The 286,806-nt window shown below is 48.3% G+C and overlaps 2 protein-coding genes and 1 long non-coding RNA gene across 5 annotated transcripts; all 3 read left to right on the forward strand.

Moving 5' to 3' along the window:
* Positions 1-57,246: 57,246 nt before the first annotated feature.
* Positions 57,247-150,312, forward strand: IGSF3 (immunoglobulin superfamily member 3; the record flags this gene model as incomplete). Of its 3 annotated transcripts, none has more annotated exons than XM_080802095.1 (11): positions 57,247-57,289; positions 109,713-110,090; positions 112,260-112,670; positions 117,669-118,058; positions 119,465-119,524; positions 121,945-122,346; positions 125,846-126,250; positions 137,150-137,560; positions 141,086-141,493; positions 144,894-145,361; positions 147,128-150,312. In XM_080802095.1, 11 exons carry the CDS (start codon positions 57,247-57,249, stop codon positions 147,376-147,378), a joined length of 3,627 nt encoding a protein of 1,208 aa, XP_080658221.1. In that variant the 3' UTR covers positions 147,379-150,312. The 3 variants fall into 3 exon arrangements, with proteins under 3 accessions (XP_080658221.1, XP_080658222.1, XP_080658223.1); XM_080802096.1 differs by having other exon boundaries at positions 119,468-119,524; XM_080802097.1 differs by lacking the exon at positions 119,465-119,524.
* Positions 150,313-154,129: 3,817 nt separating this feature from the next.
* CD58 (CD58 molecule) lies at positions 154,130-195,778 on the forward strand. Its single transcript, XM_080799932.1, has 6 exons — positions 154,130-154,276; positions 169,862-170,155; positions 177,772-178,038; positions 185,361-185,438; positions 187,735-187,771; positions 192,559-195,778. The coding sequence occupies exons 1-6, from the start codon at positions 154,207-154,209 to the stop codon at positions 192,566-192,568; spliced, it is 756 nt and encodes a 251-aa protein (XP_080656058.1). The 5' UTR covers positions 154,130-154,206; the 3' UTR covers positions 192,569-195,778.
* A 36,345-nt stretch (positions 195,779-232,123) lies between these two features.
* On the forward strand, positions 232,124-236,603 carry LOC308342178. The gene is made up of 2 exons (XR_013966764.1): positions 232,124-232,262; positions 236,451-236,603. It is a non-coding gene; the product is annotated as an uncharacterized lncRNA (long non-coding RNA).
* The last annotated feature ends 50,203 nt before the right edge of the window (positions 236,604-286,806 follow it).

Below are 286,806 nucleotides of genomic sequence, written 5' to 3' on the forward strand. Positions count from 1 at the left end.
AAAGAGTGTGATGCCATGGGCTGACTTACAGGGGGAATTTTTTTTTTTTTTTTTTTAATCTCACAAGGCAGATTTGATTTCCCGAGAGCCATATGCTTGCTTTTTTTTCCCTCCCAAAGTCCACAATCTCATGTGGGAAAAATTCAGTTTTATTGGCTTTCAGAGAAGAGGGAATTGGAAATGTTAGATAAATAGAGACCACATGGCCCAGAATTTCACAGCCTTCCCCCAAGCCTGTGGGTGGGTGGGTGTGTGTTAGGAAGTTGCAGATCTGTGGACAGAAGGGCAAAACTGAAACATGCAAGGAAACAGGAAGTGTGAGATCTGGTCCCTGCTCTGTTGTTGACCACCTCGAAACCCCACTTTGCCTGGGGGCAAGGAAGAGATTTGCCCCCTTTATTGGGCAAAGACCAATGTGAGCATGTTATGAGCCTCGGGACTCAAAAGGGACTGTCAGGGACCAGGAATCGTTATTATAGGAGATGTAACTTACAATCTGACCAACGCTAAGGTATTCATTTGTCAGCTTTTAGAGCAAATACTGTTTAAAGCCTGTATCAGGATACTTTGTCTGCAAGGTGCGCAAAGGCAACTGAAAATACCTTACTCAGAGTATTTGAAGGGGGTCAAATAAGTGATTAAATAAATAAGTCATGGGAATGTAATGTACAGCATGGTGACCAGAGTTAATAACACTGAATTGCATATTTGAGAGATGCAAAGACTAGATCTTCAAAATCCTCACCATGAGAAAAAAAACAAAGCCTTGCATAACCGTGCAGAGCAATGGAAGTGGCCAGGCTTATGGTGGTGAACATTTTGCACAACGTATAAATATTGAATCATTATGTTGTCCACCTGAAACTAATATAATGTTATATGTCAATTATACCTCAATAAAAAATGTTTTTTAAAAAGCTAGACATAAAGTTACCATATGATCTAGCAATTCTGCTCTTGGGCATGTACCTTAGAGAATTGAAAACATATGTCCACACAAAAACAGCAAACGTCATGCTTAGTGGTAAAATACTGAGCACGTTCCCTAGAAAAAAAGAAAAGACCTTACTCAAAATAGGGAGGTGATTAGCTCTTTCATTCATTCAGTCCGTCAGTCTGTAAGCTGACAGCACTTTTTTGAGTATCTGCTAGGTGCTAGTTGCTGTTCTAAGAATTCCATCAAAATGGCCCCCATTTCTCATAGGATGTATATTCTAATGGGGGAGATACAGGTAAGAATAGCCACATGAATGTATACATTTTCAGGTGGTGCTAAGTGCTATAAAGAAAAATAAAGCAAGACCAGGGGATGCAGAGTAATGGGGAAGTGACATTTTAGGGACGAAGGTCAGGGACGGCCTAACTGAATAGGCAACAGCTGAGCAGAGAGTCCTGAAGGAAAGGAGTACATCATGCAATGGTCTGAGAAAGAGCGTTTCTGACAGCAAGTGCAAAGGCCCGGAGGTAGGAGTTAAAGAGTTAGTGAGGATGGAGTGGGCTAAGCTGGGGTGAGGGTGGTAAGAGATGAGATCAGAGGGGAACAGGCAGGTCAGGAAGGGCCTGAGAGACAAGCTAAGGATCTTGGGATTGAATGGAGAGTTTTAGGGGTTTCTGAGCATAGCACTGGTGTTATCTGACTTCGAATTTTAATAGGGTCTCTGGCTATATAAAGGATAGGAGTGGAGGCCCTACGAGGGCTGTGGTGACGGCCTGAGCCAGAGGGCCAGGAAAACATCAGCAGACACACAAGAAAGGGTTGCATTAAGGGTTCATCCCAAAGGCTGTGCCGGTGGGATTCGCTGCTGGGTCGTGTGGGTATATGATAAGGTCTAGGAGCTGTTCAGGCACAGCTGAGTCTGTGAGCTCAGATAACAGAATTGGGACTCTGTCTTTCTATAGCTCTTGGCTCTGCTTTCTTCTATACTGTCTTCATTTTCAGGTGGCCTCTTCCATATAGTGGTAAAGACAGCCACCGGCACCTCATGGCCCACTTGTGGAACCTTTCTCAGAAAAGCAAGGAAGCTTTTCATTCCAGAAGTCTTCAATAAGTGTCCCTCTCTTGGCTCGTTGGTCTGAACAGTGTCAGGTACTCACCACTGAACCAATGAGAATAGTCAGGGGACAGAGCTACATGGACTGGGCTGGGCCTGAGCCACATGCTCTATTCCCAGAGTGCTGGGCAGCACTGGCTTCCCTTCAGCATCTGGGGAGACACAGATAATAGAAAGAAAACCAAGAGTGATCACTGAGAGAAGGGGACTGGATGTGGCTGACTGCTAGGGTCCACTGCCTTCCGGGAGAATTTAACAGGGTATCCAGTGCGAAAGGAAAGGGGTGCACTTGGGTGCACAACCCCAGTCAGTGAACTATCACAGATGGAGGCTGAGGGCAAAGAGAGGTGGGAGATATTTCTAGAATAGTTTAGACAATGATGCCACTAGAAATGGGGACCATAGGATCCAAAGCACATTTCCATTGCAAAGGGGTGAAGTGACAAGTTAGAGAGGGAGATGGGAGAGAGAGAGACCCATAAATGGCTAACCCCAAGTTAAGGCAGAATGAAATCAATGTTAAATAAGAAGAATAAGCAAAATACACAGGAGAAGCTCTAATTGTGATGCCTGCGGGTCAGAGATGGAGAGACAGACGATAGACAGGTAGACATTTAGATCGGACTCTCGGCAGCCCAGGAGTGGAGTTTCACTGTCATTGGTAATGAGCACTTAATTATCCTCGGCCATGACCCCGCGAGGTACGGAGCACCATTTCAGTTGTTAGCTTCACCATCAGTTTGTGTACCAGAGCTGCTAATAGGGAGCCCATCTGACTGTGCCTGTTCCCTCTTCCTTCTTGCCCCAGGCACAACCTTCTGTTCCAGCAGGGAGAGAGCCAGGGGAAGAATTATCTGTCACGGAGGGGCAAAGAGCACATGGTTTGGCTGCGGAGGGAGGACTGAAGAAAGCTGGATGGTTTTCAGGGAAGAAGCGTGTGGCCAAGGGGGGAGTCCTCCCCCCATAATTAAAGACCAGCCCAGCACTTCTAGAGAAGAAACAAAATGCAATCAGTAAAACTTCCCCAAAGACTGCTGGGAAGCTCCAGAGAAAGAAATACTCTCCTGTCTGTGGAGAAAAAAAGAAGAGAGAATTAAACAAGAATATGCCGCACCAGTTAAAGCTTCCCGGGAAAAGATAAGAGTAGCGAAAAAAAAATCAGAATTGGATCACACCAGCCAAAGCAATTAAGGAGAATAAGATGTGCTTTTACAAATATCAGGGGAAAGGAGATTATAGAGAGGAAATAAGACTTAATAAATGCAGAGGACCATGAAATTAATGATGACCACAAACGGTTGAGATACCCAATTCATTCTTTGTTAGCCTTTAACTAGGAAAACAAAGAAAAGAAATGGAGCAATTACAAAGTGAGGACACCCGGAGGAAAGAGTGGGGTAGATGCTGGCAGGGAGGAGGGGTCTCCCGCCGTGCTTCTGAAACTTCACGGGCACCTTCCTGTGACCTGCTACTCGGGCGTGGGGCTCATGGTGCTGTCCAGCCCTGTGCTCACGCTGAGTGGCCCAGCGTGAGGCCGCGTTTCCTGAGTTTCACGAATTGACAGAGCTGAGCCGAGAAAGGAGAGGCAGGAGAGGGAGATGGGAAGGACAGAGGCACCCTTGGCCGTGGTGAGTCTGGAACCATGGGCGTGGCCCCCAACTAAACCACATGGAGCTGGCCGGGTCTTTAGCATGGACCTCCCTGCCATCCTTCCCCGTCCCCCTCTCTCCCTCTCCTCCGGAGCTGACCATTCCGTGGTCAGGGCACAGCTATTGACTTATTCCCTGTGAAGGGCTCGCCCACGAGGTTGCCATGTTTTTGAGAAATTGGAGGAACTGCAGAGAGGCTGGAGCACGCTCAGCAAACCAGAGTGGCTCGTCCTTTTTTGCTCAAGTGAGGCGATCAAGTTGATTTGTAGGGCTCGCTACCGGAAGTCCTGACTGATACAGTCGGGTATGCTGACAGGCCCTGGGGATAAAGTTGTGAAGATAAGGGTGCTGCTCTCAAAGAGCTCACAGCCCAGTAACGGCAGCATCACAGCAGCAGAGCTTTGCAAGATGACGTGGTATACGCCGTGATGGTGGATGTAAGGACAAAGTGTCCGGACAGCTCAGAGGACGAGGAAGCCACTCTGCAAGGGGAGGCCAGTGAAGGCTTCTAAGAGTCTCCTCTTAGAAGGTTGCTTCTGCTGAATGACTAGGATTTTGACAAGAGGCCAAGGAGCGCATTTCAGAGAGTAGAACCCCATGAGCCAAGGCCAAGAGGCACCAGTAGTGTGTGGCACCTGGTACATAATTCATTCCCTTTCCTTTCTAAATCTTTCCACCATCTCCACCCTCTGAAGCCTAGTATTCTTTTGTAAGTCAGACGTTTCTTGCTAGAGAGAAAGTTTCAGGAATAGATTGAACTGTTGGCTGAACTCGAGTGTTAGGGACCCTCTCACCTCCCGTACTTGCCTTACAAAGAAGACTGAAATGTGAGGACGAGGTTAACCAAGCAATAGACCTTCTGACTTGGTAGTTGCAGAGGCTTGGGGGTGGTGGGGGAGGAGACCCAAGGGCTGGAGTGCCGTATTGATGACCACCTCCAGGGTCCAGGTGGTTCTTAAGGCTCTGAGAACCACTGGAAGGACAAAGTAGCTCACACAGCTTCTGTTCATTCATTCATTCAGGGGGTTCCATGCCAAGAACACAGGCATGGCTCCCACCAGTCCGGAGAGGAAGTCATCGCAGAAACAGAGGAACACCCTTGAATGGGAGAAGTTTGGGGAGGAGAGGTGTGGGCACTGGGCCTGCCCCTGGGACATGATCTGGTCAGGAAGGTAAGAGAGGCCTCCTTGAGGAAGACCCCTGACCTGAGATGGGAAGGACCAGTGAGTCTTTACTGGGCCAAGAGGGTGGGAGAGCATTTGCCCAAGGCAGAGACAAGAACAGGGGCAAAGGCCCCATATGTGGGGAGGATGCATGGGTAAAAGAAAGTCAGTGTGAGTGGGTTGAGAGGAGAAGGGCTGGGATGGGGGCAGGAAGTCAGACAGAACTAGGGAAGCACATGGGTGCCTGGACAGGTGGGGCTGAGGCCAAGGTCCTTCATCCCAGCAGCGGTGTGAGCAGTGGGGAGACAGAGGGGCCCGGATTTGCATCAGCACATAGGAGGGAGCCCGTGTGGCCTGGGTGCAGGTTCCGATGACAGAGGGGGGAGGGGCTTGGAGGACAAAGAGGTCGTGAGGATGGATGGGAAGTGGGCAGGAGGACTGAGTATAGTGGGGTGGGATGGGGGTACAGAGAGGGTCACAAATCTGGATGGGGAGAGGTGCCATTAACCAATATGGGGACCCTTGGAGAGGACGCATGGCTCTGTCAGCCGGGGCTGCCCTTGCTCTTGCGTGTGGACCTCCCCAGGGACAATCTGGAGGTCCTCGAGCTGCCCCCAGCACCCTGACTGGGCTCTAGACATTTACTCTGATCATCTAGAGGCCACATCGCCTCCTCCCTCCCCAGTGGAGGGGAGGCAGCACCGTGAAAGGACAATAAGACCTTGACGTTGCAACTGTTACTGTCATTCTACATTGCTTTTTGCCAACTGCCTTTCTTCCCCCTCCCTTTGGTGGAAAGGGAAGAGGCTAATGATGAAGACAAAAGACCTAAAAAGGAGCTATTGACTTGGTAAAACATACTGAAGAGTTATAGGATCAATCAATCATACAGTGTTGGAATTGAAAGGAAACTTAGTTAAAAAAAAAAAAAAAGGAAAGAAAGAAAGAAAGAAAATCTCTTCCAAAGCAACTTTGACAGCTGTTAAAACACCCCCTGCTTCAGTGTTTCCAATCCCTGGGAGCAAACTGTCTCAAAAAGCAGCCGGTTCCATTGTCAGAGGGCTCTGATAGCAGGAGATAGGCTTTTCTCGTATTGAGTCAGAATTGATCTCCGAGCAACCTCCACCCAGCTGTCCTGGTGCCATTCTCTGGAGGCAGAGCAGGTCAACGTCCCTTTTAAAACGTGGTGCCCAGCAAGCGACACGAGACTCCAAATGTGGGCTGATTCAGTTCTAAGCCCTGTGGGGAATTTAGAGGGAGAAAAAAATAGAGACACCGAGTTAACCAGCTTTAAAAAGTGACCGTCACAGAAAGGCCCGTGAGTGGAACCTTAGAATCCTAAACTAAAGGGAGCCTTTGAAAATCCCCAGTTGGCCCCTTTCCTCGAAGAGGAGGAGAAAAAAATCACACATAAACCTGCCCAACCCAGAGAAGCTGACCTATTTTTTAAGATCTCAAAAAGCAAGAGTTCCGTGGCTGTTTACTGCAGAGGGATTTCTTACCAATCCATCATCGTAAAATATTTTCAAATCGGTGTTTTCTAGTAGACTAATTTGTTTTTACGTTTCCCCTCTCTCTTGCTATTATCTCTCCTACCACATAAATTGTCTTCCTAATGAAGCCGCTTATTGTATCGTGTTGCGGGAGTGCCTGTGTTTCTGCTCCTGTGTGTTTCAGTTTCTACTGCATTAATTAACCACACTTCCTCTATTATTTCCCTCTTTTTTGTAGGGGACCCATGCTATTTATCCTTACATTATTGCATAATGCTTTGGGCAATAGATATGTTCTCAGAATCGTGTGCAAATCTAATCTTTGCAAATTGAGTCTCTTCGGTTGAGAAGTGCCTTCCAAATGCATTTCGAGTGCTCTGTTGTTTCAAGGAGCTCCGTGGGAGGCGGCAGGGCAGGACCGGGAAACACGGTGCCTTTGGAGCCAGACATCTCAGTCCACCATTTGGTGGACTGGTTGGACCACCTGTCTGAGCCTCGGTTTCTAATCTGTGAAATGGGCATAGTCATTCTGCCTTAAAATGTTATAGAAAAGAAATCCGCCAAGCAAAAAGTCCTGGAACCCTAGGAAACAGATGTGTCTTCCTCTCTTTAAAGTGAGGGATCCGTTTTTAAAGTCAATCATCTTTCTAAAGTTTATTTTACTCCTCAAGATGTTTCTGATCACTCGTTCATCAAGCAGGACACAAGCACGTATCGGTTTCACTGTCTGACTTTGGAAGCTTTCTACTAAACGACTTCCTGTGTTCCCCACTCCTGTGCCCCACCTTGTTCTGGGCACCCCTCCTCATCTGGTCCAGAACAGAGATTCATCTGCAGGTGCTCTGGGCTGCCTTGCCACGTGCCTGCTTTCATCCACTGTGTATGGGTTCTCGAAACTTGGGTCACATTCTTGTCTTTCTCACTTGTACATCTCTCCTGAGTATCTTCACCTGCCCATTTCCATGGTATCTGCGTCTCTGTGGTTCTCCCAGAGCTTTTCTCCAGAAAGGCAGAATTCTGCATGCACTCAAATCACCCACCCTCCTGCCTGACTTTGAGCTCCTTGAGAGAGCGTGTCCTGACTTTGAGCCAAGCAAGTGTGAGAGCAAATGGCTAGTGACCCTCATTGAGAAGTTCTTTGGGATTCCATTTGTCATCTGTAAAATGAGGAAATAAAATGATATCAGTGGTTTCCAGGCTTGAGTTCCCAGTCCTTAAAGATTCACTAGTGGGAAAAATGGAGAAGTAGAGTTAACAAGACTCATGTTTTTAAAGGCCCAAGAGTGTACAGTAGAGGCTGCGCCAGCTAACGTAAACAGTGTGTGTATATCTGGCTGGAACGATGGCAGTTCTGTGTGGTATCACAGGTAAAATCACGTCACTCAGCATGTCCATCCGTCAGAATTCTTGGTTACAAAGAGAAGAAACCAAGTCTGATTGACTTGGGCAAAGAACAAGCGCATTGGAATGATGTCAGCTGGCTCCAGAAGAAAGAGAAAAGCAGGAGGGCCAGCCAGGCTCTGGAAATGGGCTGTTCGCAGGGAGAGCTGAGCGATGGGGTGCTCAGCCGGGGTCACCCCACAGCAGCAGCCCGGGGGAGCGCCGCTGGACACCAGACTCTGAGCCCCCGGAACCAGCTCTCTAGGGCACAGGGTGTTGCTGCCCTGAGGAATGAATTCCAAACCATGGCTGCCGCTCTGGGCCGCTCACTCTGGATGCCAAGCCCTGCGTCAGACCATCCAGTTGGCTCATCTTCAGCTTTCTGTGCACATGTCCAGCTCATGACAGGGACAGCAAGTGGCAGGTCTTCAGAAACTCTATTGTGTTAGGAGAATTCCCCAAACAGAGAAAGAGGACCGGCAGCTGGACAGTCCCCCCGCAGGACAAAAGTCCATTATGGTTGTTAAATGTTTCTTATGATGAGTAAGCCAATTATGACTGAATCTGTGGTGGAAGAGGAGAGCTTATTTTGAAATATGGGATTGATAGAAGAAAAAATTACCAAACAGTCTTGATGATTTAAAAAAAAAAAAAAAAAAGATTGGCCAGAATATATGGTTTCTAATGTTGCAGGGGGTTTAGGTGCCCCCTGCAGGCAGAATGAGGAAATGAGGACTGAACTGATCTCAACCTTTCTTTCATTAAACGTATGCCACAGAAACCTAGACTTGTAGAATTAATCCTCGCTCAGGAATAGTCACAGCCGATATTGGGTTCTGCCACATATAAGAAAATAAAAGGAATAATGGCATAAACATGATACAAAGTTTTCTTGTATATAAGAGAGAAGTCTGGAAGTGAGTGGTGTGATCTGGTCACACACAAGCTTGTGTGTTGGTTTTACAGTGTACGTGAAACCAGGGTTTTCTTGTATATAAGAGAGAAGTCTGGAAGTGAGTGGTGCCAAGCTTGTATGTTGGTTTTACAGTGTACGTGAACCCAGGCCTCTTCTGTTTGTGCTCTTCCATCTTTAGTCTTCAGGGTTTTCATCCGCAAGGACAGCTCCTCAAGGCTGCTGGAGCTCCAGCCATCATGTCTGCATTCTAGGTAGGAAGTAGGAGGAATGGTGAAAGGACAAGAGACAATGGGGCATGTACACACTGTCTGATGCCTCTGAAGACTTCCTGAAAGTCACAGTTAATGTGTCTGCTTACACCTTATTGACTACCCCTAACTGCAGGACAGCCTGGGAAACAGGTGGTCACACCACCACAAAGACCGAGCGAGCAACTAGAAATGTTGCCCTTCAAAGAGGACCCGAGGGAGTCAAAGGTCTGGTTTGTGGCTTCTGGCTCTCCTTCTGCCCCCCTTCATCGCTCTCCCTAGTCCAATTTATGTGGAATCATGTGAAAACAGCACAGAGGCCTTAGGAACAACCTTTCTAAAACATCCAGAAGGTGGGTTTGGGTCCTGTGAGGATATCCCAGAGAATAACAAACACAGTAAGCGGGTCCTGAGTGTCTTCCCTCTGGCAGGACCGGTGTGCAGTGCTCTATCTCCCCTCCCTCACCTCATTCTCGGAGCTACTCCACAAACGACCACAACTGTGCCCAGCCTGCCAATGAGGAAGCGAATGATAAGTGGCAGTAAGTATCTGGCCTGGTCACCGTTAGAAAGCGGGAAGCCAGCTTTGAAACCTGGGTTTGACTCCTGAGCCGACGTTCCTAACCAACACACTGCAGCTTGCTGTCCCATACCGTGCTCACTGGCCACCAGTGTCCATGTACATTTAGATACAGGGTCATTAGAATAGAATGTGGGTTTTTGTTTTTTTTTTTTAAGATCTTACTTATTTACTTGAGAGAGAGAGCACATGAGCAGGGTGAAGGGGCAGAGGCAGAGAGAGAGAAACCTGAGCAGACATCCCTCTGAGCAGGGAGCCCAAGGCAGGACTCGATCTCAGAACCCCAGGGATCATGACCTGAGCAGAAGGCAGACGCTTAACTGACTGAGACCCCCAGGTGCCCCTAGAATGTGGTTTGATGGCCCAGTGGCACTAACTACCTTTCAAGTGCTCAGTAGCCACACATGAGGGCTAGCGTCCACCCTACTGAACCGTGAAGATACACGACATTTGCAAGTCCGCAGAAAGTTCTGTTGGACAAGCCTGGGCCACAGGAATGGGTTGTTTCTGGCTTCCATCCCTCATCATGAATGAGGCGAGGAGCTGTTCTCTTCCTTCCTGTGGCCTCCTTTTGTGTTCCCCAGTTGCTCTCTTGTCACCCTGTACAACTCGCCGTGAAAAGAAGCGGAAGGAATTCTGAGAAAGAGAGTATGCAGCAGGTTGGAAAAGCAGCCGCTTGCGATGTTTCTGCTGCCTGGAACTCTGGGGGCCAAGCCAGTTTGTCTCATGGGGTGCCCGCTAGACTGGCAGGAAAGCCTGAGCACCACGCTGCAGCCCCCTTGTCTTTCCGTTTCTCTCTTTAGCTTTTCTTCCCTCCTTCTCCCATTTCAACTTAGAGCTCTTGGCTGCTGCAAAGTCAGTGTTCAGAGCACATTTGCATCTTTTCTCAGTTGCTGCCTTAATTACACATAATAAAGGTATTTAGTTAGAGAAGAATAGCTGATGAGCCTGAACTATAATAAAAAGGGCTTTTGCCAAAAGCCATTTCCTTTGTCAAGAGAGAACTTGCTCAAAGGCAGTGGGAAGCTGTGATTCATTCTTACACCACAAGCGTTACTACAAGAAATTCGGTTCCCGGGGAGTGGCTGTCGCCCCGACTTTCAGCAGTGACACAGTCCTCAGTCACGTTCTGCACCCGCCACCACTGCCTTGACCGGGGACCGGGGCACTGACGATGGGACAAGTCGGGCTCCGCAGGACTGGTGCTGTGGGGTCTGCAAACATGGCCAGCTGACCACCCGTTTTGGTAAATGAAGCCATGTTGGCACGCGGCCATGCTTATTCATTTGCATGTTGTTTGCGGCTGCTTTGCCCAACAGCGGCAGGGCTGAGTAGCTGCAGCAGAAGCCACGTGGCCAGTAAAGCCTAAAATACTGTCTGACCCTTTCCCCAGCCCTTCGCTTCTTCAGAAGGCAGGAGTGGGAGTCCACGAGAGGTCGTGGTCCTTCCTATCCCGTTTGGGGCTCTGTCTAGGAGGGTCCGCAACCCCCCTGCCCTCCCACCTGGTCCAGGACATCATCATCTCGCCCCTGCAGGACGGCTCTAGACACTTCCAGACACTTCTGCCTACTTGTGCCCTCCCACCCTGACCCCGGCCTTGGCAGTCTTGGTCTCTACTCTGCGGCCAGAGCACCCCTTTGAAATATTAGCCATTTCATGCCACTGCCTTGCTTCAAACCCTGTGAGGTTTCAGAGAATAAAACCCAAAGTCCTCGGAGCGACCTGAAGGGCCCGACATCGTCTTCTCGCTGCCCAACCTGTTACCACTCTGTTCGCTTTTCCTGGCTCCTTCCGCCCAGTCACACCAGCCTCCTCCTGTAGCCCCGAACGGCCAGGCGCTGTCCCCAGTCATGGGCAGAGGAGGCTAGCTGGCCCCCTAGGATGCTCAGCTGCAGTGTGGCCTTGCTGCTGGCAGGCAGCAGCCCAGCCGGGCCCCTGGCGTTCAGGGGGAGCCCCCACACTAGCTCTCGGACGTCCCTAAGGAAGGGAGCAGATCACCTGCGACCCCAGCTCCACTGCCCTGTACTGCTTTCGTTTTCTTCATAACATATCCTGTGCCCTGAGGTGGTCTTTATTTACTAGCTTATCATTCCGTCTTGAGTTGTCTGCCATCTTTCTTACCGCCCTGGAATGGAGAGTTTCCCATGCACTCTGCACAGTGTCTGCCAAGTGTAAATGTTTGATGAGTGAATGAATGAATGAATGAGTGGACAGATGAGCAATCCCAAGGGTCTTTAAGTAAAGGATCGTTTGACAGCAGAGGCTCTGTGGACACCAGATGTGTGGAGCCCCTGCTCTCCTGGGGCTGTGGGCCACAGGCATCAGCACATGGTGAGAACTGCACTACTCGGTCTCAGGGAGCCCGGGCTACTCAGAATCTCAGGGGCCGGGCCTCAGAATTTGCTTGAGGGGCCCGGGGAAGCTTGCCAAAGGAGGCAACACCCAGGAGGGACTGGCTGTGAGAAGCAGCCAGGAGAGGTGTTCCTGGCCTAGGGGAGACCAGGAGACATGTCGCAGCCTGGTGGGTTTGCAGAACCCTGAGCCGCTTGATACAGTGTGAACTCAGGGAGGCAGGTGGGAAGTGGGGTAAGGGAGTACAGAGAGGCCTGTGGGGCCAGGTCATGAACAGACTTGCTTGTTGTGCTAAGCCGCTTCGACTATATACTGAAAGCGATGGGAACCAGGAGGGAGAGGGGGAAGCCGGGGAATGGCATAATCAGGGGTGCGTTTTATGAGGCTCCTCTGGCAGCAGCCAGTAGATGGGGTTGGCATGGGCGTGAGATGAGTGGCCCAGTGTGGCACATACACCGAGACATCCTAGAGGTAGTTGAGGACCCCAGCGCCTCACTTTTGGAAAACAGCACAACCAGCGGGTCCTAGCTCTAGCCAGGGGGGGCCTGGGACGCTCTTCCCACTTTCTACCTGCCTGTGCCAAGTTGAGGAGGCGGGAGCCAGCTGGGTCTAGTTTCATAAAACCGTGGGCTCCAGGAGAAGGCAGTGGTTTCAAAAAGCAGATCTCTGAGGGGCACCTGAGTGGCTCAGTCAGTTAGGCATCTGGCTCTTGATCTCTGCTCAGGTCTTGCTTGATCTCAGTTCAAGCCCCATGTTGGGCTCCACGCTGGCATGGAGTCTATGTTTAAAAAAAAAAAATGGATCTCTGAATCCTTATTGAGCTCTGCATTCATCTTCTCTCGCTGTCCAGCAGGGACCCTTTGGGGACAGGGGATCCTGATGGGTCACTGCCACCAACCCATGCCTGCAAATGCACCAGGGGCCTGGGGCCACCGCTGAAGGGAGGCCCAGGCCTCAGGTCCATCCTGTTGTAACTTACATGTTTAGGGTCCTGGTGCCTGACGGGGACCCAGAGATGGGACACAGGGGGGTATAGACCATGCCGCTGCATTTCAGATGAGTATGGTTAACATTCTCCAGTCAGGCAAGGCCCAAGGAAGACTGATGTCGGTGATGGGTAGCCATAGCCACCCAAATGTCAGCAGTGGGCCTTCCCAGACTCTGGTAGCTTCTATATGGCTGCATCCCCACAGCGGCAGATCTCACGACCCCTTCATTTCCAGCATGCCCCAAGCTCCCCCACCCATGGGGCGCTTGTGGAGGATTCCAGGAATGGGAGGAGGGGAGAATGGGGTCTCACAGGTGTGCAGACAATAATACGTGGGGCTGCACAGTGGGTGAACTCTAGGAGTCTGGCTTCCAGTGACGGGTCTCAAAAGCTGGGAGAGGAGCAAGACATCCCTTGTTTCTCCTGTGGTTTATGCCATGAGACGTGCTTCGAGACATGCTGAGGCTGAAGGGAGGAGTGCAGGTGGTGGGCAGCCAGAGGGAGCTGGTGTGGTTGGAAGCATGGTAAGTGTGCGGCGGAGCTGACAGGTGCCCGTAGTTCTATCTAGGAGAGACTCTCACAGGCCCTCTGGGGCTCTTGTTTGACAGGAGTGGCTTGGGGTTTGAGTCGGGAGCTTAGAAAGGCTGGCAGGCTATGCAAGTGAATAAGGGTGGGGGGATGGGGTAACAGGGGAGATGGGCATGGAGGAGGGCACGTGATGGAATGAGCACTGGGTGTTCTAGGCAACCTATGAATCACTGGACTCTACCTCTGAAACTAATAATACACTGTATGTTAATTAAATCGAACTGAAGTTTTAAAAAAAGAAAACTGCAAAAAAAAAAATTAAAAATACTAAAGTGGGCAGGTGGTGACTAGTCTCCATGAGAAGGGGGGGCGGGGATCCTTCATATCCAGCCATTCGTTGCCGTGGGGCTGGGGGCCCTTGTCTTCGATCTTCTGACTCTTTGAGAGCAGAGGGAGATCCAGATTCTTAGGGGACTATCTCCTCTATCGGTCAGTTTCTCTAGGTTAGGGCTGTAGTAACAAACAGCCCCAAATATCAGGGCCTTATCCCAGCAAAGGTCCACTTCTGTTCCTGTTACAGCTCGGCGGGGCTGGCTCCGCTCGTAGTGGTTGTCCCTTCCCCGGGTCCGGGCTGAAGAGCAGTCCCATCCTGGCTGTGCAATCTTGTGGCAGAGGGAAAAGAGGGTCTGCAGACCCACACGGTGCCCCTTCAAGCCACAGCTCCCAGGTGGCATGGGTCACTGGTGTCCACACTCCATCAGCCAAAGTGGGTGTCCTGGCCTGAAGCAAGCCTGAAGGCCTGCTTCTCCACCTTTCTGGAGGAGACAAGGCTGTTCCCGTGGCCGCTGCGGGGGGGTGAGGGTGGGCAGGGGACAATGGGGCGAGAATATCCCCTGCCATGCTCCCTCTTTTTTTAAATGTTGGCAACTGAATCAAAAGCATCATAAATGCTGGGCAGAGCCAAGCAAAACACAGGACACCCTGGGCCGCCAATGTACAACCTCTGATTTAGAGGGTCAGAGACGGCATAAATAATCTTGTTCTCTTCCTGAAACACAGACCCCGTCTCAGAATTTCCCCAGCTCAATAGTCCTCTCAAAAAGCAAAAAAAAAAAAAAAAAAAAATGGTTACTCAGCAATGACATTTGTAAGATGTCTGGGCATCCAAGGCTTAAAAGAGTTTCAGGCCAAGAAACTTGACACCATTTCCGATAGTAAGAAACTCTTCTAAATTCCCTTTGTTATTTCTTTGTGATGGGCGTGTCCTGGATGAGGCTGACCCTTGCCTTTCCCTTTGAGGATCCTGTGTTTGGATAGAATCTGAGGAAATTGCCATTCACACCTGTGTCCATCTTTGCCCAGAAAGAAGACAGTGGGTTGAATCCATCCGGACAGACAACATGTTAGTTTGCAAGTCATTTTGTGACATACACAACACACACACATGAAGCAGGTGTCTCATGTGTGCTCTTTGGAATGATTAAAGTCATTATTAGTCTGGATGATGATTTTTAGGTTTGGGTGATAAATGTTTTGCTTTGGTTGTGTCTATTTTTGTACACTGGGATCTTGCTTTCAGAGAAGGGGAGAAATCGTTCTTTTTTTTTTTTTTAAGATTTTATTTATTTATTTGACAGAGATCACAAGTAGGCAGAGAGGCAGGCAGAGAGAGAGGAAGGGAAGCAGGCTCCCTGCTGAGCAGAGAGCCCGATGTGGGGCTTGATCCCAGGACCCTAGATCATGACCTGAACCAAAAGCAGAGGCTTTAACCCACTGAGCCACCCAGGTGCCCCAGGGAGAAATAATCCTTAACTTTGTGCACGTGCTGGGAATTCGAATGTTTGCTCATTCTTGCACAGTGGAGAGTATTTTTTGCCTGAGCAATTGTTGGCGGAGCTGAGGACCCAGAAGACTGTCAGGGACATCCGGGCAGAGCGTTTACCTCTCCTAGAAGAAAGACTGTAAAGAAAACGAAGGACACTTAGAACAGCATAATTGGGACAGACAGTTCCTGTCCTCCCCATGGCATGACGGAAAGCCCTCTGGACTACTGTGTTCTGGACTGTTCTACGGGTCACCGTAGGACAGGATCGCAGACCTGGAATGAGAGCTGGTTTCCTAGGAGAAAGGAGGTCCATCACCAGTTACCAGAGAGCAGCCGCTTGGACAGGATATGAGTGGAGGGAGGCAGGCCCGAGGACCCCTCACCCTTTCCCCACCTTGAGTGGGATGGGGCTGGGATTCTACGCAGAGCTGGCCTGACTCCCGCCGACTTGCAAACAGGCAGCTCTGTTGGCTCCGCCACCCACAGGGCCTGTCAGAAGATTGTGGTTTGTCCACGGAACCTAGGCACCTGGCCAAAGGGTAACACCAGGCCATATGTCCAAGAACAGGGCTGTGACCACTCCAGTGCAGGCCAGCCCCTGCTGGGAGAAAGGCAAGCCTTATCTTTCTTTTTCCTCTTTTTTTTTGGTTATTTCATCTCTTTTTTTAAAAAAATATTTTATTTATTTATTTGACAGAGAGAGAGATTATAAGTAGGCAGAGAGACAGGCAGAGGGGAGGGGGAAGCCGGCTCCCTGCTGAGCAGAGAGCCCAATGCAGGGCTTGATCCCAGGACCCTGAGATCATGATCTGAGCTGAAGGCAGAGGCTTAACCCACTGAGCCACCCAGGCGCCCCTATTTCACCTCTTTTTATTTGTCCTTCCCAATATGTAAAAGTGTGTGATACGTTTTACAGGATTTTGATAATCCTATAATCATTTCATCAGCAGCATCGCCATCATATCATTTTCATAAGAACATTACATATAACAAGGATAAAAGCCATGTCAAGTTTCTGGGGCCTCAAAATATGTCTATTTCTTCATCCATTTGGAGAAGGTGTGTCAAATACAATTCACTACACCGCTCACAGGGAAAAATTCTCCATTGTTTTAACAGGCAGCCCCACCCTAATCGTTCCATGTTTTCGTTTAGCTGTCACTCAGCACTTTCTTTCTTCGGCTTCCTTTTTTTTTTTTTTTTTACCTTTTTTAAGACAGAGAGAGAGAGAGAGAGCACATGAGTGGAAGGAGGGGGACGGCAGAGGGAGAGAGAGAATCTTGCCAGCTCCACGCGACAAGGGGCTCCATCTCATGACCCTGAGATCATGACCTGAGCTGAAATCAAGAGTCGGCTGCTTAATCATCAGTGTCACTCAGCACTTTCTAGAAAGGTGATTGGCAGCTTCAGGACACTATTTTTAAAATTAAAAAAAATTATTTTTAGCATTTTTACCACGTATTTCATTTTTTTAAAAAAAATTTTAAAAGATTTTATATCCAGTATAGTTAACATAGTGTTATATATTAGTTTCAGGTTTCCAATAGAGTGATTCAGCACCTCCATCCGTCATCCGCTGCTCATCACTAGGGCCCACCTTAATTCCCATCCCCTGTTTCACCCATCCCTCACCCACCTCCCCTCTGGTGACCATCCGTGTGTTCTCTGGAGTTAAGAGTTTTCTTCTCTTTTGTTTTGCCCTATATTCATTTATTTTGTTTCTTAATTCAGCATGAGTGAAATCATATGGTATTTGTCTTTCTCTGACTTATTTCGCTTAGTGTTACACTCTCGGGATCTATCCATGTCGTTGCAAATGGCAAGATTCCATTCTTTTTTTACGGCTGAGTAATATTCCATCGTATGCATCCACCACATCTTCTTTATCCATTCATCAGTCGATGGATACTTGGGCTGTTCCATAATTTGGCTATTGTAAATAATAAATATATAGAGGTGCATATATCTTTTTGAACTAAGGTTTTTATATCCTTCGGGAAATACCTAATACTGGAATTAGTGGATCATATGGTGGCTCTAATTTTAATTTTCTGAGGTACCTCCATACTGTTTTCCAGAGTGGCTGTACCAGTTTGCATTCTCAGCAGTGCATGAGGGCTCATTTTTCTCAACATTCTTGCCAGCACTTGTTGTTTCTTTCATTTTTGATTTTAGTCATTCTGACAGGTGTGAGGTGATAGCTCATTGTGGTTTTGATTTGCATTTCTCTGATGGTAAGTGATGTTAAACATCTTTTCATATGTCAGTTGGCCATCCGTGTTTCTTCTTTGGAAAAACATGTGTTCATGTCTTCTGCCCATTTTTGAATTGGATTATTTGAGGGGTTTTGGTGTTGAGTTATATAAGCTTTTTATATATTTTGGAGACTAACCCTTTCTTGGACATGTCATTTGTAAATACCTTCTCCTGTTCAATAGGTTGTCTGTCAGTTTCATTGATTCTTTCCTTTGCTGTGCAGAAGATTTTCATTTTTTTTAAGGATTTTATTTATTTATTTGATAGACAGAGATCACAAGTAGGCAGAGAGGCAGGCAGAGAGAGAGAGGAGGAAGCAGGCTTCCTGCTGAGCAGAGAGCCCGATGCGGGGCTCGATCCCAGGACCCTGGGATCATGACCTGAGCCGAAGGCAGAGGCTTTAACCCACTGAGCCATCCAGGTGCCCCAAGATTTTCATTTTGATGTAATCCCAATAGCGTATTTTTGCTTTTGTTTCCCTTGCTTCAGGAGACCGATCTAGACTAACGGTGTTATGGCCAACGTCAGAGAAATTACTGTGTTTTCCTCTAGGATTTTTATTATTTCAGGTCTTACATTTAGATCCTTAATCCATTTTGAGTTTACTTTTATATATGGTGTAAGAAAGTGGTCCAGTTTCATTCTTTTGTATGTGGCTGTCCAGTTTTCCTAACACCATTTGTTGAATCTTTCTCCCATTGGATGTTCTTCCCTGCTTTGTCAAAGATTAATTGACCGTATAATTGTGAGTTCATGTCTGGGTTTTCTTTTCTGTTCCATGGATGTATGTGTCTATTTTTGTGCCAGTACCAAACTGTTTTGATACTATAGCTTTGTAATATAACCCGAAATCTGGAATTGTGATGCCTCCAAGCTTTTGTTTTTGTTTTGCAAGATTGCTTTAGCTATCCAGGGTCTTTTGTGAGGCCATACAAATTTTAGGATTGTTTGTTATAGTTCTGTGAAAAATGCTATTGGTATTTTGGTAGGGATGGGATTACATCTGTAGATTGCTTTGGGTAGTATACACATTTTAACAATATTTTTTCTTCCGATCCATGAGCAGGAGATGTCTTTCCATTTGTTTGTGTTGTCTTCAATTTCTCTCATCAGTGTTTCAGAGTTTTCAGAGTATAGGTCTTTCACCTCCTTGATTCAGTTTATTTCTGAGTATTTTATTATTTTGGTGCAATTGTTAATGGGACTCTTTTTTTAATTTCTCTTTCTGTTGCTTCATTATTAGTGTATAGAAATGCAATGGATTTCTGTATGTTGGTTTTGTATCCTGTGCAATGGGATACAAACTGAATTCACTTATCTATTCTAGTAGTTTTCTGGTGGAGTCTTTAGGGTTTTCTATATACAGTATCATGTCATCTGCAAACAGTGAAAGTTTTACTTCTTCCTGACCAATTTGGATGTCTTATATTTCTGTTTGTTGTCTGATTGCTGTGGCTAGGACTTCCAGTACTATGTTGAATAACAGTGGTGAGAGTGGACACCCTTGTCTTCTTCCTGACCTTAGGGGAAAGGCTCTCAGTGTTTCCCCTTTAAGGATGATGTCAACTGTGGGTTTTTCATAGATGTCCTTTATTATGTTGAGGTATGTTCCCTCTAAACCTACTTTGTTGAGGGCTTTTATCATGAATGGATGTTGTACAGTGTCAAATGCTTTTTCTGCATCTGTTAAATGATGGTATGATCCTTATCCTTTCTCTTGTTGATGTGATGGATCACGTTGATTGATTTGCAAATATTGAACCACACTTGCATCCCAGGAATAAATCCCACTTGATTGTGGTGGATGATTATTTTAATGTATTGTTGGATTTTGTTTACTAATGTTTTGTTGAGAATTTTTGTATCTATGTTCATGAGATATGTTTGGCCAGTAGCCCCCCCCCCTCCTTTTTTTATAGTGTTTTTATCTGGTTTTAGTATCAAGGTAATGCTGACCTCATAGAATGAAATTTGAAGATTTTCTTCCTCTAATTTTTGGAATAGTTTGAGGAGAAAAGCTGTTAACTCTTCTTTAAATGTTTGGTAGAATTCACCCATGAAGCTGTCTGGTCCTGGTCCTGGTCTTTTGTTTATTGGGAGTTTTTGGGTTACTGATTCAATTTCATTGCTGATAGTTGGTCTGTTCAAATTTTCTATTTCTTCCTGATTCAGTTTTGGGAGGTTATATATTTCTAGGCACTCATCCATTTCATCTAGGTTGTTCAGTTTGTTGGCCTATAGTTGTTTCTCGTAATATTCTCTTACGATCTTTCTATTTCTCTGGTATCAGTTGTTATTTCCCCTCTTTCATTTCTGATATTGTTTGAATCCTTTCTCTTTTTGTTTTGATGAGTCTAGCTAAAGGTTCATCAATTTTGTTAAGCTTTTCCAAGAACCAGCTCCTGGTTTCATTCATCTGTCCTATCGTTTTTTGGTTTCTATTTCATTTCTTTCATTCTTTCTTTTTAAGATTTTATTTATTGGAGAGGGAGAGCCAGCCAGAGAAGGCAAACAAGCAGGGAGAGCAGCAGGAAGAGGGAGAAGCAGGCTCTCCACTGAGCAGGGAGCCTGATGGGGGACCCGATTCCAGGACCCTGGGGATCATGACCTGAGCTGAAGGCAGACACTTAACAACTGAGCCACCCAGGTGCCCTTATTTCATTTATTTCTGCTCTAATTTTTATTATTTCTCTCCTCTACTGGTTTGGGGTTTTATTTGTTCTTCTTCTTCCAGCTCCTTTAGGTATAAGGTTAGGTTGTTTGAGATGTTTCTTGCTTCTTGAAGTAAGCTTGTATTGTTATTAACTTTCCTCTTAGAACAGCTTTTGCTGCATCCCAAAGATTTTGGACAGTTATGTCTTCATTTTCATTTGTCTCCATATATTTTTTTATTTCCTTTTTGATTCCTTGTTTGACCTATTCATTGTTTCATAGTATGTTATTTAACCTCCATGTATTTGTGTTCTTCTCTGATTTTTCCTTGTGGTTGATTTCTAGTTTCATGGCACTGTGTTCAGAAAAGATGCATAATCTACTTCAATCTTTTTGAATTTGTTGAGACTTGCTTTGTGGCCTAATAGGTGATCTATTGTGGAGAATGTTCCATGAAAATAATGTGTAAAGGTACCTGGGTAGCTCAATTGGTTAAATTTCTGACTCTTGATCTCAACTCAGGTCTTGTACTCAGGGTGGTAAGTTCAAGCCCCATGTTAGGTTCGATGTTTGGTGTGGAGCCTACTTAATTAAAACAAACAAACAAACAAATAAATAAATAAATAAAAGAACATGTATTCCGTTTTAGGGTGGAATGTCCTGAATATATCTGTTAGATACATCTGGTCCAATGTGTCATTCAAAGCCATTGTTGCCTTATTGATTTTCTGTTTGGATGATTTATTTACCCATTGATGTAAGTGGGGTATCAAAATCCCCTACTATTATTGTATTACTATTGATTACTTCCTTTATGTTTATTAACTGCTTTGTGTATTTGGGTGTTCCCATATTGAGTGCATAAGTTACATAATTACATAAATTACAATTGTTTTATCTTCTTCTTGGATTTCTCCCTTTATGATTATATAGTATCCTTCTTTGTCTCTTGTTACAGTCTTTGTTTTAAAGTATATTTTGTCCAGAGTGCCTGGGTGGCTCAGTTGGCTAAGCATCTGCCTTCAGCTCAGGTCATGATCCCAGTATCCTGGGATCAGCCCCACATCAGGCTTCCCTGCTCAGTGGGGGAGACTGCTTCTCCCTCTCCGTCTATCCCTTCCACCCTCCCACCCCCCCACTCTCGCTCATGCTCTCTCTCTTTCTTGCTCTGGCTCTTTCAAATAAATAATTAAAAAATCTTTTAAAAAATAAAGTCTGTTTTGTGTAATATAAGTATTGTTACCCTGGCTTTCTTTTCACAACTGTTTGTATGATAAATTCTTCACCATTGCCTCACTTTAAATCTGCAGGTGTCATTAGGTCTGAAATGAGTCTCTTGTAGGCAGCATATGGAGAGGTCTTGCTTTTTTATCCATTTCATCACCCTATGTCTTTTGATTGGAGCATTTACTCCATTTAGATTCAAGGTAATCATTGATAGATATGTATTTATTGCCATTTTTGAACTCATTTTATGATTTTTATAGTTCTTCTCTGTTCCTGTCTTCTTCTAAGGCAAGCCTTATTCTTTACACAAAGTTACCACCCTACCAACCAGGCCCTCTTCCCGTAGCCGTGCCCACCAAGTAGGGTCACCTTCTAATGTACATGCCCTAGTGGAAGCATTTTTTTTTTTTCTATTTTGTCAGCCCAGAGTATCCTTCACTTTCCACAAAAGCATTTTCTTCATGCAAAGCCCTGGGCCTGCTCGAGGGGGAGGGGGTACTTTTTATAATTTGTACAAAGGCATTCCTAAATTTGGGCCTGAGAACCCCAAAATTAGCAACATCTTTCAACGGTTGTTACGCATTCTCTGTCTCTTCTTTAATTTTGGAATGTTTGGTAAAGAGCGGTTGAGAGTTATGATTTCCTGAGCCCTTGCTATCTGCCAGGAACTGTTCCTGGGGGTCCACAGCAAGAGTGGAGTGGGGTACGACAGACGCCCTGCCCTTGTGCAGCTTGTGTTCTGGACTGTCGATCCAGGAGGGTCAGTTGATCTCAGCTGTGCTCTGGGGAGCCAAGGGAAGGCTCTCGGCCCCCCCTCACCCTGAGGCGTGTGTACTGGTAGCTGCAGTAGGCCTGGCTGGCTGGGGCTGTACGGGGCTAGGCCCTTGGGTATCATTAGCAGGAGCGGGGTGGATTTGAGCAGTAGACAAGCCTTGGGAGCTTGGCACCCTGGGCATCCTCTCTGAGGAACACTTGGAGGGGGATAAATCCTGCCGGGCCTTTAGGATTTTAGTGAGTGTGTGAAGTCTGCTCATGGCACTTACATGTGGCTTCATTCCCTCTCACCTGCATTAATTCTGCCTTTTTCCAGTCTGAAGATACAGCTTCCTGACTGAGAACTTGGAAGTAAAGTCCTATTTGAGGTCTGCTTTCTTGCTTTCATTGGTTAACAAAACACAATTAGTCCCAATTAGCCCCAATTACCCTCCCTTTCCTCTGGAGCTGCCAGCTCACTGAGAGTCTCTGCTCAAGGAGAGCTATTCTGGATATTTCTAACCCTTATCTGGAGATTTCTAAAACCTGCTTTCCCGTTGGATTCCCATTGGAATCCAGTTGGATTCCCAATTTCCCATTGGCCCTCACCTGGTTGGGCCCTCAATGTCACCAGCTTTCCCGAAGGCTGGCTCCCCTCAGGGTCTCTGTCACGGACGTCTACAGAGCAGAATGCCAAGAGTTAGGTTCAAGGGAGCACTTCTTATTTCTTCCTTTAAATTACAAAACATGAAACAGAGGCACGAGGAGAATTGATCAGACACCCTGTGTGTCCTAAGATGAGATTTCCAGCTATCTCCACGGGATCTCGCTGCCGAGCCAGCCAAGGAGCTCACATGTGCCATCAGAAGGCCCGCTCAGCCCCTGAGCCCCAGGCAGAGCTACGCGCCTGTGGACAAGCAGGCGTAAAAGCAAAGCTCTGGCACAGACAGCTGTCCGCCGGACTTGCACACAAGGCTTTGCCTGCAGCCCAGTGCCCACTGGCCTCAACCACACACCCCACGGGACCTCGCCAGCATCTGCTCCTGGGCTCCTCCTTCTACCAGTGTCTGACTCTTAAGCTCTCTTCCTAGATCTTACGCACTCACGTCCCCTGGCTTGCACCCTTAGATTGACCTTGAACCTGTATTTGTCTGCTCCGGAGTCCATCCATTTGGCATCTAGGGTGGTTCATGCCCGGAGAGTCCCCGTGCTGGTTGCTTCCTGGAGCCACTCCCTGTGCTTTCAAGCCCTGCCCCCTGCTCCCAGGGAGTGAGCCCAGCACCCAGCCTGCGATGCAGCTCTGGAAGCCTGCCACCTCTTCCCCACCTCTGGTCCTACACCCGGGAGCATGTGCCAGAGTCTCATTTCCCTTTCTCTCCTCGTCTTCTCCATGACCGTCTCTACCCTTATTTTGTGTGCGTCCATGCAGGTGTCCTCATCCTCCCAGGTGGTCAGCCTGTCCTCCCCTTCCTACCAAAAGAGAGGAACTCTTCTGTTGCTGCCATCCCATCTCATCCTCCAAGGCTGGTGATGCCAACAGTCACGTTTGTCTTCCTGAGCTACAATTCCAGGGTCCCTTTTTTCAGGTCTATACCCTGCACCCTGAAGTGTATGTGGACCTCCGAGATGGCAAATTTGATTCCCCCTGGTTATTTTGTTCCTGGAAGTTACAACATCTCCTCCATGTTTCTTGTCGTTTCTGTTTCTTTTATTTTATCGAGCTCTATAATTCTGCTGCCTTATTTAGTGCTTTGTTTAAAACATGTTAGGTCTGAAAATATGACAGAAATTTGACTTTGACCAGCTCAAGCAATACAGAGAATTTGTGAGTTCCTAATCCAAGCAAGTGGCACAGTAGTGATGGTAGAACTGGAACTTGGAGGCTCTTGGGGCGTTTCTCACCCTTCTTTCCCGCTTACTGCGCCGTAGCTCTGTGCTCCTCTAGCGACTTTCCTCTCGAGGCTGGAAGCGTGGCTGCCAGCCACCAGCCTCCCGTACTCCCAGCTTTGCCATCAGGCAGGGTGGGGCTTGCTTCTCCGTTCAAAAGCCCCTGGAAGCACCAGGTTGTCATCTTGGATGATTACATCATCACTGAGACCAAGGGCCAAACTGATCAAGGTTAAACACAAGGTCAGATGGCTCTCACCATCCCACCTCTGTTCCCTTCTGAGTCCTCTTCCCCAAGCTGGGAGGTCTTCTGGCCCCAAAGTCTTTCTATCTTCAGTTATCATCATCACAAGCATACTGGATGTTAGAAATGCTTTTTGTTGGTGATGGTCAGGAGGACTGAATAAAATCTTCTAGAGATGCTTCCCACCTTGCAGGGACAGGGTGTAAGAATCCAGCGAGTGCTTACTTCTCACCTGGGCTCCATCGCTAAATAATTCTGGGTGTAGTTGCTGATTCGGAAGACCCTTGCTCTGATTCCAAGTGGATGGTTAGCAGAATTCTGCCTTTAGACTAGTAGTGTTTGCTGCATATAAGCTTTCCATTTAATGTCCTGCCAGAGCACCTACGAGGACACAGAAGTGGGTCTTCACTGCGATTACCAAACAGGTTCGGTGATGGCTCTTCTGCTGGCTTGATCATGTGTGTTTGTGACGTGAAGCAGAATCTAACCTGACATTGGCCTTTAGGTGTGACCCGGTAACAAGGTTATGAAGGGGAAGAGCCCTATCTTCCCCTAGCAGAGGTCAGATCCGGTATTTGAGGGCCTTCTTGGGAAAAAAGGTGTCAAAAATACTTTTACTATTTATATTTAAAATATACTATTTATATTTTAAAATGACAAAAACAAAAGTATTTAAAAGTGAGTATTTGTATAGGAATGAGAAAAGAAATAGCAAATTCTGAACTTTAAACAGTTAATAAATTCACAAAGGTCCAGAAAACTGCATAATTTTTTATTAATGGCTGATGTGCAATGAAAGATATATAATACAAATAAAAGCTGATATGTAAAATAGCTATAAAACAATGTATAGATGTATATGATCTATATATTATAGATACGACTATTATTTAATATTTTCCATAGAAATAAAATAATTCCATTCTTCCTCTAACTTGGTTGATCAAATTTTTTTGTAAGTCATTAATTTATAAAATTCATAAAACATGCAACTTTAATGGACATGTTCACCGTAGTTCTCCCATAAGACTTGTGCCCTATAAATAGAGGACTTCTGATAAATTTGATTTTGCACAAGTCTTCAAAAAAGAAAAAAATAGCAGACAGTGTTTATGATTGCAGACGCTGCACATAGCATACATTCCTAACAGAGTTTCCCTTACTAAGAATTGATGAGAACTGAATCTTCCGATTATCATTTTCTGGGTTTAATTGGAAAAACTCTCCACAGCGTAGCTTCCGGCTTTGCACATAGAACCTTGCTCTTCTTCCTCTCCCCTTAAACATCCAGTGCTGTGCCCTAGAATAGATTCATTTCACAGTAGGCCCCCTGGTACTGCTTTTGCCCATCCTGTCAATGGGAAAGTTTACCCAGTGGGCGGTAAGACCACTCCTGCAGAGGACAGATAAGAGTCAGTTAACTGTATGTGGAAATGTCTGCAGACCGCACGAACACATCCCACTCAACCCAAACTCAATATATTACCAACTGAACTTTCCTTAGTTAGTTCCCCAAAATGCCCATAGCTCTCAACGCCACCTGACTAATGGGGTTTAGTGGAAAGAAATTCATAAAGGAAAGAGAAGGTGACTTCATTGATTGTGGTTCAAATATGTGTCCTTTGCAAAATTTGTAAAAACATCCGCCATGTAAACAGATGGCTAGGGACCCTCCAAGGACCAGAGAAGTGGGCCAGCAAATGAAGAGTTCTCGTATTTGGCTTCATTTGTTTTGTGGTATGTTGTATTTGCCCCAAACTCTAACTATGAGGGGCGACCAATATTTAACTGGTTGGTAACAGCCAAATTGGCGTAGGTGGGTTTGCAACAAAGGGAATAAAGCTCCTGCTTATAATCATCAGCGAAACAGTCATAAATTATGGTGCTTTCTAATTCATAATATATTGTTTGCAATATTCCCTACAACTGTTCACAAAACCGTGGTTGAAAACTACACCTACAAGGATGAAAATAATTACCCATTAAATTTGTATAATATGTAAATATGTAAATGAGGCCTAGTATTATTAGACCCATTTAAAAAATTTATAAATGAGGAGGCTGCCTGGCAAATGCATCTGTTAGAGCCTGCTCTAGGCGATGAGGGCATGGTTGGAAAAAGCAGACCGATGAGACAGTGGAATTAATAGGTACAAATTAATGATGGATTGGATAGAGATAAGGAAGACAAGGAAGTATTAAAAAAATAATTTTGAGGGTTACCATGAGTCTGGATTTTTTTTAAAATTTAATTTAATTTTTTCAGTGTTCCAAGATTCATTGTTTAAGCACCACACCAGTGCTCCATGCAATCTGTGCCCTCCTTAATACCCACCACCAGGTTCTCCCAACCCCCCGACCCCCCTCCCCTCTAAAACCCTCAGTTTGTTTCTCAGAGGCCACAGTCTTTCATGGTTCGTCTCCCCCTCCGATTTCCCCCAATTCACTTTTCCTTTCCTTCTCCTAATGTCCTCCATATTATTCCTTATGCTCCATAAGTAAGTGAAACCACATTTTTCCCATTTCCATAATTGCTTTCTCTGCTTTCTCTGCTTGATTTATTTCACTCAGCATAATCTCCAGTCCCATACATGTTGATATAAAAGTTGGTTATTCATCCTTTCTGATGGCTGTGTAATATTCCATTGTATATAGGGACCACATCTTCTTTATCCATTCGTCCGTTGAAGGGCATCTTGGCTCTTTCCACAGTTTGGCAATTGTGGCCATTGCTGCTGTGAACGTTGGGGTACATATGGCCCTTCTTTTCACTACATCTGTATCTTTGGGGTAGATACCCATAGTGCAATTGCAGGGTCATAGGGAAGCTCTTTATTTTATTTTTTAAGGAATACCCACACTGTTTTCCAAAGTGGCTGCACCAACTTGCATTCCCACCAACAGTGTAAGAGGGTTTCTCCACATCCTCTCCAACATTTGTTGTTTCCTGTCTTGTTAATTTTGGCCGTTCTAACTGGTGTAAGGTGGTATCTCAATGTGGTTTTGATTTGAATCTCCCTGATGGCAGTTGGGTTCCATGCTCAGCATGGTCTGCCTGAAGATTCACTCCCTCTGCCCCTCCTCCCACTTGCATATGTACATGCACTTGTGCTCTCTTCCAAATTGAATTGAATTAAAAAAATTATGTCTCAAATTTAAAAAAAATTATGAAATTGGTTGCTTTTGACCTTATGGGAAAATTGGGGAGAAATATTTATTTAGGCACTGAAGGCAGAAAAGTTATGAGTTTAATTTGCAACTGGTTTAAGTGATGCATCTCAAATTAATGAACTTTCTTGGACATCTTGTTAGAATGTAAATGGATTCAGCAGTTTGGGGCAAGTCCCAAGCTCCTGCAGTTCCAGTAAATTCCTAGGGATTCTGATACCACTGATTCAGGGACCACATTTTGAGTAACAAGGCAATAAAAGTGACTAATCACCTTTCAAGTATAGATTTCTTTTGAAAGATAAGGGGAGGGTCCTGACAGGAAGGGCTTTTCATGCATTTGGAAGAAAGCAGTCTACTAGTCTTCTTTAGAGACAAGGGAGCAAAGGGACTGCAATCTTGAGGGAATCCTCAATGCAGAGAAGAGGAGGATCCAGGGCCATCAAGGAAAAGAAATAAAAGAGATCCGGGAGAATATAGTATCATTAAGGAATCCTATGGAACAGAGTTTCAAGGAAGAAGTCAGTGGAATTCCAACGTATAACTGATTTATCCCACCATCTTCCAAGGCCCTCTTTCACTGCTTTGTTTGCTCTATTTTTTCCCCAGCCCTCCCTTGGCTGGTAGATGGTTATTGGATTGTCTGCCTAAAGCTCTCCCATCCCTTTTGCTAGGAAGACCTCCCCTTCTTAGTATCACAACCATAAGGATTGCCATGTTTTTATATGACCCTACACTCCTTCCCTACAGTTGATTGGTCCAGGCATGGGCACCCAATCCCATTTGAGCCAATCATAATTCTTCCCTGGAATTATTCAAAACAGGACTTGAGAGTGGCAAAATGTGTTAGGTACAAAATCCGTTAGTGGTTGCTAGCCATGTTAGAAACCAACACAGAGAAAAATTAAAGATAGGTGATGGCAGAGAGCCCTGGCAGAATTCCAGTCCCTTCCAGCTGTTCCCAAGCCCAGCTACCTCCATCCCTTCCTTCCCCATGATTTGTTTATTCAGTACTCCTTTCTATGACCCAGAAAATTCACCTATTGCCTAAGTGGGTTTGAGTCACTTGCAGCAAAATCCTGACTAATACCGGGGCGCCTGGGTGGCTCAGTGGGTTAAAGCCTCTGCCTTCGGCTCGGGTCATGGTCCCAGGGTCCGGGGATCGAGCCCCGCATCGGGCTCTCTGCTCAGCAGGGAGCCTGCTTCCTCCCTCTCTCTCTGCCTGCATCTCTGCCTACTTGTGATCTCTGTCTGTGAAATAAATAAATAAAATCTTTAAAAAAAAAAAAAAATCCTGACTAATACCCGGCAAACATTTTCCCAACACATTTCCTCTGGTACACCCCTTCCCCTGGGCCTCTGCACGCTGCTGAGTGTAGCCTACCCCAGGTACTGGTGCAGGATGACAACGGGCCAGACCCAGCTGCCGGGCAAGGACCATAAACCCCAGTGTTGGTCTTGGCGGACGTCAGAGTGTCACTGAACGCCACTGTACCAGATCCATGTGTTCAGGGCAACAGCTGAGCAGAGCCCACAAAAGCCTCATCTTCAGTGTACTGGGACCTCCACTGGCAGATTGTTAAGACCCTGGGGGCAGACCTTAACGTGTATACCTATTTGCAATGCACAATTTCCTTTTTACACATTTAGTCTAAATTAAATTTGTTTTTGGAATTCTCCAAGTTCTCGCTTAGTAACTTCTCCCCTGCCTTACTTTACGTTCTAGGTCCGTTTCCCCAGAACTGAAAGCTACTCCCATCTTTAGCTACCTGGATGCGTCAGGTCCTGGGAGAGGTCCTATTCCTCCACAAGTTTGTTTGAGGTTCATTAACTCCTTACTTCACATTAGTTAACTCCTTAACGACTAGGAAAGTAGTGGGAAAAAAATACAAATAAAATCTGCTCTTCTGCAAACGGGCAAGTATGGTTAGAATTTCCCATTCTCTCCTGTACCTCCAATTCATGCACACACACACACACACACACACACTCACACATGCCTGTGCATGTGCGTGCACACGCACACACACACACGTGCACCCCGGTCCTGGTTGAGAGCAAAAGCCCACCTCCCACCACCCCTTCTGCAGACAGAAATGCTGCCATTCGTAAGCTGTCACTCCGAGGAAGACAGCAGCTGTGTTATTCTATGATTTATAGAACAGATTTGCATTTCCTTGCCTTTGAAGCTTGCCTATAATCTGCCACATAAATATTTGAAAGACAGGATGGTGGAAACAGACCTAAGCAGCTTAATCGAACACTTGGCAGGTAGAGGACTTGGGCTGGTGTTCATTTCAAACGCCCCCATTGCCCCAGGGCCTCTTGGTATGTGTGTGTGTGTGTGTACAAAATTGAAATTCAATGTTTAAGCCCAATCCTACAGTCCAAATCCCACTTGAAGGAAAGCCAGAAGAATGCCTGTCGGAAGACAGGCTTCATTTCATGTCTTGTCTCCTGGGCCAAAAGCCCAGCTGGCTTCCTTAAACTGTTCCAGGAAGTGGGGAGCAGGGAGCACTGCAGAAGCCCCACCTGTACAAATGGAGTGATCTGGGCGCTGGCCCGCCCCACAGCAGCCCTGAGGCCATGGAGAGGCAGCTCAGCTGGGTTGTAGGAACGCTCATCTCAGAGGCTAGCCAGCGCTTTGGCTGTCCCAGGAAACCAGAAGGTCCCAGTGGGGGAGCAAGGAAGGCTCCGATTTTCTATGTACCCACCACACATAGCATTTCCCCAAACGTGGCACCGAGTGCATTTTCTGGAGTTGTTACAGGCTCATACTGTGTAGCCAACGTCACAGCACCCTTTAGCCTACTAGACGTTCTAAGTTGTGCAGCAAAAACAACAGTCTGAATTTGCTACACCTAATTGGGCCGAAAATATGCATTTATTTTTCATAGCACTCCCGTTAACACACTCTAGAGTAGGAAGGAAATGGGAAATGATGCCATAATCTGATTCCATAAATATGTGTTGATCCCCCTCTATGTGCTAGAAGGGTGACCACAAAAGTAGTCCTTGTCCTCGAGACAAACCAGGAGGGCCACTCATGGCTGAGGCTCCTTATCAGAGGTCATGCAAGTGTGGTGGGGGTAAGGGGACTGAAGAGGGAGGTGTTCCAATTAAAAAGGACCATTCATAAAACTCTGAAACTGGGAGGACAGAAGATCCAGTGAACAGAGACCCAGACTGAGAATCGGGAGACATGGTGAGCCCGGCCCTGCCATGAGCTCTCTGGCCCGAGTCCTAGGCTCAATGGCTTTGCCTTCCTGGACCTCTGTTTTCTCTTCTGCAAAATGAGCTAGTTGGCCTTGACCTCCACACTCCCACTGGCACTGCTCTTCTATAGCAGTCTGGGGAAAGAGCTCAGATTTAGACACACGGGATGGTGGTGTGACCTCTTCTCCCACCCGTTCCCACCTGGATTTCTGGAGCTCCAGAGGAAGAAAGAGTTTGTGAAGAGTTGCCTACAGACTTAAGACAGGGAGGGGAGGGAGGTGGGGAGATTGTTGGCAATAGGCAAAAATGGAGCTCCCAGGACACAGCTCACCCTTAAAGGGAAAGGACCCAGAAGCACAGCTCCAAGTCAGGAGGAAGCAGGGGTCCCAGCAAGTGTGGTGGCCTCTACCACAACCAGCCACCCAGAGGCCAGCAGACGGCTGGAGCATCTCACCATACTCCCAGTGCCCCAGATGCTGAGTGAACCTGCTCTAGGACCCTGTGGTATTGTCAAATGGAAAGCAAGAACCTATTTTCCTTCTCTGACTCCCCAGCAGAGTGCCGGGAGTCAAAGGTCCAGGAAAGCCATGCGATCTGCAGACATAGGTGAGACATCCCCAGGGACTGGCAGAGAGGCTGTGGGCCCGAGAAACACAGAGCAGCATGGTGTCTTGAGTGGTGTAGTGAGCCAGGGACAGGAAATTGATGTGAATCTGGCCTCATCTGGGGCCCCCGTGAGCCTATTCTCGTTTCACCAGAGCTTCAAAGGAAACCCAGACTTGAGCTAGGTCGGCTGACCTCATTCTGGGAAAAATGGCTGCCTAGAAACAGAAGGCGGGGAGACCCGCCTCCAGAGGAAGCCCAGTGAGCATGCCGGGTGTCCCTGCTGGCAGAGGAAGGAAGGAAGGAAGGAAGGAAGGAAGGAAGGAAGGAAGGAAAGGGAAGACCTCACTGCTCTCTGTCCTGGCTGCGTCAGGCTGGGATGCACAGGGCTGACTTGAACCTGGGAGAGGGGTTTGCTGCAGACAAAGGGAAGAAAAATGAGGAATGACCAGTCTCGAAAATGGAAGAGGATTTGGGGACCCGTTCATCAGTCAATCCTTATGTCCACCCAGCTGCTAGGTTATAGAAAGGGGTTGGTAATAGGGGGGAGATTACTATACCAACAGTCCGGAACACCAGTCCCTGCCTTCTCAGAGCTTGGCAGAGCTGCCCTGCCTTGCCCCATTGTGAAAGAGAAGCAGCTGGCCCAGCCTGCCATAATGGGGGAGCTACCAGGGGAAAAACCCTGAAAGACACACTGAGAAAGTAGGTCCATGCTTCCCTTGCCCCTGTCTTTCTATAACCCCTGATAGCTGTGGCAGAGGAAATGGCTGCTACCTAAACTAGACAGTGCCCAAAGAAGCCTTCGACCCCATTAGTGTGCTCTTCATCCAATCCATGGTGACTTTTCCTTTCTTCACAGAGTTGAGCCCACAACCGAGCCCATTGTCCTGTGGACTCGGCAGCTGTGCCTGTGACCTGGGTGGGGCTGCAAGTCTGGGCAGGAGAGGCTCCGGCAAGCTGAAGTTGCTGCCAGTGATGTGTTTCCAGCCTGGGGCAGGAGCTGGGCTAGGTTCCAGGAGCGACTTTTGATCAGTCATTAGGCACAGACTTTGCTGAAGTCACACAGTCACCTCCTTCCTGCCTCAGGGCCTCTGCACTTGCTGGTCCTTCTACCTGAAAGATTTTTCCTTCTAATCTCCACCTGACTTGTGTTCCATACTCCACCAAATGTTACCTTCTCAGAGAGATTTTCCCTGACCACGCAGGTTAGTGGGTGTCAGCTCTCTACTTATTTCCTTTTTAACACTTAAAACAATTTATAGTTATCTTGTTTATCTGTTTCCCTGTTCATTATCTCTTTCCCCCCCATTGAAATGCTGTCTCCTTTAGGGGCAGGGTCTATGTTTCTTGTCCACGGCTTTTAGCACAATGCATAATGGAGGCTAGGTACTTAGTAACTATGTATTGAATGAACGAGTGAATGAATGGATGCCATTACAGGAAACTGTGTGGTGTCTCATTCAGGATAATCTTACCCCTATGTTTTCCCCTTCATAACCAAAACCCAAATTTTATTTGGCAACCTGTGCTACTCATGATTGTGTGTTTTACTGAGCCATTCATAATATTCCCTTTCCCTGTGCTCGTAATTGGTTTCAGAAAGGACACACGACATAATACTAGCCAGAACCATCAGCAGAAGTCCACAGGGACAGGGAAGGGGGTTCTAAAAGAGTTTTTCTTTTCATAAAAAGAGAAGCAGACATTGTCTTTTGATCTGGATACAATGCCTAGTACAGCTGAAGAAACTGGGTCATCAATGACATTACTGGGGAACAATACTTCTGGTTACAGGGCGTAGTAAGTTTCCTCATTACTAAACCATTGTGAGTTGCATCTTTTGTTACTTGCAGCCAAACGCATCTGAACCATAGAGACTATGGCCTTTGCTGTCCCTCAGTCTAGTGGCTGCCACTATGACTAAGACTGACAAAGAGAGACTGATAGTCCAGAGCACACCAGCCCCAACAGAAGGGTACAGAAGTTGCCACAGCAGAGCAGAAGGTAGGAGGAACACAGGCCCACCTCTAATCCTTAGGAAATGCAAGCAGGTAAATATGGTTATCCCATTTTTTAAAACATGGAAACAGGGCTCCAGAGAGCTGTGACTTGCCGAAGGTCATACAGCCAGAGAGCGACAGAGCCAGGGTTTGCACAGATCATTTGGCTCCAGAGCCCAGGATTTCCTATCACCCCAGCCCTTGCATAGAAGTAGACCCTGTTTGGGAATAAGTTACCTGTACACGGACTCAGTGACCTGTAGGCGGAAGACAGCACCAGAGCTCCATGAACCAGAGAGAGATGCGTGTGAGCAGAGAGTCAGGAGACTGAACGTATGCCCTGGGTGACGTGGTGGGGAGCTGCATGGGTGAAGGAGACAGGGGCAGATGAGAGAGGATGTAGGTGGCCCGAAAACACCTGTCTCTCTTGCCCCGTGTTTATTTTAAATTCCGACGACTGCCATCTCTTACCCATTTCCTTTTGCGTGACCCTTCCAACTAAATATCATCCTAAAAATTGATCAGCCCACGAATTTTTGTTAACCAGCCTGCTAGGAATGGTCTACAGATGGCAAAATAAATAAAACCCACCAGTAGTTACGACTGCCCTCCTCAAAATGATAACTGGCCTCAGGCTCACAGAACTCGGCTTCAGGAAATCTGCCTTACATAATGAACAGGAAGATGAAACAAACGTTGGGTCTCTGGGCACTGCGTGGCACTATCAGCGGGCACCCCAGCTCCCCCAGACGCCTTTGGTTTGCAAGCCCTCTTTTTCACAAAACCAGGAGTATGGCAGACTCCCATCACCATAATAAAATAACGGCACCAGCTAATTTCCCCAGGCTTCGATCTCAGCAGGGAAGGATATAATATTGCAAGCCAGCAGAAGCCAACCAAGTGGTGATACAGTAGTTCTGTTTTACATTACATTAAATGTTACTATTTCTGAAGGGAATATCTGTGGAGCGCTGGTGTAACCCATAGCAACCAGCTAATAAATTGTAACTTATACTGCCTCAGCTTATTGTAGGGGTGGAGAACAGCAGGGAAAAAAAAAACACCAAAAAACAAAACAAAAAGGCAAATGCTGGCAACCCCTCCCCCCGCCACCTCCTCTACACACAGGCGTGCGCGCACGTATGCTCACACGCCATGCCCCACCACACCACACACCACAAATACAGGCGCACTGGCATTTTCTAATGAATTGATTTCCGGTGAAGTGGGACAATGATCAGCCAAGCTTTTAATTCTTCACCTTCATGTTTATAGATATATTTGATGTCTCTTTGAGAGCTCAGGAGGGGTGTTCTAAATGGGGCCAACCGTCCCCCCGGCGTTCCAAAAGGATGACCCTCGGCGTCACTTCATAGCCTTTAGCGAGGGTGACGGTCTCAGCGACAAGCCTGCACACGGGATGGAGCAGCTGAGCTCACCTTTTCTCCTTCTGTCTACAAATAGCTCTTGCCTAATTGCTCCCATACTTCAAACTCACAGCAGGCTGGTGAGCCCTGCTCTTTGCTCCGCTGAGCTCCTCTCTGGCCTCAGCCCCCATAGAGTCCTCCCCTCCATTAACTCCTGTTCCTGTTCGGGCCCTTCCATCTTTAACACGCTCAGTCAGTCCCTCTGAAATGGGGGCATTGGATCCGGATTTACAGGAATTATTCATGGCGTACTTTGTGTCCTTGAGACAGTCTGTTCATCTGATTGGGCTGATGAGCTGGGCACACCCCCATCTGTCTGCGTGAGCAGTGCTGGACTTGATGAACTCGCTCCTGATTCTGAGACTGAGATGCCCATCACTCAGTGGGCTGGAAGGAAATGACCACTGCTTAGACCACCTGAGTCACTAACTGTCCCTGGGCATTTTTCTCCTGTCTAGCCATGTCTGCTTGGGTCCAGAGGAGGGGAGTCAAGAGTGCACCCAGGCTTGGGTTAAAGGGGCTCTCCTGGCCTCCTCCTTTAGGTGACCAGTACAGGCCACAGAGATACATGGGACTTGGAATCAGGCACTCTGGGTCAAGGGCCTCCTGATGCACTTATGAGCTGAGTGTCATTTGGAAAACTCATGCAGCTCTTGGGGACTTAATTTCCTTATCTGAAATGCAAGGCCATGATCAGTACATGCAAGGGTGCGTTCAGCTGCGATGACGAAAAGCCCAGCTGGCAATGCTTTAAAGAGGAGGAAATACATTTTCGCACATGATAATTGCTAGGGCAGGTTGAAGACTCGGCTTCCTCTTCCCTGTGATTCTCTCCTGGGGTCGGGGGAATGCTTTCATCGCCATGTTCCCTCCACCAGAGCAAGTCTCTCCTCTACAGTCCTCGTTATGCTGTGCTGTAGTTTACGTGTCTGTCTACTTGCGGGATCCGATCCCCTCTCTCATCTTGGAAAGCCCCCTGACTCTGGCTCAGCACCTGGTATGTGGTCAGGATGAACAGACAGGTGAATGAATGAGTGGATGTTTCTAAGCTTTCTGCAGAAAGAAAAGGAAATTTGGGGGCAATAAAAAGCTGTAATATGGGTAAAAATGCTGTGCCAACTGTAAGATGCAACAGAAGCATTAAGAAAGTTATGATTATTGGGGCGCCTGGGTGGCTCAGTACGTTGAGCCTCTGCCTTCAGCTCGGGTCATGGTCTCAGGGTCCGGGGATCGAGCCCCGCATCGGGCTCTCTGCTTGGCAGGGAGCCTGCTTCCCCCTCTCTCTCTGCCTGCCTTTCTGCCTACTTACAATCTCTCTCTCTCTCTGTGTGTCAAATAAATATATAAATAGTTTTTTAAAAAGTTGTGATTATTATTACAGTCACAAAGCCTTCTGCTCTCGGAGCAGCCTCTGGGATGCTGGCATGAGCCCTAAGGCCCTCCATGTTGGTAGCAGGAGATTTGGATGGGACAGTGGAAGAGAGATGGTTTTTCCGAGAAATGTTGATGGTGTTTGGCCCCTACAAACAAACATACAAACAAAAAGCACCAACAATGTAATTATTAGTTTCAAAGGTCAAAAGTTGTCTTTACAGTGGAGCGATCAGATGGACATTCCTTTCACCAAATAATGAAACTTGGCATCACAAACAATGAGGTCAGCTGGCCCTACAGCTTCTTGATGCCTTCAGTGGGAGGCGCACCATTCGCCTGTGTGGGATTTTTGTCTTCAACACTCAGCCTGAATATAATCATGGGGGAACAACCAGCAAATCCCAGATCGCAGGGCATCCCAGAGGACAGCCAGCCAAACTCCACTGAGATACTATCAAGGTCATTGAGATAAAGAAGTCAAGGCAGGGGACTCTCCTAGATTAACAGAGACTAAGATAGAGCACCCAAATTGCAACAAATGAATTTGATTGGATCCTGGATTACAGAAATGCTACAAAAACATATTTTCAGATAATTAAACTACATATTGGATAATTCTGTTGCATCAATGTTAAATTTCTTCAGCTTGATGATGATATTTTAGGAGTGTGTCTTTATTCTTAGTAGTTACATAGTGAAGTGTCCTGATGTCTGTAACTTGCTTGGAAATGGTTTAGAAAAAGATACACATACACACATACACACAAATATACTCCTGTATACCCACACACTCAGAGACAGAGATACATAGGGAGAAAAAGCAAATGTGGCAAAATGCTAACTAGTGAATCTGGGGAGGGCCACATAAGTATTCATTGCGCTAGTCTTTCAAGTCTTCTGTAGCTTGGAACGTTTTCACTATAAAATACTGGGGGAGAAGATGTTGGCAGACAGCATGAAAATCCCATGTATTCACTAAGACAGTATTCCAATGAGACATTTACATTTTATCCATTTCAATCCTCTCAATTTTTACTATTATGCACTTACCTTTGGACTTCTCTTACCTAGGCTAAATTAGAAAAATCTGGGTAGCATGTGAGTCCACATTCTTGTAAGGACGCATCGTGTTCTCAAAAACATTAATTGGGCTCCTGCTATGTATTCCTACTGTGCCTCTTTCTCTCTTTCTGCCTCTGTCTCTGTCTCTCTCCTTTCCCTACCCCGCCCCCATCCCCTGTCTCCCCACCAGTGATCTCAAATGCACCATGCATTTAAGTGACCTTGGTCCTTGCCCTTCAGCCCCCCATATCCTAGCTAAGACTTCCTTTGAGCAGAAGTGAGGAAAAGAGCATCGGTCCCAGTCCCCAACCCCCACCTCCCATAAGCACACCCCGAGACTTTGACAAAAAAGGACAGCAGGATTAAAATCTAGCTTTTGTTTATCCAGTCCATAATAGAGGAGGCTTTTGGGTCAGGGTCTTGGTGGAGGAGGGGCTCAGAGTTGTGGAAGGCTGGGTCTGGCCCTGGCCGCCAGAATGTAGATCAGGCTAAGCCCAGGATGCTAGGGCATCGGGCAGAGTTTCTAGAGAAGGCAGCTTCCTGCTGCTTACTGTCCCTGAAGCCAGAAAGGCCAGCCTGTCCCGTCGTTGACCATTGGCAAGGGGCCCTTTGCCCACCTGCGTATCCAGTCCCGGCTGTGCATGCTTACGAGAGACACACATCTCCATGGTCTTTGGCCAACATGTGACTGTATTGCCTTGCCTCTTCTAGTGCCTGCCTTGCTTTCCCAACAGGGCCAGAGTTCTCCATAAACAGAACCACTGAGGTGGTTACGATGACACAGGTCCTCTGGGACCTCACCCCCCAGGATGCTGCCCAAATCTCTGGACAGTCTGGCCTGACTTACTCACCAGGCTTTACAGGAAAAGCAGCTTAGGCCCCCCAACACTTTCAGCGGCCCACAAAAATGTGTGCAGTTCTTTTAACACCCAAAGGGGGGAGAACAGGAACTATTAGGGATAAAGATTATATTATTTTTTATGCCAACACAATAAAAAATGTAATTTGTAATTTGTTTTATAGAAGAGTCCCAGCGAGGAAATATTCCAAGGCTGTAGGAGGCCATGATGCAGCCCTGGGGTCTGGTCGACTCTGCCCCCTACCTTCTCCCAAACCCAGGGTACCCAGATACCTCAGGACCTCTCTCCCTGTTCCTTTTCTCTGCCTGTGGCACCTTCCCCAGCCTCTTCCCCAACTATAGCTCTGTGCTTCGTGTTTTCTTGAATCTGCCACCAAATAGGACAATTCAATATGAGGAGATCTTCCCAAAACTGAATTTATACCACTGAGAGGACCGTTCTTTTTCTTTATTTTTTTCTAAAATGATGTCCTTCTCCTTTCTTTTCCTTTTGGTACAAAAATGTCCTTCCCTCTATGAAATGACGGTAATGGCAGATGATATTTTGAATGGCAATTATGTCACAGATCATAGAAGTCAGTGACCGTCTGCGGGTTCAGCCTCCATCCCCACTTCTGTGAACATTGTCCTGGGTGTGAAACGCCATTCTTGGATGAGTCTGGGCTTAGAAAACCGAGAAAACTGAGCTGATCTTCCAGACTGACTCATGGCTCCTCCTCCATGAAGCCCTCTCTCTGGCTCCAGGCCCCACACTCTGCTCCCTGTGGCCCATCATGCTCACTTTCCCTGGTAGCCTTTTTCTCATCTGCCCCCACCTCTACTAGCCATCTTCTGGAAGGCAGCACTGCGCCTTACTTCCTTGTGTCTCCTCCGCTTGGCATGGCGCCTGGTCCCCAGTAACTACTCAATCAATCTTTGTTGGGTGAATGAAGAAATATACTAATTCCCAGAAAAAATTAAGTTAATGGATAGAATTTCTCCAGCTTTTACTTTTTTCTCTCTCTACATTTTTATTAAATCTTTGGCACCTGTTATTCCTTGTCCACTGGCCAGTGTTAGCAGATGACAGAAAGAATTAGCAAGTAGCAAATGAATATTAATGGACCCAGACATAGCCGCTGGTGCTTCGTTTGACAGCTTGTTTTTTCTGTGGACAGGTGTTTGGGCTTATGGTTGTGGTTTTATATTGTGTGTTAGTGCCTGTAAATTTAATTAAATTTAACATTTCTAAGCAACTTAAGCATACAGTAGCTAAATATGTAATTTTTTGCTAAATCAGAGGCTGTATTTTGGACTTAAATATATCAATATTTCATGGCGTTCTGCAAAAGGTACCATGACCGATAGGAACCCCGTTGTAAGAAAAAATAGAGACCAGAGGCTAGAGAACCGCTGTCCTGGTGCAAATTTGGGCTCTGGAGGCAGGTTTTAAGTGGAATGGGGGCTCTCTGTCATTGCAGGGAGCCTAAAAGAAGGGGGCGGGATGCAGGAAGTAGGGGTGGAGAAGTTTGTAGGAGGCCAAGGCTAATCATTGGTCCCCGTTCCTCCCTCCCATTGCTTGGGCCTGAGAATGTAATTTTCTCTTGTTTATTCTTGCTGAAGCTTTAGGTGGGTCTGTATGAGTGTGTGTGCGTGTATTGAGGGCGTGGCAAATAACTAAAACAGTTATTACTGGGCAAAAGAAGAAATGCCTTTGGTCCTTCTGAAGCTGAATTTTCCCACGCTCAGCTCCAATAAGGTTACCAGTCTATTGAGAAATTCTCTCAGGGCTGCCGTTTCCAAGCTGAGCAAACCCTAATTTATTGGCCTCTCAAATCCTGACCTGATGTAACTTTCCACCATTAAGCCCACTCTGCTCTAGGCACGCTCCACAAGCCGGCTAAACTGAACTTATCATGTGGTTTTCCAGAACAGTCTACCTTCCAGCCTCTACCTTTATTATCGCAGCCCCCTACTTCCTACACCCAGGCAGTCCCCCATTCCATCTCCGTTCCCCCACATCCCACCTACTTTTCAAGACCCAGCTTTCATTCTAATTCCTTGTTGAGACTACTTCCATCTCCCTAAATGGATGTCATCACTATCTTCTCTGACCTCCTGTATCTTTTTTCAAGGCACTTATGTTCTGCTCTCAAGGAAGGTAATTTCTGTATTTTATTATCTCCAGTCCACAATCCAGACACACACAGATTTGTTACAAGACATTCACAGTAAAGGAGTTTTATTCATCGGGGTATAATACCATGCCTGGTACATTGTTCTCGTTTTATCTATATCGCCTTGAATGTGAATTTGTGTCCTCAATAAGGCCAAGCTGAATTCTGCAAGCGTTTTGCTGCTAATCTGTGTATCTGAATTCTTCTAGTTGCAAATCACAGATGAACCAACAAAAAAGGGATAGAGTCAACAAGGAAAATACATAATAATATCACAAATACTAAGAAATCTGGAGGTAAAGAGGAGGCTCTGGTGTTGGGATTGGTGATTCAGTGATGTCATCAAAGGCCTGCCTTCTGCAGTGTGTAGCCAGCACCCCCCCACACCCACCCCCCCTTAGACCCAGTCACAATGTGGCTGTTCAGTTCCAGATTCTACACACAGATACAACACTGGCGAGCAAAGAAACATCATCATTCCTTCTATGATTCTCTTTTTATTATAAGGGAAAATCTTTTCCTAGAGGCTGCCAGCAGACCTCACACATTATCGATCAGAATTGCAACACATGCTCGTGCCTAAAACAAGGGCTGGCAAAGAGAACAGAAGTACCTTGATCAGCTCAGGTTAATCAAGATTCACAGCCTTGGTCTGGGAAAAATTTCAGACCCTCCTAAGCACATGGCCCCACATATCTGCACAGACCTGGGTTCCAGGTCAAGGTGGAAGTAAGAGGTGTCTTTGTCTATGCACAATGGTGCCAGTTAAAGTCCTTCTATGTTAAAGGCTGTTGTAAAGCCGGGACGTGCCAGAACAGGAGTCCTGAGCTCTTGGGTAGTAACAGGTAGGATGGGGAAACTCACTTCCTACGGATAAATAATAATGATTCATGATAGCTACCATTCATTTCTATCCCCTTTCTCCCGCACCTTCCAGTGCTACCCCCCTCCTATCCTCAAGCTCAGCCAATGATCCCGCTGAGAAAACCTGGGCAAAGACACTCCATGTTCTACCTACACCTACCCACCAACCTACATCAGTGCCCACATAGTCTGCCTTTCCTCCCACATTAGGTGTGCCCCATCCTTGCTCCCAGCAAAGCCCAGTGCCTCCACTTACACCAAGTTCCCATTCCCACTCACTTACTCGAAGGCGTTGTCCAGTGAATCCCTCCACTTCCTGCACCGCTTGACTTGCCTCTGCCTTCTAGATCATTCCCATCCATAAACGCATGCTCCCAACCTTAAAACATGCCCTCTTGACTTTGCATCCTTCTACCGCTCTCAGTTCAGTTCTCTATTTTCCTTTGTAACAGAATCCCTCAAAAGGGTTACTACCCAGAGCCCTGACTAAACCCGTTCAGGGTAACCAAGGACGTTCATTGCCTAAATCCAGTGTTTAGCTCTCAGTCCTCATCTTATTGGCCTGGTTAGCAGTATTTGACATAACTGGTTTCCTCTTTGTAGGATGTCTTCCGTGGCTGGCTTTTCTCCCATTGCACCTGCTGGGCCCTCTTGGCCACCTTTGTAATTCCTCTTCCTTTCTGAATGTTATGCTATCCGGGAGCTCAGTCCTTGGACTTCCCTGCCTCTACTCAACTCCCCGGTATCCGTACCATGGCTTTAACTAGCATCTATGTGCTGAGGACTCCCAAGATGCGTTTTCAGCTTATCAGCTGGATGCTAGACTCAGACATCCAGCTGCCTACTTGACATCTTAATCTGAATGTCCATAAGGCATCGTCAAACGTAACACGAACGTACCAAATATCTATCATGGCAGAACAAACCCGAAAGCTTTGGGGCAATTTGGGCTGGGTTCAACTGGAAGATTTGCCTGGTCATGCTGGGGTCACTCCTGTGACTGATGTCCTCTGGAGGCTTATACTGTGACAGGATGTTTTAAGGCGTCCTCATACACATCTGGCCGTTAGCTGGAGCTATTGACCATGACCCTCTGGTTGTCCTCCATTGACAGCTAGAGAGAACAGCCACAGGCTCCTTACGTGGCCGAGGCAGTGTTCTAAGAAGGCAAGACCCCAAACACAAGACCCAGTGCATGACTTACTGGGTGCGGGGAAGGTAATAATTTCTCACAATTTCCAGAATAGAATTCACAGCGTCTACTCCCCCCGACCCCTGTCTGCTCCAACTATAGCCTTTGCCATCTCAGTAAGCAGCCATTCCATCCTTTCCACGGCTCAGGCCAAAAGCCTTAGAGGCTCCCTGGCACTCCTTTCTTGTCACAGTCCCCCTCGAATCCATCATCACACTCCTGTCAGCAATTCCTTAAGAAACATATCCCGAACCCGGCCACTTCTCACCACCATGCTTCCTACCGCAGTCTCTCACCTGGTGGATGGCAGTGGCCCTTAGCTTGTTAATCTACCGTCACTCTTGACCCTTGCAATCTGTTTTCAACACATCAGCCTGAGCTATTCTGTTAAAACTTTAATCAGATTCTATCACTCCTCTCCTTAAGTCTTCAAGGTTTTTACAATGGCCAGCAAGTTCCCACATGAGTGTTCTCCCTGCTCCCACCCTCCCCTCCTGCACATACACCGTTACCTCTCTGACCTCACTTCCAGCTGCACACCTCCACCCCACCCAGCTCCTGTCTCACCTGCCTCCTGGATGCTTCTCACTTGTACCTAGCGCGTGGCTGGCTCAGGGCCTTTGGACTTGCGGTTCCTCTGCCCAGAATGTTCTTCCTTCAAACATCTGGGGCTGGGCTCCTTCCCCTCCTCTGGGTCTTTATTCAAACACCATGAGGGTCTGGGAGGCACTTAGGTGGCTCAGTTGGTTGAGCCTCTGCCTTCGGCTCTGGTCATGATCCTGGGTTCCTGGGATCGAGCCCCATGCAGTCCTGGAATTGAGTTCTACTCTTCTACTGTGTTCTACTCCCTGCTCAGTGGGGAATCTGCTTCTCCCTCTCCCTGCCACTCTCCCTGCTTGTGCATGTGCCGCGATCTCTCTATCTCAAATAAATAAATAAAATCTTAAAAAAGAAAGAAAGAAAGAAAGAAAGAAAGAGAAAGAAAGAAAGAAACTTCACAGAGGGGTCCGGACTGCTCTATTTAAGGTCACAATCCCTCCTTTTGCAGCGCAGATTTACCCCCCAACAGACCCCAGGATTTCTTTCTCTCTTGGGGCTGTCACCCATGCGCCACACCCTTTACCTGTTTACTTGTTTATTGTCTGTCTCCCCATCTTAGAAAGTGAACTCCCTTCAAGCAGGATTTCCTTTTCACCTATTTTGCTGCCCCCCTCACCCCCCTCCCAAAGCCTGGACTAGAGTCTGGCATTTTCAGGTGTTTAATTATATTTGTGAAGTGACCGAATTCATTTACGACTGACTGTGGGCTGCAGACGTCACCCGGTTTATTGGCCTCGGACTCCCCACGCTAGCCCTGTGCAAAGACCACTGCAGTTCCTCCTCTGGTGAACCAGGTGCTATTGCCACCATTTTGCAGGTGTGGAGACTGAGGCTGGGTGGTTAAATAACTGCTCTAAGGTCCTGGAGCCAGGGCAAGGGCAAGTGCAAATTCGAGCTTTTTTTTTTTTTTTTTTTAAGATTTTGTTTATTTATTTGACAGAGAGAGAGAGAGAGAGAGATCACAAGTAGGCAGAGAGGCAGGCAGAGAGAGAGAGGGAAGCAGGCACCCTGCTGAGCAGAGAGCCTGATGCGGGGCTCGATCCCAAGACCCTGAGATTATGACCTGAGCTGAAGACAGAGGCCTTAACCCACTGAGCCACCCAGGCGCCCCCAGATTCGAGCTCTTGACCAGCAAGCTGAACTGTCATTGCCTTCCTGGCATTCTCTCATGGCCGAGGGGGCGGGCAGCTCAGTGGCCCTCTGGTCAGCATCTTCGTGTGGTGTGACTGCTGTTGCTCATCCAAATTCCTAGTTATGAAGGAGAAGGAGGAGGAGCAGGAAGAGCGGGGAAGGGTCAGTGGAGGAGGTGATGGAGATGGTGGGGTCTGGAACCATCCAGCTGCCTCCTGGGACTGTAGCAGACTGCAGGACCACGCAGAAAGCAAACCCCGGGGTGAGGATAGGGTGTGTTCCCCACCATGTCCCCCAGCTCATGGGTGCTCTTTCAAAGGCTGCTAGGAGGTCTGTCCTCTCTCTCCCTCATGCTAACCACTGGATTCCCAGGCTGAAATGAAGCCCTTGAACAAGCAGCATTTGCAGATAAGCCCATCCGGTCTCTGCTCCCAGGAGGCTTTGCTCCTTCCCCTCCCCCAGTGGGCCTCAGGCGATTAGGCCTCCCTCAGACCCGGGGCAGCCCTCAGCAACAGTCAGGACCCTGCCGGCCAAGATGGCTCTGCGGTGGGTGATGAAGGAAGGGGGCCGCTGGCTGACGTCTGGCGGCCAGCAGCGGGCTGGGAGGATCAGTGCTGAACACCACAGGTCGGCCATTTGCAACAGAGACTACTTTGGTCTTGGGACTGATGGACGCATACACATATTTTTTTTAAAAGGGTTGTTTTGTTGTTGTTGTTGTTGTTTAAACAGTCTAGGACCAAGACAGACAGCTGTGGTTGATAGTGTCTAGAGAAAAACAGCAACTACTGTGTTTGGGTTATCATATGATAGCTCACAAAGAAAAGGGCTTTGTTCTAGGATTGGTTTCTCTAGTCAATTAAACGTTTAATATCTGCCACAAGGTCCCTGCTGTTTAAGTAGAGATACTTCCGATATACTTGGCAGTCACATGCCTGCTTACTTAATGTAAGGTTCTGTCTCTTTTCCTTCCTTCCTTCCGTCCTTCCTTCCTCGCTCCTTCCTTCCTTTCCTCCTTCCTTCTCTTTCTTTCTTCCTTCTTTCTTTCCCTCTCTCTCTCCTTCCCTTCTCTTCAGTCTTTTTTCTTTCCTTTCCCTTCTACTCCTTCCTTCAATCCTTCCCCCTTCCCAATTGTCCTCCTTTGTTTCATCCTCTCTTTTTTTCCCTTTTCTGCTCCTCTTTCATGAATAGAAAATTATCCTTGAGGAAAAGGAGGGGAGGATGAGGGGGTCACAGAAGTGTTGTAGATATTACAAGAGAAAGAAGCCTGTCGACTTCCATGTATTATATTCTGTGTTGTGAATGTATGGCACACACGTGGCCTCCTATGCCTTGTCAGCTTTGTCCAAAGTGTCAGGGGAGATGATCTCCCTGATGCAGTCCCCAGGCTCTGAGGTCTGGGTTGGGGTGAGACTCAGGGATCCCAGGGAGATGGGCTGTGTTGTAGGGGGCAGATGTTCCTTGCCAGGGGCCTTTGTGGAGGGAACTAGAGGGTGATCACTAATGAAGGCTCTTAGGTACAAGTAGAAACAAAAACCTGCCCTCCTACTTGTTTGTATGAACCGTCTATCCAAAGCAGCTTGGTGTCTGCTACACCCGGGACTAAATCACCCAGCAGAAACTCATGAAATACCCCTATCCCCCGGCTGCTGGAGCTTCCTGGAGCCCAGGGCCTGGAGGCCCACTCTGTGGGCTTGCGGGTAGAGTCCAGGGTATGCGCTTAGCCTCATCTTCATTCATTCCAAAAAACTTCAGCTGAATGCCCGCTAGGCACCAGGCATAGTGCAGGGAACAGAGGGCACTGTTACATCGGGCAGTCTCTGGTCCCAGGAAACCCACTAGGTAAACATACATGTAAACAAATAACCAAAATCAGTGAAAAAGCACTACCCTAGAGGACTATACTAAGCACAGAGCTTTCATCAGTGGTTAACTCAATGCCAGAAGGAGGCAAGCAGTGGGGAGGTGGGAAGGAGGGCTTCATAGAGAAGCTGGGGGTTCCGTTGCTTCTACAAGAAGGCTGGGAGTTCGCCAAATTGATGGGTCATGGCAGGAGACAAAGCATACCAGCCAGAATTACAGCACATACAAAGGCCGAACCAGGAAACTATTGGTAACCAGGTAAGACCTGATCGTAGTGGGAATAATCAAGAGCCGGGAAAAGTTGGAGCGAGATCAAGGGTAGTTGAAGGCATGCCCATAACCTATTCTAAGGAGTCTGAATTTTTCGTAAGCAATCGGCGGCCCCAGAAGGGTCACATCTACGCTTTAGGAAGATGTGCCCTTTAGAAGGACGGATGGGCGGAGAGAGAGATCATCGCCTGGGAGAGCATATGGACAACCAGGATAATAGTCTAGAAAGAGGAACTGAAGCCTGAGCTGGGGCAGAGGCCACAAAAACAGAAAGGAACCGACAGCTTCAAAAGATGTGAAGAAGATAGAGTTGGCAGCTCCAATTACCCATTGGCCGTGGAAAGTGAGAAGTCTAAAATTAATCTAAAGGCTCTGGCTTATATGATTGAGTGAAAAGTGGTATCACTAATGGAGATAGGAAATTGAAGAGGAAAAAATAGATTCCAGGCAAAAATAATGAGTGGGGCATATTCAGTCTAAGGTCTGGTGACATCCTGGTAGAACATTTCAAAAAGCAGTTGGCTCTCTAGGTGTAAAGCAAGGAAGGACTAGGCCAAAAGTGCTAGTTAGTCAGAGTTGTCTGCTGAGAGAGAAATAGACACCATGTGGTGTCGGGGGGAAAATGGGGTCATATCGAGAGTATATTGGGGTGAGCAGCTATTCTGATCTTTGCCTTATACCCTATGTCTAATCCAGCAGGAAGAGTGGTCAGCTCACATCCTGAGTCCACTTCTCACCACTTCCATCACCACTTCCCCAGGCAAAGCTTCCATCATCTCTCACCCGGGCTATGCAGTAATCTACAAATTGATCACCTTGCTCTATTTTTGCTTCCCTGTAGACTATTTCCTATACAACAGCCAGATGGGCCTTTAAAAAATGTAAATTAAGTCATGTCACTTTAATCTTCTAAACCACCCAGTGGTTTCCCTTGACACATGAAATAAAACGCAAATTCCTGTAAGACTCAAGATTTGGCATTTGCCTTCCTTTCTGAATTCACCTTCTACTTCTACCTCACTCGCTTTGTTCCTGCCACACTGAGTTTCTAGCTCTCAAACATGCCAAGCTTGTTTCTGCCCCAGGGCCGTTGCACTTGCCGGCCAAGCTCTTCTCCTGGATCCTTCTACAGATTTGATTTCTCTGACAAAATTTTCAAGTTTGAATTCAAGTTCGTATTTCTTTGAACAGAGTAAGCATTGGTGCTCCATTGGCTGTGTCAGATAACTTCAGTCCCTCGAGATTTTGTGGACCTGTTCCAGTGTTCTGTTGTATCTGCTGGTTCTTATTCACCTTGTCTTATTTCCTGGTTATCTCTGGCTGTATGCTGGAAATTTTCCTTCTGGAATAATTTGAGGCCCAGGGTGATAGTTTGCTTTTTTTTTTTTTTTTTTTTCCTTCTGAAGGGATTTTCATTTACTTCTGGAAGGTACCCAGTGCTATTCCCAGTCTGGTCCCACTTTAAGCCAAGTTCTGGGCTCAAGGTCTCATGCTGCATCAGATGACCTGAAGGCAGAGTTGATTCTGGTTCAGAGTTACCCCGAGGGCATAGCTCTTGGACAATCCCAGCTTTAGGTTTAGAGCCCGCCACCTTCTCCCTGGGCTCTGATGTTTGTCCCCTCACTCTCTCAGGCCACTAAAAGCTCAGCTCCATTTTATGGATAGTTACTGCACACGCATGGGTGTCCACAAGGCAACAGTGGCTCTGTGTGATGGTTCCCCTCTTCTCCTAGGTTTTGCCCAGTAATTCCTCATCACTTTAATAACTACCTTTGGCATTATTTAAATTTTGTCCCGGTATTTTAGTTGGCAGTGAGAATATCGGTCCAAATTTCCTGGTCTGACATTGCCCCATTTCTTCCACAACTCAATTCCTCATTCTGATCTGTGTGCAAATATCATTTCTTTGGAAAAGCCTTTCATGCCCATTCCATCAAAAATAGCCACCGCTATCCCAGCATTCTCAGCTTTATTGTTCTTTATAGTGCTTAATCACCATCTGATATTTGATTGCATATTTATTTGCTTCCTTGTTTATTGTCTGTCTCCCTAGCTAGAAGTTGTGTACTCATTCATGCATCAAATATTTATTGCACGCATCCTATTTGCTAGGCACTATTCTAGGCATTGGGCATGCAGTACAGAACAAGGCCGGTCAGGCACCGGTCTACAGGGAGCTTACGTTCTCATGGGGAAGACAAACAATAAATAGGAAAATAAATACAGAAAGTAAACTCCATGATGATAGGAAGTTTGCTTGCTTTCTTTTGCACCTCGGGGTGTAGAACAGTGTGGATATTATTTTTTTTAAAGGAAAAAAAATCCTTGTCCCAATGTCTTTTTTCTGTATTGTTTTATCTGTATTGTTGGTTTGCTGCCTTTTCTCTTAAATATATTATCATTTTAAGTGTATTAAGGGTTAAAAAGACTTGTGTGTCAGCCTGGAAATAGAATCATCATCTACTATATTACTGTTATGGGGAAATATGTTCTGAGTTCCAAATAATTAACTTCCAAGTGAACTTTTGGAAACTGTCAGCTGGGCTCATATATATTTGGGTGAGATTTGCCAATGTCTTTGCACTCTTTTATAGAAAGAGGCAACACGCCAGCCAGATCAGGCTAGACAGCCCTGGCGATGAGTGGGATAACAGATGTCTCAGAAAGAGTGCCCTCATATCCAGAAGGCTCTTTTCTGCTGTAAGTTCATGGTTGTTTGGATTCTTAGAATCTCAGATCCGGGATGACACCCCTTCCCCTGTGCAGGGACAGAAGCTCTGTGATCGAACTCACAGTTTTTTCACCAGTGGGGGCCAAGCTCAATTCTTGAGTGTCCTCCACCTGGGCAACGGCATAGTTGAAAGTGGCAGCCAGCCCTGGCTCTCAGCCCTGCCACCCTGGGACCTTGAGAGAGCGAGAGATGGGGGTGGGGGTCGGCCAATCCAACTCAGAGAAGTCACTCCAACATGACAGTGTCATGGCATTCAGCCTGAGCTCAAAATCTTTGCCTTCGCACGTGCTCTAGGTTGTTCCATTCATTAGCAAGCGGAGGTAGCCCACGGAAGAAGAGCGCACGCAGGTGGCAAGCCAGAGCAGAGTGTAGGAAGAATCGAATCTAAGGCTGCCATTGGGTTAAAAAACAAACAAACAAACAAACAAAAAAAATCCCAAAACAAAACAAAAAACAAAAACCAAAAAAACCCCAAACCCAACCAAATCAGGATTAGCTGAGATTTTGGCAAAGAAAATGGACAGCAACAAAATCCTCAAGGTTGGGGCTGGGAAAGATGGGGAGTCTCCTGAGTGTGGTCAGGACTAATTGCCGAAGGGAATATTGGTAGAGAAATGAGCTTTTCTAATTCTCTTGAAGTGGGCGGCAAACTATACAGTCAGTTGAGGGACCCAGCAATCAAAATCAGAACTGGGCTTAGAGACAGGACATGGGATCATGAATTTGTGAAAAATCTATCCCAAGATTTTGAGCTGGAAGAGCCCTAGCAGGGGGAGGGGAGGTGACAGTGGCAACCAGGTTGTTGTGAGTCTCTGTGTGTTCCCCCCTACCCCCTACTGCTGCCAGTACCTGCATGGTTCCGAGAAGGAGGGGGAGGAGAACCAAGGGGGGGGGATTTTTTCAAACAATCATCTAGTTCAGTCTCACACCAACGCTCAGAAACTAAATCTTCCAGACAGGGACTGGGAATCTGTATTTTTCATGCTGCTGGAGTCATTCCTGCCCAGCCACTTTGGGACCTTCTGCCTAGTTTCACCAACCTCGCTTTACAGAATAAGAAACTTGGGGCCAGAGAGGTCAAAAGACACCATGAGCAGCAGAGCCCAGACAAAAAGCTAGAATTTCGGGCTCCCAGTCCCTTGCTGCTTGTACTTTTCGAAGTTCAGAATCAGACCAAACAATAGCCAGTGAGTCCTGAGAACTAGTTAGAGGCATCTTACTAAGTTCTTTTATATATCAGCTCATTTCATCCTTGCAAGCGCCCTAGGAGGGCAGGTGTTGTTGTTAGCCCCTGTCTAAAGGAGGAACCTAGGCGAGAGGGTAGTACCTTGACCAGACTTAAGTGTCAGGGGCTCAGACCTGGCGTCCTTCTCCAAATACCACCGTTCTCCGTCAGTTGGAGAACAGGAGGATCAGTGAGCACAGCTCTGGGGCTTTGTGGAGGAGGAACGATGTTAGCTCCATAGACTCTTACGTCCCCTCTGGGATAAACCAGTCTTCAGAGTTCCAGGGGGACACACCCAGACCCTTCGCTGACACCAGATGGCACACCTCAGGTTCCGAGCATCCACCCGTGGGGAGGGCCTCAGGGGCCTACTCTGCTCCCCTGCCACCTTGATCTTGAGATGTAAGAGTGAACTCCATTTTTTTTTTTTTTTATAAGACAGATGGTATCCTGTGTAAGCTACTGCTAGTCTCCAGCTCTGGGGAGCCTCACCCGCGTAGGAGGGTAATCACCAAGAAGAAAGCTTGCTATCAGGATTGTTTAGCGGTACTTTTAGCTCTGACTTGGCTGCTCTGTGGGGTGGGGAGGCTTTGCTCCTTCCACTTGGCATTTTGCATGGCTTAAGGGCAATGAACACGGGCATTTGTGAGCACAAGGTGTCAGGCTATCTTTAGACTAAATGCTTTGCCCTCAACTCAAAAGTTGTTCTCAAAAGAGAACTTGGCTAATGCCTTCTCTCCCCCCCCACCCCCCACCAATTTTTAAAAACTGTAACGTTATGTCACTTGTGGCTTTATATTAGCCTTTTTTTTTTTTAAAGATTTTACTTATTTATTTGACAGAGAGAGCACAAGTAAGCAGAGCGGCAGGCAGAGAGAGAGAGAGAGAGGAGGAAGCAGGCTCCCTGCGGAGCAGAGAGCTCGATGCGGGGCTCGATCCCAGGACCCTGAGATCATGACCTGAGCCGAAGGCAGCCGCTCAACCCACTAAACCACCTAGGCACCCCTTATATTAGCCTCTCATTACAGCTCCAGTAGATCTGGAGACCTCCAACTGATAGAACCTTGCCCATATCTTATCTACCAATTTTGTGTTGTTGTTCCCCCTACGGTGTTTACGTTATTTTTAAACACTAGCTTCCAATGAATAAAATTAGGGGAAATCGAATGAAAATCTGGATCTCTGGCTTTTCTTGAAAAACTAAGAAAATAAGGCAACACTGGATCTTTGTTCCTGACCACAGCTTCTTTGCTAAAGCTATGCTTCAGCCTGGCTTTGTGGGCTTCTGAATTTAACCCCCAGGGGGAGAAGAGTAAGGAGTCTTCCAAAATGTCCAGAATAGCCACCTGAGCCCAGGCCCATCCAGGAGAGGGTTCGACATTCCAGCGTAAGTTGTTTTTAAGCAAGCTGCTAGGGTTGGGCCCAGCCACCCGATGTATTTGCTGACTGGGGACTTCTGTCTCCTCCTCTCCTTTGACCGCTTCTCCTTCCCTTAGGATTCTTTCACTGTCTGTAGCTGGTGTCCTGAAAGGGCCACCGTCACACCACTGTTCAGCACTTCATTTAATGGTTTCTATGTCTGGAGGGCAGAGACAATCTTTTCGCTGTACAGGTGTGCCCCAGAGATATTGAGGGTTAAGTTCCAGACCCCCGCAATAAAGTGCATATTGCCAAAATATGAGTCAAATGAATTTTTTGGTTTCCCGATGTCTATTGTAGTCTATTGTACTATTCTAGTTTATTAAGTGTGCAATTCTTGATGTCTAAAAAATAATGTATGCACCTTAATTAAAAAATACTTTATTGCTGAAAAATGCTAACCATCATCTGAGTTTTTAGCCAGTCACCATCGCTGATCACGGATAACCACAAATATAATAATAATGAAAAAGTTGGAAATATTGTGAGAATTAACAAAATGTGAGTGACCCAGAGACATGAAGTTGGAATTTCACTTCCAATGTGAAGTGAAAAAGTTGGAAATATCATGAGAATTAACAAAATGTGAGTGACACAGAGACATGAAGTGAGCGCTCCTGGTAGAATGGCACCAACAGGCTTGCTCTGACCAGGGTCACCGCAGACCTTCATTTTATAAAAAACAGAAGTAGCTGAGAAACACAACAGAGCAAATCTCAATAAAATGAGGCATGCCTCTACTCTACTCTCCTGCCTTACAGTGAGCACAGCCCTTGGAATATCTTAGATGGTCCATCCATGTGCAAATTAGAAAACTATGCTGGGAACCAGCCGTAGCATATCTGGGGTGGTGACGGAAGTCAAGGGTTGACAAGCCATCCAAAAAATGTCAGTGGTCTTGGGGCGCCTGGGTGGCTCAGTGGTTTAAGCCTCTACCTTCGGCTCGGGTCATGGTCTCAGGGTCCTGGGATCGAGCCCTGCATCGGGCTCTCTGCTCAGCAGAAGCCTGCTTCCCCCTCTCTCTGTCTGCCTCTCTGCCTAGCTCTGATTTCTCTCTGTCAAATAAATAAAAAATTAAAAAAAAAATTAGTGGTCTAGATGGTAGGAGGTGGGGTAGGTGGAGAAGTTAAAAATGAGGAGGGATACTGAGTATAGGGTTCAAGGATGGAGGAAGTGGCCCTGGGCAGAGATCTAGGGACTGAATGCTTAGGAAGTGTGGTCTTGGATAAGGGGTCGGGCAATCTTGGAGGGCTCAGAGAGCTCTGACACAGGCTGAGGTAGCTCTTCTTGAAGATCCCTTGACTCCTCTTTCTCTCCCTCTCCATATCCAGTTCTTCAAAACATACCCTTGAAAATATTCTCAAAGTGCTTCTAGACTCCACCCATATCTCACAACCTGTATCATTTTTACCCCAGTCTTAGCCAAGGTCATCTCTCACCTGCACAACTACAAGAGCCCCCTTTTCAGTGTCCCTCCTCCACTCGTACCTCCTTCCCCTGCGGCCAGAGGGACACAAATTGCCCGCTAACCCGTGAGGTCCTATAGGATTTCCTCTGTGACCTCTCTGATCACATTTCACCTCCTCCTTTGCTCTCATGTCCCTTCAGGCACACCAACACACCTTATAGTTTCTGAGCATGTTAAGGGACTTTGCACCTGCTGTTTCCTAAGCTTGGAATGCTCTTCTTCCAGAAATCTCCAAGGCTCACTCAGTCCTTCTAATGAGATGTTATCTTCCCCGGTCACCCACATAGAACAGAATACTCCTCCCCATCCCACACACATACACACGATCCCCTTCTCCCACTTTTCCTAAGAACACATGTCATGATATGTTACATATTTATTCATTTCATTGTTTCTGTTTTCCACTAAGATAAGTGCCACGAACGAGAGTGGAGAATTTTCTTGGCACACAATATATGCTCAACAAATAAATGAAAGAGTCTAGCAGATAAGGAGGAGTGAGAGATGTCAGATTCAGGGTTGTCTTGGGGGAAAGAGGTAATATTTAACGCACAAGAAGAGATTTTCCATATAACACTCGGTATATGTGATAAATATTTAATTCAGTTCAATTCAACTGAAGTACTTATAATGCGCTTACTGTACGCAGATCACAATGCCAAGAAATGTTTGGGATAGGGGTGCCTGGGTGGCTCAGTTGTTAAGTGTCTGCCTTTGGCTCAGGTCATGATCAGGGTCCTGGGCTCAAGACCTGTGTCAGGCTCCCTGCTCAGTGGAGAGCCTGCTTCTCCCTCTCCCTCTGCCTGGCTGCTCTGCCTACTTGTGCTCTCCATCTCCCTGTCAAATAAATAAATAAAATCTTTAAAGAAAAAAAGAGAGAGAAAGAGATGCTTGAGATAAAAGATAATTAAAGTATAGATCCTGCCTGCAAAGAAGAGGGGTGAGGGCAAGTGAGACCCCTTAGTTTTTTGTTGTTTGTTTGTTTTTTTATTCCCCACTGCATGTTCTTCATTGCCTTGCACACTGGGGGAGTGGGTAACTAATATCTTTTTTAATACGTTAATTATCAGTATTCTCCTTCATGAAATCCTTTCATTACCATACTGTACAATAGAGCGAAAAACATCTTATAAACCCACAGTCTCTTTCTGAGTTCTGAACTCCACACCCCGTCCCCCAACTGCTTTTTGGACATCTTCACTTCTATGACTCTTAGGCCTCTCAAACTCAATACATACAATCTTATCCTATGTATCTTAATCTCAGTTTTTGAGGCGGAGCTGGTTTTTCTGCCCCATTCCTCACCTTCAACCTGGCATTCCATGGAGTTTACTTCCTGACATCCAGGGGACCTACTCATGTCTCTCCCTCCCTGTTGCTACTTCTGTGGTCCTGGTCACCAGGATCCCTTGTCTGGATTTTCAGCAACACCTACTAGAACTCCACTCCCCTCCCATCTTCCACATCTAGGCCAGAGTGGTCTTTCTAAAATGTACATATGGGAACAGTACTGCCTTGCTCAGAACCTTCAGGGGTTTCACCATTGCCCTGGGCTAAAGTCCACCCCCCTTTTTTTGAAAGACTTTATTTATTTGTTAGAGAGAGAGAGTGAGCACAAGCAGGGGGAGCAGCAAGCAGAGGGAGAAGCAGGCTTCTTGCTGAGCAAGGAGCCCAAAGCGGGACTCAACCGCAGTATGCCAGGATCATGCCACCCGACTGAGCCACCCAGGGGTCCCTAAAGTCCAAACCCCTTAAAACACCATACAAAGCCCTCTAGGTTCTGGCAGCAGATTTCTTCTCTACCATTTCTTGCCACTTTCTTACAGTCTCATTTGTGCCCAGAGATTTCGGGTCCTTAACTGGACTGCTCTCTCCTCCCTCTAGGTCTTGGAGGTTACTGATTCAGGGCCCGGACTCAGTTACTCTTTCCCTCCCTCCTCTCCTTCCTCTGGAGCATCCTTCTGCTCTTTTGGACTCTACCTGGTTTTCATTTCCTTCAGGAAGCCTTCCTGGCACCTGACCCGATTTGACCAAAGCCCTCCTCCTCATGTCCCAGCCCGGCAACACAGGGTCCGGGTCCTAGAATGTGCTTCCTCAACCTTTTGTTCTTTTCTTGCCTTACTCCTTTTATAGTCTCCCCACTAGACTGCAAACCCCAGGAGAGCAGGACTGTCTTCCTCTATCTTGGTTACCTTTTGACCATTCCTACCCAGAAGGCGTGTGTATTCATTAAGTATTGAATGGATGAAAATGCACTTGTTTGGATAGGGCTGTTCCTCATAAAATAATTATATCTTACATTTACCAAGTGCTTAAGATGGGGCAGGCTCCATTCTGAAGTGCTTTACAAGTGTGCCATGGACATCTCCCATAACCCTATTTAGTAGGGACGGGCTATTTCTCCATACAACAGATGGGGAAACTAAGGTCCAGGGAGGTGAAGTAACTCCAAGGTCGGGCGCAAGGACGTGGAAGAACCAGGGTTAGAACCCAGATTGGGTCCAGAGTCCAATTCGGCCACAACTTCTAGGAAGTTCTGCCCTAGAATGAAGCACAATATGGGGTTCCACTACATGAACGGATTCAAGTCTCCTGCTAAGGGCTTTGTTTTTATTTCCGGGAGAGAGGACACTGCTCCCTTGCCGCCCTCTTCAAGGCTCATGGGTCCTTTGCTGGGCTTTGGGAAGGGCCTTGTGCTTCTTGCCCGTGGCGCGGTGGCCTGCGTGTGACGCCCTACTTAACTTTCAGGACTGTCCGGCCCACACGCTCCCTGTGCCCAAGCCCTGGGGCGGCTCTTGCCCTCGGCAGGTGCGCCCCAGAGAGCAGCGGCCCCCGCGTACCCCCCGCCCCCCCACCGGGCCCCGGGGCCTGGCCGCTCTTCTCCGGGGGCGGGGAAGGGGCGGGCCGGGGGCGGGGCCTCTCGCCCAGGCCACCGCCCTCGCCCCGCGCGCGGCTCCACCGGGTGCAGCCGGCCGGGCTGGAGGGGCGGGGACTCGGGAGGGGCCGGAGAGCGGCTGCCGGTGCGGCTGCGGGGGGAGAGGGAGAAGGCGGCGCGTCCCCGGAGGCGTGCGCCCAGACTGCCGGCCGCCGGACCGACGCACGGAGGGAGAGGGCCGGGGGCGAGGTCAGTATCCGGTGGGAGCGCGGGCGGCGCGCGGAGGGGCGGCGGCGCTGGCAGCCGGGAACCCGGGGCAGGGGGCGGGGAGGGCGGCGGCGGGCGCGGGGCCGGCTCCGCTCGGGGGTCGGGCCCGAGACCCTCCCCTGGCCGGTCGGGCGCGCGGCGAGCGCGCCCCGGCCCGGAAAAGCGCAGCCCCCGCTCCCTTCTCCCTCTGTCTCTTTTCTTTCCAATCAGCGAAAATAAACACCCGGGAAGGTGAAACAATAGCGGGGCCACCTGGGACGCGGCGCGCGCGGAGCTCCCACGTTTGGGGCGGGGGCCGGAGGTGGCACCGGGAGTGGCGGCCCCACGTCGGAGCCCCCTCCCGCTGTGCCCCCGCGAAGGGTGGGGCTCCCCGCGGCGCCGGGCTCGGCAGGAGGCGAAGGGAATTCCCTGGAGTGAGGCGTGTGGGCAAAGTATTGCTGGAACAATCGGGCTTCCCGCAATTGCCCTGCTGTGGGCAGGGAAACTGAGGCGGGGGCCAGTGTAGCGACTTGCCCAAGGTCAGAACGCCCGGCTAGACTGTCCTGATCCGGGAACGGGACCCAGGCGTCCAGAGCAGCCCAGCGCTCAGCGCCTCTCGGTTTTGCGGCGCTGGTGTTCGCCTTTGATACATCTCTGTTGTGTTTGTTTTAGAAATCTGCTGGCATTGTGGGACCGGCTTCGCCTCGGGGCCGCTGAACGCCAACTTGCTTCGTGTGTTCTGGGTAGGTGTGGGGCAGGTGGCAGCTCCCTGACCTACCGACATGGATGGAGACGGACTTTTTGATGAAGAAACCCAGACAGTCGGTGCCGTTCCGGGGCGATTTAGCTGTCAGAGGTTTTGACAAAACCTGCCCTGTTTCCTTTGGGGAATCCGAATGAGGGAGCTTACAGACACCTTCACTGGGAAGCCAAGGACATTTCTGTATAATCAGTGGATGAAAGGATTTTCTCAGACTCTTTTTTCCCTTTTCCTTGAGGATTAATTCACTGCAATCTACAATTCCAGTGGAAACCGCAAGGCACACGATGTGGCAGAAGCCTAGAGGGCCTTCAGAATTGTTCTGGACCCTTCTTTTAGCATAGGGGAGTTCAACACAAGCCACTGGCCACCCCCTCCCCCCCCATCTTGCTGATCTCTTCTCTTTAACCTGTTTTCATTTTTTGAGTTACATTCTATTTCCAAAACTGTCCTCTGGAACTATAAGTGGATTGCCAGAAATGAGAGATTAAGTGCGAGAGAAGAGGGAGCGTCCTGTGTTGTGTCTCTTCTCTGCTGCCGACATGAAGTGCTTTTTCCCAGTGCTGAGTTGTCTGGCTGTGCTGGGTAAGTGGCTCTGCTTATCAGTGCGATCGATGTGAAAGTTTAACCTGCTGTTGGTTCCTGTAATTCCTTGTGGTTCTTTCCCATCAACACTTGGCTTTGGGGGACACTGGCACACAGCAGATATGTATCACAGGTTGGATGTGATATAGGAAATAGGGTACCAAGAGGCCCTATTTTGACCCGGAAGGAACGGTGAGATATTGTTTGCTGTCTTTAAGAAGGAACATCGACTGTCCTTGAAGTGTCTGTCCCCAGCCTTGCCTTGCGGTGAGATCCCCCCATCTGCACGTCAGTGGTTTAGGGACTCCATGTGCCTTATAAACTTCAGTGTCTTACCCGCTGTGCTGGTTCACATTAATTCCAAATTCGAAGTGGCAGCGTTATTCTTACTGTGGGGAAAGTTGGTTTGGTGGTAATGATGCTGCGTTTTTTGTTTTGTTTTGCCTTTTTGGGGGGTGGGGAGTAGTCATGGGTGGAATAGGGTGGCGAAGGGATGCATTGCCCTGCCTGAGTGCCTGGAGCCTAAAAGTGTTTGAGGATGCCAGTGTTATGTCCCCTCACCAAGGAAACTCAGAGCATAGTTCTGGAAGAAGAGAGACTGGAGGAGGGGAAGCTGCTTGCGAGGGAATGTGTTAGGAATGGTTTTGGTGCACCTACAGAAGGCCAGAACGCTTAGAGCAGGATGAGGAACTGTGGCCCCAAGAGGTAAACCCTTGATACCTGCCCTAGGGATCCCCTTCCCATTGCAGAGCGCCCCCCCCCCCACCTTGCCCATATTTTCTATACCATCAAACATCGGCTTATGTTTAGTATCTGAGGACACATCTTGGGTCTAGGATAAACTTCCTAGCCAGGATCTGATGCATCCTCTCTGTCCATCTCCTCAGACCTCGCACAGGAGCCCACCCTCTGACCTCTGTGTGGTTCTGTCCCCTCCGTGAAGAGGTCACCATGGCTGCCTATGGTGTCTGCATTTCCGAATCTAGATATTTGGCATTTATGGAGTTTATTTATGACCTGCTGGCAGTGGAGATTGCTCTGATGCGTTGTTTGTATGCTTGTAGGAGTTCACAGTTGGGTGGAAAGAACAGGTTTTGGAATTTGAGAGCCTGATTTGAATCTGAGCCTCATCTTGATGGCCATTTAAACCTCAGTAAAATGGGATGATACCTCCAAGGACTATCTTGACAGTGAAAGGCTATAAGGTGTCCTGAACACCTTGACTGCTTTGAAAAATGTCTGGAACACATAATAAACACATGCAGTCAGTGGTTCTTAAACTTGGGTGCATGTCGTAATCCCTGGGGGAAGCTTTTAAAAGTCCCGATCTCCGGCAGCAACCCCAGACCAATGAAACCAGATTCTCTGGGAGGGTGAGCCAGGCATCAGTCTTTCTGCTCTCCCAGGTAGTTCCAAGTTAAAGAACCAGTGTGTGAGTTCATTAGTGCCAGCCCTGCCCGCCCGGCACACACTCAGACACAGGGTCCCCGGGCAGGTTAGTTGGTGCCGTGCCCAGGCATGGGTGAGGATAAGGTGTCCCCGTGTCTCCCTTCTGTTCAGGCAGAGTTAAGAAAGCAGATAGCTCTCTGTGCACCAGTCCTGAATATCCCATTGATATTTGTTCATACTGCATTTGTCATTGACTTAGTGTCTGGGTTTAAATCAGTAATTAGTGATTCATGTGGATTCAAGAGGACAAACAAGGAAGGCCCTGGGGAGTTGGAGGAGGGTGGGATGGCTAAGGCGGGATAGAGGGCTGGGTGGAAGGGTGGGGCCCAGGGCAGGAGAAGGAGACACCAATGGCAAAACAAGGAAATGGGACATTTGTGCCTTTTGTTTGTTCTGGCTGCTCTAGAAATGAGAGGCCTCCCGCAGGTCCCTCTGCTGCTCGCCCTCTGGGCCACTCTGTGGACTGGTCCTTGGGCCCTGACACTCTTCTCTTGCCTCCCCCCTTGCCCCCTTAGAAACAGGTGCCGGGGAGGGAAGGAAAGGAGCCTCAAGGTGGCGGTGAAGGGGAGCACTGGCCACCGACCAGAGGACCAGCCGTGGGTGAGGGTGGGAAGGTTTAGAAGTGTGGGTGTGCCTGGTGTTTTACATCCCGCTGCTGAAGGCTCAACTTCTCCCATCACCGGGTGACTGTCAGCAGGGAGGGAAGGGGCTCTTGCCAACCTCACTGCTAACCTTGGAGAACTGGAGGTGTCTGGGGAGGGAACAAAACCCAGGTTGGGGGTCTTATTTCCTCCTTGCAGTCTGGTGTGGGCTGATTCATGCGTCAGCATTCTTGCTGTGTAATGTAAATTAATGTGTAATGTGAATTTCAAAGAGCAAAGAATCCCAAGGTTTTGTGCTCATGTGGGTCACACACCCAGAATCAAATTTTGTTTGTACAAAGTAGGATGAGGCTGAGTACTCTGCACAGTGGCGCAGGTACAGGTGCTGTCAGCCTCCAGAAACAGCAGTTTGAGTCAGGAAACCCCGTGACAGTCCCTGAGGGAAGATCTGGGGTCCATCTCCCACATGCCAGCAACTCCCTCCGCACCTGTGGACCCACGCTTTGTGCTCCCTTCCTTTGCCAGCGTCTGGGATTTGGATCAGATTCCTCCTTTTCGGCCTGTCTGGGGGCTGACTCCTGCCCTTGTGTCTGTTCTACCCAAAGCCACAGTGACCGCTATGTCTGGTCTCTTCCTCTTGCAGCGCTGGCTGCCCCACCCAGCTTGGGAGCCACTGGCTGCCACGGCCACCCTTGTGCCAATTCCAGAGCCACCTGAAGCCCAGGCCTGGTTGAGCCACGAGGTTTAGTGAAGTCTCCGCTGCTGAGAATGGGTGGAGCCAGAGGGGCAGAAGATGAGAGAGAGAGCACGAGCAGGGGCTGGTGTGACCGTGGCATGACTGTGGCGTGCATGTGAAAAAGGAGGGAATGAGGAGAGAGGGAGAGGGGGCCGGGGCTGTGCCAGGCAGCAGCCTGCATGAGTGACAGGGACGTGGCAAAATGACAGCAATGTGGGAGAGACAGACTAGGATTTGTGTCTGCAAGAACAGGAAGGGGACAATCAAGAAAGATGATTGTAAGTTGCAGGCCCATGAAGCAAATTTCGGTTTTGCATAGCCATGAAGAGTTACGCCTCCTAGGCCAGTGCTGATGTTGCAAACAAGATGAAATAGCTTTAAAAGTGTGAGCCAGGAAAGAGGAGATTGGGACATCTGTGGATCAGCGCAGGAGAACCTGTAGCTGGCTCATGACCATTCGTCTTCTCCTCCAGCGGCGGCAAATTTCATGTGTAGAGTTTGAGAGGCTGCTTGCTTGAATCGGATGGGACCGAGGCAGTGATCCCTTACCACGCTGTTAGTTAGGGAAGAGGCCAGAGGGTTCTTCCAAAAGAGATTGAAGGGAACTTTGATGTTCTGATGAGAGTGAGCTCGGAGGCAGGACTCATGATCAAAGGCAGAAGAGACAAGTGAAGCAGCTTGGGGACGAGTTCTGAAGATCGTGATTTATGGGTGAACAAACACCGTCCCTAGCAGTTGTTGCAGGGGTGGTACACTGTCCCTTTCCTGGGGACCATTTGACCAGGGTGCCTGAGAAGGGAATTATCAGGAGGACTAGACCGGCTAGGAGGCCTTTCAACTCTGCGAATTACTGAGTCACCACTATGCCCCCCAGGCCGTGTTAAGATGCCCCCGTGCCCTGCACTTTGCATTGCAGTAAGGGAAGAACAGTAATGATACCACCTATCCTAGCTCTGGCCTTGGCTGTGAAGCCAGCCCCGTCTCATGAAGTCCTCCACATACACTCACTGGATAGAGGACTCCCAGCATCACCTGTGTGTAGATGGAGCTACTGAGGTCCAGGGAGGTTAAGGAACCTGCCTCAGGAAGACTACTGTACCATTTCGTTATGGTGTTCACAGTGGCAGAGATCCAGGCCCCTTCTGTCTCGTCCCTCGCGCATGCCTCCATTCCCAAGGTCATGGCATGATCTGAGAAGGCTGTGCTAGCCCCAGCCATCATGAAGGGGTAAAGGATTGGCGAAGGGCAAGACTTCATAATTTAAGGACATTTCTGGAAGGTTGCCCTCCCCTCTTCTGCTTATACCCCCATTGGCTAGAACTTGAGTGCATGATTGTACTCGGCTGCAAGGGAGGCTGAGAAATGGCATCCTTAATTCTGACTGTCCAATTAAAAACTGAGGTTCCGAGGAGAGAACAGATGTGGGAGGTCAGCAGTGCCTTGCTGGCTGAGCGACAGAGCTAGTGAGTGACAGCAGAGGGTTTTGAAGCCAAGATCTTCTGGTCCAAAGCCCGTGTTCTTCCATCTCGCCAGCTGCCCCTCTGAGTGTGTGGCCCAGCCCCTGGCCTCTAAGAAGCCTTACCAGGAGGGTGAGAGCCAGATGAGCCAACAGTTGTTGCAATGGGAAGCAACGTAAATCCACATACAACCACGCAGGCAGTGTTGTGATTTTAACAGTAGTGACCGTAGTGTTTTTAGACCGCTTGTGTGCCAGCCACTGCTAGACACTTGGCGGAGCAAAGCCCTTCCATACGGAGGACCCTATCATGTTCACTATCATGTTCACTCCCTATCATGTTCACTGCCGTAGCCCCAGAACTCAGCCTTATGCCTGGCACAATGTAAGTAGGTGTTCAGTTAATTTTTTGATGACTAAATGGTTTCGATATTGACTTCCTTGCCCAGGACAAGGAAACTCAAGGCTCAGGGAGCTCAGGTCGTTTTGCTCAAAGGACAAGCGCTAGAGATGGGCAGAGCCTAGATTTGAATCCAAGTTGGGCTCTAGAACTTGTGCTTTTAAAATGTCGACAAACAGGGTGACATTTAACCTTTCTTGGGCCCTGGATCCTTGGGGCAGTATGGTGAAACTTTCTCTGGAGAACATTTTGAAATGCGCAAATAAAAACACATTGGCGGGACGCCTGGGTGGCTCAGTTGGTTAAGCCGCTGCCTTCAGCTCAGGTCATGATCCCAGGGTCCTGGGATCGAGTCCCACATCGGGCTCCTTGCTCAGCAGGGAACCTGCTTCTCTCGCTGCCTCTGCCTGCCTCTCTGCCTGCTTGTGTGTACTCTCTCTCTCTGACAAATAAATAAATAAAATCTTTAAAAAAAAAAAAACACATTGGCTAACAAAGCAAATCAATTATATTGAAATATAGTCATCATATAGTCATCAAAACATTAAACCAATTTATGATTATAGCAATATGCTTCTTTAGTAACGCATTAAATAACAAGCCCCTAGCAGCAGGTCCAACAATTATTGTAATTATGGCATAGTGAGGCACGAAAACGGTATGTTGAGGTATCAGTGTCAACCGTGATGTGATATGAAAGCATGTGTGATTTTTGTTGTGACAGAGTCACAGGTCCTAGAGACATCGTCGTGACGGCTGCCTGCATCCATAATCAAACGGTCCACATTCACAAAGAGGTTAGTTGAAAATAAAGGCGTATTTTTCTTTCCCATTCAAGTTCACATAGCTCCTGACTTCTGTTCAAGGACCCCTGTGAAGTGCAAAGTGAAGTTCAGTGTAGGCGGTGGTTGCCGGGAGGACGCCGTGTGAGAGGACTTCATTAGCTTTCCGAAACGGGCAGGGTTTCCATGTAGGGATCATTCTGTTCCCAGTAGAATCCTGACGGTGCTGAGGAGGCAGCAGTCGTAACGGTGGTAGGGTGGCCCTGTAGAGTCTGGAGAAATGACTGGCGGTGGTTTTAGGGTCCAGTGCACCTGGGATGATGGGGACACACAGAACCGCCTTTGACTGTAATGAGTTTGGGAGTTGGGCTTAGGCTGGGTCTCCAGGAGCCCAGGCGGACCACTTCCGCTGAGCCCTGGCCTGGAAACTGAATGAAGTGGCGCCGTTGCTGGCCTCCCCTGGTCCCTGGCCTCGTGCATCCTCCATTATGGCTCCTTGATTAATATTTTTAGGTTCCTTCGGGAGCTCTTCATTTGCCATGATTGGACACCTGTTTCTTTGCTGCTTGAAAGTGAGCACAGCTAACTCCTTGTGAAGGATTGGTTTTTAATTTAAGGAAATTTAGGACACCTGTGTGTGAATGCCCCCTGATTTTCAAAGAAATGAGTGGTTGCGTCAAAATCAAGCTTGCATTTGTAGAAAATCACATGTTGCCAAATTCCCTCATCAAGAACGCTTTATTAAGTGACTAATTGTGGGCCACAGTGGTGGGCACTTAACAAAGACCATGGCAATGAACCTCCCTTAACTGGAACCTTCAATTAAGGGAAATTTTGTTTTTTATTTTTGAACTCCGCTTTCCGAAAGGCAAAAATCGCAAGATGTGGTAGTAAGGATTTATTCCAGAAATTAACTTCCAGGCCACCATCCGTCCAGTCTCTACATCTTCCACATCTATAATTATAGTAGCAGAAGAGAGTGATGAGCCTCAGGGCACTGCAAGATCCTAAATCAAAGATTAAATTATATTAACTCTACTCAGGCTGGAAAGTGATCAGATGTATTTGAAAAACCTTTATAACAGGCTTTGTGATAATGAGAGTTGAAGCAAAGTTTCTGCCTAATCCTCTATTAACCCTTTAATTAAACTCCCCCCACATATCCTCTTCCCTGTCATCCAGGTGACCCAGGCTTTGCCTAACGTCCCTGTCTTCTAGGCGATGATCCTCTAAGGCCGGTAGTAAAGCAAGCAGTAAATCCCTGTGCAAATGCACAGGAAGACAGTGACACTACGTGCTCTCCGAGGACAGGCGTCTTTGGGGGAAGGAGGTGGTGGGCAAGTTTGTTCTTGTTTTCAGCTCAGCAGGAGTAGGGAGGGAACTTCTGTCTAGGAGAGGGATGAGGCTGGAGTAGCTTGCGAGTGGTCAGTCTGGAAAGGCTTTCTGGAAGAGCTGGAATGTTAGGCATTTCTTAAGTAATAGGACAGGGAGGACCCGGCAGATTTGCAGGGCTGGAGGCCACCATGGGCGTATTGGGGCTGCTTTGAGGAGGTTTCCCAAGGACTTCTCCAGTGTCAGTGGCTGGGGCTGGAAGGAGCAGTCAGTCAGTTGGCATGACGTCTGGGTATTTGGACCTGAGAAGGAAGGAAGATACCAGAGAGCTGTAAGTGGGTCTCCTGGAGGACCTCTGGAGAAGTAGCCAGGGAGGGTAGGAGGCATTCGTGGAGGCGGGAGTCTAGAGTGGAAGTGAAGGGGACCTGTTCCAGTACCAAGGAAAGAGCTTTCGTGAATCCATCAGAACATCATCAGGGCAAAGACATTCTAACAAAATTGTGAACTCAAAGAAATGCGTGGCCGAATTCCCCTTGACTTTCAGGTCCCTAGGCCTTCCGTTTATTAAAACGGGGCGGGGATGGGGGGAGAATCTGATACCGGTTGTGTGTTCTTTCCCCAAATCTGATTATTTGATGTCTGGGAGCATGTTCAGGATTGCCTAAACTTGGCCTTATTTTTGTGTGTTTAATACTGTTTTTGTCTGTAGCACCCGTTTTCCCATTCTTTGGAGGGCACTCCATGCCTCTTTTCTCATGGTGACTTCTGAGAACACTGTCTCTGCCCTCAGGGCACTGGATCTCAGCCTGTGGTGTGCTGGTGACAGAGATGTGTCATGAGGCAGGCTGTTGACCTCTTTCTCAGGGACCCCTTTTATTAACTTCCCTTCCCTCAGGTGCCCCATCCATTTGAAATCTTCTGTCTCTCAGCATTAAGTAGTAATTAATCTGTTTCTCCTATGTGGTAACCAATATGATTGCTCGCTCTTGCTCTAGTGATATTGTTCAGCTCTAAAGCAAAATTAATCTGACACTCTGCATTGCCCGTGACCAAAGAACGCACATGGCTTTATCTGTTGGGTACCTTAGCCCTGTATCTGCAGCGGAGGGGAAGTGGAGTCATTGTTGGGTGTTTTGAAATGTCTGAGTCGGCCAGCTTTCCTACCCCACGTGTTACTTTGAGAGCCTCAGGGCCCTTGGATAACCTAGACGGTGTCTGCCCATTCGTTGATTGCGTCGGTGACCTTGACTGACTTTGCTAGGAAGGACTTTCAGTGTGGAGCTGAAAAACCAGCCATTGCTGTAGGTCAGTCCACACTTGTCCTGTTCAGGGACAACCTCCTCCTCTTTTTTTTTTTTAAAGACTTCTAGAGAAGTTTCACAACCTCTTAGATGTAACGATCCCATCAATCTTAAATTTCACTGAAGACTTGATTGGAATTAACTCATAATTTAAAACAACAAATAAAGTGCTTTAGGGTACAATATTGTATAAAAATAAGATCATGAGAGATTGGTTTCAATTTCAGAAGGTAGCTTCTATTGTTTGCTTTGTTTTTTGGATTTTAAGTTGTTGACAGAGGTGACAGGGGAATATAGTTGTGAATAAAAAATCCAGACAGTGCAGATGGAGGGTAAAATGTGAAAGTTCCCCTCTCCGCCCTCTGTCCCTTACTGAGTCTGATGTATATTCTTTAAAATGTGATAAATATTCTTCCAGATCTTTTTTTTAAATTTCTATGCATATATTCACACCAATATAGATTTTTTTTCTGACAGAAATAGAATCATACAGAACATATTGTTCAACAACTTGATTTTAAAGGGGTAATTTACCTCACTATTTTTTCAGGCTTAATTTTATGGCCATATCAGAACTGATTTGGTTATTTTATAGCTAGTTGGAACTGTAATTTGTGAAATCATTGGGGAGTAGTGAACCTCATTCAATAGCTATATCATGGAATAATTTTGTCTTTCCATATCAAGAGTCATAATATAAACATTACCCTTAAATTTTAATGTACTTAATGAAAAGAATTGACTTGTTTGTTCTGAGTATTTTCTTCCCAAACACATACATTTAACAAATTAGGTACACACATATTTTGTTGACTGTTTTAGTTATAATTTTAAAATTATGTTGAATTCAAATGAAGCATATTTAAAACTTGTTAAGAGAATAACCATAAATATTGGGTTTGGGATCTAATTCAGTCAAGTTTCATGTTTTTTCATAGGCTAGGGGGAAAATGAGGGAAATTTTCCTGCATTTTCAATTCCTCAAAGATTCTTCCATTTAGAATGAACTGGACTAGAGTAACTGCTGAGGTTACCAGCTACCAGATGTTTAAGACCCATAAGAGCAATTTTTTTTTTCTCTACCCCTGCGGAAGCAGCTATTTCTGTAAAAAAAGATTATCATTTCAAAGTGTTGGGTTACTTCTCAGGTTCACTGGTGCGACTTTCTTTAAATCCCTGGAAGCAAATGCAGGTTTCTTGGATCGGTCACCTTTAGACCTGATTTTTAAAATAGTCCCCATTTTGGAGGGGTGCTGGTTGGATTCATGTATCGTAGTCAACCCTTCTTCAGCATCGGGGTTTTACCTGCTCCTCCCCAACCCGAGACTCCTGTTCTGCTAGAAACCACTTACACAACTTTCCTGAGAAGACTTTTGGTCTGTTTATCCAGCAAATATTCGAGTGTGTGCTCCAAGCTGCTCCTCATTCGGTTACCTCCCATAACTAAGAATTGAAAGGTAAAATCGTGAGAAACATTTTAAGAAGTCACCGGATCTGTATTTTTAATCTTAATAAATAGAGAAATTAATTAATAACACTCTGACGTGGGGGAACTCTTTTCTGTCCCTGAGGTATGTCTTTTCTCTTACTGTTACTGAACATCTTTTCCTCCTGGTTTGTTTTCAACTCTGCTTTAGCAGCTGTGAATTACATATACCCCATCGGCACCGACAATGGCCTCTGAAGGAGTAAGACATGAATGTCACTGATTGGGGGCGACTGGGGTGGGTGGCCCCGCGAGCGCAAATTCTTTCTTTTGAAAATACACAAATATCCCAAGTCCTGGATACGTGGAACGTCCTTACTTACCGCTGCGGATATTGTCTGTCTCTGGGAATTGGGAATTTCGTCCTCAGCTCTGAGTTTCTAGGAAGCCAGAACAAAAGAAAAATAGAGCAATCACATACATCCCATCACACCGGAGGCGGCTTCCACACCAGGGTTTCTCCCGAGGACCCTTCATGTGGGGGCTGTGGTGGTGGTAAGCTTGATGTGTCTCCTGTCTTATACTCCTCCTCCCTACTTTCTTACACAGTGGCTCCCCTCGGGGAGCCTTGTGGGGGGAGCCTGTGGGGACAGCTCAGTGCCCCCTCCAGTGTTGGGCCTGGTTCCAGAAACTGTTGTGTCCACTCAGGGTAGTCCAGGCTCTTCAAGGCTGTACCTTGCCAGATGCCGTCCTCTGACCCAGGGCTGCTACCCTTAAGCATTCATCGATCATTGCTTCCCCTTTCTCCACCAGTCCTCCAAGTCGCAGGTTCCAGGCAGGTTGGAAACTGTGCTGGGTGGGAGTCACCCCATCCCCAAAGCTGGTGGCTGCTACTCCCCAGAGCATCTGGATGGAGCCCTCCTCCTCCACCAGGAAGACTCTTCCAAGGCCTTCCTGGTGTGCCTCATCGGATTTGTTCCATGCTGGTTTTGTGTTGGCTGGAAGTTGGCTGGTCTATTGGGGGTTCTGCTTCCCACATGGACACGTCGGTTAGATTATCAGTGATGGCACGTGGAGTCATTCTAGGCTTCTCCTGAATCTAGACCACCCTTTAGGATGCTGTTTAGAGATGATTTGCTGAATAGTGTCTTAAGGTCTTCTGATGTTTTAGTATCCAAGGAAGCATGCTGGACAGTGTTGCCATCTTTCTTCTAGTCTTCCATTACCAACAAGCAAGCTCGCATCGGAGTGCCCTGCCTAGCCCTTTCTCTGTCCCTGTGTCAGAATGGGCTGTGGCCCCCTGCTGGGGGTCCCGGGTCCCTTGCTGGCTGGAGGAACAGCATCTGTAACTCCTTTCTCACACGTCTGATTCCAACCTTTCTGAGCAGCTCTCCACCCACTGGTGAACTTCTGGAAGAGAGAAAGTAGATTAAGAACTCATGTGCCTCTGGGCTTGAATGTATTTGGAGAGAATCCTTAGGGATCTCATGTGTAATCCTCTTCTCTTAAAGGGCAAGTATTCTGGAGGTGAGGAAGGGACTGCCATAGGCCTGGGCTGGGGGAGAGTGGAGGGACTGGAGACCACCCCTCACAGAACAGAGAGGGAGTCTGGTGTGCGCAGTCTTTGTTTTAAAATGAAAACATGACGTAATACAAACATTTGCCTTTCCACTTTTACCCCCCCTCCCCCCATCACCACAGAAGAGCTGTAATTTTCCATATTTGGAATTTGGGGAGAGCCAGGCCTCCTTCGAGGACAAGGCCAGATTCAATCTATGCTTTGGGGGAAAGTAAGTGAATACGAGAGCCTTGAGGGCTGCGGTATTTATGGTGAGTCTGTGATTACTGCATGTGCCTCCTTGTCATAATTTATTCAGCAGCCCCCGATGTCCCAGCGCTGGTGCTGTGCCCATCAGTAATCTGACTCTTGTTTCCTTCTGCTTATTTTCCCTTTTGCAAATGTATAGGCCTTCAGCTTTAATCAAGTAGGCTTTTACTCTGTCATCTGTAACGGGGATGACTGAAGTCATGTGGAGGATTTTAAGTACCTAATCTCTTAAGACATTCAGAGCATAATCTCCTCCAACCCTGATCATCCCGCCTGCATCCACGAGATTTGTGAGGTTCTGCAGAGGAGGCGGGATGGGGACTCTGGCATCCTTCGGAGGGTCCGGCGTCCTCCTTGCTGGCGACAGATCTTTGTTGGCTTTTGGCCTGGGGAGAGGGCCTGCTGATCGTTTGCCATGGCAAGAACGTTCGAGATGCTCCGTGAATGTGACCAGTGTGTCAGTAAATCTCAGAGCCGGTGCAGAGGACGAGAGGCCAAACACGCATGAAGATACCAGCCGAGCTCACCGATGTCTGTGCAGTGTGTCTGGGGCTGGCTCTCTCGGAGAGGATGCAAGATACACAAGAGGCCTGTTGGTCAGTGCTGTTCACCGACGTTTGTCATTATGTTATAGCAGGTCAATCAGAAAGATCAGGGCTGCAGGTTCTACAGTTTTCATGTGCTTTTCTTAGAAATGGAACGTGACTTTGTGTGTGCATCATTGATTAGACTAAATTGGATTATGGTCACTCTTCAACGTGAGTGCCCGGTTTAGCACTTTTTTTTTTTTTTTCAAATTTTATTTAATTGACAGAGAGATCACAAGTACGCAGAGAGGCAGGCAGAGAGAGAGGGGGAAGCAGGCTCTCTGCTGAGCAGAGAGCCCGATGTGGGGCTTGATCCCAGGACCCTGAGTTCATGACCTGAGTCGAAGGCAGAGGCTTAACCCACTGAGTCACGCAGGCACCTCTTACAGTCACTCTTCAAATTGTCATTTCTTGCTGTGCTGTTTTCAACCCTTTCGGTGGTTAGCTCGGGTTCTCGCTGTCAGAAGTGTCCTCCTGCAAAGGAATTTGGCGAATATTCCCGTAGGTGCAGACTTTGGTACTCTCTCTCCATATGATGGTAAAATCCCTAAAAATGGAGACTAATGAGGATTAGTTTAAAATTAGAAAAATGTTTGAATTACCAAATATTTTCCAAGAACTTCACTGTTATTACTTTTAAGTAAATACCGTAACTCAAACGAGGCTAATAGAGCGCCTAATAAAAGATCCTTGGGGATCCTGCTTCAGGAGAGAAATGAGAATGATTTGCAATTAGCGTACCAATTGTTTATGTAAATGGAGTTTCTGAAAAACTGGATTGTGCATGAAAACAGTTTGTTCTCTTAAGTATTTTAAGTAGTCCCTATGAAACCCTGTGTATGTTCGCTGCCGGTAGACTCTGTGTGGTATAAAGACCTGTTTCGCGAAGACCTAATTCAACCCTATTAGCAATATCAGAACTCCCAAGTTAGTCAAGTCCTTGATCTTACCCTCCCCCGCCATGCTGCTGCAGCACCTGCACTTACCTATATTAACATGAGTCAGTAAGTTGAGCAAATATCTGATGTTTTCTGCCACGTGCTTGGCAGTGTGTTATACAGAAAAGACAACGATCTCCATCCTTGGGTAGCTTTATAGGCTAGCAAAGAAGTCAAGCAGTCCACAAATAAGCACACATGTTGTTAATTACAGGAGCAAAACTAGATAGTATGTTACTTTGTAATGCACAGTCTAATGCATTAGACTGTAAGCCCCATGAGCACAGGGACTATGTGGGTGTCGTCGTGTCCCAAGCCCTTCCTAGCCTGTTGCCTGGCACAGAGGAGATACTAAATTGAGTTGTGCAACATTGCCCCGTTTGTAGGTCAGCAACAGTTGAATATCAGCAGTGTCATAAGGTTCAACGTAATAGCTCTTCAGTCAATATGTATTGAATTTTGAATACGTATTATAATCCGCTGAGCTCTTAGAGTACGCTGCATTTAACACAGTTCTCGTTAGCCAAGGAGATGACGCTACGGTATTGGAGAAGGAACTCTGAAATTTCCAGGAGCCAAAACTCGAGGCCCTGTGATGTCAGGTAGAGATGGTGCACCAGTGGGGCTTCACAGCCTTGTGGTGCGTGTGTTTTCTGTGAAGTTCTTGGCACATTTCCCAGCCTCAGGTGGAGGCATGTGTATCTGGGGCCTGGAGTGCTATCTGTAGCCCAGAGACTCCGGGAGAAAGTGCTGGAAAGCTGAGATGAAGACAAAGATCTGAGCAGGGTGGCCCAAGAGGAATGAGGGATGAGAGCCCCATCGGGGCAACTGAAGGAGCCATCTCTTTAGTCCAGAGGAGAGGGAACGCTTGCTTTTCCAGCCCAGACCTCACACGTTCTTATAGTCAACAGATCCGTGTGTGCCTACGAAGTGCTTGGTGACTCGCTAGGCACTGACAGCCCTCATTGTGAGCTTCCTTTGTGCCTGCCAGGTTGTGGGCTGGTCTCGTAGATCACGGGCCCATTGGAGGCAAGAGTTGAACTGAGGAGAAGGCCCAGCTGGGCCCTGCTGGGAGAAGCCCAGGGCTCTGGCCCGTGGCCTACTCCCTATCCAGGGAACTGGGAGTTGGGCCCAGCCAAGGGCTGGGACCAGAGCTTCCCAAACCTCTTCTGCTGAGTACTTTTTTTGCATCTGTTTGGATTTATTGGCCCTCTTTCTGGTTTCTCTGCACAAATGTCCAATTGTGCCACTCCATTGTAATGCTCACTATTTTCTCACACCCACAGGATAATTTCTAGTTTGGCTCAACGGCACAGCTCACTGTTGAGCGTCTTATGTGCCAGCACAGGATGGGGGTGGCGAGTTTGGAAAACACAAATGTGTGATGTTGGTCACAGCCTATGGCAGACCCTTGGTTACCTACACAACAGCTGTTCTTTTCTTGACGGCAGAGCCCTCATTTGGTTCGAAAGTCATGTCTCTCTTCCGGTACCACTCAAGGAAAAGTGACCCCGCCTCTGGCTCCAGGGTAAAAGCTGACCGATCTAAGCCAGTTATGGAGGCCCGTAGTGTAGACGTGAGTGAGTGACAGAGTTGTTCGTGGCCAGTGAGATATGAGAAGTCCGCTGTGGTGATTCTGGGAAAAATGTCTTCTCTTAGAAACATAGAAGAAGGACAGCTCCTTCCACTAGAGTCTTGGAGGTGAGGCAGCCGTCATGTCACCATGAGGAAAGTAAAGCTGTTGAGCCGTCAGAGGGAGAGGATCCAGAGCCACTGAACACTGAGCAGGTCGAGCTCCGTACTTCCTGTCTTCACTGTTTCAGCCAGTTGAGTTGGTGTTTTCTGCTACTTATAGTCGAAGGCCACCTGTATTAGACACTCCCTCAGAGGAGCAGAAGTAGGATTTATTCGTATGAAACAGTACAGTTCAGCTGATCATCAGAAGGCACTCTCTTCAGAGCCAGTGCTGAGCCCTCGGGTAAGCCAGAAAGGAGGGAGCTAAGTCCATGGGTAGGCAAAGCAGGACGAGGAGGCAATTGTGTTTGGATTGGATCCTGATGTGGGATTAGGATTTGTGTGGGAAGAGCAGAAGGGCATTCCGGGCAGCGGATGGCATGAGCAGGCCTGCAGGGACAGGAGTGGACGTGGCACTGTTGGAGAACAGTTGAGATTATGTCCTGACTAATGCCACAGTCAGATTCTAGAGCATGGCCAGCTGCAGGCTCAGAAGGTGACCCTTAACCCATGCAGTGGAGAGGGTTGGGAGCAGGGAAGAAGCTGGAAAAGGGGACCTTGAGGGTTATGGGGAGGTAGCCACGTACCAGGCCAGTCAGAAGGGGAGACGGGAAAAGCCAAGTGGAATAATTCAGTTCCAGGTGGTGAGATGCGAGGTGAAAGCGGTAGGCAGGGGAGGAAGATAGCAGAGGAAAATTGGAAAGGAATGAAGTAACTGCTGAGAGAAGGCTTGATTGAATGTGGCGAAAAGGGGAAGTCTAGAAGCTGCCTCTAAGTGTCTGAGTGTGATGGCTTGGGAAATGACGTAAAATGGAAATTTGAAAGAGGGGATCGAGTTTAGGACAATGCTGTCTGGTCTCTGTCACTGGGGTTTTGAGGTAATGGTGGAAGATCTAAGCAATGGGACCTTGAATTCTTCTCAAAATACGGGTCAGGCCTTGGGAATGAAAGGCCGGGGCTTGGGATGATGTGGCAGGGACAACACAGATCTGCACACACTCCTCCAGGTTCGCAGTGTTGTGGGGCCAATGAGATGGGTGAGGAAGTAACAGGCGTCATCTCCTGGCGAAGGAAGGCAGCTAAGAGCTGGTATTCCTGCATTTCTTCCCATCCCCAGCCCACCTCCCCCCCCCACCCTCCCACCCGGCCAGAACATGCTTGGTACTGAGGGGCAGGGACTGTGCGTAGGGACCTTGCGTGTGGCCACGAGGGGAGAAGGGCCTCCTCCCAGCATCAGACTTCGCTCGCTCCACCTTTGGCTGGGAGAGCGTCGTGGAAGCTAGATCTGCCGTTGCAGTGGGGTGGCGTTGCTAACTGCTGTTTGTGTAGGATCCAGCTGCTATGGGGTCTTCACGTTACATTTTTTTTTTAAGATTTTATTTATTTGACGGAGAGAGAGTGTGAAAGCACAAGCAGGAGGAGGGGCAGACGGAGAGGGAGTGGCAGGCTCCCCGCTGAGCGGGACCCTGACATCATGACCTGAGCCTAAGGCAGATGACTGTCCCGCCGTCCAGGCGCCCCTTCAGGTTACACTTTAACACCTCCTCCTGCCGTGGTTTGCTCAGAGGTCTGCGCTGAGTGGGCTGCCCCTCCTTCTCCCTCTGGGGCTCTTGGTGTTCTTGGAGGGCCGGTCCACTCCTTGTTCCTGTCCCCCAAGGCTGTTTAGTTTCCCAGGGTAGGCGCTCCCTGCTCAGGAGCTGTGGTGGGGAGACCGCTGCTCTCTCCACAGGTTCCAGAAATGTCAAGTGGCTGGTATCCACTGGCGACCAGCTTGAGTGTCTCAGTCATCAGTGGAACTGGACTTGGAGCTTCAGGGAGAAGTTCCAGACCTCCAGCTTAGACTTAGCACAAGGTGCTTTTTAATCTTTCCTGTTCTCCAAAGAGGGAAAGTGTGTCTTTTCTTCAAGGCTCAGGAGCGTGGAGCGAGGCCCCTGAACGAGGCCAGTCTTTGTTGCAGCCCGGAACACAGGGGGCCTGGCTGACTCACATTATTTTCCTCAGGGCAGGGGCTGGGAGGCAGTGCTGGGAGGCATCTGGGATCTGGTTTTCATCAAGCATCGAGTAAAAGTGCAGATGCCCAATCTGATCTCACTTTGAACAAAGCAGAGTTAGTTGCAAGGGAAGGGCTTTTGTGAGGCGCCTCTCCTGCTCTGGGTGTGATCTCTGGGGTGTCCTGTTTCTCGTCTCACTGAAAACTTTGAGCCCACAAATACCCAGAGGAAAGCCCTTGAGGCAGGGGTGGGGGTGGGGCAGGAGAGCCGCCATGGACCCCTTGGACCCTACCCCCTGGAAGTTTCCAGCTCCTCCTGTATTTGAAAACTTAAAGGCATGAAGGGGCCTTCTCTGTGTTTTTTGGTAATTTTTCCTCGTCTTCCAACAACACAGAGGTGTCATAAATACTTGTCGGTGCCATTCCGTTCCTGGGCCGCCGCTCTGGCTTTCCCCTTTGCTCTCCCTGCTTCCTCTGACAGGCCTCGAAGGTCCGAGTGGCGTCCCAGGAGGAGGATGACACTGAAGCCATCTGTCAGCCTGGCCTTTCCCTTGTCCATCTGTCCTTCCAGTCATCCTTCCATCTGCCCACCCAGCCAACATTCAATAAGCATTTGTTACTGAGCCAGCAGTAGGATTTGGGGCAAGCTACTTAACTCTTCTAAGCTCCCATTTATTTCCTCATCTGTAAAACAATAGGAGCCACTCATGGGGGTTAGTGTCAGAATGGAATGGGGCCCAGGGAGGAGAGCACCTGAGCGCCCGCTCAGGGCCTGGGCGTCTCCCTGGTCAGCTGACCGGCCGCAGGTTGCCTTGGACACCAGTGGCCATTTGGAGATTGGATTTAGGCCACAGTACATAGTTGCCGAGCCATAAATGCAAGACCTTTGGACCCCACTGTTGCATTCCTTGGGATATCTTGCTGTTCTTGTCCTAATCTTGGCGGGGCCGCTGTGGCCGGGCTCCAGAAGTCTCTGGGCCTTGGCGTCATTTGAGGTTGAGAGCGTGGGCAGCTCTGAGGGGGGTTTCAGCCCGCTAATGGGGCCGCACTGCCTGGGCCTCACCTGCCCGCCTGCTTCACCTTTTCTCACCACCTGTCACACCTCTGCCTCTAAATGTTGCCTTCATATGATATGTGAGCCGTTTTCCTCTCCAGCCCTCTCCATCTGCTCGAGCTCCTGTTTCCATCGGGGCTTCTGTTCTCTTGCCTGTTCTTCAGGGTTTCCTTCATTTTGCCTCGTTTTCCAGCACTTTCAGGGAGCGGTGTCGATGTCATCTCACGTAGCATGCTGGGTTTTATGGAAAGAACCTGGGTGGGCGTTTGAGTGTCAGGGAGCTGCAGAGTATCTGATTAGAGGGTCCTGGGAAGTGAGCTGTTTGCCACCGGATGGCATGCCGGGGAAGGTTTAGGGAGACACCCGGGAGGAGGGATATGCTGTCAGCTACCAGGCTTTCCTGCTGGTGACAGTGGCTCATGACCGGAGGCACCCACCGTTGGTTCCCCTGCCTTCCTTTGTCGTCCCAGCTTCGTTGTCCTCCTCCTCTGTTTCTGCACTGACAGCTCACTTCTGCCTCTGGCAGCATTGGTGTCCTGTACGTGCTCTGAAGTGGCCCCTTTCTGCCTCATTCCTACTCTCCTCCAGTGACTTGAGGAAATTCTCGCCTTCGCTCTGTATGAACCAAAAACTAACCCTGCCTTGGCTGGTAAGTGTATTGTGCTGGGAGGGACTTCTCAAGTACAGTGAGACACTGAAGAGCTGGCACCGTTCACTTCCAAGCCTTTTACGGTTCCTCGAAGTCCTGCAGACCCGTCCTCTCTTTGACCCCAGCCCACAGAAGCTTCTAGCTCCTTCTGAAGATAACGATAAATAATGGCATGTACCCAGAAGCCAGGCAGAGGAATGCACTGTCCTGGCGCCTGCGGAAAGTGCCGGGGAGTGGCCGAAGCTGGTGTTCCGGGTCACAGAGCCTCAGGGTTCAAGCAGCAGTGGGAACAGGCCGCAGTGGGTTATAAAGGAGACTTTGTCCTGCTCTGGCTCGGCTCTATGTTTAAGCCGGGGACGGGAGATGATGCAGTTGTGGGCAGGCACTTGCTGCATGATCTCTTATTAAGGTAGAGGAAATGAGAGGCCTGGAGGCCCCAGCCAGGCTGGCCTTGTGCAGAATGGTCCACAGAGGTCCGGCCCTCGCCACCCTCTCTGTGCTGGCCTCCGTCTTCCCTCCAGCCCCATAAGTGGCTGCAGCCGCAAGCTTCCCTCCACCCGCGGTGCCCCACTTGGGCTGTAGGCCCCCATCCTTGTCTGGGTGGGCCCGCCTTTGTCCCTTGCTCTCCCCAGGGGTTCGGTACTTGACCGAGTCCTCTGGCTCGTCCCTGACCCCCGCTGGCTGTGGGGTTTACCACACCGGTAGGGTGGTTCCTTTGCACCAAGGAGGGAAGCAGAAGCAGGCATCAGTTGAACTCCCATGTCAGTCCAGGCTCTGTGCGTTCTCTCACATTCTCTGACCTCATCCCTACAGTTTCAGGTCTGAGGACTGTCACACAGCCCCCTCTCCAGATCGGACAGTCAGGGCACAGCAGGGTCCTGTGACTTCTCTAAGTCACAGCCAGCAGGGGCCCCTTCCTGCTAAGGAAGAGGAACTGAGTAATGTTCTAATTGCTTTATTGTGGTGTAATTAATGTACAGCAGAATTAAGTGTCGAATATGCTGTTCTCTGTGTGCTGACAGAGGCAAACATTCGTGTAAACCACCGTCACAACGGAATAGAGAGCCCTCCTGTCACCCTAGAAAAGTTCCCTCCTCACACCACCAGGTGCAGTAGCCCCGGGGCTGGTTTCTGTTATCACAGTGTTGCCTCGGCTGGAGTGTGGGCCATGCAGAATCCCACAGTCTGGAGACTTTTTAATTTGGCGTCTCTCCCTCCGCATAACGCTTTTCCAGTTCATTCACGTGGTTGTGTAGATGTACTTTAGTTTTTTACTGAGCAGTATTCTGTGCTATGGACAGATCACAGTGTGTGATGGACAAAATGTCCCGTGGGTGGACATTTGGGTTGTTTCCAGTTTGGGGCAATTATAAATAAAGCTGCTGTTTCACATGTGAGTCTCTGTGAGGATACAGGCCTTCATTCGTCTTGGGTAAATTCCAGGAGCGGGGTTGCTGGGTCGTACAGCGAGTGTACGTGTAACCTTATAGGAAACTGCCAGATTGTCTCCCCAGGTGACTGTGCCACCCCACATGCCCACCGGCAGCGTGTGAGGGGGACCTGACACCACTGACTTCTAGTCTGGGGTCTTTCTGGTCACCCGGCCTGCAGGGTCCCTAGCTGCTGCGCTGTAAATGACTCATAATCATAGTAATCTGCCCTGAGTTCATGCTTTCTCTTTTTTTTCTTTTTCTTTTTAAAGAGTTGTTTGCTTTTAAATTTATTCAGATTATTGAGCCAATTCCAGAAACCCCAGAACCATTTTAGAAGACACATATTTAAGACTCTGTTCTTCTAGAACCATGCTAGGTACAAAAATCACTATCAGATAGGGTCTCCTAAGAAAAAAGACTGTAAGTACTTATAACATGAACATATATGTGTGTATGCATGTATATGTGGATATGTCCATGTACACATATATATGAATGTGTGATGTTCACACAGACATACACATAAAGAGATTTAAATTTTGGAATGATTCTTGCGGTTGTGGGGTTGGCAAGTTTGACGTCTTTAGGGCAGGCCCACATACTGGAAATGCAGCAGGATTTTACCCTGTGGTCTGAGGCTTGATTTTTTTCTTCACTAGGATAACTTTCATTTTCCCTCTTAAAGATTTCAGCCGAGTAGCTGAGAGCCACCCATGTTTTCAAGGGTTAGATCCTCTGAATTCCACAGTTCATGGATGTGTTTGGTTCCATCACTGGCTGCTGTGGGGGCAGGTTATAGTAACAAGTTACTGAGCCCGCCCTTTTAATGCAGGATTTCTGGGAAAGTTGTCATGTTTGGAGCCAGATGAGGTTCTAGAAAAGTAGAGAGGTTTTCTCCAGTGGCCCTCCATGACTCAGGGCAGCCTCCTTTTCTGACCACTGCCCCCACACAGACGTCCTCCTTTGCTGGCTTTCCTTGCTGCCGTCACCTCTGTTCGTAATTTGAAGTCTGTCCTTAGCATGTGTCCAGTAACTGCAGTTTCTAGTACTTTCCAGGTAGATCCCTGATGTTTTGACGGCCCCAAATGGACAGGCCCACTGTCACATTACAGCTGGCCCTGGTGATGAGAGAAGGAGTTTGAGGAGCATGTGGTTCGCTTGGGTTCACTTTTCTCTTTATTTGCGGTGGCATTTCCTGTGTGGGGACCACCGACAGGTGTTCTTGGGCAAGGGTCTGGACGAAGGAAGCATGGGTCCTCTGCTCTAAGACATTGGTGTCACAGAGGGGAGCGCTGAGCCCAGAAATGGCCCTGAAACACCGGTGGCTGAGCGATCTCACCAAATCTGGCCCTGGGTTTGGGGAGGGCAGAGGTGAGCTGGGGAGCCTGCCTGGTAGGCTGAAGAAAGTCCTGCACTTAGAATGGGAAACTATGGTTTGGCACCCTTTCCCTGACTCCTGCTAACTTGAGACATTGGGTGAAGCATCAGACCTTTCTGGACTTCAGCTCCCTCACTGAGGAGTGTGAACAATCGTCTGCATTGCCCAGAGGGTTGGCCAGTCAGCCGCACCGTCCACAGGAAAGCTTCTCGTGCATGCACGTGGCATCATAAGACTTGGCCTTGGCCTTGGCCACCATCCCGAGAGAGGCCAAGTTCATACCAGGAAGCTACCTCCACCTCCTGTCCTCGGGATCCACTGTCCCTGGAGCCCCTGGAGGATAAGGCATGGGCAGGTGTGACTGGCGCAGGTTGGCCCTGGGTCGGGTCAGCTGAGAAGGGCTGTCCTCTGAGCACGGGGCATGAAAAGTTCCTGCTTGCTCCCACAGAATGACAGTAATAAATGCACAAAAGAGAACAGAGCCACTGATGAGTGTCCAGGAGTCAAGGACACAAAGGACTGTCAGGGGAGTGAGTCAAGGCCCCTGAAAGTCACATGACGAATGTCCATCCCACATGGAATTTCTCGGTGACCCAGCGGTGTGAATACAAAAGTAGCTGGAGTCTAACACAGAGGCAAGTGGGTCTTTAGGAGGGGGCAGCCTTGCGGGAGAACCAAGAGCACCGATCTGGGAATCCGGAGACCTGCGTTCTCTAAGCGCCTTTGTCAGGAACTAGCCATGTGACCTTGCATGGGGTGACCTCTGTTTCCTTTTCTGTGCACACGGAGGCAGGACGGCCTGACCCCGCTCCAGAGTTTTCACACAGCATTTGGCGAATGAGGCCCTCCAACCCCAGCACCTCTCGCTGTTCACACTGTGCTTTTCGGACCAAGACGTGCCAGCTGCCTCTGTTACTACTGGGCAGTCAATCCCTGTGGTTAATGAAGACTGCTTTGGGGCAGAGGTGGAGGGGGAGGGGAGGCTGCTGGGGAAGGTGGGGGGATGTGGGTTCTGAACTGGGATGATTTAGGCAGCAATATGCAGAGGAACCCGAAAGTGACTTCGCTAAGCAGTTTTTGCCGCGGGCTTGCCGGCAGGTGGCCCTGGTGGCCCCCCGCTGCCATCTGCCACCCTGAGTTCCCGCAGCCAGCGGGTGGTGATTGATGGTGGCATGGAGGAGCCTATGTCCCTGAGGAGCTCTGCTTGCTGCCCCCACGCCCTTGGGCTCAGGACACCTCTTCCCAGACAGCCCGCATCTCCGGCTCTAAATCACTGGCTCTGATTCTGGTTGAGGCTTTTCTTTCCCAAGTTAAAAAAAAATTTATTTGAGAGAGAGAGAATGAGAGAGAGGGAGAGAAAGTATGAGTCGTGGGAAGGGCAGAGAAGCAGACTCCTCGCTGAGCCGGGAGCCCGATGTGGGACTCAAACCCAGGACCCTGAGCGCATGACCTGAGCAGAAGGCAGGCGCTTCAATGCCTGAGCCCCCCCCTGGTGCCTTTTTTCATTTTCTTACCCACTGGAGTGAATGTGACAGGAGTTTTGAGCCTTCTCCCTGGTCAAGTTTTGCTCTGTCCCAAATCCCACTCTCTGTTTCTTTGAGGTTGACCATTCTCATCCCAGGCCTGGAGCCCTGCCCCTTAAGCAGGGCGACTCAGGTCCTCCCAGCTCTAGCTGCTTGGAAGCATCCAGAATTCTAAGATTAGTCCTCAAGACTGCAGTTTCACTCAGAAGCACGCAATATGAGCTCTTACCCTTAGGGAGGCCACCCCAGACGTCAAAAACGGAAGCCTGAGGGCCAATTTCTTGTCATTCTAAAGTTTTCCTTGTCCTAGATAATTCTTGCACATATTAAAAAGCACATTTGGGAGCATGAAAACAAATGAAATGTGCTGCATTTCAAAGGAAAATTTGATGGAACAACACCTTCATCCTTCATCCATGTAGCATTCTGTCAGCCAAGGCAGCGTGGTGCAGGGTCATCACGAACATTGCGTGAATATGGTTCCTAACTTTTCTGACTTAAATCATACCAGCACAATTCAAAAAGACCTTCTCCTGGCTTCCCTTTGTCCTCTGCTGCCCTTTCCGCTCTGCCTGCTCGGAAGGCTGCCCTCTGCCGTGACCCCTGCTCTTGTTCTTTGAGCATTCTTTGCCCCGGATACTTTTACTACTTTTCCTTAGTCTAATTCTGTATTGCAGAAAATTGTGAGTATATCCCCAAGTGGAGAGAATAGGAGCATGAGCCCCCACACACCCATCACCCAGTTCCAGCCATTATCAGCTCATCCCCAGCCTTGTTTTATCTGCACTTGCTCCCTTTCTTACCCTGCCTGTATTATTTTCCAGAAAACCCCAGGAACAGTTATGATTTGCCCACGTGTTGTGGAGAACTCTTGGCTGTTAGGCCATGTTTATTAGTAATTTGCATTTGCTTTCAAAATTCATCTTCAGAATAACAAGGAGGTAGCATCTTGTCCCCATCCGATTGGTGAAAATGTAATGGCCAGACCATGCCAGGGAGTTGACAAGCACCTAGGACAGAAAGAACACTTAACCCTGACCTTGGGAATACAAATTGGCATCCCAGGGTAGCAGAGCCATTTGGGCCACGCGCAACATGACCGGAGATCCCCTCAGATGAATGATCACAGGAATATTTGTTGTAGTGAAGAGTTGGGAACCACTAAAAGTTCATCAACAGACAAATGAATAGATAAATTATGATCTATCTATCTATCTATATATATACGGTGAACGTTCATGCAAGGGACTGTGATATACAGCAGTCAGAATGAACGTGTTGGAGTGACACATGCCAACAGAGATTACCCTCAAAAATGGTCCAGTGAACATGATGCAAACTGCGTGCTGTGGTGCCATCATAAACAGTTTGGAAATGTGCAAAGACTATATTGAAGCATAAAAGCATACAGGAGTAGTAAACACTGAGGGCAGGATGTTGTTTTGGGGGTGGGTGGGGCCATGGGATAGGGAGCTGGGAAATTCGGACTTGGGCAGTGTCTATGAGGCTTATTTTCTTGGAAAAAAGAATTTTAAGCAAGTGCGACAAAATATCAGGATTTGACAGTCCTGGATAGGCACGGCTCTTTATTATTCTGTATACTCTTCTGTAGGTTTCCAAGGCTTCCTCATTCAAAAATTAAATTCAAGAAATGTGTAATTACTTTTCATCTTCTGAGCTGGAGATGGCCACTGTGCTCACGTGATGTCGTAAGCATCCAGACTGAAGCTAAGACACTCATCCAGTCCTGAGAAAGTGCATATTTTGTCATCTGATGACAGTAGGTTGTGGATCCCTCTAAATTTAATAGAGTCCTACGTATTTTCCAGAAAGTTATATTGACAGGGAAAGCCAAGTAACGAAACCCTAATGATCTGACTTAACAGGCTATAGAAGAATCAATTACATTGTACTTTCTCCTTTTGGAGAAGGTAGGAACCGGGTGGAGGGGGGGTGAAGGGGGACCCCTTCCCTCCCTAAATGTAGTCTGGTCCTAGGTGTGGTTTCCTCCCTCTTACCTGTGGTTGGTTAACACCTGAGGCTTGCACTGGGGTAGGACAGATGGGCTCAGAGAGGTAAGATTTTTGTAATAAGGCCTGGGTGACTGGATGTACGCAGGATGAAGAGCCCATCTTTCCCAAAACACAGACCATGCAGACCTGGTTCCTACTTGTCCGTCGTCACCTGGGTTTATAGTGTCCTTCTCGCCAGGGCCCGGAGCAGTCCTCTCAGTGAACTCACCCTTTGTTCTCTGGCCTTGCCTGTGCCCTGTCCTCACGTGTGGATGAGTGCCTCCCCACACTGGTCCCTGGGCTGAGTGCCCAACTCCTGCTGACCTCCCGAGACTCCGATCAAGAGGACCTCCAGGAGACGCCCTCCCTGAGTCCCCAGGCAGACATAGCCCCCCCCCACCCCCCCCCCCCCACCCCGCCAGCACAGATAGCTCCTCAGCAGGTTGGTGCTTCATTCCAGGCCTTTCCCGGACAGCGATGCCAGTGGAATGGTTCAGAGCACAAACTCCCATGTGGCCTGGGACAGATGACTTAAGCTCTTGGCTCAGCATTCATCTGTGGACAGGGAGGAGAAAGGCACCCGCCTCACGTTGTTGCTGTGGGGATTACCTGTGCCACACATGAGGCATCCAGAGCAGGGCCTGGCAAGACCCAGTGCTGAGAATCGCTGGTTCCTCCCTCCTCCTGTCTTCCTTCTACCTTCCCTCCTTCCTCTTCCTTTGTGCTCACTGTTGTTTGCCCACCAACTTGGGGAGATGGAAGACATTGTAAGCAGAGCCTGTCGGTGGAATGGCAGGCTTGTGGGGGGTGGGGCGGGAGTGGGGAGGCTAATTTTGGAAGGACTAGGGGGAGATGGGAGGGATGGAGGAGTGGGCCGGGAATTTGGACACCTTGATGACCAAGAGGAGGTGTTTAGACAAGAAGGGACTGGCAGAGTGGAGCCAATAGAGTTTCTTAAAATTTATTTGTATTTTTGATAAGTGTGGAATGGCTTAGGCTTTGGCATCACATTCCATTTGTTGAGCATGCTTACTATTGCATGGGCCAGCAGGAGGTGGGGTGACGTGATGCGCCTATGGGCAGGACAGGCGCGTGGAAGTCTTGTGCCCAAGCACTGCGTTCAGAGTTTGGTGGGTGCATTAGGGTGTTGTGGGATTCTGTCCTTGACCTTTCCACATTCTTCCAGCGAGTTTTGATGAAGGTGAATGTCACACTCATTTAAAGCCATTTAAAGGACTTTAAAACGAGAAGAGACAGCAGGCAGGTTGGTTGGTGGGGAAGATAAAAAGCGAGGCAGACGGATGGGCTGCCTTCTGCTAGCATGGAACGGGGATGAAGGCAAGGTTTGGAATCCAGCTACCCAAGTGTGAGAGGGGGAGGCTGTGGGCGGGGTGGCAGGTTGTGTAGCTGGCAGGCGTCAACCATGTGACGGGGCCCCTGGACGAGGCCGTCTTGTCTGCACTGGAGGAAATTTGGTGTCCAGAACCAGGGTGCTGGTGTCCTTCCTCTGTGCCGGTCACACCACAGGTGGGGGATGGCGTGAGGTTCTGGGCAACACATCTGGAGGCACAGAGGCAACCCAGAGCCCGTTTGTGAGAAACGGGGAAGAGAACTGAACCCATGTCACGCGTGCAGCCATGGAAGGTCTCGGGCTTTTCAGCCCGGGGAGGAGAAGCCGCAGAGCATCTAGACGGCAGGCTCCTTGAGCATCAGGATGGTTGCTGGGCATCTCTCTGTAGTTTTCATTATTGTTTCAGTGTTCAGTGCCTAGAATGTGCTCAGTTACTACCCACTAAATGGGTAAATGAGAGATGGAGCTCCGCCTGTGTCCAGGACCCCTGTGCCCAAGTTCAGTTCCAAGTAAAGAAGAGCGTTCTAACAGAGCTTCCTGACCCGAGCTGCCACCCGTGGAGTTGAGCTGCAAGTGTGGGGAGTCAGTAGCCCAGCAGGCCCCAAGAATCATTCTTTACATCCCTGAGTCAGGACCTAGTGCAGAGGGAAGGAAAAGGAGTGGGTACAAATCTGTGAGGGCTGAGGGTGGCCAGGAACAAGTAGATTTGTAAATGAATCTGCTGGCAACTTAGAAATGCACCCCCCCTCCTCCCCAAACAATGCTTTTTATAATTTCTGGTTAAAATGCCCTAATTTGAAATAACATTGAGTAGAATTTAAGTTAATAGTGTGAATCGCAGTCCCATTTGCTCAGCTTCATGGCCCAGATCCGCAGAGCCATTTGTCACAGTTTGTTTTAAAGCCAGGAAGAAAAATACTCCTGGCCACTGTCCAGAACTCCTCGTGGAGATGCTGCCTTTGGAACATGGAAGCGGTGGGTGGCTCTGGAAAGCTGGGGTGGGGCAGAAGGAGGGCCAGGGGCGGGGAGGCAAGAGACGGGGTTCCACCTGCCCTCACTGGCTTGCTGGTGACCTTGGCTGAGTCATGCAACCTCTCTCAGTCCCCGGTGCCTGGTGGAGAGGAGCCTCGGCCGACCACACCTTCTCCAGGTCAGTGAGCTTTCCTCCTTTTATTCATTGAGCTAATACTTCGAGCTCCTCTGGTACCAGGGACCGTTCTAAGAGCAGCACCAACGCTTTCCTAGTTTTAAGACCTAGGATGCGCAGAACGGCATCCTCCGTACTAGAGAGCAGCGTTTCTTCCAGGCGTAAGAACCATGGGCCTACAGACTGCTGTGAGCTCGGGAAAAGTCATCAGCAGGCTTCCTCCTGGTGTGCTTGAGGCCTGAGAGGGCTCCACGAGGGCCAACTCTGAAGTGCATGAAATCAGGCTGTGGAAATTTGGAGAGCTGAACAGATGCCCTTCAGAGCGCCTCTGAGTGTGCAAGGAGCCGGAAAACGGGTGTGGGGAAGGTGGTTTTGGAGCAGGGTTGTCTACACGGCAGGGACTCACTTCAGCTGGTGGGGTGAGTGAGGCACCCGTGGGGAAGGTTGTTCTTTGGAGTGGAGGTGCACTGGGAAAGAGGGTTCTGGGAGAATGAGTACGTGATTCATCCTATGCATGTCCTGGGCACCTGCCGCGGAAGCCCAGAGGGGCCCCCAGAGCTGGGTTATGATGGGGCCCTGACTTCGGCTGCCCAGAGGCCTAGGAGGCAGATGGGTGTGGAAATGTCCCTCCATGGTGCCGCCGGGGGCACACCACACAAGAGGGGGCAAGGAAGAGGCCTTCCAGCAGAGAAGGCAAATGGGCTGGGCTTTCAGGAGGGACTCGGAGTGGGCTGGGTGTGGGCTAGAGAAAGAGCCATTCCAGGGAAGGGCTTTGAAGTCTTCGGACTTCTTCTTGTGGGTGGAAGCAGAGACCCCATCACCAGGCGTTGGTCATTTGATTCTTGGAACGATGGGGGATCTATGCTTCAGTGCCCAAAAAAGAGGGTGGCTGTCCCAGTGTTCGAGGCTGAGAATTCTTTGTGCTTAAGCTGCCACCAGCCTTTTCTGGAACACCGTGGGTGGAAAACAAAAAATAGTCCTTCCTGCTCTGTGTGTGGGGATTGGGCAGGATGAGGGCTGGGAGGCAGCCGGTGAGCCAGGTGCAGAGGGTGGCCTGTGGATGGAGGTGTGGCTGCAGGAGGGGGCTTGGGAGGGGCTGACAGGGACTGGGAGTAAACAGGATTTGGGGGCGGTCCCTGGGCCCTCCACTGGCTGTCCACAGTCGAGGGAGGAGAGAAGAGTGAGGACCACTCTCTGCCAGGAAGAGAGCCGGGGAAGGCAGACATCAGTGGGGATTGTTTTTGGAGAAATAGTCAAATATGCACAGATACAATGAATTTATTTAAACAAATTTCTGGAATTGACGGCTTGACTCAAGGGCTAACCAAGCTCTGTGCCTTAAAACCAGTGGGTGGGAACCTGAAGTGAGTTTGAGATGGGGTCTAGACCCTGGAGACTCTGTTGTGGAGAGGCGGTTATCCATTACCTAGGGCTTTTCAACCAACCACCCGAATCTTAGTGGCTTACGAGAGTAATGCTTTTATTCTCTCTCAAGGAATCCTGTAGGCTAGGACTTCAGGAAGGGTTTGGCCAGTGATCCTCCCTTGGTGTCTTTCCTGCAGCTGCAGGCAGCTGTTGGCTGGGACCCCAGCTGGTGGAGCAGCGGGGTGGGAGGTGGGGACGCAGCATCTCTTTCTCTTCCTGTGGTCACTCCTGGGGGCTGGCCTGGCTTCCTCAGAGTATGGCGGGTTCAGTGCTGTCAGGCTCCTCCCAGGGTGCCCAGGGCTTTGAGGGAGTGAGGCGCCGCCGGGGAGAGCCAGGAGGAATCCTTTCATGACCCAGCCTTGAAGTCACTTGTGTCAATGCTGCTGAAGTCATAAGCCCGCCCAGGTCCAAGGGGAGGACCCAGGTCCAGCTCTCCATGGGAGCCGTGGAGTCAGGTGAGCAGAGCACGTGGGACGGAAGGGAAGGGAGCTTTGTGGCCACCTTCGGGATACACTCGCTCAGGTGTGGAAATGGCAGGAGCAGTTGAACTCCCCTGTAGCACCGTTAGATGCTGAGGGTAGGGGGCACCGCCTGTGGTCTGGCGGGCAGCTCATGATACTGGGCACTCAGAAGAGGAGGCAGCCAGCGATGGAGGCCACGGAAGAGGGACGCCAGAGCTGTCCTTGGCGGGGAGGGAGGACAAGGGGGGAGGTGCTTTTGGCCAGAAGTGCGGGGCTCTTGTTGATGAGTTGTTTTCTTCACTATCTGGAGCCCTCCCCCCATCTTCCCCTTAGATTGCTAAACGACACTTAATTAGAAGAAATTTTAAGTAATCTTCGTCTTTTTTATTGTCTCCAGATTTTACTTTGGCATAGCATGCATTTTTATTCATTTACTTTGGAATAAGCGAAGAGATGCACGTGTCTAATTTAAAAAGATACAGAAGGATGTAGACAGTGGAAATTAAGTCTGCTCCTCACCCCGTCCCCCCAGAGACCACCGCTGTTGCTGTGCACGCAGTGTTCTCCCTGCCCCGGGCCCCACTGCGGTGACGCTGACTCTCTGGTGACGCTGACTCTCTGGTCTGGCGCCCAGGCTTTTCCCCAGCCCAGACCTCCCCTCCGGAGTGACCCACCCACCTTCACCAGAAGGCTGGGCCTGTGAACTCAGAGTCAGCCTCAGCCTGGGGCTCCGATCAGGCTTTTCTGAACCTGTCATTTTAGATGTTGCTTCTAATTCAGGTTGGATTCATTCCACGCTGGTTCTTCATTTCTGCTTTGTGTGGTTTCTAAGTGTTCTTTTACTCCCAAGACTATGATTTCTGGTATTTTTTGTTCTGTCAGTTACACGTACATTTCCCTGGCAGAGGGAAATACATATAGTTGGGGGAGCCCAGGGGCTTTGAATTTTGGTGACACAGAATCACACAAACTTAGAGCTGAAGAGGGACTTTAAGGATTATCTAGGTGTTTTCCCTTTTTTGTTTTGTTTTGGATTTTTTTATTTTTTATTTTTATTTTTTTTTTTGCACATAGGGATTTCAGCTCCGGAGAGAAAACTGAGAGATTAAAGTCCTCTCTGTGCCAGAAAACCCCACAAACCTCCCACAAAACCAGCCCTGCTTTACTTCCTGGGATGGACGCAGCCCCGCAGAGACCCCTAAGTCCCTGGAGCAGGTGGTGGGAAGTGCCTGGTCCAGCCCTGGGTAGGAACGCTCCAGCCCAGGAGATTCCAAACGGCTTGAGCGCAAGACCTTGGCGCTGTGCCCAGGCCTGGGGGGACTTCTTAGCCGGCCTTCAAAGGGACAGATTGCAGCTGAACTCCGCGCGGTACCCGAACACAGCTCGCCGACACCAGGGGCTGTGTCTCTGCAGTGCGCAGCATCGATCTGTAGCATCTGAAGCTCTTTTTTCTCTCTGAGTGTCCACAGAATTCATTACTTTACAATGAGTCTGTCAGGGACAGCTGCAGTGAAGAAACTGTCCGCTCAGGTCCCGGTGTCTCATCCTTCTGGAATTTTGCCTTAGCGAGTAAATCAAATGTTCTGTAAACACACTAATGTCACCATCCACACGCGTGGGGATTTAAAACTTTCTCCAAGCCTCTTTATAGATGCTGCCTCCCCTGTTCTTGGCCATAGCCCTTTACTTTTCTGGATTTGGCTGCAGTTTCTGAGAAACGCTTTTTTGGGTATTTAAAGAAGATTTTATTTACTTATTTATTTATTTTAGAGAACATGTGTGTGCAAGCAGAGGGAGGGGCAGAGGGAGAGAGAATCTCAAGCCGACTCCATGCTGACAGCAGAGCCCAATGCACACGGGACTGGGGCTCCATCCCCTGACCCTGAGATCGTGACCTCAGCAGAAACCAAGAGTCAGATACTTAACTGACTGCGCCATCCAAGCGCCCCCATAAAAAGGTTTTAAACAGCAGCTCCTTTGCCGCTGAAAAGCACCCCATGCGCTGGGTCCGACTCTTGGCTCTACAGGTACGGTGAGTGAATCCTGCCAGCCAAGGGGAGCTCTACGTTAATGAGTACCGTCATTCTTCTTCTTCTTAGAGCATGGATTTCCTTTACAATCCTTGTGAGTTTGGGGAGACCGAAGTAAGTGGCTGAAAAAGGGTCACTGGGTGGGATTCCAGGTCCCCATTTTTTCCTTCCAGGTTTGCTTTTTTTTTCCCTGCCTCAGAGCGCCCCTCATTCAGCGTGTGGCGTGCTTAGTTACTCCACAGTTATCTTGAAAGGGGTTTCTGAGATGCTCTTTAAATCCTGGTGAGGATGTCGCCTCTCCATGGCGGTCTGCTGTGCGGAGAGATGCTGGCAGCCCCCCGCCACACACAGATCCATAGCTCACCTGGCCATATACACAAAAGACAGCTGATAACTCCACTTATCAGCACTAGGTGCGTTGGAGACCTTCGGGGATGGTCAGCGTTTTCTGGTTTTGATTACCCGTAACTGTTTCAAACGTGCAGCCCTAGCAAAGTGATAACCTTCACAGCCGTATCATCAGGGCTCTCACTAATGGGATCATTTTCTATTTTGAACGTCGGTTGCCTCTCCTCTCTTTTCTTAATCAAGCCTTCATTGATTGCATCGTGCGAGTCTGGGATCCTTGACTGCCTTCCAGGAACGGCTCTGCCCTTGGCGACTTCTGCTATGTCTGGACCTCTGTGGTAATGATGCCCATTTGGGAGCTGGGGGGTCCTCCACTGACGGAGGTTTTGAGGGGGACTGAGTGCCAGCTATTTGGGAGCAGTCTTAAATTAACTGTCTTCTGGCAACTTCCTCCGATTGATCGATGGCTTATTTTGGCCTCGGAGGCACCTCCTGTCTGAGTGTTTGCCTCCATCAGCTGTGTGACTGTTCTCTGCCCACTCTGTCCTACAGAGGGTGGTGGGAGGAGGTGATTTCTAGCCGCAAGTGGCACGGTGGTCTGGAGGGTCGGATGGGCGCAGGGGAATGGACTCTTAGTCCAATGGTGACTCATCCACTCCCTCCTCCCCACCGCCAACCTGCCCCCTCTGTCTTTGTTCTGTATATGCACTCTGTCACCCAGATCTGTGAGTTGCTCTGGACAGCTCCTGGACACTTGGGCTCTTGACCACATTTCCTTAGCATCTCTTCTTCCAGACTGCCTCTGTCCCCCTCCTGGGGTCTGCCCTCGCTGGGTTCTCAGCAGCGCTCTTCCAGACCATTGCAAGGATCTTTTGCTAGGACCTCTTTCCTATTGTTCCCACCAGAACCACCTTCCCAAGACATGACTCAGAATATACATTTGGAATATGGACACCTCAGTGGCTCTTCACTGCCCTCGGATCACAGCCTCTGTAGTGTGGTGACTGAGCCCCACCGGGTCTGCCCTGCTGCTCCTGCCACTTATCGGTCTGACCCCCCAGTGTGTCCACACCGTGAGCCCTCTGGCTCCCCCCAGGAGCTGTGTGCATGTGGGCTCCTCTGGGCTGAGGGCCTGGTCGTGTCCCTCCAGCCCTACCAAGCAGGCACATCTGCTCACCCTAATTAAAACTGGCACCAGGAAGCTCTGATCTCTGAAGCTCTTCTGACTGCCCATGGTTAGTGGGGACCGCTTGCCCCATGCCCCCCACGTGTCATTCCCTGCACCGCTGGCCCTTCTGACTTTGTTTGCACGTCTGTCTCCACCTCCTAGATGGCGAGGATGTGGGTCTTGTAGCTCATCAGCCTGACACGGGGCCTGGTGAGGGAGAGGCAGCACCCACAGTTGTGGACTGGATGAGAAAGGAGTGTGCGGTACTAGCCCCGTATCCCCTTGGTGCTTAATTTCTCTGAGCCTCTGTTTGCTCACGCCCTCTGTGCAATGGCGACAGCATCCTTCTCTTGCAAGGCAGTTGTGAAGTTGAGATGAGAGGACAGTAGTGGAAACCGCTCGCATGGGGCAGCCTGGGCCAACGCCAGGGATTTCACAGGTACTCAGTCCTTATGGCCCTTTTCAGGTGACAGCTGAGGGGGAGCGTTGGTTTCAGGATGAGGCATCTCGTGAGCCCATCGTGTCTTTGGTCTCACCCAGAGGGCTTTTCCTCTCACCTCTAATTAGGAGAGGATGTCTGGGGAGCGCCTTCAGCTTCTGGGCCGAGTTTGCCGCCGGGGGCAGAGGCTTTTGAACCCTCGTGGGACCACTGAGCCAATGCTCAGAATCCCAATCCTGAAATCTCTCTTCCTCAAGGCTTCTCTAGGGCCTTACTGGTGCAGCTGCCCTCGCTTTCAGTAAGGAACTGCGGACAGCCATGGGGCTTGGGGCGCATCCTTGGCCTCGGGTAAGTCAGAGGCAGCCTGCATGGTGATGCCTGGACTTCTGCCTTCTCAGAACTCCCCCAGCTGCCTGTCACTCAGGGGCCTTCTCTGTACCCTGGAAGGATGGTTGTCACCAGGGCTTATGGTTTCCATCTGTGCTGCACGAGGGCATCAAGTTGGAAGAAACAGAAGAGATGTGTACAAGGGCTAGGAATGGATCAACACGGAATTGAAAGTTTAATAACTCGGAAAATAAGGAGTTTTAGCAAAGTGACTAAATAGCTTGGGGAAAAAAAAAAAGGAGATGAGGTCGAACCTGTTCAACCAGGCCCTTGAGCAAGTACCAAGCTCAAATAGAGGGCAACTGATTAACCATGCGACCTGTCACACCTGCTAGGTCACCTGGCCAGCCTGGCCCTGGCCAATTCTGCCATCCAGTCTCTTTCAGCCCTTCCCTTCCCCCTCCCCCACCCACACAGGCTGCTTGGCCCCTTCTCCCTCCCTGCCTCCCCCACTCACCCAACCTTGGACTCATCTGTACAAAAACAGTCACCCTTCTCTAACTCCTTTTCTGGGGGAGGGAGGGTGCAGGGGAAGGCGGTCTGAGAAATGCTTTGTGACCGCTTGTCCTCCTTCCAAGAGCAATCCATGCGGAGTGCAGAATGCTTAGGAAACACAACACACAAAGAAAACCAGTCACTTACTACCTTCCTGTCCTTTAGCAATTTCCTGTGTGTTGGCCCGGCACTTTCCCCATACATAGGTAGTGGGGTAAGTGGTTCTTGACAAAAACACTTGTAAACCCTCTAGAGCCTTTTCCTCCTCTAACTTAATAAGATGCTTCCGACATGTTTAGGTGTTCTTAATATTTTGCTCTGTGATTTTTGATGACTGTGTAATATTTCACCTGCTGGAGAAGTGCTGTCATTTCCGTCACAGAGCCTTGCTGGCTGGACCTCTCCCCGCTTCTGCAGACCCCCATCCCCACCCGCCGTGTGCTGCTCCTCATTCTGCCACCCTTTGGAAGGCCCCTCTACTCTCCCCCAGCACAGCCCCGCACACCTCCCAGGGCTGTGTTCCGAACTCCCCAGTTCCTGTCTTTGGGCTTCTGCAGAGTTGTGTTTTATGTGTTCCTGGCCCCAGTAAGAACAACCAAGGGACCCGCTGCTCACTCCATGGTGACAGTCCTGCTCAAAGCGTGTTCCTTGAATTAAATTGGAAAATGAGGCATCCCCAGGGCAGCCCTCGGAGGAGGAGACTGAACCACCAACAATGAAAGTCAAAGCTGAGAGGAGGAATGGCTGTGAATTATTATGATAGAGGTAACAGGGGCTTGGGAAATCCCCAGGGGCAGTGTCCATGCACTTGACTATTAATTTTTAGTTGAGTGTGGATGTTGATTCTTTGTTAGTGTGCTGGGCATATTTCAGGATGCTTGGCCACTCACACTTGAAGCAGGGACCGAGGGGGCAGTGGTTGTATGCCAGATAATGGAATATAGAAGCCCACCCGGTCAAGTCTGGCTGGGCCTGGGTGGGGTGTAGTGTGTGTCATAAACGACCCCCCAGATCCACACCTGAGCCTTTGAGGTTGCTGTCTGGGGAATGTGTACGAGAGCCGTAGTGGGGAGTTGCAGGTGAGTGCACAGGTAATGGTAGGCATATGCAAGCTGGACTGTTGGAGCCCAGAAACTTTGGCCAAGTAGAGGAAACCCGTCCTTGCAGAGAGGAGTGCAGCTGTCCTGAGGAAGTAGTCTAGGTCATGTGGGTTTCCAGTTCTGGGACTTCTAAGGACTGTGACCTATACTCTTGGGTTGTTTTGAACTTCCATGGTGTACCCTGTCATACCTGCCCCACCCCACACACATACCCACTTGAGCTAGTTGAATGGGCCCCTGAGCTCAGATCCTTGTGTTTATCCGGCTAATGACCAAGAGGATGGCCCACACGCCTATGAGCATGGTCACAGTCAGGACAATGGTCATCTCAGCGGCCAGCCCATCTGTTTCCCTGACTGTCTGGCAAAGCCAGCCTGGCTCCCAGAGGAAGCTGCCCAAGTACTTCTGGGAATGAAGGCCAATGTTCTGGGCTTTTCCTGACTTGAGAGAAGGGGCCCTTGGACCCTGCTGCACTTGTTGGCTCTCCCATTGGCGACATATACTGAAGTGTCTGGCAAGCCCCAAGCGCTGAGCTCAGGGCATGTATGGATGGTCACAGAGCTCCTCAGTGTGCAGAGGTTCCCGCTGGGAGTCACAGCACAGCCTCCACAAGGCCAGGAGAGCCCAGGGGAGAAGGCTGGGATCTTGGGCGGAATGGGGAGAAGAGCATCAGTGGTTGGTACAAGGAGTGCTCCCTGGAGGGAAGTGGGAGGGGCTGCACCAGGAGTAGGGAACTGCTCTGAGGCCCGTCTGAAGACCACCCATTCAAAACCTGTATGTCCCTTGGCAGCTAGGCAGCCCCCATTTCTTATGTGTCTGTGTATGTCTGTGGCCTTGGCATTCGAAGACCACGGGGAGGGTGTGGGACATTGTGTTGAAGGCCACGGTAGACCTCTCAGGGGCTTCCTGAAGCCGTGGCCTCCGGTTCCCTCCCAGGTCATGGCCCTTGAGGTCTTCTGCATTCCATGCTGCCCCAGTGAACTGACCTCCCCATGTAATCCGCAGGAGCGCTTTGGGCATTTTTCAGGAAGGACCTGGGCTTAGCATCTTCTTCCTGGGGCCACGAGAACATCAGGGTAGACATAGACAGGAAGCCTGCCAGCTTCTAGGAGGAAGAACCGGAGGACAGGGGTGATGGGGGGAACCGAGGAGGAGTTACCTTGCTCCTCATGGGGGATGGTGGTGACAGCCAGTAAAATGACTCCTTGGATATCCAGCAGGTGCCTCTCAACCTGTCTAAGAACTTGGTGAAACTGAGGCATTCCAGGTCCAGAATATTTCCTTCGAGGATGTCGGTTGCAAGAGTAATGAAATGCGTGGTGGTGAGGAAGAGGGGGCCTTTGCTGGTTCTGAGTGAGGGTCCTTTTATGGGAACTCACGTGAAACTGGTGCTTCCTAGGCCACCAGACTTGGCCGGAGAACTATGCCATGAGGTTGTCTTCTTATTAAAAACAATCTGCCTGACATTCAGTCCATTTCTGTTATCTTTGAAACAGGATGGAAGGAAACAGTGGTCAGTAGATGTAGGGTAATTACAGGGAGAGCATTTACAGGCAAGTAATCTGATTCCGTCTTTTAATTTTTTTTTTTTCTCCTTCAGAAAATAGAAGGTGAATACTGGTACTTCTGTTCAATTATAAGCACTTTCCCCTGGATATGCTGCCCTCAGTCCTGGTGCAGTTGGGAAGAGGGTCTGTTACCTTAGCTGTGGGCATGGTTGGGTCAAGGGCAGGCTGTAGGGCTGCCCCATCTGCCTTTCCAGAAGCTTCCGGGTTGTGCTGATCTTCGGATGGGAGTGAGGGGCCCCAGGTGGGTATGAGAAGGTGGGAGGACTCTGGGGCATTAGCTCTGCCTTTTTGGGGAGTGGAAGGCCATGGGAGGGCTCAGTGACAGGAGGGGACGTGGCTGAGGAAGAAGAGTAGGGGGCTGTGGTCTTGGGGGCTGGTCCTAGTGCCAAGCACGTCAGGGTGAAAGAGCCACGGACATCCTAGAAGTGCTCAGTTCTCCTCTATGGGTTCAGTGGTTAAGGAGAGAGAAGCTAGGGGATTGCACAAATTCGATCGAGGAGAGGACAAAGACCTAGAGCTTCTGGACGGAGAGCAGGAGCCGAATTCAGATTCAGATGCTTGCTGCTCGAAAACCAATACTTGACAGACAAGGGATGGTGGGAGAGGAAAGCTTGCTTTCTTCCGGAAGCCGGCAGCCTGGTAAGGTGGTGGACTAATGTCTCAAAGACCGTCCTCCCTGTGTAGTTGAGGCTGGAAGGGTATAAAGGGGATGGGAGAGGAGTACATGAGCAGGAGAAGCAGGTGCCCTGGTGGTTAGTCCGAGGTGGACGTGACCCTGAGCAGACTTGCTGGCTTCTGGGGCAGCTGTTTTCATAGAGTCAGACCTTATCTTCTGGGAAGGTCTGTTCCTTCACTCCTCAAGGCCAGTGGTCTGCAAATCTCAAGGAAAGTAGGTTAGTTCTGCTCCAGACCAAGGGACTTAAGTCAGCAAGCAAGGAGTGCATAAGCTCAAAGCAAGTTATCCCTTAAGACCCGCTGGAGTGCTGTTCCAGTGGGAGGCATGCGCAAAGAGGAGGACATGTTGGCTATAGCAAAACAATGAGAAATCCTGTAAATATCCATCTATAGGGGAACAAATAAAATGCAGTGTAATCCCAGGAGGGGATACCATTTAGCTATATAAAAGAAAGGAACTAGAATTATATGTAATCTCAAAAACATTGGGGAGCAAAACCAAGGAATGTGTCTGTATGGAACCAAAGTGTTTATGTAATAATACTGTGTATTTTCAGTGATTGTGTATATATATGTTTATATACGTATATACACATATCTCTTTGTGTCTGTATTTCTGTACGTATGTGGATTTTTAAGAAAAGTCTAGAGTGGTTCATAGCAGGGCTGGTCTCTGGGGAGTTGAGATGGGAAGGAGGATGATGGCTGGTAGTCAGAAGAGATTGAAGGCTTATAATATTTTCATTATCATTTGTTTTAAATATTCTAATTGAAGTAAATATTAGAATGTTTAAAGTATTTTTGAAGTCATAGTTCAGCAGTGTTCTAAGGTGGCAGCTTCAGCATTTAGGACCAAGTAAATGAGGCTGTGGCAGGGAAGCAGGGACCCCGCCCAGGGGCTCGCTCGCTGGGAATCCTACCGGAGACAGACAGCCAGGCAGCCTCATCGTGACTCAGCAGGACACATGTCACGGAGATCAAAGTCGGTTTGGGGTGAAGTGAATCATTGTGTTTGCCATCTTCTTTGCTGGTTCTGTAGCAGGTAGTCATACCTCCTTAGAAGTGGCATCAATAATGTAACATTAACTAATCATCATCTGTAGACGAGCTCTATTTTAGGTACCGCTGGGGATTTAAACCAAAAAAAAAAAAAAAAGGAGAGAAGGAATAGCGATATTTTTGTCCTTGAACTTAAAACCAGGCCAGGCCTTCATCTCGTCTCACTTGACTGTGACTTTGGTCTCCCTGCTTTGGGTCTTGCCCTCTGCTCTGTCCTCCACCTGCCTCCAGAATGAGGACTCAGAAACACAAACCCGATCTGTGTCCTTGCTTTTCCTGGGCTAGTCTCTTTCTCAGCTTCCCCTATCCCGGAGGAGAGCTTTGACTGTATCCCTGTGCCTTGCGGTGCCCTTTCCTGCCTGGGACTCCTGTACCCTCCTGTCGTGTGACCAGAGCCCCCGACAGGCTTCTTGTTGGTCCTGCAGCGACCCGGTAGTGTTTTTATGTGGCACATACTTCCCTGCCCACCCTTCAAGACCCAGTTCAAATGCCCCTGCTTCCGTGAAGCCTGTTTGGAAGCCTACAGTCTCCCTCTGAGGGAATCTTCTCCTTGCACTCTGCCCCTCACCGTGGTCACCTTCTGTTATACAGTAATGATCGGTTGTGTGCATTTCCTTTGGGATTGTCAGCTTTGCATACAACTATGTCTTATTAATCCCTCCCTCAGTTTGGGGCTGGGCCCCCCTTCATATAACAGGTACTTGGAAACTGTTGGTTGAAAGCGTAGCGTAGGTTCCAGCCCTCTTGGCCCCGTAACCAGTTACTCCAAAACTCAGTTGTTTCAGACTATTTTATGGTGCTCGCCGAACCTGTGGGTCAGGAATTGGGGCGGGCGTGGCGGGGATGGCTTCTCTCTGTTCCCACTATCCGGGAGTCTCAGCTGGGAAGACTCAAGGCTGGGAGGCTGCTTGTAGCTGAGCGGTCCTTTGAAGGCTCGATCACATACATGGTGCGCTGTGGGTGGTGAGCTCTGTTGGGCTGTGGACGGGGTGGAGGGGGCCCCTCCCTGTGCCTTGGGCTTCCTCACAGCACGGCAGCCTCAGGACACTGGAGATTGTTCCACGGCCACACAGGGCACCAGGTGGCAGAGCAGATGCTGCGTTACTTGCTACGACCAGACCCTGAAGCTCACAGGGTCACCAGCCTGCCCAGGTTCAAAGGGAGGGACATTAAAGTCCACCCCCGATGGCATGGTCCCACTGAGGAAGAGCACCCGGGACAGGAGCTGTGTTTGGAAAACATGCCTTGCCAGGGCATATGGGAGAAACTGGGTTCACGGCTAGAGCTCGTGTCACCACTGCAGGCCCTCTGGCACTCGGCCACTTCATGCCCGTGGAGCACTTAGGATGGGCCACGCGCTCAGAATCTTGGAGGAAGAACTTGTTTAACCCTTCAATGACAAGGTGACAGTTAAGTCACTTTATAAATGGGGGGATACTGAGGCACAGAGAGCTTCAGTAGTCCTAGCCGAGGTCTCTCAGCACCTCCTGCGCTGTGCAAGATCAAGGAAGGAGAAACTTCTGGAATCAGCTGCATTCTTCAGATCTGCTGCTGGGTGGTGGCACTGCACGCACATCGCATGGGAGTCAGAGGCTATTTCAGGGGACAGTTTTGATTGAAACGAGGCCCGAGCTAGAGGTCTTCATGCCCATGGTCTGGGGAAGTGGAGCAGACAGCTGTCCTGTCTCTGTGGTTTCCTGCGTGTGTGTGTGTATGCACACAGTCAGGCTGCCTCTCGTGGGTGCTGACATTGACCTAGCGGGACCCTTTTAGTGAAGGTGCTTTGGTGGTGCGGGTGCGGGCAGTCTGGCTTCCTCCGCCCCTTGCCTCAGGTTCTGCATCTGTAAAGTGAAGTCGCTCCCAGGGCTGCTGCGAGCGTTGACATGCATTAGTTAATGCCTGTAAAGTACTTGGACAGTGCCTGGTACCCCATCGGGGTCCAGCAGGTGCTGGCTGTCGTCGCAAGGGCCAACCTCTGTGTCTGTCTGTCCGTCCCCTGGTCCAGAAGGGGATCACATGGAGATTCTTTTCGCTGATACTATTGTTGTCCTCCTTGGCTGATGGCTAACAAGTGGGGACCCCCAGACCTTGTTACCAGAGTCGCCTCCCTGACTGCTCTCTCTCAGGAACCTACATTCTGGGAAGCTTCTATTGGGTCCAGTCTCCACCTCGCAGAGGGTCTGTTTGGCATTTTAAACTTGAGGCCGTAGAGATTCCCCACGACAGTTGTCAGGACGAGGTTGGTAAGAAAGCCAGTCTGTGGTTTATCCTCACTTAACACTGATGTTCCCTCGTTCGGCATGCACCACAGACTAGGAAAAGTATTAGTCACATTCTTTGTCCTGGAGAAAATGGCTTAACCCCAAAGGACATCTCCTCATCGGTCAGCGTGGCTCTAATGACATCAACTAACCTTTCTTGTGTGAGGATTAAATGAGATGATGGACACCTAGCGGTGAGGGTAGTGTCTGGCCCCCTAAAGTGCCAGTCATTACCATCCTTTATCTTCATTGTAAAGCAACACAGACTTGCCAATTTAAAGTAATGGGAGAATAAAAAGAAAAGAGAAGGGGAGAGTCACCAGCATTCTCACCACTCAAAGATTTAGCCCAGGATCATTGTTTTCTGGGGTCATTTTTCTAGGTATAGTTTTGGGTTTTTTTAAAACATAATTTTACTACCTATGCAGTTTTGCATTTTTAGCCAAAAGTTAAACGTCGATGTTCCTTTTTTATGCTCTTGTACTTACAAAGATTTTTTTCCCCGGTTTTAGATGATCTCCTAGGGATGGAAGAAAATGAAATCTTGAAATGCTCATTGGGTGGCTTTCACAATACTATCTGATCTCTGGGGTTACCTGCGAGATCGAGATACGGTGCCTTACATTGTTCCCATCGTATGGATAAGGAGATATGCCAGCGTGGCAGGGTTGCATGTAGACTTTCTACCAGCTGGGTGTGGAGGGAGCTTTCATAACTGGAGAGGCCACAGCTGGAAGAGCAGACGTGGAGCGGTGAGCTAGATCCTTTGACACTTCGACATGCTCGGTCACGCATCTTGAACATAGCAGTTGGACCCTTTGCCTAGAGACGTGGGTTCCCTGAGCCCAGGCGTATTCCAAAAAATGCATGAGAAGCTAGTTTTCACAGGCACAGTGACCCCTCCTGCTCTGTAACTCCTGAATCATACTATCCCTAGCTAGTTTCATCTGGGAACAAAGGAAAAAGGGAGTCCTTGGACATGCACGATCTTGAAAAACTAGTGAAGGGATAGATACCCTGTGTTTGTTTATGTGACTGGAGACAGTCACAAGTGAATCTGAAAGGACATGGCCTGTCCTAATGATCATGTACTATCTAAAGCAATATTCTGAATTCTTTTCCTGGGCCTTGAGTTGCTTTCCGAATCTTTTAAAATTGATGGACCTCTCTTCTAGAGAACGTATGTATGGGCAGCGAACGAGTTTTTCATCAAATCTTAAGACTCACAGGTGTCGATACTGGCCATATATTGGTGCAAAACAAATTACCCCCACACTTCAGGCTGAAATCAATAGTAAATTCTTCTCAGTTTTACTATAAACATTAAATTGTTGTCCCCCCCCCCCAAAAAAAGTGCAATGTTAAAAAAGAATTTTGATTGGAGAAGCCGTGTGCACTCCGTGAAAGCAGGAATTACTATAGTTGTCAATAAAATTCTTAAAATGATACAAAAAGTCAGAAAACACACAAAGATAACAGTAAACATTATTTCATACAGTTCCTGTGCATCAGGAATCCAGGAGCCCTTACCTCTGGTGGCTCTGTCACCTGACACCTCTGACAGTGACTCCTGGTGGGGGGCTGTCATCTTGGCTGGCCTGGAGGACCCGCTTCCAGCATGGGCCAGTTACATGCTGGTCTTTGAGGGGGAAGGGGGTGGGGCCCTCAGGTAGACCTGCCCTGAGGGCTGCTTTGATGTCCTCCTGACATGTTGTCTGTGGTCCCAGAGAGCAAGGCAGAAACCCTGGTGTCTTTTTCTGCCTAGCCTTGGAAGTCATACTCCAGCGTTCTGCATTTCCAGTCAGGGCAGAGGGCAAGGTGTGGAGGGTAACCTCCCTGTCCTCTCCAGGCATGCCACCCTCCCTACATTGACTCCAGAGGTTTCCTAACCCTGTCATTTAGGGGTTTTATATGGGGTTTTATTACACTGGCATAGTTCGTTGAATCATTGGCCATTGGTGGTTGAACTCAATCTCTTGCCCCTGTTTCCTCCCTGGAGTATGTGGGGTGGGGTAGAAAGTATCAGCCCTCTAAGCTGGGCCAGATCCTCTCTTAAAACTGTCAAGGGCCTGCTTTAAATCATTAGCATCACTCCTTTGGGGCAAAAGGGGCGCTTTATGAATGACAAAAAGACATTGCTATCACTCGGGAAATTCCAGGGGTTTTAGGAACTCTGGGCCAGGAACCAGGGACAAAAACCAAATACATATTTTTTTTATTCTACCATATTAGTCAATAAAGAAGGAATTTTATACAGCAATCATACCTTACTTTTGTTTTTGGTTAAATTTTTTTCCTACTTATGCAACTAGTATATACTCTTTGCAGAGAAACAAGGGTGGGGAGGAGTAAAATACAAAAAAGAAAATAAAAATCACTTGCCATCATATTACCAGTATTTTCTCTCTCCACTTTTTTAGGTTTGCAACAAAATCAAGAGGAAGATACAGAAATTTTCTGTACACCCCTTCCTCCACTCATAGGTAGCCTCACGTATCACCCACGTCACTCATCAGAGCTGCACGTTGGTTACCCAGAATGAACCTGCATTGACACAGCAGAGTCACCTGAGGCCCGTAGTTTACCCTTCCTCCGTGGTACACTCTGTGGGTTTGCATAAATGTGTAATAAAACGTGTTCATCATTACAGTATCGTACAGAGTATTTTCACTGCCCTAAAAATCCTCTGTGCTCTGCCTGTTCATGTCCCCGCCCCCTGCAACTACTGTCTTTCTAGTGTCTCCATAGTTTGGCCTCTTGTGGAATGTCACATAGCGGGAAGCATATAATGTGTAGCCTTTTTTGATTGGCTTCTTTCATTTATTTGTATATAAAGTTCTTTCATGACCTTTTCATGGTTTGAAAGCTCATTTCTTTTTATTATTTCTTTTATTTATTTATTTATTTTGAAAGCTCATTTCTTTTTATTATTTCTTTTATTTATTTATTTTGAAAGCTCATTTCTTTTTAGTGCTGAATTCTCTTCTGTGGTCTGGATGTACCACGTTTGTTGATCTCTATTGAAGACCATCTTGAGTTCTTCCAGCTTTTGACAATTATGAATAAAGCTGATATCAACACGTATGTACTGGTTTTTGTAGCAACAAAAGTTTTTAACACCTTTGGATAATACCAGGGAGTACAGTTGCTGGATCATATGGTAAGAGTGTGCTTAGTTTTGTCAGAAACCCCCAGACTGTCTTTCAGAGTGGCTATTCTGTTTTGCATCCCCATTAGCAATGAATGAGTGTTCTTGCTCTAAGTCCTCCCCAGCCTTTGGTGGTGTTAGAGTTCCATATTTGGGAGGCTCTTACAAGTGTGGAGTGGTGTCCTTTTGTTGTTTTCATTTCTGTTTTCCTGGTGACAAGATGGGGAGCAGCCTTTCATATGCTTGCTTGCCATCTGATATCTTCTGTGGTGAGGTGTCTCCTAAGGTCTTTGGCCCATTTTTTTTTTTTAAGATTTTATTTATTTATTTGACAGAGAGAGATCACAAGTAGGCAGAGAGACAGGCAGAGAGAGAGAGAGAGAGAGAGGGAAGCAGGCTCCCTGCTGAGCAGAGAGCCCGATGTGGGGCTCAATCCCAGGACCCTGAGATCATGACCTGAGCCGAAGGCAGGGGCTTAACCCACTGAGCCACCCAGGCGCCCCGGTCTTTGGCCCATTTTTTAATCATTTTTTTTCTTATTTTTGAGTTTCGAAAGTTCATGGTATATTTTGGTTATCAGTCCTCTATCAGATGTGTCTTTTGTAAATATTTTCTCCCAGTCAGTGACTTGTCTTCTGATTCTCTTGATTTTGTTTTTCACAGAGCAGGAGTTTAATTTTTTTAATTAATTTATTAATTTTTAAATTTTTTTATAAACATACAATGTATTATTAGCCCCTGGGGTACAGGAGGAGTTAATTTTAAGAGCACTTAACTTATCCATTATTTCTTTCATGGATCATATCATTAATGTTTGTATCTGAAGGGTCATCACCGTACCCAGTCTCACCTAGGCTTCCTCTTAGGTCATTTTCTAGGAGATTTATAGTTTTGCATGTTATGTTATAGGTCTGTGATCCATTCTGAGTTAGTTTTTTTGAAGGGAAAAGGTCTGTGTCTAGATTTGGGTTTTTTGCTTATTTGTTTGCATGTGTTTACACAGTTATTTGAGCATTATTTGTTGAAGAGACTATCTCTGCTCCATTGGATTGCCTTTGCCCATTTGTCAAAGATCAGTTAAGTATTTTGGGGGCTCCATTTCGTTCCATTGATCTGTTTGCCCTTTCTTTCTCCAATACCATGCTATTTTCATTACTCTATAGTAAGTCTTAAAGTTGCATAGCTTTAGCCCTTCAACTTTGTTCTCCTCTTTCAATATAGTGTTGGCTATTCTGGGTCTTTTCCCTCTCTGGTAAACTTTAGAATCAGTTTGTTGATATACACAAATAACTTACTGTGATTTTGATTGGAATTGCATTCAATCTATAAAGCAGGTAGGAACTGTTATTTTGGTGATATTGAGTCCTTTTATCCAAGAACATTGAATTTTTCTCCATTTGTTTAGTTCTTTGATTTTGTTCATCGGAGTTTTTGTACCTTTCCTCATATATATCTTCTGTATATTTTGTTACATTTCTACTATTCCATTTTGGGGAGTACTAATGTAAATGGTATTGTGTTTTCAAAATTTCAAATTCCTTTTGTTTCAGGGTTTGTTTTTTTTTAGTCAATCCCTTTAGGTTTTTTATATAGATAATCACGTCATCTGTGAATAAAGACAGTTTAATGTCTTTCTTCCCAATCTGTATACTTTTTTTTCTAAAGATTTTATTTATTTATTTGACAGGCAGAGATTACAAGTAAGCAGAGAGGCAGGCAGAGAGAGAGGGGGAAGCAGGATTCCCGTTGAGCAGAGAGCCCGATGCGGGGCTCAACCCCAGGACCCTGGGATCATGACCTGAGCCAAAGGCGGAGGCTTTAACCCACTGAGCCACCCAGGTGCCCCCTCTGTATACTTTTTATTTCCTTTTCTTGCCTTATCTCATTAGCAAGGACTTTCAAGTATGATATTGAAAAGGAGTAGTAGTAAAAAGGAATATCCTTGGATTGTACCTGATCTTAGTGGGAAAGCTTTGAGTTTCTCACCATTAAGTCTGCTGTTAGCTATAGGTTTTTTGTAGGTATTCTTTATTAAGTTGGAATAATTCCCCTGTGTTCCTACTTTACTGAGACTTTCTATGGTGAATATTGTTGGATTTTGTCAGATGCTTTTCCTGCTTCTCTTGATATGATCATGTGATTTTTCTTTTTTAGCCTATTGATGTGATAGATTATATTAATTGATTTTTAAATATTGAATGAGTCTTGCATACCTGGGATAAATCCTACATGGTCTTGATGTATAATTCTTTCTGTAAATCGTTGGGTTTGATTCGCTAATACTTTGTTGAAGATTTTTTCATCTATGCTCATGAGAGATATTGGTCTGTATTTTTCTTATAATGTCTTTGTCTAGTTTGAGTGTTAGGGTAGTGCTGGCCTTATAGAATGAGTTAAGAAGTGTTCCGTCTGCTTCTATTTTTCTGAAAGAGATTGTAGAGAGTGGGCATACTTTTTTCCTTAAATGTTCAATGGAATTTACTCATCTGGACCTGGTGCTTTCTGCTTTGGAAGGTTATTAATTACTGAATCAATTTCTTTGATAGGACTATAGGTCTATTGAAATCATCTGTTTCTTGTGTGGGTTTTCACAGATTCTGTCTTTCAAGGAATTGATCCATGTCATGTAGGTTATCAAATTTGTAGGCACAGACTTGTTCATAGGATTCCTTAATTATCCTTTTAATTTTCATGGGCCCTGTGGTAATGTCTTCTTCTCTTTCATTTTTGATTTTAGATAATTTGTGTCCTTTCTCTTTTTTCTTAGTTATCCTGGCCAGGGGCTTATAGATTTTATTGATCTGTTCAAAGAAGAGCTTTTGACTTTGTTGATTTTCTCTCTTGATTTCCTATTTTCAATTCCATTGATTTCTATCTCCTGCTTACTTTGGACTTAATTTGCTTTTCCTTTTCTATTTCCCTAAGGTGGAAACCTAGATTACTGATTTGAGGTCATTCTTCTTTTCTAATACATGCGTCCGATGATATAAATTTCCCTCTAAGCTCTGTTTTGCCTGCATATCACACATTTTGGTAAGTTGTGCTTTCATTTTCATTGAATTCAAAATATTTTTAAATATCTCTTGAGATTTCTTCTGTGATCCAGGTGTTCTTTAGAAGTGTGTTGTTTAATATCCACATGTTTGGGGATTTTCCAGTTATTTTTCTGTTATACAATTCCAATGTAATCTGTGAGCAGACACTGTGATTTCTAGTCTTCTGCATTTGCTAATGCAGAATTTGCTAAGGTGTGTGTTATGGCCCAGAATGTGGTCTGTTTTGGAGACTGTTCCATGCAAGCTTGAGAAGAATGAGTACTCTGCTGCTGTTGGATGAAGTGGTCAATAGACATCTGTTACGTTCAGTTGATTGATGGTGTTGTTGAGTTCAGCTATATCCTTACTGATTTTCTGCTTGATGGAGCAGTCCATTTCTGAGAGAGGGGTACTGAAGTCGCCAGCTCTGCTAGTGTATTCATCCATTTCTCCTTATAGTTCTATCAGTTTTTGCCTCATCCAGTATGATGCTCTGTTGTCATGTGCGTAGTACACATTAAGAATTGTTATGTCTTGGGCGCCTGGGTGGCTCAGTGGGTTAAGCTGCTGCCTTCGGCTCAGGTCATGATCTCAGGGTCCTGGGATCGAGTCCCGCATCAGGCTCTCTGCTCAGCAGGGAGCCTGCTTCCCTCTCTCTCTGCCTGCCTCTCTGTCTACTTGTGATCTCTGTCTGTCAAATAAATGAATAAAATCTTCAAAAAAAAAAAAAAGAATTGTTATGTCTTTGTGGAGAATTATGTAATGTCCTTCATCATCAGTGATAACTTTCTCTACCTTGAAATCTGCTCTGAGATTAATAGAACTACTCCTGCTTTTTTTTTTATTTTAAGATTTTATTTATTTATTTGACAGGCAGAGATCACAAGTAGGCAGAGAGGCAGGCAGAGAGAGAGGGGGACGCAGGCTCCTTGCTGAGCAGAGAGCCCGATGTGGGACTCGATCCCAGGACCCTGAGATGACCTGAGCCGAAGGCAAAGGCTTAACCCACTGAGCCACCCAGGTGCCTCCCTGCTTCTTTTGATTAGTAGTTACATGGGGTATTTTTCTCCATCCATTTACCCATAATCTATATGCGCCTTTATATTTGGAGTGGACTTCTTGTAGATATATAATATCTACAAGATATATAAGATATTATATATTGTCTCATGTGTTTTGTTTTTGTTTTTGTTTTTTTGTAGAGTGAAGGGAGCTTTATTAATTTCTATCCATGCCTTCAACAGACAAAATATACAGAGAATTACCCTTCAGTTACAATAACATGACACTGGACTATTATTACTATGGCATCAAAGAAATGTGAGGCATTTATGTAGAGGAAACTCTCAACAATGGGTACAGCCCTGTACCACTTTACAGAGTACTTCCACATTATTATCTCATTTGATATTAAGCATTAACATTATGCTTAAAATTGTGAAAATCGATGGAGTGCTTTCTCATGACTGTGCCAAACACTGTGTTGCTCTATGATTTCTTTTTTTTAAAATTTGTAATTGTTTTATAAACATATAATGTATTATTAGCCCAAGGGGTACAGGTCTGTGAATCGCCAAGTTTACACACTTCATAGCACTCACCATAGCACATACCCTCCCCAAAGTCCATAACCCCACCACCCTCTCCCTACCCCTCTCCCCCACCACCCTCCTCAGTTTGTTTTGTGACATTAAGAGTCTCTTACGGTTTGTCTCCCTCCCGATCCCATCTTGTTTCATTTATTCTTTTCCTACCCCCCAAACCCCCAACGTTGCATCTCCACTTCCTTATATCAGGGAGATCATATGATAGTTGTCTTTCTCCAATTGACTTATTTCACTAAGCATAATACCCTCTGGTTCCATCCACGTCATCGCAAATGGCAAGATTTCATTCTTTTGATGGCTGCATAGTATTCCATTGTATATATATACCACATCTTCTTTACCCATTCATCTGTTGATGGACATCAAGGTTCTTTCCATAGTTGGGCTATTGTGGACATTGCTGCTATAAACATTCGGGTGCATGTGCCCCTTCGGATCACTACATTTGTATCTTTAGGGTAAATATCCAGTAGTGTGATTGCTAGTCATCGGGTAGCTCTATTTTCAACTTTTTGAGGAACCTCCATACTGTTTTCCAGAGTGGTTGCACCAGCTTGCATTCCCACCAACAATGTAGGAGAGTTCCCCTTTCTCTACATCCTCGCCAGCATCTATCATTTCCTGACTTGTTAATTTTTGGCTCGTGTGTTTTGATCCACTCTCACAATCTGTCTTTTAACTGGCATGTTTATACCATTGATTGACGTTCAGAGTGATTTCTGATATAGTTGCATTAGTATCTACCACAGGCATTACTGTTTGGTATTTGTAGCCCTTGCTCCTTGCTCTTATTTTTGTCTTCCACTCTTTTTCTGCCTTTTGCATCCAGTCCTTTTTAGATGGCTGTATATGACCGTGTGTATATTTGTTCTTTTCTTTTTAAATTACAGAAGTGGCATTTGCTTGTTGCAAAGTAATTCAAAACATATAAGAATGTCTAAAGTGAAAAAAAGCAATAACACCAAAAAAAAAAAAAAAAGTAATCCCTGCCCAGGAGGAGTCTCCTGTTGTAGGCTGAGAGGGAAGACGGAAGGGGCCTCGAGGCCAGCGCAGGCCTTGGCCAGGTAGGGGACCTGGGTCTCTTTGAAGACACAGCGCTGTCTCGGAAAATGGGGGGGGGCAGTGCCAGGAATAGGAAATGTGGAGGGTGGGGTGCAGAAAAGGAATTAAACTGAGAAGGAAAATGTAATTTCTACTTCTGTGTTAGGGTCCACTCTTTAAGAATGGTGTTATTTTCAGGGACCAGAGGCCCTTTGTGGGGCGGGAAGGAAATGAAGGGGATCTTGAATGAACAAATGCGGCCGAATGTGTGTGGTTCAAGTCCAGCCTGGCGTTTATTTATTTGTTCAACAAGGCTGCTTACAGCCTGCTTCGGGCTTGGACAAGTTAGTTTGACCCGGATGCCTCAGCTCATCAAGGCCGCTTCACGCTCTTTCCTTTCCCAGGGGTGACGTGTGTGATCTGACGGCCGAACGTTGTGGTAAGGTCTGTGAGGAGAACATGGGCTGGCTAAGCTCCGGGTTGCCTTGCGTGAGGAGAGCAGCATTGTCGGACGGGGCTCCGCTGTGCCCATTCACTAGGGAAGAGTGACGCTTTCTTGACCCAGATTCAGGGAGAGTCTTTGCAGAAGAGAGGAGATGGCCTCCAAAATCTGGATACCTGGTTGCCAGCACATAGAGAGCCACGGAAGCAGCAGTTGTCGACTGTGCCATGCGTTTGAAGTTTTAGAATTGCTACTGGCCGGGCTGCACCCCAGACAAGTTACACCAGCTGGGGTCCAGGCCCTGCTGTGTCGGAAAGGTCCCCGGGTGATTCCAGTGTGGCTGCAGTGTGAAGGAGAAGCTGGCTCCCTCTCACCTGCCTCTAGTGGCCTTCCTGGCAAGCAGCTGTGGCTTTTGTGTCCCCAAGCCCTGAGATACAAAGAGACCTGAATGTTCTGAATGCAGTTAGATTGTTTTCAGAGTTCTGTGTTTCTGGAGGAGTGCAAACATTTGATTCAGAATGTCACCATACAGATATTTTAAGTTGTCATAGACAGAGTACACATAGTCAAAATGTTATACACCACAATTTTCACAGACCGAAAATAACTAATGAGCTGTCTTCTCCGTGGCTCTCAGTGTAGTAATGAGGGCTGTCAACCAGGATGGATCAGTGACATTCACAGACCACTTTGATCCGTTGATTTCGTTCCCTCCCCTTCATTTGTTCAGTTCCCAGTTTCTGCGCAGGAAGCCAGGATGGGGTTCCGGGTAAGACTTGGATTGGGAGGAAAGGGTCTCCGTGAATTACAGGTCAGAAGCCCCCTGTCTTTCCTTCTAGGGTCTGTGGTAAAGTCTGTCATCCTGTAGCTGAGGCCATCTTGCTCGGAGGTACCCACCCTGCCCCCTCCCAAGTGTAGCCCCGACTGGCCTCGAGCTGTGTCCCCGTGTCCTCGAGCTGTCCGGGCTGCTCACCAGCTGGATCCCCGTCAGATCGGTTCACATCTGGGCAGCTGGGATTCCTTTTCAGAGAGGGAGAGAGGAAGCTGTCATGGACCGTGGAAGTGGGCTGCTGCTGTGGGAGGAGGTGGGTGGGCCAGAGACTCTGTCGTTGTCAAGAGGCCCTTGGGTTGTCCTTGGAGATGTCTGGCCAAACCCGTGGATCCAGTGCCGCAGAATGTTCCAGCCAGGAGGGGTTTTTAGCTAGCGGCCCTGCACTGAAGAGTAACTGTGGGCTAGACCCTGTGTTGGGGGCTTTACAGGTGCTTTTGTTTGTTTGTTTTAAAGATTTTACTTACTTGACAGACAGAGATCACAAGTAGGCAGAGAGGCAGGCAGAGAGAGAGGAAGGGAAGCAGCCTCCCTGCTGAGCAGAGAGCCAGATTCCGGGCTCTATCCCAGGACCCTGGGATCATGACCCCAGCGGAAGGCAGAGGCTTTAACCCACTGAGTCACCCAGGCGCCCCTATGGGTGTTATCTTACTGAGTCTGATAACTCCCTGAGGCCCATGGTATTGTCCAGGTCTTACAGATGAGAAAACTGAGGCCCCGAGGTTTTAAGTAATTAAGCCAAGGTCACAGCTAGTAAGTGACAAAGCCAGCCCTAACGTAAGTGCTGGTCCACTCCCAAGCCTTCTTAGAAATCATTTTATAGATGAAGAGATCAAGGTACAGAAAGGAAAAGCAGCCTGTCCAAGATGACACAGCCAGTCCTAGTTACTGGCAGAACAGGGGCTGGAACTCACCTGCCCCTGTGCCTCACTGCTGTACCCAGCTGCTGCAGGGAAGGAAGGCCATTCGGCCTGGGGGTGGGGGTGGGGGTGGCGGTGGTGAGGAGATGTGGGGAGTGCCTTCTCCTCCCTGCCCTGGGGTTCAAGCAGTAGCAGCCTCAGGCTAGCATGGAATGAGAAATTAAACTCCATTTTCCTCACTCCCGAGTCTATGGGGGAGAGCGTGGTTGAGAAGAACACGGAGAAGGTAGGCAGGGGTGACCCCAGAGCACCATAGCCAGCCAGACTGCAGCTCCCCACCCCCATGGCCAGTGTGCGGGCATCGGGGCTGTCCTCCCACATTCATGTGCACTCAGCTCCAAGCTGCAGTCGCCCGCAGGAGCTCCAGGAGGGGAGGAACGGCTCCTCCACCCCCTGTGCTGGGAAGAGCTACATCTAAAAACAAAGGGCGCAGCACCAAAGGGAGGGCCGCAGGACTCCCTTCAACCTACAGGCCCAGACTGCAGGACGGTTTCTTTTGTTTTCTTGGGAATGGGTGTCGAGGAGTCAACGTTTCCTGCTCATCTCATTAAAAACTTTATAAACGGCATTAATAAGTAGATATAAAACCTCTACACAAATGACAAACAGAGGGACTAAATGAAATTCCCAAGGGTTCAGCCATTGAATCAGTAACCAACTGCGGCTTTGCTTGGTCAGATCTCCATATATGCAAATTCGGGACAGAGCTTTAGTGCAGTGTTTTAATTAATATTTATAAATCACAGAGCACCTCAGAGAGGGCCAGGAAGCTATTTATACGATCATGTCATACAAATCACAAACGCTTTTGAAGATCGCTGTCTACTCTGCGTTTTGGTCTGGGAAGTAAGCGAGCCTGTCCGTGTGTCCCCCACAGGTGTAGTACTGGCACAGCGACATGTCGCCGTCCAGGAAGGACCCCTGTACCGCACGGAGGGCTCCCACATCACCATCTGGTGCAATGTGAGCGGCTACCAGGGGCCTTCAGAGCAGAATTTCCAGTGGTCCATTTACCTGCCATCCGCCCCAGAACGGGAGGTCCAAATCGTCAGCACCGTGGACTCCTCCTTCCCTTACGCCATCTACACCCAGCGAGTCCGCGGGGGGAAGATCTACGTGGAGAGGGTGCAGGGGAACTCAGCCTTGCTGCACATCACCGACCTGCAGGCCCGGGACGCTGGGGAGTATGAGTGCCACACGCCCAGCACGGACAACCAGTACTTCGGGAGTTACAGTGCCAAGATGAACCTCGTGGGTAAGGAGATGACGTTTCCCGTGGCTGGCATCCTGCCCCAGTGAGTCTGCTTGGGGTGCTGTACCCAAATGCCGCACCCCGGGTGGCTGACACCACAAGCATTGATTTCTCACAGCTCTGGAGGCTGAAAGTGCAAGGTCAGGGTGGCAGGCACGGGTGGTTCTGGTGAGGGCCCTCTTCTGGGTTGCCAACCTTTGATTTCTCATTGTGTTCTCCCATGGCAGAAAGGGAATGAGAGAGCTCACTGAGGTCCCTTTCCAAGGGCTCCCCCTCCATGACCCCATCACCTCCCAGAGGCCTCACCTCCAAACACCACTGGGGGTGGGGGAAGGAAGGATTAGGATTCACCATATGGGTTGTGGGGGAGGGGAGGAAATAAATACTGAGTCCAGATTACTGAGTCCCTTCTTTCGTAGTGCAACTTTATTTGACTAAACAACAACAAAAACCCAAAGCTCCCCAGATGTCTTAGTGGTTAACCAGTAGCATGAGTGAACAAACGTTGTGGGTTCACTTGTAAATCCCTTGTAAATAGAAGGCTGGGGCTAAAACGAAAGATCGAGTGCGGGTATTAAGAATTCGGAGAATTAACTGACCCTGTAGCTGGTGAAAGGAGATATGAAAATCGAAGGCAAGGACATTTGTGGTTGATCTGTCTGAAGAAGTGATGGAGGTGGAGTATAGGACATCAACTAGCAGAGAAGCGAAACTGCGGGGTGACAGAGGGGCTCTGAGACCTGCAGGGCGTTGCTGAATCAGGAGGCGAGTGCACCTGCAGAGTGCACCTGCAGGTCCTTGCTCACACCTGGAGCCCCTCCCTAGGTCCTCCGGCTGCACAAGCAAGGGATTGTGCACCAGCTGTCTCCCTTGGCCCTGGTACCCCCTGAATGTTGGAGGTTGCTGGTGGGAGGGGACAGATTTCAGTGTGGACGGCTGTGGGCCACCAGGCTTGCTGATTTGGAAGGGTCAACGATATCAAGGCTGGTCTATTTTTCCGCCCAAGTCTTAATCTCCAGTTTTTATTATCACAGTTCTGCTTGGAAATTATGTCTTGAGCAGAAAAACAGAATAGCTTTATTATTGCTGACCCTCCACATGGGTGAACATTACACCCCAGTGCTGTCCACACTGAATTCTCCCCTCCTCACCCCACACCAAACTTGCTTTTCCTTTCTGTTGGTCTGCATCCTATCGAGAGGCCTGTGAGACCCAGGCCTGAGATGAGCTCAGTAAGAAAACACACACTGGTTGTGACTGGGGTGGCCCCAGGCCAAGAAGGTGAGTGTTGAGTCTCCAGAGTACAGGGTTTTTTTGTGTTTTTTTTAGATTTTATTTATTTATTTGACCGAGAGCGAGATCACAAGTAAGCAGAGAGGCAGGCTCCCTGCTGAGCAGAGAGCCCGATGTGGGGCTTGATCCCAGGACTCTGGGATCGTGACCTGAGCTGACGGCAGAGGCTTAACCCACTGAGCCACCCAGGTGCCCCCAGAGTACAGTTCTGACCAAGGGGCCATGGGGCCATGTTCTCACTTGCGAGAACTGAGGCTTCCTTCTAGCACGGACCCCTCTGACACATGAATTACAGGAAAATTCCACCTACCTGATGATCAAGGTTGTTGTTGCTTTCCTCTGCCAAAGACTTTTCTTTTCTTTTTTTTTTTTTTTTACAACGTAGCCTTGCTAGAGCATTGCATTGCTGAAGTGAGTGGGGGGGAACGTGGGGGTGGGGCAGTGAGAGGGAAGGAAGTCAGCAAGGTGCACAGATGTGTGAAAACGCAACTTCTAGGAACTATTTCCTTTTGAGGATCGGTCAGAAGCCAAGCGAAAGTATCTTGAAGCAGTACCAGAAGGAACAACAAAATCTCATTTGGCCTAAAAGAGAATTCTTGTTGACACGGTATTTTTAGGGAGTTCATTTACTATGAGAAACGAAGTACATCCCGCCTGGGTTAGCCAGGTGTTATTAAAATACCAAACAGGTAAGCATTAAGTACCAAAAAATTGCAGTCCAAATCCACGCGGGAAACTCCTTCTGTTTCTGTGCCATCCGGGGTTGACTGGGGCCTCCCGGTGACTGCTGAAGGCCGTGTGGGGTCAGTGGCTGGCCCCCCGGCAAGGGTGAGCTTCTGCAGTTTGGGACCGTGCGCCCGGGACATTTCTGTGTTGCAGTGATTCCTGACACCCTGCAGACCACGGCCGTGCCCCAGACTCTGCACAAAGTGGAGCAGGACCCCTTGGAGCTCACGTGTGAGGTGACCACGGAGACGCTCCAGCACAGCCACCTGTCAGTGGCCTGGCTCCGGCAGCGAGGGGGCGAGAAGCCCGCAGAGGTCATTGCCCTGAGCCGAGATTTCGTGCTGCACTCCAGCAGCGAGTACGCCCAGAGGCAGAGCCTGGGGGAGGTGCGGCTGGACAAGCTGGGGAGCGCCACGTTCCGCCTCACCGTCTTCCACCTGCAGCCCTCCGACCAGGGCGAGTTCTACTGTGAGGCCGCTGAGTGGATCCAGGACCCGGATGGCTCGTGGTACGCCATGACCCGAAAGCGGTCCGAGGGGACTGTGGTCAACGTCCAGCCCACAGGTCAGTCTCTCTCTTGTTCTTGCTGGTGGGGTGGGTTGTCTGATGCTGGGAGAAGGTGCGGACTCCTTCTCTGGTGACCTCCGAAAGTACTAGGAACATAGAGGGGCCTGCCTAAAATCTGACCTTCTAGTGACTTTTGGAGAGGAGCCAGCCAGCCCAAATCCAGCTTACAGACAGGGTTTCTTGGACCCATGGGGTATTTGATACTTTTTCTTGAATTACAGGTTCATTTTTAAAAATTGGAAGATTTCACATAAACTGTTTTGTATCTATTGAACTGGGTTCCCAGGGGCGGCCTCCTTCCCTTTGATGACATTACCTGTTTTGGCAACCAGTCCTATTTGATTTGTAGAAGACATTTGAGATTATGAGCCTTCCATCAGAGGTCTGAAATTATGATCTAGGGAAATTTTGGCTTAAATTATTATTTTCTATATTAATACTATGTCCTTGGTGGTGTTTTATAATTTCCAGAATGCTTTATCACGTATTACTTCAGGGTCCCTCAGAAGTTTTGCGAAGTAAGTCAGTGGTGGGGCAGATGCTGAGGGCAGTGGCTTTATGGTGGGGCCCCGGGAGAAGTCCCAGGGCAGGGCATCGAGGTCAGCCTGGCGAGTATCAGATTCTCCCATGAGGGCTTTCACCGGTGACAGACCTGGAAAGGGGGCTCCCTGAGGAGGCTGAGTTGACATGTTTGTAGCTGGGGTGAGAAGATGATGACACCATGAGCGGAGATCCTCCCTGACTCCCCACACTCTCCGACTGCCCCGTGCCCCCGAGTCCAGCCATGCTCCAGATCAGAGGTAACCTCTGTCGCGGGCTGCCTTGGCTGGGCAGTGGCAGGCCCTCCGCGAGACCTTCAGTGCCCCGACTTTGGTCGTCGTGCCATCATCAAGGTGCAGTAAGCAGTCCGAGGACCTTCCTGTGTTGTTTCTCACCTCCAGGGAGGAGCTGCGGTTGGAGGTGTGGTTTATGGGAGATGAACTGTGGTACATTTGGGGTCTCATCTTCAGGATCTGACCTTGACCTCGCTGTCCTGTTTGCTACACACAGTCAGTGGTCTTGGTCTTCTGCCACTTTTTCTTGTGTCTGTTTAGAGCAGTGCTTCCAATCTACCCAATGGTACAGATTCCTGAATCAGGCTGCTGGGGCGGGGCTGCGGGGCCTGGGAAGCTGGATTTCCAGTACACATCCCAGGTGATTCTTCCTTTGTCTATGTTGTCCAGCACGGCTCTACAGGTAATAGGGCAGAAGGGATTCTTTGGACAGCGGATGGGCTTTCATGAGAAGGATCGGCTCCGGGAAAGAGTGCTTTATCTGCTCTGTCGGGCCCAGAGCCGTTAGCAGCTTTTGGATCTTCCAGTACTAAGACATCTGGGGAAGGCACTTCATTTCGTATTTATCCTTTCCCTTTCTGGTTGGCTTTAAGATCAGCTTCAGAAGTCTGGACCAAATTTTGAATCTTAATGCTTTCAAATTAGGTGGCATCAGTTAATCTTCTTTATTTTAATCTTACCAATTTGGGATTAGGACTTTTTGAATTTGCCCAGCAAATGTATTCAGACTAAGCCAGCCAAGAAAAAACTAGATGCAAAACGAAGTTGATGACTACTCGGCCCCAAGCTTTCCAGGTTCCACAGCTGCAGCCCCATCTCGGCCCTTCCCTTAGTTCCTTTCGGTTAACATTCAATGAGTCTCTGCGGCGGAGGGTCGGGCGAGAGCCGCTGGGGATTCGGAGATGAACAGCTCTTGGGGCCTGCCCTCAGGGAAGGGGCAGCTGTGAGGGCCGGTGGCTCAGTGGGGTGTCCTGAGGTCCGTGATGCTATGTGGACGGTGCTCTGGGACACAGTGACTAGGCAGTTCCCTTGCAACCTGAAGTTTTCCCTGGATGGGAGAGTGAAGGCAAATCCAGGAAAACCAGCAAACTGGGCAAGTGGAGCTGAGTAGGAAGCTTGAGGAGACACCAGAGGGGCAAGCTTAAGGGCACAAAAATGTGTCCTATGTTTGGCCAGCAGACAGGAGTCTGGCATGGGTAGAGGCTGAGGCCCAGAAATGAGTGACAAGCGGAGGCCTGAGGCCCCACGTGCTGGAGTGCGGAGGTCGGCCTTGACTCCATAGCAGCAGTGTTTGCAAGCTGTCCTTCTTGGGGTCTTGGGAGCCCCCTTAGAGGTGCCTGCCAGGAGGTGGTGGAGGAAGGCATGCTGAGGGCCACAGTGTTCCCTCACTGGCCTCAACCAAATGTTTTCTATGTTGGGCAACAGAAGATTTTACATAAAGAAACTGCCCTTTCCTCTGCCCCCTCCCGAGGACTGTTACCACTGCTGCAGACACTTGTAGGGGGAAAGAGAGATTTTAAAGCAAGGAGTGACACAATGAGTTCTGGGTTCCAGAAGGACAGAACCCCAGAGGCCAGCTGGAGGTTGATTAAACAGGTCGGTCCTGCCGTGGAGAGACCAGGTAGGAGAGAGCTCTGAGACCAGGGTGGGTAGGCGGCAGTCTGGAAAGCAAGCAGCGGCGGGTGCTGGAGATGGAAGAATGGGGAGCACCACACGGAGGAGGAATCCACGTACTGGGCACCCTGAGGCCAGAGCTCTGGGTGATGCCTTGAATTGGGATGGGGAGGGAGGGGGAAGGAAAGGTATTAAGAACAAAGTCCTGCTTCAAAGCCTCTGCTTCCCGGTCCGTGGCAGCCCTGGTTGTCTTTTCTTCTGTTTTTGTCAGTTTCATTCCAGGACTCCATCCTTCACGCAGAAGCTTACAGAGATGCTCAGTACATAAAAGCACTGTCCGTGCTGAGCCTGGGAGGGATGAGGGCCTGGGAGGAGCCTGTGTGGTGGTAATTGAAAAGGCCCAGGAGAACAGCAGCAGTGAGAGGTCAGAGGAGCAGGTCTCAGTGAGAAAGAGAAAGAAACCAAGGAGTCAGTCAAGCAAGAGGAGAACCAGGAAGGAAGGCGTCATGGAACCCAAGGGAGGAGAGTGGGTCCCGCTGAAACCTGCTTGAGAGAAGCCTTTGGTGCGATGGGTCGGGGTCAGGGCGGGCAGGGGAATCACCGTGGACATTTGCTAAGACAGTGAAGTGTGGGAGAGGGGCCAGAAGCCAAACTTCAGGGAGCTGAAGAGTGAGGGGCATTGGAAAAAGCAGAAATCAATTTCTGGAGGTGTAATTGACTGGGCATCATCCCCAAGGACCAGCTCCACAGGAAGGCGGTGGTATGCTGTAAGTCTTGTGTTTTTAACCTGGGAACGGCAAGCTTCACCAAACCATGGGTCGTCCCGCAAGAGTAGAAGAGTCTCTGGTTGCCACAAGTAGAAAGCCACAGGTATAGCCAGCCTAACTCTGAGGAAATGGAAACGGAAAGTTCTGAGGTCTCAGGCACCTGTTTGCATGCCTTCCGTGCCATTTATCTAGAAGGTGTGCCTTTTTTTCCTCTTTTTTTAAAAATCATTGATGTCAAGTGACTGTCATTGAGTTTACCACAGAGCCACTGTCTGGACGATAACACAGGCACAGTTCCCTTTTGGTGTGTCCCTTTCGGGCAGGGGGTGACAGAGCGAAACGCACTTCAGTTCCCACCTCGTAGGACTGGTCTTTGAGGAAGGAGAAGCTGAGGCAGCAGCTGTCCCCTGGGAGGCGAGCCCCTGGGAGTCGTTGATTTGGGTTTGCTTTGTCAGGAATTTGGGATCCTAAAGGAAGGAGTTAATTTGCTGAAGAATATGGGTGTTTGGAGCAAGACACCAACCCATGTGGGAGGGAGGGGAGGTGGTTGAGAGCCTCAGGAACAGGGAGAGGAAAAGCCGAGTTTGGACTGGAAAAGAGGATGTCAAAGATGCATACTTGTGATCCCTGTGATTTCTCAAGGAAAATAGAATTTTTTTATCTGCTCAAAGGGTGCATAGGACAGGGGCACAAAAATGGGGCAAAGGTCATAAAATTAGTGGTAGAAGCTTGGAAATGCCAACATAAGGAAGGTGGTCGAGGTCAGAGCCAACAGGTCTACAAGGAGTTCAGACATACCTGGAATGTGATTTCCCATCTTCAGGGGGACAGAGCTAGACCTGAAAGAAGGAGGGACCTAGCTCTAGCCCTTCTCCCCAAGGCCCCGTGGTTCTGTGTTCTGCAAACCTTCATCCTTCATCTCAGCCCCTCCTTCTGCCATGGGTGCCCATGAGGGGCGGTGAGTGTCTCACCGTCTATGGGATGCTGTTTGTGGCCATGAGCCTTTCCCTCTCTGAGCACCCGCTCCTTCCCGGTCAGACAGCCAGCTCTCTGGAGGGAGCTTGGCTTCACTGATCATCTCAGAGGTCATTTGCTTTCAGCAGAACTTGGTATCTTCCCTCTCCCTCCTTCTCGAGATTTGATCTGACAGGTGTTGACTGGTGGAGAGACATTCATTTTCACTTTGTGGAATTTTGTGTGAGGGATTGTCATAATTACCTGTGTCTTATTTCCAGCGTGCACAGGGGGCTGAGAATATATCTCAGTTATAGGTACATTTTTGAATATTCCTTAGCACTGGGGTTAGTGCCTAGGCCCCTGTGTAACTCTGTCTCTCATATTTCCATGGTGTGGGTCCTGCCACATCGGCAGAAAACGTTTGTAGGCCTGTTGCTTAAATGGAGTTTCGGGGGGTATAGGTGAGAGCTAGACCTGGGTAAGTGATGTCAGGAATGATATTCCTTATTGACCTCTGGGGTTTAATTCTGGACATCATAGGCTACACACAGAGTCCCCTCCGTCTCAACTGGGATGATGACCCCCTTAGACTGTCTGGGTCTAGCTACTCACTTCTCTCTGAGATATTCAGGAGTTTCTCAGGTCCTCAGATCATCCCTGGGCATGGGTTGGATTTTTCTCCCAAGACTAGTGAGGATGTGCCTTCCCTGTGGTTAGCACGCCCCCAGAAGGCCCCGGTGGTGGGAATTTGTGGATACCATTGGGGTAGCTGGGGGTCCCTGTGTTCACCCAGAATGCATCCGTTTTGTTGTTGGTTTCCTTAGACAAAGAGTTCACCGTTCGGCTGGAGACCGAGAAGCGGCTGTACACGGTGGGTGAGCCGGCGGAGTTCAGATGCATCCTAGAGGCACAGAACGTTCCTGACCGTTACTTCGCTGTGTCCTGGGCCTTCAACAGCTCGCTCATCGCCAGCATGGGGCCTAATGCTGTGCCAGTCCTCAACAGTGAATTCACCCATCGGGAAGCCAGGGGCCAGCTCAAAGTGGCCAAGGAGAGCGACGGTGTCTTTGTGCTCAAGATCTACCACCTCCGCCAGGAAGACAGTGGGAAATACAACTGTCGTGTGACAGAGAGAGAGAAGACGGTCACCGGGGAGTTCATCGACAAGGAGAGCAAGCGGCCCAAGAACATCCCCATCATAGTCCTCCCCATCAGTAAGTAGAGAGATGTGCTGCCACCTCTCCTCCCCCTTCCCCCCCATCTGGTCTGTAGCTAGCATCACTGAAAAGAAGTTGGGGGACAGATGAGCTATGTGGGCGGTGGGGGTTCGTGGAACCCAAGGGTTCAGTCATCGCTGGCAGAGAAACCCGCTAATCTTTCTCTCTCCCTTCTCCAGCTTGCCTGCCCACACTTAGCACACCCCCCCCGCCCCCCAGTGACTCAGAGCACTGGGGTGTGTTTGTAGGCTGGAAGGGGCATCCCAGAGCTGAGCGTTAGCAGCCCTTTGTAAATGCTGGCTGGGCCAGCTCAGCTGGGAGGAAAATCAGGAATCTGGGAATGACTGTTTGCTCCCACATGGGAATCAAGTGCCCCGAAGAAGTGGGCAGATGCCTACCTTGAAATATCACTTACAAGGGTTGGTCTTTTATGGGAGGATTTTCAGTCATAAAGCCCCTTATTTAAAAGGATTTGCTGTCTGGGTTTTTGTGTATAAGGGTTGGCATTTCCCTAAGGGTCTCTTCCCTATTGAAGTTGTGTTTTCAAAAGTCAGTGGATGGGACTTCTCCTGTCTTCCTGGAGCATAGCCTTCCTGTGAAAGCTTAGCTGGTTTCCAAGGCTCTGGCCTGGCTCCTGTCTCCAGGGAAGCTGGCCTCATCTGGGCGGGGAGCCGTTGCGGCTGGGAACTGGGGACACTACCCGCGTTTGCTCCTACCGTGTTTACCCATCCCCTAGGATCGGGACGTTATTAACATCTCAGTTCTCTCATAGTTCTGTTTTTACTAAAAAGAGAGTTAAAGCTTACCATGCCCTGATTCTAAACAAGTGAGGTTTTTAAACTAACCTTTAACCTTTTTCTCAACTGCTCCAACTGTTCTTTCCCTTATCCTTGTTATGGTCCCTCTATGTTTTGACTTTCCCTTTTCCATTTTTAATATAGTTCTCCTCAAAAGAAGGATAAAGTAGACCGAGGGGTCTTGCCACTTTTCTCTTTTCTCACCCATGGGATTCCTTTCTTTCGTCCTTATTTCTTTATTTTTTAAAATCTCTCTCACACATCTAATTATCTCAAAATTATTTTGTTTCTTAGACTCTTTCATTTTCTTCCTTGCAATGCCTAGCATGGTGCTTTGCGTAGGGAACGTGCTTGCTGAGTATTTGCAGAGTCAAAATGGTTGAATCGAATGCCCACTCTCCTGACTGTTTTCTGTCGGTTTGTGCTTGCCTTAACCACGGACTCTCTACCTTTAAATCTGCAACTAATTCCTCGTTGTGCTGTAAAGATCCAGGGAAGGGCAGCCACGCTGTTTTACTTCCTATGTCTTTTGTACTAAGAGATTTCCCCCGACCCCTTCCAAGAACTTGTTTGATGATCTGTGGCCCTGCTATATTGCTTTTCCAGCAGATAACTGGGTAGTTAAAGTCCCTCAGCACCACCAGATCCTGCCCCAAGGCCACTTGGGTAAGTCTACCAAAGTACAGCGATCACATCGGGAATGGTGATAATACCTTGGATTTTAATGGCGCTTTTCCTTCCGAGAACCCAAGTGCTTCCGCATAGATCACTTCTTCCTGCGCTCCCACCCCTGAAATCCCTGCAGAGGCCACAATCCTATCCATCCTAGGAAGGAAGAAGCCAGAGCACTGTGCAGAGACGTGGCAGGGCCAGTCCCATGAGCGGCTGAGTGTGTGTGGCGTCAGGAATATTTGCTTCTAGCTCCAGACCCACTGCTCCGTGCTTAGCCTGTGCTGCCTCACCCACCTCCTGATGGGACATTTCACCGGCACCCGTGCCGTCAGATTCTCATTGGTCTGTCCTAGTTTTCACTTAATCCAGAGAGTTCTACACTGTCAGCTGCCTTTTTCTCAGGCCCAGGAAGGCTCGGAGCTAGTCTTAACAGGCAGTGAAGCCCCTGGGTTCTTACCTGCCTTGGCCCCGGCCCACCAGCCTGGTTTTTCTTCTCCGAGGGCCACATCTCACCGGGCGGTTCTTCCAGGCAGTCCCGACCGGAACCCAGCGAGGGCTTCTGGAAGAGTCCGCTGGGGTGGCCAAAGGGAATGGCAGGGACGCCCTGCACGTCGTTCTTCTGCTGGAGGCAAGCGAAGGGACTTGTATCGCTTCATGCGGGGTTGTCCTTTCTGCTCCCTGCGTGGAACGGTCTTGCTAGGGACGGGTCTTTAACTTAAAGAGGAATTATCACTAATGAGGATGACAAAGCGAAATAATTACCCTCCTCCAATGCTGTCAGTGTTGTGACCCCGAGAAGTCGGAACTCTTAGTGCCTCCGTTTTGCACAGGAGAAATGGAAGCGTGGGGAGGTTGAAGAAGAGCCCCAAGATTACAGAGTTAGGAAGCAGTGGGCCCAGGCCTAGCGTCCCCATCTGCTTGCCTCCAAATCCATGTTTTTAAGGCTTCTTAGTGCCGTGGATGATGGCTAACTGGGAGCCTCCCCATCTCCGTAAATCATCTTCATGTGGCTCCTGGGGAGTTGCCGTCCTGGGAAAATTCCTCTTTCCCACCCTGCCCAGATCGATTTTTCACGTGGAACAAGCCAGTCCAGAATGGAGAGCAGGCACCCTCGCCATAGCACGGACTAGCTGCGGGGGCTCGGTGCTCATCTTTGTCTGTTTCTGCCTGTGGGAGAAATACAGGGGAGAAGAGATTGATTCAACTGCGTGGTGACAGGTGTCTGTGGGTCCCCCCTCTGTGATTGGGTGTGCTGCTTAATCTGGGATTTGATTTCATTGATTGATTTTAAATCACTGTGTTTCATGTGGGTGGTGCCTAGAAAACTGAAGCCGAATTCGTTATGGTGTTTGTATTCTTTAATACTTGTGGGTTTTTAAAAACTCAGTATAGATAAAAGAATGTATGCGTAATGAAGACAGATTTGAACATCCAGGATGTTTATAAAAACCAAAGTTATTAGGAGTAGTTTATCATGATCACTGTGACCACCTTTTGGAATCCTCCAGTGTGTCGGCTGACTTAAATACGTTGTCTTATTTCCTTTTTAATCTTTAAAAAAATGCATAATAGAAATGTCACTGTCCTTATCTTAGAGACAAAGCATGTAGAGTTGAAATAATTTGACTGAGTGACGTCACCAAACTAAGTGAGTAGTGAAGGAGCGAAGGGAAGTGGATCCTTTGCCCGAACTTTGATCGGCAGGAGGTTTTGAGGTTGCAGCCATGGAACCAGGGCTGAACGTGGGTGGCAGGATGGAGAGCCAGTGGCCTTGGTCTGTTCCTCTGCGTTAATGAGAAGGATGAGAGCATACTCTCCACCCCTCTGTGAAATGAGGCGCCTGTGCCATTGTAACCCACACCCAAACAAGCTCATGTTTATCTTCCAAGTATGTCCCGTTATTTTTGTGCTGCTTGCTAATATTGCCCTGAAGGACTCTAGTGACATGTTACAGATGTCCAGCATTTATTTGCCTGCCGTGTCACCGAATGGCAGGAAGATGGAGGTGAAGCAGAATTCCACAGTCACTCAGCTTACTCAAACTCCCAAGCGGAAAAATCCTTGAACCCCAGCTGAGCAGATTCCCCGATAAATGCCTTTATGCCCCAAGCGTAAGGTCATTGCTCTGTGTTTCTTAGGATCTAATTCAGTCTCTGGTCTCAGACCCTCTTTATCCCGCACATTACCCTGGCACCCAGCTAAGGGCCTCTGAGTTTATGGATCTTGAAATCCTGGGGGGCAGTGCCCAGAAGCAGCCAGGGCTCGCAGTGGCAGCAAGTGTCTGGGGGCTTTTACCCTCCAGGTGACTGGCACCAGCATAGCATGACTTCTGCCCCCGTTCTCCTTTCCCCTCTACGGGGAAGGGGCGGGAGCGGCTAGAAAGCCACAGCGTGGCCCTCTCTCCCTCTTTCCAGAGAGCAGCATCTCTGTGGAGGTGGCCAGCAACGCCAGTGTCATCCTGGAGGGGGAGAACCTGCACTTCTCCTGCAGCGTCCGCACAGCGGGCCGGCCACAGGGCCGCTTCTCCGTCATCTGGCAGCTCGTGGACCGGCAGAACCGCCGCAGCAACATCATGTGGCTAGACCGGGACGGCACCGTGCAGCCGGGTGCATCCTACTGGGAGCGCAGCAGCTTCGGGGGCGTCCAGATGGAGCAGGTGCAACCCAGCTCGTTCAGCCTGGGCATCTTCAACAGCAGGAAGGAGGATGAGGGCCAGTACGAGTGCCATGTGACCGAGTGGGTGCGGGCTGTGGACGGCGAGTGGCAGATCGTCGGGGAACGCCGGGCCAGCACCCCCGTCTCCATCACTGCTCTCGGTAAGGCAGCATCTGGTGGTCTTTCTGTGGGATGGTGGGGAGACTGCTCCCCTGTCAAGAACCTCACCCTGACTTCCATCAGAGTTCTGGCAGGAAACGGTGGCACCTTCTGAAGGGTTTAATTAAAGGGCCTGTTACCAAAGTGTGGGTAGAGTTGCAGGGCCTTGGGGACTGGTGGCAGCTGGGGGCACTCACCCTTCCTGGGTCCGCATGGAAGGAGTGAAGTTGGAAGAACTCTGGCCACGGGATTGAGGCCACCCAGCAGGAGTGGTGGCCCCAGGTGGAGGAATGTGGCCACGGCCAAAACCAGCCGCCCCCCAGAGCAGAGCCTCTCTCGCCTGCCCCCAGGCTCTCCTGCCCTGCAGCCCAGGGGCTCAGCCCTTCTCAAAAGGCCAGAGCAGCACATACAAGGGTAGAAAATACCTCTTTTTGTCCTTTATTTAGCATTTACTATGTTCCTGGCTGAGTCTAAGCACTTAAGCTCAATTGTCCCTTTGAATTTTCACCTAGCCAAGAGCTAAACCCAATTTAACAAGGAAACTGAGTGAGAAGGGTTACCTCATATGCCCAGGGCCACAGCTTTTAAAGGACAGACCCATCATCCAGACCAGGGAAGCCAAGAGTCTCTCCATTTTTCTTTCAAAGCCTGTGCTTTCATCTCTTTCTCTATAAGGCACCTTCTTAGGAAAGCCACTTCCTCATTAGCATGAAATTAAAAGATACCTTGAGATTTGCTAAAACCAGAGAATTAGATTTGCTTCTCACGGGGCCGTGAAGGAGGCTTCTATCAATGTTTATCTGCCTAATATGATCAGCATATTAAATTGTAAAAGGCCAGTTGGCTACTTGTTGTCTTGTTAGGTCTTCCTGTTTATGAGGACAGCTGTGACATCAGCTGTCCTCAGTGGCTTTGTGTCCCACTCCCTGGGACCACATGTCCACTCTCCTCATAGGTAGAGCTGGTGGCACCTTTAGACACACACCCATAATGATGGCAGCCCCGGCTGGTTTTTCCCTCAATGGACTACTCTATCCTCCCCACCCAAGATTACAAATACACTTTTTTTTCCTAAAAGCTTAATCCCCAAGACTGGCCTGCTTCTTGCAGTCATCATATTGCTCAGATTTCCGTCTGTGGAAACTTCGTCCACTGGTTGAGTTTGGCTCAGTCGGCACCAGTGTGGACCTTTGGGGATGCCACCTGAGAGGAAACGTCTGACTTTCCAGTCACGGGCATTTTTCCCCACATCGTGAAGATAGGGACATCCAAGGAGTGGTTAACATTCATCCGGAGCACTTCTCCAGAGGTCACCTCACAGAATCTGCTAATCCCCCGAGAATTTTCCTTCTCACCTTATGTCTGTGCTTCTCACAGTCAGGGTCACCAGGGGCTCTGACCTGGGATCCCAGGGCTTGGTTCTACTTCCCTGTTCTCTACCTCTGAGGCGCCTCTGGCCAGAGCCATAGTTAGGGCGGCCCAAGGTGGTAGGGCAGGGAGAGTGAGGGCACTGTGGGTCACGTTGCCTGTCAGTCTAGATCATGACCCACATGAGTTTTCATATTGGTGCAGTTAGGTACGGCCGGCTCTCAGCAGGCGCCCCGGGAAGATGACAGGTGGGAACACTCTCCAGCCACCCTGGCCCATCGTAACCATTCATTTAGAGTAAGCCGGCTGCCCCGTGCTCCGTGATCCTGGCGTGTGCTCTGTCAAGCCTGGACAGAGTCCCTTGCCTGGAGAAGCTCTCTCCCCTTAGGGTGTTGAGGCCAGGAACCCCTGGTCATGGCCTCTCCCTGAAGTCCTATGTTCCCCCACCCTCGGGGCAACATATACTGCACGCAGAGACCCAAGTGACCACCACAACCACTTCAGGCTTAAGGCTGGGTCTCTGGGTCTTAACTTTTTTTTAAAGGATACATAAAGATAGCTTATGAAATCCAAACTGAAAATCCAGAGTTTTCAGCAGATTATGCCGACCTATTTGCTGTTTAACCACCCCACACAAATCTAAAAAACTCATTCTGTGCCCGGTCTTTTACCCACAGAATCTGAAGTACTTTCCTTTATGTACATTTTATTTCTTCAACAAATGACATATATGACAGAATAGGGCATGGGCCAGGTACTATTCCATGCCAAGTATGTTGCAAAATATTAACTCATTTCATCCTCACAAGGACCCATTTTACGGTGGGGAAGTAGAGGTGGAGAGAAGTGAAGTAACTTGCTGCAGTCACATAGCTAGAAAGTGTCACCGTCGTACATCTGGTTCAGGGGTCTGTGCCTTTAACCCCTTCCCGTAGACAACACCACCTGACTGCCACTGGCTAGCAGCTTGACTGTGGGCAGTTCATTTCACTTCTCCATGCCCCTTCCTTACCCATAAGAAATGGATGGTGCGCCTTCTTGTCCTACGAGGTCATTTTGAGGATTCAGTGAAGTGTGGCGGAAGCACAGCCATTGGCAGCATGCCTGGCGCACGGCGCTCCGTAAATGCTGGCTGGCTCTGGTTTTATGATCACAACCAGTGTATTAATATTAAGTAGTGTTTCAAGGTGAGGGAAGTCAGAAAGCCCCCCATTGAGGAGCTGGTGTCAGGGACTAGTCAGCTGGCCGTCCGTGAGGAGTATTGGGAGCCACACAGCCTACTGTGACGGCAGAAGCCCACCTCACCCCGAGTCCCCACCTGCTCGAGGTCTGGCCACGTGCTGTGGCTCCCTCACTGCCCATCTCCCTTGAATTTCACAAGGAAGGTGAAAGAAGGACGGGTGAGCGAACCTCCACTGCCCGGCCCAGGAATGTGGGACGTGTCCTGCCACCTGCCCTCACGTTCTCCAGGCCTGATATGCTGCAGACCAGACAGGGGAGGCGTCGAGGCTGGAGGCTGTGTCCACCTTGAAGGCAATGAATGAAGTTGGCTTGGGGGCTTTTTTCCCCTGGGTTTTTTTTTTGTTTTTTTTTTTTTTTAAGATTTTGTATTTTGGAGAGAGAGCACAAGCAGGGGGAGCTGCAGGCAGAGGGAGAGGGAGCAGCAGACTTCCTACTGAGCAGGGAGCCCGATGCAGGGCTCGATCCCAGGATCCTGAGATCATGACCTCAGTCGAAGGCAGACGCTTAACTGACTGAGCAACCCAGGCACCCCTTTTCTCCTGTTTTAGCCTGGGATCCCAAGATTTCTAGGATGGGCTCTCCCTACAAACCTCAGTTCCTGCGAGGGGACCGATGAGAGGCACATGGAGATGAAGGTTTCACTGGGAAGAACTTGCTCAGTGCTGCTCAAGGAGAGTTGCCTCTGGCCTCTGTCTGCAGGGTCTTGTGACCTTCTGGGCCTGTGCTTCCATGTGAGAGCCAAAGTAGCCGTGGCCCGGGCATCAGGAGAGACCCAGAGCCTTGGTTGTGCTCCATTTGCTTTACCAGGAGTCCCATCGCTGTGGCACACTGCCCCGAGAAAGCCAGGTGTCCCCCTCCCTCCCACAGCTGGAGTCTCTGCTCTCTCCATAGAAATGGGCTTCGCTGTCACAGCTATCTCCCGCACACCGGGCGTGACCTACAGTGACTCCTTCGACCTGCAGTGCATCATCAAACCCCACTACCCGGCCCGGGTCCCCGTGTCAGTGACGTGGCGGTTCCAGCCGGTAGGCACCCTCGAGTTCCATGACCTGGTGACCTTCACCCGGGATGGAGGAGTCCAGTGGGGGGACAGGTCCTCCAGCTTCCGAACCCGAACGGCCATCGAGAAGGCCGAGTCAAGCAACAATGTGCGCCTAAGCATCAGCCGGGCCAGCGACACGGAGGCGGGCAAGTACCAGTGTGTGGCCGAGCTGTGGCGGAGGAATTACAACAACACCTGGACGCGGCTGGCCGAGCGGACCTCCAACCTCCTGGAGATCAGGGTGCTGCAGCCAGGTCAGCAGCATGGGGGGTGGGGGGGTGGGGGGGACATGAGGGCAGGGGGTGGGGCAGGGGCTTGCCATGGGTGCCAGCACGTGGGGACGGAGAGGGGATGCACATCGAGCCCTCAGTGGTCCTGCTTTGTAGCTGCAGAAATTTCAGATCCAAAGGCGGCTGTAAGAGGACAATTTGCTGGTCTGGCTGGTCCATGGCTGACCTCTTACCCGGTTCATTTTCTCCCTATGTTTGGTTTAGGTCGTTGTTTCTGAACCATTTGAGGGTCACTGGCAGGGGTCGGGTCTCCTGCCTCTAGGTCCTACAATGTGTGCCTCCTAAGAACAGGGACCCTCTCCTGTCCAACCAGGACACTGCTGTTGGACCGGGGAATTCAACACCACTGCGGGATGCTACCAGCATTTCCCCTGTCGTCCCTATGATGTCCTTTATAGTTTTTCTTCTTTTCTTCCTTCCAAACCAGGATCCAATCAGGGATTGTAAACCACTTTTAGTTGTCTTTTTAGACTCTCTTTACTTAGTGTCATCTCCTAAATTCTTGCGACAGCACCATGGAGGAGGGACCATTGTCCCCTGTTGGCTGCTAAGGAATGTTGAGCGCGACAGGGACGAGAGAGTCCCTTACTGAGTTATTTCCCTCGTGGCAGGTGCTTAGGGTCACTGGTTTTATGAGCCTTTCACAAGCCCAGGAAAGACTGTGACTCACCCAGGGTCACGCAGCTGGTAAAGGGTGGACCCAGGGTTTGAATGCTTGTGTTTTTTCCCCCATGCCCTTTCCCGAGGTGGGAGAGGGGAGTGGTTATTCCTTCATTGGACCTTTTCCTAATGCACGGGAGGGGTTAGGTATCTGTGCTTTCTTGGTTTCCCTGGTGTGTATCCCGTCTCCTCCTTGGCTGGAAGCTGGTGGAAGGTGGAGCCCAGGCTATGGGCCCAGCTTCCCTGCCATGGCCACTGGGCCCCTAAGTAGGAAAGGGCAGGCACCCTCGCTGTGAAGGGTGGTGTGGATGAGATGTGACTTGCAAAGACGACTTTCTGACTTTGTGACCCGCCCATTTTGCAAAGATGGTTTGAATGCCTGCAAAGAGGATTTTTCTACCCACTCACCAACCTGGTCTGCTCCACCACGTCATATGGTGACAGTGGTATTGTCTGAGCTTCCCCTTGGCCTCTTCTAACCCCAAGAAAGCCCTGTTCTGCACCAGAGTTTGGAAGAAGCAAGTTGTATAAATGATGGGAAGGGGTTCCTTGAGCAGTTACAGCCTAAGCCCGGGCAGCAAGAAGCTCAGAGAAGATGCTTGCTGCTTAAGTCGATTTTTGGGTTAATGGAGGGTTAAGCAGAGACCCCATTTTGTATGACCTCTTGTTGTGGAAATGCCTAGGGACACACTTGCTTGTCTCACTGACTAGGACATTCTAGTTGTAATTGTGCATTTTGTGGTCTCCTCTGGCCCTCAAGCTCGCTGTTGTGAGCCACGGCGCCCGTCACATGTTTCTGTAGCTGTAGAAGGTAGGTTCAGGGCTGACCCCAGGACCTTGCCTGACATTGCCTTTTTGAATCAGTTCCTAATACTTGCTTGCTTCTGTCCCTGTTTGGAATCTAAGGCTGGAGCACGTAAGGGAAGGCTCAGGAATTAGCTCAGCAAAGGTTCGTGTTATTTGGATTTCGATGAACTTAAGGTGTTACTAAAGAGAATAAGGGGTAGAAATGTGTTAAGTTCCTCTTGGGAGCCAGGCTTTGTCCTTAGTAGCACCTCTGTGAAAAATTCATCCAACACTGAAACAATGGAGATGTTCGTGTCTGTGTTGTGGTTTCTCTGTGGAGAAACTCAGGCTCCCAGTAGCTTAGGATGCACGATGGCAGTGAACCAGCTTGGGAAGTGGAAAACCGAGCTTGCTGGGGCTGGTGGGCCTCGGTCTCCTCCGCTTCCAGAGGTCTCTCCATTTTCCGTCACACCATCTCATTCCTCCTGGGTGGAAAATGTAGCTGGAGAGCTAGGGGTGAGGGTCTGCTCTGAGGCCTGTCTCGGGTCTCTGTGGCTTGTGCTGAACTAGTCTGTGGAGCGAGAAGGGGCAGCCGTGGCGCAGGAGCCTGTGGGGAGGGGCTGTGGGTCACGTGGCCTGTGCTCCGAGGTGAGCAGGGATGTGCCCCCTCTGCTGCCAGGTCCTCTGGGGGCTGCAGAGAGCCCAGTGGGTGCTGGGGCTGCACACCACCGCCCAGGGAGTGGCTGACACACGAGGGAGAGTCCATCCCTCTTAATGTTACCATCTCTCCTCTATTAAATATTTATGCAGTTAGCACTTCATCTTTCCCAAAGAGCTTTATGGTCGTTTTTTCCTTCCCCCCCCACACACTTGGGTTGGTACTGAGCCTTCATGGTGGGGGGTGGGGCAGGCAGGGGAAGTAGAAGTGGAAAATACCAGAGGGCTGACTGTGTCAGACTCTTGGCGTGTGTGATCTCGTGTCGTCTTCACCCGCTACCCTGGGAGGAGGCTCTTGCTGTCCCACTTTATCAGTGAAGTCACTGAGGCTCACAGAGGTTCTGACTTGCCCAAATCAAGTAAGTGGTGGGGGCAGGGGAGGTTGGGATTTGAACCCATGTGTGCCTTGTTAAAAAGCAGTGGGGTTGGATGATGAAAGGGGGACTTTGACTTTCTTTAAGGCCATATCGTCAGAGATCATACTTAATGCATTGAGTTAACAGCCTCATTAATAGAAAGAAGTTTATCTTTGGAGCTGGCTGACGGGGAGTCTCACAGCACAGGTGGTTGTAGCACTGAGAACAGTGACAACGACACAGCAGCTCATCTTTATGGAGCGTTTCTTGTGTGTGTTTGTCACCAGCCTGAATGCTTTATATGCAGTAGCTTCCTTGGTTCTCACAATACCAGGTTTCACCCATTTTATAGACGAGGACACGGACAGAGACATTAAATAAATTATCCAGTGATCCATAATAAGAAGCAGAAGCAAGATGCAAATCCAGACAGGCAGTCTGGCTCCACAACCCAAGCTCTTAATTTGATTATATTCCATATTTTCTAGGCAATTTTTTTTTTCTTCTCAGGGATCCTCTTCGGTACCAGGTACTTTTATTTGACTTCACCTCTCTCTGGTTTACCGTCCATGATTTCCTGACACCCATTAGTAAATACTTCAATTTGTTTTTTTCAAGTTGGGGCTATGAGGTGCCCGTAGAGGTTCTAGTCTGCTAATGGTGAAGGATTTTAACTGACGTCTCCTCTAACGCCCATTTCTTCAAACTTCTGCCACAAGATGGCTCCTAAGACCTGGGGATACCAGAGCTCAGAACCAGCCTGGGCTTCCCTTCTTTTTGCTCTCCCACCAGTCCTTACCCCTCAAAATAGTCCTCTTATCCCGGCTCTGGTGTTTTCCATAGGCGTGTCCCCACCCCCCAACACCTGCCACCAGCCCCTTTTAAGAATATTTTGTCAAATATTCTTATTTCAACAGAATCACAGAGAAACCCAGGGACTGTTGGCTCTCTCATGCTGGTCCATGTGTCAGCCTCTCACTGTTCATGTCACCTGCTCCCAAAGGGCTGTGTGTGATCTGTGCCCCAGACTGGTCCTTGCCAGGGCCACCTGCTGGCCTGACCACATCACAGGTATTTGATGCATTAAAATCTCTGGCTGGATGGCACGATCGATCGTGGATCTATCATTGACCATTCTTTTTACTTACTTCCTGCTCCATCTGCGCGTACCCAAGGAGCTCTTCGAGGAATGCCATCACTCCCATTTTGTTGATTTAGATTAGACTGACTCCCATCGATCACAGAGTGTGACCCCCATGGGGCATTTAGGCAAGACTTTAAGCCAGTTCAACAAATTCGATTCCTCACTCTTAATCAATTTTTTTCTCTTTTAATTTCCAAGCATCGCTTTGCTTTCTTCTGATTTTCTTTAGCACCAAAAAACACCTCCAATCACATATTCCTAAATACAGAAGCAATAAGGGAAATGTCAGCACTCATTTTCCAAGTGTTTACGACCCTCTCTCGGTCTGGCTATTAAATATTGCACATTCAAATTGACAGAGCAATAAACAAGCTTCCAAGAGGAGAGCCTCCGGTGTAGAAAGCCGACTTGTCAGTGGGTGTATTCTGCTGGGATTTTACTGATGGGTAGTCAGGATGAATATTTAATACCCTGTGGATGCTGCCAAATCCGTTTTCTCCAGTTTCTTACTGCTGACCTGGCAGATTGGGAGGGCTGAGCGCTTTTTTCTTTGACTTGCATGGGTCCAGGGCATGTGAACAGTGGCTGTCCTTGTCATAGTCTGGTAAGTGACAGCCCGCCTCATCCCAAGTGGGATTGGCCCCTGCTTTCTTTTAGGAGAACCAGAGGTTCATTCTCCTGGCATGCCGGGTGCATGTGGCTTCTGCCTGCTGGGGGCTCAGAGACAGTGAGCAGGAGTGCCAGAGCCCTAGGGGAGTCCCCCAGCCCTCCCCCACCTCCTCAGGCCCCGTTGTCATGGTGACGCCAGGTGCACCTGTTTGCAAGCAGAGCATAAGGGTCACTGCTCTGTCTGCAGACAGGTAAGACAGACAGGGTATGTCTGGGTGACTCCTCATTAGCCGCTTCCGCTTCCAAACTTTTGCTGCTCTCTCCTCGCTCCTCCCTCCCGCTGCCTTCTGCAAGCACGTTTGAGCACCTACTGTGTGCCAGTTTCCATGCTCGGTACTGCAGCTGCAGACAGGGGCATGTCCTCATTCCTGCCTGGCAGGCTGTCCTGCAGCCTGGGAAGATGTCGAAGCTCGGGGAGGAGTCACAGGGATGGTGGGAGGGCCGGCCTGGTGGTGGGCAGTGGGACAGTTCAGGCTTGGAACAGCGTGTACAGAGAACATCATGGAGGGAGGAAGCAGCACGCATGTTTTGATGTGACTGAAACATGGGGTCACGGAGGACTCTGGCCCCAGGTATGTGGGCTAGGGCCAAGGGAGCCCCTTTTAGACACCAAAGTGTGGAGGGTCATCACGTGTGATGGTTAAAAGCAAGGACAGACCAGGCAGCCTGCGTTTGAATCTGGGCTCTACCACTTACCAGCAGGGTGACCTTGGCCAGTATCTCTAAATTTGGGATAAAGATACTTATTTCATAGATCTGGTGGGGAGCAAATAGCCAATATTTATGAAGTGCTTACAACAGTGCTTAGCACATAGAAAGGAATCTATGAATTGGTTAAATAACATTTTCTAATCTGAGCAATCAGGAGTTCTGATGGTGCTCAGATCATATCCTTTTGATGACAATTCAGAATAGTCCCTTTACTACTCTTAAAATGAAATTCCTAGACAGTATAACATTCCTACTCACATAACCTTTAGAAATGGTTACAGTGCCCTAATTGTGGGATAAAGGATGAATGTTTTTGAAAAGGAGTTCATAGCACAGTGACTCCGTGCGCAGGGACAGCTACACTGGGCGGACACGCCGCCGCTCTGTCCCTAGAGACACCGACCGACTGTCAGGCCCGTCAGCCCCAGCAGCGCTGCTCTCCCCGACATGCTTTCTGAAATCCTGAGCAACTCTTGCTGCAATGTGGAACAAAACAAAGGAAAATCCTCCCTTCGTTTACCTGGCATATATTAAAACTATGCAAAATTTTTAAAAAAGTCTTGTGATAGCAAAATGAAAGTAGGTTTTAGGCTCAGGGACGGAGGCGTTTTCCCCCACATGAATGTCATTTGAAAGTCACGCAGGACAGAGCCAGAGGTTTGGGGCCCAGAGCCATCCCAGGCCTGGGTTTGCATCTATCCCTGGCCCTCATCCACTCAGCAACCCCCACCCCCACTTCCAATCAACGTGACAAAGAAAGACCTGCCCACAGATTTCGCTGACATCTGCTGAAAACTGTGGTCCTGAGGAGCCCCAAGCAGGCCCCAAGCTGGGAGCAGCAAGCTCCTGTTTGCACTTAGGAAGCTCCCCCTGGTTCAGGGCGGGGGCTGGAGAGCTCCCTTGCAGGCCGAGTATGGCCAGCCAGAGATTCTAGGGGTCAAGTAGGGCCTGACCGTGGGGGGAGAGAAGAGCAGGGGCTTAGGATAGAGGGACTGTAGGGTATAGTAACTGCTTGACTGGCATGTGTCTTTGCCGTCTCTTTTGCCTCTCCTGAGGGAGGGTGCGACACGCACACACACACACACACACACACACTCATTCCTCCCCCATAGCTTTCCCTCCTCGCCTGACTTGCTCCCCTCAACTTGACAGACTTCTGCTGTCCAGCCACTGGCCCTGTCTGCACCTCACTGTTGTGATCGCTGTCACCTGTCTTTAGTAAGCCCAGTGTTCCTCCTCTCTCCTCTCTCCTCTGCTCCTTCACTGCCTCCTCACTTGTCCCTCTGGCCCTGCGCACCCCCGTACAGAAACTGCTGTCTCCTGGGTTACCTGCGGCCACCTCACGGCCACACCCGTGTCTTCTCTGACTCACCGTGCCTCCCACTTGGCTGGAGGGCTGGTGAGGCTGCAGCTCGCCGGGCCCCACCCCCAGCTTTTTGGTTCGGTGGTCTCAGCAAGTCCCCAGGTGATGCTGATGTCGGAGGGCCCCACAAGGCCCCAGATGGCCCCCTGAGAGCCGCAGACGGTCAGCATCTGGTATGCATCCCAGGCCCCTTGCTGACCGGTGGAGGCTTACTTTTCTGACCTCACCTGCAGAACTGACCGCTTGCTCTCCCTGACTGTGGTGCGCCAAACAGTTCTCACCTTTGCTCCCCTGTCCCCTCTCTCTTGGGTGCCCTCTCTCTCCCTTCCTGTGCCTGGGCAGCACCTACTCATTTGTTTTTCAAGGGCTGGCTGAGCTCAGATGTCGCACACTTTGTGAAATGTGCTGTCCCTCCTGTCGCAGTCGGGATTAAACGCCTCTCCTTTAGATCCCCATACCTCCAAGAAAAGATCAGTCACCTATTTATTCAATCACCCATTTCTTAATTTGTTTAGCAAATGGTTGGGTCACAGTCCTTGGCCTTCAGATACTTATAATTTTGTAGGAAACAAAAGGCCTTTAGAAAACGAACCTCAGCATGAGACAGGCTGTAAGAGCTCTTGCAGGGTGTAAAGAAATCCTTTACTGATGGAAGAAAGGAATTCAGGGCAGGGGCTTGGGGGATGGCATACAAAACAGGGTCTGCAGAATGGGTGGGTTGGCCAGTGAAGCCACAGCTCTCCCTGGCTGCTGAGTTCCCCCAGACACCTCTCGCGGCCTTCCACCTGTCCTTGCTGTCACACAGCCACCTCTCCCAGAATGCCAAACCCAGGATCCCGCCCCATGAAAGGCCTAGGAAAGACTCTCCAGGCGCACAAAGAAAGGGCCCTTCGCTCAAACAGGGCACAGCACGGCCCTGGGAGCCTGAGGCGCCCCCTGGAGGCAGCACCCACCTGAGCCTGGGCTGGCAGATGGGGCCTCGCTCCCAGCCTCTCTTCCTGCCCCTACCCCCTGCTGACTCCCAGTTGGGGATTAACCCAGCCTTTGCCCCTGGCTTTCCCATCACCTGTGTGCTGTCTCCCTCCCAAAATCCATTCATTCATGGGGCTCTGTCTGGGGATTCTCAGGCTCTAGGGTTCATGTGAATCACCCAGGGATCTTGTTAGAGGCAGATTCTGAGTCAGTGGTGGGGCGGTTGGTGGGGGGGTCTGGGAATCTGCATCTCTGTCTTCCCAGGCAACGCCGGGCCCAGGCCAGGGGCTGCGCGTCTAGTAGAAAGTTTTCCACTTTGTTTGACAGTTCTGGATCTCATGGTGTGCTTTGAACGTGGCACCGAACCCAGAGACCAAAATGAAATGGAAGTAGTAAAAATGTAAATAAACTCTTGCTAAATTTTCTACAGACCATTGCGTTTAGGCTGCACAATACTCCTATGAGGTATTGTCATCACACGGATGAAAATTCCACCAGTCCTAGGGCACCTGGGTGGCTCAGTTGGTTAAGGACTGCCTTCGGCTCAGGTCATGATCTCAGGGTCCTGGGATGGAGCCCCACATCCAGCTCCCTGCTCAGGAGGGAGTGTGCTTCTCCTTCTGACCTTCCCTCTCTTATGCTCTCTCTTCCTCATTCTCTCTCTCATAAATAAATAAATAAAATCTTTTTTTTTTTTTTTAAAGAAAATTCTACTATCCTAAAGTGGGCTGCGTCCCCTCCCCACGAAGAATGATGGTGCAGGCAGGCTTCCTACTGCCCAGGGCAGTACCAGACAGGACTCCTGAGATCTTCCTAGTTAGGCATGGGGGCTGCGGGCTCTCCTGGGCTTCAGGCAAGGCCCTCCCTGCCCTTGAGATGGGGAAGGAAATTCCAAGCACAGAATAGGAGCTGACCCCTTGCCCACCTGTCAGGCAGGCACCACATTTCAAAAGTGCCTCTCTTTCAAGCTTTTCAACACTTCACAATATTTTGACATGGCAAGGAAAGAAAAAATGGAAATGCTTTAAAACATCTTCCTTCCTTGGATTCTTGTTCTCCGACCACGTGACCGAATTGAGGCTTAGTCATAGGATTTCAGTTTAACATATGCAGTTACTATAGCAATTGAGGTTTCCTTAGTAACAGTTGCAAAAATAATCTGGCCCCAATTAATAATACATTTTAAAGCTCTTTCTACTCTACACTGAACAACCCAGTTTTTTGGACAAGAACCAGATAATTCAGGTGGTATCATTTGTGCTGATATAGATATCATTTGCATGTGGTGAATTGGGTTGGAAGGGAATGAAAAGGGAGCTGGTTGTTTCAAGTATTGTAGGAATCGGATCTGAAAAGTCGACTGGCAAGCTAAATGCATCTAGTTTGCAGAGCTGGGAAGCTTACTGGTAAACCCTGCCCTGGATTCCTGTGTACCCTGGAGGACTTTGTGTGTTTGAAGAAGGGAGCAGGCTGGGGACTAGGCTTGTTTACAAAAAAGACAAAAAGAAGGGTGGGGCGTGGGACGTAGAATCTCTCTCTCTCTTATTGGTGTGTTCTTTTTTTTTTTTTTTAGAGAGGGGGGAAGAGGTGGGGGTGGGGAGGAGCAGAGGGAGAGGAAGAGAGAGAATCTTAAGCAGACTCCAAGCCCAGCATGGAGCCCTTTACTGGGCTTGATTTGATCTCATGACCCTGAGATTATGACCTGAGCCGAAATCAAGAGTTAGACTCTTGACCAACTGAGCCGCCCAGGCCCCACTCATATTGGTTTGCTCTTAATGGCTTGGGAAGGTCTGTGGGAATGTGAATTTAGCAGTCCTTCGTGAATAGTGTCTCCTAATTCACACTGAGTTACTCGTTATTGGAGTTGCTTTTGCAGTAATGGCATTGCGTATTAGATCCCACCATCCCTTAGCTTGCTGAATCCTCTCTGCCATCTAGAATGTTGATCTGTGTGTGACCAAGGTGTCCAAATGACGGTCTGGGGCTTTCAGAAATTTCAGTTGGGGTGTGAAAAGCTGCCTTCACTGTTAGCTCCCAAGGAGGAACTTGGAGCTGTGTCTTTTTCCTTTTTTTAAAAGCCTTTTCAGTAGGGAGATAATGGTGGGTAGGAGAGTAAGCAGAGCCAGGTGTAATAAGGGTGGAGTGGGTATGATCCCAGATTACGTTCATGAGATGTATTTCCTTAGACCTTGGCTTCTTGCCACCATAAAGGTGAGCCCAGTCCTTAATTCACAGGTAGGGTGGCACTGTGGAGTCTGCCCTTCCTCTGGTTTTGGAGCAGGGCAGCGAGGGGAAGGACCCTGGAGTTAGCTCCGTTCTGTCCCATTGCTCACCACTTTCTTCTTAGCCTCCTCCCCCTCTCTACCCGCAGGAAGATCACCCCCAGCAATCGTCCAGCTGCCTGCTACCACATTTCTCGGGCACGCTCTCCCCCACAGATCCCAGCAGACACTGAGCACGTACTTTCTGAAGCCCAGGCACTGTGCCAGCCTCTGGGGGGTGTAATGATAAGACCGTCCACTAGGCACAATGGTGGTGTTCTTCAGGCCATCCCTGGCACTCAGCATCAGGAGGGGTACACTCAAAATATTTTCAGACTGTCAGGGAAAAGGTTGATCTCTGCCCTCAGGGCGCTCAGAGATTAGGGTGGAAGAGAGACTAAGGAAAAACAGCCGGAAGATATGTAGCGGGTTCTGATGCCAGTGCTGATTGGGGCTGCCGGCCCAGGGTGGGAAGGAGGAAGGGGGAGTGGAGAGACGAATGCGCAGAAGGCCCAGAGGGGAGATGGTGGAAGGAGAGGCAGAGACCAGAGCTCAAGGAGGAGGTGCTTGGGGCATCTGGGTGGCTCAGTGGGTTAAGCCTCTGCTTTCAACTCAGTTCATGGTCTCAGAGTCCTGGGATCAAGCCCCATGTTGGGCTCTCTGCTCAGTGGGGAGCCTGCTTCCCCCTCTTTCTCTGCCTGCCTCTCTGCCTACTTGTGATCACTCTCTCTCTGTCAAATAAATAAATCTTAAAAAAAAAAAAAAAGGAGGAGGTGCAGAGGGATTGGGGGAGCGGTGTGGTGGGATGGGGGGGTTTGCTGGAGGGGTGAGTCATGGAGATGAGCCAGAACAGTTGGGCAAGAGCCAGATCCTGGAGGGACTTTGTACTGTGAAAAGGAATTACTTTTTCTTTATAAGCGATAAGCAGTTGGGAGCCATTAAACTTCCTAAGCAGGAAGTGATTGGGCAGATCTGAGTGTTCTCAGAGTCCCCTGGAGGCTGGGTGATATGAGGAAGGTGGAGGGATGTCGGGGTGAAGCCGGCTCCATGCCACTTGCCTCACACTGAGCCGCACTTCGGGGGAAGCCCGTCCGTGTTCAGTCCTCCAGGAGCTGTGCTGGGCACAGCCTTGCGGGGGGCCGCAGGCGAGGCCGGGGACGGCCAGGTTTCCTGGCCGGGCACATGGGGCGCTTCCGCTGAACTGCCCCCCCTTTGCCTTTGCAGTGACAAAGTTGCAGGTGAGCAAGTCGAAGCGGACCCTCACCCTGGTGGAGAACAGGCCCATTCAGCTGAGCTGCTCCGTCAAGTCCCAGACCAGCCAGAACTCCCACTTCGCTGTGCTGTGGTACGTGCACAAGCCCTCGGATGCCGACGGCAAGCTCATCCTGAAGACCACCCACAGCTCGGCCTTCGAGTACGGCACCTACGCCGAGGAAGAGGGCCTGCGGTCCAGGCTCCAGTTCGAGAGGCACGTGTCCGGGGGCCTGTTCAGCCTCACGGTGCAGAGAGCCGAGGTCAGTGATAGCGGCAGCTACTACTGCCACGTGGAGGAGTGGCTGCTGAGCCCCAACTACGCCTGGTACAAGCTGGCTGAGGAGGTCTCGGGGCGCACGGAGGTCACCGTGAAGCAGCCAGGTAAGGACCCAGGGCATGGCCGTCCCAGGCCAGTGGCTTTAGCATGGAGGGACTGCCTGGAGCGGGGGGGCTGGGCTCTGTGGGGCCCATGCTTGGCGGGGGCTCGTCCTAGCACCTCCTGGTGCTGAGGCTAACTCAGGAAAATGCCCTCTGCTCTGCTGTGAGGGATAGCATCTTCCTCACCAGACCGGGCCCCACGGGGTGGCTGTGCTGGGCACGAGGTGGTGAGGCCGGGACCCCAATGGCTCCTGGATCTCCTTCTGGGTTTGCAGGTTGCACCCTGGATCTCAGGCTGGTGCCGGCTCCATACCCAGCATTCTTGCCTGGGAGGCACCTTCTGGTCTCCCTCCTTTGCTCCCCTTTCTTCCTTACCACCCATTTCCACCCAGGGGGGATTCCTTCCCATCTTCAAAGAGGACTACCGCTCGGCCCTCATCCCAGAGCGTGTGGGTGGGGCCCCCATTCTGCTTTCTGACAGACCAGGGGAGGCACCTGAGCTCTGCAGGACTCCCTCCCATCCACCACAGGGCAGCCCTGCTCATTGAAAAACCCCTCCCTGTAATTCCCCTCCAGGTTTTAGATCTGCCCCTAGAACAACCCAGAATAAGTTTGAGTCATATCTTTTCACGTGTGGAGGGTGCCCCTGTCAGTCTCCCTTTCTGCTTGTTAAAGAGCTCTTCTAGTTCTTTGAATTCCCCCACGATGTGGCCATTTAGCTCCCTCTCCGTCCCTCATTCCTACGTGGCCTGCAATCTGTTGTCGCTAGCCTGTCCTTCCTGATGGGCCAGGGTGCTCTGTTGCGCCCCAAGTCCCATCTCCGTGCCTTCATTTATGTTTTCCTCTTTGCCTGGAGCAGCCTTCTCCTGCTTCTCCTGTTTTCACTCCATCCCCAAGACTTCACTCAGCACCACCTCTAGGAAGCCTTCCCTGCTTTCTCCCATATCACCAGAGGTTCCTTTTTCCTTATAAAATACCTGATGTAATAATCATTTGTTTGCATTTCTTTTCCACTATACTTTAAGTACTTTGAGGACAGGGCTCTGTCTTTGTATATTCAGCCACTGGTATGGCACCCTTAATAAATACTCATTGAATAAGAAACAAATGGCAGCTTTCCTCGAACACCCCAGGGCCTTTGTACTTACTGTTCTTTTAGCCTGGAACACGTTGACCGTAGATATTCATTGATCTCATTCTTCCTCAAAGAGGTGTTCCTAGCTCATTTTAACTAAACTAGCACCCGTCACCCTGTACCCATTTCCCTGTGCCCTGCACAGCATACATCACCACCTGGCATTCTGTTTATTTACCTATTTGTGTGTGAGTAATTATGAACTGCTTATTTTTTTGCATTTATTACCAGATAGTATGTATTTATTATTTGCATTTATTATCGGATAGTATGTATTATATGTAGAACTAAATATGTGCATGTGTGTGGATATATTCACCTTTCTGTTCCCACGGCTGGTCTCCCAGGGCCCTCGGTAAACCTTTGTTCAGACAGCGCATGGAACCAGAGGCAGAGGCCAGGACGTGGCCTGGCCCACACTGGGTGCACTGGGGCCATTCCCCTTCTTTTCCCTTGGGATGTTGTCTTGCTGAAACTGCCCCAATGCAGGGTTCTCAGCCCCTCACGGTGACCCTTCTGTGAACCCTTCTGCGGGTGCATTGCGAAGGAAGCTCTGGTCTCCATTATCCCTTTTGGTTTTTCCAGAGACCTCAGTCTGGTCCTTGGGGGTTTTGAAAACTGACAGTTGTCATTTGGCCCACAGATGTTCTTTTAGGTTTCTGTTCTTCCTGCCTGTTTTCAGTTTGGGTCACTTTCTCTGCTGGGAGGACATGATCCCCGCCCTCCTCGAGTTCCCTCTTAGTCACCATTCATAAACGTTGCCTTTGCTCATTTGTGCAGAAACGAAGAGCTTCTCAGTGGATCCTAAATTTATCGAGGGAATTTCCCCATCTGAGACTACAGACTTACAGCAAGCTAACTGGGCCAACACACAGGGCTGCACGGATTTTGTCAAAACACAGTTAGTGAGATCTCTGTTGGTGGGAATACAGCACTATAAACAGAAAACTCACAGGATGCTGATTCAAACAACACATCCCTCCTTTTCAGTGATTTTTTTTAATGTTTCTTTGTTGTTTTCTTCTTCCTCTACTTCCAGTTCTTTTTCTCTACATACCACCCCTCTCCTTCTTTACCTGATGAGAAAGAATATGCTTATAGAGCTTTTGGAAAACACACAAAGAGAGAAGAAAGTAATCTTTCAACCCAGAGACCACCAGAGTTAATAGCGTTATACACACGCACACGCACATATATGTATATGTATATTTTGGGGAGAGTGGTTATTTAAAATATTTTTTCTAAATAAATAAATAAATCTTTAAAAAATAAAAAAATAAAATATTTTTTCTGTTTTGATTTGTTTTTTTTAAGATTTTATTTATTTGAGAGAGAATGAGTGAGGGGAGAGGGCTGGGGGAGAGGGAGAGAGAGCATCTCAAGCAGACTCTGTGCTGAGTGTGGTGCCCAACTTGGGGCTTGGTCTCATGACCCTGAGATCGTGACCTGAGCCGAAACCAGGAGTTGGTCACTTTACCAACTGAGTCACCCAGGCGCCCCTTTTTTCTGTTATTTTAATTGTTTGACCTTTTAATTATAAAACTTACTGAATTGCATGGTAAAATATTCTGACAGTTTTGAAGTGTAAAAAGAGTAAAAATTGCTCGTGCATGCATCCCCACCTTGGGTATCACTCAGGAGGTGTCCTTCCCCAGGTGCTTCTGTGCTTTTACAGTTTTGTAGGTTTTTGGCTCCCCTGGTCCAGATAGGCTCATCAGGACCTTTTATGAAATAACATGCATGTCATCAGGGCATACCATCATCAGTGACACTTTTTCTCTAGAAGAGAATCTGATTGGCTGAGTTTTCAAGTCACTGATTCCATCAATATCAGATGTTTCTTTACTAAGGTCAGATCTGTTCTGTTCTCACTTTGAGAGGGAACCCAAGAAAGTAAGAATTGCGATTTGTAGAGCCAACTCAGGAACATATTTGTCTTGTCTGCAGTTCTTTTGTGGTAGATGGTCCAGCATATTCTAGCTGTCATGTGGTCAGTTTTCAAAATTTGCTCTTGGTTTGAAAGAGGGTCTCACCATGCCCTCATCTGCTTGGCCCTTCCCAGCCAGCCCAGCTGGTCACCCATAGGCTCATGGGCTGCTCTCATTTGGGTGTGGAGTCATCTGTACCTTATCCTCTCCTATGCATCTGAACTGATGAGATAGAAACTGGGGGACAGCTGTTTCCATGAACTGCTTGCAGTCTGTGAACTCAGGTACATGATCAAGGGACTCAGAATGTATGGGGTGCCACAGCCAGGAGACCTTTCTGCTAACTGAGCGGGCCACTGCCCTTCAGTACGCAGAAGGCATCCATGGGCCTGCATGTGGAAAAGGTGCATGCAAGTTGCCTCTTCTTGTTCCACGAGGCTAATATGTCTTTCCTCGCCTTTCTAGACAGCCGCCTGAGGCTCAGCCAAGCGCAGGGGAATCTGTCGGTCCTGGAGACGCAGCAGGTGCAGCTCGAGTGTGTGGTGCTGAACCGTACCAGCGTGGCCTCCCAGCTCCTGGTGGAGTGGTTTGTGTGGAAGCCCAACCACCCGGAGCGGGAGACCGTGGCCCGCCTGAGCCGAGAGGCTACCTTCCACTACGGGGAACAGGCGGCCAGAAATAACTTGAAGGGGCGGCTGCATTTGGAGAGTCCTTCCCCCGGCGTGTACCGGCTCTTCATCCAGAATGTGGCTGTGCAAGACAGCGGGACCTACAGCTGCCGCGTGGAGGAGTGGCTGCCCAGCCCCAGCGGCGTGTGGTATAAGCGGGCGGAGGACACTGCTGGGCAGATGGCTGTGACTGTCACGAGGCCAGGTGAGGGTTAATGTCCCCAGGCCCTCGGGGCTCTGGGTCTTTCCCCTCTAAAGGTTATACTTGGTGCACTGCATGGAGTGAGTGTATTAACACATTGTTTGCAGTTAAATATATGACCATTTACATTTTGTATTTGCATTCAGAATTGTCTCACATTTTTTTCCCCCTAGTGAATGGAAAAATGGCACATCTGGCTTTGGCCTAAAGTGGTTCTATTTCTTAATCAGAATAGCATTTTTCAGTTAACTGTTGCAGAACATGGAATATTTCCTTGTTAAAGAGTACAATTCCAGCTCAGAAGGTGGTGGATATGCAAAAATCTTGAAACAGTAGCCATGTGGCTTAAAAAAGTTGAGCTTGTGGATTTTCAGTGGAAAAGAATTGATTCACGTGCTTTAAATAGAAATAGCTCGCTTTACATAGGAAAAGATGAAAGTTAATCTCTCACTACCTAATAATTTTTTGGTACCAGTGACCACTCTCTGTGGCCTTTCTTGTCCTTGTCATTTCTAAAGTAGCTAAATGAACATAATTACTCAGTACGATTATGGTTACACGTTTCCACCCATAATAAAAGCAGAGGTGGTCCTCTGGAACACCACATCCTCATCCATCCTGGTCCCAGCAAAAAGTCAGTGGTCCCCCAGAGGACATGGAGCAGAAATGGACTGGTGGCCTGTGTCCACATGAACGCTCTGTCTTGTTCGTTTCCCGTGCATCCCAGCGTTCCTGTCTGTAGTCTGTTGGAAGTGTCTGTCACGTTGGCACATCTCCCGAGAGCGCTCTTTTCGTGGGTAGGACACGGGAGCCTCGCAGCTGCGCCCAGGCCCACGTGTCATGGAACACACCTCGGAGTGAACACACCATTTGTTCTGGGAAAGAGGCATTATCTCAGTGCTCTGTGTCTTGCCTACACAGGATGGGAAACCACCTCTGCTTCGAGTTACTCATAGTTCCCAAGAGCCTTTGTTTTTTTTCTTTTACCATGCGTAGAAACTGCTGCGCGTCTTCTCTCAAAGGTGAAATTGTAGAAAGGTGGCTGCCCAGTGCTCTTATCCCCCAGCACCCAACCATGTGCCCGTCCCCACTCCAGGGCTGCAGGGCAACTAGGAGGGCAGACATTTACCAAGTCCCTGATGCATTCTAGCCTAACGTACAGGGGAGAGGTGGAGGTGGCCTTCTTCCCTGGGGCTTGTACCTGAAACAGGAAAGAGCACTCAGGTGTGCACAGGGAGATGGTTGGGCCTATTCTAGAAGAGGACAGACATGGGCAACCAAATTAGTAGAGAGGTATGTTCAGGGGAGGGGGAGTGCATGGGCAGGTGGGCATTCATTTCATTCAAAAAACTTGCATTGAGTCATTCCTACAGATGAGGCACTCGAGGGAGCCAGGAAATTTAACCTAAAACTCACCTGCTTATATTTAAGCATTCGGGGCGCCTGAGTGGTGCAGTCCATGAAGCACTGATTCTCGGTTTCTGCTCAGGTCACGATCTCAGGGTTGTGAGGTCGAGCCCGCGTTGGGCTCTGTGCTCAGCACAGAGTCTGCTGGAGATTCTCCCTCTCCCTCTGCCCCTCCTGCTCAGGCTCTTTCTCTAGAATAAATAAATCAATCTTTAGATCATAAGCGTTCAGGCGAGAAGAAAACAAAGGGAGAGTAGATGAGGAACAGATCCTTCGGGAAACTGAATGTCCAGGAGCTGATCATCTTGCCATTTGGGGTCCATTGCTTCTCACTGGCCGGCTGCGAGGCACTTTAGGACACTAATGCAGTAGGCTCTGCAGAGCAAAGATACCGTGGACTGCCCCTCGGGCTGCAGCACTTCTCTCTCATGGCTCTGGTGTTACAGTCAGCCATGCTCTCTGGAAGGGTAAGCCAATGAGCCAAGGAATGTGAATTGCCTTTGAATGGATATTCTGCGTCCTGCCGCCTTGCCCTCCAGTGTGTTCTCCCCCTTGGGAGCTGGGGCCAAGGCGCTGTTCCCAGCACCTGTAGAAGGTTCCTGAGCCTTTCTCTGCCAGCGATGCACACTGAGATTCTAGACGGGCCCTGGGGGGTTTTGAGGGGCTTGGCAGAGCCCCACGGAGGTGAGGGGACCCCAGCTTTGTGTTCACCTGTGAGCAATGTTAAGCCAATTCATCGAAAGCCCAGGACAGTACTTGGGAAATGCTCATCTTTGGTTTTCCTCCAAGCAGAATCCGGTTTGGTATCTCTACTTTTGTTGCCGTTATGTTGGCATCTGTCATGAGTATTTCATAAACAGAGCCAAACAGACCATTTAAGAGGTAGGGAGTGGATTATTTGGTTAGTACTCGTCCCACTGAGCCAAAAAAAAAAAAAGGGCAGCAGCAAAATAAAGAAACTGATTATGCTGCCTGGTGGTGTCTGTGACGTGTGACTCACCTGCTTGGGCCCCTCTTCCTGGCCCTTTTGTGTCTCCTGTCTCAGTCGGGAGGATGCTGTCCATGTCATCCTTCTGGTGAGGTGGGGGGGGGGGGTCTGTGCTCAGGGTGAGGGGCCCTTTCAGGTCTCGGGCTTGAGTCTTTGGAGAACACTTAGCTCCTCAGTTCACTATGATGTGGGTAACAGTCCCCATGCACGCAATTCAAACTCAGAAGCTGCTGAGGGTTGAGTGAGTTTCCCAGAGCTGCCATAACAAATTAGCACAGACTTGGTAGCTTGAAACAACAGTTTATTCTCTGACAGTTCTGTGGGCTAGAAGTCTAGGAGCAAGCTGTCATGTCAGCAAGGCCAGGCTCACCATGAAGCTTCTAGGAGAGAATCCTTCCTTGCCTCTTCCCGTGTCCTTTGGCCTCGAGTGTCCCGTGGCTTGTGGCTGCCTTGCTTCAGTCTCTGCCTCTATGTCCTTCTCTCTGTGCGTCCCCTTGTCTTCTTATCAGGACACAAGTCATTAGATTGGGGCCCACCCTAAATCCAGGGTGAGTTCGTCACATCTGTAAAGACATGATTTCCAATCAAGGTCACATTCTGAGGGTCCAGGTAGACGTGAGTTTTAGGGGGACCCTTCAGCCCCTGCAAGAGGTTGCAGTGAAAATAAATGTTCCTTTCTCCACGGAGTCCCATAAGCAGCCATGCTACCGGCTTCTTGTGAATTCTGTGGATATTCGAAGCAAACATAAACAGACATGTGTGTCGAAATAAAATATATTTTCTTCTGCATACAGTGACCTGTAGAGTACACAGTGTTCTAGAGCCTAGCAATCTTTCTGGAGTCTCCTTCCCCCACACCAGGCACACGGCACCACCTTGCTCCTTTCAATAGGTGTGTGTTGTATATTATTACTGTGTTACTAGAGTGTATTTGGTGATGGACATTCAGGTTATTTTGAGCAAAGAAATTAAAACAACCTCTTCTTCCTTTTTTGCACCCCCCCCAAGACGCTGCCCTGCAGGTGGACACGGTGGTCCCCAATGCCACAGTGTCCGAGAAGGCAGCTTTCCAGCTGGACTGCAGCATTGTGTCTCGGTCGAGTCAGGACTCCCGCTTCGCCGTGGCCTGGTACTCTCTGAGGACTAAAGCCGGAGGGGAAAGGGACAGCCCTGGCCTGGGTGAACGGGAGGAGGAAGGGGACGAGGAGGAAGAGGAGGACCAAACGGAGCGGACGGCTCTGCTGAGCGTGGGCCCAGACGCCGTCTTTGGCCCAGAAGGCAGCCCCTGGGAGGGCAGGCTTCGTTTCCAGAGGCTCTCACCCCTGCTCTACCGGCTCACCGTGCTGCAGGCGAGCCCCCAGGACACTGGGAACTACTCCTGCCGCGTGGAGGAGTGGCTGCCCAGCCCTCAGAAGGAGTGGTACCGGCTGACAGAGGAGGAGTCGGCCCCCATCGGCATCCGGGTTCTGGATACAAGTGAGTCGGCCCAGGTTACAGGGGAAGGATGTCTCTGCTTGTTCCAACCGTTGGTTCTAGCTGGTGACTCCAGCGGTCTGGAAGAATAAAATCAGAGCTTGATTATGGGGTTACAAAGCAGTTTTCCCACCTGTCGAGGGCATTTTGGCTTTGCCATACGGGTTTGTATAGTTGACCCTCAGTTGAGGATAGGAGTTAGAGTGGGAACATACCACCCAGTAATCTTCCTAATCAACTGGATGTTCCACCAGATTCCCATTTGGTAACATTTCATTATCCAAGTACCCAAGCGACGTTACAGTGTCGCTCTTCAGAATATCTCACCCAGTCCTACTCTAGCCAGTTAGCGCGTTTCAGACTCAGAAGGACACAAAATGAAGCCCGAGTACATTGCCGCTCTGTTTTTCTCGAGTTCCTGGCTCACGTGTGTTTTGGAGGGTGACTTGGAGGGGAGCTTGATGTTGCATGAGTAGTTGGGATGACCAGTGATCCTGTAGGGCCCTGCTCACCATCAGCTGCTCCAGAAAGGTCCAGAGCTCAGACTTCTCATCAGATCGAGGGACTCCACCTCCAGAGACTGGAAGAAATCATTGCTGGCCTGAATGATTTGTTCTCACAAGTCGCTCTTTTAAGTTGCCCTCCTGTCCAAGCGTGACATAGAGCGCGCATGTCATCGTAGAACTGGCCTGCTATGCACAAATAAAAAATCTGTGGGAAACCATCACCTCTTTTCCATTTCAGCCAAAACGTTGTACTGGGTAATTTTGATTTGAGGTTTTTTCGTCTTGTCAGCTTTTTCTTTTCTTTGACTACCTCCTGTTTGGGAGATGGAACCATATGAAATTGAGGTTTTATAGGTCGAAAGTGGGCGACTATCAGCAATTTCATATGCTTTGGAAATCTAACAAGTCTAAGTGTGTGTTGAATTTTCTTAATAATACTGAGCAATGGCTATGCAGTAGAAAGGGAAGCAGAGAAAAGCCTAAATCATACTCAGACCCCCTCATAATCCACTGAATAACCCCAAAGTACAAGCAAAGGTGTTTAGTCCACATTTTATCTTCCTACTGTGGATGTTCCTATTTATTAAGTTTCATAGCACATAGAGGTCATCCAGCAGCCTTGTTTTCCAGAGAAAACGGCCCACTGCTGAGGTCTCATACACCAGAGCAGACCTCGACTGGGTCTGGGGTGTGGGGGAGCAGGTTTCATTCCCTTCCACATCCAGGAATAACTAGCACTGAATTCCTTACAGCCACACACACACACTGTGGACATTTGTAAATGGTCTGTAATGGCATTTCACTTGGTAATGTTAAGTGAGTAAGCATCATTTCCAGTAAAACTGCTTTCAGAAGCTGGGAGGTGGGGAGAGAACGTGTCCTTCCCAAAGAAGGACGTTTGGAGCAGAACTGAGTCCAGAGGGACACGTAAAGTTCTCACTGGGCAGGTGGTGAGAATGTTCAGCTGCTCCACTATCCCTTTGGGCTCACAATCAATAAACCGCATTTGGTTCTGTGGCTCTCCAGGCAGTCAGTACTGGCTCCCTGCGGGAGGCGGAGGCTTTGCTTTGAATGAACTTCCAGCTGTGAATGGGAAGAGGCACTGCTGGGAGAGCAAGGCTAGGGGGGTGGTCTCTCCTCTCTTCACAGCAGCCGGGAAAAGCCAGGGTGGGTGCGGGAGCTGGGTCGGGCTGGGCGAGGGCTTCCGGGAGCGAGGGCCAGAGGTCCCGGCTCCTAGCCCTCACGGTCTCGCCTCTGTTCCAGGTCCCACCCTGCAGTCCATCATCTGCTCCAACGACGCCCTCTTCTACTTCGTCTTCTTCTACCCTTTCCCCATCTTTGGCATCCTCATCATCACCATCCTGCTGGTGCGCTTCAAGAGCCGGAACTCCAGCAAGAACTCGGACGGGAAGAACGGGGTGCCCCTGTTGTGGATCAAAGAGCCACACCTCAACTACTCCCCCACTTGCCTGGAGCCCCCTGTGCTCAGCATCCACCCAGGAGCCATAGACTAAGGGGAGCCCAGTGGACCTCAGCCACGGAGGAGCTGAGACTCTCCCTTCCTGCCTCTTGCTCTGTGATCGCACAGTGGGCGGCACCCAACCCCTGGAGTGCTCGCGCCGAAAACTGTCAGACTTGAGAAGCGTCCGAAGTCCCCGATCAGTCACAGAGACAGACTGCCTTGAGGCGGCAGTCCTGGTTGGTTAGCTGTTCTGGAGCAGAAGTCCTTACCCTACAGAATTAGGCTCCTTGTTTTTGTTTCCGGTAATGTAGTGAGTAGCTCCAGGTGCCACGTCTACTCACTGACTTATAGAGTATTCCCAGATAGATGTTACAGGGGTTCTTATTCTTTGTAATGGACTCTTTTTAAATCCCTTCGGTTTACCCTTTTTGGATTCCATAATGTGACGGACGAATTTCTCTTTAACGTCCCACTGATGGGAAAAGGAAGGATGAACTTTACGGCGCAAAGGAATCTCTTCCAAGACTTATTGTTTTTGCATACTTGAAAATGCTACCCGTGGATCAGAACCCGCCCGGCGTTTTTTACTTTCTTAATGAGACTTGAAAATTATGTGTAGTGTGGGCCCAATTTGTATCTTATCGTTTCCCTCAGCTGGAGTGGTTGGAACCCCTTTGTAGTCAAGATGAAAGCATTGAATTTTGCTTCAAAGAACTGTGTATATACAGGAGAAATCCAGCATAACCCCATTAGGAGTAGATGGTACCCAATCAGCCTGTCAGGGAGGCAAAAAAGAGGCTTCATCCCAAGCTTGCCAAAAAAACAAAAATGAAAACAAACAAAAAACAACACAAAACCCCCACTTTGTCGGAGAGGAAGTCAAAAGCTCCAAAGGGCACACACTTTGCCAGCTAAAGTGGGGAGAGGGCTACGTTTAGCAGCTCCTGACTTTTGGATTGGTCAAAGCCAGTGATGAGCAAAGGAAGGAGAAAGGACTAGTTGTTGGCTCGATCTGTTCTGCACGAGCAGTCTCCTAACTGATAACTGTGAGCGGGTGGGCTTCCATTCTAAGGTGCTTTGCCAAACTCTTAAGGGAAAGTGGCCAGGGAGCCTGAAAAGGGGACAGTCTGAGCTGAACACATCAGGGCCCGAGCAGCTACCACAGGACACCATATACCTGGAGGGGGCACGGGGCAGGCTGACAGTAAGTTACTGCAAGGGTCAGGGTGGGACCAGGTGGTTTCTAGAGTCTGACCTTGGAGGGAGCCTGACATTGGAGACCAGGGAAGCTGTAACTGCTGCGATGGAGATATGAAGACTAGGTTTTTCTTCTTGCCTGCAGTTAGTTTCCTCAGAGAGAGCCCTGTCTTTCTTATTCACCATTTCTCTCCCCCTGTGTCTTACCGCCGTAAGAGTATCTATCTGCCCAGGAGTGGTCCAGACACAGCCCTTTTGTGACCCATTCAGAGGACCTAGTCTCAGTGGGAAGTCATCGCAGGCCTGGGTGTGGCTTTTTGCCCTTCTCCTTCTTGGATCTTGTTTGTGGTTTTGGTGATTTGGTTATTTGTTGTTATGGTGGCGTCTCTTTCGAATGCCCACCAAAGCCCAACAAGGCCAGTGTCACCCTGTTCCTTTATATCCCGGGGCAGTGTGCTTGGCTCCCCTGGAGCCCCGTCCTGGTTTACAAGGGTTGCCTTTTGCCCACTCCATGGGAGGAGTGCTTATGTCCTGGGCTCCTCTGTTTTGCCGGCCAAGAGCGCCGTCTCTTCTCCTCTTGAACACACATCTTGAATCCCAAGGGAATTCCCAGTTTAGAAAAAGCCACCAGGGATTCTGGAGCTAAGTCTAACCAGAGAGATTATCATCTGTTCTGAGGCTGAACAGATGTGGCAGGAGGCCACGTGGGTGCCAATCCATCTCGGGGTCCGTGGGGGTGAGGTGGCACAGGTGCTCAGCTGAGGGGAAGCCTGCCACCCTTTCCTCCCCCCACTCCAGTGCTCTCCTATGGGGCCATGTGTAGGCACCACACTTCAGCCCCCTGTAGCCTGATGTGCTCATTCCCATTTATGATGCAGGCTGCGTCAACACTTTGGAGATAGTCAGCCGGCTCAGCAGTGAGGGAAGAAGGCAGTCCTTGGCCCCATTTCTTCCTTTCAACCACGTGGGCTTTCTGTGGGAAAATTGGCCCCTCATTTGTAGCCTGAGTCAATGAGGGAAGATGACTTACTTTCTCCTCTGTGAGAAGGGAAAAATTCCAGAGGGCTGGGTGGGACTGGGAGTATAAATGACAGAAGAGTTGACTTTGCATCGGTTCTCAGCTATAGAAAAGTAGGTAACGCACAAATTAAATAATGTGAAGCAGTTGCAGGAAATTTAAAAGGAAGAAAAGAAACCGAAGCCAGTATTTTAATAATTGGGTTTTTCTTTTCTTTCTCCCCCTGTATATTTTCTATTGGGCTGGGGGCTACCAACAAAGGGTGAGCATTTCAGCTTTTTCAAAAAATACCCAGGACCTTGTTTGGCCATTTCTATGGAAATGTGGTGTCAGATGAGTGGTAATGGTGCCCTCCAGTGGCTGGAGACCTCATTGCACACGGCCTATGGGAGTTCTAGGCCGAGGACCCAGAGAGGAAAACCACCAGCTGTTCTCTTGATTTACCTACAGCTACAATGTTGCATTCATGAAAAACTACACTGTGCTAGGCCCATCCCAGGATATGGATATGACCACACCCTCCTTCATCAGGGTGACTCTGTAGCAGGTTTTCATATTCTTTTCAAACAATGGTTTCTCTGCGTTTATTGTTGACAAAACAGGTAGGGTAAGAAAACTACCCATGCATGATGTAGAGAGCTGTTGATTTGTTTTTGGGTTTTTTTGTTTTTTGTTTTTTTTAAAGGAAAACTATTTGTAAAATGTTGCACTAAAATGTTTTATATACACTTCAGAGACCTGTAGTAAATTATGTTGAAAATACGGCTGTTTACAGTTACTGGAGCCCATTGTCCTCCTTTCTCTTAAACTGCCTCTCTCCTCTGAAACTGCCCTGGAGGTGTGGTGTTCTGCCCCTGGCTTTGGCCTGTTAGGCTCAAGGGTCAAGCATTGTAACCTTAATTACCCCGTCCTGCCCCTAGCCTGAAGAGTGCCTTGCACAGATGATGGGGGTGGGGGGGGAACCTTTCCCAAGATGCTTTATTGTCAACTGCTAAAGATGAATCATAGTACATGTACACGGTTACCCTGATTTGTCAAGGCCATGTTGCCCTCAAATCTGCGCAGGCACCACACACCTGGAGGCCCAATAGGCAGGTTCACAAGGCAGAGCTCCCTAACCCTAACCAGCTTTCCTTTTTAGGGGGTGGGACAGGAAGGGGTAGGAGGAGACTGATGGAGCACAGGAACAGGGAACAACTTCCCCTTGGCTACAGAGAGTCTCCACAACAAGACCACACCGCCTTTCTCAAATGATGGAGGGTTGTCGGCATCGACCGTGGACTTATCAGCAAGCATTTTCCGGGAGGAGCTGTGTTTTCCTGCTCAGGGTGCCCTCCCACACAGCACACCAGTCCACGTTCCCCATACCACTCGAACACTGGGATGGTACCGAGGAGTTCACCACTTCCGCAAAGTGAGAATGATAGAATGATTAAAACCACAGCAGTGACACATGATTCGGCAAAACCCATCTGTAATTTTGTACATTGCACTGACTATGCAAAAGAAGCTAGATAGCGGGTAAAAAGCAGAGGGAAGTGCTTCCTTTTCTCTTAAAAAAAAAAAAAATCAAACCTTTCAAAGGCTTTAATGCATGCTTTCCTCGGCTTTGCAGCCCGGTCTGCTGCATCCTTATCAACTTCTTGCAGCTGCTGGCCTGGCCAGGAGTTGAAATGGGATTGTTTATCCCTTGGGTACCCAGAATGGTTCCATGTTATGTCTTACGCATTACTTTTGCCTAATTTTTCTACCAAATGCTCTCTTTCTGCCAAGGCACGTTTTAAAAAGGGAAATGGAGTATTGTGGAAGAAGATTACCCATCCACGCCTTTGGTGCAAATCTGCCCAGTATTTATATGAGTGAAGTGAATGTACATTTCCACAAGAGGCTGGGATAATTTCCATGTATGTAAGATTGGGAGCAGTGTTTCGCTCAGCTCGTTCTGGGATTTCTAAGCTTCCTGGGGGGTAGTTCTAAGGTAGGCAAGAACTAGGGCCAGAGACCCAGAGAGGGACGTGCTAGGAAGAGCAGCAACCCCATGCCACGTGAGCAGGCTGGATGAGCCCTCCTTTCTTCTCCCTACTTCATGATTTATCTGCAGTGATAAGCAGATGTGACTGGTCTTTACTACTGACACTGGATGAAAAATACATCCGCTCTCCTTTTGGGGGCATGTCTTCAGTATACGAATAGAGCCTTTTGGGCCCATTGCCTAACGCAGGTCCACCTTTCAGAGCCACTTTTGACTCATGAAGTCTGCTAGACTACGCGTAGAAGCTCCTCTAAAATGCTTGGTAGATGGAGTGCCTGGCTGGCTCAGTTAGTAGAGCATGCAACCCTTAATCTTGGGGTTTGGGGTTCAAGCCCCACATTGGGTGTGGAATAAATATTTCCCCAAAAATGGCTTGATAGAAGCATAGCATTTCTCTCTCTTTTTTTTTTTTCCATAGCATTTCTCTTAATGAGAAAGCTGGCACTGCTCGTTGGACTTGGTCAGAGGAACATCTAACCAAAGAAGACCTAATGAATCATTCCTTACCCAAAGGCTGGAGGCCATGACCTGAGGCATACTTTCCAGCCCCACATGACTGGGCAGACTTTTCCACAGCCCTGCTGGACTGACAGCATCTGCTGGCCAGTCCAGTCCATAGCATGGCTGTTTCTGTATGAGAGGGTTAGAGTGGTGTTTTAGATTTAACTTCAGCAGGACTGCCCGTGCTGCCCCTTACTGTGTGTCCTTGGGCAAGTCATTTACCCTCTCTGAGTGTCTGTTTCCTCTTCTGTGAAAATAGGGGCAGCAAGAAGATTAAATTAGTTCGGGTGATGAATTTAACACAAGGCCTGGCTTAGTAAGTGCCCAGCAGATGTTTACTGTTATATCACTTCTCAGTTCAAAAACATTCAGAGGCTCTCCAGTCTACAATTTTGACCTCATCCTACCTTTCTCAGTTGGCCTGAGTTCCCACCAGCCCCGGACAGAGCAGAAATGTGATATTCTCACATTCTGTGCTATACATTGCACCTGCCTCGTGTTCTGAGTATCTACAGTTGATAAGGAATGTCTTCAGGAAGGATGCTTCCTGGTACATGACATTGGTCCCAGAAATTTCATTGATAGGGATACCTTTTAAGATTTAAGGTTTTTTTGTTTGTTTGTTTTGTTTTGTTGGCTCCATACCCAGTGTGGAGTCTAACACAGGGCTTGAACTCACAGCCCTGAGATCAAGACCTGAGCTGAGATCAAGAGTCAGGTGCTTAACTGACTGAGCCACCCAGATACCTTTTAAGATTTTATGCCTGACTTAAGAACTAATGAATTCTTACAGTATAGTTCAACTGTCTTGAGTGGTTTTGGGATCCTCACTTGAGGCTGATGGAGAAGACAGCAACAATAAAGCACATTTCCACTCAGTTTCTAAACTGACACGCCCGTGTTTATTAGGACGGCTGGGTGTCCTGTTCACCTGAAGAGGTTTAGAGTTCCTTTAGTTCCCGCAGCTGGGCGGGGGCAATTCATGTGCTTCTCTCCGAAAGGGGGAAAACAAGGAAGCCACGTGAGGAGCTGGTTCTCGGAGTCCTCTGGTCTGGGGTCAGATTTGAGCGAGGACAAGCCAATCAAGAAGAAGGATCAATAGGGGGCGCTTGGGTGGCGTGGTGGGATAAGCGCCTGTGCACCTTCGGCTTGGGTCATGGGATGGAGCCCCAAGTCCGGCTTCCTTCTCAGCTTCTCCCTCTGCCCCTCTCCCGGTTCGCGCTCTCTCTTTCTCTCTTTCAAATAAATAATACATACATACATACAATCTTAAAACAAAAACAAAAAACTAATCACTAGGATGGAATGTTCCAAGTGCCTTTTGCATCTGAGGCGGGAGGTTTTGGAGGAGGCCGAACAGTGAGGGGGCGACTAGACCCGACCAGACCTGGCTCCCCAGCCTAAGGGAAAGTCCACAGCTGAGACGGAGGAAGAGGAAAACAAAGAGGAAACTGAGAAGGGAGAAACCCAAGGCTAGAAGTCCCAGCTCCGGGGAAAGGAAAGGTTGGGGTGGGGGCGGGGGCGGGCAGGCTTAAGGAAAAGGTGGCCTGAACTTGAATGAGACAGGCGGGACCGGCGGCAGCAGGTAATCCCGCCCGTTCTAGCAGTTGCCCAAAATGTCCCGTTTCCTTTTGTTTTAATATTCCAGGACAGCGGCAGAGAAGCAAGCTCCGCGCTGCTGCTGCAGCTGGAGGAAAGCGCTGAAGGAAGTGCTTCAGAGCCGCCCAGTCCTGCGGCGAGTTCTCCAGTCCCCGTACGGGCCTGCGGGGTGGGACGCAACTTTGGGGGGTGGGGGAGGGGCGCGACAGCTTCCCCTCCCCCCAGTTACAAAGTTGCCTCCATCACGTCCCAGACGTCCAGGAAAAGTGCTGGAGCAGCGGGAGGAACGAAGAGAAGCCTGGCTTTTAAAACGCAAGCCACTTTGACGGGAGGGCTCCACCGAGCAGACGGGAGGCAGCAGAAAAACTCTGAGAACAGGGTGGACGGGAAGCAGGGGACGCGAGGCGAGGCGGGGCCAGAGCCGGCGGGGCTGGTACAGCCGGGAGGCCGGGGGCGGGGCCGCGGGAAGCTGCTCGCGAAATTACTAGCGCGTACTCTGCGCAGTCGGGCCTTAGAGGCCAGCCGGGCGCGCCATGACCGCAGGGAGTGGGTGCGGCTGGGCCGCGGGGGTCCTCGGCGTGGTCTGCCTGGCGCTCCAGTTCGGTGAGTGGGGGCCTTCCCCGTGCCCTGGCGGGGACTGGGCAGCGCTGGGGGTGTCGATGGCTTCAGGGCTCCGGAGCTGGGTGGACGGGCGGGGCTCGAGGCGGCCACGGCTGGGTTGGGGAGAAGAAACTCAGCCCGCGGGACCTTGTCCGGCAGAGTTGTCACTTCAACAAGTCTCCCGTGAGTAGTCAGGAAGCAACTCTGACCTTAGGCACGGGAATCCGCCTTTGGAAGAGGGATGGGACTGTGGCTCGCTCACTTTTCCGGTGGTTTTTTCTTTTTAGAATCCTTAATCCCCATCTCCCCAAGCGCTTTCACCTCCCCACTGGGTGTTCCTCCGGAAGGGTGTGCCTTTTCTGAGGTTCCAGTGACTGCGAAACCACTTGTCGCCCCCCACCCCCACCCCCGGGGTGCCGTCGCCTAGCACTGGGACGGCCCTTTCACTGCTTCCGCAGCGGGTAAACTCCGCGAGGACGGGTCCCGGCGGCTGGACCTACCAAAGAACTCGGCTTATCCGTGGCGCGCCGGGTGGGGCTCAGGAGCGGCGGCTGCCGATTGGTTCCCCTTCTGCTCCCCTCTCCTCCGACGCCGCGTTTGTGTTGAGCTCCGGCCGGAAGGGTACCCGACCTGGGACAGGGACCCGCCAAGAAAAATGACTGAATCGCCCCAGGATTCCGAAGCAGGGCGGCTGGTGCTCCTTTCCCCTCCCCTGAAAATGTAAAAGAAATCTGTGCGTCTAGAACTGCGTTCATCCCTTTCCCATTTCTTCAGCCAAGTTAACAGCCCCATGAAATATTTGTCTCCATTTTTACCTCCCCACCTTTATAAACCCCAACACACACAGTCATAGCCAAACCTCTGAAGCATAATAATGAACGCTTAACTAGTTCTTCTTTCCTTGAGGGTTTCCCGTTGGGGGCCCCTTTGCACATACAGTAAGTCAATCTTCCATCCTCATTCTGCACTCAGCTTCCATTGAGCGTCTATGGGGTACGTGTCTTTGGAGACTGCCTAGCGCGGAGGGGTTGAGAGATCGCGAAGTGCCTACATTCTAAGGCACAGAAGTAAATGCTGTAAGACAGGCTGAGCATAAAGTGCTATGGGCGTCTACAGGGAAGGGAGCAGTGTCTTCTGTGGAATCAAGTCTGTCTGGTGAAACAAAGACTTCATGGAAGGGAGGGTATTTGAACCTGGCCTCGGAGGATAGATGGTGTGTGGACCTGCCATGATGTGGGGAAAATTCCAAGAGGTGAAAAAGACAGGGGAGCACAGTGTACAGGGTGAACCTGGGCAGTTGAGAATTATTTGGTGTCCCTAGAGCCTAAGTGTGCCCGTGGGAGCTGCAGGCCCTGTTGCAGAGCTCTGCACATCCCGGATGGGAGTCTGGATTATCTTCTGCAGGCAAAGGAGAATTCTTTCTGGGCCTCACAGAATCAGAACCATGTGCTTAGGAGGAATAATCTGGCAGCAGTATGGAGGAAGGATTGCAGCTGGGAGTCACTGGAGGCAGGGATGCTGTCGTGGGGGGATGCCATCACGGGATCCTCCCCCCCCCAAGACTTTCCTATGCAGATGGCTGTGCGAAAGGGGCGGATGCACCTACAGGCAGAGCCTGACTCAATGGGAAGCTGCCCACCAGTGATTAAGAGCATCAGCTCTGCAGTCAGATGCTTGGCTTCCCACCCTGGCCCTGCTTCTCACCTCAGTTATAATTTCCATAAGTTGCCTAACTTCTGCAAGCCTCACTATCTTTGCCTTGAAAGAGAGACAGAGTATCACTCACTGGTGAGGAAAGGTAATGAGAGTATATACTTCCTATAATGTGAACATGAATCACTGAACACATTCTTACTGAGGGTCAACTATGTGTTGGGCACTATACAAGGGACTGGGGTTACAACAAGGAACAGACTTCCCTGCTTTTGTGATGCTTACATTATAGTGGGGGAGAGAGACAGCAAATGAATAAATGAGTAAATATATAAATGTTGGGTGGTGGTAAAGTAAACACTAATACGGAGATTAGTAATGCAGAGGAAAGGGGAGTAGGCATGGTTGATATGTCTTTTCCCTTCTTTAAAACTTTGCAACATCAGAAATCTTTAGAATAGTTGCAAAAAATAGTATGATGAACACATACACACTTTACTCCTGGAATCCCCAGTTATTAAAATTTTGACACATTTGGTTTACTTCTGTTTATACACACAATTTTTTTTTTGTCTAAACATTTGAGAATTGCAGATCTTATGACACCTTACCCGTAAACATTTCAACATATGTCTCCCAAAATCCATGAAACCATGATCACAGTCAGGAGATATACCATCAGTATAAACTGTTTGCTGATAGAGTCCAGAAACTGATCCTGGATCACATAAACTGTTTGCTGATAGAGTCCAGAAACTGATCCTGGATCACACACTGCATTTGGTTAGTCCTGCCTCTTTAATACCTTTTAATCTAAAACTTGCCAACTCTTTTTTTTTTTTTTTTTGGTACTTTATGACATCACCATTTTTGAAAGGTCTGAGCCAGTCTTATAGTGTCCCTAGATTTGGATGGTCTGTTTCCTCATGATTAAATTCTGGTTAAAACTTGCAGGAATGTTCCATAGATGTGTTGTGTCCTTCTCCGTGCATCTCATTAGAGAGCAGATGCAGTCCTATTTGTTCCATTACTGGAGAACTTAACTTTGGTTATTTGGTTAAGGTGATCCACTAGATTTCTCTATCACAGAGGCACCTGTTCCCCTTTGTAAATAATATGTGATTTATCAAGTGACATTTGAGATTGTGTAACTGTCCTATTCCACAACAATCTTTCATCCAGTGTTTTAGCTGTTTTAGCATCCAGTGGTGATTCTTCTCCAAGTCCACTAAAATATTTGTAGATGGCAATTTTCTATCCCTATTTTTCTTTATACATCGTTGACATTCTTGAGTAATGAAGAGCTTTTGCTCCTCCTTTTTAATTTAATTTAATTTTTTTTAGTTTGAGTATGGACCCATGGGTATTTCTTAAGATGGCATTTTTTGGTCAACTCTTTTGATGCTTGGTGATCCAGATTTTGGAAAATGGGAACCCCTGTGTGCTTCCATGTTCTTTGCCATGTTTCCATCAGTTTTTGAGAACTCCCTGCTTTCTGGCACAGAAGCATGTCTTGGACTCATTTTGTACCTTTATCCTGCCTCAGCCTATAAACATTAAAGTCTCTCGTTCCTTTTAGTGGGAGATGGGATTTAGAAATCAGTATCTGGGTACTAGGTGTACTCGAGGCTACTGGAGTCTTGGTTTCTAGGCTGTCATTTCTCAGAGCTGGGAAAGTTTTCACAAAGTCATGGGTTTATCCTGTTACCACTAAGCCTCATCTAACAATCTGGTTCATCTTTGTCTTCCTCCATTCCCTATTCGTATCTCCCTTTGCCACAGTGAGAACTCTATTCCTCATAGCATCACTGTATTTTCCTAACATGCATTAAACACAAAATAGTTTCCTCACTGTTCTACCAGTACCGCTACCAAGCACAAACTTTACAGTTTGGAGTTTCTCCACAGTTCTTTTTATTCGTCCATATATCCCACTGAATATGTACAGAATACTGTCTTTTTAAAAGTTACTTGGATTAATTTTTTTCTTCTGGGTGGTTATGCTATCAACGCAATATACAGTTGCATTAATTTGTTTCTATTCAATTTTAGGGTTCCCTCTTGATTTAATTTTTAAGTAGGTGAAATATTAATATGGTGCCAGTCAAACCATATAGAGATAGGCTCAGAGAAATCCTGTTCCCACCCTCTCCCTGTCATAACAGGTACTGTTTGTTTCTGTTTTATGCTTGTTTCTTTTTGTGGATACAAGTGTTTGGTGCAAAAACAGTAACAATAGTAACATCCTCAGTATACCTGTTTCTACCTTGCTTTTGTCTCCTAACGGTATGTCTGGATAATCATTCCATATCAGTTCATAGAGATCATCGTCATTCTTTTTTTTTTTTTTTAAAGATTTTATTTATTTATTCGACAGAGATCACAAGTAGGCAGAGAGGCAGGAAGGGAAGCAGGCTCTCTGCTTCACAGAGAGCCCGATGCGGGGGTCGATCCCAGGACCCCGGGATCATGACCTGAGCCGAAGGCAGAGGCTTTAACCCACTAAGCCACCCAGGCGCCCCTGTCATCATTCTTTTTTTACAGCTACGTAGTCTTCCATGGGCTGAATGTCTGATGTTGCATTCAGCCACCCTGCTCTCTAGTGGTTCATGTTCTACACTGTGTAGCCAGGGGAGGGTCTCCCTAAAACGGTAACAGTTGAGCATGGCCTTAAGTGACCCAGGCAGCTGTCTGGGGGAGCAGTATTCCAGGCAGAGGGGCTAGTAGCAAAGACCCTGAGAGGGGCTTCTAGCATTTAAGGGCGTTCAAGGAGCCCGTTGAACCAGAAAGCAGTAGGAAATGAAGTTGTAAGCACAGTCAGGGCTAGGTCCTAGAGATAAAGTTTTGTGGGCCCCTTTAAAGACTGTGACTTTTTTACTCCCAGCAAAATGGGACGTTTTGGAGGATTTTGAACAGGACTGAAATTACAGTGACTGAATGTGTAAATGAATTATTCTGGTGAATCTGTGGAGAGCTGTCTGTAGAGGGAGCAGAAGAGAAGCAGAGGGACCAGCTGGGGAGGCCATAGGAACAGTGCAGTTAAGAAATGACTATAAGAGTGGGGGACTGGATGGGAGACAGGGGGATGTGTTTGGAAGCTGGAACCAGCAAGATTGGGTGCATCGTCAGCATGCCACGTGGATGGGGCTGAGGTAGTCCAGGCAGGTAGCAAAGCTCAATAAGGACTGTTGTTTTAGCTCTTCTTAGCAGAACCTGCCCTCTTCTATTGCTGTTTTGTATAGTTCCTTTATCTTGCCAGCTATCTCCACAGAGATTTTCTTTCCCTGTATGCAGAAACAAAGCCATATACTACTTCTTAAAATGTTCCTTTCACTGATTTGTTTTCATGTTGTTTGTTGTTTTTTTTTTAACAATACAGTGTGTTAAACTGGACATTAGATGATACAGTGTTTGTCTAGCATTTCTCCTTTTTAAGTTATTATCTCACATTATTAAGTGAAACTTGTTCTTTTTTCTTTCTGCAATCAAGATTCACAATCTGTGTGTTTTTATTTAGGAAGAAGATACTCTGAGTCAAAATAGTGTGGTGTATTCCTGTGAGAAAACTAGACCCATTGTTATAATAGTAGCTGTCAGGAATTGAGTACATACTCTGTGCCAGGTCCTATGCGTAGTAGTTTGGATTTTTGTTTTCATTTCATTATCACACCAGTTTTTTTAGGTAGAGACTATTAAAGAGGAGAACAAAGTTCAGTTAGGTTAAGTACCTTGTCCAGGTTCCGTTCACACAGGAAAGAAGTGAAAGCGTGACAGAAGTCACGTCCATCTGACTCAGAACCCGTGCATTCCCAACACAAGTTTAGAAAAACAAACTTTATGAAGATTTGAAGATCCATAGGTGACCTCTCTTTCTTTTTTTAAGTCTATTTATTTTGTTAGTAATCTCTATATCCAATATGGGGCCTGAACTCACAACCCTGAGATCAAGAGTCATACGTTCTTCTGACTAAGCCAGCCAGGTGCCCCCATAGGTGATCTCTTACATGTGACATGTATGCATTGTCCAGTGTAATTTTGCTAAGACATGTAAAAGTATGTAGGACAGCACAGTTACCATAAGATTGTTTTCAATAGCATCATCTGCAGAAGGGGGTTGGGGAAACCTTGTTTGGGCTGTAGAATTCAGGATGCGAATTAATTGACGTATTTTTGAACGTTTTGTTATAGTTATACTCTCTCTATAAACCCATACTTTACTCCCTAGTACTTTCATGTAATCCTGATCACATTATAATATTTATGAAAATTAATGGTAATGCGTCGTATCACCTAAATTCCACCCTTACTCAGATTTCCCCAGTTGTCACAAGAATGTCTTTTTTAAAACACCAAGATATTATCAAGTTTCCCACATTGCGTTTGTGACTAGGTTTTTGGTTTAATTTTGATGGGTAGCTTTGAAAAAAAAATTTTTTTTTTAGGTTTTTTATTTATTTATTTGACAGACAGAGATCACAAGTAGGCAGAGAGGCAGGCAGAGAGAGGAGGAAGCAGGCTTCCCACTGAGCAGAGAGCCCGATGCAGGGCTGGATCCCAGGACCCTGGGATCATGACCTGAGCCGAAGGCAGAGGCTTTAACCCACTGAGCCACCCAGGCACACCGCTTTGAAAAATTTTGAGAACCAGGTCAAAGAATTTGTTTTATTGTCCAAGAAATTGTAGATGTTTCTTGAATGAAGACAGGCATTCAGGGTAGGTATTAGTTCCTCTGTTTAAAAGCAGAAAGTTTGCCTGCGTACATGAGGCACAAGTGTTTGTTTGCGGAAGTTTTCTGTCTTTTGATTTCAAGTGCAGAAATCAAGTGATTTCTTCTCAAGTGCAGAAGGTTTTTTATAGCTTTTACATAGGAAAACAGACTCAGCAGTCACAAATCAAACCTGTCTCTGGATTGAAAGTGAAACCAGGATACTACCTTGTCCACTTGTTCAGACCCATTGAGGTCTGAATAGGAGTTGTAAAATACGGAGACTGTCCCCACAAAAGTGCTAGAAAACATCTTAGCATTTCTTTGGAGATAGCCTTTGGTGTCTGCCCACTAGCATCCAAAGAAAATGTCTTCCTGTTACTTTATAGACACAGCATCTTCTCCTTTGACCGTTTCCTTTTTTGTTTTCTTTTCCTTTTTAAAAATCTTCTTGCCCTTGTGCCCTTTTGCTTTCCTTTCCTTTTCTTTTCCTGCTATTGGTGCCTGTACCAGTGACCTCTGAGTCCAAGGACTCTGAGGCTCCAATTAAAATCAGTGGAAGTAAGGAGAATCCTTACTTGCCCAGAATCCCTGTACTAAGTTCGTGTCTGCTCTCTGCCCCCAGTGGGGAACTCCTAGTTCATAGGTCTACCCTTTGTGACCTTGACCAAGTCTCCCATCTGAAGGAAACAAATTATTTTGATAAGCTTGTTCTCAAGACCCATTTCAGATCCTAGTGGACTTAAACTTCCTTTCCATAATGTTCCTCAAAATGTCTGTTGTGATTAGTGTCTGAATTTCCACCAGGCTCACTGCTGTGTAGTTTCTTGAACATTTTCCCCCTGTAACAGTTAAAAACTAGGGGGAAAATGCCATTTTATATACACAGTCAGAAAATAATAAGAAATTCAGATTCATAAGAAACTAATAAGGCTGTGTCCTCATAAATTAGTTTCTCAACTATGAGCCAAATAACCTGAAAATGGTAGGGGTTATAAAGAAACTCTTAATGAAATGATCAATAGTGTATAGAAATACCTTGAATCAGACTTTGGAGAATAGATTTTAAAAGGCTCACAGAGTCTTAAATTGCTCTAGTAAAGTCCTTATTCCCCAAAGCATGCTGTAGATCTCAGATATATCCTCCAATAAGAACATGTGGCTTTTGAGCCTAATGAGCTCACAAATGGGGCTTTTGAGCAAGATGGTATATGGGTATCTTGAAAGACAGGCTGGAGGAGTACTGACAATTAGAAACATAACATGAAACTGGCGAAAATGATTTTGATAATATATTTTACTTAACCTAATAGAACCACAATATTTTCATTTCAACGTCTAGGAAATATTAATGAGGGATTTTACATTCCCTTTTTCATATTAAATCTTCAGTGTCTGGTGAGTATTTTTACACTCACAACACACCTCCATTTGGACAGACCACATTTCATGTGCTCGTGAGTCATGTGTGACTAGTGGTGACTGAGGCACACTATACAGATGGAGAGGGAAAAGGACTTTAAGTGTCAGCCCAAGGGGTAAAATGGGGAATGCTTTAGCCTGACAGAAACAGAAAAGCTCAACAGGAAATTGATCTCATTGGTTCCACCATCTCCATTCCAGATGAGCTCACCCAGGAGGCAGGAAGTAGCTTGACAACTGAGAGCACGTATGGGGCAAGTTCTAGGCGGTTTCTGGGACTGGGGGTGCCAAGGGGCTTACAACCTTCTGAGATTCAGGTGGCTGCCATTTCAGGCTGAAATCAAGGAGACAGGGAAGCTGAGAGCAGGAGATTCCTGTTTTTAGCAATCATGGCAGCACAAGTCCTTGACTGGATCTGGACAAGGATGGAATGGACAAGGGAAGACGAAGGCATCTCACTTCCTGGCTAACAATGCGGGCTCCGGAGCTGGCTGCCTGTGTCTGGGCACCAGCTCTGTGTCCTCTGCATCAGCTTCTGAACCTCTGTAATCTGGTGGCTTGCATTCTTTGGAATGTTCTTCCCCATATTCTCAGGCCCATGCTGTCACTTTTTCTAGGCTGAGTTGGCCTAAGACTCATTTGGAGTGGATTTATGAAGAGCTAGGTTAAAGAAACGAGCTGCACTGCACTTCCTTAAGTAAAAAGCCTTAATTTCCTCTTTATTATCTACATACCTGGTGAGCAGATTTCCTACCCCAAAACTGGAACATGGGGTCTGACTGATCTGCTAATATCTATGAACCTAATAGGACAGATGATCTGATAACAGACATTTTAGGAGAGTGGCCACTTCTCTGTGTTAAAAACGTGTGTACATGTGTAGAGAGAGACTTTGTCTCCCAAAATGCCACCACTTTCACACTCCAGGCAGATGTCAATGGACAGTATGCCATGATACAGAGGAGAAAGGTTATGGTCACAACCTCCCGTCTGGAGAAGAGACTCATCTGCTCACTTGGGTTCAGAATGCCCCCAGATCCTGCTGTCTTCACGCTTGAAGGAGTCTTTAACTGAAACACCATTAGAATATTGAACATGGGGAAATACCAAGATTTATATATTCAGGTACTGAAACTTTTAGGGGATTTTTTTTTTCATCCAATCAACTTCGATCTTAGCTACTAAAATCTGCAGGCCATCCTTAAAAGATATTTTAGAGAGAGAAGACTTTAAAATCACATTGTTCATTTCTAAGAAATGACTTCAGTAAACAAATTGCAACTCCTTAGACCCCACATAGACTGTTACCTTTGATTCTGAGCTGACATCCTGTATGAGTCCAGGCTTACCTGGTGCAGGTAGCAGGCGCAGCCTAAGCCGGAAGGGGAAGCAGGAGACAAAGGGGAGCATCTTGAAAGGAAGAGCAGTGGGGGAGAGATGGGAGTGGGGATCCGGCAGCCTCTCCAGTCTGGCTGTGGTGCTGGTGGTTGGCACCGGAGGAAGGCGCCTCTTTGGCCTGCACATGGTGGAGGGGGCTGTCCCAAGCTCAGGGTCTGGGGGAGCTGCCAAATTCCGAGGTTCTGTCAGGAAGCCCTGCTTTTCGGACTGTAGTCGAGTTGTATTTCCGTTACTTAATTCACTCAAATATTTATCAAGTGCCCTTCCTGGGCCGGGCGGCGGGGAAACAGCGGAGACAGAGCACCACCCTGTCTTTGTCTGAACTCAGATTGGGATCAGTTGCCGCCCTTTAAGAATGAGAAGTTCCCTCACAAAAGTTGAGCATCCAGCGTTTCTTGGAAAATCAGAAGTTCTGCAAATTGCACGCGCGCCCGCGGGTGGGAGTTGAGGAGCGCATGCGCGCCAGTGCCCGCAGACGTCCGCGGGCAGCACCGGGGGCCTCTGTTCATGCTGCTTCTCCCGGTTCTCTCAGGCTTCGCAGTGGCACCTGTGGTTTTGTTTCCCGTGTCATGTCTTCACCTGTCCCTTGTTTTCCCTTTCTTTCTTTTTTTGGCTCTCGCTTTCCTTCGCTCCCGCATTCAAGCCTCTCTTGTCCCTTTCCGCATGGCACATGGTCCCTTCCATCACGCGTGGGGAGTGCAGACTCCTGGGCCCTCCCTTCGGCTTCGTTTCTCGTGGCCTCTAATTGTGAAGACCTGTCCCATGTCTCTTTGTCACATCTGAAGTCGTTTGCAAACTGCAACACCACCACCACAAAACTTAGGTCGTCACATTTTGGGGATTTGGGTTTATCACTTTCTTGCTCTGTCAAACCTCAATTTCCTCATGTATATCAAGCCGGGGGTCTTGGGGGCCACAGATTCTTGTTCTCTCAGGACCCCTCAGGCCATGACAGTCAGTGATTTGGGGCCCCCTGAGCTTGGTACCTCACCTGCAGGTTTCAGAGGCGTGCTTGAGTCTCAGCTGGCACAGTCCCCATACTGGATTTCTACAGATGCAGTTTCTAGGATGTATCTTGTCAGGTCTGTAATAGCCATGTGCCACATAGCAGGCTGTGTAAGAAAATAGTGGTTAAATTTTCAAACCATCTCGGTTCAAATCTAGTTTTACCATTTCACTAGCAAGTCACTTAATCTTTGTGTTCCTCAGTTTCCTCATATGCAAAATAGGGTTAAAAATAGCGCCTGCCTCCTGCATATTTGTAGAACTCTTCCAAGGGTGCCTTGCGGATAGTGAGTACTATTCAAGTGTTTGATTACTAAAAATAGCAGTCATTGTCAATCCCAGGACCCAAGGAAAACACCCAGAGGAATTTGTGGCTGGGAGTGGGAATCTTTCCTCTTTAACTCAGTAGTTATGGTGACCATATTTTCTAAGTCAAAAAATCAGGACACTTCATCTGTAAATATGTGAGTTCCAATTCTGACTTCAAGCCATATAAGAATTATCAAAATTGGGTTTGATGGTGATGTTTTGCAAGGACACTGCCACTAAGTATTTGGAGTTGGGGCTGATTTTAGATGTAGGATTTCTCTATCTATTGGTATTAGGTACCCCCTGTCTTTAAAAGATCATTCAGTATTCTTCAAAATAGTTTTTAAAATGCAGGCTGGCATGGAATGTCTGTTTAGGCTATCACTAATGCATTTTTTTTCTCTCCCTCCGTTTGTAAATGATGTAAGCCCGCACCACGCTCAGTCGTCACACCGCCAGGATAACACACAACAAAGGCGTTGATGTGGCCTGACTCACTGCAAGAAAAAGAGGGAAAGCCCTGTTGAAAGCCACGTTTATTTCAGCCATTGTGTAAAGACTCTCAGTCTTATTCAACCCTCAAAACAATCGTTTGTGGTGGGCGTTATGATTTACATTTTACAGCTCAAATGGGAGGCTTTGAGAGTTCCACGGGGCCCATCTGCCTGAGAATCTGGGCACTTACCCTTCTGCCCCCCAGGCATGGGAAGTTGGCATCCTCTCTGACCACCCCAGTATCAGCAAAGCAACCAGCCCACTGCTGACCCTTTTCCTTTGCTGCTGTTTGTGTGCAAATTCATTCATTTATTCGCAGTGTGTGGCATTTGAGGAAGAGCTCACTCCCTTTCTCCTATTCTTTTTCATTCGCGGTTATCCTATCAGCAACTTACTTCAGGTTAGTCTTGGAAGTGGTGTGGAAAAGAGTTTACTGTGGGAAGGGAATGCTAGACAGTAGCCACTACAAATGTGATGATCCCCAAGTCTGTATCCTCTCCTATGTGCCCAGCAGCCTACTGGACATCTCCACCTGGGAGTCTTACAGACCCCACACAGTGTTGGCATCTGAAAGTATCATCTTCTAGCCCCAGCCTGGCTCCCTTTCACATCCCCTGTCTTAGGGAATGACACCAACCACCCATCTTGGAGAAGAATTATAATATAGATAACAAAAATTTCTAGAATGTACAAGGAACTCATAAACTCTGATGAGAAAAAGACAAGCTAGCCAATAGAACAAAAGGCAAAGGATAAAAAAGGACAATTCTCAGAAAAGGAGATCCAAATTACCAAAAAACAGAAAAGATGCTTAAATTTCTAGCGGTCAGGAAAATGCAAATTCAGAGAACAATGAGATGTCACTTTGTGCCTGATAATTAAATGTGCAAAAAAAGGGAAAAGATTGCTGGATGCTTGCAGAGTACAAGGAAAAGGTAACTCAGATGTTACTGATCGAACTGTAAATTGCAAATGCAAGCATTGTGGCAGCGTCTGTTAAAAAAATCTGGGGCACCTGGGTGGTTCAGTCCGTTAAGTGTCTGCCTTCACTCAGGGGTCCTGTGATCGAGCCCCACATCAGACTCAGTACTCAGTGGGGAGCCTGCTTCTCCCTCTGCCTGCTACTCCCCCTGCTTGTGCTCTTTCTGTCAAATAAATAAATAAAATCTTAAAAAATTTCTTTTAAATAAAGAATATGTTGCCCTTTAATTTAGCCCCACTCCAGGGACACTGTCCCATAGATACAAAACCATAAATATGCAAGAGCCTGGACACAGGTACGGTTGTGAGTTACTGTAGTAGAAGAAGCTAGGGACCAGCAGTGGTGGATGGCTAATTAATTACGGTTCATTCGTACCCTGGAATGAAAGTCTTTCCATGCCAGTGGATTTGGTGTGACCTTTATGAGGTACTCTTGCTGCGAAAGGCGAGATGTGGAGAAGCATGCATAAGACCGTTTTTGTTAAATCATGAAAAGGCATATAATTATACATATATATGCATTATGTGTGATGCATCTTTGTCTCTATTTGATGATCTGAGCAGGGAGAAAAAAAAAAAGGTATATTCTGAGTCGTTAATGGAAATTACCGGACTGAGGGTGGTTAGAGGGCTTGGGAGATGGGGTAAGACATCCAAGCCACACACACCCACACAGGTCAGAGAAGAAGACTGTGCTAAGTGTCTATATCACCATTCTGCTTCTATATAAAATTACATCTATGTGTCTATGTCCGTTTTGTTTTTAAACACATTTTTCAACTAAAGAGTTCGTCTTATTTGTCACCATCCTGCCTGAAACTCTTTGGTAGCACTCTCGTCTCAACATACAGGGCAGAATTTTGTCTGAGGCCTTGCAAGGCCTGGGCTCTGCCTGTGTGTGCAGCCCCCCAGCTCCTCTTGTCTCATGGCATTGCCCTCCTGCCTTCTGGACCTGTATCCCTGAACAGGGGTCTGCTCCCCCCAACCCCACTTGGTGGCCCTTCACAAGCCGTCTCTAACCCCTCGTCGGCTCCCCAAGTGGGTGCTCTTTAGTGACACCCTGTGTTTCTACTTGCTGGCCCTGAGCACAGCTGCAGCGGGACGTTGATCCAATTATTTGGGGTTTTTAAAAATTAATTAATTAAATAATTTGACAGTGTGCACAAGAAGGGGGAGCAGGGAGCAAGCAGCAGGAGAGGGAGAAGCAGGCACCCCGCTGAGCAAGATGCCTGATGTGAGGCTCGATCCCAGGATCCTGGGATCATGGCCTGAGCTGAAGGCAGACGCTTAACCAACTGAGCCACCCAGGCGCCCCTGGTGCAATTATTTGGATCAAGTCTGACTTTGCTAACAAAAAGTAAGCTCTGAGAGGCTGGGACTGCATCTGTCATGTGCTGGCAGGGAGGGTCCCCACATTGTAGAGCTGCCCAGTGGGTACTTGCAGAGCAAATATTTCCAGAATGAGCCTGCTGTGAAAGGGAGGCGGCACAAAGAATCGGGAAATCTGCGTTCTGGTCCCTCAGCGGCCATGAGCCTGCAGAGTGACTGTGAAGCCTGTTCGCTCCTCTGTGCGGCGCGGTCGGGGCCACTGCTGCAGTGTGTGTGAGGGGTGTGACAAAGGGACACGAGGCTGCGGGAATACACCGCAGGCAGCGAGGAGGCATTCGGTCACCTTGTCCTTCAATTTTCTTGGTACTCTGTCACTTCACCTGTGAAATGGGGAGTTGTCCAACTAAATGATTTTGAGAGTTTCTTCCAGCTCAAAACTGGCTTTTTTGGAACCAGTCTCCCCCTTCCCCTCCCATGCTTCTTGCCAGCACTAGCTCCATTCCCGACTTGCTCCGGCCACCTGTTCTCAAGCCCAGGAGACATGGCCTCTCCCTGGGAAGATGGCAGCCGAGGGTCATCTCATACCGCTTCTCTTCCCCCACCGCCCTCCCCACTCCTGCATTCATTCACGCAGAAGACATTTCAGGCCTCCGCTAGTGGGTGTGGATAGACCGTCTCTCCTCGCATCCTGCCCCCTCTCATCCACCTTCCCACGTGGTCTGGTCGAGTGATCAGCACCCCAGCAAGGCTGCTGGTGAATTCCTGTGGGCAGTCCCCCTTCATTAAGGGAGATGGGTTTTCAAAATCCTCGCAATAGACGAACGGGCCCTATTTACTCCGTATTTGAAATTACTGAACACGGGTGCCTACAACCGGTCTATTTAATAGTCTTGATTTTTTTCCCATGTTCTTTCAGTTACCCTGATTGCTACTAGGCAAAAACTTCAATCAAGTTTTAATTTATTGTTAATGTCTTTCCCTTAACAGCTGCTCTTCTCTCTGAACAGGAAAGTCAAGTCCAGAACCAGATGCATTTAAACCCTTTCTGGGGTATCGGGAATATCCCGGTCTAGTGGTGGTAGTAAATATTCAACAGCCGGATTGGGGGCGAGTAGGCGGGAGTCTCAGTTTGAAGCCTTAGTTCCTTTGCTGTGGATAGTCCCACTGTGTGGATTTCAGGCTCTCAGCCAGGCTTGGCTGCACAGGGCTGGGCACAGATGCTAACAGTTGACTCGCGAGGGGGGACAGTTGAAGCCAGCTCACCCACGCTCCCCACGCCACTGAACCCAGTCCTGTGCCCTGAGTGGCTCCGCTTGCTTCCCAGTTCTTGTTTCTGATCTCCTCTGATAGCCCGTCAGTCAGCCAAGAAGGACGCCTGACCAGTCCATTAACGCCCCCTCTCCCTCGTCTGCACCTCCAGTCACTAAACCCTGGTGCTTTCTGTCCCTAGCTGCTCTTGAGTCTGCGCTTTTGTCTGTCCCCTCCATCCAGACCTTGCTCTGGCCCGCCCAGGTGGCCACCGTCTTGTTGCTCCAGCACTGACCTCGATTCCGGTTGCCCTGCCTGCATGCCTGTCCCGGGCCGCCACTGTCCACTTTGCAGGCCGCATCAGCTGGTCTAAATGATGTCACGCGGGTCTTGCGTAGAAAACCGTCCTGTGGCTTTCGCTTGCCGTTAGGATCCATCCCAAGCCCTGAGCCTGTCTTACCTGACACCCCCAGGCCCCCATTCACATACGCTGTGATCTGGCCCTACCTGCCCCTCCAGCCTCACCCCCAGCCTGTGACCCACTTGCTTACTTCCCCTAGCGATGGGGAGCTGCTTTTATTTCCTCAAACACACCCAGGGCCTGCTTTTTTTTGGGAGGGGGAGGGGGGGAGGCTCCGCTTCCTCTGTCAGTACAATTACCTCTCCTCCCCTCCTCCCCCAGGCCTTGGGCGATGCCTCCTATGAGCAACAGCATGACTTCCAGGCCTGCTTTGTCTTCTCCACACGGTGGGGCTTCTTGAGGGCCTGCATTGCCCACAGTTCCCAAAGGGGACTTGGTGCTCCATCGAAGCTGAATCTTGCGTGTATGTGGGCCACAGCGCCCCCACGAGCGAGGAAACTCCCGCCCTCCGTGAGCTGTGTTTGCCATCAGCCGTTTATCTGCTTAGTGTAAAAAGTAGCTGATGAATCATTTTTACTGCAAAATCTCCCCCCCCCCCCACCGAAGAGCATCTTGAAGGATGGTTTTCTATTTTCAATCAAGTCGTGTTGGTTTTCCTAACCAATTTCTTTTTCCCTCCTAGACTCCATCAGCTGTGATTCCCAGAAGATGTTTGGAACTGTGAATGGGAGCGTAACTTTCCCTATATCAAGCTCTGTACCCTTTACAGAGATTATGTGGACAAAAAATAGGGATAAAGTCCTTGAATGGGAAGCAGGCTCTCCCATCAGAGTTTTCCCACCTTTTGTAGACAGAGTTCATTTAGACACCACATCAGGAAGCCTTACCATCTTCAACCTAACAGCCTCGGATGAGGCTGACTATAGACTGGATTCCTTGAGCACTGGCGACACTTTGTTCATTCTGAAGGTGATTGGTGAGTATTCCATAAATTTATTCCATAAATTGGTTTGTTTAAAATGGCAACTGTCCAACTATTTTAAGAGACGAACGCAAATGAATGGTTTCTGAGAAATGAGAGAATTGGATCTCTTAGGCTGTCAGGCACACCAGTGTCCGTCCCCTCGTCATCCTCTGAGTGAGGAGACGATGTGACTGAGATGGAGGGAATGGCCCCAGCTGGGTGGAGCTGCTGCCAGCAGCATCGCTTGTCTTGCTGGGTATATTCTGGAAAGGGATGTAGTGGCAGCAGTGAACTCAGAACTCTGAGCTCCACTGAGAGGTGATGCTCTGGAAATTAGAGCTTGCACCTGCACCGCACCCCAGGAGGTGGATTTTTTCCTCTCCTCTGTCACTTTACACGGGAATGTGAGATGGAGTCCATGTTCCTCCACATTTCCCATCGATGCTTCCAGGTCGTTCTCCTTGTCATCTATAGGCTCCTGGATACATCCCAATGTTTCTGGATCATTGGAAAGCCTGGCTCAGTTTTGCTGTTTCTGATGTTCCTGCTGTCATAATTCTTAGTGATTATAATATTTAAATATATTGTTCTAATATCCTGGCTTCTGAGGCCCTGGTCTCCTCTCCCGTGTTGGTCTTGTCCTCCATCCACCTCCTCCGCTGCCTTTCCCCATGGGTAGAACCTAGAAGTTGTCATTACCACTCATTCTGAGCCCTCCGCTGTGTCAGGCCAGCCAGGTGTCCCCTGCTCTGCCAATTCTGCCGCCCCTTCACCTCGTGTGACCCCCATCCTCCTTAGGCAGCCTGAGTGTGCTCACTCACTGGGCCCAAGCACTGGAAGATTGGGTTAGTTTCCTTGCTCCTTTTAATTTTTTTAATTTAATATTTTAAATTATTTTTTTAATGATTTTACTTATTTATTTGGGAGAGAGAGCAGCGGCAGGAGCAGAGGGAGAGGGAGAAGCAGACTCCCTGCTGAGCAGGGAGCCTGACATGGGGCTCGATCCCAGAACCCCGGGATCATGACCCTTTTTAAATGGGGTGTACTCCTGTGGCCTGTGTGGCCAGGTCCAGTCCAGTGCACTCCCTGTTTTGTGCTAACACACTGTGGCTGTAGAGAAACTCATTGGCCCACAGAGCCTTACACATGAAGCTTCTGGTCACTTGCCTCAGTGAAATCCAGCATGTCCCCCAGTGTCCTACCAATTATCCTTCCTCTCCTCAAGCCTCGTAGGCCCTCTTCTCCAGATCCACTCCTCAGCTGAAGGCTTTGCTTCTTGTTTCGCTGAGGAAGAAAAGCACTTGGAGGAGAATTTCCACAGGCTATCACCCTCAGCCTTCCTGCCTACCTGCCCTTGAGCACCGGTACCCTGCTCACAGAGGTCCAGGCCCTCTGCTGTACCCCAAACCCTCTTCCTGCCACTGCCCTTGGGGACATCGCCCTAGTCATGGCCCTTGCCCTGTTCCTGCAGCAGCGTCCTCCATGGACCCAACTGTCATACATAGTATGCCGTCAAACGTTGACACCAGCACCGGGAGCCCCTGGATGCCCCCTCCCCCAACCCTCCAGCTACCACCCACTTGCCATCTTGAGTTTGTAGAAAATTCCATGAGGGATTATCTGTGTTTGCTTTTTAACCCCTTTTCTTCTTTTTACTTTTCACCCACCCCAAACAGGCTTTCATCACACCAGGCTTTCACCCGAACTCTTGATCTCATTAAAGAAACCAGTAATCCATTCGTGCTCTCCCCACCACATCTTTCTTGACCACTCAGCAGCATCTGACAGAGTGGATCCCTGTCTCTTCTGAAACACGACCTTGTCTGGGCATCCAGGATCCCACCCCGTTCTGGTTTTCTGTTAGCTCACTAGCTGTTCCTTCCCGGGTTCCTTGGTTCGCTCATCTTGCCCACCTGCAGGCCTTGGAGACCTGAAGGCCTGAGCCACCTTTCTCTGCCTGCCTTCACACCCAGCTGGGTGAGCTCATCCTGGCTTCAGGTTTTAAATATTATTTTGATACTGATAACACAGATTGAGAGCTCTGACTCGGGGCCCCACTGACGTGTGTTTCAAACCGCTTCCTCTGGATTTCCACTTGGACGCCTGTCTGATGATAGTGAGCTCATCAACTTTCCCTTAAATCCCGTTCTTCCCCATGTCTTCCCCCCGCTTGGTTGATGGCAGCTCCTTCTTCCCAGTTGCTCAGGCTAAACCTTGATGTCATCTTCGACACCATGTTTCTCTTCCTCTTTCTCTCGAACACCATGTTTTTTCCACCAGGAAATTTGCTGGTTTTACAGCTTCTGACCACCTCTCGCCACTTCCTCCGGGGCTGAGCCAGGGCTCCTTCATCCTTGTCCGGAGGACTGCAGCGACCGTCTAACTGGTCACCCAGCTTCTACTATTGCCCCTTACAGGAGGCATTTTGTGTTATTTTCAGATTTAATTACATTTAATTTTTTTCTAGTTTTATTGAGGCATAATTGACCTGTATCACTGTATAAGTTTTAGGTATACAGCATAATGATTTGACTTACACGTAGTATGACCACAGTTGATTTTTAAACGCAAGCAGCCAGAGTGATCTTAAAACAGAGGTCAAAGCGTGTCATTCATCAGCTTAGAACCTTCCAGTGGCCCCATCTCACTCAGAGCTAAAGCTAAGATCTGTAGTGCAAGGCCGTATGAGATCTGGCATCCATGATCACCTCTTTCTGTTCTTGGGCATCCTAGTGTTGCCCTTGACTTTGGCTGCCTTTTCTGTGCTGCCCCTCAGCATTGCCAGCTCAACCGGTACCCATCTCGGCCCTCTATGGAGTCCCAGGTTCATTGTTTTCTCCTAGAAGAGGGTGTCATTCTAGCCTTACTTCCTCTATGCCAGAGGTGTTCTAGAAAGATCCATCTGGTAGCAAAGTGTGTAAGATGGTTTGCAGGGAAGGGAGAAGAGGCAGAAAGTCCAGTGTAGAAGTCTGAGCTCTCCAAGTCCTGTCTGAGGCAGTGTCAGTGGAATGGGAGGGGGTGAGGATCTGGGGGAGTGGCTATTATTCACAAGTTCATCTGCCTGGTCTGTTGGAGACACTGGGAAGAAGAGAGAATTTCTCTCCTGTTATCATTGTAGCCCTAGAACTCAGGTACTAGGTGGCCAATAAATATTTATTATAGTAATGAAAGCAGTTGAACCAGGTGACTGGGAGGTGGGAGGGGGAGTTGACAGAAATGGGGGCTTTCAGACTGGGTGGCTGGTTTGTCCAGAAGATGATTAACTCCATTTAGAAGAGTGAGGCTTGTTAGGGTGTGGAGGCATCCCATTAGGAGAACCAGTGCATGCCTTTGGAGAAGCAGAATTTATAAAACATGCAGGTTGGGGATCTGGCTGTTTATAGAGCCAGTAACTAAAAAGATTGATTTTGTATTTAGATAACAATGGAAAACGTTTGAAGAGCCCTTTCATAAGAGTTTGTAAAACTGCATTCAGACTTTTAGATATGTTTAACTTTTTAAACTTGATGAAATGGTTAGAAATAATTTGATTTTTAAAATTCCATGGTCATTCAACTAAGGTACATGATTTCAGGAGTCAGCCCAACTGAATAGCCCTTAGGAAGCCTCGTTAGCAAAGACCTACAGTGCCCAAGAGAGGTGAGTGTTGATCAGGAGGCAGTGATGTGGGCAGCATTAAGGGTGGGACCTCAAGTCCTGGCTCGAGAGTCTGGCTTTTAGCCTGTGACACTGAGGAGCCACTGGATCTGATCCTGGAGCAAAGAAATGACTTGATGAACTCTATTTTCAGATGATTAATCAGATGGTAGGTATTGATGGTGGATTAGAGAGGGGCGACACCAGGTTGGAAGTAACTGTGATCTTCTAGGGAGGCAGGTGTTGCTGGTAGATGTTGGGAAAGGAAAGAAAGAGAAGATACTTCTAAGAAAGAGTCAAGTGAATTTAGATTTGGGTTATAAAAAGACATAAGATGACTCAGGATTTCACACCTGAATGACAAAACGATTGGTCATACCTTTTTTTTTTTTTGAAATGAGGAAGGCCTACTTCCTTCAGGGTATGTTAATACCTAAGTGACTTGGTGATCTTCCGGAGACACCAGACCTAATGGGAGATTTTCAGAAAGGATATTTTAGGCAGGGGGATTTCCTGGCACCCCCTCAATTCAGGCCATCCACTTCCTTGTGTGTAAGTTCATATTTGGCTCCCTTCTTCCTCAAAATCCCCTTCAAATTTCCACCACCAGTGTTTATTAGTGCTTTCTCTCGTTAGCTGCATTGAAGGCGGTGATGTTCATATAAGTAGAATTAACTACTCAATCCTTAAACGATCTGAAGTGGTATGACTTTTTACTAAAGTTAAGAGAAATACACAAATATCTTCAGATCTGTAGAAGCAGTTCTCCATCTTACAGAGCAGTGCACTGGATTCATGCACTGTAAATGGACTGAGTTGTCTTAAGGATGAAGTGAGTACATTTCCTGTCAGTTTCATGCTGCTTGAGGTCCGCTGTGGCCTTGGGAAGTCCGGTAGGCAGTGAGAGAAGCTGAGGATTCTCAGCAGAGATCTGAGCTGTGGGAGACCTGAGGAAGGTTTGCATCCTTTCCCGTGAGCGGGACAGGCTCTTCCAGCGGCCCTGCTGTGGTGAGACCACCAGAAAGAGCTTTTGGATGGTTCCGTGCGCTCTAACAACACACGAAATTACACCAGCTCTCCCACGCGGGCCCTTTCAAATTCTCTTCATACTCCACTAGACCTTTCCAGTCTTTCAGAGTATTACATTCCATTTAACAGGTGAAAATGAGACCGATTTAGCAATGGGCTTCCTTCTCCATCTGTAGAACAAGGGGCCTGGGCTGGTTGGTTTCTTGAACATGTTCCCGCTACCACAAGAGCCATGGGCCAAGGTCACACAGCCAGCCGGAGCGGAAGGGCACACCTCCCAGCTCCTGGTTGTGTAATGCACACTCGTGGAGGGGGGTGCTCATCTTCCCACCATGCGTTCTGTTACAGCTGATGTGACCGTGCCAGGCAGCGCATGTTAGTCCATATGTCAGTTATTACCGTGTCACCTCTTGTGATCCTCATCCCCATCGTGAAGGGGAGGTGATGTTGGTTTCCCTGTTGTGCAGGAAAGGAGACCTAGCCACGGGGATTCAGTACCTTGGCCGAGGGCACGTGGCTCTTCCCGGCAACGCTGCAGTATGAACCCAGGCAGTCAGGCTCTTAGCCACCTCACCCTTCCTTTTTGGAGGGGAGCTGATGAAGTTTACCTTTTATACAGTCGAGAGAATCCCTCCCTCCGTCCAGCGTCCGCTCTCCTCACTGAGGAGCCACCTGTGAGCCTTGTGTTGGGTCAGGCACCGTGGGTAAGAGCTAAGGCGTGTTGAGTCCTTACCTTCCACATACGTACAGCCGAAGGGGGCTTGTGAGGCGCCACTGTTGAGTTCAGAAGGTGTTGAACGAAACACTAGACGCTGGCTGAACCAGATCACTACACTAGAATCTGGGACAACGCTTGGAGCACCCACATCAGCATCCTGGGGGTAGGGGGAGCCCAGGAAGCTGCATTTTTAACACACACCCCTGGTGATTTCTCGTGCCCACTGAGAATTGAGAAATGCTTCTATGGAACATTTCCAGGGAACTAGAAAGCTCGGTTTCAGGCCCAGCTTAGTTGCAGAGGGAGGCATAGGTACGTGCAGAGTGTAGAATCATCAGTTCTGGTTCTCAAGTGCACGGAGACACTTGGGACCTCGGGGAGGTGCTTCCTGGGGCTGCTGTAGGCATGTGGTAGGCAGGAAGGGCTGGAGGAGGCTTAGAGAGGAGGGCTCCGGGCTGGCTAACTTGGAGTCAACGACAGCAGCTCTTACTCTTTTACAAGCTATTGGTCTGTGGCTTACAGTTTAATCTGGAGAAAGGTGTCCATTGCTTGCTTTCAGGCAACACATAACAAGTTATGTGAACTAGATTAAATCTAACAGCTGAAGAAGCCCCAAGCAGAAGGGGAAGTCATGGGTGACTCAGGTCTCTAACCGGGTGTGTTACTTAACTGAGTAGGAAAGAAGTCTGGAGAAGATGGGGGGAAAGAGGAATTGAATATTTTCCGTTTTTAGATTTTTTTTAAATATTTTATTTATTTGTTTGACAGAGAGAGCATAGGCAGGCAGAGCAGCAGGTTGAGGGAGAGGGAGAAGCAGGATCCTCGCTGAACAGAGAGCCAGATGCGGGCCTCGATCCCAGGACCCTGAGATCATGACCTGAGCGGAAGGCAGGTAACAACTGAGCTATCCAGGTGCCCCCATTTTTAGATTATTTTAGATGAATAACTAGATTGTAAGCATTCCTTTGCCTTAGAAAATATCATTTTAAATAGCAGCATGGTATTCTGTCATCTTGATGAATGTTACTTTGCTCTAATTTGCTTTTTCATAGATGTTCATAAAGCATTGAAATTTTATTATCCAAATGCTACCATGGCCATTTTCTGGAGAGTCCATATATTTTTACATGTTTTCTCCAGTTTCTTATCGTGAGTTGTTGGGGCAAGTTAGAGATGCAAGAAGGCCTATGAATGAACAAATACATGGACGTCTAATGGGATAAACTAGCGTTATGGTTCTTAACCCATCCTTGCAGGTTTGGGCTGCTATAGCCAGTGGGGGGCACCTGCTAGAGAAAGACTGGGCCTGAGGCCTCCAGACTGACAGGTTTGTGGCAGGTGCCATCCCCTGCTCTGGCTATTAGCAGGACCTGCTCACGGCACGGCTCCACGCATGCTTTGCAAACACTGTAAGTCAGATATCTTTTGGAATTAAACATTTTTAGATTGTAGAATAATATGAACTATTTCCTCTATATATGTTAGGAAGCACCCCACTTAGTTTTGGGGACCACCTTATACTCAAATACAAGAACATTTTTAGTACAACAGGGTAGTGAATATTTGAAGTAAGTGAGAAAAATATGGAGCGCCTGGCTGGCTCAGTTGGAAAAGCATGCAACTCTTGATCTCAGGGTCACGAGTTCAAGCCCCACGTTGGGTGTAGAGCTTACTTTAAAAAAATAAATAAATAGGGGCACCTGGGTGGTTCAGTCAGTTGAATGTCTGCCTTCTGCTCAGGTCATTATTCCAGGGGCCTGGGATTGAGCCCCTGCATCGGGCTCCCTGCTCGACAGAGAGCCTGCTTCTCCCCCACCCCCTCCCCCCGCCTGCTGCTCTGTCTACTTGTGCTCTTTCCCTAGCTCTCTGTCAAATAAGGAAATAAAATCTTTACATAAATAAATAAATAAAAATAAAAAAGAAGTAAGTGAAAAAAAAAAAAAAACTGTTAAATCCTCATGTCAGCTCAGATGAGGATTTGCAGCTCCCTGACTTTGCTGCTATGCTGTGGAAACTCGTGGCTTCCTGCATGGAGAATAAGGGATTTAGTGCCTGTGTATATTCTGAATTTGAGCAGGAAGATCTGACCCAGAAGAAGAGGGAATTCTGTCCCCTGGGTGCTCAAGGAGGGGGTCTGCTTGTCTTTTCTAGCTCATCAGGAAGCTGGGAGCTCTTCGTCCCTTCATAGACAATGAGCCTAAATGTTCCTCTTTCCTGTACTAAATATTACATTTCTTCTCTCCAGGTCCTCTTCCGTCTCCAACACTAAATTGCACCTTGGCTGCTGAAGACATTACAGTCAATTGCAGGATCCCAGAATCTTACGAGTTCACACAATATTTAAACTATTCATGGAACTGCTTTCCGGCACTGTGTAAAAATGGCTCCAATATGTCTGAAGTGTTGATTAAGAAGAACAATGATCTCTCGCAGGAAATACACTGTACTGTTAAGAGTCCGTTGTCCAAACAGACATCCTCGCTTGTCTTAGCAACCTGTGTCCCAGACGGTGGTGAGTAAACAACCCAGTGTGTCATGGCAGAGATACTCTACCAGGCGGGGGGGTGGGGGGGGAATGCGTCTAGGGACCCCAGGTGGCTCGGGAGTTTCAAACCAGAGATGCTCACCTGCGTTTCACATCTGAAATGTAAGATGAGGGATGGTTTTCATGGACCCTGCATTATAGATACACAGCTGCCATTTCTCAGCCTCTGCTGGGCCAAGCACTGTTCTGATTGGTTCATGAAGTCAGTCCTCCCCCAGCTGCAGGAGTTGGGTACCAGCCATTATCTTTATTTTATGGGGAGAAACCCAGACGCGGGGAGTTCAGCGTGGTTGCCTCGGATCACAGATAGTGAGGGGCAGAGCCTGGTTTTGAAGTCAGACCATCGGGCTCCGGAGCTCCTCTGGAACTGTTCACGGCAGTACTCGGTAATGTTCTTGATAACCATTGTGTTCTTGAAGGCTGCCCGTGTGCCGCAGGAATGTGCATTTGGTACCTTGTCTTGGCTGCTCCCTGGATGGGATGACAATCTGTCTTGGCTGTGGCCCTTTTATTTTGTTCAACTCTTGTGTACCTTTGTAATTTGCAGTTTTTATTAGCGTTTTTTTTTTTTTTTACATTATATTCCCAGTTTACAGACAAAAGGATCGGTAATTTGAAAGTGGGTCATTAGAACATAAAAAAAGAGATGAAAATAGTGAACACTATAATGCAGAACAATATCATCATTGTAAATAGTGAACAGGACTCTGTGAGTTCCCTTGGACAGTGATGGGGTGATTCTGTGAATCAATTTTTTCTGAACAGGCAACTGAAGCAGAAAAAGGCAGTTAGTCAGTGTAATGAATATAAAAAAACCTTGAATTATATTTGATTAGTGAGCCCTTCTCCCTGAGTTGCCAATGTACTGTCCTTCTTGAAATTTTCTTTCCTCTCTCCTCTCTCCTCGTTCGTCTCTCTCCTCTCACCTCTGTCTCCTCTTTCCTCTTGCTTCTCTCCTCTCTCCTGTTTGCTCTCTTTCCTTTCCTCTCTTTCCTCTCCTCTCTCGTTCATCTCTCCTCTCCCCTTTTTCCTCTTTCCTCTCCTCTTTCTTCTCTCCTTCCTCTTTCCTCTCTGCTCTCTTCCATCTCTCCTCTCTCCTTTTCTTAGTAGGTTCCATACCCAGGGTGGAGCCCAACGTGGGGCTTGAACTCTGAGGTCAAGACCTAAGCTGTGATCAAAAGTCAGACACTTAACCACCTGAGCCACCCAGGCACCCCGAAAATTTTCAAATAATGACATGGAGGCATTACGTTCATTTTATCATTTTCAGACTAAGCAGTATGACTTCCTGGGTAAAGCAAACAAATACTTCCAGATGCAGTGCAAAATGAGTTCCAGTTCTTAACCTATGGTTTTGATCCCCAAAGGCAGAGAAAAGACCAGACCCACAGAGGTACCACTCAGGACGGCACCTTTTGTGCAAGTCACACAATTGTCCAGAAGATTTGAAAGCCAGCTGCAAAGTCCACGACAATTGTTCTGCTTGGAGCAAACATGTCTTTAGTAATTCCACTTACTGGGTGTTGTGTAATATCCAAGGTGTGGAAATGCAATTTGATGCTAGCAGATAGTTGCCTTATTGTGGGAACAAAAACCAAAAGCAGTGTGCTTTTTTGGCTTAGGTGTGTGCGTGTGTGTGTGTGATGCCCATAACCAACAAAAGAAAGAAGGTATTGCGTGCAGAATAAACCATATCGTTGAAATCTTGAAAAGCTTCTTGTGCCCCGAGCATTTTGCCCTTGCATAGGTTTTCCCTTAACCTTTACCATTGGAATTGAATGTCCAAGTAAGATGTCCTTTCCTGTGGGTAACTTGAGAAAAGATCGTCATGATCTCATCCCTCTCCTTGATGATAAGAGGTTGTTAATTTGCAAACAGACTCTCTTGGTTATGCAATAATGGTGATTCAACTTTCTTTTACATTACCCTCCAAACTAATAGTTCACATTGCATTATAGACTTTGAAAGTTTGAGAAACAGTGCTAGGTAATTCTTAGGTCATTTAAATCCTGGAGTAGTGCTGAAGCACCTGGGTGGCTCAGTGGGTTAAGGGTCTACCTTCATCTCAGGTCATGATTCCAAGAGTCCTGGGATTGAGTCCCACATCAGGCTACCTGCTCAGCAAGGAATGTGCTTCTCCCTCTCTCTCTGCCTGGCCCTCTGCCTACTTGGGCTCTCTCTCTGTCAAATAAATAAATAAAATCTTTTTTTTAAAGATTTTATTTATTTATTTGACAGAGATCACAAGTAGGCAGAGGGGCAGGCAGAGAGAGAGAGGAGGAAGCAGGCTCCCTGCTGAGCAGAGAGCCCGATGCGGGGCTCCATCCCAGGACCCTGGGATCATGACCTGAGCCGAAGGCAGAGGCTTTAACCCACTGAACCACCCAGGCGCCCCTAAATAAATAAAATCTTTAAAAATAAATAAATCCTAGAGTAGTCCTGACATAGGAGACATATACCTGGGGACCCACTAAGCAAGTGTTGGAGGATGTTTTTCTTCCCTGCATCTGGGACCCAAATTTAATGATCATAATGGTTCTTCTCGACAATAAATGTCTAGGATTTCTTTTCTTCCCATGATGATTTTTGAATACTTTCTGTAGAGTTGCAGGCATCATAACAGATAAATTTGTGTGGGTATAGTGGTAAAATCTGGGTGTTACTTTTTTAAGTGCTGATTTTTTTTTTTAATCCGGACTTTTTCTGTTTTATCAGTGAAACATTGTAACTCACATGGACCAGCCTGCTGCCCTCTGGCAGGCCCTCCCTAATAATCGTCTTGTTGGCTGCCCACTATCACCATTCCAGACTGGCCCCACAGGAGTCATTTACCTAAGAAGTTGTTTACCTTTTAAGAGTGAGGAAACAAGTTCTACCAGCTGGGGCGGCTTCCCCAAGTTCACTTATGTAGTGGAGATAGAATTAGAATTTAGGTCTTTGAATTCTGGAGCCTTTTTTTTTTTCATTACATCATCCTGATTCTGTATGTCTTAAAATAAGTCAAATTAAGAAATAAATTTTGACTCATGCACAGGACTTGGCTGGCAGAAAACCGTACCATTGGAATGATAGTATGGACTATGGGGGTGTTCTGTAGGACCAGGGATCAGGTTTCTTTAATAAATAAATTATAAGGGGAAGAAAGAGAGGTGAGGGGGAGCTTAAAAAGTGAAGAGACTTAAGAAGCCTATAATTAATTGCAATGTATGGACCTTGTTTGATCCTGATTCAAACAGAAAAAAAGTGAAAAAATAAGAGAGATTTAAGTGGTAACCGCATATTTGATTATATCAAGGACTTAGTTTTTTTTAGCTATGATAACAGCATGGTTATGCTTTATAGATAATCCTTATCTTTTGGAAACGTATACCAAAATGTGTATGGCTTAAAAATTGTGCTCTCTGGAGTCAAACAGGGGCTCACTTCTCTACTTACCTTGAAGCAAGTGGGAAGGGAGAGGGGAGAGCACAGTCCTTCCCTTTAAAGAGCCACCCAGTGTGGCATGCATACATCACTTCCAGGGCCAGCAGCTTGGCCAGACTGAGTTCATGGCCACGGCTCCTGGGGGAGACTGGGAAGTGTCCTCCTTACTAGCTGGCTGGCCGGGCATGCACCGACTTAAAACACAGGGGTTCTATTCCCAAATGAAAATGGGGAGTTGGGTATGGGGACCAATAGATAAATATAACTTGTACCGTTTTTATTTTATTTTTAAAGATGTATTTATTTATTTTAGAGAGAGAGAACATGTGTGAGTTGTGGGAGGGGCAAAGGGAGAAGGAGAGAGAACATCTCAAGCAGACTTCATACTGAGTGTAGAGCCTGATGCGGGGCTCGATTTCACGACCCATGAGATGATGGTCTGAGCCAAAACCAAGAGTTGGATGCGTAATTGACTGAGCCACCCAGGTGCCCTAACTTGTACCATTTTAAAACGTAAAGGAAATCAGAAAAATGTGAAGACTGATAAAAGTAGCAAATGTAAATAGAGGTTCTCGCTTTTTTGCACCTCGCTGGTCATTTCATGTACTCCCTGGGGTATATGCACCCAATTTAGAAACTCTGGGTCTCAGCCAGAGGTTATGGTGTCTCAGAAGGCTGTGATGGCAGCAGATTGGGAGCAGTGGTTCAGATTGGGGTACGTGTTGGAAATACAGCCACAAGGAATTCCTAATGGTTTGAGTAGGGGAGAAGGGTCCCAAATAAGAAATGTGCAAATGACCCCCAGGTTTCTGGCTCAATCCACTGGATGAGCAGTGTCACCATTTACTGAGACTGGAAAGCAGGGCAGCGGGTGTGTGGAGGACTTGAGAAGTTTGGTTTGGGACATGTTCGAGATGCCTGTTAGATTTCAAGTGGAGGCCTCAGGTAAGGTGCTTTGATTTGAGTCTAGGTCTCTGGGGAATCATTAGCATGGGAGAAGTAAGTGTGGGCAGAGTCAGCATATAGTTGGCATTTAAAGCCATGGGACTAGGTGAGCAGATAGGACAGAACAATGGACTGGGACTGAGTCTCGGGGACTCCAGCATTTCGAGGCTATTGAGAGGACAAGGGTCGCACAGAGGGGACAAAGAAGGACCTCCCAGGAGGCAGGAAGAAAACTCCAGCAAGGTGGCATCTCAGTCAGGAGCCAGGTGAAGAGGGGGGAGCACCTGTCCGCACAGCAGACGCTGAGGAAGGACAGACTGAAGAACTTGTGTTACTGTCATTGTCATCTGCCCTGAATATCTGCTGTCCCAGAGTGGGGGTGACATATGGCATCATCTGTGGGAGAAAGGTTTTTGGAAGGGACTGGATCAAGTACCGTTAGACTCAGCTGTTTGAAAATAATTTTTTTTTTTATTGGTGGCTTAAAAATGTAGATGGCTTTTTTCACATTAAAATCTATATCTATATCTATATCTATCTATCTATCTATCTACGAGGTGTGTGTGTGTGTGTGTGTGTATGTGTGTGTGTGTGTATACATACATACATATACATAGATACACACATACATATCCGAAGTAGGCAGCCCTGGACAAATTGCCACACGATGAAGTTGTCAGAGACCCAGCAGCAGCCTTGCCCACTGGTTCAGGCAGGAGGATCCAGAGCGGGGAGACTTTGGAGAAATCCCACACAACCCTCCCTGCAGTTCAGTGCCCAGTACTTAGTCACGTGGTCAAACCTAGTTGCACGAAAGGCTGAGGAACTAATCTGTGAGTGGAGTGATAGCATGCCCAGCCGAAAATCTGAATTCTGTCACCAAAGAGCGGGGAAGGATATGGGTCATTACAGGGAGGTAACTAGCAGTTTCTGGTCGGGGGCCTCTCGGATCAAACAGGTGGGTGACTTTCTGTTTGTTCTAACCCACCTGTGTTCTGAAAAAGAGGAAAGGGTGTGTGTTCACATTCTCATTCTCATTTATTCATTCACTTTCTTTCTCCCCTCCCTGCCACCCTCCCGAGCCTCTCCCTTCTCTCTTAACCCTCAGTGGTTGCTCTTAGTGACCCCAGCCTTCCCTTAGCAGTGCCCTGGGATCATTTTGCCATATGCTTAGGTATTCTGCCTTTGGATTTTTAGCAGCTGGGTGGAGTCCACATTGTAAATATGTCTTGCTGAGGACATGTAGGTTGTTTTAGCTTTTTTTTTTTTTTTTAAGATTATTTATTTGACAGACAGAGACCACAAGTAGGCATAGAGGCAGGCAGAGAGACAGGGGGAAGCAGGCTCCCTGCTGAGCAGACAGCCCGATGGGACTCTGGGATCCCAGACCCTGGGATCATGACCTGAGCCGAAGGCAGAGGCTTAACCCACCGAGCCACCCAGCCGCCCTGTGTTAGCTTTTTGATATTGTCAGGAAAGCAGTGGTAAACATCTTTGTGCCTTTTCTGGACGGAGGGGAAGAGCATGTCCCTGATCGTTTCTGTAGAAATGGACTTGTAGGGTCAAAGGATGTCAGCAGTGATACCCCCTCAGTAGGTTGATGGGGATAGGTTATAGCTGTTCTCAAGGATCTTAACTCAACTGATGCTCACAGCTGCCCTCTGAGACAGGCATACGTATCAATCCCATGCAGTCACCCCTGGAGGAAGCCCAGGCAGCAAGAGGTTTGCAGCGCCCTCCGACTGTTATAATGGTTCGGTGAGGCTGTGGGCACACTGTGTAGCTGCTTTATGACAGACGTTTTTACTGAGCCCTTGACGCACTGCCGCCACAGTGTCCTACCAGACACGTGTTGCTAAGTTAAGCTTCCACAGACAGTGTGGGCTAGCTGGAAACAACACTTCTAGTGTAGTGTTTGCATCTTTTAATAAATAGCACTGGGCTTGCCATGTATCAACCGTACATGGGTAAGTTATTTATAAATACTGTTGGTTCTCTTGATCTGCGGTAGTCGTGTGTCATAAACTCACTGTGAATACGGAATTAGTGAATACTGAGTGTTGCTTCTGGGAAATGCAGGGTTAGGTTCCTGCAAGCTTCTGGTCACATTTTTGGCAAGAAATCCGTAAACAACCTTGTTTTGTGTGCGTTTCTATTTAAAGACATCTTATTATAGATGTGTTGTTGATCATGAACATTGGACTCTCGGCCAACAGCACCATGACTTAATGCCTAGATGAAGCATATCTAACACATATATTTTCTCTGAAAGGCATATCCCAGCCTTCTTCCACTTAGGAACGCTACACAGCACTTTGGCACTGTGTTCAGGGCTGTTTTAGACAATTAGCCAACAAAAAGCACGAAAGTATGAAAAATGTGGCAGTACACAGTCCAGGAATAGGACACTTACTTACCTTAGAGGAGAGGACTCAAGAAGGCGGAGTGTTGCCTTGTTCGGCCTCAGTGGGGACATGCCCACCTAGCAATCGGGTTTTTTGCCATCCTGCTGCATGTGTCCTCCGGGGACCATGAAAGTGCTGTGGCATGGACGTAGGGAGGACACATACATCTTAGCAAATAGGCGGATTGCAGATATGGAATCTGCAAATAAGAAGAATCACCTGGACTCTGTTTTTTTGTTTTTTTTTTTTTATAAAGATTTTATTTATTTATCTGACAGGGAGAGATCACAAGCAGGCAGAGAGGCAGGCAGAGAGAGAGAGAGGAGGAAGCAGGCTCCCCGCTGAGCAGAGAGCCCGATGCGGGGCTCGATCCCAGGACCCTGAGATCATGACCTGAGCCGAAGGCAGAGGCTTTAACCCACTGAGCCACCCAGGCGCCCCACCTGGACTCTGTTTTGATCAATCTGGCTAATTGTATTTCTTTCTCACCAGCTTCCTTTTTTTTTTTTTTTACAGCGCATTCAAGGTACAGGTTTGCAATTATACCAGCAGTAGCCCTAGTAGCAGGAATAACTTTTTTCCTGTTTAAAAGAGGTATGTATACTTTCTTTCAAAAAAATCCATTTCAAACTCGAATTGGTTTTTCAAAGGCCAGAAAATAGTTTAGAGACTAAAGCGAAGTTTGAAATTTTAGGCGTTTGGAAAGAAACCAAGGCTTCTGTTTCTTCCTGTGTTCCTCATCATCCAAAGTTGCTGGGTCCGCCAGGTTTGCCAAGTTTTTGCATGGTCTAAGGGGGGAAGGAATCTTCTGGCCATAGGGGACTTTACAGATGTGGGAACCCCGCTGGATGTTCCCCAGCCTCCTTCTGCTTGTGGTCTGTGTCAACATGTATTATATCTCTGGTCTCCAAGCTAGATTTTGGAAAAGACCCCTTGCTCTTGGCTGCCAGGGCTTTACTTTCCATTCTTCTAGCCCAAAAGGGGGTCCCGGGGAGGAGGAAGCTGTTGTTGGGGTTTGGTGACTTGGAGTGGGTGCTAATGGCCTGGTATTACTTGCACTGCCTTCCTGAGCCATCCTCGGTCCCCTAGACATGTGGGCCAGCCCCGAAGGCAGCCCATGTGCCCTGGAGAATGGGTGGGCTGTTCCCCCATCCTGTTCTTCTCCACATCTGCTTTCTCAAAAGGGCTCTTGGCAAGGCTGATTTGTTACTCCCACAGGGAATGCAGAAGAGTCACCTTTCAGCCACGTGATGGCATGTGGGACCCACGTCATTTCACATGCATGTCTTGGACCAACTTAGATTTTATGTTCCCCTAGACCTGCACTGCTCAGTACCGTAGGCACTGGCCACGTGGAGTGGTCTAAATATAAAAGCAATTCATTAAATTTAATTTAAAATTTCTTTCCTCATTTGAACTGTCTACGTGTTAAGTGCTCGGTAGCCACACAGAGCTAGCGGCTACCATGATGGGACGGACCAGATAGAGAAGAATTCCATCATCGCAGAAGGTTCTGTCTGCCAGTGCTGTCCGAGACTACTGTTGGTACATGGCCACTAACATGTCATATCCCAGGGATACTGTTTCCATATTATAGGTTGCAAATACCACGAGGATCCGCAGGTAGTAGATTATGAGTCAGTCGACTCTCCTCTAAAGAAGATATAAAAATCAGCTGAAGAAGGTTTTGAGGCTTCATTACCAATGAGTAAAATATTTGGGGAGCTCAAATGTTCTTGTAAAGAATTATTTTTAATCCCCAAATAACAGCATCATTGTTCATCATTTCCATAACAGATGGGTCCCCAGAAACCAAAATCATTATCCACTCAGAGTTCTTGTGGGTCTATCATCAGAATACTGGACCAAAAAAGAGGTGTACTCAGTGCCCATATAACTCCAGAGCAGTCAGGTGATTTAACTTGTTAAAAAGTTCATTCAGTGGAGAGGAAATTACTCCCATGGTCAGTACCTGTAGCACCTTACAACCTGAAAAAAAATTATCTTGAAAAATATCCTTACTTCAGCTGGCTTCACCACCCTAAAGCCATAACTTGGGAAAGGCTGAGGCATTTGGCATGGAGCCTTCTGAGGGGGATGGCGGTGAGTTGTAGTTGACAGACACCAGGATGAGTTCAGTCAGGCTTGTGGACAAGGCTGCTGGACCACCAGCCTGGCTCCAGACGAGGGCTGATGCCTTTTATGGGAGGACACTGATGTGTACGTGTATGGAAGCCATATCTTAATATCCAAAATGGCACTGTCCAAAATGGTAGCCATGAGCCAGTCATTGAACCCTGGAAACATGGGAGTCCAAAAACACATGCCGTAAATGTAAAATGCACACCGAATTTATAAGACGTAGTATTTGGAAAGGGCTGCAAAATATCTCATTAGTAATGTTTATTTTGATTACACGTTAAAACGATAATATTCATGACATGTTTTGAAAATTATAGTGTCAGAATTAAACAAATTTAATTTCAAAATTAGAACATTTTGAAAATGAATTTCACCCAGTTCTTTGTACTTTGTAACACGACTGCTAAAATTGTTAAATGACCCACATATTCCTGGGCAGCACTGACCCACGCCGTCCAAGCCTGCCCTATGTCTTTAGCTTTGTGCATGGGCTGACATAGAATTATCCATTTGTGTTAGCGGTGTTTGCATTTCTTTTCTTATCATGTGAGGAGCCGTCTTGGAACACGTCCCTGGACCCCCTCTGCAGTTGGTTTGGCTTCAGCATTTGGAAGGGCAGGACGACCAGCTCGACAGGGCTGTGGTTTAGAGTGCTTCAGAGTCAGGTCTCCGTCAGGCAGGCCGGAACTGCAGCGTTCAGCTTTGCTTTTCAGTCCTTTAACTGAGTTGAAAATTTTTTCATTTGTAGGTTTTCCGAAATGTGGCAGAGAAACAGAGAGCACCGAGTAAGTACCCCGTAGACTGTGCGGTGGGTAAATTAGGTATCATGCAGCAGAGCCTGAACAGGCCTGATGTGGGCCGCCTCTTCCTTGGGGACCATGTGTATCTGTCACTTGTCTTGAATGGTAATAAGTGACATCCGCGCTGGGCTCAGCAGTTTCCAGGTGTCACCTCCTCCCGCCCTCGCAGTGGGCCTTGCTCGGGGGTATCGTGACCACTTGCTCAGAGACAGTGACTATGAGAAGTCAGGGCCCATTGCTAAGATGTCGTCGAGCTGGGTCAAATCAGGGTCTTCAGACTCAGAGGGTTATACTGTTAGCCTCCTTCTCCTGTCCCCGGAGAACTGGACCAAGGATTGGGTTCACTTCGGGAGCCAGGATCAGAGCCGGGCCTGTATCACAAGCCAAAGCTAGGATCCACACAGTCAACAGCAGCAAAGTGGCTAAACTCCCCTATGGAGGCTCCAGAAGGACGCCGGTCCCCCGCCAGGTCCTTGGCAGTCAGGAGGCAGGAGCCCAGGTGCTGGGCTTTAGGGGGTGGTGGGAAGAATAAAGGGGCTCAGGGCTGTAAGGCAGGATAGGGAGTGACGAGTCATCCTCTCTGGGACAGCAAATGTCGGTGAGTAGAGGGAGCTGGGGCTGGACTGGCAGGCTGGGCCAAGCCAAGATACTGAGAGCATTGCCAAGAGGTCTGTGTCATTTTTTTCTGGGAAACCACTGAGGGTTTCTGAGCAGAGCTGTGTCAGACAGAGCGTAGGGGGCGTTAGTAGACAAGAGGCTGGAGATGGGGACACTGGCTGCTGGACAAATGGAAGAGTGCAGCCAAGTGGAGAAAGCCTGAGTCACGATTGCCCTGGCAGGGCTGCCGTAGGGGGCTGGGTGCGGGAGGCGGTGTGGCAGTCATAGTGACGAACATTCCGGCCAAGCAGGCAGGCTGCCCGGGCCGGGGGTGCGAGTTCCCTGCCAGCTCACCTCTCCCGGGCCTTGGACAAGTCACTTCAACCCTCTGTACCTCGGTTGTCTTCTGTGGAAGAGGGGTGTCACGAGAGTACAGGAATAGTAGTGTGGGTGATAACATAGAAATAGCAACATGCACAAACACGTTAATAAAAATACAGTGCTTAGAAGAGTGACTGGCTTGGAGGGGAGCTTAATAAATGTTACCGTGCTAGGGTGGTTGTGAATATTATTGTTATCCAGGAAAGAAGCCAGAAGTGGCAGGGATTCCGATGTTTGGTGCCCAGGCGGGGCTCTGGGTTGGGAAGCCGGGTCTGTACTGTGATACTCTGAGTGTGGGGTTCTGTCGCATTACAGGTCCCGAGGTCTGGTGCACAATTGCTGAAATGGCTTTCGGGGCTGCGGCTGGAGCTCCAGCCTGGGGCGCACCTTCATTAGTAACCGATGCCCTGAGCATCTGAGGTCACCAAGAAAGCCAAGCCCTTGGGTGACAGGCTGAGTGGAGGGGCTGGGCTGGGACGAGTCAGGGAGGAGAGCCAGATTGGCCCCTGCTAGAGACCCTCAGGGCGGCGGCTGCATATTAACGGTGAGGAGAGGCTGGGGAGAGGCTCGGGGTGGGGGGGTGGGCAAGACCTTTGGCTTTATTTATTTATTTATTTATTTATTTTTTAAGATTTTATTTATTTACTTGACAGACAGATCACAAGTAGGCAGAGAGGCAGGCAGGGGGCGGGGGGAAGCAGGTTCCCCACTGAGCAGAGAGCCCGATGCGGGGCTTGATCCCAGGACCCTGAGATCATGACCTGAGCTGAAGGCAGAGGCTTTAACCCACTGAGCCACCCAGGCGCCCCTATTTATTTTTTTTTTAAAGACTTTATTCATTTATTTGACAGAGAGACATCACAGTAGACAGAGAGGCAGGCAGAGAGAGAGAGAGAGAGAGAGAGAAGCAGGCTCCCTGCTGAGCAGAGAGCCCGATGCGGGACTCGATCCCAGGACCCCGAGATCATGACCTGAGCCGAAGGCAGCGGCTTAACCCACTGAGCCACGCAGGTGCCCAAGACCTTTGGCTTTATTGAGTGAGTTGCTGATTTTCGAGAACGCCCCGGGGTCAGCGGTAGGAGTGGGAATGAGGAAGGGCCTCTGAGCAGCAGGGAGCACCTGCCTGCCGCGGGGCCCATGGGCTCAGAAGGTCCCTTTCTCCCCAGCTGCCGGGTGGGACACGCCCAGGTTACCAGGGAGGCCAGCTGTGCAGGAGGCCTGGGGCAGCTCTGGGAGCCTCCCAGCGAGGCTGTGAGGGGTCGATGGGCCAGGAGGCCATGCGGAGGGGGCTGGAGAAAGGGTGAGCAGCGGTAGGTGAGGTGAGGAACAGGTGTGCCAGCAGGGAAGGGGGGAGAGAGAGGACAAGGGACTGTGGTCAGAGGTGGGGATTACCGATTGGTGGCAGTGAGCATGAGTGCCAGGGAGGGCGAGATTCTGGGCCGGCCTCTGCTGAGAGCCTGCTGGTGACAGCGGACGGGTGGCCATCGGAACAAGACTGCAGCCGTTGTGCAGGGGAGGCTGTGAGCCAGGGCCGCTGGGAGAGGTGACGGAGTATCCCAGAGCTCGTGCCCTCGCCAGCCTCTCTCTCCATTCAGCACACTTTCACGGAGGTCCCTCTCTGCCAGCAAGGTGAGGCACTGTGTTCGCTGACGGCTTGAGATCATGTGCCAGGGAGGCCTCCACTGTGTGGGGTTCAGAGAAGGGCTATGTTAGGGCTCCACCCTTGAGCAGCTTGTGGGCACACTGGAGAGAGTGGATGAGTACATAAACAGTTAGACGGGCTGAGGCCCGGGGCAATGGGCCAGCATGTGTGGTAGGGATGGTCTGGGCTGGGCAGCCACCCAAGGGGAGGTGAAGGGGCCAGAATCATCACGAAGACCCTGAGGGGAGTGGGATGTGAGCTGGATCTTCAGAGCAGGGTGGAGTGGAGAAGGCTTTCCAGCTGGGGAGGCAGCAGAGGCAAAGACATGGATGGGAGCTAGACCCTAGTAGTTTATTTGACCGAGAGATTGGTCTGCTTAGCATCAAGCTGACTAAGTGGCAAAAGAGTGAAGTCAGGAGCATTGGGCTGGAGCAATATGAGAATAGGGAGCCGTTGTAGGCTCTTAAGCAGGAGAGCTCTGCGAAGCAAGAAAAGTACTGCTCTGGGATAATGAGTCTTGGAAGGTAAAAGTGACATTTGAGGGTGACATCCTGGGGAGAGACCTGGGTAGCCTGGAGCTGGGTGTGGGAGCTCACGGCTCTTGGTGTATTTTTGTTTACTATTCAGATTTTGTACTTTGTATATTTACAACCTACTTAATATTAATTTTTACATTTAAAGAGGCCACTGTGGCCACAGTGGGACTTCCTTAAACTTAATTATTAGTTATATATATGGTGGAGTGGGGAGGGTTGGAAGAGTAGTGGGGGAGGGGACAAGCATAACCAGGAACAAAGGCCAAATTTTCACGTTTCTGTGAGGACAGGGTCTGAGAGAGCTAGACCCAATTAGAATATATCCAAGGACAGCCAAGCACATTTCAGATAGCTGAGAGAAAAACGGGCATCGTACCAGACGGTTTCACCCAGACGGTTCAATGTCGACAATTTCCAGGAGTGCTGGTCATCTCTATTTTTGTGTGAACGCCTGGAAGACAGGTCACAGAGTCACCCAAGTTAAAAAGGGAGCAGAGAGCCCTGTTTCTCTGGGAAGAAAGATCTGTAGTCTGTGGGGGTGTCTCAGCCTGAAGGGGAGCTGGAGAGGCAGGAGGAGCAACAGGGGTGGGCATGGGTGAGGCGTGCGGCCACCCAGCCCTGCCCCTGCTCTAAGGAGGGCTGTGCTTGCTGGGACACGTTTGGGAAGCACCTCTCACTTCATCCCCCTCAAAAATTCACATCACCCATTTTTTGGGTTCTATTAGATTCTTTTTTTTTTTTAATTTTTAAGATTTACTTATTTATTTATGTGAGAGAGAGAACAAGTAGAAGGAAGAGGCAAAGGGAGAGGGAGAAGCAGGCTCCAAGCAGGGAGCCCGACGATGTGGGGTTTGATCCTGGGACTCTAGGACCGTGACCTGAGCCTAAGGCAGCCGCTTAAGTGACTGAGCCACCCAGGCACCTATTAGTTTCTTAATAGGAAAGCTCATAATCTGCTCTCTTTTCCCTAACCCCTGTGGCCGCAGCGCTCACTCTTTATGATCTCTGGTCACCAATGGGGCACAGATATTTGGGGAGCCCTGGTGTGGTCTGGGCTGCACCCAGTAGGTCTGACCTGATCTAGGAAGTATAGGCAGCAGGGAAGGCGCGAGGCAAGAACAGGCAGCTGGGTGTGAAGGGGCGTGTCCAGGCTTCGCTGCCGCTTTGTGCCTGGACTCGTTTCTTCTGAGCCAACCCCAGACTGGTCCTGTCATCGCTGCAGAGATGACTCATCAGGAAGAGAGGCTGAGGAGGAGCGGAAACCGTCCTCAGGAGCCGCATGTGGCCAGGAGCAGATAACCCCCAGAAGGAGCGACAGCTCACATAACAGTCCTTAAGGTCTCAGCTTTGTTCTTCAGAGGTTTCAGTGACGCTCAAAGACTGGGTCGGTTTGAGGAAACACGGGCTGAATGTGAGTGCCTCGCACTGAAGGTGCTACTTCCAGTGGGCCTCCAGCTACTGTCCCAGGAGGGCTCAAGACCCATCTCCCTCCATCTCTGCACCCCGGAGCCCTTGGCTTTGATGGCTTCATTGTAAAAGGTCTACTCCCAGTAGATTAGGAGGGTAACTTGGTCTGCATTTTACAAGTTACTAACAGAAAATCTTTTTTCTTATAGCCCCAGTTGACCAGTACTTCAAGATGATCAAATGTATAGTGACTAAGTTATTTGAATAATGGAATCAAAAGCCATCTGATTTGCCGTTCAAGTATTCTGTCATCTTCAAGGACATTTTGGAACTCTAACCTGAAGTGACCCTCCACCAGAAGAGTCTTTTTTGGAAGAAATATCAACTATTAACCGAACTAGTATCTACCCTATCCCTGCTCTGGTCTCCAACTAGATACTGTAAATGGTTTTTGGTTCTCAGTTTCTTACTGCCAATTTTCTATCAGATATATACGTGTAAATATGTAAATATATCCTAAATGGTAGGTGGTTTGGCTTTATTTTTTCCTCTTAGGTCAGAAAAATATTCTGAGTCATCTACCTCAGGAGGTGAAGCCTTTTTACTTAGATCTGTCCTCCGCTTCTCTTTTGTCTTAGAGGGGAAAGAATTCATTGCAGGATCGGTAGTGGAGTAAGGAGGAGATGGACAAAACACGGTCCGTGTGCTGGGTCCGTGGCTCTTGACAGGAGGCGAGAACACACGGGTCTTCCGTTTACTTTGCTAAGACCAGATTGCCGCCATCTACACACAGGGGGACTTGTCACATGAAGGTCTCTTAACGCACTCAGTGTCGGGTGTTAGCTGTCACATGGGCAGGGAAACAGCAGAGAACTCTTAAAAACCCTGAAGTCCTATACAAATGCAGAACAACAGCCTCTCCTGAATGAGGAAGCAGATGGCGCTGGCTATCCCTCGGGTTGCCATCATATATAACCAACGTCCAAGGCCCTTAGCTCCTGAACCCACACTACTCCTGGAGCTTCCGTCACATGAGAGTCTGCAGCCTGAAAGAGGAAACACCGCTTTATCACACCAAGGCAAAGCGTGCTGAAAGGAGCCCCATGAGACTGCTCTCTCTGGCCCCCTCACAGTTATCAGCAAGAATGAGGCAGGGGCCTGGGAGCCCCGAGGACTCCTGGGAAGAGCCCTACTTCCCCCTGCTCCTTCCACCTCTGGGCAGCAAAGCTTCCTATCAACGTGTGTGTCCTGCTCATCTTGTGAAACCCTTTTATCCCAGACCCTGCGGGGAGCCCGGACCTTCCTTCGCCTTCCAGACCTTCACCTCCAGACGCTCTGTAAGGCCGTTTCTGACCCTTCATCAGCAGCAAGACTCCTCAGATTCTCTGCTATGAATGTTCCCTCTACCTTTCCATTCTCACCGGAACCCGACTCTCCGAGGCTGCTGTTTCCCGATGTCCTCTCAAGGGCCAGCTGCTTCATCTCTTGGGCCCCTTGGACACTGGGCAAGAAGGAGGCCTGGCGTCCTCTTGGCTCCTCTCTGCTTCCAGCTCATGCCTCCTTCCCTGGTTCCAACGGGCAAACCAGCAGATCACCACCACCAGACATTCCCTTTTCTAGTATCTTTGTTGTTCCTCAACCTGTGAAGATTTTAGCGCTAAGTCCAGATCATTCTCCTGATGTGCCTCCCTTCCGAATCTGAGTGTGCTTTCAGAACCCCAGATCCAGTGCCCTGGCATGGTCTGCCCCAAGCATCTTGCCCCCCGTCCCTTCCCAGCAGCCACTGCCCTGGTCTTGTCCCTCACCTTCCACCAGCAATGCCTGCAGCCCCTCACAGTCCCTGTTACAAGCGTCCCTGCTCCTCTCTCCATCTTACACATCTCTCCCTGAGGGCCCCGCTCCACAGACCCTCACTGGCCTGCAGCTGCAGCGACCTCTTGTTCCCCGAGGCATGCTGGGTTTCCATGTTCATCATGAGAGTGACTCCTCTACCTTTACTCTTTCACCCTCCCACTTGTCCTCATTTGGCCAGATCCTAACAAGTTGGGCAGAGTCCCCTCTGCTGGTTCCCTCCCCACACCCAAGCTGCCGAGCACCCCTGCAGGCAAAGACAGCCCTGGGCTGAGTAGGGTCATCTTGGACTGCAGACCCCCATGGGGCTCGCAGTAGCTCTCAGATGGCCTTGCGGCATTGCCCTGGTGTGCTCACTCTCTCTTCCTGTCTCTTCCTAGACCTGTAGCCCTGTGTCCGCATGCTCGGCTGCTTGCATCACTTCCTCTGTCACCGAAACAAAAGCACCCAGAAAAACGTCCTGCCACGTGTCTGCACACCCGGCTGCATTGGCAGCCGTGTCCTTTGCTTCCCCTCCTGTGACTGTTTGAACCCTCCTTGCTCCACCTGAACCCAGTCTCCCCCACCTTGTCTTTGTCTGCTGGGGCCACCATAACAAAATAACCAGTGACTTACACAGAATTTAGACTGGGTGACTTAAAAAACAGAAGTTTATTTTCTCACGGCTCTAGAGGCTAGAAAGTCCAAGATCGAGGTGCCGGCTGGTCGGGTTCCCGGTGAGGGCTCTCTTCCCGGTTTGCAGGGGGCTGCCTTCTTGCTGCGTCCTCTCATGGTTGGGAAAGAGCCCTGGTGTCCCTTTTCTTCTGAAGGCACCAGCTCTGTCAGAGCAGGTTTCCCCCTCTGGACCCCATGGAACCTTTGTTGCCTCCTCATGGTTCTGTCTCCAAACAGAGTCACACGGGGTTTAGGGTCTCAACTTCTCAACATTTTTGTTCTAAGACTCAAAAGTCTTAGGACAAAATGTTCCTCCTATAATGCTGCTTCTGTGTGGGATCCCACCCGCCCTCATCTACTTACGGAGATCACTCCTTGTCTGTCTCCCACATCATCAGCATTCACCTTTCTGCTACGTCACACAAACAGAATGTCATTTCCCATATCTTCAAAAAACCAAAATACCCTTGATTCACTTCCCCAACTGGCCCTTGTCTCAATTTTCCACTATCTTTAATGGAAAATTTTCTCAAAAGAAATGATCTGTACTTCCTTTTTTCTGACTCCTACCCTCCTTTCTTGAATCTACTTCTATCAGGCTGTCGTCCCCACTGCTTGTCAAGGTTACCAGGGACGCCCCCCACCTCACCCGCCTAGGATCCGGTGGGCAGCTCTCCAGCTTCGTCTTGCTGTGTCTGTAAGCAACATTTGACTCCCACATAGTACTGTAGGTGCCCGGTTCTGTGGGGTATACGAGAGGAAAGCTTGTGATGTGATAGGGTAAACAGATCTGTGAGCACTTGGGGTGAGTATATGAAGTCCTAAAATGGAAGCATATACAAAGAACGAAGGAATTAACAAGGGTACAACCCGGCTGTTCCCCTCCTTGGTATATACCCAAGAGAAATAAAAACATGTCCACACAAAAACTTGCATATGAATGTTCATAGGTCATTACTCATAATAGCCAAATAGTGAGAACAAGCCATATGTCCGTCCACGAGGAAAAGATAAATGTGGTCCATTCAGACAATGGGCTGGTAGCCGGTGTAGAAAGGAATGACGATCTGAAGACGCCTGGGTGGCTCAGTCAGTTAAGCAAGTGTCCGACTCTTGGTTTCAGATTAGGTCATGAGTTCAAGCCCCATGTTGGGCTCCCTGCTGGGTAAGGAACCTACTTTAAAAGAAAAAAAAAAAAGTAATGAGGGTCTGATACATGCTACACCATGGGTGAGCCTTGAAAACGTGCTCAGGGAGAGAAACCAATCCAAAGAGACTGGGTATGATTTCATCCGTGCAAAATGTCCAGAATAGGCACATCTCTAGAGCTAAAAAGTGGATTTCTAGTGGCCCAGGGCTGGGATGAGGATGCTGGGCCAGGGGAAGGAGGGACTGCTAATGAGGGCATGGTTTCTTTTTGGGGTGATGACAGTGTTCTAATATTGTAGTAATTGTATAACTGTTGGACTAAAACCATCAAATTGTACACTTCAAATGAGTGGCTTGTGCTGTGTGTGAATTATGTCCTGATAAAGCCATTATTATAACAAAAAGAACTAAGCTATTAGAGGAGGGCTGGCCTTGGGCAAGGCAGGGGTCCCCCTCCCCAGAACCGGCCTTCCCCATCAGCTGGCTCAGCCCTGGAGGCTGATGGGAAATGTGGGCGACTTCCCTAATCTCAGGATCCCAAGTACAATTTTCCCCGCTCTGCTTGGGGCTGAAAATTACCAGAGGACAAAGTAAGCTTCTTTTTGGAAGTCAGAGCCCAGAACAATCATCTAGCCTCAAACACCAGCCAGTGAGTCTACGAAAGTGTCACGAACCAGAGTTCAACTTAGAATCTTGAGCCACGGGCACCTGGGTGGCTCAGTCAGTTAAGCGTCTGCCCTCGGCTCAGGTCATGATCTCAGTTTCCTGGGATGGAGCCCTGCATCAGGGTTTTTGCTCAGTGGGGAGTCAGCTTCTCCCCTTCTCCCCCTGCCCACGACCCACCCTGCTCATGCTTGCTCTCTATCTCAAATAAATAAATTAAATCTTAAAAAAAAAAAAAATCTTGAGACAGATCATTCCATTGTGTGTCTCCTCCCAGCCACCCTTAGCCATGTTCTGCCCAGCAGCCATAGCCCCGCTCATCCATATTCTCCCACACTCCCATTCCCAGGCCCGCTCCTCCTACTGGGGTGTTCTCCTGCAGAGCCAGTGGAACCTCCCTTCCACAGTCAGCACTGGACCCTCCACTCCCCGCCCTCAGCCTTGTCTCTGCATCGCTGGTGCTCCTTCCTGAGGCCTCTGGCCCCACCAGAAACCCTTCCCTAAGGGAGAGGCAGGTGCATTTTCTCTCTGATTCATGCATGAGGAAAGCCACAGGCACCTGTCCAAGCTCAGCCAGTCACAAGTGAAAGAATCAGGGCTCCAACCCAGGCCGGGCACCCCCGAAGGGCTCTTCCCCACCAAGCTATACTAAGAAGTTAGAGGCATGTGGTCACTCCTCCACGGATAGTTGGGAGACCTCTGATCCCTCAGTTTTACGCCCCCCACCCTCAACTAAAAGGTCAGATGTGTGTGTCCGTCAGCCTGAGGAAACACAGTCCTGGCCACTGGGCCATGTAGTGAGGCCTGGCAGCGGTCCAGCAGCCCGCCAGGGCCTGAGTGGCCGGATCAAGAGTGGCCGGGGATGGTGGAAGTGAGAGTGAAGTGAGCAGATGTGTGGGTTCCCTGGGCAGCCTATGTTAATATCTGACATCTGGGGAATTTGAGTCCTTCCTCTCTCTCTAGCCTCTTCCTCTTCTTGATCTCTTTTCCTTCTTCAAGATTTATTTTTCAAGAGTCTTTCATGCAAAAAGAAAACTATTGATTAAAGTAGTTGGTCTCTGATCAGGGAAATACAAATCAAAACCACAGTGAGATACCACCTCACACCAGTCCGAATGGCTAAAATTAACAAGTCAGGAAACGACAGATGTTGGCAAGAAGGAGAAAGGGGAACCCTCCTACACTGTTGGTGGGAATGCAACGGGTGAAGCCACTCTGGAAAACGGCATGGAGGTTCCTCAAAAAGTTGAAAATAGAGCTACCCTACGACCCAGCAATCGCACCACTGGGTATTTACCCTAAAGATACAAATGTAGTGATCTGAAGGGGCACGTGCACCCGAATGTTCGTAGCAGCAATGTCCACAACAGCGAAACTATGGGAAGAGCCCAGATGCCCATTGACGGCTGAATGGATAAAGAAGATGTGTATATATCTTGTCATTTGTAACGATGTGGGTGGAATTAGAGTGTATATATGCTAAGTGAAATAAGTCAGTCAGAGAAAGAGCAAATATATGTTTCACTCATATGTGGAATTTAAGAAACAAAACAGATGAACATAGGGCAAGGGAAGGAAAAATAAAATAAGGCAAAAATTGAGGAGGCAAACTGTAAGAAACTCTTAATCATAGGAAACAAACTGAGGGCTCTGGGAGGGGAGGTAGGTTGGGGGATGGGTTAAGTGGGTCCCCGGCAGTAAGTCAGTCATGTGATGTATTGAGCTCTGGGTGTTATATGCAACTGATGAATCATTGAATTCTACCACTGAAACTAATAATACACTATATGCTAACTAAATTGAATTTTAAGGTTTTTTTTTTAAAGGAAAAAGGAAAAAATAAGAAACAAAACAAAAATAAAGTAGTAGATGTATGTGTGTTGATTTGAGAGTCATTGAAAAGCACCCCAATGAAGACTGCCTCCCTCACTGGCCTCCTGAAATCTGCCCCCCCGCCCCCCACCGCCTTCATTCCTTCAGATGCAAGCAGTTCAGGCCAGAACCTGTTTAAAGATGACTCATGAAACCACTTAATCAACACACCTCTCCTGGCCAACCCATTTAGAGACCGGAGCAAAAGGAAAAAAATGCGTGCCCCTGTATACACATCTGTATATATTTTCTTAACAAGCGAGATTTTTCTAGAACATTTCAGTAACAAAAAAAAAAATTTTTTTTTCTTTTGAAAAATTGAACAGTAGGTGTATTAAAACTCAACAATATTTTAAGTTTAAATATTTTATTTATACCCTAAAATAGTGTTTATTAGAATGGTACTTTCCCAGCTTTGATGAAAAACTCATTAGTAAGAATTTCAAAGTCTACTTCTTTGCTTATCTTAATTTTCAATAGATGACCTTGCCATGCTTAAGAATTACTCTTGACCAGGTAGGCTGATGATGGCTGCTGAGGCCTGCCCCAGGAGCCAGCTCTACCCCCTGGTGCTATGCAAGCCCGGCCAGGACTTGGAGGCCAACACTAGCCTGGCCCAAGCATCCAGGTTTACCTCACCCACAGGAATTAAAAATATTGTCACTCTTGCTGTTCCCTAGGGTAAGGATGGGGGAAGAATTTCTCTTGACCAAGGGATGATCTTCATTTCCAACCAACTTTAGCTCATTGCAAAGCCTTTCAGATCTCATGTTTGTTTAAAATGTTGAGATTTGGTTCTTCACAGATTTTTTTGCATTAATTTTGAATCTTAAAAATATTGCATTAAATATTATTTATCTTGATTACTGAGTTCTCTTGGTGCCCCCTTCAATTTTGCACCCTAGCTGAGGATCTCACTGGCCTCACCCTAGTCCCAGCCCAGCTGAGAATCTTCTGAAAGCAGAAGTATCATAGGAGGAAAAGAAAGAAAACCAATTCATTCATTCAACAATGAAGTCATCCATCCATCCATCCATCCATCCATCCATCCATTCATCCAGTATGTTAACTGAGTGCCTACTATGTGCCAGGCACTGCTCTAGACACTTGGAATATAACAGTAAACAAGACTAACAGAAGTCTGCCTTCCTGGGCCTGCATTCTAGTGGGGAAGACAGACATGAAACCAGATAAATTAGGGAAGTACAGTATTAAGGGCTAAGAGAAGAATAAAACAGGGAACCAGAGGGGCGTCAGAAGGGGTGAGGTAGAGCTCTAAGAGAGTGAGGGCCCGGGACACCTGGGTGGCTCAGTTGGCTAAGCGACTGCCTTCGGCTCAGGTCATGATCTTGGAGTCCCGGGATCGAGTCCCACGTTGGGCTCCCTGCTCTGATCCTCCCCCTTCTCATGCTCTCTCATTCTCTCTCTCTCTCTCAAATAAGTAAATAAAATCTTTAAAAAAAAAAAAAAAGAGAGAGAGAGAGTGAGGGCCCACTGGGTCCACGGAGTAGGAAAGAGTCAACCTCTAAGTGTGTTTTGTGTAGTCTTCACAGTGCTAATTTTTTTTTTTAATTTGGATGTCTTTAGAGGCACACAACTCTCTGCTTCACCACTGACTCCGTGCTTCCCTATTGTCTTGCATCCATATTTTTTTCCTGGCTATGTAACCCCAAGCCATGGAGACAATTGTGTGCTCTAAATATGCCCTCTAAGCAATAGAGAGACCGGGCACAGGACAGTGAGCCCCAGCCTGTGTGGCTGGGAAGCCAGGGGCAAGTACCCTCCACCCCCACGTCCCTTACAACGTGCAGTCACAGTCCGCAATGCCACAGTGGGGGCATTCCCCAAGAAGGGCGGGGGTTTATGTTTTCCACCAATGAACAGAAACGAGAGCTCAGAGTCAGAAGTCAGCTGAGTTATGGACACTAGAGGACATTCTATTTCTTTCATGTCTTAGTTTGTGGACTAAGAATCACGTCCACAAAAATAGCATCTATTGAGCCTCTCCTGGGTTCCAGACGCCTTTGGACTCAGAAGCTCTATGCGATCCTCACCAGAACGGCTCGAGCCATGTGTGATTTTCCGCCTCTAGTCCTCCATTTCCCAGCGGACAGGCAGATGCTCAGAGAGATGAAGTGACCTGTCCAAAGCAGCGAGCTCCTGCTGGAAGTGTGGCCAGACCCTGTCCCTCTGCTCCAAGATCAAGTTCTTTGCTGTAAACCTTGCTGCCCGTGGAAGGGACGGAATGCCTCCCCCATCCTGTTGCTACAGATGGGATGTAAGGTACGCACATCTGAAAAGAACCCGTCCGGTCCTCTCCCGGTGCTAACCACTGCTATGAAGACCCATCCCATTTGAGCCTCAGGGAAACTCTGTCAGTGAGAGGCTGTCACCCCCTTTTGCCGAGAGGGGAACAGGTGTAGCGACCTCAAATGATATGTCCAAAGTTACTAAGCAAGTTAGGAGATGTGAACCTGGGCCAGAGTCCTGTCCCAGGGCTGCACCTCCCGTCCCAAGACAGGGTGGCAAACCCGTGGACCGCCCACCACCGCACCCCGGTCAAGGTCAAGCCCCTGACCCCTGCCTTCTTGCCCTGGCAGCGAAATGCTACCTAATGTTTGGTTAAAGGGGTGGATCCACTGTGTCTGCTGACTCCCGCACTCACTCCAACCCCAAATATTTCAATCACAGAGTAACTGACTGAGTCACATAGAGAGCTGGAGAGGGCCCGGCAGCTCCCCACTCCCCAAATGACCGCACGTGAACTCTCGCCTCTCCTGCCTGACTTGCCAGGCTAGGTGACCCCGTGCCTTCTCCCTGTGAAATGCCGGCTGCCCTTCCCTCCCAGCGGGCACGCTGGATGCACGGGCCAGAGAGGGTTGTGTGGCTTCCCTGTTGACCCGAATGTCACCTGCAGTGAGAGGTGTCTGTTCCCAAACCTGTTCCATGCTGGGGTGCTTCAGTGAATGTCACATAAGCTGGGGAAATGAGGGTGTGAAAGAGTTATTGTTTCTGTAAGAGCCAAGTTGACAGTTCGGAGAGACTTAATAAAGGAGAGATCTTAAAATAAGGTTATTGTTGAGTTGGAGGTAGGCAAGACCACGGGAAAGAACAGAGGCAAAGCATGGTTTCTAAAAGGTTCCTGTACTCAACCTGCTTTCAAGTGTCTAAGTTTGCGCTCTGCTCCACGGAAACCGAAGTTAGAGATCGCAGACAATGCAGCGAGGGTGTGATTTTTGTACAAAGGCACAGTAGAGCAGAACTCCAAAAAATCAGGCATATTCTCAATGCAAAGAACTCTGTGTCAACGACTGGTAAAGGAAGGTACATATGCATGTTTTGGGTTAACAAAAATGTTCAAGATACATATATGTAATTTAAATTTCCTTCTCACATATACCCACGCACATGCTTGTAAATTCATGGAGAAATGGGATTATGTTATATATATTGTTTTAATTTTGATACAGTCCATTTTTTTTTCTTCTTCTGATGGGGTCCTCCCTCACCTTCTCCCATCCACCTCCAAAAGCAGGATGACAGCTGGGTCTGGCCTCTGCCATGTTTCCTCCACACTCATGCGTTTTTGGCTCACGTACACAACGGGGCCAGAGGGTGGGGAAGGAGGGCATAGTTCTTCTTAGAAGTGGGATAATTTTGTGTACAATTTCCTGGCCTTCACTTTTTCTCACGAATTACTCATGGAAATCCCTATGAATCACGGGATGGAGGCCCAACTGTTCTTTTTAATGGGCGCAGAATATTTCTGCACATGTCCTGATCTATTCACTCTCCCTGCCCTGAAGGACATTTTCTGTGTTTCTAGGTTTTGTTTTCCACCAGAAGCAACGATTTGTTATACATCCTTGTGCATCTAGTCGTATATTCCAGCACAGTGGCACAGGGTTGGGGGCGCTGACTGCCATGGTCCAAAATCCATCTATAACTTTCAACTCTCCAAAAATGTTACTAAGTAGCCTACTGTTGACCGGAAGTCTTGCCGACATCATAAACAGTCAATTAACACACATTTTGGATGTCCTATGCATTATATCCTGCATTCCTACAATGAAGGGAGCCACAGAAAAGAAAATGTTATTAAGAAGATCATAAGGAAGGGAAAATGCATTTACAGTGCTGTACTGTGTTTATGGGGAAAAAATCTGTATATATGGGGACCCACACAGTTCAAACCTGCGTTGTTCCTGGGTTAGCTGTCTTTTTATTTCCGTGAGGTTGATTCCCAGAAGTGGGATGGATATATGTATTTTTAGTTTTCATTTTTAGTGATGTTGCCAGATTGCTTCCCAGAGATTGTGTGCCACCCAAGAACAATGACTAAAGTAACCTTTTCCCACATTCCCACCAGCAAGAGGTACCAACAGGCTTAAAATGTAGGTCATTCTGATAGAGGCAAAGAAGTAGCTCATTGCTGCTGAAATTTACATTCCCTGATTGCTAGAGTCTGAAAGCGTTTTGTGTGTGTGTGTGTGTGTGTGTGTGTGTGTGTGTGTTTATCATCTGGACTTGCTCTTTTGTGAATTGCCTATTTGCATCCTTCGTAAGTTTTCCTTATTTTTTTAAAAAATTATTCATTGCTCCAATTAATTCTGCAGCTAGTCCATCAGCTTCCACTCCCCGTCCCGTTAGATACGACTGGAAATGTCAGCAATGTTGATATGTTGCTATTGTAAACGATTTGAAATGAGCAGGAGAAATGAAAGCCCCAAAGGGCTAGGAAACGGGTGTGGGAGAAGAGGTTAGAAAGCCATAAAGCGAGAGGAAGGACAAAATAAACAACCAGGATTCTTGAGAAGATAGAAATGATGTTGCCCTGTGGTGCTCGAATTGGTAGATGATGAAAACAATACAGTGAAGGCGTCAAGCCTCAGGAGGGATATACACATTCATATGCATGTGCTCATGTGCACACACGTCATTCATTGAACCTTTGCCACGTGCCAATCACTATGCCCAGTGCATTGCCTGCTGCATCTCCCCCTTCACTAGAAGGTAGATGGTAGTATTATTCCCATCACACAGATGGAAAAACAGAGGCTCACAGAAGTGTAGTAACACGGTTAAGCCTGCATTGCCCATAAAGGTGTAGAACTGGGACGGGGACCCAATTCTGCCTGCTCAAGCCCTTAGCTGGGAGATGATTGGCCTGAGAGGTATGGACAAACCTGTCATTAAGGGGCTTGGACCTAGACCAGGGTTCCAAACTGGACCCCAGAAGGGGTTACAGACCAAGAGGAGACAAGTTAGAAATGCTGCAACCTGGGTTGGGTGGTCAGCTTCTTGAGAAACCGGTGTGGTCAGAGGGGCCTGTAGGGGGCGGGTTTCGGGTCTGAAGATGATTGGGGGCCCTGAGCCGGGAGAAAGAGGGCTGGTGGGTACAAGAGAGCACACCCCAGGTGGAAGCCCCCAGTGGATGACGTAACTCGGGCACCCTGATGTCACACCACATCCCCGGCTGCAATCACGGTGAAGTGTCTGTCACAACCAGTCGGAGGAAGTGCATATTTGAGGACCCTGCCGCCTCAGTCCCTGGAGAGAATGAACAGCCTTGTTACTGCTGAGTTTCCAGGTGCTTTAGCCGCTCAGCCCTTCCCACACCTCGGTCTCTGGGTGAAAAGAACCCCTGGAGCAAATGGCAGAGTGGCTGGAGGAGTCACACTGATGAGAGCCCCCGAGGGGTCTGGAGCAGCAGGTGCAACGAGTGCAGGGCCTGTAGCCCCCGGGCTCCCCACCCCAGACTCAGGAAGTTCCTGGTGCCTGTTCCCAGCCACAGCATCAGGGCAAGAACACTGCCCTCCCACCTCACAAGGGGTGAGCGAACTCCTTGGAAAGTACTGAGGCTTCGGTATAAATAGCAACGTTTCCCATGCATGGGGGGTGACGCTAGAAATGCTTCGACTGACCCAAGCAAGCGGCCAAGTGATTCCCTTGTCCCAGGTGGCTGGCGAGGCTGGTTCCATTCGGGCCAGAATGAAGGGTATTCTGAGAATAGGGGAGGAGAATTGTGACCTGTGAAGACAGTGGGGCTTCTCCGAGCAACCCCCAAGCTGAAATCCCCTCCCAGCAGATGGCTCCACCAGGGAGTCTGGGAAAAGACCCCATGGGGTTGGATCCAGCAGATGGAGGTTCAAATCTCAGGTCCTCCATTTATGAGGGGAAGCCACCAGCCAGGCTTCTGTTCTCTGTCTGCACAGTGACAGAGCCCCGCGTGGCGTGAAGGACAAAGGCACGTGTTTGGTGCAGGGAAAACACTGCATGGATTTCCATTCTCAGCTAACTCCATCCTGGGCTTTGGTCCTTCCCATCCATAGGGAGGGGACGGGTGATACGCAGCAATCCTGCTGGGATCTGTGCTCTGTGTTCTCTCTGTGGAAATTCCTCGAACCCCATGAGGTGTGCGCTGTGAACCTTTTACAAATGAAGCATCCGGTGCTCAGAGGGGTTGAGCTGCCTGCTTGAGGTCTGACCCTTTGAACCCTTGCCTAACATCAAAATCTGTGCCCTTTACCGGAGACAACGTGCCCGGTCCACTGAAATCTATAATTACTTTTCTTGCAGACGATAAGAAACTCTCAAGGTACAAAATCCACGCAGATGAGGTCAGTTTCAAACACAATCTCTTCTCGGTCAATGAACCTGCTGTAAATCAGCTCTTGGGTGCCTCCTGGGCATCGTGGTCCTTTTTCTGGTTGCACTCTGCCTGCACCCCCAGGCCCAGGTCAGAGGAACATCAAACCGTAAGTGCAAGAAGCGTTCAAGGCCATTCCACCCCGCCTTTCCCTTGGGACGGGGGAGAATGAATCGGGACCGTCAAGTGCCCAAAGTTGCCTGGGAGAGGCCTGGGCTGCTGAGTGCCCTCCGTGCCCCTTTTCGAGCCCCCTCCCTCTGTGGGAAGCACAAGGCCTCCCCTCCCCGCTCCGGGCCCTTTTCTCAGAAGCAGGAGTCCAAGACACACTGTTAAGGACAGGGTCGTTTCACTGCATTTTCCTTTGGATGACTGGTCTACAGGGCTGCATTTTCTTCTTCCAGATCTAGGACCGTTGAATGAATGTTTCCATATAAGGTGGAAATAGAAATTCCTTTTGCTCAAAATAGCAGGGAGGAAGGAAGGGTGTGACCTGGGGAAGGAGGACAATGCATTGAGCTCTACCTGCAGGATGGAGGCCTCCTCTGCACAGGCCCCTCTCCTCCTCCGCTCCCCTGCCAGAGCCCTGCTGCATTCTGCACTTCTTCTTTATTTCATTTTTTTTTAAAGATTTTATTTATTTATTTGGTGGGGGGAGAGTACAAATTGGGGGAGAAGCAGAGGGCCAAGCAGACTTCCCACTGAGCAGGGAGCCATACACAGCTCCATCCCAGGACCCCGAGATCATGACCTGAGCTCAAATCAGGTGCTCAGCTGACGGAGCTGGCCAGGTGCCCTGCGTTTGCACGTCTAGGAGCCAGCCAGCTCTTCCTCCTCGGGTCTCAGACTCTCTGCTCCCCGGGCCAGCAACCCCCCTACTGAGCCTCCCACCAGGAGGGCTCACTCTGGCCCACTCTGGCTCTCTCTCCTTATTCTTTTTATATTGAGTCCTTAAATCCTGTACTTTCATAAATTCTGGAGCATTCTCCTTGTTGTCTGAGGCTGTGCTGCATGGTGGCATAAGAATTTGCTGAGGAACCTGACACGTTGGGTTTAAACGCCCTTTCTTCCCTTGGCTGCCTGTGTGATTTGGGGCAGCCCAGTGTCTGCATCTGTTTCATGATCTGCAAATGGGGAGAACAATACATTTTCAGCAGGTCTCGGGTCCGAGTCAACCAGATAGTGTCCCTAAAGCATTTTGCTCATGGTAAGGGCACAGTAGATGCTGCCTTTTCTTCCAGGGATTAGCCCGGGTCTCACGCACCTGCTACGATCGGGCCTAGCACCCCTGGGGCCCACCTGGGTCATGCAAAGTGAGAGATGAATTTCTGTGTCCCAGAGGTCTGCCCTGGTGCTTGCAGCCCCCTCTGCCCCTGCACATGGCAAAGTGACCCTCCCGCAGGCTGATGCTGCTGCACCGGCTGTGTTGGGAGCCAGACTGGGCAGGCCTCCAAAGCCATCATCATTTCCAGGGCGCGATTAATCATCACGGGCCCCAGAGGCCGGCAGAAGCTTCAGAAGCCAGAGTGACAGAGTACAAAGGAAAAGCGTCTTGGGAACTGGGGTCTAACGCTCGGCTGCATCCTTGGGCAAGTCTTTTAGGTTTTCACTAAATTTACTCATATGAGATACAACTACAGTTCCAACGAGAAATTCCTCCCTCTCCTCCTCCCCCTTACCCCAGCCACAGACAAATTCAACAAATGGAAGTTGAACATGTAGGTGCAAGGGGTACGGGTACAGTCCCGCCATGATAGCATCACGGAACCCCTCACCTGATGAGAGCACAAGTGTGTTCGTCACATAAATGAATGCAGAATTGTGCCCCTGAGGAGGGGTTCGTGGTGCTGGAGTCTGATGGTGACCTGGTCAGAGAGGTCGGGGAATGCTTTTTGATGAGGCTGGGATTGAAGGGAGACTGAAGGACCGGGAGACAGTCACTAGCCACCACGGGGTAGAAGAGATTTCCAGGCAGAGGGCGAGGTCAGTTGTAAAGAGCCAGTAGCTGGAGGGGACAGAGGTGTGGGAGGAACTGGAAGACTGGGGGCTTGCTGGGTGGGGAGGATGGCTGGAGTGCTAAGGATTTGGGCTTCAGTCTCCCATGAACCCTGAGATAGTTTAAAAAGGAGGGGATGGATGTTGGAAGAAAGAATGAGTCTATCAGCACTTCATCTCCCTGTTCATTTCTCAGATCAACTTAATGATCACTTAGCAAGAGCTCAAAAATCTGGGACATGGCAGATGTTTTGATGGAAGATGCTTTGACATACAAAAGGGACTGGAAAATCTGGAATGTGGGGTGATGTCTGAGAGTATAGGCCCAGACGCTATGTCACACGGGGGTCCCTGGGCCCCTTGGGAGCTCAGCACTGGGCACATGGCACTGGACGGGGGTGGAGACAGGGGTCCCAAGGAAGGAAGGGAGACTATTCCAATGTCTTCTATATCAAAGATATCTTGGCCACTTCATAATCAGGATCATGGCGAGTCATTCCTGAATCTATTGTGGATAGAAAAAGAGAAAAACCTAGTGATTCTCTGGGCCCTTTACTGAGCCAGGGATGCCCTCTAAACCAAGGGGAGGAGCTGCCTGTTATCTGATGAGGAAAAATGTGTTATGTCCATAACTGAAACTCAATTCAAGTATGTGTGTCCTACGTAAAGACATTTTCTGTCTATGCAACCTTTCTATGACCTCAGGGATTTAAATCCAGGTCTGCCTGCCTGCCTGATCACAGAGGTTAACTGCATGTGGTGGACCCTTGCTGTTTGACCGCAGGCTGATCACTTAGGGATAGTGACTCCCAGTTTCTGCATCATGAGTTGAATACTCCACTGGGTTAGATGAGAGAATGTACGTACCATGTGCAGCATGGCATCTGGTCCTGTGGCCACAGATATTACAATGGCAGTTATTCTGCATGTGGGATGTAGCCATGAAGCTTCCACAGAGATTGGGAAGGCAATGTAATCAACAGCATGGTGAGCAGTGAGGGACAATAGGGGATGGTGGGGACTGTGTCACACTGGGAACACTTATGTCTCCAAAGGGGGAAGCAGCTCCTCAGCTTCAACCATTGGCTGTTACACAAGAGCTCAGAACACAAAAACATGGTCTGGCTTTTCCAGAACGGCGGGAAATCCTAGTTTATGATTTTGGTATTCAATTCAAATAAAAACCCACCAACGATAGCAACAAAGAAAACGAACAATATCACGGGACACACAAAACGGGTCCTGGAGCAAAGCTGGACTAAAGGAAGCTAAAACAAAGCTTTACCAAGGCCAACTGTTCTCAGGAGTCAAATGTGTCCCCAAGATAAGACTAGAAGTGCAGAAAGGGTCATGAAGGCAGCCCGAAGGAAGTGCTCCTAACGCGTTTGGGGAAATGGCAGCTTTGTTAAACAGGCATACTGTCCTCATGTCCCACAGGGAGGATTTCGAGGACAACTCTCATTTATCTGTCTGTACTGGGGCTGTTGCTCAATGACAATACCAGTGATTTACACTCCCAGCCCAAGAAGTGAAGTGGGGGCCTTGGGGTCGGGGTTGCTGCTGGAGTTGCTCTTGGAGGCTGCAATACCACCAATGTCCACTGGAGGTCTCTCTCCTACAACTGATGGCATCACCATCCCTGACCAGGGGAGAAATGGCTGCCTCGGTCTCAGTGGGTCCCAAGGCCAGCCCCAGCCCGCTGTGGAAGGATGGCCACGCCCTTCACGGGGATGTGACCGCCTGTTAAATGTTTACGGGAGCCAAATTTGGATTTTAAAGGACAGCTCTCCTGCCAGCCAGGCAGTCTGTCAAAGGAGCCTTTCCTGTGTGCAAAAGTCCTTGGAGATACTCTCTGTACACACAGGTCTCAGACAATCCCAAGAGTTTCTGGATAGGTGAGCTAGGTGGCGTCCCCTGCCCAGTCTCTCTCAGACGCTGATGCCAAGGGACCTGCTGCGTCCTTCCCCGATGGAGCCGAATAAGAAGTGCAATCCCGGGCTTCAGAGATTGCCCTGTTGGGAGTAGCTTTATCTGGTCAAAAATCCCCCGCTGAGAGGCCAGAGATCTGGGTTTGGGTTCTGGTTCTGCCACGGATTAGGCGTATGTCCTGAGTGTCCTTGTCTGTAAAAGCGGCCTGATAGTTATCAAAAAAATTGTTTCCAGTATTAAAGGGGAGTGCACGTGAAACAGTTTTACAAATGGAAAGATCTCTGAGTCATCTACATTGTTACCACAGGGCAGGGCTTGGCAAATGTTCCCTGGAAAAGGCCACAGAGTAGGTATTTCAGGCTTTGCTGGCTTTCTAGTCTCCGTTGTAGCTACTCAGTTCTGCTAGTGTAGCCGGGAAGCAGCCACACACGATTCATAAACAAACTAGTGCCGCTGAGTTTCAATAAAGCTTCGTCTTGCAAACACAGGCCGTGGGCGGGATTTGGCCCGTGGGCTGTACTTTGCCCACCCTTATAGCATGTTTTTGTGAGGCTTGTGAGCTAAGAATGGCTCTGTATTTTGGAAGCGTCCTAAGAAACCAACAAAGGAGGGGCGACAGAGGCCAGACCGTGGGCGGCTCTCAGAGACTACAGTATTTGCCATCCGGCGGTTTATAGGAGTTGGCTGACAACCCCCCACCCCCCACCCCCAGCTCTTGAGCTTGTCGGGCATGTCTTAGCCCAGGAGACAGCAGCCGGTCCCTGGAGGCAGGGTGAGCTGGCTGGTCGTGACAGCACGGGCAGGAACCGGGTGGCCGCTAGGGCTGTCACGCTCATAGGGCTGTCACGCTCATGGGGCTGCAGGACAGTGGGACCATGTGGTCTCCCAGTTCTCTTTTCAGATGCCTCTTTTGGATGGGCCCTTTGAAAGGATTAGAAAGCCTTCCATCCGGAAAGGAACCCATTGTCAAGTGCAAAGGGCTTTCATTTCCTGAACTGTTTCCAGGGTTCAAGGTGGCTCTGAACACAGGCCCTTAGTCACTGGCGAGCCTAGGACTCCCGCTCACCAATGGAGCCAGAGACTGGAGGAGGGGCACTGTCAGGCTAGCGACGGGCCCTGGAACCAAAGTAATGCTTCTTCTTCCTTCTGGATTCAGTCACACAGATGCACAGAGGCAGCAGCCGCCCGGCCCAGAGAAAGAGTGTGCTTAGAAAAGGGAGAGAAAACCTGGCCGAGGAAAGCACGTTGTGCCTGTGAAATCATGGCGCACAACCATGATGCCCCCTGTAGGGAAGGTCCGGAAGCTGGGACCCTTGGCAGGAGCTGTGTTGGTGTGTTGGTGGGGAAGGCAGGGGACATGGCACAGTTGTTATGGGTCTGTTTCACTCCCCTTCCACGCCCCTCCCCCCCACTTTCCTCTCACTGACCCCAAGGCAAAATGCTGTTAGGAAAACGGGCTGCTTGGCTCCCACCGAATCCTGTCGTCTACCATCAGGAAACCGGTGGCTCTTCCCAGTATTGTTATAGCTCCAAGGAGCTCAGGACAGACCTGGTGCCACTCAGACCCCGGGGTGGGGAGGCACTTCAGTCATTTTGAATAAGGAAAGGGTTAGGTATAGGCAGGGAAAGATAGGGGGCCCTGGCTGGGCTCTGAGGCTATTCCTGGCAGGCAGAAGTGCTAAGCCAGAGTGAACAAGAGACAAGGAAACAGACCACCTGGCATGGGATGTTAGGGAGTATTTTTCTTTGGTGGCTACAGTGTAATCATAGAAAATGGCCAAACCTCAAAGAATTAAGTCATTAAGGATGTTATCATTCGTTCGTGCTCAAACCAAGATGGCGCCAGAAGGTCAAGACCACAGTTTCCCATTCAGTTCAAGACAAGATTGCCCTAGAAGCCCTCAGCGGCAACCATTCAGGACCCCCTCACTCTAGAGAGCTGCTTCTTTGCTTTCTGCTCTCACCTTCCTTTACTTAATCAACTTTCACTTCCCTTCACACTTTGTGTCCACGAGATTCATTTTTTGACTCCATGACACAGGAACCAGGCCATCCTGTAACAATTTCATGACAACTCTGGGCCTTCCCAAAGAATGGGCCTGGAAAAAAGACTTTTTTGTCTTTTTGTATCGCTTTTCCTGACTAAATATCATAATTACTGCAGAACATTTAGAAAATATAGACCTGTATGAAAACAAATGTACAGAATGATTTTAGACTGAAAAGCACCTGATTCATTCAGGAAACAATCATTTAATTGAGCACCTAGTCCCTGCCAGTGCTGGTCTCGGTTTGGGGGATATTACAGGAACAAGCAGAGTCCTTGCCCTCCCGAAGCTTCTATTCTAGTCAGTAGAGCAGGGGAGGGGCTAGAAGCTGATGGAACAGGGCACCTGTCAGGGGGCCAGGAAGCCAGGAAACGAGGAAACAGCTCGGTGGGTCTCTGGGGAAGCGTGTTTCAGGCAGAAGGAGCAGAAGCGTGGTGGGAGCCTACCTGGTGTGGTCAGGGGTATGAAGCAGGCCCCCATGGCTGGAGGCAGGTATAGAAGGAGAGGAGGAGGGGCAGCTGGCTGAGGGCCTGTGGGGATTTGTTGACCACGGGGAAGGCCTCAGATTATTAGCAGATGAAACAGAAATCCCACATAGATGCTTAAGCCGCAGAGCAATATGACCAGCCTTATGTATTGAAATACTCACTCTGGACGCTGGATGGAAAGTAGGCAGGGGCTGGGGCCCTGGGGTTCGCATGGGTGGGAGCTGGGAAACCGGTTAGGCTTCCATGGTCGTACAGGGGAGAACTTTTCCTTGAACCTCCTGGACTCCCCTGCCTGGGGCTGAAAATTAAACTCACGGAGGCAGATCAATGGGAGAAAAGCACATGCATTTTACTAAATTTTTACAGGAGTGTGAAAGCCTTCACAAGAGAACAAGGACCCGATGTAGTGACCAGAACAGGAAGCTTTGATACCCTTTAGACAAAGAAACAATAAATTTTGAAGAATTGAAGGGTTGGGGCCAACAGTAGCAAGTGGGGAAGAGGTGACAAAGTTTGCTTATACAGCCTTCTTGGCTCCAAATTCCCTGTCACTGGTGCTAAGGACATCTTCATTCCTTCGGGTGCCTTTTACACGGGAGATTTATTTCCTGCTTGCAGGAGCACAAAAAGCGCCAAGGCGTCTTTTTTGCATCAGCTGTTTCTTAGGCCCCTTTAATTAAAACAACATGCTGAGGGGGCATATCTGGGGGTGCCGTGTTTGACGCCTCTTTGATAGTAATCCAGCTCTGTGAGTGGAAGGAGCTGCCCTGGTGGAGGCCAGAAGCCCCACCCTCTCAGCAGCCTTCGAGGCTCCCCTCTGGAACCCCAGGGTGCCTCGGAGCACAGTTTGAAAACCACTGGACTGGACGGTCTCTGAGGGCCCTTCCGGCTCTGGTGACCCTGTTTGCCAGGCTGTTTGAGGCCGGGACCTGGTTCTGTGAGAGCCTGCCTGGTTTTCATTATCCAGGCCTCTGAAAATGCCTTCTTGAAAACCGGACGGTTTTCAGGGTCCAGAAGGGGGGGAGTTTTTGGAAAATGAACTCAACTCCCATGTCCAGACCATGGCCAGCCCTCTGGAGGGATGGTAAACGATGAGTAAAACAAAGTGACTGCCCCAAGGGACTCACCGACTGGGATGGGAGATAGGAAGTCACACAAATGACCGAAGGTCGGGGTCTGTGACTTGCCCTGACACTCTTCTCTGTGTCCAGGGGCCAGCCCGAGAGCATCTGGAGAGCTTTAGACCACACCGGCTCCCAGAGAGTTCCCCAGAGACTCTAAATTGGTGGGGCCCAGTCTCCCCAGCCACCCAGCCCATGCTCGGGTTATCTCCTTAGTGTCCCTGAACCTCTCTGCTGGGCTGAGCTCTGGTCTGTGACACCACTTAGAGCCCTGAAATGTTATCCCCAGAACACAGCCAACATGGAAGAAAGTGTTCTTACCGAGCTCCACAGAGCCCACCGAGGGAGAGTCCTTGCAGGAGAAACAAGTGTGAGGTGAGGCTTGCCGATCTGGTGGGACCCTAAACTTCACTCTAGGACCTGAAGACAAGCAGACATTTCCAACCAGAGAGAGAGAAGCCCGGAGGGGGGGCGGGGGTGGAGGGTTGCTGGGGGAGGGGAGGACAGAATGAAGCATCTGGGAGTGAATGGTATTTTTCTCACAATTACTGGGAAGGAAAAAAAAATAGCACCAAAACCAGACCAAGAGCCGCCAACTAAAAAGATTTCTCTGAGTCAGACTGCTTTCCTGGAAGCTGTGAACTTTATCCTCCGGCAGCCATTAATCTAATATTAAGGCCCTTAACCTTCTTAATTGTTCTCTTTCAGCATCGGCTGGTTTCATATTAACCTTCCAGGCTTTCCCATAATGCAGTTACCTCCACCTCCAGCCAGGCCCAGGAGCGCCCGCTGGCCCCATGCCTTCCCCTCCCAGGCCTCATGGCCCCGTCCCTGCTCCCCTGCAGGCTGCCCCTCGTTCTTCCTGGGCTGAGCAGCAGCCTACCAGACAGTGTGCAAGACAGCCTGGGGTGGCTCCTGTGTTATTGCAGACGGAGCCTGGCCGGGGGAGAACACAGCCACTGCCTTCGGTGCTCAGCAGCCCCGAGGCATTTCTGTGGCTTGCTATTTGAGCTTTGTTTTCCTTCTCTCCTGTGAAGAAGAACTCCTTGAAATTGTTTCTTGGGGAAGGACAAAGCCTCTCACCCAGAGGCTGAAGGCCCACTCGGGAGCTGCCTGTGGGCCTACCTCGGATTCCCGCCCTGTGCCCCCGGAGGGGTGAGGAGTGAGGGTTGAGGGCCGCTGGAGGGCTGCGTCCAGAACAGCCCACTCAGGAGAGCCCCTCCTGTGACTGGCCACCTGGCCTGCATTTGGGTTCTGGCCTCTCCTCAGAGTGGTGTGTCCCTGTGGGAGTGGGCCCTTGAGTCCTTGGGTAACTGCTGAGGGCTGGGGGAGGGTGTTTGGCCCCCCAGGAGAGGCCACTGGGACACTTTCTCTTAACCTTCATACTCACTTTTCAAACCCTTATTTCAGGGGAAATGGAGCCCCAGCCTGGAGGTGGGGTTGCAGAGTTCAGTCAGAAGTGGGAGAGGCGAGACCCCCCGAGAAGCCTTCCAGCAGCCTCACCGTACCCATTCTGGGCAGGACGAGGGGCTTGGTCAAGACTGTCTCCCCCACACGGCACTGGGGTGGCAAGGCTGGGGCAAAGGGGTGGTGGCAGCAGCTTCTTCGAGGCCCGTCCCCACCAGAGATGCGCCTATTTAGCATGGACCAAAGCCAGCTCTGCCGGGCCTTCCTGTCTGGGGGGCTCCAGGTTTGATGACTGTTTGGGGCTTTGGCTTGGTGAGGATACCCCACCAGTACCTCCTCAGACCTCAGGGTGGGAAAAAGGCAAGCCCCTCACACACCCAGGTCTTCTCTCTGACTGAGCCCGTGCACCCGGAGAGCCCACACCCTGTCCCCACCCCAGGACCGCTTCTCGGCTGTGTCATGATTTCCAGACACAGCACCCCTGTCACGAGTGAACAGAGTCCTGGGCTCAGTGTTGGGGGAGCTGACCCCTCTGTCCCGGGGCCTCTGGTGTCCTCTCTGAGCAGCTCTGGCCTGCACACCGAGGGAGTTCTTTCAGACCTTCTCCAATGCCAATTCCCACCCGGAAGCACCTTGATTTGTGCCCCTTTCTTTCCTGAGTGGGATACCTCTATCAGTGTGTGCCCACCTCAGGGGACTAGAGAACAGATCCCACAAAAATGACGTTGGGACCCCAATGCCAACATGGCCTCCTTCACCACGTGCCCCAACACAGCTCTGTTTGCCTGGCACCACACACGGCAAGGGGGTATCCCCCAGCTCTGCACTCCCAGACTCCCAGTGTAGGGAAGGCCCCCAAAACCATACCTCATGTTCATGAACTTAACCTTGGCCTGAAAGGCACTCTGGAAGAGATCCAGGTTCTCTCAGCCACGAGTAGATGCCATTAGGTTGGGCAGTCATGCACAGCCCTTCACGTGAAAATACAGAAGAGGGTCTCTGACTGTGTGAACCTTTGGGGGTCATGGCCCGGGAGGTGGACATTTCCCTGGAATTGTCCCAGGTAACAGGAAAATGGGGCTAAAACAAACAAACAAACAAACATTTCTAAATAACAAAGCACTGTGTTTTTATTCTGTATTTTATACAATTGAAGCTTTAGAGGTTTTTTTTCCCCTTTTATTAGGTTGTCAAATGTTCAAAATGATATCTAGAGCTGTCCAATCGCCTGTCAGTCCAGCCTACTGATCTGAAGAAGTAAGACTGAGTAGGTTTAATTGGACCGGCTCAGGGGTGAGCTGGGTGTCTCTCGGAGTCAGGCATCAGCGCTCACCAAGGATCTGTGGTCAGCAGAGCCCCGCCTGGGATCTATGCGAGGCCACAACCAACCAACCCAGACGTGTTCTCATGGGGCCTGGATACTGTTGGGAAGATAAAGTACATGAGCCTGATGGGGAAAAAAAAAAAGTCACAAGATGAGGAACAAAGCATGTGATTCCACTCAAAGGAATTAAGGGCAAACTCACTAGGAGTGGGAGGGTTTGGTTGCCGAAGGGATTAGCCAGATGTGGTTAACCACAGATGGAGAAGGCAAGCTCTACCCTGGATTTGGAGGCAGAAGAGAGAAAGTAGAGGAAGGTCTCCTTATTTGGGTGGAGTGGTTAGTGGTGGGGGTCAGGGGCATGGGTAAGTGAGGAGGAAGAGGAGCAGAGGGACCAAGCTGGCCTGGAGAAATCAGCCAGTGGTCTAAAAAGTCACACTCAGGATATTGCAACACCTCCTCCGGCCTCCACCGCAGACGTCCAGCACCCCTGTGTCTCTCAAGTGCGGGTCTGCGGCCTGGGGTGCCGCAGTCATTGCCATAGCAACCAATTATTCTGTCACAGAGACATGACTCTGACTCCAGGTGGGTTATGAGCAGAAGGCACACAGGAAACGGCTAAGTGACAGAGATCTAGTTTTCCAGCAAGTGCCCCTGCTAATAAAGAAGAGAAAATGGACAGACCAGAAGATAAATGGAACAGGGATGAGTAAAGGCTACATTTTGCATGAGGCACCAGCTGTTTGCCGCAAACAACAATAGCAGTTTAATAGGTTCAACGGGAATGATGCCGGCAAGAGCAGCCTCTGTCAGCCTGCAGTCTAAGGGGCAGAGCAGGGCCGGGCATGTGCAATGCCAGGCTTGTAAGACAGAAAGGGGGTGCCTTCAATGTGTCCTCTCAATCTTGCACGTATTCCTGATGCTTTTCCTGGCAACAGCAGCTCTGCAGCCCCTTGCAGGACCCCAGCTTTCCTCTGTGCATGGGTGCGTGTGTGAATTATCTCAAGGAGGACTTGTCAGTGCTACTTGGGAGTTAGTAGCCCAAGTACAAACCTTACTAATTAGCAAGAACTGGGGGAAAAGTAAGTCTGAGTCCCCAGCGATCTTAGGAGCAAAGCATGTTACTGCTCTGAAGGCGTGGCTGCTGCTATACCTTTGTCAGAATGAGTCAGGTCAGCCCGAGTCTGCTCCTCGCACTTCAGGACTGAGGGCAAGCCACTTGCCTGTCCTGGTCCCCATCTTGCAAAGGGGGAGCTGGACTCTGGATACAACCCTGGTGCTCACCCTTGTTTTCCAGCTCTGTCTAGTTCAGAGGCCGGCTCTGAGGGACGCAACTGTAAAGTCAGGTTGATTTCAGGTGTCCGGTGTTCTCATCAAGCAGACTCAAGACACGTGTTCATCTGCTGTTCCGTTCTGCCTTCAATTAACACTGATTATCGCCCTACGGTGTGGCAGTCTCAGGGCCAGGTGTCCAGAATTGAGGTGAGAAGGGATGGTGCCATGGGGAGACAAGCAGGTACATGCTCAAGCCCATGGGGTATGGGCATCCCCACATGGACAAGCACACCCAGGCGTGGGGAAGGGTGGCTCTGGACGTTGCCTGCTGAGCTTTCTCCATACCTTGGGCATGGTGGGAGGCAGCTTTGCAGAGGAAAGCAAGGGGGCGGTGCTGGGAAGACCCCGAAATGTGACCGGGGACCCTCAGAGCGACAGGAGGGGTGAAACAGAGAGCAAACATGTCATGCCAATGCTGGTGCTCTGGCATCTTTGTTCTCCTCAAAGAGCTACAAAGAGACCAGCCAGTCTGAGAGGAAAGGCAGTAAGCTAAGGGAAAAGAAAACAGGCAGAGTCCCAGAAGGGAAGAGGATGACTTCTGGGGTTTGCGCCTGCAGATGTGTCCCTCGAGGAGATTCAAGGTGTTGTTGATGGTTAGGCCGTCGTCACTAAGGCCCCGGGGAGGGGCTGGGTGTGGGCGCCCGGACTTGGGGAACGATGGAAGGAACGGGTAAGGCTGGCAGAAAGCCTCCTGGACACAGCCGGCAGGCATGGCGTTTCCTCCCTCCCCACCAGCCCTGGCGGATGGCTGGAGGTCTGAGTTTAGTCCAGGGCAATGGCGGAGTCCCTGGAAACCCACAGAAAGATGGGGAGAACGTTCTAGACGGAGGTACAACAGTGAGTCTTAACCAGGGAGACGGAGATAGCGATCACTTGTCTGAGATTTCCATGCTTCTCCACTTAAAGGAATCAGAGACTCACACAGCCTCCCCCTAAAGAGCCATCGGTTAATCATTCACGTTACGCTAAACCTTCCTAGAGCTCAAGGCCTGATCCGTGCCGTCTGGTTCCGGAGCAACTGGAAGTTTGCAGGCGCACGTTTGTGTGAGTGGAGCTAAGCAAGGGGGCGCAGGCCGAGCAACCTCCCGGGATTGCCCGCTTGGGAAATCTTCACAGGGAAGTGGAATTTGCAAGGGCTTTGCAGGGCATAGAGGTGGAGGGGATGAGGTGAGAACAGAAGAGGCAGGGGGCCAAGCTTGCAGAGGCGTCCTGCCAGTAGCTGCCACCAGAGGGCTCCTGTCTCGGGGGGGGGGGGGGTTGGGGGCCAGCCTGGGAAGGGGGAACATTTGGGGACATTGCACTTCAGGTTTGCATCCTGGGCCTGTCATTGAATGGCTAGCGGGGCCTGGCCCAACTCCTTAACTTCTGCATGCCTAAATTTCCTCACCTGTAAAGTGGGAAAGGGAATAATGCTGCTCTCCATGCTGGGAGACCCGGACCCCTGTGGCAATGGGCAAAGCCCCTAGCACCGAGCAGGCCTCCAGGAATGCTGGTCCCTGCCCTTCCTGGCCTGCCAAGAAGGCTGCGTTTGAGACTGAAGAGAGTAAATGTTCCAGAAGTCCTCTGACTGCCCTTGTAGGGGTAAACACAGATTGGTCAGTGGGGAAAAAATGTTCTCTTCCAGCCAGTGGGGTGAGTTGACCATGCACGCTTGTCTCCGGATGTTGGACTTCCTGAATCTTCCCTGAACAATGCCATCTCTGTCTTGGCACCGCTGGCAAGCAGTCCCACGAGAGCCAGGTTCTTGTCACAAGGCCTTTTCCTGGAGTGAGTCACTAGAGAATTGGGCTGGAGTTATAACCTTCACCAGCCCGGGAGGTGAAAGTGGACTGGAATGAACACAAACAGTACAACTTGGTGCTTAATGTTCCTTTCCATCAGCATTTTGCCCCAGGCCTTAACCTTGCCACTGGAAAAAGTAGGGTCGCATAATGAATGAGATAAACCTAGTGACCCCTTGTAACCCACAAACAAAGGGCCTTTCAACAGCCTGAGGTCCAAAGACTTATCTACTGCATTGAAACCTAGCCGTTGACAAACCAGAGGCAGCGTGGGGGATCCTAGTGAGACTTCTTAGCCCCAACAGATAATCGGAAAAATGCATCTTGGTCCTTCCCCAAGGAAAAAAGGTGACCGTGAACAGAGAAGGGGAAAATCAGAGTAACTGATGGAATGACACACAGAATTTACACTTTGAAAATCAAATGCATGTCTTCCTTCTTTGGTTGTATAAACATAAAATCATTTTATGTTGGCAAGCAGAAAAGTAAACACACAAATCTGCGTAGACCTTGTATTTCCCAAAACTTGATGTAAGCTTGGGAGTGATGGCGTGTTGAACCCAGGCTGGGAATGGGGGCAGTCTACATGCCACCCTCCACCCTGGCCACGTGACCTGGGACAGGCCCCTTGTTTCTCTGGGACTGAGATTCCTCAACTGAAAAATGAATGGTTTGTCTAGATATTTGACAGTTTCCTTTAACACCCCTCTCCCACACAAAAGGCTTTAATTTTCATAGCTACTCATACTTTGAGCATTTAAAAGAAAAAAAAAAGAAGGGGGATGACATTAGTCCTTACCGGTCCCATGTGTCACCCAGTGAAGCCCCTCAAACACACACCCAGAAGGGCAGAAGGGACTCCTCTTTTGTGGAAACTGTAGACCTACATTGTGTATTCCAATGGAGCCCAAAGGTTTGCCCTCAGAGGGGTGTAAATGGTCACCCAGCTCTCCGACTTGCCACCGGCTCGTAGGTCATTCCATGAGTTGTTCAAATTCACAGCCGGTTCCCGTGGAACACTGGTTCAGCTCTGCAAGTCAGTCTACAAACCTCTGTGTCACGGCCATGCTAGGCGCTAATGCCAGCTGCTGTCAGGAACAAGGGTGAGCGAGTAAGCACGGCCCCTGTGGAAGCTGACATTCTAGCAGGGAATGCAGAAGTGCTTGTGGACCAAGCCTAAAAGAAGCACAAAATCACTGTGGCAACACTTGGGAGGGTGAGAGCAATCCCAGCTTGGCTAAGGCTTCCTGGAGGAGGAAGCCTTTAACTGGATCTACAAGATGGCTGAAGCTGGAGGAGCATGCCTGTGGATGGACATGCTGGAGTAAACACAGTGGCTGGGGGGCACAAAGCATACTCAGGAATGGCAAGCTGTTCTTTCTTGCTGGAGCTTCAAGTGTGTGAGGGAGATGAGCTTAGACATGTAGGCAAAGGTTTACTTATAGAAAATCCTCACAACTCCAAGAAATTTGGACTTTAGGGCAGGACATGGGATATGATGGGCAGTCCTTTTTTTTTTTTTAAGATTGTGTTTATTTATTTGACAGAGTAAGAAAGCATAAGCAGGGGGAGCAGCAGAAGGAGAGGGAGAAGCAGGCACCCACTGAGCAAGGATCCCGATCTGGGACTTGATCTCAGGAACCCAGAATCACAATCTGAGCTGCAGGCAGATGCTTAACCGACTAAGCCATGCAGGCGCCCCATTATGGGCAATCTTGAATAGGCATGTGTCTTGGTAAGCCTATACCTGGAAGAGGAAACTGCCAGTGGGACAGATTGACGGGAAGCAAGATGGGGCAGAAGGAACAATGGGGATTATTTCAGTAACCCAGATTGGTGGTTGTAGAGGGCTGAACAGCAGTGGGGAGACCAGGATTGGAAACAAGGGAAATTTTGGAAAGGTGCTGTAGAGGCAACAGGGTGAGCTCTGTACCTCGTGAGATGTGGAGTCCAAAGTCACTCCAAAGCAGAGAGAATGTTACCGAGGAAATTCAGCAGCCTGCCTTCTCCTGGGGTGAGGACTGGGGAGGGCCATGGAGGACAGCCCAGATGACCCCTGAGGCCAAGAGTTGACTAGGCTTAAGGAAACCCACTGCTGTAGTGTCTGTGGGTTCTCCCCCCAATATTTTACAAACAGAACCCCTCATTTTTAGCCTCCAACCCCCCACTCTGAATAAAGATGCTTTCTACTTTTCTTGAGTCTAGTAATGTCAGTCAGTCACGTGATCATGTGACTTCAGCCTGCCAGTCGGTTTGCTCTTGGAAGTGTCAGACTTTTTTTTTTTTTAAAAGATTTTATTTATTTATTTGACAGACAGAGATCACAAATAGGCAGAGAGGCAGGCACAGAGAGAGGAGGAAGCAGGCTCCCCGCTGAGCAGAGAGCCCGATGCGGGGCTCGATCCCAGGACCCTGGAATCACGACCCGAGCCGAAAGCAGAGGCTTAACCCACTGAGCCACCCAGGCACCCCGGAAGTGTCAGACTTTTAGGAAACAGGGTTTTTCTGCTGGTTAGAAGGCAGAGCAACTTAGGAGGATTTAAGTCTTGTAGTTACAATCAGATCTGAGTCCTGCCTTTTCTGAACTTGCATATTGGATTCCATGTGCATGTGTCTCTGTGTGTGTGACTTACTTAATTTATAACTGGAAGCTCCTACCTCTTAATCCCTATACTCAGATGTGGGGGTAACCCACATGCCGGACATCTTAACTGGCCAGGAACTCATTTACAGGAAAATGTTTTGGGTCTCTTCTGCAGGTTCCACTGTTTACATCCTTAATGCTCTATGTTCAGGGAATTACTGATCACGGCATCTAGGAGATAATTTGTTCTGGGGACCGACTACAGGGGCAAGCACACACGAGTAGCCAAAAGGAAGCAGATGTCAAAGTTTCGCTGCTGGGGAGGGCATCCCACCTCCCAACCCTGGGAAGGACATGAGAGATGAAACTGGCTTTCGGAGGAAGGTGGCACGATCAGCCCCCTGCCTGCTGAAATTGTGGTTCTCGTGGCTAACAGGTAGTGGTTAACATATCCTGGGCGCTTACTTTGTGTCTGGCAATATTCTAAGGTTTCAGTGCATCCCCTCCCAAGTCTGTTCAAGAGAGCTGCTCCTCTTACCCGCGCTTGCAGCCAGGGAACCCGGGAACGAGGAGGTGAGGCTCACGGTCATCTAGTCTGCACGGACAAGAGCTGTCACTCAAACCCAGGTGTCTCTGATGCAGGACCCTTAACCATGACATTAGCTCTTCTAGGGGAGTTTAAAAAACACTTCTTCCCCACGAATTCCTTTTGCCCGAATGTCTCTCTTCTCGGTGATGCTGATTCCATACTTGGTGGTTTATCTGAGACGATGCCTGGGAACAGGCTCCTTTCTCTCTCCCGGGTTACAGGGTTTGGAGTCGGACAGGGGCTAAGCAGTGCTGTGGGGACAAATCCACCGGGCGGGGGGAGGGGGGGTAGGTGAGGGGGGGAGACCTCTACTTTGTTACATTTGGCGATTTCCATGGTGGAAGTGCCCCCACAAGGACCCATTTGAAGTTGCCATTGCAGCTTGTAAAAAATCCCCGAATATTTGATGATCGGCTCTGGTACAGCCGGCTCCAGCCAGCCACCGGGCCCGTAGGATTGCATGATCACTAAAAGTGTGCTCTTGCCAGCTGGGAATTTGAGAAACACCTGGTGGGGCAGAGCGCAGGCACTGGAGGGCTTCCGGTTCTCTTCCAGATAGGCCTTTCAGGACTCCCCCAGGTGCTGCCCACTGGAGGTCTGGCCCAGGGCCCTCTGGGAGGCTCAGCAGCACCTGGGCTCACCTGTCGTGGGTCTGGCCTGAGGCCTCAGCTCACCCCCTGAAACCAGCTCCCTCCGCCAGCAGGTGGCAGCACACTCGCATTCAAATCTCCTTGTCCCAGCAAAATGAGGAGCCTTTGTTCCAAGGGAGAGGCGGTGTCACGAAGAGAAAGGCCCAGAGGGGCAAGCTAATCAGCCTGTCCTTAGCTGACCTAGGCCTCCAGAGCCAGTGGACGAGCTCCCACAGCTTGATATAATGAAAGCAACCGTAGCAAACAAGGGACAGCCGTCCCAATCCCACTGCCTTCCTGCCCATCCTTTGGGCTTCGGCTCGCACTGGGGCGACGCCATGGAAGTAGGCTCTGGGTCCTTTCAGGAATGGGGCTAGGTGCCAAGACTGTGTTTCCAGGTCTACGGAGGGAGACTCGTGACTCCTACCTGCTGCTACTACCCACAAGACACCCCAGGCTTATTTTGTTGACTGTTGATTGTACTGGATGGTCAAATCCTACTAGGGTGATGGCAATTCCAGGTGGTTTGCCTGGGATCATCCTGGTTTTGGCACTGAGAGTCCCATGTCCTGGGGACCCCCCAGTCCTGACAAATAGGACAATAAGCCAGCACGCTTCTATCACAGTGCCTGCCCGGCACACAGTAGGCACTTTCTGGGATGGTGGTGCTGAAGGAGGGGGCAAAGCAAAGTCACGTGGGATCACGTGACTGCCCAAACCCATCCAACGGGATTTGAGTTCATTCACTTTTACAACCCACTCCTTTTGCATTTTGTCAGAGAGGAGAGCCAGAATAGGTAAAGGTGAAACTCGGGAGTGGTCCTCTCCCACGCTCACGTTCTGTCTTTGACCTCCCTCCCAGTCTCCTTCCCTCACGCCTGCCACCTGCCTGCAGGGCCCTGCGTGTAGTCTGGGGCGCTCCCAGAGTCCGCAGCAGAGAACTCCGTGTTCTGGGGCAGGGTGGGGCAGAGGCAGCTGAGAAGAAGGCTGAGAAGGGGTGGGGCAGGTGGGAGGCTCTTCAGCCACCAGCGGGATGAAGGCTGCTCAAAGGAGCCCTCTGCTTGATGCCCAACACCGAGCAGAAACATGTGTTCCTTTCTCCTCCTGTAGCTCAAGCCCCACGGTGATATGGCTTGTCTGTTTCCTCAAAATGGTTCCTTCTCGGTCAAGGGCTCGGCTCAGGAGTGTCAGGCTCAGCAAACACTAACCTGCTGGATGGCTTGAATCAGGGCAGAAACTTTGCCTTAACGCAATGTAAGCACTGTACAAATTTCCCTCCCCGCTCTGGACTTCGGGATCAAGAGGGAAAGTCTGGTGACCCCTAAATTCTGCGTGGGCAGGTTCTCATTGATTCCCTGACCTCATCGTGTGTTGCTGTTCCCAGCACTCCCTGTGGCAGTCACCCGGGGTCTTCCACCAGCCCCTGCAGATGCCATGTTCTCCCTTGCCTTGGAGTCTCTGCTCGGCCATTTCCTCTGTGTGGGTGAGAATAGCAGCCGGACCTGGCTCAGACGGGCTGGCCCCAGAAGCCACATATGAGGTCACATTGAGGCTTTGACCTGAAGGATAAGAAGGGATCCTGTCATTCAATGGGGAGCAAGGATGGACATAAGAATACTTGCAATGTGGCAGGTGTCAGCTTTTCTCCCATCATCCCGTTAGGAAGAAGTGACTGGTGCTTCGAAATATAGACTTCTCATGAGCTTTGTGTCTCAAATTTTACGAATAACCCACCACTCCTCATGCCACAATCTATCATACTCAGTGGGCTCATACTTACGTTCCATGAGTAACAAAGCAGGCACAGCCCTATTCTGGATAAAGATGGACCACGCAGGTGAAATCCTGCCAACTCCCATCTTCCAACCAATGTCTGGATGTGCGGGACCCCGCCTTAACCCTAGGATCTCAGGAGAGATTCTCCTGAGGATTAATATGAGGATTCATATTAGTAGGTACAGTCTTTCACCTTAAAGAACAAAGACCAGGAGCTGGGGCTATATGCAGGCTCTGGATAATGATCCATGAACATGGACTTCATTGAAGAAGTGCTGAGTTTGTGACGTGGAGGTCCCCAGGTAAACCACGTCCTAGACCGAACGCACAGCAACTCCGGTTGTGAAGACATGGATATCTCCAGACCTCCCAAGCTTTGAGCGGATGGTGAGAGTCATCACTGGCGTCAGAGAAGGACCTCTGCTCCATTTCCAGAGCTAGAGGGAATCTTGATGCTCCCGGAGAGCCCACAGCTGACACCAATGGAAACTCTGCGAGGGACCCCGGGGGGAGGCACGCACAGAGATGCGGCTGCCAGGTCCTTGATGGCCCTTTATTGAGCTATGACATGACTCTCGTGGGAGCTGGGGTGTCTTGCCCATCTATGAGCGGTCACCTCTGGGATCCTGAAGGTGGGCCAATCCCTTGCCTCTAAACCACCTTTGTTTTTTGCAAAGAGCTCGTGTCTATGACCGTGTCCTGTCCTGTCCACGTTAGTTCCAGCCATGCTCTTATTTTTCTCCAAGGAGGGAGCTAAGCAGCTGGGAACAGTCCCGGGACCTGAGGCCTCGAGGCAGTTTTAGGGATGTTGGGGCAGGACTGTTCTTTGCCTCCATCTGTTACCTAGAAACGCCAACTCATCCGGTTGCCCATGGAAGGAGTCAAAGGCTGGGAAGTGAAGGTATGGATGTAGGGAGGGGAAAATGGATGGAAAGGCTCCAAGTTTCCTGTGTCCTGTTTTGTTTGTTTGTTTGTTTTTTCCTAGGCAGCTTTAGTCCTGCTCCTTCACATCTGTACCTGGAGAGTGCCCTGAACCGCCTCCCCTCCCCACCACCCCACCCAGCAAGCCTTTTTCACCTCCTCTGCACTTGCTTTGAGGTAAGAAGCCCCACCCCACCCAGAACACGGAGTTCTGTCCCGGAGTCTGGGAGGCAGACGGTGGGTGTGAAGGGAGGAGGGGTAAGGGCGGCCAGAGCCGGAAGGGAGGAAGAAGAAGAAAGGGACTGTTTTGTTGTTTCTCCCTGACTCCCACCTGCTATCAAAGAGCCTAGGTGGCAGGATTTTAAAACAAAATGAGAGGATGTCTTGCTCGCCAGATTTGGAGATCCTTTGTGATCCCCCCCTGACTGGGCCCGTCTGCTTCAATACCCATCACCAGCTGCAGCACATTCACTGAGGGCCCAAGGGTGCCAAGGCATGGGGCTAGGCACGGGGGCTGGGTGCTTGTATCATCGCGGGGCGACAGGCAAGGAAATGGCCAAAGGCTGCAGCAGATGGGAGAAATACAAAACTCCCTTTTGAGAATTGGAAATATCATGTGTGTTTTTTTGTTTTTTAAGGTTTTAATTTATTTGAGAGAAAGAGAGAGCACAAGCACGGCGGACAGCAAAGGGAGAGAGAGAAGCAGACTCCCTGCTGAGCAGGGAGCCCAATGCGGGGCTTGATCCCAGCACCCTGGGGTTATGACCTAAGCAGAAGGCAGATGCTTAACTGACTGACCCACCCAGGGGCCCCAGAAACACAATGTTTTTTGAACAACGGATTACCTTCCCTTTTAGAGGAGACCCAGCTGCCTGTCCCATGATGCCACCCAGACAGCCTCAGCACTTAAGGTAGGAAAGGAGGGGTCTGGCGACTGTGCTGGTTCTGGTGACTCTTGGTGTCCCCAGGATGTGTCATCCTGCCTGTCCACTTGGGTCCCCACAGGGCGAGGACAGCAAGCCAAAGAGCTTGCCCCACAAGACCTCCTACTTTAAAGAAACACAGTCTGTGGCCCAAAGACCCCTGTATGGGCAGACACCTGGGACACACGACTGAGCCCCTGGGATTACAAGTCCTATAGTGGCCACATGGGAATCGAGTCTACTTACCAGTAGTTTAGTGTGGACAAATAATTGAGCAGTTAATTACTTAATTTTATGAATAAAAATATCATCAGAACTTTGCATCCATATCTTGGAATACCATTACATAACAAAAGCAGCTAAGACACGGACAGCAAATTGGATGGGTCTCAAGGCAGTTATGCTGAGTGAAGAAAACAACCTGAAAAGGTCACATTCCATATGATTTCCTTTCTGTAACATTCTTGAAACGAAAAATTATGGCGATGAGGGGCAGTGTCATGGTCACCAGGAGTTAGAGGGTGGTAGAGGGGAGAGCTGGTGCGGCTGGAGAGGAGTAGCAGGAAGGAGCCTTGTGCAGATAAAACGGTTATGGACCTTGAATGCAGGGGCGGCTACACAGGAGAGAACATTGCACAGAATCGTGTGCGTGTGTGCTTGCATGCATGTGTGTGGGCACACATGAGTGGTCGTAACACTGGTAAAGTCTGGATTGACTCTGAATTGCGCCAGCGTCCGTGTCCTGGTTTGGTTAGTGTGATGTAGCTATGCCCGGTGTTAGTTACCATTGGCAAGGCTGAGTGCAGCATTTGCAAGACTTCCTTGCACACTTGGTGGCAGTGGGGGGTCAACCACAGTCCCACAATTTCTACTTCAAACTACTTTCCTGTAGTGTGCATGGTGACACAGTTCTGGGGCATTACCTACATTCGCATTGTTGTCAACCACCGCCACCATCCCTCTCCAGAACTTTCCATACAGAAACACAGTGTCTGCTCGATGCCAACTCCCACCGTGGCCAATGCCGCAGCCAGTGGCAACCACTTTGTGTCTCTAGGAGCTGCCTGTTCGAGGTACCTCATGTCATAGAGACCTACATTTCTTCTTCTGTATCAGGCTTGAATCACTGAGCATTATGTCTTCAAGCCTCCTCTATGTTGTAGTATAAGCCAGAATTGCCTTCCTTCTTAAGGCCGAATAGTAGTTTATTGTACCTGTAAACTACATTTCCTTTATCCAATCATTTGTCAACAGACATTGGGTTGTTTCTACCTCTTGTCTATGGGGATCCTAGCGTATGTGTATGTTTCGCAACTTTCTTTGAACGTATGGTTATCTCAAAAGGTTAAAAGATGTAGTCAGAAATAGGGGCACCTGGGTGGTTCAGTCGTTAAGCGTCTGCCTTTAGCTCAGGTCATGGTCCCAGGGTCCTGGGATGGAGCCCTGCATCAGGCTCCCTGATCAGCGGGAAGCCTGCTTCTCCCTCTCCCCCTCCCCCTGCTTGTGCTCCCTCTCTTGCTGTCCCTCTCTCTGTCAAATAATACATAAAAATCTTTAAAAAAATATAGTCAGAAGTAAAATCCTTGAATTAGCTAATTCTTTCCTTTGCTGAGTATGTAAAGTGGAGTGTTCGGTTGGGCTTCGCACTATTTTCCAGTCACAGAGATAATTTAACTTTTGCAGGGCAGCTAGAACCTGAAGTCGCCCCTCTGCTTTTAAGGAGCCAATGACAGTATGTGTTGGCCCACAGGACAGTGCTCGGGGTTCTGGAAACGCCAACCACTCTGGCCCCAACATTGTTTACAGGTATGGATCAAGAAACAGGAAAGAAAATCTCTAGCCCTGTTGAAAGTGACCCCTTATTTCAGCAAAGGCAATGACATCCGCAGAGAGCCAGGTTTTGATGGTACAGAATATGAAATCATTATGCTACAACCTGATAAAAATAATCACTGGAAGAGGCGAAAATTTGACTCTGGAGGACTCATTCGTGTCACCGATATTTTTCCCATAAGTGGTTTGGCCACCCTCCCTTGGTCCATCTGTGTGCTGGTCTCAAGGACTCAGACATGTTTGTGTGCAGAGTGGACACCACTTCTTGTTGGGGCAAGTGGATGGCCCAGAGTGGACGAGGGGACCCTGCTGGCATGGGTTCCTGGAAGGCTGACCTACTGTGGACCAAAGGGTGGCATTCTTTTTTTTTAAAGATTTTTATTTATTTATTTATTTGAGAGAGAGAGAGAATGAGAAGGAGAAGGGTCAGAGGAAGAAGCAGACTCCCTGCTGAGCAGGGAGCCGGATGTGGGACTCCATCCTGGGACTTCAAGACCATGACCTGAGCTGAAGGCAGTCGCTTAACCCACTGAGCCACACAGGCGCCCTGAGGGTTGCGTTCTTATAGGGCAAGTCAGGCTTGGCAGAGAGGACGCATGTGACGATTCCGTTGTCATCCCAAACCTGTTTCTGGAAGGCTTGCATCGCAGAGGGGGTCTGATGGAGGGGGCATGGTCCCAGCTGCTGGAACACCATCATCTGGACCACAGGACTGTTTGTCTTTGTTTTTTATGAAGGTCTAGGGGCTTGATGAACTCCCTGACACCAGGTACAAAATTTCTCTCTGTGCATGTTTTTCTTGGGAGAAAGCCCATCTCTTTCCTCCAGTCCTCAAGGGTCTATAACCCCTGTAACATAAGGAGACCCTTCTGTTCATAACTGCTTCTGGAAGACTCTTCTTAGGAACCGACTCACCTGACTTCCCACTAACGTGGCCCCGGGCAGGAGAGGACCCCTCAGTGTGCTCAGGCTTGTTGGATCCAAACAGCCCTTGGGAGAAGGGCCACTTGCCTGCTGTCTCTCTGTCCTTCCCTTCTGTGTCTTCCCACTCCCTTCTCTGCTTTGGGTCCTCTCTTCCCTTCCCGCTTTTCCTCTTCCCCCTCCTGTGCTGGCTCTCATGTCACTTTCCTGTTTGCCTCTCCTGAGGTATGGGTTAGTGTATTAATCGTTACAATAACAGCTAAAAATTTCACTGTGTTTCATTCATCCAGAGGAAAATAACATGACAGCCCGTGAGTGCTATAGGGCACACTCACATGTTCTTCCCGGGGTCCAGGATAGTGGAAATTTCTCAGTTTCTATCTGTAAATAAATAGAAGGCCATTATGGAAGGCCACGGTGAGCCCGGTGGGGGCTGGGCCGGGGGAGGCTGGGAATGTGGGTGGGCTGGCTCCAATCGTGATCACATTAGTCACCCATCACGGACCCTGACAGACCTTGGGCTATTCAAGGACTCCAGCCAAAGAGGCTGAGTTGTAAAATCCTATTAGGGTTGCCAAGACCATAACAGTGTGACTTTAATAAGGTTAAAGTTTGGCATTTTTACGGCTTTTATAATGATAAGGTTCTTAGTCACCTGAGGGGGAAAGAACTAGAGAGGGTCTGCCCATACCTAGCCGGTCAGTGCTGGGGACATGGTCAGGCATGGCCTCTTGCCAGGCCCCCAAGGGTGTCTTTGGTTGTGTCCAAGGTTCCAGGCACAAGTTCTGTCCTGTTCCTCAGAAAGCCTACTCACCCATGTCCGGACTCTGGAACTGTTAGGGGAAGTGAATCCAGGCATCAATTGCTGAGAAGAGTCCCTGAAACCAGTGGAGGGGTTTTTTTTTTAATATTTTAAAAAAATATTTATTTATTTGTCAGGGAGAAAGAGAGAGAGATAAGTAGAAGGAGAAGCAGACTCTGCTGAGCGGGGAGCCTGATGTGGGACTCCATCCCAGGACCCCGGGATCATGACCTGAGTGGGAGGCAGATGCTTAAATGACTGAGCCGCCCAGTCACTCCAAACCAGTGGAGTTTATTAGAAGCAAATGCTCTGTTCCCCAGCCAAAGGTGTTCCCCGTCATAGTTGCATCCCCAAAGCACTGTTATATTTTCATGCCTTTGTTAGTAACCTCTGGCCTAGAATATTCTACTGCACATCTGGATCTGTCCACCCTTAAAATGACTTTCCCAACATGCCCCTGGAGGAATTCATCTACTCTCTTCTTAATCCCAGGGCCCTTAGACCATCTTTCCAAAGCGGCGCCTATCCCCATGTAATGAGTTCGTCACAGACGCGACCTCACCCCATCAGACTGTGAGCCCTCCATGCGGGGTCAACCTGTTCTCCTGGAGTTCTCAGTTGGCACACAGTAGGGGCCCGTAAATGTTGAAGGAAGGAAGGACTAATTTAGCTGGAGGCCCATGCATTCCTCTTAGAAGATAGCTGAAATCCTATGTCCTCCATGCCTGGATCATCTTTGCTCACAAAGAATAGTTAGAAGTATAATTTCTTTCTTTTTTTTTTTTAAAGGTTTTATTTACTTACTCAATAGAGAGACAGAGATCACAAGTAGGCAGAGAGGCAGGCAGAGAGAGAGGAGGAAGCAGGCTCCCCACTGTGCAGAGAGCCCGATGTGGGGCTCGGTCCCAGGACCCCGAGATCATGACCTAAGTCGAAGGCAGAGGCTTAACCCACTGAGCCACCCAGGTGCCCCAGAAGTATAATTTCTAAGTAGGTCCCTAGTTTCTTGAAGGCAGAGTTTGCATCAGTCCACGTGTCCGTGGCTTTGGCTGCCATATGTCCATTAGTGTATATGTCAAATGCCTCAGTGGATCTTGTCTATGTCCGTTCTGTCATGACGTTGAATCCTTTACAAAGAGCTTCCCTCCGATGGGATGAGTGACATGAACAACACCGCTGACGGACCTCTCCTGTGTCCTAGCTGGCACCAGGCTCTGCAGAAACGCAGAGATGAGAAGTGCCTGCCTGTAAGGAGCCAAGCCTGGGTGCCGAAGGGACGCGAGGAGTGCCCGTTAAGTCAAGGGGTCCATGCCAGCTCTGAGCCGCCGTGCGGGGGTATAAAGATCGAAGCCTGGTCCCGGAGAAGCTGACAGTCCTGCTGGGGAGCTGAGCCATTCATGGCTGGATGAGCTCTCAAAATGAACCTGAGTATTTGCTAGGAGACAGAGTCTCCCTGCCTACAGCCCCCAGGGGCCCACATGTTTGTGGGAGCAGAGAGTATAGGGAAGTGGAGCCACCAGCGGGAAGGAAGACCTAGTACCTTCCTGACACCTGTAGTCTGATGGGCTCCCGTGTCACTTTGTTTCAGGGACAGAGCTGGAATCATTCCCTGGGGTCCGAGATGGATGGGAACTGTCCTCTGTGGGCCTCTGTTGGGGGAAGCTGACTCCCCAGCTGGGCTCTGGGAGCCCCCTTTTAGAGATCCGTGGATGAGGGGTGTCCAAGGCCGGGCTGGGCCTCTAGGAGTGACTTGGGACCAGCTTCTGCATCAGGACCAGGCCAAACTGTGCTTCACTGTACAGCGGGAAGGAGGGCTGACAGGTGGCGCCTCCTAGGGAGAACAGGGTCAAGCATGGGGAATAATCACCCACAGCTTTAGCCCTCCAGCCCCAGCGCAGGAGCTTGTGACATGGTGTGGAGCTGGGGGATCAAGGGACATCCTGGAGCTGCCCTCCTGTGGTGCTCCGACCAGCTTTCTCACAAACCCAGCCTGTTCCAGAACAGCCTAGGCCATTAGCCGACTGGCCTCCTGTGTTTGCCCAGGAGCCTGGACTGCGGGGAAATTACGAAGGGTCCCAGGGGGCTCCACTGCCATATGGAGAAGAATCGGGCTGATGTTACTAACAATGAGCTCTCCTGATCAGAAGCCCGTAGTCCCGTTGCGGGGCAGGGGGTGGTGGAGAAGTGTCCTTGGAAATGCCAGTCCTGGCCCTGCATTTCCTTCGGCTAGTGAGGAGAAGCAACTCCCCTTTGCCCCCCACCACCCCCCTGCTTGGGAACGAGCGTGACTCACATCAGTGGGGAAGGCAGCACGGTTAGGTGAGGCTAATTCAAATGCCAGGCAGACACAAATAGCATGCTTTCCTATGAATAGCTTCCCAGCTGTTGTGCGGGAGGCTGGCCGGTTCTCATCCAAAGTACATTCTCGCTGATTTGCATCAGGCACCGCTGGCTGCCTACCTTTGGCCCCTCAAGGCCAGCTCTCTGTTCACTGTTCCCGAAAGTCTCACCAAAGTGAAACATTAACCGGTGGTGGGACAGAAGGGCCTGGGAGCCTCCACAGGCAGGGCTGATGAAGAAGGGTACCTGGAGGGGCTGTTGGTCACCGACCTGGAATTTTCCATTCCTCTGCATCTCACATGACTGGGGCCGTGTTTTCGTTAAGCCACACAGAGGTGGGTGCCCGGGTGGCATGTGCTACATAACTGGATGAGGGGGGGTGACCACAGCTGCTTCTGGGTGATACTAATCTTAGCGATACAGGGGTGGTGGAAATTACTAGACCTGAGAGCCAGGAGACCCAGGGCTTGGCCGGGACTCTGCTTCTAGAACATCCCGGGGCCCCGTGGGAAGCCACTGGATGTCTCAGGGCTTCCGGGCTGGGGGAGAACACCAAGGTCCTTTCTGGCTGGAACATTTTCTACTCTAGATGCTGACACTAATCAACCCCGTTTATAGCCGGTTGTAGTAACTGTCTCTCCTTATCACCCAGAAGTTACTAGGGCCCGCCCTCTGCTCCCTTTGCTTCTCTGCTTTCCAGTCTCTCCATTTGCCTCACTTCTTCTCAGCCACATTCCCTTTATCTCATTTCCTTTATCTTTATCTTAGGGCTGAGGACTTCCCTGGCAAAGCCAGAACGCAAGTTAATCACGGGTTGCTTGACTCTCGGGGACCCTCACTTGCCACTTTCTACCTTGGCCACTTCCTAACTATGTGATGTTGGCCAAAGGATTTGCTTTCTCTGGTTATCCATTTCCTCATCTATCAAAAAGCGATTAGGGTTTCTGTACGAATTATGCAATATGCCACACATGAAGCCTTCATAAATATAAGCCATTATACAATTATGATCTAAAAGTTAGCACACACATTCCTCTTCCCAAAGAACTTTCCCTTTAGTCTCTGTTTCTGTTCCCAGGGACACTGGGCTTTGGGTTTAATGTCGCCTTGAGTTTTCTTCTTGCTGGTTCTGTGCAAAACGTATCTCTGGGAGCCTTCCTTTCAGCTTCCCTGGGGTATGACATTTTGAATAGAAGGCCTGCAGGTCCAGGGCCAAGCAAGGGCTCAGCTCTCTGCTGAGATGGGGGTACTATTTTGGGGAATTCTAGGAAATGTTACTCATCGAGGTACTTTTCTTGGGTGCGAGGGGATTAGTTTTGAATCATGGTTGATGGACCAAGATTTCCTAAAAGTGGGTATGGACCTCATCAGTTGGGGTCAAATGGACTGAGCTACTCTTTCTTGACTTCCTGATTTTGATTTCTTGACCCAATACTCTTGTTGATCTCCTTACCATGCAGAGTCCGCCCTGGGACAGATTCACATTTCCTGGCACTGCAGGCAGTCGTGGGTCTCTCCCAGGGTGACATTGGCTTGAAAAGTATAAGGGAGGTGGGCCCTTCTACACATTCCATATAATGCTTTGGGACATTTTAAAAAAATTGTTCTTCCGGAGGATGGGTCTCTCAGAATGTGAGCTAAATTTTACTTTTACTTGGCCAAGAGACTTTGCGCAGGACCCAAACAACGCAGCCTTAAGCGGCGACCCTGGCACTCACACATTAGATTCCAAGTTCCATGAAGACACATTTCCTGTCTCTCTCATCAGGGAAGACTCAGTGCCAAGAGAAAGGCCTGGCACAGTGTAGAGGCTCGCTGGGTGTTGTTGAGTGTTGAATGAATTAATGAAACATGACATCTTGCTTGGGATGCCTGCTGTCATTGGTGCCCAAGAGCTTGATGTCAACAGAACGGGATAGTTAAGAGGGTGTGCTACCGAGTCAGACAGAACTATTTGGATTATTAACCCCCCCCATTAATAGATGCATGATGTTGACTTCTCTGGGTCTCAATTTCTCCATCTTTAAAGTAGGGTTATAAGAAGACCTGCCCCGTTCATGTTGGGGTGTGGGTGATCTGAAATGACTTCTGTCAAGCCCCTGTATCAGTATTTGACAAAAGCTTACATTGTAACCATTGAGCCGGGGAGCACACCAAGGATGGGCGTTCCCCGCCTCCCTGATCTGAATTACTTTAGGGTTCCCCTATCATGGAGTCTTTCCAGTCATTCTCACTGGGGATCTCAGATATGGATTGAGGTGGCTTGTGGTCACAATGATTTCTTTGCTCCTGGCACTAACCCCCCCACACTCACTCAGGTCTGCAAACCCATTAGGCACTCAGGCATTCAGCACTTCAACTTCCCAGAAAAGGCACAACTTCTGTTGGGTAGATTGCAAATGTCTTCTACAATTTACCACTTCCCATTACTGGACTCCCAGTTGCTCTTTCGCTGGGTCTTGGAGGTCTGCCATCATTACGAGCTGATCTCATGCTCTCGGCAAAGGCAAGGAAAACAATGGACTCTCTGAGGGCCTTTGCCCTCCCATCAAGTCTGCATGCTGGGGTGGAAAACCAATGTCCCCAGCTCCTGAGGATACTCAGCTGAGAAACACAACACGCACACATACTCACTGGTGTTGTGTCTGCGTTTTGAAAGCGCACAGCAGTCTGTCACAGAGACCTCATTGGTATGTTTTATTTCCTCCTTCCGCAGCACTGCAAGTGGGAATTTATAAAAGGCTCTGCAGAGGGGCTGGAAAAAAGTTGCTGAATAAATTCATGCATGAGGGAAAAAGTGGGAGAGTTTTCCCTCGGTGGTTGCATGTGTCTACAGGGAACTACAGAGTATCTTGAGCTTTAGAAAAAATTTTTTCTAAAGATTTTATTTATTTATTTGAGAGACAGAGAGAGCATGAGCGGGGGTAGGGACAGAGGGAGAGGGAGAAGCAGGCTCCCCGCTGGGCAGGGAGCAAGGATTCCATCCCAGGACTCTGGGACCATGACCTGAGCTGAAGGCAGGTGCTTAACTGACTGAGCCACCCAGGTGCCCCATATCTTGACCTTTTTAAACCTGAAAGTTTGCTATTTAGAACATCAGTCTTGGCCTGTGCTCATTGTTCCAACCATCATGTGATTTCCTTGGGAAGGATGTGGGGATTCAGTGGTGGTAGAGGGGAGAGTTCATGGAGTAATGGAATGAACACAGGACTGAGGGTCAAAAACCTTAGGTTTAAATGTCTGGTCTGCCCTTGATCGGTTGTGGGATTGATTGAGCTACCTTTGTGGGCCAGTGCCTCTGGTTCTCTGTATGAGAGTGGCGCAGGGATGTGTGGAAATCATGTGAGGTTGTGGACTGGTGCGTGTGCCCAGCATCTGATGGGTAGGAAGCCACGAGAGATGGGACAATATGGCCCCTCCACAGTCAGCCCATTTTCTTGTTCTGCAACCATTTGTGGGGTCCAGGGGACACTCCGGAGGGAAGGAAACAGAAGAGAGATCTGTAAAGGATTTGGAGTCTTTCTCCATGGGGGAGCTGTCTCAATTTCACAAATGAGCCTGTCCTTTCCTGCCCAAATGATGGATTCATAGCAGGCTGGCATTTAAAAACGTCTTTTGTTAAAAATAAGTCAGCTGTGAGTGCAAGAGAGGGGAGAGGTAGATAGAGCAGAGTACAGGGAACACAGCTTGGGTGTGGATGTAGAGGTGAGACGGTGTGAAGGGGAGAGAGCGAGTTTGGAGAGAAGCGATGGGAAGAGCATGATGCGGAATGCTCACTCTGCTGGAGAGGAGGGGAGGCCAACTGCGAAGGCAGGAGAGCCAGCAAAGCAGGAGGAGCCTTAAGGATTAGCAGTACATTCTAAGTGCTCCCTGACATCAGGCTCCTGCACAGGGGTCTGAGTAGCCCCTGCAACACGTGTCCTGGAAGACAGACCCTGTGAGGTCTCTGGCAAGAAGGGCAGGCACAAAATGTAAGGCAAGGTGCCAAAAGAAAAAAAAAGCCTCAATAATACAAAATCAATGCTATCCTGATGCAACATTTTTATTGTAGCCATATTTTTAAATAGACTTTATTTTTTTAGAGCAGTTTTAGGTTCCCAGAAAAACTGAACAGAAGGTACAGAGATTCCCCATATATCCCCAGCCCCACACATGCTTAGACTTCCCCAAGGTCAACATCCTCACCAAGGGGGAACATTTGTTACAACTGAACCTGCCCTGATGGATCAATATCACCCTGGGTCTAGAGTTTCCATTGGGATTCACTCTTGGGGTTGCAAAATCTGTGGGTCTTGACGAACGTATAATGTAGGATCGCACAGCCTAGCTTCCTCGTTGCCCTAAAAATCTTCTGTGTTCCCCTTATTCCTCCCTCCTGCCCCCCAGTTGCTGGCAACCACTGATCTTTTTACTGTCTCCCAAGCTTTGCTTTACCAGGATGCCAGGTAGCTGGAATCCTACAGTATGCAGCCTTTTTAGATCAGCTTCTTTCACTCACTAATGTGCCTTAATGTTTCCTCTAGGTCTCCTCAGGACTTGATGGCACATTCCTTTTTGGCGCCGACTGGCATTCCACTGTCTGGATGAACCACCGTTTATTTATCCACTCTCCCACTAAAGGACAGCTTGGTTGCTTCTAGGTTTTGCCAATTATCAGTAAAGCTGCTATAAACATCCGTGTGCAGGTTGTCATGTGACCAACATGTTCAGCTCCTTTGGGTCAATACCAAGAATAGCAATTGCTGCATTAATGCAATATTTTTAAAAAATCAAAATTAATGAAAACCATATGAAGAACAAACTATCAGAAATTAAAAAACAAAAACAAAAACAACACACCCAAAACAGACAGACTCTGACCTAGCACTTGTCTGACTTGGCCCCCTCCCAACCCTCCAATCCTGACCCTGTTGGGTTTTACTGCTGCCGCCGAGCAGCTTTTTTAATGGAAACTTTCTGACTCAATCCACGTTTCTGATAGACTCCCCCCATAGGAGCTCCTAAATAATTCAGCCTTTACTGGGGTGGGGTAATCTCATTAGTGATTCCAAGTGATTTTCAGACAGTTTCCTTATTAGAGATTAACCGGACACAGCAGATGAGGGCTGAGTGCACCCCACAGGAATATGTGAGCTTGGGTAAGAGGTGCACCGTAAGGAAGGTGTGGTTTTATACAACTTGCCGGGGGACACCTGTGAGGGACAATGAGGATGTGCACAGGATGCCTCCATGCCCAGTGCTGGACTGTCTAACGTGACTCTGTTAATAGCAAGGGCTGGAGACCTGCGGACAGTGGAATTTAGCTCATGGGGGCAGGGAGGAAAAGGTTTCAGGCAGAATGAAGTAGAAGTGTAAAACAGGGATGCCCTACTACTCTCAGTGTGCCAAAGGGAATGAGGGCCACGTCTTCCCCACACTCCCTGCAGGCCACCCCAAATCAATCTACACTCCACGTTAAGAGCAATGGGCCCCTGATGCAAATGCAGCTTCCTGGCAAGGACAGCTCTGTCCTGGCTCTCCAGAAGCCCCTTGTGAGTGCAGGCATGACACCCTGCCCTTCACCCTTCCTGCATTCACGCTCCCTGAATTGTCTGTACCCCTTATAACACCATTAGATTTGTGGGCTGGGGTGGGTCTGTGTTGTCCACTGTGGTAGCCCCAGGAGCCAGTCACGTGTGTGGTTCACAGTAAGTATTCCGTAAAATATTTATTCTATGAATGAATGAGTGATGGTAAAGAACAGCAAGTTCAAAGGCTCACAAGCCACTTGGCACCTAGATTCTCTTATATTGCTATTCTGTTGTTTTAGTATTATCTAATATATGGACTTTGGATACATAGTGTCCAATAAATATTTTATTTACTTATTTTAAAAGACTTTATTTATTCATTTGAGAGAAAGGGAGAGAGAGCACAAGCAGGGGGAGAGGCAGGGAGAGAGAGAGAGGCAGACTCCCCACTGAACTGGCCTGGCATGGGGCTTGATCCCAGGACCCTGGGATCATGACCTGAGCTGAAGACAGATACTTAACTCTCTGAGCCACACAGGTGCCCCCAATAAAAACTTTTGTGTGCGTGTGAGCTCTATGCAAGCATTGCCTGCTCTACTGACCGAGCCAGTCTGGTGCCCTCCAATACATACTTTCGATTAATTATGATCCACTGACTGCCAGTAGCCTGGGAAAATGATACCGATGGCCTAGGCCTCATCCAAGAACTGGGAGCCCCGCTTTCTTCCCTCTCCTTCCCGTGGGGTCCATCCAGCAAAGCATTTTCTGTGGGCTGAACCCTTGAAGCTAATGATGGTGTTCTTTGCAACATAGTAAACTGCCACTGTCTTTTATTTTAGCTTTCAAGATAAAACTTAGAGGATTATGAGCTATTCTGTAATTGTGGACAACATCGAAGCAGTGAGTAAGTGGTGGGTTAAAAATACGCTCCTTGGATATGTCCTGTTCACCCCAAACAGCTATGATGAGTAACAGATACCTAAATGAAGCAAACATATGATGTACTAATCAGCAACACTCAAAGAGTATAGGTTTGATAATACAACAGCCTGGAGAAGTGTGATCATAAGGTAGAGGTGGTGAAAGAATCTGTCATTTTAAGCCCTGGGTCCTCTGTTCACTTTTTATCAACCCCTAGACCAGTTACTTGTTCTCTCTGAGCATTGCCTCATCTGGAAAATGGAAACCAAGCTATTGTGAAGATCAGGTGAAATCATGGGGCTTAAGGTATTTTGTGAAGCACGATGTACCATACAAACACAAAGAAATATTAATGGGAGTTACATTCTTATAAAAACAGAGATAGGAATAAAAAATTAAAACAAAACAAAACAAAACAAAACAACAGAGATAGGAAACAGTAACCCTATAGGATGCAAAATTGCTAGACGTCTAGGACAGCATAGGTGGCCGTGAAGCCCACCCTCCACAACCCTCACCCCTCAACCCAGAACCTGGAGAGCAGGGAAATGGGAGAACCTTCTAGAAGTTAAACTGGCCAGATCTCTCTATGGATACGTTTGGCCATCTGCAGTCAAAAACCAAGACGATGTGAGTATTTGACTGAAGGGCATGGGAACACTCAAACTCTGATCAAGGTTAAGTCTTGATGTAATTTCAGGAAGATAGGCCTGCACGTGATTGCAAATTGGAAAGCAGGAATCTCATGGCTTACTGTTCACTTTTCCATACCCACTGTGATGTGACATTGTGCTTCCGGGCGTGGTCTACAGGGAACCCCCATGAGTTACCTGGGGACCATGCATGTGTGGGTGTGGGTTGCTGGGATCCATACCCCAGGATTATGAATCAGAATCAATGGGGATGAGGTCAGGGAATTTGTGCTTTTCATACATGCCTCAGATTCCAGAACAACTACTTTTTAAAGTTTGTTTGATAACAATCCACCCAGGGGCACCTCTTCATCTTAAGGCAAAAGCAGCTCTGGAAGGATTTCAGAAGAGGAAATAAATGATTTAAGAAGACTAGGACTTGTTTATAAAGGGAAATTAAATATGTATAGGATTGGCTATATGAAGTCATGACTACGGTTTATAAATATTTGAAAGGTACAAATCCAAGTGGTAGAATCTAGATGTTTTATTTCAGTTCCAGACAGTGTAAGTAGGTATAATGAATGACATAAGCAAAGAGAACCTGGGGCAGACATCAAGGAAGACATCCTGATGGTGTAAAAAAAAAATGTTATAGAATAATTTCACATGGTTCAATCAGCCAAAATACCAGCCCATTCTGTGGAAAAAAACAGTTGGGCAACATTTGAAAAAACAACCGTTTGAGTGGTTCAATCTTCTCCCTCTTTCTTTAAAAACGGTTGTTTTGATGTCCGAAGCTTTGTTATCCTAAGTCACAGGAATCAGGATCCTTCTTAATAAATGAAAATGTGGCTCCTGAAAAATGTTTAGGACAGGAAGTGCCCACTGGTTCTGGCTGAGGTCTAGGACAAGGAAGGAGAAGCAGAAAGTAAGCATAAAACCGCCTCGATCATCGTGTTTTTGCCGTGGACCCCGTCCTGGAAGTGGGGTGAGCCCCATAGACGCTGACCTATATGGAGAACTGACTATGTGCCAGGCCCCGTCTCATAGAATCTGTGCAGTCTTGTGAGGTAGGTTGTGTTCCGTTTCAAGAAAGAGGAAGTCAGGCTTAAGAGTATAAAGTCCTAGGAAATGAAAAGCCTGGGCTTTGAACTGTCATCTAGATGGCTCCAAGGTGCATGCTTTTTCTCAAGTAGCTACTGGGTACAAAGTACTGTAGTTCCCACCAGCATTTCTTTCTGCATCTAAAGATCGCTAAGGTGAGCTAAGGACTGATGACCCATACAAGCGATCAGACTCTCCCAGTGACCTTGAGACCAGGAAACTCTGTGAGAAATGACTACCTTCGGCTCATTTCCGGTCCTGCCGCTGTGCACAAAAACGCAGGGTTTGCGAGCGCTGGTGAAATCAGAGTTAATGGAGCACCAAGGGGAAGGGGACGCCATGTGAGCCATGTTTTAGGCCCAAGAAGAGGTCTCAGAACCAGGAGCAATAACGTTGGAAGTGTGTCATTCTTTCTACCACACCTCCCTCCCCCTTCTTCCTCTTCCTCCACCACCCACCTCATCCCCATCATCCCAGCCATGACTGCCAACACCAGCACCACCGCCATCACGTGTCCGTGAAGAAAAATGTGATACCCTGTATTCAACAACCATCAACATCCCTTGCCACGACTTCCAACGTACAGACCCAAAGCGACGTTCTGTGCTAGACAGCCCTCCCTTTCGTCCCGGTCATACTTGGGGAATGTGAAGCAGACCGATTATGCCAACACAAGAACAATAACAGAGCCACCATTCCTTACTCCAGCCTCCTCAGAAGGACGGCCACATGCTCAGCCACGTACTAAATTGTTAAGGCTTTGGAATCCCTTGAAAACGAAACCAGATAGAAAGCAGATAGAAAGGGAGCTCAGCGTTCTTCCTGCATCCCCTGTCATCTGGTAAGCCCAGACCTCGCAGTGCCCATTTGTGTGTCTCTTCACGTCTGGTCCTGACTGGCGGCTCAGGGAAAGTCTGAGAGTGTGCCCCAGAGTCCGCCTCACACATAAACACATGACGAATGCGGTTCTGCAGCTCAGGGTTTCGCTCCACAGGGAAATCTCAGACTTGAGAACCTGCTGACACAAACAAGCGGAAAGCCTGGGTCTCTAGTTGGAGGCTTGTTTTGGGAAGCTGAGAGCTGACTTGGGCAACAATGGCTCTCCACAGCGCCCTAATTGTGCCCTTGCTGGGAGGCCTTGCCAGCTCTCCTGGGGCCCCTGGGGCTTGGAACCAGCTCTGCTTAGGTAAGAGCTCTGTGCAAATAAGCCCCCTTGGGCCTACAGAAGCTGTAAACAGCTCTCCACATCCAGACACAAAGTCTGCATTCAGAAGAGTAGCTTGCAGACCCGTGAGCGCCCTCGGACCTGGGGAGTGGGGCCTGAGCAGGGATCCCGGGATGCTGGCTGAGGTCTCCTGTCCTGAGCAAGACAGGAGACCGGAACCAGCTCCGACAGGACTTCTGAGGGGATGTGAAGTCCCTGTAAGGGCTGGGGTGGCCCCTGTCAAGACCGGTTTCACTGACACAGTATAAGGAGAGGAAAAGGAAAGAGATCAGAGAGAGAGAAGAAAGGAGGGAAGAGCTGAGGGAATCAGTCAAATAGTTTTCAAGGAACTTATTGTTGTAAGGGGTGAGGGATGAAGGCTCTTCCTTGTCCACTGGATCCAGAACTAGAGTATAAAATTAAATGGAATTAGGGTACAATCCCCCAATACTGGAACATTTTGATTAATTAAAAAAATAAAAAAAGTTGAAGATAAAGTCTGATTGGGAACATGTAAGCTGATAACACTTGGCTGTCACTGGGACCATGTCTCCACATTTTGACATTTTAGACAACTAAACAAATTAGTGGAGGGAGATTTTCAGTGTGACTAAAGGGAAGGTCTTTCCCCTGTAGACTGGGTTGGCTTTGTGAGTTGACTTCCCATTCTAGTTGGCATGACCCTTGAACCTATGTCTTGTGCCAAGTCTCCCTGATACTTTCACTCCTTGCAGGATCATAGCTGCCCTCAAAAGGAAGGACTCTTCCTGTCTGGGGGGGACCCCTAGTGGGATCCCTATATTGCTAAAAGCCATACTGACTTCTAAGTGTGGCCCTCCACAAGATCTCTTTTTCCAGTATGGCTGCCTTCCTGCCCAACATTTCATATTCTGGTCTTACCAGTCAAGCCCTTAAAAGGGAAAGGAGCGACAGACCCTCCTGCTTCCAGGATAAAACGGAGAGGGCTATGTGTGAGGACAGAATGGAACATGAGAGAAGCATGTAAAGGATGTATCAGTGCGGTTGACAGTAAAGTGAGCTCAAAAATTCAAAATCCATCTTCCCACTGACTTCATCATGAGACCACAGCCGTGTTCCCTCAGGAAAAAGAAAGCCCCTCCCCCCAATAATTGGAGATGAAAACTCTTCAGGTGAGGAGTCGAGTTGGGTTGCAGACAGGGTCATCTGTTACTCTAGCAGGATCAGCCCTGCCTGGAATCCAGTGAGGGGGACAGGACAATACAGGGAAAAGAGCACAGGACTCCGGGGTGGGCAGGTTTCAACCCCAGCTCTGCCTCCTACAGGTAATGGAACATTAGGTAAACTCAAATTCTCTGAGATTCCATTTCCATAGCCAGGAAAAGATGTTGATATTTCCTATTTTGTAATATTATTAGGAGGCTTATATAAAATAATGTTATGAAGTACTTGGTGTACAGTAGGTACACATAAATGGTGCTCCTTCTTATCTAAGGGCTCTCTTCCCTTCAGCGACAAGAACGGACTCATGTTGAGGGCCTACTGTGTGTTGCTCACTGGCCACAGGCCTTGGCCATATTAGCAACAGTTACTGTGTCCTGACGACATAAAATGTGACATTTAGGTGCTTTATGACTTTACTCCTGACCCTTAACCGCGGTAGCTCTGCCCAGTAAAGTATCATTCTCCCCATTCTCCAGATGAAGAAATAGAGGCCCGAGTTTGCACAGAACAACCTTGTGACGCTCAAGACACTCATCTGCGGGTCCCCCGGCTTACTCTCCAGACCATGAGGATCCCTTGTGTATCTTGGATTTAGGGTTGCCCGATTAGCAATTGAAATACAGGCTGCCTCATTTAGTTGGGATTTCAGATAAACAACAAATAAAATTTTAGTATAGGTATGTCCCATGAAATATTTGGGACAAACTTATACTAAAAAGAGACTCTGGTATCTTTATGAGTTGCATGTACAGCCTTCTCCTTGCTCTAGTAAGAATGACCACGATTAGGAACACTGGTCTGTGTTCTTCCACACCCTGACAAATGATGTCTCCTTATGTTCTGGGCTCCCGGCACATTCTCTGACTTGGAGGCATCAAGCAACCATCAGGGTGAATCGAAAATGACCATATGTGCCTTTTCCCTAAAAAAATGAGCCCCTATGCATTTATTTCTGCTGAGACCTGCAAATATCTTGTTTGCTGCTGCTATGCAATTAAAACCCCCAATTTCTCCATGCTTGCGTTGGCAAATGCTTGAAATACTCGATTTCAAGACAGTTCTAGTTCACTTTTAATTAGGTATTCAATTCATTGGCTGCTTGCCAGTAACTTTAGGATATTTGTTTTCAGCTTGATGAGAGCAGCGAAGGGACCATATTTGCATAAAGTAGCTCACCGGTTGTATTTGTTTCCACTGATGCCTTTGTTCTTACCGTTCCTCCCCAATCCCAAGGATGTTAGCTCCCCGGCAAGTTCAATATCAATCCCACTGGAAGCAGTTCTCATGATCCCCTATTATATTGAAAACGCCCATAGGAATCCCAAAGATGAGAGTACAGAGAACAAAGCAGGCTGGGGAATTCAGGAAATCGGAGACCAAGTGTAGAACGACCACACTTGAAAACTTGTCAGTCTTGGAGCAGGTGCCTGGGCCGTCTTGGGAAGTGGGAGGCCAGGGAGGACGGTCGGGCTGGCCTCTCTGCCTGTGCCTGGGGAGGGGGTATGGAGAGTCTTGGCCCAGATTGCTCCATTATGGGGCTCTCATGGGCCAGAGATGCTCCCATTTGTTTTCTTTTCTGGAAAAAAAGAGAAAGGGGTTTCCTGCATCCAAGCTCCCACCAAGCATTGTAGTTAAGTAAAGTAGAGACTTTGTATTCATGAAACTTAGATCCCCAGATCTTGGTAAATTCCCAAGATTGCAAAGATATCCATGGACTATTATTTCTGTCATGTCCCTTGTTCTCTTCACATTTTCTCTCACCTCAAGGCTGCACCTTTTCAGCCTTCGCCCAGTGTTCTAGACAGGTCTTTGTAGGGATCCACAAACTGCTTACTCTTAGGTTTATGCAGAGCCTGTGGTGGCCTTGTTTACGGCAGCAGTCTGAGCCACTGCATCTTGATGTCCTCCATGATTTGTGGATGGCTCTTTTTTGAGGAATGAATGATTTTTTTTCTAGGTCTCTTTGCTTCCATCATCGGCATCAGCGGTTGTCGCTCCTGTGATGTTCGTGTTTCATAGAGAAACATGAGCTTTTGTCATTCACGAGAAGGTCTGTGTAAACAACAGCAAATAGAGGTAACAGAGCCGAAGTGTGCCGGCTCGACTCACCCACTGACCACGGGACCAGTGCTCTCAGAAGAGCTTCCGGGGACCACACATGACTCAGATTTGTGCTTCAGGAAAATTAGAAATCATGATCTGTTCTAGATCTCCAGACAAACCAGCTCCTATGAAGTCCAGGAGAGCCAGAGCTCAGGGACTCAGAATTACTTCACATAATTCTGTATCTCTCCTTGGCCAGAACTGGCCATTGACCAAATGACAGCTCTATCACAGCCCAGTGTTGCACAGTGAAAAGGCAGAAGAGGTGAGACTTTCATGAGGTGATAATCCACTGACCCTAGCACCACCTACCATGCACCTGTCACATGCCAGGTGCTGCCTCTTAGACTCTGTGTCTCGGTTACAGTGAATCTTCTGGGACTTGAACCCCGCTTCTGTTACTTACCAGCTCAATGACCTTGGGAAATTTACTTAATGTCTCTGGGACTCAATGTCCTCCTCTATAAACTAAGCATATGAACAGGGCCTACCTCACAAGGTTGTCATGGGGATTAAAGGAGCTCACATTTGTCAAGTGCTTGAAACAGATCCTGGCCCACAGTGGCTACTAAGTGTCTGGTACTGAGGGTTCACAGACAGTTCCATTATCCGCATGGGGGCTGTGGGAGGTTGCCTAGAGAGAAAAGGCCGAGGCTTCTTACAGGGTGTCCCTCTTACAGGGAGTCTCTGCCTTACTTTCTGCCCTTTCTTCAAGCAGATGGCAGGCACGAGCTTAATTAGGGACCGAGATGCCAAGTTGGCTCTTCAGGGGAGTAACTGATCTTTAGTAACTATAGAGAGCTTGGCTGAAGTTGATTTACTCATTGTGGACAATCAGCAGAACCCGGGCCAGGACAGAACCTCAGAAGCTAAGGGGTCAGGTTTCCTGGGTCTGTTTGGGGCCTAGATGTTCCTGAGTCCCGGAAATGCAGCCACACTACTGAGGAATGCGGGGAGACAGACAGAGCTGGAGGGTCACTTCTTCCCGAGAGGGACCCGGAAGGAAGATGTGAGGCAGGAAGAGGCACTGAGGGATGCCATTACTGGCTTTGTGAGTTTTCACTGCAGACCTTAGAGTATAGATGAGCCCTGATCTCAGAAAGCTTGGGGTCTGAAGGTCCAGGGGTGCACGGAGCCTGGGTCAGGAAGCCCATCTCTCCAGAGCTGGCCTCTGCAGGGTCAAGGGCTCCCATTCTACCAGGTGGTGGGGGGACCCAGGGTTCCAACACCTCAGTGCACAGGTCTCTTCTACAGTAGGTGTGAAAGCAGACCATTGCCTGACTTTTGGGGATGGTGGAGGGGGTTGGGGAGCGAGGGGGAGCTGAACCGTAGGGTTGGAGATGTGATCCTTCATGGCTAGGGGCTGGAGCTATAGATTTTTTAAGAAGACCAACATGCTGGAATTTGGCAATTTGCCAAATCAAAGGAACCAGAAGCAGATAAAGATCCTGGGTACAAAACCAGGGCTTGAGAACAGGAGATGAAAGCAAACGCCAAGTGGGCTGAGACTCAAGGGAGGGTTTGCTCTTCCAGGCCGGTGTGGTTCTCAGATGGGTTAGCTGAGCTCTCGGCCAAGAGCCTCAGGCCGGCGATCTCCTGAGCTCAGCCCCTGCTCAGCAAATCTGTCCACGGGGCCTGGACTGAGAGGAAGAGAGGGGGTCACCTGGGCTTTCAGGCCCCACCGTAACTACTCAAATCCTTAAGCCAGGTATCCCTATCCCCAGAGGCTCTTGCACCTGAGGGAATGGGGGTTTTAAATGCCCCATTTCCTGCCTGGGCTGGTGCCATGATCACATTTGGCAAAGAACCTACCATTGTCAGTCAAGTTCCAGCTGCCGGGATGGCATCTCCAAACCCTTTCTTGTCAAGTGACATGCCAAAAGCCACCCTTCCTAATTGGTTCCTCCTGGGTGATGGGCAAAGCACCCCCAGACAACCCTGCGATGGGCTGGAGTCAGCCGGAAGGATAGAACCTGCTGGAAGGTAGAGTCCATTGACTACCCTTTCTCCACAGCTCCCAGACTGATAGCAAACACCTGAGGGTAGGAAAAGGCTGCTGGCTGCCTGAGTTCAGATTGGCATATCAGAGCAAGGGGCCTGACGACTCAGAAGAGTTTACCTTTTTACAATGGAGCATGAGCCTCACAATTTAAAAACGACAGCATTGTCCTGGAAATAGTAGAACCAGGGATACAACATAGCATAAAATTGGTCTTCTGCGTTTTTCAAGTTAGAGGCGTATTTTGAAGAGTACTCTTCCTGCTTCTGACAGAGCAGGAATTTGCTATTCCCTGAGGCACCGCTAGGTTCTGCAGCCCTTGAAAAGGAGCCTCACATTGTTATGGACTTGGCAGAGACGGAGGTCCCTGGTAGGGGTGCCCCAGGACCATCCGCACCCCCATGCACTGAGACTCTGGTCATGGAACTGTTCTTCATTCTCTCAGGAACACGGAGGGTGACCTCCAGGGGCTGTCCTGGCATCAGGCTGTTCCTGGAAGGGATGAGGTGACGGAGGGTTGGGATTCCATTGGCCCTGTCCCAGCTGCACCCTGAATGCCATCAGCTCAACTGCCCAAGCGTTGCTGACGGGAACCCAGCAGATGACACGCAGCTGTGAGGCATTTGTTGTGGAAACAGAGTCACAGATGGCCACATGGTCCATCCCACTGGGCTGTTCACACAATTTTTACAGAAGCGAAGGGAGAGTAGTTTGTGCTATAAATAAGCTAAGTCCTGGGCAGCCGCCGTCCGGTTCATTGGCTTTGTTTGTGAGCGTGAACACACTGGCTCAGAGGAATGGCAGGGTCTCCCTGAGGAGAAAGGCTGGTCCTGGGATCTGGAGGCCCTCTCCCCTCCTCCCTTGGGCATGTAGAAGGACATCTGGTATACCCCCCAGCCTTATACATTCTTCTTAGCTCAACATGTTTTGTTTTGTTTTAAGATTTTATTTATTTATTTGAGATACACAGAGTGAGAGAGAGAGAAAGAGAGAGAGCACGAGCAGAGGGTAGAGGCAGAGGGAGAGGACAAGCAGACTCCCTGCCCAGCCAGGATCCCCACATGGGACTCGACCCCAGGACCCTGGGATCATGACCCAAGCCGAAGGCAGACATTTAACCGACTGAGCCACCCAGGCATCCCTATTGCGCAAAATGTTTTGTTTTGTTTTGTTTTTAAAGATTTTTATTTATTTGAGAAAGAGAGAGAAAGCAGAAAAGAGCTAGGGGAAGGGCAGAGAGAGAGAGAGAGATAGAGAATCTCAAGCAGATTATACAGTGAGTCAGACTTGGGGCTTGATCTCACCACCCTGACATCATGACCTGAGCTAAAATCAAGAATCGGCTACTCAACTGACAGAACCACCTAGGTGCCCCTATTGTTCAAACTATTAATATCGTTATTAAACATCTCCCAACTTAGAGATAGGTCATAAAGTCCTATGTCCTCCAGGCAGCCTTGGATGGGTGGGAGGGCTTCACAAACACATCTGCATTCTAGATGTTCTCGGGGCCCTTGGCATCCTGCCATCATGGATGGCATCTGTGATGCTGCTTATTTTTCAGCATATCCCTAGATACTAGCAATGCTGGGGCAGGTCATTGGGCCACGCTTCCAGGCGGTGCTTGACAAAGCAGCACATGGGAGGAGATGCTGGTGTTGAGACTCCTGAGCAACCCTCCCTGTGGAAGAGAACTTGGTGATATCTAAGGAAATTATAAATACACTGATCCTTTGACCCAGCAATCTCCCTTCTAAAATTCTATCCCAAAGATATATTGGCAAGAATATAAAAAGATTATACTCAAGGCCATTTGTTGGATCACTATGTAGAGAGCAAAAGACTGAAAAGTAATCAGAAGTCCATCAGTGGGGAAATGATTGAATGAATGATGGTATACACACAATGGAGTATTATACAGCTGGAAAAAGTCTTGAAGGACAATTCTGTGTACTGCGATGCAGTTTTCTCTGGGATCCAGTGTTAGCTTGAGTTGGAAAAAGATGTATTGCATGTTATCTTTTATCTAAGAAAGGAGGGATCTGAATATATCCACGTGTGCTTATTTTTTAAATGGCATACATCATGAAATAAATAAAAAGATGGCTGATGGAGGAGACATTCGACAGGGAAGAGGGTATTTTGAATCTCAGGTGGATTGACTATGAAGGCTTTTAAGGCTTAAGCTTCAGGACTCCTTGCATGTACAGATCTTTTTCAAGGCCCTAAAAGAATCCCTAGTCATTTCCTATTCTTTTTCTTGAGAAGGCATAAAAGTTTACATACGATTCTTTAGATGGCTTCTATTATGCTTCTTTCATATGAGATGCCCAAAAAGTGCTTCTTGAATGTATGCAAGAGTAGAATTATGTTGATGAGAAATCGGCCCCGCCATGGTTTTGCTCTCAATCCTAGTCTAACGGCCTGTAGAAACACAGAGTGAACCTTCTTCCTCTTCCATGTACCCTCTACCCAACCTTCAGTATTTGAGCAGATTAGAATATTCTCTTCTCTGGGAGTCCCCATACCTGTTCTTCACAATAAGTCACTGAGACCTCCCCTCAATCCTGCTGTTTTCCTCTGAACAAGTTTCAGCTTTTCTAGAACTGGTAAGAAAGGCACAAACTAAAATGGGACTGTTGCATCAGAGCTGTTTCCAGAATACACATACATAAGGGTGTTATCTGAGAAGACTAGCCCTTTAATTTATGGTCATCAAAGGTCATTCCAACATACCCATTTCTCTTATCCATCCATCCATCCTTCCATCCTTCCATCCTCTAATTTATTCAACTATATTTACTTGACACCTGTTCTCTGCCAGGAACTAGGCCAGGTCTTGGGCATAAAAAAGTAAATAAAATGTGGTCCATTTAACATAGCATGGTTGTTAGAAAAAGTTTAAAAAATTGGAGAAGACAAGCAAAAAAAGTTTTAGGATATTGGCATTGGTACTTTTTTCTGTATAATCTTAGGCATGTTATTTAACCTCTCTGAGCTTCAGGTTCTTACGTACAAAATGGTGGTATCAACAACTACTCCAAAGGGTTGTTGTAAGGATTGATGATATAACATTTGTAAAGTGCTTTTTGTAGTGGCTGGAATGTAGTAGTTGCTCGGTTAGTTAATATCCATTCCCTTCTGAAGAGCTCACAGTTTGGCTATAAGAATATGTGCTGTGGAGGGATGCCTGGGGGGCTCAATTGGTTAAGCATCTGCCTTTGGCTCAGGTCATGATCCCAGGGTTCTGGGATCCAGCCTTGCATTAGGCTCCCTGCTTGGACGGGAGTCTACTTCTCCCTCTCCCTCTGCATCCCCCCACCCCTGATTCTGCTCTCTCTCTCTCAAATTGAAAAAAACCAAAAGGAGTGCAGGAGTGGGGGTGGGGAAGCATGGATTAATTTTGGTGAGACTGGGTAGGGGTTTGGAACATGGAGGGCTGTGTAGGGTAGAGCATCTTGGGCAGCTGGAGCGATGTGTGGATTTTGGACCCTCACCAGTATGAATGTAGAAAGTGAAGGTTGCCAAGGGTGTGTTTGTGGGTTGAGGTTGGGTGGGAGGGAATGAGGCTGAAGACAACCTTTGCCATGTTTCTTAAGACCATGCTATGTTCTGTGAGCAGTAAACAAGGACTGTTTGTTTTGACTAGAATAACCAGCCACTGGTCCTCTGGGTCTCTGTTTTTATTTGTTTTCACATCACTTCAGGATTTATTTTATTTCTGTTTGATTGAGCATGGGTATGAGATAAAATATGAGATCTAAAATACCATACTCCTATTAGCGAGTGGCCCTGTAACCATGGCCCTAGATGTCCCTTTGGGGCAGGCCACAGTTTAGAGTCGCCTCACAAGCAGGCTCTGAGGACATGACAGTCCATGTGGGCCTGGGCCCTGAGAAGGAGCCTCTTTGTGACATTCCTGCAGAATGGATGAAGAAGAATGGAGGATGCTTTTCCTCTGGTGAGGGGAGGAAGGAGCTGAGGCCCTTTGGCCTGGGTCTCGAGTGGGCCCACTGACAGGAAGGAGCGGCAGGAGCAGGAGGAGGCCATGAAAGAACTCGCTGGCTCCCCCTCAGGGCACAACACTGCCCAGCTCCATGTTCCACAGGAAGAGTTTCTCGGGGAAGGGGCGCCTGGGTGGCTCAGTAGGTTAGGTCCTCTGCCTTCAGCTCAGGTCATGATCCCAGGGTCCTGGCATTGTGCCCCACATCAGGCTCTCTGCTCAGCAGGGAGCCTGCTTCCTCCTCTCTCCCTCTCTGCTTGCCTCCCTGACTGCTTGTGATCTCTGTCTGTCAAATAAATAAATAAAGTCCTAAAAAAAAAAAAAAAGAGTTTCTCGGGGAAGGTCTCTACCTTGGCTTTGCCTCCTCACCACCCTCCAACCTCCTCACACAAAGGCTCTCAGCATCTGGGCCCTCCCAGCTTCAAATCTGGGCTTGAGCTTCTCAGCCTGCTCTGTCTGGGCCTAGAGTTTGGTCTAGGCCTGCCAGTTCCATTCTGACTTTATTAAAGACTCACCCCTCAGGAATGGCTTGGTGTGGTTATAGCCGTGGTGGCAGGAGGTGGGTGAGAATGGAAGAAAAGGAAAGGTAAGCAGTTTTTCCCACCAGGAGTTGGTGGGGGAATCAAGCATGTCCAGCCTGGGCTTCAGAGATACATGGCAGGGGCCCAGACTCTGGCTCTGTCGGGGCACATAGACCAGACATCTATCTATATATGGCTTCTGGTTTTGCTTCCTGATCTTCCTTCCCTTCCTGTCCCCCTCCCCCCACTTCAATGTCTCCTGCCCTGTTTCCCACACGAGGGCCGAGCCCAACCAGCAGCCTAATAAAGCGAGTGCAGTGGCCCGGACTGAGGACTCTTCAGGGCTTGGTAAGGGATGCCCTGGGGCAGCCTGGCCGGAGAGGTCAGCTGGATGGTACTCACAACAAGCCCCATGTGGAATCTCAAGAATCTGCCACTGAGTGAGTCTGCTGCGGTGGAAAGATGCTTCTCTGGCCTGCAAGCAAGTTCCGGGTCTACACAGCCGTGATTGATTCCTGCCCACCCCAGTGTGGGAGGAAACCACTCACCTTTCCTTCCCTTCCATCCCTTTCCCCACACTTTTGTTCCCCCACACTAGGTGGGGGATATCTGAATTCAGCTCATCTCAAAGCAATTTGAAAAGACAGATGCAAGTTCAAAATACTCTGCAGGCTGCCCTTGATGAGTTTCCAGAAACCAGCTCCCTTCCTCGGTTGTTAATATGGGCACTGGGTGAGCCTCGCAGGCAATGTTTATGTATTGCATGCACTCAAGACTCGAGCCAAGACAAGAAAGGTCACGTGGCTTCACAGTGTAGAACTTGGAAAGTGTTGTCTTTATCTCCATTGACTTGTTTACCCGTTTGCCAAGTTGGGCTACATTTGACAGCGGGATAAACAGGTTAAATGAGATGAGGGTTAAGTACTGAGCATGGAGAGCACTTGCTCCGTAAGTGTGGCGGCTGGAATGGTGATTACTATGATGGCCTGTGGTCAGCATCGCCCCATGGCATCAGTAAAAGGGCGGGACCCCATAAGCTTGAAGTTTGGTTTTCCTCCACTCCTCTCTGGCAAGGGTCCTTCAAGATTCTGTCCTTTAGGGTCTAGCACCGTCACACGGGTTCAGAATCAGCCATCTTCCTGGATGGTTGTTTTCAGAACCAATGGCAGCCCTGAGGAAGAGTTAGCTCTGAGTTCGAATCCTGCCTCCCCCTCTACCTGTGGGACCAATTCGTGCCAGTTACTCCCCTCTCTGACTCTACTTCTTTATCTATAAAACTCCTATTTTATAGGAATGCTTTGTTACACAAAATAGTATCTATAAAGAGGCTAACAGAGCTAGTCTGGCACAGAACCAGTGCTCAATAAGTAGCTATTAGAATGAATTATCATTTTAGAGAGCTGGAAGTCTTAAGAGATGAGGAATATTCAACTCTCAAAAAAAAAAAGAAAGAAAGAAAGAAAAGAAAAGCAGCTGGGTGCTGACCCTATTTTCTTTGTGGTCTTTAACCTATGAATTCACTATAATCTAAATCCTCCTGGCCCTGATTTCTGTGTTCTGGGAGAGAATTTCATGGGTGTTTAAATCTCTGGCCCATCTCGTCAGAGTAGATATAAATATTCCCATTTTTAAGAAGAGGAAACTGAGATTCACAAAGGTGGATTGATTTGTCTGAGGCCCCAATGCCTCAGGGGAGAGTCAGGAACTCAGTGCCCCCTCTGCCACAGACAGTGTCACAAGGACTGCTGCACCCACCCTGTCTCCTGGGCCACCCCCCTGACCCAGAGCAGCCCTCTCCCCTCCACACCCGGGGCTGATGAGCTCACCTCTCCCAAAGGCCCCACCTTGCCATCACTCTTTTAACACTTAAGGGACCTCACAACTGACAAGTCCAAGACATTATGATTAGGAAAAACTGCAGGATCTCACTGGGATTTTATTGTATTAAGTCATCAGGCTTTTCCAGTTTGTGTAACAGGGAGCTTGTCAACTGCTGGGCACGTCTAGGTCTCTTGGCAAAATTCTTGATGCCACTATATACCTCATTCCTTCATCTTTTGGCCTCTGGTCTCTCTCTGTGTCTCTCTCTATTTTATTTCCTAGGCAGAGCAAACGAAGCTTTCAAACTGACAAGATCCTCATCTAATAAACGGTGGAAGAGATTAGTCACGACAGGGCTCAGAAGCGCACAGCTGTTCCTGCAGGCTGACACTCCTGCCGGGGGTCCACTGGGGGTTATTGGCGGAGCCTATAAGAGGCCGGCTTTGCAGAATGGCGTGACGTGTTGGCGAGAACAGAATATCAGTGCTTGGCCCGAATTCACCAGAGAGAGGCAGAGCCGAGAAGGCTGGGGGGCAGGGAGGGGCACCCTGTTCTCGCCCCTGGCTTGCCTGGGGGCAGAGCCCACTGCGCAGCCTCGTGTTCAGGCCCCGGGCGGGCAGAGGAGGCCCCGATGGGGAGTGGGCCAGCAGAGGCTGCTTTGCAGACCCCGTGTGGGGGCCCAGCCGGGTCACAGTTCACCAGATCCGTCAGCCTTCATGCCACAACACTGAGGGTTTCCTCCGTGTGCGGTGGCCTCCCTCTCTCTGAACACCACAGCTCTTGGCTTGCCACTTATCTAAAGCACGCACTTCATTCTGCCTGGTACGAGAGCCAGCTTCTCGTCATCTTCCCCTGGGTTTTAAGTTTCCTCAGATCAGGGACTCTGCCTCCCTCATCCCTGGCCTTTGAGCCTTGCAGAAATAAGGACCCATCCTGCATTTGCTGAATAAATGAATTAATGAATCAATGAACCAGTCAATCAATGGCTTAGTAAATATTTACGGACTATGTTCTCTAATAGGGGTTCTGGCAGGATGACCCCTTTTCTGGGCTGGAAGCTCCTTAGCTCCTTATAAAAAACACTGTCCTTTATTATTTGTCCCTTCAGGTTGCTGGAACTTGTAGACATAATACTAATGGGCTGATGCAAAGTGATTATAATTTGGTAGGTGGGATTAAGTGCTTAAGTTGTGATTAAGATGTAAAAGCCCAATGTCCTCTCTCTTTTGTAAAAAACAAAAGACTTGTTTATTATTTATTTATTTATCTTGGGGTGGGGCAGGGGAAGGGGCAGAGGGAGAGAGAATCCCTAAGCAGACTCCCCGCTGAGTGTGGAGCCCCACGTGGGGCTCCATCCCACCACCCTGAGATCATAACCGAGCCGAAATCAAGAGTTGGACACTTAAATGGCTGCGCAACCCTGGTGCCCCCGAAAGCCCAATTTTCGTTTAGCTAAATGCTTTTTGAAAGTTCAAAGAGTTGTGTGTGCGTGGGCGGTCCAGTGTCCGAATGACTGGTCATTCTCGGTAAGAACCCAGACGAAGCCCAATGAGAGATGAGCATTGTGACCATTTCATGGGATGGCTGAAGCTTCGGACACCTCTCTCTGGTGTGGGCGGCTTAGGCTGGGTCAATCTTTGGAAGGCTCTTCTTCCCCCTCCTTGGAAGGATCTGGTTTTCCTGGCTGAGACTCATTAGGCTAGCAGGATGAACACTCATACACACTTTTCACCTTCAGCTTCTGCCCAGCCCTGAATGGAATGGTAAGAACCCACATCTCTTAATTCAGCTTAATCCCCTGCATATCCTCCTTCCCTTTCCTTTTGGATCTTGGGAGGATGGAGATGGAATTTAATTATCCTTCTGTGTTACCAAGTCTGGTTCTTCATGTAAAGAACCATTTGCTGGAAAATTCGTTCCGAAGCAGAATTTTAGAATCACTACCATTTATCGAGTTTTTACCCATCAGCCATGGGGAAACACTTTGCATGCCTCATCTCCCTTTAATTCACAAAGTACCGCTATGAGGTAGGCATCTCAAGTCCTATTTTGTATGTGACACAGTACGTGAAAACTGACTCATTGACTTTCCCAGGGTCACACGGTGAATGAGGGGTAGAACCAAGACTCCATCCTAAGCTCGTCAGACACTGAAGCCTCCCACTGTAGCTGCTGTGCTGTGGCTAGATTCTGGGTCATTGGCTGTGAGCATCCAAGGTTCTCCTGCTTCCCTGGAGGCTTAAGGGACAAGCAGGCCCATGTCACAGGGATGAAACCCAGTCCTCCCAGCAACTGACATTCTTGGGCAATTGCATTATGCATTCACTTGGAATTTCCCCGGGCCCACCCCATATCTCCTAGATAGTGGTTCACTCTGACAGAAGCTCAGAGCTAGGTTAAATTTAAAAATAAATTTAAAAAAATTTTTTTTTAATTTTAAAAATTAGGTACCAGGATTCTTTTGGGTTTCTTTATTGTTTTTTGTTTTTTTTTTTCTCTTTAATGAGTGGAAGACCTTTAGCTATGAAGTTTCACCATTCAGCCCCAATGATGTCACATGTTGACAGAGCTATGTGTGTTGGCCTGCCCACCTGGCATGTCCCCAGCACCTATGGTATAGATCCTCCCAGAGAATGGCACAATCTCCCAAAGGGACAGCCAGCAGAGATGAGCCACCAGTGCTGTCCACTAAATGAGATGGGATCCTCAGTCAGCTTTGGGGAATAGGCCTTCCTACAGAGGGAAGGGGCCCTGTGCTCTCAGGGATGGGCATGTTGAAAACCAGTGAAGCAGGACGCTCAGGATGTGGAAATCCAGCCTCTGGAGGAGGCAAGTGAGCTTCCGTATATAACTGTTCCTTCTGTCCTGACACCCTCCTACCAGAAAGCCACCTGGGTCAGTGGTATTTGAAATTCTTTTAAGTCTAAGGTTTACAGTACAATGGCTCCTGGAAAAGGTGGGCTTCTGTTCATACTACCTGAACAGAAAGTAGTATGTTTGTGTGGAGCTTTTCAGTGTATATGTCCTCTGCTCCTCCTTATCTCATCATGAATGCCCCTCTTCATGTCTTGGCTTACATATGAAGATACTCAGGGCAAGGGAGTTATAGTGACTTGTCGAAGGACAGGAGGTAACAGAAAGAGAATTGAAACCCGCATTTTATGGGTCCAAGTCCAGAGCCCTTTCACTATGGCAAAATGAATTCTGGTCTAGCCAGATGTGTACACTGAGCTCAAAGTGGCCATTACCCCCAAGGTTAGTCCTGCTGGCATCAAGAGGGGCCTACAACCTTAGGACATGGGCACCTGTGGGGAGTGGGTCTGCCAAGGGCATGCAGAGGAGGGGTGAAGGTAGAGAGGCTGCAGGAGGGTGCAGGGGGGGGCATCCTAAGAGGACTCTGCCAGCTTTATATTCTTGCCAAAGGGTGAGTCTACTTGTAGCTCGTAAGTGGCCACAGGAACCCCTCCTAGTCCTAAAAGGCTTTTAAAAATTTTGTCCTTGTTGTTTTATGACTTTCCCAGGGCAGCAAAATGTTTTCTCCAGCTAAGCAATAATGGAAGACAGCGAGCAAATGCCAACTCTGTGATCCCATGGGAAACCTTCTGGGCCGTGGTGTTTACACAGGATGAGATCAGAAGGGCTGCTGCTGGCTCAGGAGCCCACAATGTCCAGAGATCACCACGGTCCTTCTGACAGAGGCCTGAAGTGTGGCTAGAGATCGCTTCCCTTCCTTGGCCTGGTTGGGTAAACGCAGGCTGATAGCAGAGCATTGGATAGTCTCAATAGGAAGAAAGATACAAGGAGTAAACACACCAGCCCTCCTTTTTCCTTCATCTGTTCATTCTTTCTGCCCATATCCCTTCCCTGGGCCCTGGCTGAGAGCTGTGGGAAGGCACTGGGGACTCTCGGATCTTGTCCTCAAGAAGCTCACAGTCCAGCTGGGGAGATAGATATGTCAATGAAGGATCGGTCATTCAGCTGTTAAACACCAAAAAACCAGACAGAACTAGGCCCAGTGACCACAGGATTCGTTCAAAGGGAGGGTATCCACGGAGGCTTCCTGGAGGAAGCATCGTGTGAGCTGAGCTGGTTTGACCTACAGATAACTGCACGTGTCATAACTGTACAGTTGGACTGGTTTTCAAAAATTGGAATAAATCTGTGTAAATGGCACCCAATCAAGAAATAGGGCCAGCACCCTCAGAAGTCCTGCTCTTGTCCCCTCCTAGGCACTAGCCCTCTCTCCCTGGCCTCGAGGGATAGCCACTCTCCCAGTTTCCTGACTTCTAAAGCATTGGCCTGTTTGAACTCTTTATAAATGGGACCATTCTGCCTCAGTGGCTGAGATAGAGCTGCTAGGATAGAATCCATCAGGGGGCCAGGCAGGGAAGGACATGGTGGGAAGGAGGGGTAGGATGCTCCAAGCTGAGAAATGGAATAACACCATGTGGGAAAACTGTCAGCCTTCAGCACTGCTAGAGCCTGAAATTCAAGGGCAAGGAGGCATGGAGAGGAAGGCAGGGGGAGATAGATCAGGAAGGGCCTTCCATACTGCGCAGAGGAATTGAGATTTTAGCCCGAGAACCGGTGCTCCCCAAATCTGGCTGACCATCAAAGTCTCCTGGGCAACTTTTAAGGCATACAGATATCAGAACCCACCATCAGAGATTTGAGATTTTTAAAATTCCTCCCTAATGAGCTTCATAATTAGCCAAGTTTGGAGGCCATTTTATTGAGAGAATGGGGAGCGACTGAAGGGTTCTAAGCAAGACAGGGGGAGTTGAGTTTTGAAGGGTAATGTATGTTGTCTAATGAGTTGACTGTAGCAGATGGCAAGAGACACCTTGGCCTGATAGGGGATACAGCAAAGGGGTTTAGAGTAGAAAGAACAATCTTAAGAGATAATTAGGAAGCAGAATGAACCAGATGGGTTCACCAATTGGCCATGGAAGGTGAGTGGGAAGACCCAAGGAAGGTACCATGTTTCTGGTTTGCAGCTAGTCCATGGACATGAACACATTTGGGGGGCAGAAAAAAATAGCATCAATAATATCATATTTTTGTTTGATTGGTTCATCTCTAACTTCACCCCAATTTCTCTACCTCCCTTCTTTTTTTTTTTTAATTTTTTTTTTTTAATTTGACAGACAGAGATCACAAGTAGGCAGAGAGGCAGGCAGAGAGAGAGGGAAGCAGGCTCCCTGCTGAGCAGAGAAGCCTGATGCGGGGCTCGATCCCAGGACCCTGAGATCATGACCTGAGCCGAAGGCAGAGGCTTAACCCACTGAGCCACCCAGGCGCCCCTCTACCTCCCTTCTTAAGCCATTTATTCATTCAGCCAATGTGTTTTAAATGCCAAATATATATCTGACATTGTTCCAAGCACTGAGTCACACATAGAAGACAGAATAAAAAAGATAGAAAAAATATTGAGAATGTACTGTTATTGTTTCAGAAAATATATTGCAACCTTTTTTCCCCTTCCAATTCACTAAATATATGCCAGGGAACAGTCCCATATCAGGTTAGATCCCAGAAGAGTACATGTGAGTTAGTGATGTGGTGGGGAAGGGGGGAGCGACACAAGAACGATCCAGTGATAGGTAATAAGGATTATTTTAACCTTGCATTGAGAGCCTACAATACTATTTTACTGCTCATGAGAACTCTGCATTTATTGCATTTATTATCTTTATTTGTATACATAAGGAAAGGTATCTTCCCAGAAAGTGAATAATTCACCTTCAAGCACAGCTAGTAGTTCTAGTGCTAAGGGTCAAGTTGGATCATGTGACTCACTGGAACCCCCAATTTGGAGAGACAGGTTCCCTCATTTTCACATGGAGAAACTGAGGCTCCAGGTGGTCCATTATTTGGCTCAAGGTTGCATAGCAAGCAAATGGCAAAGCTGATTGAGTAGAAATAAGTCTTTCTCTGCAGCCCTGGCCTGTGACCACAGGCAGCTCAGCCGCTGAAGGAAACCCTGCCTGTCTTGAGCATGACCCAGGGTTCTGTAAACTGCTTCTGAATATTCTGTTGTTGGAATTGGGGTGGAGGTCAGGTTTAGGATCTGGCTGAGTTCGGGTGTTGCTTTGCTGGAGAGTCTTCTACAGCCAGGGAGAGACCACAATGACAGGAAAGCACTGACTTGTCTTTCTAGAACTTTCGTTCAGATATATACCCCATGCTGTTAGGAGCAGATGTGTTGAGGCCGTGTGTTGAGTTCTCTTTCATGTGTCGAGTTAGACTGGGGCCAGTCTAGCCATGGAGTCAAGAATTAGCACAGGGGCACCTGGGTGGCTCAGTGGGTTAAAGCCTCTGCCTTCGGCTCAGGTCATGATTCCAGGGTCCTGGGATCGAGCCCTGCATCAGGCTCTCTGCTCAGCGGGGAGCCTGCTTCCGCCTCTCTTTCTGCCTGCCTCTCTGCCTACTTGTGATCTCCGTCTGTCAAATAAATAAATAAAATCTTAAAAAAAAAATTAGCACAGATTTCTTTTTTTTCCACATCTTAGCATTTTTTAAAATTATTTTAATTAACATATGATGTATTATTTGCCCCAGGGGTACAGTTCTGTGAATCATTAGGCTTACACATTTCATAGCACTCACCATAGCACATACCCTCCCCGATGTCCATAACCCAGCCACCCTATCCCTACTGCCTCTTCCCCCAGCAACCCTCAGTTTGTTTTGTGAGATTAAGAGTCTCTTATGGTTTGTCTCCCTCCCAATCCCATCTTGTTTCATTTTTTTTCTTTCTCTACCCCCCAAGCCCCTTCCCTGCCTCTCAAATTCCTCATATCAGAGAGATCATATGATAATTCTTTCTCTGATTGAGTTATTTCACTCAACATAATACCCTCTAGTTCCATCCAAGTCATTGCAAATGGCAAGATTTCATTTCTTTTGATGGCTGCATAGTATTCCATTGTATATATATACACACCACATCTTCTTTATCCATTTGTCTCCTGATGGACATCTAGGTTCTTTCCATAGTTTGGCTATTGTGGACATTGCTAGCACATATTTCCTTAGTCCCATGCCATTAGTAAAGTACGACAGATCGCTTTGAGGTGGGAGGAAGGGGAAATCCAAGAAAATCTCAACATCCACATTACAGGCAGGCACACAGAGCAATTTTTAATAATGAGTGCTGACATCCTGCTTTCAAAAGGGCCATGACTTTCCATCCAAACTTATAAGCTGGGGGTCACCTTGCAGAGGAGCAGAAAGGCAGGATGGCCCCATATGCTTCCTCCCAGGGTGCCCTTTCCTGCCTCTGCCCACTTCCGGGCAAGATCTCCTGCTGGTCCCCGTCACAGCAGGCCACTGGAGACACATTGACTGCTCCTCCAGTCCCCACTGTCACTGGATTCTGGAAAAATGAGTTCTCTTGGCACCCTCAGAACAGTTAGGATGCTTAAAGGGAACATACCCTAAAGAAAAGCTTAATGAAATGATCAGAAGACAAAAGGATGGCAGTACAAACGTTTACATCATCTAAACTGGCCAAATCTGACGTCAATCCATGGGGCTGGGGCAGCTGTAACTTCCTCCTTGAAATAGCTTTTGTAAACGGTGACTCAGGAAAGCAATGGGGAATGGAGGGAGAAAGAGGTACGCCAGCCAGGATCTGGCTCTGTTGGCATGTTGTCTCCTTTCTCTGCACAAATCCAACATCGAGGTAACCTCAGTGGGGCTGAGCTGAGCCTAGACTGGGCCTAGGACTGGGGCCGACTACATTATCTCAATTTTATCTGAACTGAAGTATGAGTATCCAAGTGGGTTGTGAGCACAATCTCCATCTCACCTTGGACTCCCACATCCTCTGGCCCAGGAGACCCGAAGTAGAACCACGCCCCCAACTTCACCTTTATTTAGACAGAGCTCTCACCCAGGGGTAGGTCCAGACACCTAGAAATTATCTGGTACCCAGTAGGAACTCCACAAATACGTGTTGAATGAGTAGATGACCAGCAGACATTAACATGTTCTTTTCCCTAAAGTCAATCACACTCAACATGACTAGAGAAATTTGGGGAAGTTGTGTCTTCAGAGCAGCAAGTTTCAATGATGTGATGTCAAAGGAGTTAATTTATTCACTTAACAAATAGATATTTAACCCCTGCTATGTCCCTGTGCCACACACTATGTTAGGAGTTAAGAATATACTAGTAGGTATGAAGTATATTTCCGATCTTATTAACTATGCATGCATCCAACCTATAGGATTATGAGAATTAAGGATAATCATATAGACCCTAAGCACAAGAAGTACTCAGTAAATGTTAACTATTGTTATCACTACTGGAAGAATTTAACAATGACTAGAAGTTGTGGTAATAGCTGTGAAGGAAAAGAGTAGCAAACTAGAGGGTACTAATACAGTTTGGGATGTCAGGGCAGGGGGATTTCCCAAATGTAGTGACATTCAAGAGTCCCATAGGACAAGTGAGAGCAGGGAGCCAGAGAGATTGTGAGGTTTCCCTTCAGAACCACCATAGAACGTTTCTAAGCATATAAGAGTGTCAGGGTGCTGCTTGAGAAACTTGATAGTGAATCTAGAGAATAGGAAAGTTAGACAATCCTGGACCATGGCCCTGGATGAAGTTCAGAGGAGGGTACAGAACATTTGGGAAGGATTTGCCAAGACGCCAAGTAAGTTTGCCTGCTAGGAATGAATAGCTGGTGAACAGGACAGACAATACAGTGGAGGTGGCCTTTGAAGCACAGAGGATGGCTTTGAGGCAGAGGGCAGACATGGTGGGCCTGACCCTGAATGGGTGTGGTAGAATGAGTGCTTGACTAAGAGGGTTGGGTCCTAGCTTCTAACGCTATGTGATCTTGAGAAAGTCAGGTCTTTTTTCTGGGACCCAATTTTCTCAATTATAAAATAGAGATTGGAATGCCTGGGTGGCTCAGTTGGTTAAGCATATGCCTTCAGCTCAGATCATGGTCCCAAGGTCCTGGGATGGAGTCCCATGTTGGGCTCCCTGCTCCATGGGGAGTCTTCTTCTTCCTCTGCCTCTGCCTCTCCCCCTGCTTGTGCTCTTTCTTTCACTGACAAATAAATAAATAAAATCTTTAAAAATAATAATAATAGTAATAAAAAGTGGAGATAGTAGTGATTTCCTTGTGTATTCTACAGAGCTGTTAAGATCGAATGAGATAATGTATGTTAAATGTCTCTATAAACTCCAGGGTGCTAGACAATGATGGGAAATTGGATTATCATCTTCCTTACTATTCTCTCGCAAGAAAAATTGAGTGGAAGTGTGTAGCACTCTACAGATACCTGGGACGAATTAATTAATTCACTCATTTAACACACATTTGTTTGGTGTAGTGGGGTATACAGAGATGAGGAGGCAATGGCCAGACCCTCTAGCTTGTAGCCTCGTTGGAAAAACAAGCTTATAAAATGATAAGATAGAATGTGTCTCTCTCTATATATCTATATGATGTATAATTGGCAAATTAAAATGGGAGATTCCAGGAAGCCTTTCAGAAGAAGTAGTACTTGGTGGTATTTGAGGTGAGTCTTGAAGGATGAATGGTTTGGCCAGACTAACCAGGATGGAAGTCACTTTAGCCTAAGAAAAAGTTTCAGAGACATGAAAGAAGCATTCTGCACTCAATAAACCAAAAGTAGTGCTGTTTAACTGAAATACCAGGAAAGTCTGGGAATGGAAGAGGTATCTGGGTTTGGATGGCCTTGAATGCAAAACCAGAGATAAGGCCTTGTGTGTGGGTAGTTTACTGGAGACGTGATCACAGGAAGCAAAAGTGAGAGAAGGGAGAAAGTGGGGTAGAGAATGGAGAAGTGCCAATGAAGTATGGTTAATGAGCTACTTACTCCTGTGGGTTCAGTCTTGCTGGGAACCATCTGAGCAACTGTGTAGAATGTCCCACCAGAGGACAGGGAGGCTGTGGCAATTATCCAAGGATGTCTGTCCTCCGCTGTGGAGGGGTACTCAGAGGACATTAATTGCCTGAACTTTCAAGCTGTTCCTATGTGCAATGAATGAGCTTCTAGATTAGAGAAAGCAGAGAGCACTATGTGTGAGATTTTGGCAACATACAAGAAACCATCCAGATTCCAGAAAGAGAAGAAAAAGAAAAGAATGATAAAAAAAAGAAAGTAAAAAAGTCGATGAAATAAGGGCACAGAATCATTCAGTACTGGTGGAAAAGATAAGTGAAGTGATTGAGATAAACAATGGTTGGACCAGAGACACAGAATGTGGAGGACAATCATGAGTGCTAAATGGCCCAGGACCTGCTGAGTTGGAAGGATGAGAATGGGATGGTATGCCTGCCATGATGACTGTGAAATGTGGTCGGTGACAAGACATCCAGTGCCAGGGGTCTAATTAACAGACTTTCAGTTGGAACAGAAATGCAGAAGCTCTTTGGGGACAGGAAAATATGGATGTCACTGAACACAATTGAGTCCATGAACATGGATGACATAGCCTATGTCTTTGGGAGTCCAGGGGCAGGCTGGGCAGTCCCAGGGACTGGGCTTGCTGAAGAACTAGCAGGAGATATTTAACTGAGGAGGAAGATGGAAACTATGTAAGTCTAGAAGCCAGGAGCCAAGAGGGCTGGCACTAATGGAATACAGCAAAACATGTGAATTTTCTTGGGGTACTTTCTCATTCCTTAGCCGTTTTCTCTCTTGGCCCTGCCTCCTAGCTGCTCCACATATTTAACCTGGACCAAAGTCATGTTGGACTTCACTCCTCTCTGTTACCTGTCAAGGTTGTGAATCAATCTAATAAACATATATCCCCAGGAATTACCTAATCATGGTCTTTGAGTATATTGCAATAGAGAACCCAATAGACAAAAGAGGTTCTAAATCCAGCTCTACTACCTACTAGCTACATAGTCTTTGGGAAAGTGTTAACTTCTTTGATGTTTGGATTTTCAATCAATGGGCAATGACTCTTCCTCAGAGCTTAGAAGCAATTGCAGCCTCCCAATCTATTAATGAGCTAAAGAAATGAATCTCTAAAGTAGCATTTCAGCCATGAGTAGAGAATAATTTACATACTGCCCTTCTACAAAGGTAAGGTTTATGGGCACGAATATGATTAATTTCATAATCTTTCTCCCTTTAACCAGGACTAGGTTAAGTGTTTATCTCTAGGAAACAAGCTAAACAACATTTATAGAAGCAACATAAGGAGGTAGTGCAGCTTGGATGTTTGGGTGGGTTTCTGGAAAACTGGATCACATTGTATATATTAACTATTTGAGAGTAATTTGTAAATATTATGCACTTTTAGTCATACCCTTCTGTGTGCTTTCTAAAAACAAGGACTTCCTATTGCATAATGTTTTACTGTTATATGCAATGGTGGTATATTACAAGATATATAGCCCAGGCATTCAATCTTCATAATTATCCCAATAATATCATTTAGAGCCATTTTTCCTGGTCTAGGTGCCAATCTCTGTCTTAGTACCTCACTTGATAATATGAAAGGAAAGTGAGAGATAACTAGACATTTGAGTAAATCCTAAAACATGAAGAAAAAGACTAAAGCAAACAAGTAAACAAAAGGGACTTGGAAGAAATGGCTACAATATAGAAACCAGAATAAAACACTTAAAATAGTTAAGTAGACTTCTTAGGGGAAACAGAGGCTTACAACCATGAAACAAAAGAAGGATGATAGAATGAAGGACTCTTACAAGTTAGAAATATGACATTAAAAAATTTGTTTGAAAGATTAGAAGATAAAAATCAAAGAAACCTCATAGAAACTCAAATGAACAAAAGAACAAAGAAATAGAAAACAGTAGGAAAAAAAAATTACAAATTTAGAGAATTAGCCCCAAAGGTCCAAATCAGGCTAAGAGGAGTTTCTGAAAGAGAAAAGAGTTAAACCAGAGAAGAGATTATAAAAAATGTCACAGGAATATTTACCCAAACTCAAACACATGTCTTTGGAATATAACAGGGCATGGATCACGTCACAGAGAATGAACAAAATCCCATGCCAAGGCACTTCATGTTGTTAAGTTTCAGAACCCTGTGGATAAAGAAGAGATCCTACACCCTTCTGGTGAGAAAGAGAGGTCCTACAAAAGATCAAGAATCAGAAAGTTGTCAGATTTCTCAACAACAACACTGCAGTCTACAATATAATGAAAAAAATGCATTAAAAACGTGGATGGAAAATTATTTTCAATCTAAAATTCCACATCCAGCTAAACTATTCATCAAATATGGGAATGAAGTAATTCACTTTGGGACATGCATGGATTTAAAAATAACTTCACACATCCTTTTTGAAGAAGATACTGGAAAATGCACTCCAGGAAAAAAAAAAAAGAGAGAGAGAGAGAGAGTAAATTAAAAAGAAAAAACTTGATACCTAAGAACTTGGGCTATAACATAGGGGAGCACTGAAAGGAAGTTCTAGGGAAACTACCATGTCATAGTCCTAGAGAAGAACTAGTCCAGTTTGGAAAAACATATAGAGGACTTTCGGAAGGACTAGGAAATACCCAAGGGAATTCTAAGCACAGAGTGCAGTGCCTGGCACATACGAGGAACTAAATAAATATTCTTTGAATGAGTGCGTAAAAGGTCTAGGTCTTGGGGGAGGGGAGACAAAAGGATGTAGACATAGTCTCTATGTCTACTACCTACCTAGGAGATCACAATTGAAAACAAATACTCTTCAGTACCCAAGCCAGCATTCTTCTTTACTGGATTGCTCAAGACATGGAAAGAATGGGGAGTGGAATGACATGCTGCTTTTCAGAGCCCAAGTTTTTTTTTTTTTTTTTTTTTTTTTTTTTTTTTTTTAATTTTTTATTTTAATAAACATATAATGTATTTTTATCCCCAGGGGTACAGGTCTGTGAATCATCTGGTTTACACATTTCACAGCACTCATCATAGCCCATACCCTCCCCAATGTCCATTTCCCCACCACCCTCTCCCGTCCCCCTTCTCCCCCGCAACCCTCAGTCTGTTTCTTGAGATTGAGTCTTTTATGGTTTGTCTCCCTCCCAATCCCATCTTTTCATTTTTTCTTTTCCTACCTCCCCCCAAACCCCCCCACCTTGCATCTCCCCTTCCTCATATCAAAGAGATCATATGATAGTTATATTTCTCCGATTGACTTATTTCGCTAAGCATGATACCCTCTAGTTCCATCCACGTCGTCGCAAATGGCAAGATTTCATGTCTTTTGATGGCTGCATAGTATTCCATTGTGTATATATACCACATCTTCTTTATCCATTCATCTGTTGATGGACATCTAGGCGCTTTCCACAGTTTGGCTATTGTGGACATTGCTGCTATAAACATTCGGGTGCACGTGCCCCTTCGGAGCACCACGTTTGTATCTTTAGGATATATACCCAGGAGTGCAATTGCTGGGTCGTAGGGTAGCTCTATTTTCAGTTTTTTGAGGAACCTCCACACTGTTTTCCAGAGTGGTTGCACCAGCTTGCATTCCCACCAACAGTGTAGGAGGGTTCCCCTCTCTCCGCATCCTCGCCAGCATCTGTCATTTCTTGACTTGTTAATTTTAGCCATTCTGACTGGTGTGAGGTGGTATCTCATTGTGGTTTTGATTTGTATTTCCCTGATGCCGAGTGATGTGGAGCATTTTTTCATGTGTCTGTTGGCCATCTGGATGTCTTCCTTGCAGAAATGTCTGTTCATGTCCTCTGCCCATTTCTTGACTGGATTATTTGTTCTTTGGGTACTGAGTTTGATAAGCTCTTTATAGATTTTGGCTCATGGATTGGAAGAACAAATATTGTGAAAATGTCTATTCTACCTAAAGCAATCTACACATTTAATGCAATCCCTATCAAAATCCCATCCATTTTTTTTAAAGAAACAGAGCCCAAGTTTTAAGTGGTCTGTGACTTTTGTTGGCAGGAGACTGTAGTTCCAGTGTGGCCAAGGTGGCATGTTTGAGCCTTTGGAGAAATGCTCAGCAAGCAGATTGCTATGGAGTGACAGCTGATTGTATTAGATTGCTTTACCCCTCTATTCTTTTTCTCTCTCGAGTTTTATAATATGAAGAAGTTGTTTATATATCTGGAGTAAATAAATAACACTCACTGTTCAACAAGAAGAAAAACCAGCCAATTTTAAAAATGGGCGAAAGATTTGAACAGACAGTTCACTGAAGAGGATGTACAGATTGCAATTGAGCACATGAAAAGGTGTTAAACATCTTTAGCTATTAGGGAAATGAAAATTAAATTACAAGGAGAGATCACTATACACCTATTAGAATGGATAAAAAAAAAACACTAAAAATACCAAGTGGGTGAAGATGTGGAATAACAGGAACTGTCATCACTACTGATGAGAACACAAGATGACACAGCTATTCTGGAAAACAGTTAAGTCATTTCTTATAAAGTTTAAACATACACTTATCATATAATCCAGGAATCCTACCTCTGGGTGTTTGCTGTAGAGAACTGAAAACTTAATGTTTCTGTAAAGACTTGTACATAAATGTTTATAGCAGCTCAGTGTATAATCCCCCAAACAAGAAAGAGAAAACAAAATTTCCTTCAACTGATGAAAACACAAACAAACTGGTATATATAATGGAACCTTCAGCAGGAAGAGGGAACAAGCTACTGATATACACTGTAACACAGATGAATCTTGAAGGCATTATGCGGAGTGAAAGAAGCCAGTCTCAAAGGCTACATAGTGACTTCCACTTCTAGGAACATAGAATGGTTGTATTTTTCCCTCTTCCTCCAGATAACTAGCCTGGAAATTATAAAACAAACATAGGAAGACTGAGAGCTGAAAGAAGGAGGCAGAGCAGCTATGGACCTTGAGACTTGAAGAACAAGAAATTGAACAGCCTAGGATTTTTATTTTTTATTTTTAAATTTTATTTATTTATTTTTTGCCTCAGATATCCAAGAATAAATATTGGAGAAGTTGGCAACCTAGAAATGCCAATGGGTGCAACCCCCTAACAAAAACCTGTTCTCTCTGGCCAAATGGCCGGGTAAAAGGCAACCTTACAAGATAGAAAACTTTAAGAAATCAACTGCTTCTACCTTAGACAAGCACTATGGGGGAAACTATAGCTCCTACACCAGTGAAGGTTAGATGGGGAGCCTAAGGTCTCATGCCCAACAGGTTATAATAAGGTTCCCCTCCTGCTTCCCATCGGGCTAATGTCAGAAGTAGTGTAGAGTCAGGATTTCCATCAATACCCAATGGTAAAGAGGTCATCCACCCCCGTGGTGTCTCTGGTGGTCATGTCGGGAGAAATAATGAAGCAACCCCATCCCTCCCAGCCAGGAAAATGTCTGTGGAGACAGAGTGGGGAGCTGGAACCCTCACCTATGCTCTAGGGTAAGGAAGAGCATCCCACTTTAGCCAAGGCCAAGTGGGGAACTTGGATTTCTATCTCTACCTAACTGTAATGAAGTGGAGCCTGTTCTTCCTTCTCCACCCCTTTCCATCCTGAAGCAGTGCGAGAAAAAGCCAGCTAAAACAGAAGGCTCGAATAAGATCCTGAATTTCATAACTTAATACCCCCAGAGCCAGGTTTCAATAGAAAATCACTCATTACACCAAGAAGCATAAGGATTTCAAACTGAATGACAGAAGACGATCAAAAGATGCCAACACTAAGATGAAAGAAATTTTGAATTATCAAAAAAGATTTTAAAGCAGCCATTGTAAAAAAGTAATCATGAACACATATTGAAACAAATGAAAATAGAGTCTCAGAAAAAAAAAAAAAAGAGAGAAAGTCTCAGTGAAGAAATAGGAGGTATAAAGATGAACCAAATGGAAATTTTAGAACTAAGAAATACAGTAATTAAAACTAAATACTCAATGAATGAACTCAGTGAGGAGATAGTAGGGAAAGAGAAAAGAATCAGTAAGCTTGAAAATAAAATAGAAATTATCCAAATTATTATCAGTCTAAACAATAGAGGGAAGATACACTAAAAAAAAGAAGAAGAAGAAGAAGAAGAAGAAGAAGAAGAAGAAGAAGAAGAGAAGAAAAAGAAAAAACAAAAACAGAACCTCAGGACTAGGGAGACCATAACAAGGAAATTGTGTGTGTGTAAATTGTGTCATTGGAGCCCCAAATGAAGAGAAAAAGGCAAGGCTGAAACAGTACTCAAAGAAATAATGGGTGAAAAATTCCCAGATTTGGCAAAATACAAAAACCTACAGATTCAAGAAGCTGAGTGAGTCCCAGACAGGATGGAAAAAAAGGTCAGGGCACCTGGGTGGCCATGTTGGTTCAGTGTCTGACTCTTGGCTTTGGCTCAGGTTGTGATCCCAGGGTTGCGAGATTGAGCCCCGTGTGGAATCTGTTTAAGACTCTCTCTCTGCACCTCCCCCCTTTGTCAAATAAATAAATCTTAAAAAAAAAAAAAAATCTATGCCGAGGTGTATCTTAGTAAAATTTTAGAAAACAGAAAGAAAAAAAAAATCTAAAATCAGAGATAGGAACAATACTTTTAAGGGGAAAACAGTCCAAGCGACAATGGATGTCTCATCAGAAGCAGTGGAGGTCAGAAGAAAGTGGCACATTTTTTATGTGCGGAAAAATGTCAACCCAGAATCCTCTATCTGAGAAAATGTCCTTTAGTAATGAAGGGAAAATAAAGACATTCTTACCTGACGTAAAACAAAAGAAAATTTGTCACCAGCAGACTAACCCTAAAAGAATGGCTAAAGGAAGTTCTTTAGCAGAAGAAAATGATAAAAGAAGGAATCTTGGAACATCAGGAAGAATAAAGAACATGGTCAGCAAAATTAATGACAAAGAACCCTCTTGAGCTTTCTAAATTAAGTTTGATAATTGAAGCAAAAATTATAACACTTCAATGTGGTTCTAAGTATGTAGGGGGATTATTTAAGAAAAGCATAAAGAGAGGAGGTAAAGTTACTACACTTTACTTGAACTGGTAAAATGATGGCACCAGTAGTACCAGGAGCAACACTAAAAAAAAGCTATACAAGGAGATACACTCAGAAACAGCACAGGTGGGGGTGCCTGGGTGGCTCAGCTAGTTAAGTGTCTGCCTGTGGCTCAGGTCATGATCTCAGTGTCCTGGGACCATGCCCTGTGTAGGGAGCCTGCTTCTCCCTCTCTTTCTGCCCCTCTCTCCAGCTTGTGCTCTCTCTCTCACTTTGCTCTGTCTCTCTCAAAGAAATGAAATTGGGGGGGGGGGGAACCAAACCAAAAAAAAACAAAAAACCCAGTATAGGTAAATAAAGGTGGAATTCTAAAAAAATGCTTAAGTAATACACAGGAATGCAGAAAAAAGAAAACAGAGAAATGAAAAACAAAAGAAACAGAAAACAAAAAATAAAATGGAAGACTGAATTCCTTATATATCAATAGTTGCATTAAACAGCTATATGCAAAAGAATGAAACTGTACCACTTTCTTATATCATACACAAAATTAACCTCAAAATGGATTAAAGACCTAAATGTGAGACCTGAAACCATAAAACACCTAAAAGAGAACAAAGGCAGTAATCCCTTGAAAATCACCCTTAGCAACATATTTATGGATATGTTTCCTCAAGCAAAAGCTTTTGCACAGCAAAGGTAACCATCAACAAAACAAAAGCAACCCAGTAAATACTATTTCAATTTTTGCAAGTGATATATCTGATAAGGGGTTAATATCCAAAATATATAAAGAACTTGTACAATTCTACACCAAAAAAACCCCCCAAATAATCCAGTTAAACATGGGCAGAGGTCCTGAATAGACATTTTTCCAAGGAAGACATCCAGATGGCCAACAGGCACATGGAAAGGTGCTCAACGTCACTCATCATCAGGGAAATGCAAATCAAACCCCACAATGAGATATCACCTCACACCGGTCAGAATGGCTAATACCAAACACAAAAAATCACAAGTGTTGACAAGGATGTGGAGGAAAAGTAACCCTTGTGTGCTATTAGTGGTAATGTAAATTGGTTCAACCCTTGTGGAAAGCAATATGGATGCTCCTCAAAAAATTAAAAATAGAAATACCATATGATCCAGTAATTTCACTACTGGGTATTTATCCAAAGGAAATGAAATCACTAATTTAAAAAGATACATGAATCCCTATGTTTATTGCAACATTATTTATAATAGGCAAGATATGAAAGCAACCCAAGTCTCCACTGATGGATGAGTGAGTAAAGAAGATGTGATACACACACACACACACACACACACACTCACACACACAGAGGAATATTACTCAGCAATTAAAAACAATGAGATATTGCCATTTACAACAACATGGATGAAGCTAGAGGGTATTATGCCCAGTGAAAAATGTCAGAAAAGACAAATACCATATGATTTTACTTATATGTGGATTCTAAAAAGCAAAACAAACAAACAAATTAAACTCCCCAAAGCCCAAAATCTTAAATACAGAAAACAAACTGGTGGTTGCTGGAGTGGGGGATGGGTAAAATAGAGAAAGGGTATTAAGAGCTACTAATATCTAGTTATAAAATAAATAAGACATGGAGATGAAAAAGTACAGCATAGGAAACATTGTCAACAATATTGTAATATTGTTGTATGGTAACAGATGGTGACTACACTTATTGTGGTATTGAGTGATGTATAGAATTGTTGAATCAATATATTGTATGTGTGAAACTAACATAACATTGTATGTTAATTATACTTCAGTTTTAAAAATAGCCAAAAAAATTACATTAAATGTAGGTGGATTGAATACATCACTTAAAAGACGTGGACAGAGTGAAGTGAAGAAAAGAGCCAATTTTATGCTCTCTACAAGAAGCCCACTTCAAGTATAACAATATAAGCAGACTGAAAACCAAACAGAGAGAAAGTATTTGTCATGCAAGTATGCACAAAAAGAAAGCGGACACAGAGAGGCACATTGCGTTATGAGAAGAGAGTCAATCCACTAACAAGACAAAGAAATCCTAAATGTATATACACCTAACAACCTAGAAAATAAAGTATGTGAAGCAAAAATTGATAGAATCGAAAGAAGAAATGAACAAATCCACAGTTACAATTGAGGATTTTAATACCCTTCTCTCAAGAATTGATAGAACAACTAGATGCAAAATCAGCAGGGATGTAAAAGTCAACAATACCATCAAAAACAGAATCAAACAAAATTTAACAAAAGGTGTACTGGACTTGTATTTGGAAAACCACATGAAGTTAATGAGAGAAATCAAGCATGATCTAAATAAATGGAGAGACATACCATGTCATAAATTGGAAAATTCAATACAGTAATGATGTCAGTTCTCCCTAAATAGATATATATATATAATTTGTATATTTTATAAATATATGTAAAAAAATCAAAATCCTATCAAAATCCCTATAAGATTTATTTTGTACATATAGACAGGATTACTTTAAAATCTATGTAGAGGGGCACCTGGGTGGCTCAGTGGGTTAAGCCTCTGCCTTCGGCTTAGGTCATGATCTCTGGGATAGAGCCCCACATCGGGCTCTCTGCTCAACGGGGAGCCTGCTTCTCCCTCTCTCTCTGCCTGCCTCTCTGCCTGCTTATGATCTCTCTCCCTCTGTGTCAAATAAATAAATAAAATCTTTCAAAAAATAACAAAAATAAAAATAAATAAGATACATGTAGACAGGCAAAGAAACTAGACTAGCTAAAACAATTTTGAAAAAGAAGGATAAGGTGGGAGGAATACATTTGCCCAACTTCAGGACATAGTATATATTTACACTTAACAAGACTATGTGGTATTAATTAGGGAATATACACATAGATAAATGGAGAATAGAGAATCCAGAAATTGACCCGAACAAATATGTCCAGCTTATTTTGGGGTAAGAGCTTTATTAGGACATAGTTAATACACTACACAGCTTACTTAAAATGTAAAATTGAATGATTTTTAGTATATACTCAATGTTGTGCTATCATCACCACAATCAATTTTAGACCACTCTTATCATTTCCAAAAAAACCCTATATCCTTTACCAGTCACCCCCATATTTCTCCCATTCTCCTTACCTCCTCCCACTAGTACTACATCAATCACTAATCTATATTTTGTTTCAATAAATTTGCCTAGTCTGGACATTTCATGGGTACCTGCAAGAACAGTTCAATGGAGGAAGTAAATCTGTTTTTAACAAATGATTCTGGTACAAATGGACATCTGTAGGCAAAAAAAAAAAAAAAAGAGAAGAAGAAAAGAAAAAATGATCCTCAATGTAAGTCTCACACCTTATGAGAAAATTAACTCAAAATGGATCATAGACTTAAATGTAAAACATAAAATTATAGAACTTTGACACACAAAAAATAGAAAATCCTTAAGGTCTACAAGTAGGCAAAGGGTTCTTAGACTTGACAGCAAAAGCATAACCCATGAATGGGAAAACTTGTTAAACAGAACTCAATAACAATTTAAAATGTTTGCTTTGCCCCTATTAAGAAGATAAAAATACAAGCTATAGAATGGGGAGGGGGATATTTGCTAACTAAATATCCAACAAAGAATTAGTATCTGGAATGTATAAAGAACTCTCAAAACTCAACAGTGAAAACAAAAGCAATCGAATGAGACCATAAGCAGAAGACACAAATAAACATTTTACTGGAGAAGACATAGAGATGGCAAATAAGCACATGAAAGTTTGTTCAACATCACCCACCATTAGATTTCTTTAATATAACACCCTTCAAATGACAAAACTGTAGAAACAGAGAACACATTAGTGGTTGTCACGGGTAGGATAGGGTAGGAGGGAAGTGGGTGTGGCTATAAGGGGCAAGATAAAGTGGGAAGGGCAATAGGAGAGATTGTTGTGGCTTTGGAAATGTCTATAGCTTGACTCTCTCATGTCAGTATTCCGGCTGTGGTATTGTACTATGGTTTTGCAAGCGCTTACCACTAATGGAAAGTGGAAAAGGGGTACACAGGATCTCTATTATTCTTTACCACTGCATGAATCCACATTTATCTCAAGATTTAAAAATTTAATGTAAAACAACTTTACATACTGTCTCATTCCATTTATAGGACATTCTTGAAAAGACAAAGGTATGGAGATGGAGAACAGCTCCGTAACTCTCAGGGGTTAGGAGAAGGTGAGGGTGTGACTATGAAGGCAAAGTACCAACGAGATTTTTTGGATGATGGGACGTTCAATACTCTGCTCGTAGTGGTGGTTACATGAATCTATATATGTATCAAAATTCATACACCTATCCACCAAAGAGAGGCCATCTTATATGTATAATCAAAAAATATAATCAAGAAAAATTGTTAGTAACATATACAGCTCATTTGTTTTTTTCAGAGTTTGGGTAAGTTTGGTTGGATACAACACTTTTAGATTTGCTTGAGTCTATTAGTTTGGAAGGTGTTCAGTGTAGCCCGATGGGAAGAACACAAAATGTGGAGTCAGACAGGCGGGTATTTTTTCTTGGCTCCACCATTTATTAGGTGTGTGATTATGCTGATCCTCATTATTTTATTTGTAAAGTGGGACTACTACCCACATCACAGAGTTATTTTGAGGCTGAAATGGAGAGAATCTAGACTTACTGTAGGAGGCCTAGAAATCTAGAAGGATGCCAAGCGTTTTCTGTAGAAAATAAACTGTAGGCTTTGAACAGAGTTGTGTAGCTATTTAAAAATGTGTGTAAACACTGTGGTGATCCATTAAAATAAAAACATATAACTGAACATTAGCTTTATGCTTTTAGATATTTTCAAGTGTAAAGGACTTTGCTACTCGAAAGTGAATAGACTTGGATATACTTGAAGTCCTTGATATTTGCAGATATTAGAAATAAGGCAGACAATGTCTGACATGTTAAGCAGCTGCTTGGTACTTGACAACCGTTAAATATTTAGTCGTAGAAGTAGTTGTGGAAATAGAAGTAGTAGAAGCAGAAATAGTAGTCATAGTAGAGGAAGAAGATGATGATGATGAAGAAGAAAGAGTAGTGGTAAAAGCAGCAGTAGTAACCATAGTAGTAACAGTAGCCATAGTGTTAATGGTAGTAGTAATAATAGTAGTAATAACAGTGGCAGTAGTGATAGTAGTAGTAGTAACAGTAGCAATAGTGGTAATGGTGGTAGTAGTAATAGCAGTAGGAATAACAGGAGCAGTAGTAACCATAGTAGTAATAGTAGTCACAGTGGTAATAGTGGTAGTAGTAGTAGTAGTAACAGCGGCATTAGTACTAGTGGTGGGCATTGTCACTGGAGAAGTATTTCACATACATTGTTATATCTGGTCCTCCTAGTGGTCTGCGGGGGGCGAAGGGCAAAGTTTGTAAGCCCCGTTTCTCAGTGACAGCACCAAGGGTGAGGTGCCTCCTTTTCCAAGACCTTGCAATTTGAACTTGCCACACCTGGGAGGAGAGCCCAGGTGTTCCACCTTGGAAAGCCTGGCCTAGAGGAACCAGGGGAGGTGGCTCTCTTAGTCCACTTGGGATACTACAGTCAGAGACCCCAGGCTTGGGCTTAAACATCAGAAGTGTCTTTGTCTTGATTCTGGAGGCTGAAGTCTGAGATCAAGATGCCCAGGGATTCAGGGTCTGGTGAGGTGTCTTCCTGCCTTCCTGTAAGACGGCCGCCTTCTAGATCTAGTATGGTCGACAGAGAGCACTCCGGTCTCCTCTTCTTATAAGGGCACTGATGCCATCGTGGGAACCCCACCTCATTACCTATTCTAAACCTAATCATCTCCCACAGGCCTTACCTCCAAAACCATGACATTGGGAATTAGGGCTTCAGCATAAGAATGGGGAAGGGGCACAAACACTCAGTCCATAGCAACAATCCTATTCGTGTTTGAGGGGTGTATTCTACATCCAGAGAGACTGGCTCGTCACTTGGCACTGATGCCTCAGTGGTCCCACGGTGTGGTTGGGCAGGACAAGTGGCCTCCCCGGGTGCTTCCTGTGTCCTGCCCTGGCTGGGCCAAGTGAACCCATTTGTTCTGGAAAGCAGTCAGGCAGGGCAGGGAGTCAACCTCGTGGGAGCGAAGTCTATCTTCAGGAAGAACTCTACCCTCTTAGGCTTCTCTGGGAGGTGGTCCAGGCCCTGGGACAGCCGCATCCCTGGGACAGCCGGATCCCTGGGACAGCTTAGCTTATGTACCAGAAAAGTCACGGCTCTGGGGGCAGGAGCCCTGGGTCCTCCTGATGATTCCATCCCTGATTCTAACACCTGTCTGGGAAAACACGTGAGCTGAGCCTGTTCTCCCCTGTCCACCTCCTCTGTTCTGAGACTTCTGCTCCCCTACTTCCCCAGCCCCCGGGCAAGATTATGACACTTCTATCTGGGCGGGGGACAAGGCGCACCGTGGGCAGCGCAAGGGCGGGGCTGGGGTCAGCCACCCGCTCCGTGCTCAGAGACGGCAAACGGAAGGCACAGCTTGGGCAAAGAGGGGGCAACAGAGGGAATGCCGTGTCATCTGATCCGTAGCTGATTAATCCTTTGAAAATGTGCACTGGGGACATGTCCGTGAAGGACGTCACTGAGGTGGGGGAAGAATGCGGCCTGTTGTCTGGGCCCAGGACATAAAGGCCTGTCTGTGCGCACGTGGGCACCCCGATCCAGGCCCGATCAGCTGCTCTTGTTTCCTCCTTCGCCATCACAATACGACTACAGAGCTCCAGTCTGCCCTTCCACCCCCGCCCCAGGAGAGCTAGGCAATGGGATCTCTGCCCACTGGGTGCCTGATGAGCCCCAGCCAGCAGCACCAGCCTCCCGGCCCACTTGGCTCCAGGCAAGTCTAGAATTTCAATAGCCTGCGTCTCCCTGCCCTCATTTACTGCCCTCTCTCTCGGCGTCCCTTTCTCTCTCCCTCCCCGGCACATGTGTGAGTAGCAGATCCAGGGTGATCTGGACCCAGCTGATCACCAGGGAGCCAAGCCCGAGAGATACCCAGCTGGGTGGTGGCCAGCCGTGGCGGAGGGTCACTCGAAAAACACTTTGCTCGGGCGGTCGGGCGGCAGCTGCTCTGGCCATACCGGCGGGATCCCTAGGAAACCGGGCAAGGGACACTCTCTTCTGGATGGAGTCCCTGCCAGCACCCAGCAAGGAGCCAGTGTGGCATCAGAGTCGGAAAGCCTGGGTTACAGTAGCACAGACGAGGTTCTTAACCTCTGTGAGTGTGACTTTGCTCATTTCTGTAACATGAGGATTGTAGTTCTTAGGCCAGGTGATGTGGCGAGCACTCCACGGGTGTCAGGCATTGCTTAGCATGGGGCGGACCTATTAGGAGGCCTGGAAACACACCCACCCACCGTACATTAGCCGGTCAAGGTCATTTTATTTGTGTGTATATAATTATGGATGACTTCTCTGCGCTGGGCACTGGGCCAGACACTTAGGGAGAACTGGGGAACAAAAGAGACAAAAAATCCTTGCCCTCATAGAATGCAACTTCTCGTGGAGGGGACAAACAAGACAAGAAGCAACAAAGCTAATAAGTAAGGAGAGCCCACAGTACAGTGGAAGGTGGTAAGAGCTATGGGGGGAACACAGATCAGATTAAGAGGAATCAGAAGGTGCGAGCCAGGGGAAGTTTTGGTCTTTAACAAGGTGTCCAGGAAAAGCCACATCGGGAGGGTGGGAGGGCGATACTGGAGAGACTGGAGAGAGCTGAGAAAGGGAGCCTGGCAGATCCCGAGGGGAAGAGCATTCCAGGCCGAGGGAAGAGCTCAGCCTAGTCCCAGAGGGGGAGGGGTGGCTGGCGAATCTGTGGAAGGGAAGGGGTGGCTGGGGTGTGCGGGGAGAACGATACATGAGGTGAGGGGACCAGGCCTGAGGGGTCTTCGTCTTGGGTTGCTGGGGCTGCCTAAACAAAGGGCCAGGAGCCAGTGGCTTCAGCAATAGGAACAGGTTGAGTCCTGGAGGCTCGAAGTTCAAGATCAAGGTGGTAGCAGCGTCATGCTCCCTCTGAAGGACTAGGGAAGCCTGTCCCAGGCCCCTCCCCTGGCTCCCACAGGTCCTCAGCTTCCTCTGTCTTTGCAGGCCATTCCCCCTGCTCATGCATCTGTCCAAACTCCCCCTTTTTATTAGGGCCTAGCCTCATGACCTCATTTTAACCAAATGGCCTCTGTAGAGACCCAGTCTCCAAATAAGGCCATGTACTGAGGTACTGGATGGGGGTTAGGACTTCAATATATCTTTTTTGAGGGACGCCATTTAACCCATCACAGCCTTGAGGGCCTCTAAAAAGACCTCTGCTTTTCGTCTGAGTGATGTGGGAGCCCTCTGAGGGACTTGGGCCAAGAAGGTGGGACTCTCCGGAACTTACATTTTAAAAGGATGACCTGTCTCTCTGGAAGTGACTTTTCCTCTCACGTGGGTGTCCCTCCTGAGCTGTACTCCTGGAAGCCACTTCCTGCTCTGTCACAGGCCAAAGCCCTCCCTGACTCTGCTCATGGGGTTGGCCCTGGACACAGTGCTGGGGAGGGAAGGGCTGTTTCCTGTGGGGTTGAGGGAGCCCAGGGCTGGCCGAGGGCCCCCCACCCCTCCCGGCCGCCTTGCCATTCTTCACCATACTGTCACTCATTGCCAGAAACCCAAAGGGGGTTGCAATGTGTGCCCGGGTGTGTGTGTGTAGGGGGAGGTGATTTCTAAACCATTCACCAAGTGTGATTTCTCCTTCAGAGCAGAGCACAATCCCCAAGACTTAAAACCCAGCCCAAGAGTCCCACGTGTCCACCCCAGCTCCTTGCTTCGTTCCCCTGGAGACTACACCTCCTTCTTACCTCTCCTGCAGTCCCCTCTCCTTGAGGAAGCCCATGCTCTGGGGGGCGGCCATGTCTCTTCCCTCCCCTCTCCGCCCCCAAGCCCTTTGAGGTCTTCCCACTGCTGGGGCCTTGCTGGAAAGCTGTCAGGGCCAGGGGCTGGCATTGATGCCATAAACACACAGGATTGCCTGTTCCTTTAGGAACAGCTTCCTAAAGTTGCTTTCATGTTGAGAGAGCGTCCGTTGTTGTATTACTGTGTGGAGTGCTCGAGCAGGAGCCTGTGGAGATTGTGGGCCTCCAATGCCCAGCTGTCCCTGGGGCTCAGTTACCTGGCCATGGAGGCCAGGGAAGGAAGGTGGCAGATGGGCGGAGCTCAGCCTCTATCGTCCCAGATCTCCTTCTGTGGATTGGGGAAAGGCGTGTCTTTTTCTGAGGGTCTGAGGTTGTCCATCCAGGTGATATGAGCCCTCTCATTATTCAGGAGTTGTCCCAGGAATATGGAGCCCCCGGGACACTGTCACCAGAGCTCTCCAACCCCTCGTGCACCCTCCCAGCTCAAGGGCTCAGGGCCAGATGATAAAATGACACAGTCCAACATGCTGTGGGCCTCCTTTATACAGGTCAAGCCACACAAGCCTTCTGCAAACATGGCCTGTCTTCTGACCTGCTAGTATCCACAGGGACGATATTTCAGGGGGAATATTTTGGGCCATTGTGTTAGTGCAAGATGTGTTAGAAGCAGATGGCAGGACAGGCTACACTGCCAGCATTGTACTAGGGGAAATACCTACATGACTAAAATGGACAGTGAGTCATATAAGGCTGGAGAGCTAACAGACTCTTCTCATCCCTGACTCAAATGAAGATGAGGGAGAAGCATCCTAGACGTCTCAGAGTCTAAGGAGGGCTCAGTAAGGCTGCCAGGGGGTCCTCTGACCAGTCAGCTGTCAGAGAAGTCTGTGTTTCCCAGGACTGGGGCTGTCTTAGTATTCCTGCTGTGTTTAGTCACTGGCTGGGAGCAGCCCGGAGAAGGGGGGCTTGGTGCACACACAGCCGTGGGGTTCAAATGCAGTAGCTGTGATCCTTGGGTAATTATGCTCCCTGTAGCTGGAAGTCTGCAAGCTACATTCTTAGGGCCAGCCAGAGACATGGCCTCTTTGAATCACCATGGCTCTGACTCTTTGGAAATGGCCATGACCCCACCCCGGGAGCTCCGTGCCAGGATCGTGTGAGTGTCAAACCCAGGTTTTAGGCTGACCAGCCTATTTGGAGAACTCACAGAGACCAACACCTAGCTGCAGAATAGAGATGATTCTCAAAGTGTAGCCCATTGACAACTTGCAACAGAAGCGGTCACCTCCGGATGAGGAACATTTGTTCAAAGGACAGCTCTCTGGACTCCGTCTCAGACCTACCCAAATGCAACCTGGGAGGGATGGCCTAGAACTGGCATTTAACCCACCAACTCACCCCACCACACACACACACACACACACACACACACACACACACACACACACGATTCCTGGGCCCTCTAAATTTTGAACTTCAAATAGCTTGCACAATTCTGCCGGGAATGAACCTGCATATGAGTCTATGTCTAAGTGTCTGGATTAGAAATGATGGGCGGGAAAAAAAAAAAAAAAGAAAGAAAGAAATGATGGGCGAGGCCCACAGACTTCCAAAAGGAGCTCTGCGAGACCTGTGCTTTCTGGTCTGGCCAAGCACAGATGCTTACAGATCACCTTTCTCCCAAAGAGTGCACCAGGTATAGAATTTCTTGGGACCCACACACTGAGGAATTTCAGTGTCTTGCTTTCTGTCTCTGCACAGTGTACAACACCACATCTCTCCAGTCCTGAAAGAGTGCTTCCTTATAAGGAATCTCCCAACAGATTTCTTTTCCTAATTACCCCATGGGAAGGTGTGCTTGGGGACCCTTCATCACTCTTACATGCACTGATTGCCAATTTCCATGGGCTGGGCTGCCATGGACCTTTCCCACCTGTCATCTGTCCTTCCTCTGTTCCACTAGCACCAGATACTGAGGCCTCAGGGATTTCTTGTCTTATCTGTGCTTATCTGCAGCATTCCTGGAGGGTCAATGTACATCTTGCAGCCCCATTCCTTTCAGCCATGAGCAACTGGAAACATTCATGCCTCTCTTGGTTTCCTTATCTCTGCCTTCCTTTACCTTAGAGGCCCTGTTCTGCCTTTGGATTCATTCCAGTTCCATTGCTTAACCCGCCCTGTTCACAGCCAAACCCAGATCACTTGGTCTCTGGATGGATATTTGTAGAAGCATCCACTCTAAAAGTCAATTTAATTATTTAAAAAAAAACAATAATCCCCAGCACTAGTAATGATACTGAAAATCTGGTTTCCTTGTGGCTGGTCATGGAGGTATTGTTACAATTCATTAGGAACATCATTTGGCAATACGTATGAAGTATGAAGAGAACTAGATACGGAAGATCCAAGAGATCTTTGATTTGAGAACTTCACTTTTGGGAATCTAGCTAAAGAAAATAAACCTGAATAGGAAAACATGTCATATAAGTGAAAATGTACATCACATAAATCTGTAACACGGAAAAATTGGAAGTACTCATAAATGGCTAATATTCACTACGTGCTTATTATGTACTGAGCATAATTAAATTCTTTATCATTTCATCTCATCCTCACGAACAACTACTATCGGCAGTAAGAACAGTAATTATCCCCCATAGAACTTCTATAATTTCCTCTGGGCACCTAGTAGAGAGCTCTGTGGTAGTTTGGACTGCTGGTCTAGACTCTGCCCTAAGGCAAGGTTCATGCTGGTTGGCTTAGGGCCAAGCGAGCAGTGTCAGAGACCCTCTCTAGATCAGGATAATCCTGCTAAAATCCATCAACTGCCACTTTTTAAAGAAAAGTATTTTAAATACTTATGAACTCCTCGTATGTAAAGTCACAGAGTGAGTTTTTAGGAGCCATCTGTTAGCTCTGCAGCGTAATTTGAGAACTGGGTTGGTTCTTTGGCAAACTGCCTCAGTGTCCTCACCTTGAACAAGAGTGATCATCCCATCTCCACAATGATGGAGGAGAAATAGGTGACCGTGCTTCCCACAGTACTTGGCACCTGGATGGCCCTCAGGACACATTCATGCATTCATTTAAACCTGCTTCTCCTCCATGATGAATTCGACATGCGTCTCAAGGGATGTGTTTATTTCTTTTAGCTCCCGGTTACTGTGGGAGACCCAGCCGGGTGGCAGAACCCAAACTGGTCTTAGCACCTGCAGCTCCCGACTTTTCTATTGGAGAGGCTGGCTCCTCTACGCCTCATCCCGTCACAGCTGGCTGCCTTCTCCTGGAGGTATGGGTGAGGCTGGGGGCCCAGGTAGGAGAGGAAGGAAGGCATGTAGAAGGAAATCCTATCCTGGGAGGGAGAACGCCTTGTCCTGTACTGAGCCACAGTGTGATTTCTGGCTTTGAGTTAGTCAATAACCTTTCTTCTCTTCTCTTTTTTCCTTCTTTCCCTCCCTCTCTCTCTCCTTCCCTCTTCCATTTCCTTCCCTCCCTCTTCCCTCCTCCTCCCTTCCCCTCCATCCCCTCCCCTTCCTTCCCTTCCTTCCTTCCTTCCTTATTAGGGGTGAGAAAATTATTTTTATTGAGTATATGTACTTAGAAGGCAAGGAGTGTTTTCTAATCAAATTAATGGTCCCCTTTAGGAGCAATTACTGCCTATTGGAACTTAGAACAAGCTAGACTCACAGTCTCTTCGGCAGTTCCCCTTTCAAAAATACGCTGTGTGGAGGTCATTTCCTGAAGGAAGATGTTGTTATATGCATGTAGGTGAATTCTTTTTCCATGGGTGCCCCCTCCTTTCCCCTCCTCTTGCCACTGACACCACTGATTTGTCACACTTGTTCCAGGAATTGAGCTGCCTCTGACGTGGTTCAAGGGACAAAGCAGAATCCTGAGACATGGTGTCCCAAGGGAATGCGAGAATCACTCACTTTCATTTGTCAAAGACTTTTGGAGGCGGGCACTCTTCTTCCTTAGCAGTGAACAAGACTGAGTGTAGCTCTGTTCCCACGTTTATATTCTAGTAGAGAGAAGCTGACAACAAACACATGATAAAGAGGACAATCTCCAAGAGTCAAGGTGCTGTGAGGAGGAGAAAATGAGGCTGGAAAGGATTCAATAATATGCTCAAGGTCACGCATTAGGAGGGGACAAAGCCAGGACTCAATACCATCCTTAATTTGCACTGAAGCTCAGCCTTCCTGGCTCTGATGAGATCACGGCCAAGTGAGGGTTAGACCTTACCTTTGCATTGCACTTTATACCCTTCCAAGCTATTTCTGGCACGTCGCCTCATTTCACCTTGGGACATTATTATTTCCAGCTTCTCCTCCGAGGCCTGCCACGAATGCAAAGGAGAATGGCGGGCGCAGATCCTCTAGCAACGGAGCCAATTAAGCTAACTATGAATGTAGAGCAGTTAAATTCCCATGACGGGAAGGACCAAGAAAAGCCTTGAGGTGGCCCTGTCTAGAGCAAAACCCTAGGGGCCCAAATTTAAAAAGGAAAAGACCTTTCATTTCTCCTTCCGCAACTCAAAGAAATCCGTTCTTAGGCAGTCTCCTCAGCGTTGAAAGAATGTACAAATGGGCAGCTCCTGTGTTCTTAGATCCTGTGGGAATGGAAGGGAATGACTGCGGTGCTCTACTCTTCTGGAATCTCCAGGGAAAGACACCTTCCACTGAGGAGAACAGTACTTACTCCTTCAAGTGCTCGGTCTTCACCACAAGGTCAGCACTTGACTGTTCACAAAGTACAGTGACATACTTGATCTCGTGTGATGCTCATGTGAACCCCATGGGGTAGGTCCTAAGATTCTTGTTGATTTCAAATAGGGAGACTGAGGTCCAGAGAAGGCACCTGACTCAGTGTATCCCCATGGGGCTGGCAGGCCAGCTGGGCTTTGAGATCTCTGACACCAAGGGTCCCTCTTGCTCCACTGTACCACGAAGGATAGCTGCTTTTGTGAGGGCTTTGGAAGGAGCTCTTCCAAAACCCATATTTACTACCCTGCCCTTTGAAGCAGAGTGTCCTCTGGGGATGGGAAGTGGCAGAGTGGTATTTTCTTGATGAATAAAGGTATTTTGTGAATGCGTATGCTCCTGTTCTGCCCAGAAATCTACCAGTTTTATTAGTTTTCCATGCTTTCCTTTTTGATGAAGTCCTTGTGTTCCCTTCGTATATTTTTAAAAGATTTTAAAATATATTTATTTAAAGAGAGAGAGTGTCTGTGCTTGCAAGATTAGGGGGAGTGGCAGAAGGAGAGGGAGAGAGAATCCCAAGCAGACTCCAGCTGAGTGTAGAGCCCTGCGATGGGCTCAATCCCAGGACCCTGAGGTCATGACCTGAGTCGAAATCAAGAGTCAGACGTGTAACCAACTAAGCCACCCGGGTGCCCCTTCTCTTTGTATTTTGAAATTTCCAGTCAGCAGTAAGGTTTATTACAAATTGTTGTTGGCAATTCCAGGAGGATGTGAGTTGCTACAACCCTTTGGAGGGGCAATAGGCACTAAGTTTAAGAAGCTTTAAAAATGTCCACCATTTTTGATCCTACAATCTCGTTTCTAAAAATGTGCCCTAAGAAAATATTCAGAAGGCTTCAAAAATATTGCTGTATAAGATTATCATGACATGATTTATGAGTTTGAAAACTGAAAGCAATCAGTGGGAAGGAACAATTGTTAAGTAAATACATTAAGTATTTAAGTAAAATACTTTAAGTCCATGTGATAGAATATGATACAGCCATTGAATTGCAAAAAAAAATAAGATAAGATATATTCATATGTTAAGTAGGTTGTAAAATAGCATAAGCATTATGATGACAATTTTGAAAAAAAGAAACATAAATAGAAAAATAACAGAGTCTGCACCAACATTTTCTAGGAGTTTTCTTCAGGGCAGTGTGGCTTATGGATGGTTTTTATTTCTCTCTGCATGATTTTTAAAAATTTTTTCTACATTGAACATATGCTACTTTAATAATAAAATGCTCAGATACTATCTAGGCATGAAATAGCGGCTAGCTGTGAAACAAGCCACAGAGGCTCTGAGTAAGGCTAGGCTTGTGGGTGTAGGTAGGATGACCTTGACCTCATGGAGCAGTCTCTGATGGTTTCTAAATTGGAGACTGTGTTGTAGGGTTTCAGGAAAGCTGTTATGGAAGATATTACTGATACTATCCTTGGGTATGGACAGCATACTCACTGGAGTACTAAGGGCACATGATAAGGTATTTTTTTGTTTTTGTTTTAAAGGTTTTATTTTTGTAAGAGAAAGAGAGCACATGAGAGAGAGAGAGAGAGAGCAGGAGCAGGGGGGAGTGGCAGAGGAAGAAGCAAACTCCCCGCTGAGCAGGGAGCCTGACTGCATCCCAGGACCCTGGGTTCATGACCCAAGCCAAAGGCAGATGTTTAACTGACTGAGCCACCCAGGTGCCCTGTGACAAGGCTTAACTGCCAGTAGTAGTTGTTAATGTCGGTCTGTTTTTTAGGAATCCAAAAAAATCTTCTAAGAAAATGAGATGCTTTTATTCATTCATCCAGCAAATATTCATTCATTCAATAGAGATTTATTCATGTTAGTTTCTAGAAGAAAGGGAGATGAGTACGAAACAACAATCCACTCCTTGGTATCTACCCAAGAGCACTGAAAACATATGTCCACACAAAAGCCAGTACCTGAGTGTCCTTAGCAGCATTATTCACAACCGCCAAAAAGTGCTAACAACCTAAATGTCCATGAGCTGACGAATGGATAAATAAAATGTGGTACATCTATAACAGAATATTATTTGGCCATAAAAAATGGAATAGAGGGTCGCCTGACTGGCTCAGTTGGTACGGCATGGGACTCTCGATCTTGGGGTTGTGAGTTTAAGCCACACGTTGGGTGTTAGAGATTACCTAAAAAAAAAAAAAAAAAAAAAAAAACTAAAAAAAACCCCAACAACAACTATAGAGAATTGATAATGCTACAGCATGGTTGAACTTTGAAAACATACTAAGTGAAAGAAACTAGACCCAGAAGTTCTCCTTGCATGATTCCACTTTTCACGAGACGCCCAGAATAGGCAAATCTCTATAGATTTCCACATAGAAAGCAGATTAGTGGTTGCCTAGGGTTGTTGAGATGGTACGAGGTGCTGAGGGATGATGGCTAAGGGAGGTGGGATTTCCTTTAGGGGTGGTAAAAATGTTTTAAACTTAATTCTGGTGCAGGGAGGAATAGGGTTCTACCTCTGAGACTGCAGCCCCAGGTTGCAGTGGGTGTCACTCAGTTGGCGGGGCTCTGTCCTCATTGTTTGGCAGCCCAGGGTGCAGCCTGACTCCGAGCAGTCTCATTGAGGCGATTGGTAGATTACAAGAAAGCCTTAATTTTTGCAGACCAGGGCTGAAGCATGAGGTTAGACAATGCACAAGGCAATGATTCCTCTAACTGCTAGGAAGCCAGGCTACAAAAGGCATTCACTTCTCCCTTTGCAGGGCCCTTGAAGTATGGGACTAGGGGCAAAAACAGGTGCTATGACCTGATAAGATACCCCTTTGTTCTACTACTAACCAGAATCCTCGATCCTACAAGACAATACTGGACTGCCCATTGCAATTCAGCCTCAGTCTCCCTTTTGCCAGCACTAGAATTTCAAGCAACTCACCCTTCTTCCAAACACCCCCATATTTTTTGGTCTTCGTCAATCAGTTTGTACTGTTTCCTCTGCCCTGGTGCCCCTGCTCCATCGTTCCCTGTTACAGTCCTACGTCATCTTTGGTATCTTCAGGATCTAGACCAAATGCACTTCCCTCCACCTATAATGTGTTCCCACACCATCTGCTTTCCTCTCGCCGTCCGGCATCAGAACATATCAGTCCCTCCTCTGTGGCCCCCACCCCACCCCATTATCCTTTGTGGCTGGGTAATAGTACCACCGAATCTGCCCATTTCTGTGGACATTTCCGGATGGTGATCTCCTTGGGGACCGGGATTTTCTGTGATGCCAATTTTGATACTCCCTGCTGC

Source organism: Martes martes (assembly GCF_963455335.1).
Source record: "Martes martes genome assembly, chromosome: 4".
Lineage (NCBI taxonomy): Eukaryota > Metazoa > Chordata > Mammalia > Carnivora > Mustelidae > Martes > Martes martes.

Bases quoted from the DNA above. Each gene is read 5' to 3' on its own strand.
- CD58 (XM_080799932.1), top strand. From the start codon at position 154,207: ATGACCGCAGGGAGTGGGTGCGGCTGGGCCGCGGGGGTCCTCGGCGTG. The intron at 154,277-169,861 runs GTGAGTGGGGGC...TTTCCCTCCTAG, and splicing joins CTGCCTGGCGCTCCAGTTCG to ACTCCATCAGCTGTGATTCC. The intron at 185,439-187,734 runs GTATGTATACTT...TTTCATTTGTAG, and splicing joins TTTTTTCCTGTTTAAAAGAG to GTTTTCCGAAATGTGGCAGA.